Here is a 288,358-nt window from a genome sequence, read left to right as displayed (position 1 = left end):
TAGAAAATATTAGCATTTATTTCCAGGCGTTTAATCACATCTTTAGGAGTTCGAACTGATGTTGCATTTTGAGGATAAACATATTCACAGTACTTAAAAGTTTTTAATTGTCCTTGTAGTAAGTCATTGTGCTCAGCCTGTGATCCGAAGCGTTAGTGGAACGTTAGTTGCAACTGGTCGTATAGTTTATATGTTTCACAAACATCTTTCAACAAACATCTTAAAAATGCTTAAGTTTCAGCAGACTGAAATTTCCTATGAATAATTTCTACTACAGAGCAAATTCCATGAGCACGGAAAGCCAGATGTCTGATATCTGAATATACAGCTTTGAGTATAGTACTGGATTTCATCATGTAACATAAGTCGCCGCTGCGCGGGATTAGCCGAGCGGTCTGTGGTGCTGCAATCATGGACTGTGCGGCTGGTCTCGGCGGAGGTTCGAGTCCTCCCTAGGGCATGGGTGTGTGTATGTTTGTCCTTAGGATACTTTAGGTTAAGTAGTGTGTAAGCTTAGGGACTGATAACCTTAGTAGTTAAGTTCCATAAGATCTCACACACATTTGAACATTTTTTCATAAGTCGCCAAGAGTAATACGCGCTCATTCTGATTGTCAATCACCTATAATAAAAACTTGCCACTTAACGGACTATGCTTTCGACCCTTTTGCAAGCATTTCTTTGCAGGTGCTATTCACTCTTGATATTCTTGATAGGTCTAAATGTGACAGTTCAATAACCATACCACCACCATTTTCGGACGGGGCACTGGATATCGCCGAATTGATGAAAATTCGAAGACGAGCTCCACATAGGCAACGGAAAGCACATACCGTGTGCACCGAAATCCGTCTGAGCTGTGAGCATTGTGTACGGATGCCAGTTAAACCTGGATTCGTCTGGCACTTTTCACTGCGTACACATCCACACACAATCTCTCAGAACAGACATAGCAATAGCCAGAGCAGAATATATGACGACAGAATGGCTCTGTACAAATCAAAAGAGTACGGTGGAAAACTACATTTACGCAATTCACATTTCAGTGTCTAAGGAGCACATTTTTGATAATTAAATTCAAACGTTGTTTGTGTCTTCGTTCTGTAACCATCCCTGTACGCTCAGCCGTTGTAGGACTTGGTGCCTCTCCTTCGAACAACCTTACTTCTATGATTTACATTTCTTATTTGTTTTCAATTTTGGAGGAGCATATAAACGATACGAACACCATCACTGCACCGAATAAAAAGCGCAGAAAATACGAACATCACCCGGCTCCAACCGAGGCGACATAGCGGTGAGCGGTGCACAAACAATACTATTTTCATACAGATGCCATTCAACAGGTAATTAAGTCTAATTATAATGGTAATGCATTGTGTCCTATTGATACCGTATTATTAAAATCGAAATTATAGCTAATGTTACAGTGTTATTTATCATCATGTGTACACGGTTTCTAAGTGTCTATTTATGACCATATTAATGTAATGCGGCAGCGAGAAAGAGAAAATCGCATCACAGAATGCAGATTCAGATGTCTTTTATTAGTGCATATCTCTCTCTCTCTCTCTATTCGTTTAGTCGGTTCCGACTCTCCGTGACCCCATGAACCAAATCACGCCACTTTTTCCTGTCTTGCAGTTTCTCCCGTAGACCTTCCAGGTTGGAACACATTGCTTCTGTGATGCCATCGATCCATCTCATCCTCTGACGTCCTCTTCTTCTAGTTCCTTCAATCTTCCCCAGCATTAATGTTTTTTCCAGTGAGGCATGCCTTCGCATTGTGTGTCCAAAGTAGGTCAGCTTTTGTTTTAAGATTAGACCTTCCAGGGAGAAATCTGGTTCAATTTGCTCCAATATTGATCTGTTGGTTCTCTTTGCAGTCCATGGAACTCTAAGAAGTTTCCTCCAACACCACAATTCGAACGAGTCAATTCTTCGCCGTTCAGCCTTTCTAATGGTCCAGGTCTCACATCCATACATCACAACTGGAAAGACCATAGCCCTCACAATACGGATCTTTGTTGCTAGTGTTATATCTCTGGACCTTATAACCTTGTCAAGGTTTGACATCGCCTGTCTACCGAGCAACAGGCGTCTCCGGATTTCATGGCTGCAGTCACCGTCAGCAGAGATCTGGGAACCGAGATAACTGAATGTGGTCACTACCTCCATGGTTTCTCCTGCTATATCCCACGAATTGGTAGATGTAGTTGCCATAATTTTCGTTTTCTTCACATTCAGCATAAGACCAGCCTTTTCACTTTCGTCTTTCACCTTCGGTAAGAGTGTTCTCAAATCTTCTTCACTTTCTGCCAATAGGATCGTATCATCCGCGTACCTGAGGTTGTTTACATTTATTCCAGCTATTTTAATTCCTGTTTCTCCTTCATCTAGCCTCGCATTCCTCGTGACATGTTCTGCATACAGATTGAATAAGTACGGTGACAGTATGCAGCCTTGCCGGACCCCTTTCTGAATCTTTATCCATTTCGTTGTTCCATACATAGTTCTCACCGTGGCTTCTTGGTCAAGGTATAAACTCCGTATCAGATGAATGAGGTGATCTGGTACACCCACGTTTTTCAGTACGTTCCATAATTTGTTGTGATCGACGCAGTCAAAGGCTTTGGCGTAGTCAATAAAGCAGAGGTACACATCTTTCTGGAATTCCCTCGCTTTTTCCATAATCTACCGAATGTTAGCAATTTGATCTCTAGTTCCTCTTCCTTTCCTAAATCCAGCTTGTTCTTCTGGCAGCTCTCGATCTAGATATTGGCGAAGTCTATTTTGTAAGATTTTCAACATAATTTTCCTAGCATGTGAAATAAGTGCGATTGTTCGGTAATCTGAGCATTCTTTAGGACCTTTCTTCTTTGGAATGGGGATGAATACTGATCTTTTCCAGTCTTCTGGCCACTGCTGCGTGATCCATATTTTTTGACATATTGAGTGCAGCACTTTCACTGCATCCTTTCCAGTGACTTTAAACAATTCTGCTGGTATTTCATCATGTCCACTAGGTTTGTTATCAGCCATATTTTCAAGGGCCCACTGGATTTCGCTCTCCAAAATATCTGGCTCTAGTTCTAAATTAACATTAACATCAGCAGTAGGAGCCCTGTCATGATGCAGTTCTTTCTTGTATAGGTCTTCTACATATTCTGCCCATCTTTCCTTAACATCCTCTGCTTCACTCAGATCTTTCCCGTTTCTATCTTTTATCATTCCAATTTTTGCCTGGAATTTTCCTTTAATTTCTCTAATTTTCTTATAAAGATCTCTTGTCTTCCCCATTACGTTACTATCTTCAACTTCCTTGCACTGTTCATTAAAGAATATATTTTTATCTCTTCTAGCTAATTTCTGAAAATCTTTATTTAATTCAAACATAGCTGATCTATCTCCCTTGATTTTTGCTTTCCTTCGTTCTTCTGCAACTTGCAGTGCCTCAACTGATAGCCATCTAGCCTTCTTACTGTTCCTTTTCTTGGGAATGTGTTTCTCTGCGGCCTCCTTGACAGTATTAGCTACTTCTGTCCACATCTCTTGTGAGCTTTTGTCCTCCAGCTGTAATACATTAAATCTGTTTTGTACCTCTGCAGCATAGTCGGAGGGTATAGAGTTAAGGTCGTATCTGCAAGTTGGGATACTTTTTGGTACATTCTGAAGTTTCAGCCGAAATTTTGCAATCAGGAGCTCATAATCTGATCCGCAGTCAGCCCCAGGTCTTGTTGTAGCTGACTGAACCGCGCTCTTCCACCTCTGATTACAAAGTATGTAATCAATTTGGTTCCGGTGTTGGCCATCTGGCGAAGTCCAGGTATATAGGCGTCGTTTTGGTAGTTTAAACAGTGTATTAGTAATTATCAATGAATTTTCTTGGCAGAATTCTAGGAGTCTCTGTCCAGCTTCATTTGTTGTACCAAGACCATATTTCCCTGTTATACCTTCTACAGCTTCATTTCCCACTTTTGCATTCCAATCTCCAACTATGAAGACGATATCCTTTTTTGGTGTTGACAGTAATAATTCTTGTAAATCTCCATAGAACTGGTCAATAATTTCCTTTTCAGCATCGGTTGTTGGTGCATAAACTTGAATTACTGTGATGTTGAGGGGTTGACCTTGAAGTCTGATGGACATCATTCTATCATTTTTATATTTGCATCCCATCACAGCTTTTCTCACTTTATCACTAACTATGAAGGCTACTCCATTACTTCTGTTGTTATTATGCCCAGAATAATACACCATATGGCCATCCGAAGCAAATTCTCCCATGCCAGTCCACCTCATTTCACTTGTTCCCAATATGTCGATGTTTATTTTCTCCATTTCTCTTTGCACTATGTCTAGTTTTCCTTGATACATGGATCTTACATTCCATGTTCCTATGCAGTGCTTCTCTTTGCAGCATCTTACTCTTCGTGAAGCTCCCCTCAACCTGGTTCCCCCCGGAGATCCGATCGGGGAACTTGAAACTCCGGAACATTTTGAGCTGAGCGAAGCCATGGGGTTTTCTTGGGATAGTTCAGTGGTGGTTTCCCGTTGCCTTCCACTGTCCTCCAACTCCTATCTGCTCACCGACTCAGTTTCCCGCTGGGGTTGGTTACCCAACCTTCCGCTGAGTTGCTCGGCTTAACAGGGGCACCACGTGTAGGTAGGAAGTTGGAGAATTGAGGTGACAGAGGCTGTGAGAACTCTCTTGCTGAGTTCTTGTAATCGCGTATCACCCCCATTTTATGCCAGAGTCTCATGATGTCTGCAGAGACCCCCCCCCCCCCCAGGTCATTTCCTGGGCCCTTAGTGCATCTAGGATAAACATAGCAAACCTTAAATGCAAATCTCAAGAAAAGAATCATAATTTAAAAAACGTAAGTAAAAATAAGCTAATAAATGAGATCGAAAACCTGAACACAAAATTCTAGAAACACAAAAGAATAAACTTTTTAAAATGAAATGTACATGATTAGTAGAGAATGTGAAGTTATAATGCTGAAACACAGCATGTTTCCCATTACAGATATCAAATTTGTGGTTTTTCCTCAAATGGAATTTTAACTAACGTTTGACACAATGGGTTTGATAAACATATTTGTAAAGCATAATTTTAACATGTTTTCACTCTGGTGATGTTTCTTTACTTAATAAATGTACTATTAAAGCAATTCACATAGCAACTGTCGGTGTGTCTGCACGGTTTAAGTTTCATATAATATTTATGAAGGTCCCTTTTAAATCTGTACAAAAAACAATTAAAGTAAACATTTCTTTTGGTATAAATGGTCTCATTGTTACTCAAAATATTCACCTTGAAAATTCATATTCTTTTTCTAGCATTTGAACCAGTTCTGAAACATCTCTTTCCACTTTCTGTAACTATCTCAAAAACACAATTTCGGAATGATTGCATACTTTCTTGAAGCGATGAAAATCACTGTCCAAGAGATTTTCATTTGATGTAAGGGAACAAAAATAAGTCTTTAGCTGATAATTATTGAATTCCACGTTTTTGCTCCGTCAAGTAATTCATTATTTGAGGCGCTGTATAACAGCTGGTATTGTTATGCGACATCGTCGGTTGTTTTTCCTGACTTAATGGATCACTGGTGGCACACAAATTGTTGTATACTATTTAATATCTACTGTTCTATCCACTAAACCAATGGTCACAACATGACTAGCATAACGAAAGTAATATACAATCATTTTCCTGGAAAAGCTTCGTGAAACGAAACACCTTTGTTGGCTTTGCGTCATACTGGAACACAAAAAGTTCATTGGTGCGTAGTTTTCGGCTTGTATGAAATCGGTAGACCTCCCACGCGCCAAATGTTTTGAAGAATCGAACTTCCATGTATAAAACGTCATATCACCCGAACTATTTGTCGTACAATGATTGGCGAAATGTGTTGTCAACAGAGTTTGTAGTGAATAAGTAATAAATTAGAACGTCATGTCTGATGCTGCAGTTCTACTGCATAAACAGCGAAAGTGTAATAAACGATAAACTCTTTTCCTTTCATCATTTTGTGGAGGGTGTCAGCGAGAAAACCTTTCGCAAAGGTTCGAATTTATGAGTAAAATTTCTCGAAAGTCGCTAAGTGCTCTAAGTCTCAAATAATGGTTGAATATAGTCGGGATAATTCGAGCGCCATGAGTTATGCTGCCTAAAGACGTACACACGGTTTGTAAATGGAATACTTGACTTTTTTAAGAAGTATCCTGCGCAAGACAGGCAAGTGTCAAGGTATTAGGTTTCACTCTAATACAGAAATCTTAACTTCGCATGTCTTAACCTGTGCACCCAGTCAAGAGTAAAGGAGGTCCGTCCCATGTACGAGGTGCGACAATAAAGTAATGAGACTGATTTTCTTTGCAAGATGTAGCAACCTTGCAGGCTTGTGTAGGCACAATATCTTTGACCTTGGTCTATAAGCTGCTTCTAGTCCAAGCGGCACATCGATGCAACTGCTCAGTCGTGAGTTGTGCTGTAATGAGTTAACAACACATGTTTGTGTCTCTCGTCATGGAAATGGAACCGCATAATATTGCGCAATGGTATGCCATTTCTTTTTGTAGTAAATTGGGTGAAAACGCGACGGCAACTCACGGTAAGCTTCAGAAGGCTTTTGGAGAGGAGGTTATGTCAAGAGCTCAAGTTTTTCGTTGGCATAAAATGTTTAGTGGAGGCAGAACGAATATTGAAGATGAAGACCGCAGTGGACGACCACCAACCTCACGGACTAGGGTGCGCGAACTCGTACGATCTGATCAAAGATTATCCGTGAAATTATTGCAGAAGAACTGAACATCAATTGAGAAACGGTTCGTTCTAGGCGCTCAGTCCGGAACCGCGCGACTGCTACGGTCGCAGGTTCGAATCCTGCCTCGGTCATGGATGTGTGTGATGTCCTTAGGTTAGTTAGGTTTAAGTAGTTCTAAGTTCTAGGGGACTGATGACCGCAGCTGTTGAGTCCCATAGTGCTCAGAGCCATTTGAACCATTTGAACCAAGAAACGGTTCGTCTAATAATAACTGAAGATCTTGGTATGAGAAAGATTTGTGCAAAAATTGTCCCCAAAGATCTCACACCACAACAGCGTGAAACAGAAAAATGTGGCAGCCGATCTGTTAGAGCAAACGGAAATCAATACAGAATTGATGAGCTGTGTTATCACTGGTGTGGAAGTTGGTTTTTTCAATAAGATTCAGAGACAAAATGCCAAAATTCGCAACGGTGCTCAAAGGGATCACCCAGACCAAAACAAGCTCGCATGTCAAAGTCAAAAATGAAATGCATGCTTGTGTGCTTCTTTGATTCAAAGGGAATTGTTCATAAAGAGTGGTTGCCTCCTGGACAAACAGTTAACGAATATTACTACAAAGAAATTATAGAAAGACGTCGTCAAAGAGTTTTTCGTGTCCGTGCCAACATTGCTGATAATTGGATTCTGCATCACGATAATGCGCCACCCCATACTGCTCTGTCAGTACAGCAATTTTTAACCTCAAAACAAATTTCAGTACTACCACAGCCACCTTATTCACCAGATATCGCTCTATTTCCAACAGTCAAAACGGCGGTCAAGGGAAATCATTCAAACAACACAAGATGACCATAAAGCTGTGACAAGGGTCTCGGAGGATAGTACAGAAGATGAGTTCCAGAAATGTTACCATCAATGGCAGAACCGCTGGACAAAGTGTGTTAAATCAGAAGGGAACTACTTTGAAGGAGACAACACTAAACTTGACTAAAATGGTAAGCAACATTTTTTTCACATCAGTCTCATTACTTTATTGTCGCACCTCGTATAGTAAAACGTAGTCATGAACATAACCTCACGGGATACATTTTTAAATTCCATCAGTAACAGTATAAAATATTGAACTCAAATTTTTGTTGCTCCTGATAGCCGCTAGAAAGGCAGCCTGCAAATGGAATCGGGTTCCGAGGTAGTCATAGAAAACAGATATTTCTAACAGCTAAATATATGTTCACGTAAAGGCGGAAGTGTTCGATATACCTAAAGATACCCTGTCACGCGCCGATCATCTGGAGTTATGTAGGGCACCAGGTGGACGTTTTTTGAAATAGTTACCGATATTGATCGACTTTCACGAAATTCCTTGCAGAAGAATCACAATAACAGAATTCTGCAAATCAGTCGTAAACAGCCGTTTCTGAAAATGACTGATTAGAAAAAAGTTGGACGAAGCGATTCGAGGCCGTTACTAAAGCCACAAAAAATAACCATTCAACGAAAACAAACGTGGAATTTCTGTTCTTTCACAACGCTGTTTCTCAAACGCTAGCTGTTAACAAACTGCTCGTCCAATTTCTTAACTGACTCGTTTACAACAGCAAACGACAAATTTTGAAGCAATAGCACGAGTGGACCTGAAAAAGTAAGTTGCACATTATTATGACAGGCCTTTATTGAGCGCTGCACTACATTTCAAAGCGACGCAGATACGTGACAGTTTTTCAGCATACGAGGTCTGCTCAAAAAATTCTGGAACCTTGTCCACAAAATATTTCTCTGCTTACGTTTTACTTATTGTGGATAGTCCTCTTCGAAAAACTGTCCTCTGAAATTGATACACCGCTCCAAACGCCGTTTCCACTTCCGGAAGCAATCTTGGTATGACATTTTTGCTGGATCGCCCGAAGCGCCGTCTACGAATTTTCTTTTATCTCGTCTATCGTTGCAAACCTTCGTCCTTTCAAGGATGAATGTGCGGGTGCGTTATCGTGGTGCAAGAGCCATGAATTGTCTCGCCAGACTTCATTCCTTATCCTTCTCACATTTTCTAGCAGGCCCCGAAACGCGTCCGGATAGACCATAGATTAACAGTTTGTCCCTGTGGCATGAATTCATTATGAACTAATCCTTCAAAATCAAAAAATGGCTTTGACATTTGACTTGACCTGACGAGCATTTTTTGGTCTTGGAGAACATTTCCCCACCCATTGTGAAAATTGAACCTTGCTCTCAACATCATAACCGTAGAAATGGTTCAAATGGCTCTGAGCACTATGGGACTTAACATCTGAGGTCATCAGTCCGCTAGAACTTAGAACTACTTAAACCTAACTAACCTAAGGACATCACACACATCCATGCCCGAGGCAGGATTCGAACCTGCAACCGTAGCGGTTGCGCGGTTCTAGACTGAAGCGCCTAGAACCGCTCGGTCATAACCATAGACCCACGTCTTATCACCAGCTATCTTGACTCATGATCCGTGGGATGAACTTGGCGGCCAGATGCTGTGTCAGCATCATGACATGATCTAACTGAAATGTTTCCTTCTTCTTCAATCTCTCAGGCAGTCAGTCCTCGATCGGCACACACAATTTCGTTGACGTCCCTGAACCGAGCGTCGTCGGTAGAGGTCGTAGGGCGTCCTCATCGAGGGTCATCTTTAACTTCCGTCCGGCCATTTTTAAACCGTATGAATCATTCGTACCACTGATTACGGCTTAAACACTCATCACCGCACGCTTCCTGCATCATTTATTGTGTGTCTGTAAAGATTTTCTTGAGTTTCACGCAAAATTTAATGCAGGCGCATTGCTCCACTAACTCTGCCATCTCGAAATTCGCAAACTGTGCGACACAACGTTCTACCCAATACAGCACTGACCAATAAGTAAGACATACAACGATGAAATTTCCGGCAGCTACACATTAAACATGCGTGTGCAGGGATGCCAACCGCATTTCGCTCGAACAAACCATTGGCGCGAAATTACAAATGTTCCGGAATTTTTTGAACAGGCCTCGTAGCCATCAAGTCTCTGTAAATAACGGTCGGTACGTTCTACCAATTGTTCAAGTCCTCGACTGTAGAAATATGCTTCTCGTTACTGGAGCAACTTGACAACCGTTGTGTTGCGGAAAATCTGCTATCGCTGTGAATCGGTTCGTCTATTGCCGCGACATTGTCGTTTGTGGTTGATTGCCTTTCTTCCTGGACAGCACCACCCACGTCTGTGCGACCTTGATCAAATTGTTGGAACCATTTCACTACAGCTGGAGGCGACATCACTTTTGGTCCACACGCGGTGAATCTATGCGCAGTTTAAACATTCTGTCTACAAGGATCGTGCTGTCGCGCGTACTTCAGCTTTAGAATACTTTTTCCATTTTACTCCCACACTATGACGCACCTGATCTCGTACCGCAACAGAAGTTCGTCTGCAGTTGGAAACCCAGAACATGCACTCTCGTCTGGTAGCGCGTCACTCTCGTTGCGTAATGGTCTTAGCGTGTAACTTAATTCAGTTTTTGAAGTCCAAAAGAAAAAAAAATGGAGAGAGAGAGAAGACAGACTCACTCCTATACAACATCTGTTGAACCCAAACCGCAGATGACCGAGCGAGGTAGCGCAGTGGTTAGCACACTGGACTCGCATTCGGGAGGACGACGGTTCAATCCCGCGTTCGGCCACCCTGATTTAGGTTTTCCGCGATTTGCCTAAATCACTCCAGGTAAATGCTGTGGTGGTTCCTTTCAAAGAGCACGGTCGACTTCCTTCCCCATCCTTCCCTAATCCGATGAGACCGATGACCTCGCTGTCTGGTCTCCTCCCTCAGAACAACCCAACCCAACCCAACCCAAACCGCAGATGTGCTAAATACTACATCACTTTGGCACTTTGGCTTCGTACAACTGCACGGAGTACCCTAGAACGCCTCCCTCCTCAATCCATATTCCCATTCACGCCTCAGCCTACTTGCTATTCCCCCTAAGATTGAACAGCATTGCAGAGCGTCTCCAACTGTATCGGAATAGTACCTCAACATCAAACGAAACGGGGGATCGCGCTTGAAACCCAGGAACATGTGCTTTACTCAAATGAAACTATGTGGTCCATCTTTCACTTCAGTCCGCATATATACATCATACACATTTTAGACTAGAAAAGGTCTCTGGAACCATATATTTTCATTTCATTGACCCTAAATAACGAAAAGTATGAGGTCATCCACATGAGTGCTAAAAGGAACTCGTTAAACTTCGGTTACACGATAAATCCGTCTAATCTAAAAGACGTAAATTCAGCTAAATACCTAGGTATTACAATTACGAACACCTTAAATTGGAAGGAACACATAAAAATGTTGTGGGGAAGGCTAACCAAAGACTGCGTTTCATTGGTAGGACACTTAGAAAATGTAACCGACCTTCTAAGGAGACTGCCTACACAACGCTTGTCCCTCCTCTTTTAGGATACTGCTGCGCAGTGTGGGATCCTTACCAGATAGGACTGACGGAGTACATCGAAAAAGTTCAAAGAAAGGCAGCACGTTTTGTATTATCGCGAAATATGGGAGAGTGTGTCACAGAAATGGTACAGGATTTGGGCTGGAAATTAAAAGAAAGGTGTTTTTCGTTGCGACAAAATCTTCTCACGAAATTTCAATTACCAACTTTCTCCTCCGAATGCGAAAGTATTTTGTTGACACCGACCTACATAGGGAGGAACGATCACCACGATAAAATAAGGGAAATCAGAGCTCATACGGAAATAATAAGTGTTCATTCTTTCCGCGCGCTATACGAGATTGGGATAATAGAGAATTGTGAATGTGGTTCGATGAACCCTCTGCCAGGCACTTAAATGTGATCTGCAGAGTATCCATGTAGATGTAGATGTAGATGAAAGCGCTTATACCCGGGTATCAGGCAGGGTCGCCCGTTTGGTTCGATGCTGTGGGGAAAGCTAACCAAGACTGCGTTTCATTGGTAGGACACTTAGGAAATGTAGCAGACCTACTAAGGAGACTGCCTACATTACGCTTGTCCGTCCTCTTTTAGAATACTGCTGCTCGGTGTGGGATCCTTACCAGATAGGACTGACGGAGTACATCGAAAAAGTTCAAAGAAAGGCAGCACGTTTTGTATCATCGCGAAATATGGGAGAGTGTGTCACAGAAATGATACAGGATTTGGGCTGGAAATTAAAAGAAAGGTGTTTTTCGTTGCGACAAAATCTTCTCACGAAATTCAAATTACCAACTTTCATAGGGAGGAACGATCACCACGGCAAAATAAGGGAAATCAGAGCTCGTACGGAAATATATAAGTGTTCATTCTTTCCGCGCGCTATACGAGATTGGAATAATAGAGAATTGTGAATGTGGTTCGATGAGCCTTCTGCCAGGCAATTAAATGTGATTTGCAGAGTATCCATGTAGATGTAGATGTAGATGAAAGCGGTTATGCCCGGGTTTCAGGCAGGAACCCCCATTTGGTTCGATGCTGACGTTCCAATACTGTTGGAGAGCCTCTGCAAAGCTGTTGGAGTTTAGGGGATTACCAGGTTACTGAGGCGTGCACGGGACTTTCGTTGAGGAGCGAGGTGTGCTACGGGAGTCCATGTAGTCCTACAAAGCCCCAGTACAAGGGTGGCGTAGTGGTTAGCGCATCTGCCTAGTAATTAGGAGACCCAGTTTCCACTCCTGGCCGTGGTAAAAATTTTCATTCGTCACTTCAGTCGGCATACATACATCATCGACGTTTGATGCTTGGAAAGGTCTAAAAAATGGTTAAAATGGCTCTGAGCACTATGGGACTTAAGATCTGAGGTCATCAGTCCCCTAGAACTTAGAACTACTTAAACCTAACCAACCTAAGGACATCACACACATCCATGCCCGAGGCAGGATTCGAACCTGCGACCGTAGCAGTCGCGCGGTTCCGGACTGAAGCTTCTAGAACCTCTCGACCACCGCAGCTGCCTGGCGAGGTTTGCATACATATAGTTTCATTTGATTAACCGCATTTCGCTTGAGTTGTCACTCCACTTTAGCTCCGGACCTATAGTTCACTGAAAATACCTACACCACAGTCGAAATGTTGTCGATTTGCGCTGCCTGGTGTGGAAACAAACCTGTTCCATTTACTACATGCTGTTGACAACAGTAATGCCCACACTCCTGTTCGAGACTGTTTTCAGCATTGTTCGGTTCTGTCTGGGGTCGACTTCAGCGGTACCGTTAACAGCGATACAGAGCAGTATGAATAGGTTTATTGATGAAGAGTTGATCGATATGCACCTTGTGTACGGGTTCACTGGTGGCCATTGTATGTTACAAGCTTTTCCGCTATTTTGAAGGTACTTCCACGGAAACAAATGTAATTGGGGTGAAAAGTCCAATAAATCATAATTATATTAAAAGGCACCCACGGTCTATTAAACTGTTTAAAACGTCTAAATATTGGCAACCGATTCTTACATAGTATGCTATATAACGAGGACTTTTCGTAGCCGCGAGCTTCCTATTGCACAAAGCAGTGCTTACCATTCTCTGACTTCTCCTGAATGCCAGATCGCCTGAAGTCACTAAACGTTAACTGCATTTAGCCCTATCTTCGATCACAAAGAAATCACGCGACGGAAATCCAACTTCCGGATTTCAGATCGTCCGATCACGGACTGAGCTTTGCAAAATTATTAATGAAAACACTCGCAATGTGCAAATACAAAACAAATATAAATGCAAATACAAATACAAAGACAAAACAGAGTTACGTTATTCTAGACATAGTTTTATTATTGACATCGTTCTTTTTCTGCAGTTTTTTAATGATATCTTTCACAGGATTTATTGCACAGCTCACGCACGAAGTCTTCAACGGCTGATGGAATCTCTTGTTTTGGTAGGGTTTGTGTTGAAATCCATGCGTTGCGTATCGTGTTACGACATTCGGAGTTCGTAGTTTGTTTGTTTCCTCCCTTTTGTCATTATGTGGTCGGTTGCGTAGAAATCGTTTCCCATAGAGTTGTGTTTTTGATTCTGATGTCTTCTGTGATGGAAGTTTCTTTCATCAAGACGTAAGCCAGTCTTGAATGCGCTGGCCTCCTGACGCTTGTGATTTGTTTCATATAGCGGGACTTGACTTTCTCTGATATTACGTATCATTGACTTCCAGTTTCGTAAGTTGATATTGGTGCCATGGTTCTCCTTCTTTTTTTTTCTTTTTTTGAGGATGTTGGAATTCCTTAGCCGAAAATCTCAACTAATTCCCATCCAAAATCACTGTCCAAGTGCACACAAAAGCTACAGGTCATACACAACTTACTCCAGAACAGCGACTCGCTAACTAAGTGCAAAATCCAATCTGCTTCGCCTTCTTGCACAGAGACCCAAAGTAACTTGGAGAGGGAGAACTGACCAGTCGACAAGACGAATTTCTCAATGATACAAGGCGTCTCCTCCAATCAGAAGACAACGCTCGGTTCCTCTTGCTGAAAATTTTCCACCGGATTGGAAAGAACGTTTGCCTTGAGCATGGGTCTGCAGGAATCAATCGCTAAGCCGCACGTACGAAACCCCGCCGGACCAGCTCCCCAGGGTAGCTTTGAAAATGAAACTCAACGGACGTTCCCAGGGCATCTCCAGACAAGTCTCCGCTAGCCATCGGGGTTCAGTTCGAAGCGGGACTCATTACCGAAGACAATTCTACTCCAGTCAATGAGACTCCAGGCCGAAGACGTGTCTGGATGCACCCCGGATAGCTGTGGGATATCAACCAGACTGTCGCCCGCTATACGGCTCGACATCCAGGACTAATGATCTGGGGTGCAATTTCTTTTCAGAGCGGGACCCTTCTGGATGTTGCTTGTCTTCGTGCTCGCCAAATCCTACCTTGGCCAGAAAGCCGGATCTCTCCCCAACTGAGGATGTTTGTAACATTATGCCCAGGTCCTTCCAACCAGCTTGGGATCTTGATTGTCTAATGCACCAACTGGACATAATGTGTGACGATATGTCTCAGGACAACATCCAGCAACTCCATCAATCACTGTCAAGCCGAATAACAGGTTGCATAAGGGCTGGAGGTGGACCAACATGTTACTAACTTGTTCCATTTGTGGAGCTCTTTATCTTGCATAAATCATACAATTGTTCTGAAATTGTAATCACTTATCCGTCTGCTCACGTACATCACATCTACTGATTTCCGTCCCAGTCGCATAATTACTTCGTGTGCATCGTTTGCCAATTTTCTTTTCTTAAAGTGTGCATTCCGACAATTCGGCTACATATCTTTATTTTGACGTTCCTTATAGCGAGAAACTCAATTTGCACTTTCCTCGCACGATATCCTGCCAACCATGAATGAAGCACAACAGGCTTCCAGAAAGCGTTTGACACAGAGCCACACTGCAGACTGTTAACGAAGGTCAGATCTCACAGAGTAAGTTCTCAGATATCTGGTTGACACAACGATTTTTTAAAGTAATAGAACCCTGTACGTTGTCATGGAAGGCCAGAATTCATTGGAAACAAATGTATCCTCAAGAAATGTCCCAGGAACTGAATCCCGAAAACTGAATTGTTCATTCAACTGTCAGATTTTTTTGTTTCCTTTTTTTTCTTGCAGCAGTATAGCTGTGAATGTGTATCTTATAAATGTTTAAGTGCGATTAAAAAAAAGTCAGGTGACGGCTATAAACGTGAAGTGCTTCATAAGCAGGCGAGGCGGATTATTTACCGCATTTACAACTTTTTCAAACGTGAATTTGAAAGCAAGTCTCCCACTGTTGACATTTGAAAACAAAAGAATGGACTGCAGAACCATGTGGTGTCGGCAAGAGAACTGTACAAAGAATTGCAAACGAAAGTGTGAGGGAACCGTAGAAACAGCTTCCTGCCGCCTGGTAAGCATCGAAATCGCAAGGAACCTGTAACAGAAATTGATGATTTTAACAACGATGTTTTAAAGTGTTTTAGGTGAATGATGAATGCCCGACATCACATAAACGTTTTACGGTTGTGCAGCTTCGTCAATGTAAAGAATTTTAAAAGTCGTTGGTTCCAGATACGTTAAGAAGAGAGTTTTTAGTTCTAAGAAGTGATATTGGTGCTGCACGAACTATATCCCATATAAAGATTCACGATGCAAGAGAATGAGGTAGTTCAGCGGTGTATTACCTTGATGAACCATGAGTCAATTAGGATCATTCGAAGAAAATCTGCTGGTAAATGAGTGATGATACTAGCAGTTTTAATGTTATCATAGGAATAGGTTCTCGGATAATTATTCTGCATGCTGACTCTTCTTCCGGTTTTGTTTCTGAGAATAAACTTGTATTTATGTGTAAGGAAACAGCAGTAATTACCATTCGGAAATGAACCCTTTTTCGTGACGTGATTCACAATTCTTGTCATACCTTGCTTCGAAGTCGGTTATTGCCAATTATACACATCAAAAAAAGTTTTGCATCACCTTAGTTCCGAGAGTTCCGGAACCCGTACAGAAAATTGGAATAGAGATTAACATAAACATCACTTCCTCCCTTTTTATTGCTCATGAAAACCACACATTGCATGTTGTAGTCACCATACAGCGAGACCTTCAGAGGTGGTGGTCCAGACTGCTGTAGACGCTGGTACCTCTGATACCCAGTAGAACGTCATCTTGCATTGATGTATGCCTGTATTCGTCGTAGCATACTATCCACAAGTTCATCAAGGCACCGTTGGTCCAGATAGTCCCACTCCTCAAAGGCGATTCGGCGTAGATCACTTGGAGTGGATGATGGGTCACGTCGTCCATAAACAGCCATTTTCGATCTATCCCAGGCATTTTCAAAAGGGGATCATGTCCGGAGAACATGCAGGCCACTCTAGTCGAGCGATGTCGTTATCCTGAAGGAAGTCATTCACAAGATGTGCACGATGGGGCGCGAATGGTTGTCCATGGAGACGAATGCCTCGCCAATATGCTGCCGATATGGTTGCACTATCGGTCGGAGGAAGGCATTCACGTGTACAGCCTACAACCGTTACGGCCTTTCACGACCACCAGCGGCGTACGTCGGCCCCACATAATGCCACCCCAAAACAGCAGGGAACCTCCACCTTGCTGCACTCGCTGGACAGTGTATCTAAGTAGTTCAGCCTGACCAGGTTGCCTCCAAACGCGTCTCCGACGATTGTCTGGTTGAAGGCATATGCGACACTCATCGGTGAAGAGAACGTGATGCCAAACCTGAGCAGTCCATTCGGTATTTTGTTGGGCCCATCTGTACCGCGCTGCATGGTGTCGTGGTTGCAAAGATGGACCTCGCCATGGACGTCGGGAGTGAAGTTGCGCATCATGCAGCCTACTGCACACAGTTCGAGCAGTAGCACGACGTCCTGTGGCTGCACGAAAAGCAATATTCAACAAAGTGGCATTGCTGTCAGGCTTTCTCCGTTCCATAATCCGTAGGTAGCGGTCATCCACTGCAGTAGTACCCTTGGGCGGCCTGAGCGAGGCATGTCATCGACAGTTCCTGTCTCTTTGTATCTCCTCCATGTCTGCACAACAGCGCTTTGGTTCACTCCTAGACGCCTGGACACTTCCCTTGTTGAGAGGCACAAAGTAACAATGCGGACGCGATCGAACCGCGGTATTGACCGTCTAGGCATAGTTGAACTAAGACAACACGAGCCTTATACCTCCTCCCTGGTGGAATGACTGGAACTGATCGGCTGTCGGACCCCCTTTGTCTGATAGGCGCTGCTCATGCACTGTTGTTCCCATCTTTGGGCTGGTTTAATGACATCTCTGAACAGTCAAAGGGACTGTGTCTGTGATACAATGTCCACAATCAAAGTCTGTCTTCAAGAGTTCTGGGAACTGGGGTGATGCAAAAATTTTTTTGATGTGTATAATTCAACTGTTATAGAAAAAACATCAAGTACAAACACCAGAAAAGCGGATATTTTTCCCTAGCTTAATAATAAAAGTATTAAGCAGCGTATTAAACAGACTCATGCCGATCTCCTGCAGCTCGTTAATTTATACAAGCCACGTGACAGGACGTACAAATTTTACTTCCTTGCGCGTGGCTGGCCGCGGTGGCCGTGCGGTTCTAGGCGCTCCAGTCCGGAGCCGAGCTGCTGCTACGATCGCAGGTTCGAATCCTGCCTCGGGCATGGGTGTGTGTGATGTCCTTAGGTTAGTTAGGTTTAAGTAGTTCTAAGTTCTAGGGGACTGATGACCACAGCAGTTGAGTCCCATAGTGCTCAGAGCCATTTGAATCTTGCGCGTGAATGTGATCACTCAGTTTTGCGTTTACCCCTGTGTCACTGTCAGTGCAGCGCCATAGAATTATTTTGGGCAAAGGGTTTTAAGGCTATGTGGGAGAAAAAAAAACGAAACATTCAAGATAACATACAGTCAATCGCTTGTGCATGAGGCAATAGATAATGAGGCATCCACCTGCAGCGTGCGCACTGTCCCTGCGGCATGCTGAAAAGCTTCGGAAAGAAGAAATTGACAGGGGAGTGATCACGGATTCAGGCCTTGAACCTAACATCGTAAATATACAATTAGATTGATCAGAAACAGAGTCAAATAGAGGTGACGATTGTATTACGATATAGACTTTGGAACAAAGTAATAATATTTCTTAGTTTTAAAGAATTGTGGTTTAAAAAATGTGTTTGGCAACATATCAGTTGCATACATAATAACGAGAACTTCCTAGCCTTTTTGATTAGAACTTTGTATCCTTTTAGTTATCAGACTATAACGTTCAAAATATTGCCCAAGAAGTTAAGCGTCTTCCATCATGTTGTATACTTTAATAACACGCGAGAATGCAGCTGAATAAATTTATCATAAGTCCGATATTTCCACATGTAAATCCCTGTCATTTCCAAGGCATGAGCTGGATAAGGCCCTAAAATGACATTAACTGTTACTTGTCGGTATATCGGTGGTTTTCGATGTTATCGATCAGCATTCCCTGGAGTTATTAGCAGATGATGGTTAATTGTTTGCTTGTTCAGTGGATTATAAATGCGATCTCTCACTGTAATATCGAACATGCTAGTTTCCGCTCATAATGCCCGTTAACAGCGAAAAGTATGACAACTTACTGACAGTATTTACGATAGTCTTTTACAGTAGTCTTTTCTACCACTAATTCTTTTCTACACACCGCGATTGCTCTTAACTATAGTCAGACACATCCACACACACACACAACTTACACATTTTTAAAAATTCTATTGAGTAGAAGTAGTTGTTAAGCAAATATAATGATGGTTTGTGCTTGAAGTTAATTTTGTTGTGTATTAAATTTTTACCTATAATGCAGTTCAAATCGCAGTAAATAGAAATTATTGCAAGCAGTTTCAATGACCTTATCGTTAGAAAATTGTAATTTTGAGAAAGATTGTACTTCACGTCCTCACAAAGCTGTGTCAGCTGTTCTCACCTCCCGGGGTCACACAGGGTAAACCTGTGGAGCAGTCGACGCGACGTCGTCAAGACGTGTTCTCATGACAACTGATCTAAACTGGCTTTAATATTTATTATTCCTCTCATAGACTTGAACGTATAATACAATATACCGTAGGCAAACGAGCCTGGCTGTTGTCCGCAGCAACGTGGAATTTGTTTACCCTCTCTCTGCTGCCGAGCATGCGCAGTTCTCGTCCCCCACGCTTCCTTTCCGCTCCGCCTCTATGCGCGGAAGCGCCGTCCTAGGTGAGGCGGGCAATAGTAACGACACACGTAACATGTGTCAGAGAGACTGGAAATCCTACGGCACAGTAATAATGAATTCTATTTACCTGTACAGATTTCACAAGGAGCTACATTTACAATAGTTGTTCAAAACGGCATCCCCCGGCGTAATGCAGGCATGGCATCTTCGCACAAAGTTCTGTCGTACCCGTTTCAATATCCCCTGCGACGCTTGAACAGTATCACAGGCAGCGATAATTCACGCCAGTAGATCATCTTCAGCCTAGACAAGCATTTCGTACACAAGAATTTTCGCATGTTCCCACTAGAAGAAATTAAGTGAGGTGACATCAGATGTACTGGCTGATCACGAAACAGGACCTTCTGTGCCTGTCCACATTTCAGGGAATGTCTGGTACAGGTGGGAGTCCATTATGGTGGAACCACATCCGTTAACGAATAAAAAAGTGGGTTGTATTTCAGGGATATGGGTTGTATCTCTCTGGTAAACACTGTGTACACTGATGCATTTTAGTGAGGAGGAAGAGGTTCAAATGGTTCAAATGGCTCTGAGCACTATGGGACTCAACTGCCGTGGTCATTAGTCCCCTAGAACTTAGAACTAGTTAAACCTAACTAACCTAAGGACATCACAAACATCCATGCCCGAGGCAGGATGCGAACCTGCGACCGTAGCGGTCTTGCGGTTCCAGACTGCAGCGCCTTTAACCGCACGGCCACTTCGGCCGGCGAGGAGGAAGAGGAAATGGGGCTAGTACGTACTGGTTGACTACGACTACCCACACGTTGACTGATAATCTTTGTTGATCACTGTTCACAACTGCAGCGTGGGGATTCTCACCAGCCTAAACACGATTATTGGGAATATTTAGCAATCAGTCTTTGATTAAACAGGCGTCGTCCGTCAAAAGTACGAGGCGAGTTTTTTTAAGTAAGTACCGTTTGAAATTAAAACATGACGTGCTAAGATATCTCAATAATTTTATTTTTACGTGAAAGCCTGTACCTTAATCTACTTTTCTACATAATTTCCGTCAATATTGAGGCACTTGTCATAACGTTGTATCAGTTTTTGAATACCCTCCTCTCAGACGTCTGCCGCCTGACTTGTTAACCACTGCATCACCACTGTTTTAACTTCGTCATCGCGTTGAAGACGCTGACCGCCCAGGTGTATCTTCAAGTGTAGGAACAGATGGTAGTCCCTGGGCGCAAGATCGGGGCTGTACGGAGGATCATCTAGAGTTTCCCATCGAAAAGATATGATGAGATCTTTGGTCTGATTCGCCACATGTGGACAGGCATTGTCTTGCAGCAAAACGATGCCCTTGCTCAACTTCCATGGACTGTTGCTTTGATTCTGGGGTGACGTAGGCCACCCATGTTTCATCGCCCGTGACAGTTTGGCTTAAGAAATCATCACCGTCGTCGTGGTACCGATCAAGGAAAGTCAATGCACTGTCTAAACGTTTGGTTTTATGCGCATCCGTCAACATTTTCGGTACCCAAGGTGCGCACAATTTTCGGTAATTCAAATGCTCGGTCACAATGCCATACAAAACACTACGAGAAACATAGGAAAGTCATCCCGCAAGGAGGAAATCGTAAAGAGTCTATTTTCTCTCACCTTATTGTCCACTTCCTGCACCAAACTTTCCTTAACGACCGAAGGACACACACTCCGTTGTTCATCATGCACATTTGTGCTGCCATCTTTAAATGCTCTCACCCACTTTCTTAACATTCCATCACTCATAATGTTTTCTCCGTAAACTGCACAGATCTCACGATGAATATCGATCGCTTTTAGGCCTTTAGCACTAATAAATCTTATAACAGCCCGTACTTCACAGTCGGCAGGACTCAACGATTATCGGGGGCATCTTAAACACTCAGTATACAACGTAAACAAGGAAGAATCATACTGTAATGGCGTCAGTGCGTAGATTAAGGTACAGGCTTTCATGTAAAAATAAAATTACTGAGATATGTTAGCACGTCTTTTTTCAATTTCAAAACGGTACTTATTAAAAAAACACGCCACGTACATACACAGGAAAGCGAATGTTGACTGAAAGATAATGCAAGAACCATTGGCTGAACATGATATGAGCTCTAGAATTAGTACGACGTAAAGCATGCACTTTCTGTGGACGGTAGGAGTGTAACTACGTCTTCCGTAATACTCGCCACACAGTACTCTGAGAAACATTCATCTCACTGGCAATTGATTGAGTGCTGATTGCATGCTTCTTATATGCTCGTGCAAGTACTGCACCTTCTAGGTTGTGAGTCAGTGTAGTTCGTCATGCTTCTCGGTCGTTGTCCTATGGTATCAATTTCCTTGTTTCTCTTAATCACTGGAACAGCCTTGGACATGTGAGCCAGATGTCTTCTGTTATGCGGATATTTGGTCCTGTGCATCCTTTCCGCTTCTCTGGTGCTTCCATCTGCTTGCCTACACACGAAAATCGTCAGTACTTCCACTTGTAAACGTAGATTGCAGTCTGTTACAGTACAGACATTGTATTTCGGGTTCTCTCATGTCCGTACACAATATGCCATCTGCACTGGACCAGTCAAGTTACTATCCTAACCTCTACACCTAAGTGCTCGGCGGGAATGCATATCCTATAACAGTGGTGTTCAATCTGTGGGCCCAAGAAGTGAACATATCTCGGTATGGGTACAAACAAATGTGTTTATGAAATGTTACGATAAAATGAACATTTTTAATCTGAAATTCCCAGCATACGATGCTATTCTCTCACTGGTCCATTACTTTTCTTTCCTCGGCGATCACGGTTCGTATTAAGTATAGGATGCAGCCAAAAAATACTCGTTTTCTTGCAATGTGGCTCAGGTAAGCTAAGAGACTGGGAAACCCTGCTGTGTCGGTACATGTATTCAATGTCGAAGGTACCAGAACGATTTTCGCCTATAGCTCTCCATTCGGTTGTTTCTGGTCCAGTACCTCATACCTCAAAATGATACTTTTAGCCCTGGCCATCATAGCTGAAAGTTTGTAAAATCATCGGGGAATCACTTTCTCTATCTCACATGAGGACTGAGAACCAAAGAGAAATCAGGGCTCGAGGGAAGCATGTAGAAAGTCTTTTTCCCATCTCTCCACTTGGATCAGGAAAGAGTGTCAATAGTGGTTGTACACGGTACCTTCCGTCATGCATCGTATGGTAGCTTGCGGAGCACGTATGGGGATGTAAAAGTGGTTGTAGAAGTCACCGTCATTTGGCCGTGGTTGTGGCACCGTCCAGAGACCGCGATGCCACAGCAAAGTCGGCAATGCAAATCGATACCGCAGACAATAGCGAGGGCTCGCTGCAATTCGCAGGCGTTCCAGAAGACCACGCCTCCCTCCCAGCATTGCAGCGCCCACGTCCTGACGTCAATATTAGCGTAGGGCTTGCAAGAGCTCAATCCAATACAAGACCTCAGCTACAGCAGTCAACATCATTGTTTAGGACCAACGAGTATCTGCAGCCTGCGGATCGCTTCAGAAAGTTTTTTTTTTATTCGTAAACGTGTTGACAGTGAACGGTACCTACGCTTTCGGATCCTCTATCCGTTATACGAAAGAGGTTGTCGGTCATAGCAAAGCTGGAAGGTCTGTACAGTCTTCATTAAACTGTAGCTGCATCCTGGTTGCATTTATGGACGAGTACCTTTTCGCCACGTGCGAAACTGAGTTGTTTTACTTTTCATTATCTGATGATCTGTTTATTTTATTTGTATATGCCGTGAAGATTGTCACTGAGTCTTGTGGGCGCCATTTATGTTGTGTGTGTATATGTGGGACCGGTGGTAAACGATTTATGTTTCAGGTTTTATCGTGTCAATTTAATGGTGAGTGTAACGTATCGCCAAGAAGTATATGCAGGAGTGAAGTGTGGCGCGCGGGATTAGCCGAGCGGTCTGGGCGCTGCAGTCATGGACTGTGCGGCTGATCCCGGCGGAGTTTCGAGTCCTCCCTCGGGCATGGGTGTGTGTGTTTGTCCTTAGGATAATTTAGGTTAAGTAGTGTGTAAGCTTAGGGACTGATGAGCTTAGCAGTTAAGTCCCATAAGATTTTACACACATTTGAACATTTTTTGAAGTGAAGTGTGAAATAAAATCTTGTTGCAAGCTCTCGGCACTGTAAACCAAATGAGTTAACCGTAGATGAATTCTTGTGCTTCAGATCAATCTTTGAGTTAAGTAATCACCTTCGGTAACCGAACAATTCAGATCTCCTTACCTGGGTTTCATCTGAAGGAGCTCTGCGCCTAAGCTGGTTGGAAATTGTCTAGTACTTCCGTACAGTACTTGAGTAAACCTTAAATTATGCCAAGAGTGAAAACGATGTATGTGAAAGTTGCGAGTAGGGTCCTGCTATAACTGTTATTGTGTATTTTAAGTTTGCTGCTAAACTGATTTTATCTGAAGACCGTTTTGAAATTCGAATTTATGTCAATTTATCATTATAAATTTTGTTTCAGGGTTTACTACATGCATTTTAAGACAGGTTTGGGGATTTAAATTTCAGTGACGACTAGGTACGTAGTTTCAGCTGAAACATTTAATTGGTGTCGTTGAAACTACCTTGAGCTTAAATGTGACATCATGAAAAATGTATAATATGATTGATGACTAAATGAGACAGACGCTGCAGCTCAAAATTACGCATATGACGTCAAGACAACTTCCTTCAATCTGATCTAATGTTAATCAGAGTATTCAAGATCGTCGCTTGACCGAAACTGACTGTCAGTGAATGGCTCAAATGGCTCTGAGCACTATGGGACTTAACATCTATGGTCATCAGTCCCCTAGAGCTTAGAACTACTTAAACCTAACTAACCTAAGGACAGCACAAAACACCCAGTCATCACGAGGCAGAGAAAATCCCTGACCCCGCCGGGAATCGAACCCGGGAACCCGGGCGTGGGAAGCGAGAACGCTACCGCAAGACCACGAGCTGCGGACATTTGCCATCAATATTGCATCGGGGATCATATTTACTTAGGATTATTGTAATGGCGTGGCCGAGCGGTTTTAGGCGCTTCAATCTGGAACGCGCGACCGCTACAGTCGCAGGTTCGAATCCTGTCTCTGGCGTGGATGTGTGTGATGCCCTTAGGTTAGTTAGGTTTAAGTAGTTCTAAGTTCTACGGGACTGATGACCTCAGATGTCAAGTGCCATAGTTCTCAGAGCCATTTGAACAATTTTTTTTATTGTGATGCCTACATTTAAAAAAAGTGTTAGGCAACATGGGTTTTTCGTAAATGTCGGGTAGGAATTTCGTGTTAATAAATTTGTTTTAAAAAAAATTCGAATTAATGTTAGCCCGGCACCTTACCACTTCCGACAGCTTCTGCCATAGCAGAGTAGTTAAATTTTCAGGCAAACTTACGGTGTCGTTAACGTCGAACATTGTACCTAAAGAGAACAGTCTGTTAATTAGTGCATCAAGTTATGCTCTGCTAATCCATGACTGTTGCAAATTATCCAGTACTACTGCGCCAGAGATGTGCGTCAAAGTTAAGTAGATCTTTTATTCATTAATATGATAAAGTGAACTAATATTTCATGTGGACTTTGACGTCCCACCTCACAGCAGTCCAAAAAGCCATCGTTGCGGCCGTTCGCGTGATCAGAGCAGTAACTCTGCGTCGTCGTGCATCGTGAATCGTCCTTTATTCGGTCGCATCCCGCGGGCCCATCGCCAGAAATCGTAGATTCCTCCCGGTCCGGTGACCGGCTGCGCAGCGAAAGCGACGCGACGAATGGCCCGGCGGCCGATGCATTGTTTACCGCGTGACGCTATCTTGTTGGACGGAGTGTTCGCTTCCCAGCGCTGGCCGGCCGGAATGCGACCAGGTATTCGGTAATTGGGCGCGGTGTGTCTGCCTTAATGAGCGCCGGGGGGCTGGCCGGGAAACGGCACCCCTGTGTCACGGCCGGAGCGGGCAGCGCGGCAGCGATCTGCGCCTGCGCCGATAAGGCAGCAGCTGTCCGAAGCCGCCGCCGCCGTCTGCCAACCCCCGTTCAGCCGGCAGCAGAATTTGTCTGCAGCCGGGGGACAGGTGATCACGGCTACGCATTAGCCCTGGTAGCCCCCTCCGACCATCGAAGCGATCTGACCTTCGATAAAAGCGCTTCATTTCTCACCGTGTCATACGACACCACCATTTCCCTTCTTCTTTACGATGATTCTGTGACGTCTGCTTCTGAACTTTCTCCCTCCAAAGTGTCATAAGCTGATGGGCAAACAATATCTCCTCTCAGTATTTGCCAAACCGAAATTACTAATTAATACAGGGTGTCCAGAAAAGGGCTCCCTGATTTCAAAACTAAATATCTCCAAAACAAAGGCCGATAGAGGAACGCAGTAAACGGTATGTTTATTGTGAAAGCTGTAAGAAGTTTATACAGCAGTTTGAAATAATAGTTACAAAAGCTGCTAACAGATGGCGCTGTACGCTGTACAGCTCATATCAGCGTACATAAGTGAAATAATCGTATGGAAACAATCTTTGCAAACAATCACATCACAATGTTTTCAAAATGTTCACCACTGGCACTACAGAGGTGGCGCAAACGAAGAATGAAATTCGCCATCACATTTCGTAGTGTCTCAACCGAAATGGATTCACATGCCACAGAGATCGCCGATTCAAGCTCGTCCAGCGTGGCGGGATGCTTCGGGTAGACCATGTCTTTCACTGTGCTCCACAAAAAAAAAGTCACAGGGAATCAAATTCGGCGAATATGGAGGCCAATCAATGCCTGCACCAGTAAATTTGGGATATTCCAAAGCAATGACTCGATTCCCGAAGTATTCCTCAAGAAAGCGAAACACTTGTTCGGTCCTGGCCGGCCGAAGTGGCCGTGCGGTTAAAGGCGCTGCAGTCTGGAACCGCAAGACCGCTAGGGTCGCAGGTTCGAATCCTGCCTCGGGCATGGATGTTTGTGATGTCCTTAGGTTAGTTAGGTTTAACTAGTTAAATTCGCGTAGTCGTTTGTCTACTGTTTTTGTTTTGAACGGCCAGTGTCGGTTGGTCGCAGTCAGTGTGCTCCCTGCCGCCGTTGGATAAGCAGCTGAGCAGCAAGTCGTATACTCCTAGCTCACTCATTTGTTACATAGTTTAATTCTTAATTTCTTTGCGTGTTTTTGGTACTTGCATTGTTTAATTCATAAATTTCGGGCGTATTATAGTATTTGAGAGTTGTAGCATCGCGTTTTAGTACCTGAATAGTGTAATTTCGCTTAGTCTCCTTCCGCCGCCGAGCAGTGTCAGCAGTGCGCAAGTAGCAGCATTACTGCATTTACTAGGCAATCTTGTATTTTAATAACCGTTTAAATTTTGTCGATTTGTTTGCGCTCTCTGTAGATTAGTTCAGACGTTCTTTGCAAAACAGTTTTTAGCATGGATAGGAACTGCAACTGCTGTGTTCGGATGCAGGCTGAGTTGGCATCCCTTCGCTCCCAGCTTCAGGCAGTGTTGGCTTCGGTCACACAGCTTGAGGCTGTTGCCAATGGGCATCACTGTGGGGGTCCGGATGGGGGTTTGTCGGGGACGGCCAGCTCGTCCCACGCATCCCCTGATCGGACTAAGACTGTGGTTGCCCGGGATACTGCCCGCATTGAGGCTGATCCCTCACCTGTGGTAGAGTGGGAGGTCGTTTCAAGGTGTGGCAGGGGGCGAAAGACATTCCGGAGGGCTGAACGGAAAGCCTCTCCAGTTTGTCTGACGAACCGGTTTCAGGCTCTGTCTCAGGCTGATACTGATCTTCGGCCTGACATGGCTGCTTGTCCTGTTCCAGAGGTTGCCCCTCAGTCTGCAAGATCCGGGCAGTCGCAGAGGGTGGGCTTACTGGTAGTTGGGAGCTCCAACGTCAGGCGCGTAATGGGGCCCCTTAGGGAAATGGCAGCAAGAGAGGGGAAGAAAACCAATGTGCACTCCGTGTGCATACCGGGGGGAGTCATTCCAGATGTGGAAAGGGTCCTTCCGGATGCCATGGAGGGTACAGGGTGCACCCATCTGCAGGTGGTCGCTCATGTCGGCACCAATGATGTGTGTCGCTATGGATCGGAGGAAATCCTCTCTGGCTTCCGGCGGCTATCTGATTTGGTGAAGACTGCCAGTCTCGCTAGCGGGATGAAAGCAGAGCTCACCATCTGCAGCATCGTCGACAGGACTGACTGCGGACCTTTGGTACAGAGCCGAGTGGAGGGTCTGAATCAGAGGCTGAGACGGTTCTGCGACCGTGTGGGCTGCAGATTCCTCGACTTGCGCCATAGGGTGGTGGGGTTTCGGGTTCCGCTGGATAGGTCAGGAGTCCACTACACGCAACAAGCGGCTACACGGGTAGCAGGGGTTGTGTGGCGTGGGCTGGGCGGTTTTTTAGGTTAGATGGCCTTGGGCAAGTACAGAAAGGGCAACAGCCTCAACGGGTGTGGGGCAAAGTCAGGACATGCGGGGACCAAGCAGCAATCGGTATTGTAATTGTCAACTGTCGAAGCTGCGTTGGTAAAGTACCGGAACTTCAAGCGCTGATAGAAAGCACCGAAGCTGAAATCGTTATAGGTACAGAAAGCTGGCTTAAGCCAGAGATAAATTCTGCCGAAATTTTTACAAAGGTACAGACGGTGTTTAGAAAGGATAGATTGCATGCAACCGGTGGTGGAGTGTTCGTCGCTGTTAGTAGTAGTTTATCCTGTAGTGAAGTAGAAGTGGATAGTTCCTGTGAATTATTATGGGTGGAGGTTACACTAAACAACCGAACTAGGTTAATAATTGGCTCCTTTTACCGACCTCCCGACTCAGCAGCATTAGTGGCAGAACAACTGAGAGAAAATTTGGAATACATTTCACATAAATTTTCTCAGCATGTTATAGTCTTAGGTGGAGATTTCAATTTACCAGATATAGACTGGGACACTCAGATGTTTAGGACGGGTGGTAGGGACAGAGCATCGAGTGACATTATACTGAGTGCACTATCCGAAAATTACCTCGAGCAATTAAACAGAGAACCGACTCGTGGAGATAACATCTTGGACCTACTGATAACAAACAGACCCGAACTTTTCGACTCTGTAGGTACAGAACAGGGAATCAGTGATCATAAGGCCGTTGCAGCATCCCTGAATATGGAAGTTAATAGGAATATAAAAAAAGGGAGGAAGGTTTATCTGTTTAGCAAGAGTAATAGAAGGCAGATTTCAGACTACCTAACAGATCAAAACGAAAATTTCTGTTCCGACACTGACAATGTTGAGTGTTTATGGAAAAAGTTCAAGGCAATCGTAAAATGCGTTTTAGACAGGTACGTGCCGAGTAAAACTGTGGGGGACGGGAAAAACCCACCGTGGTACAACAACAAAGTTAGGAAACTACTGCGAAAGCAAAGAGAGCTCCACTCCAAGTTTAAACGCAGCCAAAACCTCTCAGACAAACAGAAGCTAAACGATGTCAAAGTTAGCGTAAGGAGGGCTATGCGTGAAGCGTTCAGTGAATGCGAAAGTAAAATTCTATGTACCGACGTGACAGAAAATCCTAGGAAGTTCTGGTCTTACGTTAAATCAGTAAGTGGCTCGAAACAGCATATCCAGACACTACGGGATGATGATGGCATTGAAACAGAGGATGACATGCGTAAAGCTGAAATACTAAACACCTTTTTCCAAAGCTGTTTCACAGAGGAAGACCGCACTGCAGTTCCTTCTCTAAATCCTCGCACAAACGAAAAAATGGCTGACATCGAAATAAGTGTCCAAGGAGTAGAAAAACAACTGGAATCACTCAATAGAGGAAAGTCCACTGGACCTGACGGGATACCAATTCGATTCTACACAGAGTACGCGAAAGAACTTGCCCCCCTTCTAACAGCCGTGTACCGCAAGTCTCTAGAGGAACGGAGGGTTCCAAATGATTGGAAAAGAGCACAGATAGTCCCAGTCTTCAAGAAGGGTCGTCGAGCAGATGCGCAAAACTATAGACCTATATCTCTTACGTCGATCTCTTGTAGAATTTTAGAACATGTTTTTTGCTCGCGTATCATGTCATTTCTGGAAACCCAGAATCTACTATGTAGGAATCAACATGGATTCCGGAAACAGCGATCGTGTGAGACCCAACTCGCCTTATTTGTTCATGAGACCCAGAAAATATTAGATACAGGCTCCCAGGTAGATGCTATTTTTCTTGACTTCCGGAAGGCGTTCGATACAGTTCCGCACTGTCGCCTGATAAACAAAGTAAGAGCCTACGGAATATCAGACCAGCTGTGTGGCTGGATTGAAGAGTTTTTAGCAAACAGAACACAGCATGTTGTTATCAATGGAGAGACGTCTACAGACGTTAAAGTAACCTCTGGCGTGCCACAGGGGAGTGTTATGGGACCATTGCTTTTCACAATATATATAAATGACTTAGTAGATAGTGTCGGAAGTTCCATGCGGCTTTTCGCGGATGATGCTGTAGTATACAGAGAAGTTGCTGCATTAGAAAATTGTAGCGAAATACAGGAAGATCTGCAGCGGATAGGCACTTGGTGCAGGGAGTGGCAACTGACCCTTAACATAGACAAATGTAATGTATTGCGAATACATAGAAAGAAGGATCCTTTGTTGTATGATTGTATAATAGCGGAACAAACACTGGTAGCAGTTACTTCTGTAAAATATCTGGGAGTATGCGTACGGAACGATTTGAAGTGGAATGATCATATAAAATTAATTGTTGGTAAGGCGGGTACCAGGTTGAGATTCATTGGGAGAGTGCTTAGAAAATGTAGTCCATCAACAAAGGAGGTGGCTTACAAAACACTCGTTCGACCTATACTTGAGTATTGCTCATCAGTGTGGGATCCGTACCAGGTCGGGTTGACGGAGGAGATAGAAAAGATCCAAAGAAGAGCGGCGCATTTCGTCACCGGGTTATTTGGTAACCGTGATAGCGTTACGGAGATGTTTAATAAACTCAAGTGGCAGACTCTGCAAGAGAGGCGCTCTGCATCGCGGTGTAGCTTGCTGTCCAGGTTTCGAGAGGGTGCGTTCCTGGATGAGGTATCGAATATATTGCTTCCCCCTACTTATACCTCCCGAGGAGATCACGAATGTAAAATTAGAGAGATTAGAGCGCGCACGGAGGCTTTCAGACAGTCGTTCTTCCCGCGAACCATACGCGACTGGAACAGGAAAGGGAGGTAATGACAGTGGCACGTAAAGTGCCCTCCGCCACACACCGTTGGGTGGCTTGCGGAGTATCAATGTAGATGTAGATGTAGATGTAGTTCTAAGTTCTAGGGGACTAATGACCTCAGAAGTTGAGTCCCATAGTGCTCAGAGCCATTTGAACCATTTTTTGAACTTGTTCGGTGCGATGTGGTCGGGCTCCATCTTGCATAAACCATTCAGTACCTGGTCGATCCACTAACGCTTGCTGTGTGGCGACAAATTGTTCCAAAATTGCAACGTAACGTGCACCAGTGACCGTTTCTCTAATGAAAAAAGGGCCAATAATACCTCTGCTGCATATTGCAGGGGTTTCGCTTCACACCAATATGGCTTTTCGGAACCCCAAAATCGCCAGTTCTGCTTATTCACGTATCCATTCAGGTGGAAGTGTGCTTCATCTGTAAACCAGATGCAGCCAACATCAAATCCTTCACTATCAATCATTGTGAGCATCTGATTAGCTAAGGCAACCCTTTGTTGCACAGCTCGTACGGGTATGGCCTGGTGCGTTTGAATTTTGAATGGAAGCATGTGTAGGCTCTTTCTCAGTATTTTCTGCGTGCTGGAACGCTTCAAACCAGTCTCAGATGCACGGTCGGATGACATTGGATTTCGCTGAATAATTCCAGAAACTGTGGCGATATTTTCAGGCGTAACTGCGGTTTGCTTGCGGCCAACATGCCCCACTAGATCATCAGTTACGATGCCTGTTCGTTGAAATTTTGCGAAGAGCGTACGAATGGTTTTCACATCGGGTCCTTTTGGAACATTAAATCATGCTTGAAAACTTCGCCTTGTGGCCGTAGGACTCTCTTCTAACCTGTGGTACTCTAGCACCAGAAAAACGCGTTGTTCAATGGAGTACATGGTTTTAATCTCTTCCTTCGGTACGCTAACCTCCTTTCACGTTTCAATAGTGGAACTGATCGCTCTGGGCTTCGGATCACTATTTATTACGTATGGCGATTACAGCGCCATCTGTTAGCAGCTTTTGTAACTATTATTTCAAACTGCTGTATAAACTTCTTACAGCTTTCACAATAAACATACCGTTTACTGCATTCCTCTATCGATCTTTGTTTTCGAGATATTTAATTTTGAAATCAGGGAGTCCTTATCTGGACACCCCGTAAGAAACCAAAAAATTATAGTTAATTTTTAATAAAACATTCAGTACGCTTAGTTTACAAGTAATTTAACGGGAGTTTCCGAGCAAAATTTTGAAATATTTAGCACTTTTCAAAACAAATTCTGTATTATTGCTTACTTCTTTCCTGATCAAATGGTGGTTAATTTAAGTCTGCATGGCCGTTAGAAGCATTTTATTTTTATCATCCTACTTGTGTATCTGTGAAGCTACCTAATTTTGGACACGCATCTGTTTACACAGTCTAGAGAGAAAGAAAATGGTATAGGCATGCCTATTCAGATACAGCAATACAATACAAGCATAATACAATACAACGAGTGTCAGGCGCAGTTGTTAAGTCGGTTGTACCTTCCCAACAATTTATTTCCGTAACCTCGCAATAAAAATGTGACTAACCTTGCAATAAAAAAAATGTGACTCATATATAATCTTTCAATAATTAACTGACTGCGAATCTAAACTGGAAAATCTTGGCTCAGCAGTGCTGTGTCATGGCCCTGCAAGAGAATTCTGAATATATTGAAAATTCTTACCTCTGTGAAATCGCCGGATAACGCGTATACATCTGCTCCTATAAGAAATTTTTCTGGCACAGCCCAGTGCAATTTTGGCCACTAGGATTTGTTATGTATGAAAAACAACTGATTTTATTTATGATAGTTGGCATGACTATGGATAGGAGAAGTTAGTAAAAAACTTTAAATTCAGATGAATGACTGTCAAAAGTTATCTTTATAAGAAAGATTATTATTGAAAAATTATTGAAAGTTATTTACATGTGGCCTTGATATAACAATAGTACAAAGTGACTTCTTGCAAATTACATATTCGCGCAGCGATGAATATTAATAATATTTTTTTCTTTTACCTTCGCTTTTTACCATCGCTCAGGCACCGCCATCGTTCTTCACGACTGGCCTTGGTACTTCCATACAGGACACAAGTGCTCTCTGTGAGCTATACAACTAGACAACTGGAATGAGATTTTCACTCTGCAGCGGAGTGTGCGCTGATATGAAACATCCTGGCAGATTAAAACTGTGTGCCCGACCGAGACTCGAACTCGGGACCTTTGCCTTTCGCGGGCAAGTGCTCTACCAACTGAGCTACCGAAGCACGACTCACGCCCGGTACTCACAGCTTTACTTCTGCCAGTACCTCGTCTCCTACCTTCCAAACTTTACAGAAGCTCTCCTGCGAACCTTGCAGAACTAGCACTCCAGAAAGAGAGACGAGGTACTGGCAGAAGTAAAGCTGTGAGTAGCGGGCGTGAGTCGTGCTTCGGTAGCTCAGTTGGTAGAGCACTTGCCCGCGAAAGGCAAAGGTCCCGAGTTCGAGTCTCGGTCGGGCACACAGTTTTAATCTGCCAGGAAGTTTCAACTAAACAACTGTTCTCTAAGAGCGACTTGACCCAACTGCCCGACTGCGAGCTACTACTACTACTGCTGCCGACACTGCTCTGTGGTCTGCGATTCTATTGTAGGTTACATAACGCAGGCAGCGCGTGAGCAGTCCATCAAAGTTACATCTGCTCGAGTGCGCTAGCAATAAATTCCTTAGTCATGGACCTCTTACACAGTTACTGCTGCTACAATGGCAACGATAATTTCACGAGTGTACCGTGAACATCAGGAATCCAGTAAAACATCAAATCTCCGACTTCGCTGCGGCCGGAAAAAGATCCTGCAAGGATGGGACCAACGACGACTGAAGAGAATCGTTCAACGTGACAGAAGAGCAACCCTTCTGCAAATTGCTGCATATTAAGTGCTGAGGCATCAGTAAGTGTCAGCATGCCAACCATTTAACGAAACATCATCGATACGGGCCTTCGGAGCCGAAGGTCTACATTTATACCCTTGATGACTGCACAACACAAAGTTTTACGCCTCACCTGGGCCCGTCAATTCCGACATTGGGCTGCTGATGACTGGAAACATGTTGCCTGGTCGGACGAGTCTCGTTTTAAATTGTATTGAGCGGATGGACGTGTACGGGTATGGAAAAACCCTCATGAATCCGTGGACACTGCATGTCAGCATGGAGCTGTTCAAGCTGGTGCCGGTTCTGTAATGGTGTGAGGCGTGTGCAGTTGGAGTGATAGGGGACCCCTGATATGTCTAGATATGACTCTGACAGATGGCACGTACATAAGCATCTTGTCTGATCACCTGAGCTGGCCGGTGTGGCCGTGCGGTTCTAGGCGCTTCAGTCTGGAACCGCGTGACCACTACGGTCGTAGGTACGAATCCTACCTCGGGCATGGATGTGTGTGATGTCCTTAGGTTAGTTAGGTTTAATTAGTTCTAAGTTCTAGGTGACTGATGACCTCAGAAGTTAAGTCGCATAGCGCTCAGAGCCATTTGAACCATTTTGAATCTGATCACCTGCATCCATTCATGTCCACTGAGGATTCCGACAGACTTGGTAATACCAGCAGGCCACTGCAACACCACACACGTCCAGAAATGCCTGAGTGGCTCCAGAAACACTCTTCTGAGTTTAAACACTTCCACTGGCCACCGAACTCCCCAGACGAGAGCATCACTGAGCATATCTCGGATGCCTTGCAACGTGCTGTTCAGAAGAGATATCCACCTCCTCGTACTCTTATGGATTTATGGATAGCCCTGCAGGATTCATGATGTCAGTTCCCTCCACCTCTACTTCACACATTATTCGAGTCCATGCCACCTCGTTTTGGGGCACTTCTGGGTGCTCGCTGGGGACCTACACGATATTAGGCAGCTGTTCCAGTTTCTTTGGCTCTTCAGTGCACATGAGTATCTTTGAAAGTACTCCACATGCATGGTTGTGATTTTCACCTATTGATAGAAGACATAAGGATTTCATATGTTTTCTGCCATTGTATACACTTCAGTTTTACTGCACTTGGACAAAGATGAATGAGCGCGCTGCACGAGTAATGAGTAAGATCCTTGACTTCGTGTGGAATGCGATGTGTGTTGCGCTTGGTCGCCAGTCAGTTGTACAGCGGTGGGGCCATTCTTATTTGAGACGTAGTAGCGGGCAGTTGAGTTTTCAGAGAAGGAGATTTGATGTTTGTGAATCTGAGAGAAATTATTTGGAATACTTTATTATGGAACTGAAAACTTAATTGTAAACATATGTTATTGATTCTACTGACGGAGAAGATTTTTTTGGAGGAATTTTTCAAGGTATTCAATGCATGTGCAAGAACGAAATGTTTAATTGTCAGAATTACTGACTGAAGGAAATCTTTATCCCTCAGATAACTAATAACATTCATCATTAGTGTTAATTTGATCTCTTTTCATTATATCACATATAACGCAATTGGTTGGTATGTCTAATTTTTGTTCCGAGGGAATTCCGTAATTGCTAGCGTTTTCTTATATTTTACAGTTTTTTTTTTACAATAATCAGAGTTTAAAGTTTCAAGAAACATTGTTTAAAGTAAAATTCTCTTCCACCATTCTTAGCAAAGATTTGAATATTTTGTCGTGTGTGCATTGCACCTTACGCCACACGAAGCCACAGATTGTTTCTGGCAAACAAAAAAACAAATTTTGTTGTGAGTATTCTTTTTTTTTTTGCTGCTGTATCTGATGATTTATATTTGCTTTCGAGAACGTCAGTACACCAGACACAAAACAACATGCTGAGCATGAGGTAAGTTACTTTTATTTCACAGCAGATCTCACTTTGCATTCTTATGAGGAACTAGTTCGTAGTCAGAATTATCAGGCACTGTAGTAAGCAAGCAGATTAATTTACAGCTATTAGTGTAGGTAATCCCAAACAGTTATTTTCCTTCTGACAAGGGGAAGGCCTCAGACACGGCCAACCGATTCGGCTCAAATTTGGCAGGTCGCTTGTGTAAACCTAAAACGAAGGAATATAAGATATTTTGAGTCTACAGCTCCGCACTTTTGAGAAAATCACCCCTAAAGGTTATGACGAGCAATGACTCAAAATTGGCGGGATCGATAGATAATTGTAAATAGAGCATTTTTCATAATCAGGTATGGGATCCGAACACGCATACTTTTCCAGAAATCGAGGTAAGAAGCTTTCACAACTGCCCCTTCTATACCCACATGGTAAACGCTTTTTGCTGACAGCACCGATAGCGCAAAGGCCAAGGTAACTGGCTGGGAATCGAAGAACCCGGGTTCGAATATCATAGAAACGTAGCGGATGTTATTCTTTTCGTTTGTATTTTTTCATATCTCAATTGATAGGGATAGAAGGGTTAATAACGTAAGTAAATCAATAAGGAATGATAATAATAAGGTACGCAAATAAATTTCTCAAACCTCTTACGCACTGTTGCGTGTCCTCACTTTTCTCCGAACAACTAGATGGATGGTACATGTCATATAAACAGTCGAAACAAATATACTCACGGCACCAAGAACATCTAATGTACGCAATCTTTCGACAGCTATACTGTTCCATCCGAAGACTCGGCGGAAAGCAAACTTGGTTTTCATTAAAAGTATGACTTTTTCGAGAATTAATTTTGATGCGTGCCACGCTTACGATATCATTGCCTGAAAAGTCGGTGCTGAAAGTTGGTTATGAATTATGTTGTGAATAGGTATTGCATCCGTGCGGTTGTGCAATTCCCGCTGTTTTTCCAGAAGCACACTGCAATTCTGAAGCTTGCAAATAAAGTTTTTAACCTGGCGATAGAAATAAACATCACACATCTGGCACACAGGTGTGCAGTTTGGCGGTATTACTTTCACTGTGCACGTCGGCTGACCCTCGCGATCTATAAACATTGTCTCATATATTGTAGTATTAATTTGTCCACTCCAGGAATACAATATTAGACAAAACTTGTTATTAGAAACGTATGGTTTTAAAACATTATCAAGAACTGTTATGTAAATCGCATTCGTCAGTTTCCCGGATTTGGAGCAGGTAATGTAAACATTTTTCAACAAGTCGGTTAAACGATTGACCTCTTCTATAAACCGAGGACCAAATGTAACATTCGTTTCTTGTAAACACAGGAAAACCTTAGGCAACACTTTTCCAGAGGCTATGATGGCATATTGCGCCGTGTGCGAATGTGTTAAGTTTGTTTTTACTACCAACTGCGACAAGGGTTCGTTTTTCTCCCTTATGCGATAACGTGCGTCGAATGTTAACCCGATACTCGCATCCTGTTTGATCGGTGTTGATCACGTAATCACAATTAAAACCGGGCACAAGTGACGCCGTTTGCGTGCTGAAAAGAGCCGCCACTTTCTGTATATCTTCTATATTTTGTACCTCCTTATGAGAGACTTATTTAGTGACGTGCCGTTGACGAATATTATACTCCGACTTGAAATTCCTTGCCCAAGATAATGATGCAGCAAACGTAAAATCCTTGTTGGCCGTATACTGAAGCGCTGCACCTGCAGCCCACTGCTGAAATAGTCTCGTTGTTACATTCTCGTTACGACAACGAGATTCGACAAATCGGTCGTATATTCACTTATTTATCGCCTGGTATTTGTCGTATTTTGTCCCTCCTTTAACGATATCACTTTCCCACAATTTCAAGTCCTTCATCCTTTTCAGGGCTGTTGTTGCTCCATTCTTTTGCAGTGTCTGTAAGTTCCAATTTGGATGATTCCTGGCTAGCGCTACCGCCTTTACTTTTACTTCAAGGGGTATAACGCCGTAGTTCAGTCGTTTAGTAACCGGTTCGTAATACTCATCGGGAACAGATGAAGCACATACTCCCAGTGGCGTGGAGATTTCCAAAGTATTATGACCATTTTGCGATTCACACTAGTCGGGATATCTTCCACTGAATCACCTTCTGCTTCGTCTTCATGGTTTAGTACTTCAGTATCAACAAAAGTCATTTCGTTCGTCAGCTCCAAAAATCGCTGGACGATAGCCGCTCCTATCAATCCGGAACGCCGAGAAACAGAACTGCCTGCTTCCGGTAGTGCATTGATAATGCAACTGTCTTGCAACAGTTAAACAGAGCGTCAGTAACTTCCCGCTTGCCATCGTCTGACAGTCTCCCAACTATGTATTACAGCGCTAGTCGAAGGGTGTACATCCTCCATTATTCAGATTATGCACCTGAAAGATATGACACAACAAACAATAACTAGTTACTGCGGCATAAACAGACGAGATAATTACTACAAACTACATACAGTACTCGTCATATGTTACTTACGGAAGAACACTGTATCCACTCACGAAACTTATTGCATCCGGCGCATTAACGATGAAAAAATCACTACATGTATCCGCGAGGTTCGTGGCAGCCTAATGACGGGAAACAACTCTTTCCGATTGACTTGTATAAGGCTCGTGCTGGACACCTTCACTCTTCCAGGTTCACAACTATGATATGAGGAAGAGGCAAGTGGGACAACATAACTCTCCCCGTGGTCATTCTGTCCCGTGTCTCGCTGTAAACAAGCGTCGCGCAGTTGGCTATCTGTGATCCCTCGTGAGGAATTCGCAGCACTCTTACTCGGAGTTGTTTTCATGTGACAAAGCTTAAAAGTTTAAGACTTTACTAACTCACTGCGTTTGAAAAATTAGTTTGCCTACATTATTATTATCATTCCTTTTTTATTTACTTACCTTATTAATCCTCCTACCTCTATCAATTGAGATGGGAAAAATACAAACGAAAATAATAACATCCGCTAGGTTTTTTGGAGATTCGAACCTGGGTTCTCCGATTCCCAGCCAGTTACCTTGGCAGTTGCGCTATTTTTTTCATATTTGTTGGTCATAACATTCCACAGTAGCACATGATTTTCAACGGACATCTAGAAGTATCGCGCTATCGGCGCTGTCGGCAAAAAGCGTTTACCATGTGGATACAGAAGTGGCAGTTGTAAAATTTTCTTTCCTCGATTTCTGAAAAAGTATGCGTTTGCGGACCCCATACCTGATGATGAAAAATGTTCTATTTACAATTATCTATCGATCCCGCCAATTTTGAGTCGATTGCTCGTCATAACCTTTAAGGGTGATTTTCTCAAAAACGCGGGGGTGTTGACCCAAAATATCTTAGATTCCTTCGTTTTACGTTGTACACAAGCGACCTGCCAAATTTGAGCCGAATCGGTTGGCCGTGTCTGAGGTCTTCCCCTTGTGAGTAGGACAGTATTTTATTTTTGTGGACATTTCAAGTCAGGAAATGTACTTCATGTCATGCAACTTTCAGTATTGAGTTTCAGTTAAATAGTTTTCACGGAGTACACAATTAGCTACTTTTCGTATTTAATTAGATTTGTTTGCACATTTCAAATTCAGTATTTTACCAAGTTTAAAGTTTTGTTGAACATGCATAGCGCACGACCAGCTAACAGTCAGTATTGCTCAGCAGCTGAATACGTCTGAAACTCGCGTTACGCAAGGAAAAAGTTGTAGAAAAAAGGATATTCAGTTCTTTCAATTATAGACAAATTTTTATAGAAAGCGTACAAAGGTATGTAGCACCCAACGGTGGCTCCCCAGCTGTTTACAAAATGTCTGCCCCTTGGCTTTGTTTCTTATGAAAACTGATGCAAACTTTGGTCGCCACTTCGCTGTCAGGTGGCAAGCTATTGAGGAGTCGATTGCCTGTTGAAACAACAAACGAACTCCAATAGTATAGTGGAATGGCCATCAGGAATAACAGAACTGATTTGCGAGGTATGGAGAAAGCAATCTGTGTCACACACTTCCACAATCTCTCAAATGACAGGAAAGCAGTAAATTCATTTTGCCTCACTGGACATGATTCATGGTTTATGCATTCAGAAGTCTGTAATTTCAGGACACAAGAATTCTATTCCTGAAGTTGTTATGGAAGCTATCAAGCAAATTTATAGGGATGTTGCTGACCCAGACCCCTTCCGAATGTGTCTACTACATGGGCGCACTTGCAATCCAAATGGGCCATTCAATAAGATGATTTGGACATGAGTACCCAAGAAAATCCTTGTGGGGTTAAATAGTCTGAAATGAGGAGTCAGTGATGCTGTGTTATCATTTGATGATGAAGAGATGGGACGAATAACAGTACTGATGCTCCTTAACATCAATTCTGGCTGCAATAATGTAAAGGGACTGCAAATTATAGACGAATTAAGAGTTGTCAAGTTACAGCGTGCAGCTGAATTGAACACCATAGAAGCAAGGTCATTCTGAAAGTAAATGCTTTTGAGAAAGAGGTGGAAAAGGTAGAGGATACACTATCCTTCTGGGTGCTTTTGAGCCTTCATTTAAAAATATGTGTGAGTTTTTATCATTTTCATCATTGATCTCGATTTTCCCAAAATGACTTTTCTTCAGTTAATGTTGCTATACTCGAAAAACTACTTGTGGTAACTACATGAAACTTTGTGACCTGCTTCATTATAGCTTACTGCACCTACTGAAGCACACTCATGGCATTGATTTGAAAGGGTATGATAACTGTTTGCATGAACAAATATTTAATGTAAAAAGTGCATATTTTTAATAAATTAATATCTTTGGTTCTTCTGCAGTTCATTTCTTAACTCTGTTTCAGTCAACATAAGTAATATGAATATGTCAGCTGCAAAAAATTTTGAAAATTATCTTCATTGGTTCCAAAGCTACAGCTACTTAAACTTGGCTTATCTGACTCTGGCGGCATAGGCCTTGCAAACTCCCCTTAAATGAAATATGAGGCCTGTTGTATTCTTAAATGGGCATCTTCGTGCAGAGAACCGTTTTTGTGGGCAAAGTGGACACTTTCAGGCTTGTACGAGGGTTAAAATTCAATAGTGGCAACTATTTATTTACAACTGATATAACGTACAGGGCTACTATAAATTATTCATTCATTTCCAAAGCTCTACATTCTCCAATGTATTACATGTACAGTTATGACTGATGCATGAATACAACTATAAACTCACTAAGTTTACATTTTTCGCCCTGCAAATTTCCTATGAGTGCCTCAACACACATCCAAGCGGCAGCCAAGTTCGTTCCAAACCTTCTCTAGCAACATCCTGTTTGTGGTCGCACAGTAGCATTAATATATTCCCTGTCTTGTTCCTCTTTTCTTGGCAGTGAGGGTACATAAACACGGTCCTTAATGTATCCCAAAAGAAAAAGACACAAGACGTTAGATTGGGCGACATGGGGAGCCAAGGTAACAGAGGCACATAATCTTCACCACCACTCCAAATGCATCGATGTGGAAGTTCGTCGTTTAGGTAGCGATGAACATTGATGCCCCAATGAAGGGAGGCCCCGTCTTATTCGCAGACGAAATTATCGGAATCAGCAGCCATTTGTGGAAACAACCACAACTGCAACACATCAAGGTAAGAGGTATCCGTCTCAGTCTTCTCACAGAAGAAAAATGGCCCATATAGCTTCATACGTGACACGGCGCAGAAAACAGTGACCTTCGGAAAATCTCGTTCATGCGCAACAATTCCAGGAGCATTTTCAGTGCCCCACACTCTCACACTCTGGCGATTATCCTTTCCGGATAAATGGAATGTTTCTTCGTCGCCGAATATTACCTTGAAGCCAAAAACTCTTTTCTGGTTTTGTCGCCATTTTGTCAAGGCACTGCACTCGTAACGCCAGCTGGTGGGCACAATGCAAACTCGATGAGTTTACGATCCTGTTCATACTTGACGAAACTCTGTAACAGTTCCGAAGCAAATGCCACGAAGTGCTTCTTTCATCTCAGGAATCAATTCGAAGTCATGAAGTTTTAAGTCGTGAGATTATTGTGGGCGATACAGTGAAGGCTTTCACAATCGGATGTCCTAGTTGCTGCCAGGTCTCACGGGATGTATAGTCGAACTTCATGAAACTTTTCCGTTCATAACGTTTCGTCCTGAGCTGCGCTTGAGATCTTAAGAGGTGCTCCAGGTCCCGCTGAGTCCTGTCGGGCTCTAAAGATGTCCAGCGCAGCTCTGAAGGAAACGTTAGGAACAGAAAAATTTCATGGTCCACGACGATACAATCCGTAACACCTACCAGCAGCTAAGTATCGTGGATAGTGCAGCACTTCCCAGCCACATCGTCCAAACTAAACAGAACAAGTACCGTATGCATCCGAACGCTGTCACGCAAAATGATGGATACATTCTGCAGAAAGTGTCTCCGGTTCTTTCGCAATACTGGTGGCAGGTTGAATTCCTAAAGTGAAGGACGTAACAGCACAGCGACGCTTTGCGGTTGGGGCCTCGTGACCCGTGATGATGCCATTCGTTCGATTGGTGTTTCAGCAGTGGATTGTACGGTTTGACCTAAGTTTCAACCAGCGTGATGTACAGAGTAAGAAAGCCTCTTCTTCGCGTTTTTCGCGTTCCAAGTGGCCACGAGCATCATCTTATCGTAGTCATTTCTGCGTTTCCACCAGATCAAGTGGAAGCAGTTGTGACGCAGTTTTTCTCATGCGTAGGTGGTCCTTCAGAATATGAAGAATTTATTCACCAGTTCTCTCTCGGGACAATTCATGAATCGTTTCACTTCGATTGCTGTCCAATGACACTGTAAGAACAAATACTTCTTCTTCGTTGGCACGGGTACAACCAAGCCTACGAATGTCTATCACACTGTTGCGTTTCTCGTTCAAGACCCTCTTGATGGCCTTGTCGCTGTTCGGTAAGGCAATGTCGATACCCCGCAAGCCCTTTGAAGAACTTGATGGCACTCTCGGTCTGTACGTCTGTTGGTACATTCAATTTTTATCCGACTCTGTTGTTTTTGTTTCGAAAACATCACACCAGCACTACATTAGACGTTCTGCTACACGAGGCTCCTTTCTTGCCGTATCTGCGCATGTGCGTGATTAGGGAAGAGAGAGATCATTTCCGATTAGCTGAGGTCCACGGATTGGGCAAAAATATAGAAACTCTAAAACCACAATAAATTACCGTGATTAGTTTGTTATACGAATCCCGTTGGCATTCAGAAAAGCTTCAGGATAGATAAATACGGTGAAAAGGTAATGAAATCAAGACCCTAAGCTGTCGACAGGCGTTGATATACATCAACGCGGACAGTTGAAAATGTGTGCTCTTACCGGGACTCGAACCCGGGATCTCCTGCTTACATGGCAGACGCACTATCCATCTTTTTTTTTTCTTTCTTTTTTCATGTTGTTCGGTATTGTTCGTTGCGTTTGGTCTGAGCGGACGTCACAAGACATCTGTTCAAGTTGATCGTTGATTCCTTTACTCGGTTTTTTATTACAGAGGGCGAGCAGCTAAATGCCATTGCCCATTACACTCATTACTTGCGGTAGACAATATTACCCAGTCCCGTAAGAGTTCGGGCAATGCGTGTGCATCCGCACAGAAGAAGAAGGTCATTGGTCGGTTAGCCTTAACTATATATGATGATGGTATCTGCTCTTTCGGACATGTCCGAAAGAACAGATACCATCGGTGACCGTGCAACTCTCTAGAATGGAATGATAACGAAATCAAGACCCTAAGCTGTCGACAGGCGTTGATATACATCAACGGGGACAGTTGAAAATGTGTGCCCCTACCGGGACTCGAACACGGAATCTCCTGCTGACAGGGCAGACGCTCTTTCCATCTGAGCCACCGAGTGCACGGAAGAGAATGGGACTGCAGGGATTTATCCTTTGCACGCTCCCCGTGAGACCCATATTCCCAACTTAATGTCCACACACTACATTCATAGTGCTCTTGCCCATTATACTCATTACTCGCGGTAGACAATCTTACCGATTCCCGTAAGAGTTCGGGCAATGCTTGTGCATCCGCACAGAAGAAGAAGGCCAATGGCCGGTTAGCCTTAACTATATATGAAGATGGTATCTGTTCTTTCAGATATGTCGTAAAGAACAGATACCATCTTCATATATAGATAAATACAGGTCCTGTATCGCTTTCAAGGAATCCTTATACCATTCTTCCTGCAAAATAGTGGTACGTTCGGGTAACGATGATGGAGGTGAAAACGAACACGCGCGTTCTCTCCAGAGTAGACCACAAAGATTCAATAATATTGAAATCTGGTGAATTTGGTGGGCACGAAAGTCGGTACAATTCATCTTCTTGCTCACAAATCAGTCCTGAACGATGCGAGCTGTGTAAACAGGGGCCCTGTCCTCTCGTAACACAGCATCACCTCTGAGGAACAAACTTTGTGCCATGGAATGGATCTGGTCAGCCAGAATGGTCACATAATCCTTGGTACTAATGCGAACTTGCCAAGTAGTCATGAGCCCCATGGAATACAGCTAAATACTTGCCTAAATCATCACTGGATACCATCCCCCCACCCCCCTGTTTCACTCATGGGACGTAAATTCGGTCAGAAGTTGAAAACAATGTGAACAAGACTCATCAGACCAATTGATTTTCTTCCACCGATTCATAGTCCAAGTTTTATGGCTTCGGCACCACGTTTTCCTGTTACGGGAATTTGCAACACTAATAAGCGGTTTTGGAATTCGGGGTGCCCTGCAAATTCCTGCGTATGGAGCTCACTTCCTGTTGTTTTGGTGCTGACAGTGAGAAATTCAGTTCTTCAGTGGCTTTTTCAGCTGACGCCCTCTTATTTGTCGTCACAATCGTCTTCATTGCCCAACTCATGGTCACTCAACACTTTCCCTGTAAGGGGTCCAAGTCTTCGGTACCCTCTTGTAACACCAAACACTTCGGCTCCTTTGATTACGGAGGCCCCAGCGTACGAGCAACAACAATTTGCCCACGTTCGAATTCATTTAGCTCCGACATAACGCACTCATAACTACACAGACCATTGTTCTGATCACGACTGACACTGTAAGTAGGCTGTTTAGGTTTTTTTATTGGTAACGCCACCTCTGTATAAAAATCACTGGCTGTGCTGTGTGCAGTCTGTGTCTAGTTTGCATTGTTGTCTGCCATTGTAGTGTTGCGCAGCGACAGCTGGATGTGAACAGCGCGTAGCGTTGCGCAGTTGGAGGTGAGCCGCCAGCAGTGGCGGATGTGGGGAGAGAGATGGCGGAGTTTTGAATTTGTAAGACTGTCATGAACTCCTATATATATTATGACTTTTGATGATATTAAGGTAAATACATTGTTTGTTCTCTATTAATATCTTTCATTTGCTAACTATCCCTATCAGTAGTTAGTGCCTTCCATAGTTTGAATCTTTTATTTAGCTGGCAGTAGTGGCGCCTACTGTATTGCAGTAGTTCGAGTAACCAAGATTTTTGTGAGGTAAGCGATTTGTGAAACGCATAGGTTAATGTTAGTCAGGGCCATTTTTTTGTAGGGATTTTTGAAAGTCAGATTGCGTTGCGCTAAAAAAAATATTGTGTATCAGTTTAAGGACAGTCATGTATAAATTGTTCTTCAAAGGGGACGTTTCATATGGCGACCCTTAGCCGAGGATACCTCACTGGAATCTTCTGATTTTTTCTTGTAGTTTGTGTAATTAGTGTAGATTTTGTTTATTGCTAGCGCGTAATTGTAGAGAGAATCTCCTTTGTAGTTGCAGTCTTTCATTGTTGTTGTGGGATCCATGTAGATTTGCACCAAGTATTTCGCAGCTGCGCTTGCAATTAACTACATATTATTTTCAGTGCTATGTTAATGTGTTCTCTTGTTTTTGCTCTTCAAATTGTGCTTTTCTGTGCTATCGTGTGAAATATTGTGACAATAATGGCGTGTGAAAAACGTAACACTAGGCTCCAAAGTAAACAGAAATAATAGTGGCGACGAGCGTAGCTTGCCAGCACCACTGTGTAATGAATTAACAGACGTTCAAAGCAGTAATTTGGTAACTGTGCATAGGGAAATGGAGCGGGCTGCAAACAATGGCGTAGACAGTGAAACAGGTAGAGAACAGGGAAGCATTATCGATCGATCGCTCGGCAACAGCTCGCGTCAGGAATCCGAAATGACAGGACACAATTTTGCAAATACTGTAGATTCAGGTTTTGCGTCCTCACCGTTTTTTCAAATGAGTCAAGACACATTTTCCACTTGCAAAATGTGAATGTTGCCGGTGCAAATTCACTGCCGAAAAGCACTGAGGAACATGTTTCAGACACCAGTGCATTGTTATTACAATTAATGCAACAAATGGGACAAAAGCTTGAAAAGTTAGACACAATGGAACAACACCAGAGACAAACACAGCAACAGTTAGACACAGTGGAACAAAATCTCAAAAAGTTAGACACAATGGAACAAAATCTTCAAAAGTTAGACACCACACTTGAACAAACACGTGAAGATTTAACTACTGAGTTACATAACATTGAATCGAAATGTCAAAAAGTCTGTAATGACGTAAAAACACAAATTTGTGAGCATTTTCAACATATTTCTTCGCGGCATGAAAATGCATTACAGAATCACGAAGCAGCCATAAAAGAACTGCAAACTATTGTTCATCAAAATCATGAGACCCTGCAAGCTAAAATTGACTCAGTTGCATCTACCGATTCGGTTATGCAACTTGCAAAAACTCAAGAAAACTTAAAGGACACAGTAGATACTCTGAAAATTGGTTCAGAAAGACACATGGAGGAAATTAGTTCATTATCAGAGAAAGTAGTTGAACTTTCGGATCAGCTAAATAATTTATCTACGAAGGTAGATGATAATCTGAATGACACAAAACCGGTAGTCTTTAATGACACAGAAGAGAGCGAACAAATTAGGAAACTGAAACAAAATCTGAATCAAATTAATACGCAACACCAAAGAGAAATCCGGGAAGTACAAGATCAGCTGACACAGGTAATACAAGAATTACGTATTTCAGAGGACACTCGCGCTCCAACACGGGAAGACGGACTTAGAAATACGGAAAAGCCGCAAAATAATAACACAGGGCATTTCGGAAGTTATGAAAGAAATTGGCAATGTGCACCGAATTTTGAGATGGAACGGCCGACACGACCTAACAATGACCGATATGCGACTCACCGACATGATGATTTTGACTATAAGCTGTTCATTACTACACGTAAATTCAAAACATTCAAGAATTCTGGCAACGACATTCATCCACAAGCATGGCTCCATCAATTCTCTCATTGTTTTCCTCCCAACTGGTCGTTAGAATACAGATTAGAATTTATGTGTGGCTACTTAGAGAATGAACCAGCTGTAAGAATGCGATCGGTCATTCACGATTGCCACAGTGAAGGAGAATTTTACCATGCCTTCCTCTCAGCATATTGGTCTCAAGCCACACAAGACCGAGTAAAACATGGCATCATAATGATGAAACATTTCGAACAATCTGAATTTTCCAGTCTTATGAAATATTTTGAAGACATGTTGCATAAGAATCAGTATCTTTCAAACCCATACAGCCCCTCAGAACTCATCCGCATTTGCTTAATCAAATTGCCTGAACATATACGACATATTATTTTAGGAGGACGTTGCAAAGACGACATTGAAGCTTTTCAGGGACTGTTGCAAGAACTGGAAATTGACACTGACAATCGCGGAACGCGACAACAGGAGCACAACACTTACAGGTCACATCCGTCGCAATTCCGCGATGAAAGAAATAATAACTGGACACGACAAGGCTATTCTCACAACGCAAATCGTGACCAAAACAGACACCACTCATATGACAACCACTGGCAGAGTAATAATAGTTACAGTGAAAGATCGCATTTCCGTAGTAATGACTATCACAGAGACAATCAGGGAATCAGACAATATGGGAACCAAAACAATTATTTTCAAGGGAGGCAGAATAACTTCAGACGCAACAGTTCGGCGCACAGTTACGATTCAGGGAGAAATTCTCCACCACGTGACAGACAAGGAAGAAACTACGGAATCTACCTACATGACAACAGACGATATATTCGTAACGACAGACCTGAATTGCATCAGAACTGGCGGGATTCAAACAGGGCAGGGCCTTCTCGTCAGAGTGAATTTGTAGAAGTTAGGTCTCCAAATCCCAATAACGACGCGCGTCAACAAAGGAACAGACAATGACTCGCACCACAGGCAGCCGCGTGCGCCGGCTGGCTCAGAGAAAAATAACATTGACGCTAACCTTGAGAAAAATTTTAGCACTCCTTACCGATGTATACAACATGATAATTGCTTTGAAGTTGAATCTCTGTGCACTAGAAAGAGTAAAGGTTTACACCACATTTCACATGTAAAACCGTTTATAGAAAGATAATCTGCTTTTTAACTTTGTCTTTGCCATAAAATTTTTCACTTCACATTTCTAGTATGCTTTGTCAGACTTAGAATCTGTTAACATGCAACAATGTTTGAAGTTAAATATCCAGTCAAGAACCAAGAGAACTTATTTAAACAGAAATTACGAATGCATTGTTATAGTGAACAGACACAGTGTTATTGTGTGTGTACATTCTTGCTTGTTAGTTGCACGGTTACGTAACTACTATAAGGCTCTCATACTTAGTACATTTACCAGTACTGCTACTGAGATTTTAATGCAACATTTTGGTTTACTTGAAAATACATTCTGGATTTAAAGTACTTTCAGTGAGATACCAGATGACACAGTGGTTAGTTTATGTGACAGCTACACGATTTTATCACGACGCTACTAATGAGTGACAATTTACAATGTTGCTTTTGCAGTGTTTCTGTTTTATATCTGCACAGTTTTTCTGAATTCTTCTGGAAAGGAAAACATGTTTTAGTAGTAACTTTTGTGGTATAGCTACAATGAGACAGCCTTTTCCGTAGCACAACAATACGTTACAGCACAGTACTTTCTTCATCACGGCAATAAGCGTAATAAGTAAGATATCTATACGCAAAGCATTTCACTTTTGTTTATCATGAGGTAAGTACATTGACTTCTGCAGAACTTAGCTTTCGGAGGACGATAATTACGACACTTCCACAGAATTATCTTACAGCAAGACGCACATTTAGCGCTACAGGACACGCAATTGAGTGATTAATTTTGTACTTAAAGCATTTATTTTTAAAGATATTTGAAGGACAATGATACAAAGGTTTTCCGTAATACTTTTCATTCCATTGTTGTAATCTGTAACACCTGAGGGTATAATTACATTAATCCTCAGGGGGGTACACGCTTACTTTGTGTACCATGTGTTTGGCAAGCACAAGGAGCCCTAGCTAATATGGTATTTGCTTATACAACTTTACACATCGGTACCATATTTCTCTGACACACAAATTACACAGCTATCTGATCATTTAACTGAGAGATAAACGTTTTTTTTACTACATCAGTGACACATGTTTACGCAGTTACACAGTTGGATAATTTCATACTTATGAAATTGTATTTTGCCTGTACTTTGTGAACTGTTCATATTTTTTGGGAGCCATTGTGATACTATGAGAGCTTGGAATGATGTATTTGGTATGGGATCATGATTTTTAAAGTATGTTTGAGGTAGATGACACTATTGAAATGAGCAGATAATTTTTTTTTAGGTTTTGAAATTATTGCAGAAAGCTACGACGAATTTGAGATTTGACTGAGGTGTTTTGATGTTATTATTATGACGACGATGTGTATTACGCTGTTGCGGTATGTTTATGCTCAATAAGTTGATGCTATATGAGGAATTTGATTATGCTACATATTTATTATGATGAAATATTGAAGAAGTGTCTACGAATATGTATATGTGTAATAAAGCAAGGAATAATGGGTAGTGGTTAGAGACTCTGACTTGTGAAAAAGGATGTCGGAAACCAAGATCCTACTTTAAGAGTTATGAAATGTGTAAATGCGTGAATGTACCACAATGCTGACGAAAATTTTTTGGACACTGTTATATTTACAGGATTTTGTTTCTACACATCTGTAACGCAAATTCTTGACCTGTGAAATTTTTTATATGAGACTGCCACTGTAGCGGAAACTGCTGTCGTAAATATTTCAGTAAGAAAGGTAAGTGACCTTGACGTAATGGTTTTGAGCGCCCAGCTGAGAGGTAGCCGTCTGACAAAAGAAAGCCATTAGGTGGAGAGAAAAAAAAAGGGGCCATTATCCTCACTATTGACATTCCTTTGTAGAAAGCATCGAGAATATGATGCGCTCATTACTTGGAAAGATACTTACATCTGCACACCTGATTATGACAAGCGTCTTTCTACGAGAGTTGAGAGAATTTCTACTTAACTTATGAAATGTCACATGACTATTGAATGATATTTTTATGCTTTGGTTTGCGTAACTGCTTATTTCATTTGATATCTGGTTTCCAGCTGTGTTGCAGCATTGGTTTTATACAATAAAATTAAATGCATTTGCTAATGTGAACACTTTCTGTCAACAGATCTATAAATAATCTTTTTATGATCCACATTCTTCGAAAAAGGAGCTCTTGGAATGGAAAGAACAATAAGAAGGGACTAATAACAGTAACTGCATATATAATTTTCTTTTCAAGTACTTGGTAATTTCTTTTGTAGAAATAGTTGTGGTGCACCACTCTAATTACATAGACATTAAGATGTGATTATACATTTCCCTTATCTGCATTGTTATTTTTAGTGTAATATTCTTTCTGGTTGAGCTTTGTCATGTTTAGGTTTATAGCACTTGCTGCTGCTGCTTGCCAGGCATAGTGTTACTGAATTTGACTTTGTATTACTGGGTTAAGCCAGTTTTACTATTGATTTATTTTTATTGTTTCCTGCACATTGCCTTATATTAGTTGTAATATTGCAATTGCTCTGCTAATTTATGCTGCTTGCTTTGGCATTTTTATTTTTTTATAATTACTGTTTGTGTTAATTATTTTGTGCTGCTGCATTGCCTCGTCCCTTAGTTTAGCATCTGAGCTCAGTAGATTTAAGTTAGCTTAAGAGGGGGTAGACTATATAAGAAACTAACTATGATGAATTGGAAGAAATGCATTTAGAAGCTATAAGAAAATGGTTTGGCTAAAAAAAAAAGGTATTTTGAAAGAGGATATGAACCAAAAAAGTAGGGTTTAGGGACAACAGGTTTAGGTAGGATTTTCTTGGAAATAAATGATGAGGTAAGATAATGGAAAATAAATAATGAGGTAAGAAATGTGTGAACATATAAATACAGAAAGCATGCTTGGATAGAATTTTTTTGGTGGAAACAAATATTGAAATAAATTGGACTGCAGTACCAAATGTTACACTGAAAACAAATCCTGTCCTTTCCTTTTGTGTTATCCCACTATGTGTTTGTGTACCCTTGTGTATTTCTTTTCTTCCTGTCTCTGTGTACTGTTTCATAGAAATTTTTTTTCTGTTCTAGTACTAAGCTACATTCACTATGATGAGGAATACTGTTATCCTCAAATATAATTTGCATTTATAATATGTTATTTTCTTTGTAAAGATGTTTCGACATTATTTATTCTGTTCTGTTTTAATGCTTAGGTGTGAAGTTGATATTTCAAAAGTTATTCTGATCTTTTATGTATGTACTTACGTCATAATTCCTGTAACACTGATGTATATGTTATTTCGATTCTTTTGTAAAGCCCATATTACTACAAATGTTATCTGTACTATTATGTTCTTTAATGATGTATTTTGTACCTTTGTAATTGTATTCTCATGTTATAAAATTGTAATTGTCACCAGTTCATCATATTATTAACTTGTAAGTCACATTTCACTGCACACGTTTCTGTTGGTCATAGTATATGGACAATATGTGAGAAGTAGGGACTGTTAGATAACTGCATTGCTGGTTCTAAGGACAATTTAAAAAAATATATATTTTTTTGGTGAGTGCACAAGTGGTGGTTTATGGACTTGCTATATTCTCCACAAGACTCTTCAATGGTGATTGTGCACCTGCACAGTCACAACAGATGGCTGCTGGCCATCTCTACAAGGACTACAGTGGGTCTGCATCTTTGATGACCCACCAATCCCATTATTTCTACAAGGACTACAGTGAGTCTGCATCTTTGATGGCCCACAAATACCATTATTTCTACAAGGACTGCAGTGGGTCTGTACCTCTGGTGACCCATCAATACCATAATCTCTACCAGGACTACAGTGGGTCTACTCTGTGATGACCTACCTACCAATATTCTTCAAAACCTCAAATGACTCTGCTGTTGGTTTGCTGTGTTGTGGCCCATTACTTGTCTGCATGTCAAGAGTCAGCACTGTCTTTCCGTTGGAAGGACACTACTTCTTCAAGACTGCATGGAAATCCCCTACTTCTGTGTGCATTCTCTTTTACTGTTCAGACTTTGAAAAAAAAGGAAAACACTGTAATTTTACTGTGATGAATCAGGACTGTCTTTATAGACTGTGAGAAAATTTTAGCTTTTGACCAACATTGTATCAATAAGTGTGTGCATTTGATTTCTTTGTTATTGTAATTATGAAAAATTTTATCAAATCATTATTGGCCACTGCCCAAAACAATTTGTAAAATTTTTTGTGGGGAGCATGGGGGCTATGTAAGTAGGCTGTTTAGGTTTTTTTATTGGTAACGCCACTTCTGTATAAAAATCACTGGCTGTGCTGTGTGCAGTCTGTGTCTAGTTTGCATTGTTGTCTGCCATTGTAGTGTTGCGCAGCGGCAGCTGGATGTGAACAGCGCGTTGGAGGTGAGCCGCCAGCAGTGGTGGATGTGGGGAGAGAGATGGCGGAGTTTTGAATTTGTAAGACTGTCATGAACTCCTATATATATTATGACTTTTGATGATATTAAGGTAAATACATTGTTTGTTCTCTATTAATATCTTTCATTTGCTAACTATCCCTATCAGTAGTTAGTGCTTTCCATAGTTTGAATCTTTTATTTAGCTGGCAGTAGTGGCGCCTACTGTATTGCAGTAGTTCGAGTAACCAAGATTTTTGTGAGGTAAGCGATTTGTGAAACGCATAGGTTAATGTTAGTCAGGGCCATTTTTTGTAGGGATTTTTGAAAGTCAGATTGCGTTGCGCTAAAAAAAAATATTGTGTATCAGTTTAAGGACAGTCATGTATAAATTGTTCTTCAAAGGGGACGTTTCAACACTTGCAACATATGGAGGACATCGCACGGGTGCGTTAGTGGCCAAATACAACGCAGCAACCTGCAGGCCTGGCTAGCAACTGCATTTACGTTCAAGCATGCATTTATCCCGATGCTTCCATTTTTTGCCCAACTCCTTTACGTGTCACTATCCTAGACGACATTATTTGGTTCCATTGTGTTGCTACTCTATGGGGTGTTGCTAATGTTGAAGTTCCAACCCTCAAATTCACTAACCAGCTGCCATTATCCAATATGGCAAGGCAGACAGAGCCTACAAAGAGCCAACGTGGCGAGTTTAGAGTCCTGGAGCTTTCTGTCGAAAGTCCAGTGTGGAGGAGTATGACTGAAGACTAAAAACAACCCTGCAGTTTCTCTGGGAAGACATCTTTCGGGAAGGACGCGGCCACGCTGTGTCCTGAAGTAGAGCCACCTATTATTTCTTTTCACGGTATGACTGTCATTGAAGTCGGGGGGGGGGGGGGGGCGGGGCATAGTGTTGTCAGCGGAGTGTGGGTCTATCAGGAGAGCTTAGTGAATTCGAATGTGGACTGGTCACTGGATGAATAACAATTTCATCAGGAACGTTTCAACGTTAGGCACTCAGATGCGTATTTGAAATGTTTACTGTGATATTGAAATACATTTGAAGATATGTTTTATTAATCAGATTTTTAATACAAGTATGGCAAAATTTGAACAAAATAATTCTTACAAACCAATTTATAACACCATACACGAAATAATCCACAATCAATTGTTTTACTGACTTTCATGGGACACTTCAAAGCATTCTAGACACAATCCTACATCACATTTCCCACATTTTGAGCGAACAGCTGATGATTTCTGTTTGCAGTACAAACCTACACATCTTCTCTTCTTCTCAGTTTTCTTGATATAGTGCTTTATACCATCATTTCTGATATCACTTGGAACACGCGATTTGTATCCACACATAGGACTGATAGACGGCCTGCCTGCTCCTTTTACGGGATTCATATATCTTTTTAGGTAAACTTGTACAATTTCTCTTCTGAATTCAGGTTGAGTAGTCCTAGCTCCCGTTCCTTTCTTTAACTGCCACACATTATGTACAGATACGTCAATCAGCCAAGAAAGTAAAGCCCAGTACCACTTCTTGTTTCGAATGTTTATTCTGCACATGACAATGTTTTCATCCATTCTATCCACTCCTCCCATGTGATTATTATAGGTTGTGATAATTTGAGGACGTTGTACTTGAACTGTCTTCTTCCCCTTTGTGGAATATCTTTTTACAAATGATACAGGTTCAACTCCTTCACAGGTAGAAGCTACAGTAACCACTGAATTGTCCACCCATTTTGTGACTGTAACATCATCATCCTTGCAAAGTGAGGATTCAAAATACCCTCTTTCCTTTTTAACTAGCGCTTTCTTTGAGGAAATTGGGCACGATTTGGGAACTCTGTTTTCTCTGATAGTGTCTGCTGCTCCATAGCCCTTTTCTCTCAGGTATGACAGAACAGAAAAACCTGTAAATAGGTTGTCAAAGAAAAAGTGGACTGGCAGTAGTTTTACATCCAGTGTCATATCATCTATCATCTGAACGAGTGGGGCAGTAGCCTTACCAATCTGTGCATCATATAGTGTATTTGGATTGGGTGATTTTCCTGGATAAAAGAAAAAATTTACCAGATATCCAAAAGTAGTGCATAAGCACCATGCTTTATATCCAAATTGTATCGGTTTCCCCCTGATAAACTGCTTGCAAGAGCGTCTCCCAAAATATTTTATCATTGATTCATCGTAAGACAGATGTTGCTGAGGAACAAACAGCTTATTACATTTGTCTCTTACTATTTCAATAAAGGGTCTAATGTTCCACATCTTGTCCTTTTCATCAAATTTGTTATTGTCGTTACAGTGCAGAAATATAAGAATTTGTTCAAAACGATTTCTCCTCATGGCATTGCATACAAAATCATTTTGTGTGTCTAAATTAGAATCCCAGTATAACCTCTTATTAGGAAGAGTGTTACAACCACTTAGAATGAGGATCCCCAGAAAACACCTCATTTCTTCACAAGTTATATTAGGATTTGGAAAGTTCTTGAAAGGTCTGTAGTTTTTTGACTCATCAACTAGGAATTATATCAGATCGTCATCAAAGAATAATTCGAAAATTTCTACTGCAGACTTATCAACATACATGTCAAAGCATGGATCAGGAAAAGACTTCAAATTTGAAATTAGTGCACCATGAACCCAGGTCTTTTGCATATTTCTGTTCCTGTAATCTATATTTCTGAAATCTGTTTCTGTGTGTGTGTCTGTTAATCTTATTTCAGCTTCAGCCCGGAGTTGTCTAGGATTGAGATTATCTGGTATTCCTCCTCCATCCTCATCACCAAAATCCTCATCTGTGAGGACTGCTGGATCAGGGGGCGTGATGTAAATTCCATCAGCCTGAGGAGCGTTTGACTCCTCAAACAGGATGTCTAAAACATCCTGCACAGTCAAACTAGGCTCTAAAGATTCTGCCAGACCTCTGTTATGATATGAAAAGAGAAAAAGAAACGAAATCATTTTTGACCCTGCAACTGCCCAGCGTGTCCATATGGACACGGCTGAAATAATCACTTCATAAACAGAAAGTGAATCGATGGATAACAACTTTTCTCAAATGAAAATCTCTATAGACATATTTAGATATACTGCAAACACATGCCAGAATGAAGAAGTTCTTTACAAAACATTACTTACTTTACATCAACATACTCCATTGCGGACGTCAAAGCACTCCCTGAAATACAGGCTGTCACAATCACAGTGTAAATGGTAACAATGAAGTGTTAACACAATGTACGTAAAATTCAAACCCTCCCTGAAAACAATATGTGACCGCCAACGCTAAAAATAATTGTAAGCCAACAATGAAGTAAAAACAAAACTAGTCAATAATTGTGTCCATATGGACACGTTGAGAAGTCATGGGTTATCCATTGATTGGTGTCCGCATATTTTTCATGCTCTTGTGCAATCCCCCAACCTGACACAGGAAAGAGAACGAAGCTGACAGTCGACGAAAAAATCAATACCCCACGTGACCACTATCTCCATCCCAGGCTTTTCACCTACTGGTACGAGGGCATGCTGAAAAGTAATGTCTTCGAATTTTTCAAGCAAAAACTCTTATAAGCTTTTTAAATAAACAAACATTATTAACATTCTACACCTTTGTTCATTATGCCTACTTATTTATTTCTCAACATAATCACCCTGGCGATGTACACAGTACTCCAAACGAGAGACGAGTTTGTTGATACCGTCACTGACTTTGTTGACGGAGCCACAACCCTCACTTCCTTGCACCGCTTCATCATTATCAAAGTGAAGTCCTCAAAGGTGTTCTTTAAGTTTTGGAAACAGACGATTGGCATATGGGGCCAAGTCGGAAGTCTATGGAGGATGATCGATGACAGTGAAATCAAGATGTCGGATTGTTGCACACGTCACATTGCTCTTGTGTGGTCTGGCATTATCGTGCTGAAGGAGAGGGTGCTCCTTACGTGGATGAAGTTTTCTGTGCTTAGAAATACGATAACTGCACGGTGTTGCTCAAGCACCAGCATAGTTATATTACACACCGCCATGTTACATGCCGCAATTGGAAGCCCTCTGGTGGCAGATGGTTGCAACTTGCGTCAGTGAAGTGGTAAAGTCTACTGAGTAATAAACATGGCATGTACCACCTCAGCCGATATTGAGGACAGAATGAAAAGTTTGAAGCCATTACTTTTTAGCACGCCTTCATAAATTAGTGGTGTTGAAGCTGACAACACCGATGAGGCGAACACAGCAAACAGCAGAAGGCTGTCAGCTACGGATTTCACTGCTGAAGAGTGAGAAACTGCTTCTGTGCTCGTTTTCAAAACTCATAGTGCCCTCTGCAATTCCTTGACAGCCTAGTGCCACGAACCAAGAGCTCAGAATTGCGTGTGTCAAGCATGTGCACTCCGCGCAAGGTTACTTTTCCTACGTTTCTGTTTTCTAATAAAATTAACTAAATCTGCATGACAGCAACTTAATAAGAGGATTTTTCCAGAATGAGCTTCTGTAAAGTTTGGAAGGTAGGAGACGAGGTACTGGCAGAAGTAAAGCTGTGAGTACCGGGCGTGAGTCGTGCTTCGGTAGCTCAGTTGGTAGAGCACTTGCCCACGAAAGGCAAAGGTCCCGAGTTAGAGTCTCGGTCGGGCACACGGTTTTAATCTGCCAGGAAGTTTAATAAGAGGATGTCTCTCTTTTCTAACTGTGGTGGCGTGAGCTCGCATTTGTGCAGCCTTTGCACCAGTATTTGATAGCCCACAGTTCACTATGGTGGTCTCTGCTGGGTTACCATGCTGAAACGGGCAAAGCATTTTGTTATAACTCAGTGGAGGATTCAGAAAAACCTTAGGGAGGGGGTGCCGAAAATATCTTGAGCTACCTTTACTTTTACTGCAATGAAAAATATCAAGTCACATGCAAAGTTTAAGAAAGTTTTATTTAAACTGATTTCACACATATGCAAGACAATGACATCTTATTATATAAAAAAGTTATAATTGTAGCTCTCTTCCTTAAATGATGAATTCTATGCTCCTTTTCTTCCTAGCAAATTGGTTAATTACATCATCAATATAGGACAATCAATGTCAGGGGGCGGCGCGGGTGGCAACACGGGTAGCTCCGCAAGAGGTGAGCGCGCACCTCGCGCGCCACCCATATGTATCCATCAGTGTTACAACTTAACTTTTAGGAAATACTGAACAAATTGATATTAAGAACTACACAAAATTGTACAACATTTCTCCCCTTTTTTAATTGAGGGGGTGAGAATAATATAGTCCAAAGCCACGCTTTACTCAAAATACGTTTTCTGTGTTAGTTCAACTTCTATTCAACAGAGGGAGCTATTGCAAAAATATTTTAACTTTCACTCACTAAATGGCATAGCAGTTCAAACTTGCTATTCTCATACAGTGAGGAAGTAGTCTTTTTCGTGTGTGACACAACACAAAGCCACAGTTAAATGGCACTTTAAACAAAGATGTTATTTCCATTTGTAACTGAAAAAGAAGATTCCGAGTCAAAAATGTCCAGTTCTGAAGAAGATTATTCGTCCAGTGAAAGCACATATTGTCACTCTGATGAATACTCATCCGAAAATGACATTTTAAGACGAAAATACTTACTTTTTAAACATTTAAAACATTGAGGCTTAGGGTTGTCTTTCTTGTTCCTATTGATTTGGCTGTGATAGTTGCAGAGGGTGGCCGGATGCCCGTCCCGGAGCCACCCTGAACCCCCCAGGACAGAATTAGCGTACCCTACCTGTCTGTGTCTAATGTAAGCCTTGGAGTAGTACAAATGTTTTCAAATGTCTGCGAGTCGTGTAACTGAGGCGGAATGTGGGGAACAGCCCAGTATTCAGCTAGCGGGATGTGGAAAACCGCCTAAAAACCACACCCAGGCTGCCCAGCAGTACGGGCCTCATCGTTACTCTGCCGAGCCAGGGCTGGCGCGCCTACTCGAGTCCAGGAAGCAGCACATTAGTGCTCTCGGCTACCCTGGGAGGTGAGGCTTAGTATTGTATCAGAGTCAAAATTATTGTGTAATTGTAACTATTACATACTCGATCATTAAAATATGTATGTGTGAATAGTGAGCAAATTATACTTCTCCCATTAATTACTGCATTATTGGTAATATTTTTAATATTATAAGGCTATTTGTATAATATATTAACATATGTTACATGTGGTAAAGTGGCTTTGCTTTTCTCATTCACTTTACTCGGCTAAGGATGCTGACAAATGTAAATGGTTTCCCAAAGTATCACCTGCTAAAGAACCTGAAGGCAGAAAAAACTAGAGGTATGTGCAATTGGTAAAGGGAAAAATGTAAATGTAGAAATTCTGGCAGAGAGTACGTATCTGATAAAACAAGACAAACTGGTGGTGCTAAAATTCGTGGTCCTGGATTTAAATGTAAAAACAAGTGTTGCAGCAAAATTGATGAATGTGTAGAGCAGATATTCCATTCTTTTTGGGATACTGTTGATTTCAGTAGCCAAAATAATTACCCTCTGAGCAATATTAAGATGAAACAAGTGCAAAGGAGATAACTATGATTAATGAACATATGAAATTAATTTTTTTATATCATGTACTTTTTATAAGAAAATATTTTTATTTTGATTAATATATTTTACCTTTTTAGGTACTCAAAGAAAAGGAAAGGCGCAGTTTAGCGGGGAATGGTTACTTTTTTGTACCAGGTTAAGGTTAATGGCTGTAATATTTTGGTATGCAAAGAAGCGTTTTTAAGAGTGCATATGCATCAGAACAATCTAGGAACTCTTAAGAACTTAAAAAGCACTTGTGTGCTGGATGTTTCACTTCTTCAAAAAACAGAAGAGGTATTTAACGATTAAATTAATGTTGCTCCCCAGAAAAACCATAATGTTGTTCCAACTCTGTTTATTTATCCAGTGTCTTTCTTTAAGTATCATATTCAAACACATTTTCACTAAATTTCTCTGACCTGGACATTTCAGTTTAAAATTATGTTTATTCTTGTTCTTTGTTTCCAGAAAAAAAAGGGAAACCATCAAGGAAAACTTCAACAGAAGCAATTCAGACAGTTCACAACTTCATAAATAATATACCTAAGTACGCTAGTCATTATAGCCACTCACAGAACTGTAATAAAGTGTACTTCGACCATGAAATGTCGATTTCTTCATTGTATCAAGAACATTATTTCAATTATTGTGAAGAAAATAATGCACCACAAGTCAAAGATCCGAAATTTCGAGGTATTTTTAATCACGATTTTAATGTTCCTTTTAAACTGCCTTGACCAGACACATGTATGTGATGAATTTATAATTCAAAGAAAAAATGCACAATTGACCGACTCTGAAGATATGATTAGACAATTGCCCTATTACCGAGATTTTGATCGAATTGAGAAGCACGTTAAGAACAAAAACCCCTATGTGTACACACTTGATGACTGGATTACAGTCATTAGAGAATCATGCAAGAAGAAGCCATTTTCAGTCGTTAAAATGAAGTGAGCAGACTTTATAGATATGACACCTTTGTAGATAAGTATTGTAAAGAAGTACAAACATGATGATGGATCTCAGTTCCGATTTTCTGAATCGACAGCTTTTGATTTGATGAAGGAATGACATCACATTTAAAAGTGAAGGTTCAGTATACTAATTTTGATGAATTCAGAACTGTAAATGTCACTAGAAAAAGGTGAGCACATCAGAGCTTAATCTGTTCCAGCTACCAATGAGATACTTAAAAACCCATTCCAACTTGCGACAAAAAATTCGAAGATGTTATGTCTTTAATGCCATACATCCACACACACACACACACACACACACACACACACACACACACACCATATGTTTCAAAGGGATACTTCAAGAGTCTAAGTGAAGTAAAGGAAGAAAGTGATGAAAACGACACAGGGGTTATAGATATTAGCAATATTGTTTGATATTTTGTAGTCACTATAATAGTAAGTTATGTTGTCTGTTGATGTTCAGATTTTTGTAAACCTTGCATTCGTTTAGTATGACACAGCCCAAAGACCAATGTTGTGTCATTCAGGGATAAAATATTTTTATTAATAATGCTTAACCTTGTACAAAATTACTATTATCCATGATTTCTAAGCCTAATTGTTTTATCTCCAAAAACAGTAATTTAGCTCCTGTTAAGATAGTATATGGTTTTACTGTATTTTCCACACAATACTTCAAAACGATTTGTAAACCATATCCTTTAGTTTAGTGAGCTATGAATGTATAATTCCATATCTTCATCAAAATCGTGAGGCACTAGGAAACATATTAATCTCTGAATTCTACATTAACTTGACAACTTTCTTTATTACAGTATTGACGGTATTTAACTATAAAACCCTTACAAATATTCTTTCACAAAAACCACCTTTTTGAAATTTTCATTGCAAGTAATATTTATGATTTTTAATTTTTAGTTTTTGCTGACAGTTTCTACATCACTCAAAGCCAGATTTATTTTCTTTAGATCTCAAACAAATGCACTTATGTCATGTACATTTATAAGCTATATCAGAAGCTTCTTAGTGATTTATCAAGCATTGTCACTGTAATAACATTTATTACAGTTTTCACAATATATCTCATTTTCCTCACTTCTGTGTACTATACCATTACATTGTATACAGATTTTTTTCTCTATTTTACAACTGTGCTTGTTTTTATTGTTGTATGGCTCATTGTATATACTATAATAAAGTCATGATCCTTAGGAAGCTGTAATACTGTAAATTACATCCAAATGATTGTGATTTATTTATAGATGTATGTTTATTTCTTTCTTAGGACCATATTAGATAACTGAATTGAAGGTCTCAGTACATACAAGATTTACTCAGGTATCTAATAATTTTTCAACATTTTTAATATAGTGTAGAGTAAATCCTTCTTCTTCACTATATTCTCCTAACTGATTACATAATATTTCAGTTAACCATTTCTGTAAATTTTATTTATCTTCAACTCAATTTTTTTAATGTCATTGTTAGTTCTTTGCTCAAGATAATGTTTGTATGATACGTTAATGGCACTATTATTTCTCTACAAAAACACTGATTATCATCTTTATATCATCAGCCAGAGTTCTTATCTTTTTTCCTCAACCATTATCTCTGGAAATTAATAACATTTGAATATTACATGCAGTATCTCCTATATATCAAAAGGCCAAACAGATGTTAATATATCTCTGATTCTATTGCAAAAAAATTAACTAGATTCTTGAGTATTATCTGGTGCTTTATACCCTGTAGAGACTGGATAAAACATTTTTGGATTTGCAGTTGTTATATTCAATTTATCTCCTTTTTTAAAATTAGATCTTTTATTAGCTACCTTTACCATAGAGTTAAGAGCTTTTGTTACATAATCTGTTTTCTCACTAATGTATCCAGTTTAGTAACATTTGCATTCTTAAACATACAATTTTATAGTGTACAGACTGTGTTTTAAATCTTACATTAAGTTTAGGACTTATGCCTTTAATTTCAAATAATTCATTGTTCAGTCATTTGTACTCTTTTTCTTGCTCAAATAGTTTATTACTGAAGAAAATACTTTATCTAACCTCAATGCTTTTTCTTGTCTCAATGGCTTAGTTTTTCAAAAAAAACATCCTCAAACTTGTAAAAATAATTAATGTTAGGCACATGTGTTAGTCATACCGATTTAGTCTTCTGGAATAGTTTTGAATGAAATAAAGTCTAGAAACACAATTTAATTAATTATTTCTAATTTCTTTAATTAGTAGTAGCCTTTAATACCAAGAGATTGACCTAAGGTTTTGAGCTCAACTACATTCCTATTATTAAGAGTTTTTGTAGTGGTGGCACTTAATGTGAAATAATTAACTTAATTAATCATCTCTTCCATATCTGTTATAAACCCTTAAATTATTCCTTTTACAACAATCATGCAGTTGAGCAACTTTGCCTCGCTCTATTTTAGTCTCTATCATTAAAGTAGTACTTTTCTAAGCTTTCTGTGAAACTAGAGTCTTTAAGAATTATAATTCCGTTGCGAATGTTTATTTAGTTTTACTCGCATTTGCCTTCTTTGTTTGTTTATTAAAATCTTAAAGGCATATCTTATATCTACTTGAGTGCTTACTCTTAGGTATGTGATTTGTGGATTGTGAATGCTTAATCATTGTGTACATGTGTGAGTGAAGACTATCAACTGATTTTCTACTTCACAATTTTTACACTTCTTTGATTTAATTGCTTCCAATTTTTCTTTAGTTTAATTAAAATTATTATTTAATAAATACAACAAAATCACCAAACCTGTTGAAATTGGTAGCAAAAATTCTAAGAAGATATAAAGTACTTAAGAAACAAAAATTAGATGATACTTGGAGAAAGAATTTCGATAAATTGAAAATGGTTTTATTTCAATCATCATTAAAAATATAAGGAATGTAGTGAATACTGGGAAAAAGCAGGATAATTATCTACATTATTGTATAATTTTTTTGATTTAGCAGGTTATTTTCTGACTCAATCACAAATGTTTTACATGCAATAAAAATAATATGATTTAGAAAAGTGGAATTAATTTTTATGTTCAACCAATTGAGTACCCAGTGGAGTGATACTCCAACCTTTATTTTTCCCTATTCTGAATAAAAATTGAGATAGATAAATTAATCCCTTTTCTCATTGCTGTGCACTAGATAACTGTATTTTTATTTCATTTACGAGTTTTTAGTAGAACATACATTTTATGAAAAAGAAATTCAGGTCTATAATCAAACAGTTTTAGACATATTGTTCAGTATATTACAAAACTAGACGAAAGCATGTCTACAACAAAGTTTAAAAAATGTTTGGTTTGAAGCAAAACATAATAAGAAACCATGCAACTGAATACACAGATATGAAGGAGGGTGAATCACTGACCACACAAACACTGTTTATTAATGAAAAAAATTAACTTTGCCCACTTTGAATATATTAAAAGGAAATGAAAAAATGTATTTTATTTAATACTTTCCATATTAATGGAGTCAGTAGACCTCTTCAACAACAAGCTTACATACAATGGTAAGCATGAATATATGAGTATTGATGAAAACAAAAATCTGTGATTTAAACCTAAAGACGTTGCAGAGATATTGGAATATACAGATACAAAATATGCAATTAGAAAAATGTAATTGTAGATGACACTAAAATATTAGAATATCCATGTAACACCTAATGAAAACGACACTGTACTTATCAGTGAACTTGGATTATATTCATTAATTTTAAAATCTAAACAAAAAGCCAAATAGTTTACAAAATGGGTTAGAGATGAAGTCTTATTATCAATTCATGAACATGGTGAATTAAAAATTTAATAGAAAACAACTCACTTGCAATATTAAAGATGCATTGAAATTTGAGATAAATGTATAGAAGATTTAATTGAGTTGGATGTAAATATTTGGAAATAATACAAGAAAGAAGCAGAGAAATAGACAATTAGCTCATGTTGCACCTGAAACAATCGATCAGAATTTAAGACCCACTTTTGTTCTTTTAAGATTATTCAATGATAAATACAAGTATAAATATTATGTTATTAGAGTACAAGCAGAAATTTTCAAAAACATTTAAATAATGTTGGAGGTATACTTCCAGTTTATGAAGTATTGTTAAGACTCAATTATCATCCAAATTTAGTAAATTTATACCAAATAATGAGAGAAAATGCATATTTTGTTGGCACAATTATTTCAGTATTTTGGATGGCTACACACAAGAACAATTGGGTAATGATATAATTAATCTTCATCAGATTTAATTATATTCTTTTAATAGCACACATTAGACAAGAAGAATGATCTGCTAACCATTTATCAACACATTCTTTATGAAAAATATAGTTAAATTTCGCTTTTATGCACTGAAGATCCTGATCCTTTGTCCTGAAATTCGATAATGAAATCTTCAGATAATTCTTCCTCAACTGATAAGTATATCAAATTTAATTTTACAAGGAAGCCGCACATAAAATTTGACCACATGGTATATAAATCCAATCTAATTTCTCTCGAAATTCTCTCATAAAATTTTCAGTTAATTTTTGATAATATGATCCAATTTTCTAATCTACTTTATTCTGATATTCTCTTACTAATTTTTTCAGTTAATATTTGCTTGAAATGTCCAGATATACATTTCCATTCTGTATTTTATATAGATTATTCTTTTTAATATGACCAACAATTTTATTTTTCTATGTTTCAGTTCTTCCTGGTTACAATTTAAATATTTCTTCAAAACACAAATTTTCTAAATTATAACTTATCAATACAATAAGTTTTTCCTTTTGTAGTTTACAATATCCTTAATTTCTTAGTTCTTTTGCTTTAGCTCTTAGTTCCTTTATATTATAAATGATTACCTTATTGTTTTTAATATTGTTCCAGATGAGATCAATTAGTTGTTGTTTCCTCAGTTTAGAATTTCCTATATATCCTTTGTTCTAGCTTTCAGTTGGCTTACTTTTAAGCTCTCCATTTCTAAGATTTATTTTTCATTAGGAAAATTCAAGACCCACGAAAGTTTTATAGAATAATTTTATCTTTATTTGCCCAAATATTATGAAAATTATTAGAGCCTAACGATTTGACATATACTTTGTCTCCTTTCTTTTACAAAACGTTCTCAACGAGATATACATAAGGATAATTTGTTTTTTGTAGTTCTTCTTCATAAAATATTCTTTTCACATCTTCTCCATATCTGACTGGATTAGAATAAGTAAACTTTCAATTTCAAATATGTCTGTTGACCAATTGGCTGTGTATCCTTTTCCAAAAGTTCCTTTAAGTTTGCTGATTCTCACTTTATCATCCCCTTAAAATTTGGGTATGTCTTTAGCTTAATATTGGCTTCATTTTTTGTTGAATGGTTTGTATTATTGTATTTATCAACTAGATTTTCAAATAAATCAACTTTTTATAAATTCTTTATAAGTCAAATTTTTCCATATTTTTCTTTCTAAGTGTTCTACTACATCTTTCAACAACAGACACTTTAATTCTTAAATAGTTGAATAATGATTAATATTATATTTTTATAAGTTATTGAAATTCTTTATTATAAAGTTCTTTACTATCATCCATACATAACTTTCTTGAACTACTGAAGTTTAAAAATTTCCCAAAAGCATCAGCCATATTTTTACCTGTTTTACCTTTAACTGTAATAGACCATGGAAATTCTGAAAAACCATCAATGTTAGTTATTAAATATTTATATCTTTTATTTAGTATGAAATTCCTTTCGCATTTGCAGAAACCATTTTCCTAGATCAGCTTGCCATAAAAGATCTCTACCAAGAGAAATAACATTTCTTATTTCAAAATTTTTCCTCATCCTTTTATGTAATTCGTTAATAATGAATACTTGAATCATTCAACTCTATACCCCCGTTTTTTACTCTTTTTAGTTTTACTTACTGTACAAATTCCTTCAAATCTTTGTCTTTGATTTTTAATTGTTACTATGTGAAGCTTCTGTGTTTCAGTAAATTTTCTACTCTTCAGTTACCAGATGTGGTTATCTATTTATATAGATCAAAACTTTATTAAATTTTAAATTTACTTCAGTATTCTAGATCTTTACCAACTCTGACGTCATAATTCTTATTAATTAATAAATCTAATGACTTAAGTTCACTTTCCAGTAAATCTACTTTATTTAATGCTCAATGCAGGCCTGTTTTCATGTTATTTGCCTCTTTATTGTGATGTTCTATGATACCATCATAAATCCCATTTCTTAGCTTAAAATCTGTGAGAATCTTGGTATATACAGGTTCTGTACCAAGAGTAGCTAACTCATTTTCCAAATATTTTTGTTAACAGCATCATAAGTATTTACAGGATCTTTTATGGATAACAGTCTTCTATCTTTAAAATCAAAATAACTTTTAGGTTCTATGAAAATGCTACTTAATTCATGCTGAAATTGGTTAATTATATTCTCTATTTTTTAATTTGTTGACGATTTTAATTCTGCACATGTATTATAAACATCACTTAAGTCATTGTCAAGTGTTTAAAGAAATTCTAAGTTTTTCAATTCATTTCTATTTCAATATGTGTTTGGAAAACTTTGGTTTTTGATTCCAGTTGTCTTTTTTTTTCGTTAGCGGATTTCACCATTATCTTGCAGCTGTCTGTGTGCACATAACTTCCACAAATGTCCATTTACTAAATTCAAAAGTTCATTAGACTTACCTGTACTCAGTTTTAAAACTAATATATGCAAATGACTGCATATTACTGCATTAAAAGTTTCTACTGTCACAGTACTTAGTACAGTTCACTTTTTTCCTAATAGTTAACTAGTTGTTTTGGTATGGTACAAGCAAATAAGTCAAATACAGATTTTTATCATTATTCATTTAACAGCATATCTAATGAGTACCAACATGATCAGATGAATCCAAATTAACTATTTCATATTCAATATTTTCTTGTTTTTAGGTAATACATCTATCATGAAAACACCATGAAAGTTGTTCTGTATCAGAGTTAATAGAAGAAAACCACCTTCGTGTTTTGTTAGTCCTGATGTTCTCTTTTCTAGTTAGATATTAAATATTTTTTAAAACTGGAATGCCTTGTGTTATGAGTAAACTGCCACCAGTTTTTATCTCTTTCTTTTTTGTGCATCACTTAAAAAAATTATAGAATTTATAATTGGTCATTATTGAGCTGATTTTGGTTTAGTTCTCCACTAGGTGGCAAAGTATAATCAATGCTGAAGTTATTCATTTGCGTAGATAAATATTATATGATAATTAATGTTTTTCAACCCAAACCATTTTCATTGATGCCCATACTCATTTTTCTCTTTCCATACTTTATTCCTCTTACTGCTGTTGCTGGTAATTTTTCACTAAGTGATGCATCTTTAGCATACATTATCTCTTTAGTAGCTAACTGAAGTTCTTTATCAGCCTGATGTCTATATTCTAAATCTTTTTTATCTCTATATGCAATATCATGCTCTTTACAAGTTTCATCTAATGGATTTATTTCTTGATCTCCTCTAGTTAATCTTTCATCTAGTTTGGTGAAAGATACACAGTATGCATAACCTGGTAGATATATCCGTAGCACTGGCAAATTAATTAAAGCCTAGTCTACTCATCTTTTCAAATGCTTCTTACTTTTCCAAAATATGTATGAGCTAAATTATTCAAAATTCTAGTTACAAACGGAATTCCTTTATCATTATTAATAATGAAATTGTTAAATTATTTGTTAACCTTTGTATTATTCCAACTTTTTCGTAGTGATAATTTTTATTTCCAGCTAATTCTTCACCACAAATTACTGCTAATCTATAGATTAATTCGTGGACATCATTCATCCAAACATATTATTTGTTTTTTTTCTATAATTCTTTATTAGACCATCACCAAAAAATAATTTTGGGAAATAGACATCAACAATATTTAATACCTCTACCTGATTTTATTGTACAGAGTGATTACAATTAAAATTAAACCTCCAAAACGCTGTAGAAACAACACCACTTATCAGAATGACATCAAATTGCAATAGAAAATTGTCAGATGAGGGGCAAAACATATGGAAGAAGAAAAAATAGTGTGAAAATTGATCAATAGATGGTGCTGTATGTGTCAGAAAAGGTAATTGAAAACACTTGTCATGCACATGACCCATTGAAGTTGGTATAAACACGCTGGATACACAACTTTTCCTCCTTTTGTGTCTGCGATGTTCACTATGACTATCTGAATGCTCTGCTTGTAAAGTTGTATTACAAGAATGATGACTGTGCACACATCAATCTGCAGAAGTTCTGTACATGGAAGGGTTTGAAGAAAAGGCGTTGGTCCGATGCCTTGGGTGTGGAGAAAAGACGGGTTCTTTTGGTGTGAAACCTGCTAGAAGGTGGAAATGAATTGATTCGATGGCAGTGGAAGCAGTGGCCACAGCAGTGCAGGAGGAGCTGAGTGGTGGTGTGAAAACGTTTAGGGCATGGGGAATTTCCCAAACATTCGAAATACCCATGAGCACAGTGTGTAAAATCCTATGATAGATCCGTCTTTGCTAGCCATTCAAAATTACCCACTTTAGAATTTCTTGCTTGCATGGAAATTGACTTTTATTAGCCGTGGAAGATTTTGTGGACAGACAAAGCCCACTTCCATCTGGCAGTATATGGCAATACACAGAACTGTCGAATATGGGCAACAGAAAATCCACACACAAATCAACCAGTACCACTTCATCCTGAAAAGGTCATTATGTGGTGTGGGTTTACGGCATCATTTATAATAGACCCACATTTTTTCGAAGAGATGGATGCTTCTGGTCCTGTTACCTGTACCGTCTGTGGTAAGCACTATGAGTGTCTTTTGTGCAACCACATCATTCCAGCTATGCAACAGTGTGGATGTGTGGTTGGGATTATTTTTATGCAAAATGGCGCACCTCTGCACATTGCAAATCCAGTCAAGCAGCTGCTGAAGCGCCATTTCGAAAATGCTCGAATTATCAGCCATCATTTCCCTACAGCCTGTCCATCCTGATCACCTGATCTTAATCCGTGTGACTTCTGGCCATGGGGCTATCTGAAAGATGTATGTTCAGTGTTCCGGTTGCAAACTTAGCAGCATTGAAGGCACACATTGCGCAACACATTCTGAACATGATCCCAGAAACAATTCAATCAGTTGTGGAACATGCTGTTTGTCGATTCCAACTTGTTGCAGAAAATGGTGGACAGCATATTGAAAATTTTTTGCGCCAGTTACACAGAAATTAATAATCCGATTTCATTTTGATTGATGCTTTTTGTGTAGTTTTTGGCCTCAGGTCAATTAATAACCGATTTTCCCATCCGATGTGATATGACCTTACCGTCATGGATGCACTTACATAACTTACATAACACACCTGTAGACGCTGAGTAGTACAGTTTTTTAATATCAAATGCATGCATTAGGTGTTGCTGAATGATTCATTTGTCATCTGTAGTCGACCATTACTAAATTATGATGCTTACAGCGCCATCTATTGCTACATTTTGTAACTATTTATTGTTCTTCTGCTATATGTTTTCCCCCTTCTCCAAAAATGTTCTGTTGCATTTTGATGACATTCTAACCCATGGCCTTGTTTATACACTGGTCTGAAAGTTTAACTTTAATTACAATCACCCTGTATTTGGATTCTTTTCAGAATATAATGTTCCTGAATGGTACAAAATATCTGCCTAATTCCATAAATCAACTCCATCAAATTTTGTATTTATATAGGTCATAGTGATGTGTTTTTTAATTAAAGGATTCTTTAGTCCATTTGTACATTCTTTGTCACCAACTGTTAATTTACCTCTATAAGATTTTACTGGTTTATCGCCAATATATTTAAATGTATCAAAAACTTTATGTTCACTATGGCTGATAAATTCTAGCGTTCTTCCACCTACATTTATTTTTTTAACATCATGCTCCTTTATTTTTTCCTGAGCTTTTTTGTCTTTAACCTCTTCTTCATACTTAGTCAGTACACCTTGTATTACTGATTTGCGTAATGCATAGCCATGCAGTGGACTTTCATGTTGTTTAATTGGAGTATGTCATCAAATCCATCAGGAGAGTGATAAGAAACCATCTGTTTTTCAATAGCTTTCAGCAGATTGTCATCAAATCCTCAAATTCCTTCTTTAGCTTTTTCGATTGCATCAACAATAGGTTGATCCTCTTTTTTAATATTTTTCATGCTCTGTTCTAGGTTGCTTCTTCGATATTTTTTAAATTCCTCTTTTAATTGTTCCTTTACATTTCTATTTTGTCCAGCTTTTTTTGACAACTTCTGGGTCATAGTTTGTAAGCATTTATTAAAGATGAAAAGACATTATTTAGTTAAGAAATTTATTACCTTGTGTCCATACTTTCCTTATAGAGGCCTACTAGTCATGTCTATTGTAAAAAAAATCCAAATTGGTCCTCATTCCAAAAATTACTACATATTTCTTTAAATTCATCAAATTGTAGATATCCACCAACAACATATTCTAACTATTTACAATACTTGGTTGTAAACATACATTTTTTCAATTTTTTATGGAGTATATATGTAGAAATTTTTTGGAGTTCCTACTTGAAAACAAGCTACATATAGCTGATCATGACATAAGCACCAGTCTCTGATGTTGATGCGACAATATTTTAAAGTTTGTCCTTGCACTTTGTTAATTGTATAACTGTAGGCTAATTCGATTGGAATTTGAAGGCTTTTAAATTGTAATGGCAGTTCAGAAGAGATCAGTGGTATTCTGCACTTACTGCATCAGCTTGGGTTGACCATCTGGTTTGTGAAAGACATTTAACAACTATTTTGAAGCTGAATGTTCTGTCAATATATTCCATCAGTGGGTTGCGCTTGATTAAAAGGCTGTACACTTTCTGAACCATTTCAAGAAAATTTGTTGCCTCTTTACACACCCAGCAGCTTGGACACCTACTAAGTTTAGTGAATATCCCGTACATGTTACAAAGGTGGAAAATTTATATTTCTCCTTGATTCTTGCTTGTAGGCCAGTATACTTCAAGTTTAGTGAATATCCCACACATGATACAAATGTGGCAAATTCACATTTCTCCTTGATTCTTCCTTGTAGACCAGTACACTTCCCCAACATATTTGAAGCATTATCGTAGCTTTGTCCTCTGCAATCTTCTATGGCAATATCATGATTCTCTAAAAAATTCAAGATGATTTCCGCTAAATACTCAGATTTATGATATAAATTTCAGGAACCTTTTAACAGGAACATGGTCTTTTACGTATCGAATTAGAAAAGTTAGCTGGTCAACATGAGACAAATTGAGCTTACTGTCAATGCTAATGGAAAAATATTTTGCTAACTTAACTTCATTTATAATTTTTATATGACCAGTTTTCTCATTATACCAATAAGCTCATTATAGATATTTGCTGATAAATAAGAAGTGTTACCTTTTCCACGATTCCCAAATTTTTATAACTGATCTGCAAGAAATTGATCGAATTCATTCCATAATTCCACACATCCTAAATAATTTCTATTGTTGGGAGCTCCTAAGATTTCATCATCACCTTGAAATGAAAGCCCCCTAGATGGCAAAAATTTTACAACAGCTGTAATCTGTTTAAGTACATTTTTCCAGTAATCCAATTCTTTTTGATGTTGAGATAATATGTCTATATCTACTCTACCAACCGCTTTACTCCATTCCAGCTAAGTCATCATAGATTGCTTATGTGCTGGGCTATTTTCATCTGTTAAAATTTTGTCATTAATGTGCTTCCAATCATTACATCCACTCACAGAGCAGAGATTTACATCAGAAGGGTTAAATAAGCAGCATGGAAAACAAAATACAGAGTTTTTGGAAGGCGAGTATAACAACCATTTTCTTTTGATACTTTCATTATTATTTAATTTCTCAACAAATAACGCTTTGTTGAAATACCTACTTACTGATACATTACATTTTTGTAAGTTCTGAATGCCTCAGAAATGTCAGAATATTTATTTTGAAAAAATACAGGTCCATTGCGTATCAAAATTTCACGATTTCTTATTGTAAAATTTTCATGAAAATAATCAGCAGGATCATGTGACATTTTTTTTCTGGAACGGAAAATTGTTGTGCAACTGACACAGTTGTCAGTATTGGTGAAGTCACTGAGGATGAACTTTCGTCAAAGGGACAGTTGCTTTCTAATTCAATCTCTTTTCTTAAATTGGTACAAATCTGAAATTGGTGTAGAACATGAACATTTAAAAATTCCCACAATTTGTGACTGACACGACTCATTATGTGAAAGATTTATTATTTGATTGGTACTTACAGAAGTTGCTCCAGTAGTAGCAAAATATGTCATTGATTTTGGTAACTTTTCAATTACTTCCTTCTGCTGTACAGATTTTTTACTTTTTGCAGGCGCACTAGGATATGACTGTTTCGACATTTAATATTTTAATTCAGTATTTATTATTACACAGAAAACAGTCGCTAACGCAAAGCGAAACAGGCAAACGACGATTCACTCAAAGAATACTTCAGAGCACAGCCAGTAACAGCTACAAACAAAACAAACGTCACAGCACCGCAGACAAATACAGGGGAATCCCCAAACGTCAAATCGGTTCATTTACGTCGGTCGGTTACGTTTAATTTTACGACCCTATTCGCTCCGCTATGCAAAGCTAATAAGCAAGTAGGTATGGTAGTCGGTTAGCCTACTATTGTTCGATTTTTTTTAATTAAATTTTGGCTGAGCGGTTCTAGGCGCTTCAGTCTGGAACCGCGCGACCGCTACGGTCGCAGGTTCGAATCCTGCCTCGGGCATGGATGCGTGTGATGTCCTTAGGTTAGTTAGGTTTAAGTAGCTCTAAGTTCTAGGGGACTGATGACCTCAGATGTTAAGTCCCATAGTGCTGAGAGCCATTTTATTTTCAACTAAATTTGTTTTCCACTAGTAAATTTCGGTTATCGTTTGGTGATCTGATAAGACCTAGCGAGCTCCTATTGATCGTGGGACCCTGGGCCCGTGCCCAGAATGCCCAGTGGGAAAGAGCGGCTTGGGTTTTTGTCTATTTGAAATACTGTCATGTCACTGCCTTTGTTCACATACTTACAGATATATTTGATGGATTTCAGTAAACTGCAGTATTCTTAGTTTATGTGTGCTTGGAACGTTTTGGAAAGCATTATGTTACATGTTACTACCCATTGATTATCTATTTCCAGTTCGACCCTGCCTTGTATTTGTATTTTTGCTGTGAAGCCACCGTTCTCCGGCTTGTGTATTGTCCAAGTATGGTTTTGTGTATTTTCTTGCATATTTTCCATCACTCATACATGGCGAGATGGGGTTTAATGGCTCGCAAGGTCCGTGAATCATGTTTTTCACTACCATGTCATACAGTTCCGGATCTTCTCGTGGATTGGAAAATTCAGCATGGATGATTTTTTCGATATCTGTGGAATGTATTCTATTGTGTAGCCATAAGAGATTATGTGAGTGAGGCAGTTCTCCTTTTTGCCACTTGATTGTGTGCATCCATCATCTAACGGTTCCAAAGATGTGGTATTTTGTGATGACTTAATTAAATCTCACTTAGTTTTGTCAGAAAACTCGGACTATTATGTCGTGTCGATGCATGGTGGCTTGTCCGTATCTTAGTTGATCTTTGGTTTCTGGCCATGACGAGGTAATTGTGAATGTTATGAAGAGGTCAGGTCATCCATGTTTTCCTATGTAGGTCATGACATCTTGAGTGTATACGTGCATGTGTCTCGGACTTCCTATGTATGATGAGGATAAAATTATCATTGTTCCAATGTCGTCAACATTTGTGTCATTTATGATTGCATCTCAGAGGTAAGTGTATTCGTCCATATGTAGTTTCCTCTGATTCACTCTTATGCAAAGCATCTGTTCTGCTTCTATTTTTGCATACATATCTACGAGGGTAATCCCAAAAGTAGGGTCTCCTATTTTTTTATAAATACATAGACCTGTTTATTTCTACAATGGTTTACATCAGTTTACAGCTTGAACATTTAGCTATTTTTCGACATAATTACCATTTCTGTCGATGCATTTTTGTAGACAATGTGGCAGTTTTTGTATGCCCATGTCATACCAGCTTGCCACCATGCTGTTCAGAAAGTTATGAGCCTCTTCTTTCACCTTGTTGTCGGAGCTGAATCGTTTTTCGGCCAAATGTTCTTTTAACCTAGAGAACAGGTGATAGTGACTGGGCGCCAAGTCAGGACTACAGGGTGGGTGGGTGATTATGTTCCACTGAAACTGTTGCGGGAGAGCAACGGTTTGCCGAGCGATGTGTGGGCGAGCGTTGTCATGGAGAATGTGTACGCCCTTGCTCAACATTCCTCTTCTCCAGTTCTGAATTGCCTGTTTGAGTTGTTTCAGTCTCACAGTACCTGTCAGCGTTAATTGTCGTCCCAGCGATTCAGCTTCGATGACGAGGTGAAAAAAGTGGTTCATAACTTTCTGAACAACATGGTAGAGCTGGTATGACATGGGCATACAAAAACTGCCACAGCATCTACAAAGATGCATCGACAGAAATGGTGATTACGTCGAAAAATAGCTAAATGTTCACGCTGTAAACTGATGTAAACCATTGTATGAATAAACAAGTCTATGTACTTACAAAAAAATAGGAGACCTTACTTTTGGCATTACCCTCGTACAACGAACTGTTGAAATAAACGGCGAATGTTGAGAATGTGATTTTATGTTTCATTGTCTCTGATCATTAAGCAGTAAGCATAGAACTCCATGGAAGTGACTTTTTTCTTTGTTTCTACGCCTCTTTGAGATTGTATTTGCTTCACAGTAAAATGATATTCGTCCACTCTGTGCAAAAATATTAATGGCTATTGGAGGGCATCATATGAAAGGTGTGTCTCTGCAATGCGTTGTAGTCCTTCTCTTCTTGGTTGCACAATAATGTTGCAGCTTGTCTTTTCATTGTCCACAATTATGATGGCGATTTCGTCTATCTGAGGTGCGTTCAATCGACTGTCGCGTTCTCCAGGTGGACTTTTTTGTCATCAGAAATCATTCGGTCTAGTGCTGCTCTGAGTATGTGAATCAGTTGATTGTATTGGAAGAGCACAGGAAAAGAACATGTTTTGTCCACTGTTTTTCAAAAGTGGTGCTATGAGATGTAGGATTCAGTGATGTTTAATACTATTAATTGACTAGTGTGATAATATGAATAGTTATCATCCTACAACCAATCTTAGATAAGGCATGCGGCGAGAGAATGTGCTAATGTATCTCGCTTCAGGGAATTCATGTGCTTTGTCAAATGGTGTGTATTAAGTTTTAGGTTCCTTGTGAGTTGGCGAACAATGTTAAAGAAAGCAACAGGGAATTTTCGTTTATTCTGAATTGATAGTAGCAGTGAAAATCATTGCTTCAGTCTGAGACAAGCTCTTTAGTAATGCAGGTGTCCTAATTGATTCATTTCGGTTTTAATAGTTTAGATTGTACTCATTCGCTTCAGATTTTAACAGTGTTAGGAAATGGCAAGTACGTGAGCGAACGAGTACAATCATAAAAAAATTAAGGGTTCAGTCACATGCACTAGCAGAAGTTATAGTGTTTCAAGGAAGTAAGTGCTTAAAGAAGATCGAATATTATAAGAACGAAGCGCATGTGGCTAAGGCTTTTTGTTGGGTATACTGGTCGCCTGGTGCAAGTCTCTTTAGCTGACACCACTTCAGCGACTTGCTTGGACCCGAGAGCAGAAAATCTGAGACCGAGCTGGGAATCAAACCTGGGCCCCTCGCATGGCATTCTTCCGTGCTCACCTCTCAACTATGGAGGGGGATATTGTAAGAAAATTTAATGAAATGGAAGACTGGAATGAACAAACATTGCATCTAGCAGAACTTATGACAGTACTTCCAGTTCACAGAAGCTGATCGAGGAAGAATGAAGATAAAGCACAGTTTCGAGAGAGTACTTTCAACTAAAGAGTGAGGGTGAAACGTGACGACATTGTAGATGAAATCCTACGTGAGGAAAGACTTCATGACAGTACATGGAATAACAAGGCAACGATTAATAGCAGTTTATAAATGTATTAAGTTGGGCGAGTCTCCTCGTGATGGAAGGGGAGAAGTAGGAAAGGCAGTTTATGATGACACTGATTAATCTAAGGCTAGATCAAGTCAATACAGCAATGACGAGACCAAAACGTTGTATCTTCAAGACGAACTTTCGTTGAAAAAAACAGATGAAGTGTTCAAAGAAAAACTTCAGATTTCTAACGTTTCATTTGAAGCACATAGAATAGTCGGTAAGAGTCAGCGTCGCCAAGAGCACCTCCAGAGACGTCCATCGCAACTCTGGACGAAACGTCAGGAACCAAAAAGTTACTTTGACCACAGCCATGCAGCCTGGAAGACTCATCAGTATCATATATAACAGTACTCAACATCAAACTCCAAGAACTTTTGGGTGTCCAAGGAGAGACACATGCTCAGCCTGCGATAAGTTCTCCACTGAGATGAAAGTGCTGAATGCAAGAGTATCTGAAAATTTAGCTGATGACAAGAAGAAACAAGTCATGAAAGAAATTAATAAGATCATCACTGACCACAAGGTATCCAAAGCTGAAAACTTTTATTCAAGAAAGAGAAATATTCATTTAAAAAACTGAAAGTCTGATGAAACAGAAGCAGTATGCATGACCTTCCAAAATAAATTATGCTTACCAACTATAAGCACTCATAATGTCTATAACAATAGGCAGTTGTCTGTTTACCCTTTTAAAGTTCATCGGATTTCAAATGCGACTTCAGTTTTCTGCACTTACACTGAGGACACTGGAAGAAAAAAGGGCCAATGAAGTTGCTTCCTTTCCAAATCACTTTATTACAGAATTATTGAAGACGAATTAAGAAGATGAAACATCTTGGGTTCTTTTGTGTTCAGGCTAGAAAAATTACACTGTCCTTAATTATCTTCTGAGTGAACCGGATCTTTTGGAGATAGTGAAAGTAACTTTCCCTACAAGAGGATACTCTTTTGTCTTGTGAGAGAAAAATATGAGACTGATTAACACAAAAGCAGTAGCAGAAGTTCTAATGGATTAGGTCTGGACCATGGTTGAAGTTCAATGTAGACATAAGCCTTTTGACATTGTAGTGGCCAGTCACGATATGTTTCAAAATTGGGAGTCAGTTCTGGAGAAGAAATATTTGAGGAATTGCCCATTCCTCTCAAAGTCCATGAGAGAAGCAGTCATCACAAAAAACTTCCCCACCTCTTTCGACATAGAGAAACTTATAATTGAGGTTGAATTATCGGACTTCATTGGTGGTGAGAGCTTCATAACAACTTCAAGAGCAGAAATCTATAGAATACTCATCTCTTGCTTACAGAGGTAAAGTATAAAAATATGATAAAATAATTGTTGTATGGAACTGAAGACCTAGAAACGATAGAGAGTCTTCGTCCCCTCTGTAGCCCTCAGTGGTTCAAACCCCACAACAGGCTACAGCAGTCCACTCACCCTACCGCCGCCCCACACCGTACTCAGGGTTACTGTGCGGTTCGGCCCCCAGTGGACCCCACCACGGGAACATTTATTTATTTATTTTATTTTATTTATTTATCGTTCCGTGGGACCAAATTAAGGAGAAGTCTCCATGGTCATGGAACGAGTCAATGCATGAAATTATAACACGATATTAGAAACAGATGAAATGAAATATAAAAAAACATATTCAGGTGACAAGTCGTAAGTTTAAATGAAGAAAATCAACAATGTAACACTGGAATTTGCTTAATTTTTTAGCTCTTCCAGGAGCTCCTCGACAGAATAGAAGGAATGAGCCATGAGGAAACTCTTCAGTTTAGACTTAAAAGAGTTTGGGCTACTGCTAAGATTTTTGAGTTCTTGTGGTAGCTTATTGAAAATGGATGCAGCAGAATACTGCACTCCTTTCTGCACAAGAGTCAAGGAAGCGCATTCTACACGCAGATTTGATTTCTGCGTAGTATTAACTGAGTGAAAGCTGCTAACTCTTGGGATTAGGCTAATATTGCAAACAACAAACGACATTAAAGAAAATATACACTGTGAGGGCAATGTCAGAATTCCCAGATTTTTGAATAAGGGTCGACAAGAGGTTCTTGAACTTACACCACATATAGCTCGAACAGCCCGTTTTTGAGCCAAAAATACCCTTTCTGAATCAGAAGAACTACCCCAAAAAATAATACCATACGTCATAAGCGTATGAAAATATGCGAAGTAGACTACTTTTCGTGTTGAAGTGTCACTTATTTCAGATACTGTTCTAATGATAAATAAAGCAGCATTTAGCTTCTGAACAAGGTCCTGGATATGGGCTTTCCACAACAGCTTACTATCTATCCGAACGCCTAGGAACTTGAACTGTTCTGTCTCGCTTATAATATGCCTATTCTGTCTGTTCAAAATATCGTTTCTTGTTGAATTGTGAGTTAGAAACTGTAACAACTGAGTCTTACTGTGATTTAGCATCAAATTATTTTCCACAAGCCACGAACTTATTTCATGAACTACATTATTTGTTACTGTTTCAATATTACACACAAGATCCTTCACTATCAAGCTGGTGTCATCAGCAAACAGAAATATTTTTGAATCACCTGTAATACTAGAAGGCATATCATTTATATAAATAAGAAACAGCAGTGGCCCCAGCACCGACCCTTGGGGAACGCCCCACTTAACATCACTACCACTCTCAATATTGTGGAGAATTACCCTCTGCTTTCTGTTCTTAAAGTAAGAGGCGAACCAATTGTAAGCTACTCCCCTTACTCCATAATGGTCCAACTTCTGCAGTAATATTTTGTGGTCAACACAGTCAAAAGCCTTCATTAAATCAAAGAAAACACCTAGCGTTCGCAACCTTTTATTTAATCCGTCCAAAACCTCACAGAGAAAAGAGAATATAGCATTTTCAGTTGTTAAACCATTTCTAAAACCAAACTGAACATTTGACAGCAAATTATGTGAATTTAAATGCTCCAGTAACCTTGTGTATACAACCTTCTCGATAACTTTAGCAAACACCGATGGCATAGAAATAGATATAAAATTGTCAACATTATCAATGTCTCCCTCATCTCACATCAGATGAATGTAACCCCAGATTTTGCGTTGTAGAATAATTATGGTGTATGCGTACTTACACTAAACTGCCGAGCAGATTCGTGACGGGGACCGGCACGCCTTCCTGCCTGGAAAGCAGTGCTAACTGGGCGAGCTGCATGACATTAGTTCCAATTTATGCCAATAAGATTGCAATTTGAACCTTTAAGGTTTGAGTTTACATAAAGTTTAATGCATATAACAGATCCATCCAGATAACTTCAGTATTAATTAATCTTATCCATTAATTTAGTACCCACGAAATTCGGTTTCAAACTTTAAAATTGCGCTCCTGAACATTTTGACAATGTGGACAAAGCATGTTCTTTTCCTGTGTACTTCATTTGGGTAAGGTCCACTGTACAACTCGGATTGCTTCTCGTCTCAATCCACTGATATTTGTGCATTGTTGATCAGTTTCTGGTTTTTCATTTCCGATGAAATATACTTACAGAAATTTACTGTCTTCATGGGATAGTGGTAATAGTGATCCCATGTTGTGATAGATTTGTCCTTGGATGGAAGAAACATAACTGATTTCATCTCTGTTAGTGTTGATCGAAATGAAACCGAAAGAATCATTTGAAAGTAAGATTTCTGAGCTTTTACATTTTGAAGAAAGTGTTTTCATTATGGAGTTTCCCAGTCATGTAATGCAAAAATTCTTGTAGGGATGCTTCCAGTCGTGGTAACTGAATTTTTCTATTCATGCAACAGAATCCTGGTGTTTTTGTATTGAATTTTTTCGTGTTGCAAAACAGGTAGGTGTTAATCCATTTTTCCAGTTACGACCTGCTTGTGTTTGTTATATTCTTTCGTTGGGTCACAATCGAATGCTTCATTTGTTAGGCTTTACTGTTTAATTGGCCTCGTCTGTACTTTTCGCAGGGTGATTTTTCATGGCTGGCTAGAGTTTGCCGTCTTTTTTATAAGATTATGCCGCAATTCTTGATTCTTCAATCCATTCATTTATCTGTTCTTCGGGTTTTTCTGCTTCTCACAGTGCTCATCCTCATTTGTTGGGAATTCAACCATGCTTCACGTTCTACGTCTGTTTCGTTTTTTCGCTGTTATTTTTGTTTTCGCCGTTTTGATTCAGAACTGGCAAGAGCTCCACCTCTTTTAGATTTGGGCATTGTCTAAAACATAAATCAAGTCAACTTGTTACAAACAAGTACGTTTTATGCACTTTTTACACTTTATTTTCGATTTACATTCAGTCACTGCATAACTTTGACTATTCACATTTAACTATTTGTTTTTATTCACTCACTTCACTACTTTTTCTGCTACTCCCCTTCTCACTGATATGAAACTCCTTTTGAACCCCTGAAACCTTGTTTTACGTACCCTTCTACGTACTCCCATACGTAGCTCCACCAGTGGCAAATTCCAGAACGTACTGAAAAGGCTGATAATGATCCACATTGTTCGAGAATATTCCACAACACTCAAGAGTGTTCTGTAACATTCCACAATGATCTGGCATATTGTAGGATGCTCTTCAACATACTAGAATCTTCCAGAACGTTCCAGACCGTTCCAGACCATTCCTGAACATCCCAGATCATTGTGGAACATTCCAGAACATTCTGGAATGTTATGGAACGCTCTCGAATACTCCTAAATGTTCTGGAATGCTCTCGATTATTGACGAATGTTCTGGAATGTTCATGAACACTCTCGGATGTTCTGGAATGTTCTATAAATTTCTAGAGGGCGAAACTCCCTAGCTCTTATGTCTTCAAAAGCACCTTCTTCATGGATGGGTGATAGAGGGCTAATACACTATACAACTCCTGTGATCATACCAGGACTCTGAATTTTAGCAGCACATATATTATACACTTATAATTATATTGATTACTAACTCCAAGTACTACATGAAAAAATAATAAATTATATTGTGATGGAGAAGCGATAGAATTTCCTGTTGGCTAATGTAGTTTGAAAAGCTTGGAAAAATGTATTCAGTCAGAAGACATAAATATTCAATTAAAGCAGATAAAATTTTAAATAGAATTATTAGTGAAAGGGATGTTACGTTACGTTATGTGTAGACACAAAAAATAGTATTGGAAGTGTGCTTGGATGTATTAACCAAACTAATGAAATTGTTTTTAAAGTTGTTGCTCATGATGTGCCTAAATTTATTCTGTTTGAATTAAATAATATATATTTTACACTAGCTGATGGACTTTTTGTGAAACATACTGATCATTTTCATTGAGAAACTAATACTATTGCTTAATTGAAGCCTAATGCTGAATTTAGTGGACCAATAATTCATGAACCAAGCCAGCCCAGATATATTCCTGTATTTGATACTGTACAGGTATTAGAAATAACTATAACTGATGAAAATGATAATTTGATTGATTTCAGTGGTGCTACTGTAACAGTTATTTTACAAATGGCTTAATAAACTCTTATCTTTGATAAACAATGAACAAAACAGAGAGCTATCAGTTCTACTCACTCCTTGTGAATGAGAAGACTAAAACCAACCTACACTTTGCCAACAAGACCACAGAGATTAATATAAATATTAGAGATGGTTGGGTTCAACCAAATCATGCCTCAACTGTACATCACCTTTAGTGGTATTGGAGCTGGTGGTACAAATTATCCAACATGTTGTTGTTGTTGTTGTTGCGGTCTCCAATAGAGACTGGTTTGATGCAGCTCTTCAAGCTACTCTATCCTGTGCAAGCCTCTTCATCTCCCAGTACCTACTGCAACCTACATCCCTCTGAATCTGCTTAGTGTATTCATCTCTTGGTCTCCTTCTACGAATTTTACCCTCCACATTGCCCTCCAATACTAAATTGGTGACCCCTTGATGCCTCAGAACATGTCCTACCAATCGATCCCTTCATCTAGTCAAGTTGTTCCACAAACTCCTCCAGATTTATGTATGGTACCTCCTCATTAGTTACATGATCTACCCATCTTATCTTCAGCATTCTTCTGTGGCACCACTTTCCAAAGCTTCTATTCTCTTCTTGTCCGAACTATTTATTGTGCATGTTTCACTTCCATACATGGCTACACTCCATACAGATACTTTCATAAACGACTTCCTGACACTTAAATCTAAACTCGATGTTAACAAATTTCTCTTCTTCAGAAACGCTTTCCTTGCCATTGCCAGTCTACATTTAATATCCTCTCTACTTCGACTATCATCAGTTATTTGCTCCCCAAATAGCAAAACTCGTTTACTACTTTAAGTGTCTCATTTCCTAATTTAATTCCTTCAGCTCAACCAACTTAATTCGACTACGTTTCATTATCCTCATTTTGCTTTTGTTGGTATTCATCTTATATCCTCCTTTCAAGACACTGTCCATTCCGTTCAACTGCTTTTCCAAGCCCTTTGCTGCCTCTGACAGAATTGTAATGTCATCGGCGAACCTCAAAGTTTTTATTTCTTCTCCATGGATTTTAATAGCTACTCAGAACGTTTCTTTTGTTTCCTTTACTGCTTGCTCAATATACAGATTGAATAACATCAGGGAGAGGGTACAACCCTGTCTCACTCCCTTGCCAACCACTGCTTCCCTCTCATGCCCCTTGACTCTTATAACTGCCATCTGGTTTCTGTACAAATTGCAAATAGCCTTTCACTCCCAGTATTTTACACCTTCCACCTTCAGAATTTGTAAGAGAATATTCCAGTCAACATTGTCAAAGACTTTTTCTGTGTCTACAAGTCCTAGAAACGTAGGTTTGCCTTTCCTTAACCTAAATTCTAAGATAAGTCATAGGGTCAGTACTGCCTCGCGTGTTCCAAATTTTTACAGAATCCAAACTGATCTTCCCCGAGGTCGGCTTCTACCAGTTTTTCCATTCGTCTGTAAAGAATTTGCGTTAGTATTTTGTAACCGTGACTTATTAAACTGCTAATTCGATAATTTTCACATCTGTCAACACCTCATTTCTTTGGGATTGGAATTATTATATTCTTGTTGAAGTCTGAGGGTATTTTGCCTGTCTCATACATCTTGTTCACCACATGGTAGAGTTTTGTCAGGACTGGCTCTCCCAAGGCTGCCAGTAGTTCTAATGGAATGTTGTCTACTCCTGAGGTCTTGTCTCGACTGAGGACTTTCAGTGCTATGTCAAACTCTTCATGCAGTATCATATCTCCCATTTTATCTTCATCTATGTCCTCTTCCATTTCCATAATATTGTCCTCAAGTATGTCGCCATTGTACAGACCCTTTCTGCTTTCCCTTCTTTGCTTAGAACTGGGTTTTCATTTGAGCTCTTGATATTTACACAAGTGGTTCTCTTTTCTCCAAAGGTCACTTTAATTTTCCTGTAGGTAGTATCTATCTTACCCCTAGTGAGATATGCCTCTACATGCTTACATTTGTCCTCTAGCCATCTGTGCTTAGCCATTTTGCACTTCCTGTCGATGTCATTTTTGATACATTTGTATTCCTTTTTGTCTACTTCATTTTTATATTTTCTCCTTTCATCAATTAAATTCGATATATCTTCTGTTACCCAAGAATTTGTACTAGCCCTCGTCTTTTTACCTAGTTGATCCTCTGCTGCCTTCACTATTTCATCTATCAAAGCTACCCATTCTTCATCTACTATATTCCTTTCCCCCATTCTTGTCAATCGTTCCCTAATGCTCTCCCTGAAACTCTCTACAACCTCTAGTTCTGTCTGTTTATCCAGGTTCCATCTCCTGAAATTACCACCATTTTGCAGTTTCTTCAGTTTTAACCTACAGTTCATAACCAATAGATTGTGGTCAGAGTCCACATCTGGCCCTGGAAGTGTCTTACAATTTAAAACCTGGTTCCTAAATCTTTGTCTTACCATTATATAATCTATCTGAAACCTTCCAGTATCTCCAGGCCTCTTCCATGTATACAAACTTCTTTCATGATTCTTGAACCAAGTGTTAGTTATGAATAAGTTATGCTCTGTGCAAAATTCTAGCAGGCGGCTTCCTCTTTCATTTCTTATCCCCATTCTATATTCACCTACTACGTTTCCTTCTCTTCTTTTTCCTACTATCGAATTCTAGTCCCCCATGACTATTAAATTTTTGTCTCCCTTAACTATCTGCATAATTTCTTTCACCACGTCATACATTTCTTCAATCTCTTCATCATATGAGGAGGTAGTTATCACATAAACTTTTCCTACTGTGGTAGGAGTGGGCTTTGTGTCTATCTTGGCCACAATAATGCGTTCACTATGTTGTTTATAGTATCTTACCAGCAGTCCCATTTTTTATTCATTATTAAACCTACTCCTGCACTACCACTACTTGATTTTGTATTTATAACCCCGTATTCACCTGACCAGAAGTCTTGTTCCTCCTGCCACTGAACTTCACTAATTCCCACTATATCTAACTTTAACCTATCCATTTCCATTTTTAAATTTTCTAACCTACCTGCCCTATTAAGGGATCTGACATTCCACACTCTGATCTGTAGAATGCCAGTTTTCGTTCTCTTGATAACGATGACCTCCTGAGTAGTTCCTGCCCGGAGATCCAAATGGGGGCTATTTTACCTCTGGAACATTTTACCCAAGAGGACGCCATCATCATTTAACCATACAGTAAAGCTGCATGCCCTTGGGAAAAATTATGGCTGTAGTTTCCCCTTGCTTTCAGCCGTTTGCAGTACCAGCACAGCAAGGCCGGTTTGGTTAGTGTTACAAGGCCAGATCAGTCAGACATCCAGACTGTTGCCCCTGCAACTGCTGAAAAGGCTGCTGCCCCTCCTCAGGAACCACATGTTTGTCTAGCCTCTCAACAGATACCCCTCCATTGTGGTTGCACCTACGGTACAGCTATCTGTATCACTGAGGCATGCAAGCCTTCCCACCAACAGCAAGGTCCATGGTTCATGGAGGGAGAATCCAGCATATGATAAAAATCCAATAAAAAATTGATTGAGAACTATGTGGCAAAGCTGTTTGAGGTTATCACCATAAAGAAAGGAAACAATATTTTGTCTAGAATGCAACATTGTTTTATTTCTTCATCTGTCATTACGTGACTGGCTTCATCTCTGGCCAATGAGGTAACTGTGGAAGGTCATATCCTCAATAATGGGAAGATAAAAAGTAAGAAAAATAATGCACTTTATCCTTTGAAAATAACTGGCAGATTTTTCAAAGATCACAAGGAAATAACATGGGAAGTAGATGTAATTGTAATTTTTACTTGATCTTCAAGTGCCTAAGATACCATTTTTCGATAGGCTGATAATAATCAATCTGGCATTGAAGAAGTGAGCACACTTCCTAAGGGAGACAAAATTGTTGTACAATCAATGGAAATTCGAGGTCCTGTGGTTAGGCATGAATCAGAATATTCATTCAAGCTAGAGCAAGAGAGACTAAAAAATTCGAAGATTCCCATTCTTTCCGTGAACCACACACCACAGAGCTTGCTGGATTGAATGTAAAGAGAGATTTTGAACTAGATATTACCAATTACTATAATTCTGCAGAATTTGATATGCCTTATTTCATTTTGTTGTTTGCCAGACAAAAAGGGAGAATAATTATTTGACTGACTCTTCCTTATTCGATCAAATAAAATTACAGAATATCTATCTAAAGAATGGAAGGTAAGAAGTTTTTTCTCAAGAAATGTGGAGCCTTGATCCACCAAATAATTATCTGAAAGCATATGATGCTTTCCTAGAATTTAAGAGAGTCACACAATTGAATAGTGATGTCAAATAAGTCCCTTCAATTTTACTGTGAATCATCCTATCTATGTCATAAATATGTCTAGATGAATGTGTTAACTACTCAGAAAACAACAATGAAGCAGTGTGCCACATTCAGTGATAAAATTCCGAATGATACTCTTGCCTATACAGTCATGTATGGCAAAAAAAATTTAGCATATGTTGCTCATTATAGAATTTTGAGTGAAATTTTTTTAAAATTTTACTATAGCAATTAGAAAATTTTGTTTCCAAATTCCTTTCTTCCGGGAATGCTAGTTCTACAAGGTTCACAGAACAGCTTCTGTGAAGTTGGGAAGGTAGGAGACGAGGTACTGGCAGAATTGAAGCCGTGAGGACGGGTCGTGAGTCGTCAGTCGGTAGAGCTCTTGCACACAGAAAGCAAAGGTCCCGAGTTCGAGTCTCGGTGTGGCACACAGTTTTAATCTGCCAGTAAGTTTCAGAAAATATTGTTCTTTTTTCATTTTTCTGGATAGCCATATTTATGTAGATTATGTTAGGGTTTTAAATTTTTAAAATTAGTTAAAATTTGTCTAAGAAATTCATAATAATGGAGATTCTGCTTAACTCGTAATCTGAGGAGAGCCCAGCAGCAGGAAACAAACGTCGTTCCTGCCTCCTGAAGACCACTAACGCCAACAGTTGACGCAGGAACTATATGCAGAATATATAGCCACAAGCGCCTGCCTCCCGTTACGAAGTGCCGCCTCCTTCTCTATATCATTTCCACTCCAGATCGTATTCTGCCTGGCGCACAAGAAAGCATTTTAAATTCTCATTAAGAGACGACACCACAGTTGCGAAGTTTAATACGATTTTTTAAGCACATTTAGCCTATTTTTAACCGATTTTGATGATTTAAACTGTGAAGCTAAGCTACTTAAGCTTTTTACAATTTTTCTTAATCGGTTAAAATGAATTTTAGCGAATATGATCATCATTTTCACTAAGTTATGTGACATATATACAGACTCGTTGCTTTGCTCCACGTGGGACAGCTGGATAGCTATAGGGTTGGTTCGGCCAGCCAGTACTATTGTTATTTGCTATCATCATAACTGTTCGAGCCAATCTAGAAGAAGATGAGGACATCTGCTGTCAGCAGCTCTACCAACTATACAAGTTGTTGCCAAGGTGAGTGGATGACAATTAGCAGCCAAGTCAGTCCAATAGTGACGTTCAGAAGAAAAAAAACCGGTGGGATGAAATAAATAGAGTACCATCAGAAGAAAACACACCGAGTTTCCTTTCAAATGGTGCCGAAAGGTTTTACACTTTTAGATGTTTTAATCTTATTAAAATTTATTCTATATGAATAGAGACTCTACTGAAGAAGCTTATAATGTTAGCATTTCTAATTTGTTTAAAAAAATCAGTGAACTATAGGTAAATGTGGATGTGAATGTGAATATTTGAATACTAGACATGAAGACAAAACTTGTATGGAGACAGATATTTGAAATTAATTAGCAGTTGGAATTTTGTATTTTTTGAAGGAGGAAATAGTAAACTGAGATGTAAGAGAATGAAGAAACTTAAAAATAATAATAATGAATTTCATGATATAGAATTTTTAGTTTAATTTTTGTTATTGGTGTATTACCACCGCCACCACTTGTTTCATTATTTTGTGAGTTATTAGTTATCCATTTTTATGTTAAGATATTGTCTGCTCAGTGATTTAACCGAAAATGCACTGAATGGGCCCATATACTGTTCAAAATATAAAAAGACAAAACTTAAAGCTTGTGAGATATTTCCCCTGGCAGTTTTTGCAAATCAGCTGTATGTGTGAACGAATTCTTGGCAGACACTCGCTCATCTCGCTGTACACATCAAGAAGGCGAGAGACATGTAGTCACATTCCGCATTTTTCAGTGTAGAGAATTCAGACTCGCATAAGTAGGACGTTGAGAAGGGCAGTAAAAGAGATACTGTTTTATCCACAATATCCGAATATTCACTTTTGATTGAGCTTCAATAAACATCGGGGGCATTGTCTTAAATTTCAGTCTCAGGACTGTATTTAATGATATTTCGGTAATTTTCTCTTTGAGCTGTTTAATTCTCCTTTGCATATGATTTCTTCATCAGGTGCCATCAACCATTACCAGTCAATAGTGAAGATCGAAGTAAAGTTATGGATATCATTGTTGCTAGTGACTCAGGTAGATGCCCATTTATGTTCCTTCACCTGATTGCTCTCTTACATACTCAACTCATTTAACATGGTACCCGTAGCTGGAAAACCAGTTAGATCGTTCTCCCTATGATGGAGATCAAAAGAGTGAGATTTTTCGAAAATGTGTTGATTTTATCACCTCGTAATATGATCATTTCATGCCAGCCTTGCTTACATTCACACTAACCAAATTTATTATTATAGTTCGTTTCAAAAACTACAAACTGTTCCCCCTTACGTTCTAAAACTCTAGTAATTACTTTTCCTTTGGTTAGCCAACAGATTTTGCTGTGGAATATCAATACTTTATGCTCTGCACGCATCACTGAAACAACCGTTTGAATGACGTCACCCAACCAACTTCCAAACCATAGTCTTCCCCATTAAAGCCTTTCTATGTAAAAAGCAATAAGTACTTATTCCGCATAAAAGTTAAAAACACCTTTACATTTCCTGTCATTGCAACAGCGCCCTCAGTAATGTTGCAATGCAATCCGTCCACTTGAGTCTGTTTTCTTGGGACGAGCTCTTAACAGCAGCTCAAGTGGTTGTTATTTTCACTTCTCGACGAAACAGGTATTGACCAATAATTTGTGACTTGCAAACAAATCTCACAAAAGATAATAACTGAGTTTTTCTGGAAATGTCAGTGCTTTCATCTAACTCTAGAGCATATAGTGCGTTTGTTAACTTTTCTATAGTATGCTTTGAATATGAACTGACACATCCATGATGTGCCTTTTGCTGTATCATTTGATATGGGTACTTGTGGGACCTCCATGACAGTATCGCTGGGAGTCGAGGAGTCCTAGTGTGAGGGATCTCTGACAGCCAGTTCGGCAAATCGCTAATGGCTTCAACCAATGCAGACATCGCTCTGTTGTACTGCCTTTCTTATAACAAAGTGTGCGCTTATCCAGATACAGGTTGTGTTATTGTACATTCCACATCAGATCTGTAGGTAGTGCACTACATTAGCGATCTACGACGACTGTGTTTCACACCATTTCAGTACTTCTACTATTATTGCTCAGCTACAATGTCTCTGTCATGCTGTCATTGTGCTGCGCATTTGACACACCTGGCAACATGTGCATAACATCCTCTACACACCTCAAGTTATCAAAAGCGATAGTGACACCCTTCACAACAGTGCTGACAGTGATCAGTGGGTCTGAACAATGGAGTGTGTCTGACAACCTACTCTGTGATTTAGCAATGGACTCCGCTCCGCTCGCAAGCCAGGCTACTTTCAAGCCACACCAATCCAACCAGTCAGATTTGCGTTCACTCGCTTTGGCAAAGGTGTCATCTGTGCTGCACATGAATTCATTCACTCTGGGCCTCATGCAGCTGGCTGCATTGTTTTCCAACTGCTCTATTGTGCATCATGTCGTGTTGCATAGCTGTTTACCATTATGGATGTCACTGTGGTAACCTAATGGGCTGGAGCTCATGTTAAGCTACCTCCTTTTTGGCCAGATTAGACAAGCCTGTGATCTGCCATTGAGGAAAACATTTTTGTTTCAAATGAGGTCACCAGTGATAGCCCAACATTCGCCATCCTGCTTATTCACTTCCGTGAATAAGCGGATGCGATCAACGATATTATCCTCACCCCACCCTTGGACAATAAATATGAGGCTACTGAAACAGCACTATTCCATCACCTCTCTCACTTCCCTGAACAACACTCACACTATATCATCTTCGATGAAGATTTAAAGGACAAGACTCTGTTGCAACTGTTGTGTCAGTTACATACTCAGATAGATACACATCTCATGCCTGAACACACATTATGGACATCATGGGTTGTCAACCTTCTCCTGCAAGGTCAACTGGCCATGGTTGTCCACAAGCTAGAGCCAATAGATGCACACCTCAAACTTACAGACAGAATACTTTGCATCATTCAGCACCGACAATGTATTATTAACGCAGACAACAATAGATTCAAATGTGGCTTGCAACTGCAGTAGTAGTATAGTCAACTTCTCAACTACTGTTAACCAAGCTGAGCCCACCCAACATTGGCGTCACTGATGACAGCCAGAGCAACGACCTACACACTGTCACTATGAAACCCCACCCACCTGCCAAATATGCCCCACCCACACATGTGCAGAATGGCTTCTACTGGTACCATACACGATTTTATTACTCTGTTTGCAACTGTTGTCCACCACGCGACTACCCAAACTCAATCCACAGTTCGCAGGACATGCACCAAACCGTGCAGGATATCTAACCACTTAGACAATCAGAACTATGATACCAGCTCTCTCTCTCACCTCACTCTCACACTGACAACAGGTTCTTGTCCACACCAGCTTGGTAGTTAGTACATCGCCACCCTAGTCTCCATTCCTTTTACCTACCTGCTCAGCCATCCAGCTTCACACAGTGGACAACTCGATAATCCGAATCTAGGGATCTCAGGCCTGCACACTAGAACTTGGTTTTGATGACGTTTTCGTCCAGATATTCACTGTTGTGAACGCTAGTGAGCAGTACTCAGAGCAGACTTACTTCAATACTTCCATTTGGTTTCTGATCTGCACAACGGCATTTCGTTTCACACTGTCTGTGGCTGCTCTGTCACAAGAGTCGTCCGTTATGTCCCCTGCATGGCCCAGCTCAACGGAGCTGCCCATTTCACACAACAGTTTCTGCCACTTACCCAAACAACCGACAGTCACCAGTACCTTCAGGACTGCCTTCACGCCATCGATCATATTCAGAAACAGCAATAGCTCTGTTTTGACTTGTATGTGACGAACATCCGTCTACAACACGAAACTTATGCCATCTAGGACAGAATCCACAAAACTGAGGAGGAACTCCACGTGGAATGGCATTGTCTCGACCAGCTTCATTGACCGCCTCTGCCCAATTTCAGTGTACCTGCTATTTCTCTGAACTGACCTGACCTTGAAGCTCTTTCACTATCTACAGATACACTCACAGCATTATCATCACCTACCAACACAAAAGTTAGTACCCCTCATGACAGGTCTTTGTGCTCTTCCCTGCATGGACAGTTTGTGCAGTGCGCCATTGAAAACAGAATGGTTCGTAAGATTAACATTGCGCTGGTCCTCAGATACGTCAGAGATTACATAGACTACTGCTAGGTATACTCAGTGTTGCTAAGGCAGCAGTCGATAAACTCCTATAGGCTGGTATTGTACAGCTCTCTGACACTTCCTGGGCTTCACCCATCGAATTAGTTCCAAAAAAAGAGAGGGCTTTCGGGTTCTATGGTTATTGCAGAATCACCAATGCTCATACTATACTGGACAGCTACCCAGTCCCTAACATCCAGGACTTCACCCATTATCGGGCAGGTGCCTCTGTATTTAGTGTCTTTGACTGCAAGAAAGCATTCTTGCAAATCCCCATGTGCCCAGATGATACCCAACGTATTTAACAGCTATTATGAGGCCTTTTGGCTTGTGTGAGTTCATATTTATACCATATGGACTTCAGAACGCTTCTCAAACCTAGCAGCCATTTATTGATGACATACTATTCACGTTCTCGCTCTGTTCTGCATACCTTGATGACAGTCTTATCTTCTCTCCAGATGAAGACTCCCATAACATGCATCTCAAATAAGTTCTCGACGCACTCTCTGACCGAGGAGATGTAATCAATGAAGAAAAATGCCAATTGTGACAAAAGGAAGTCATATTCCTTGGCCATGTAGTGAATACCTCTGTTAGTCGCCCTATGTCTCAACGCATAGACCATTCAACAAATGCTACCACTGCAGGACTGCCATTAACAACGCCAGTTTTTAGGAATAGTTAATTTCTACTCCCAGTACTTTCTTATCTGGTGCCGCTCAATCATGCCCTCATCAGCAAGAACACTACTGGAAAAAGTAAACTCACGTAGACTTCAGAAATCCAATCCGCTTTTGAATTTATTAAAGACAGTCTCGTCCAAACAATTACTTTGGAGCACCCCCTACCTGACTCCTAGCTCATCATAATGACAGACTTGGCTCTGTTATTGGCACTGCCGTGCAACAGGAAATAGAGGATGTTCAGCAGCCACTCCATTTTATTCTTACACATGCTCTCGTCTTTGGAATGCTAGTGGTCAACATATGATCGAGAACTAGGTAGCAACTTATGAAGCAGTAAGTTACTTCTGGCGTTAGAAGTGGATGAAGGGGAGCACCATTTGATTATTTACACAGACCACCAGCCGCTCGCAGACGCTGTCTGAAATCTGTGTGTGTGTGTGTTTCTATTGCTGACAACGGCCTTAAAGGCCGAAAGTTTTAATTGTGAGAGTCTTTTTGTTGTGCCCATCTGAGACTCAGCATCTCCACTATATGGTGAGTAGCAACTTTCCTTCTCATAATATGGTTTCATTTGAGTGTGTGTATTGTCTTTAGCAAATAAATGTTGATGTTTTGAATTGTAAGTATGACACTCCTATTCGTTCAGTTTCCAGTAAGATGTAAAATGTACTGCATGACCTTTGTTAAGAACATTCACTATGAATTTTGCTTCGCACACTAATAAATGTATAACCACATCTAGTTCCTTAATTCTGAAACTGTACTCAGCCCATGCAAAAGACAGTCCTTGACAAGTTTTGGGCATCGGTGTGTGACGTAATATTGATGTTCCGTCTAGTGTAGTGATTGTCAAACAGTGACCTGTGGGCCACATGCTGCCATAATCATATTTGCATGGCCCGCAGTTTTAAGCCATATTTTACAATAAAATAACCTAGGAACTGACAGCGGACCCAAAAACCTTACGTATCATTAAGAGCTGCTTAAAAATTTGGTTTTCCTGCTCAGTTATAAACAAACATAATTACAAAGACAGTAATGTTTTAAGATGTGTTTAATTGTAATAGACATTACTGAATTTGGTCATCAGATAAGTAGAGTTGGCGGCATATCTTAGGGACAGAGGGATAAATAGCGTGGCCAAAGTGGGTTAGAGGATATGAGCAGGGAAATTTTTTATTGTTTGTCCTCCAGTACTGACTAATCACAGGAGTGTATGACTCGTACTGATCAGCTGCTGCGATATAGATTTTAATGAGGAAGTAAAATGTATACATGAATGCACATTAAGAGATGATCATCTTCAAGTGGAGTACTTTTAGCTAGGAGTATGAAATTGCATTGACACTGTTTATATGTATGAGGACAGTGGTAGCAATCTGAAATACAGAAGTCAACACAAAGAATTCCAAATGGCGCAGACTTTGAACACTCAGCAGCTGGAACCAGCATCCAACTTATTGTGCACTTACTATAGCTACTCTGTTGGCAGCTCGTAATATAATAATTTTTGTAGGTTAACAATTAATACAGGCTGTACAGGCGGCAAGGAAAAAAAATTCCGGAGTTTTCCCTGTTAAAAATACACTTTCTCCCAGGTGAAAATATACCTTCTCCGTGTTACGTGACAGTATACTTTTCCTCGTAACTGTAAGACTGATCAATACTTTGAACGGTTATGATTTTATACATTGGCGTAGAACTTCCCGGTGGTTTTTAGAGAGAGAGAGAGAGAGAGAACACATTTTGGAAAGATCTTTGATGTGCACCAACATGCACACTGCATATTTTCGTATTACAAAAGCATAAATCCGAATTCCACCAAAAACCGCATATTACTTTCCAAAGCATTGAAATTGAGGTTGCAATGCCCTTTTGTAAGCCAGTCATAGCTCATGTCACGTGATCTCGCCAGCCGATGACAGCAGATGTTCAAAGTATAGGACACGTGATTTAGTCAGCCAATAGCAGCATCTTTGTTAAGTAGCGCGAACAGACAAATAGTAAAAGTTAATGGTTTAAATGAATGTACATAGTGTTGCTGCAAGAAAAAACAGCTTTCACATATAATATCGGTCTCTAAGATCAATAAGCTGCAAGAGAAGCTCAGTTTTCAGATATAATGTTTATCTTTTTTGTGCATGTTACACTTTAAGATAAATCACACAAATGTGCCTGCAAAATTTTTAACGACAGAAGTGTCTTACCCTCTGGGCTCGAAATTCTTGAAAATGGTCATCCTCAAAGAGTTGATTCTTAAATGAGAGTCAAATGCTCTGTAATTTAAGAAATTCATCGTACATTCTTGCACATAGTTCATCTTGCATAAAAGGAAATTCACTTTGAAAGAAAAGCTTTTCAAACCATTCGCAGTCCCCGCGACTTGTTAGAAACAGGTTCGTTTCAGCATTTTCCAGAGAGCGCCACATAACAGGCATCACAGCGCTTGCGCAGCTACAATGACGCAGGATGTCCATATGCTGGTACATTGAAAGAACTTACATTATGTCATAAAAGAAACAAGACATTAGGGGATATTCCAAGAGCATCAGGATTTCTGAACCATACTAAAATACATAATTCGGCTTAAAGCGCACATTCGTATGTCCAGATTCGGATCTAAAATTTATTGGAGTAACAGTATTGTATTATTTCATTCTTTATTATGGCATGATGCCACATGTGCTAGAAGATGAAAATGTGCACTCGAAATGCAGCGAACAGTTGAAACTAGCCAATAGCGTGGAATTAAACACTTCATTTCAAATAAGTTGACTGCCTCAGCAGAAAAGATTAATAAAAGCCAAATTTATTTAGCAAACCGACAAAAATAACTTAATTGTTCTGCAAGGCGATTAATGCTTTACTGTCAGAAAGGTGGAAATAAAATATGAAACTAATAACATTTTAGCCTTCTATAAGTATGTGAATGTATTTTAATTGACTTGATAGCTCCCAGCTACAGAAATCCGTTTTGTTTTCATTTGACGTGAGAGCAATAAATGAAGAGGAAACAGCAAATTACTAAACATAAACACAGATCACGTGGAGACTACCCACCTCCCCACTTCAACTCGGGCTGCTCTGTGCATGCATCTAAGAACAGAGGCAATACTGAATGGTGACCCCCCCCCCCCCCCCCCCCCACACACACACACACACATCCATACCCAAGCTTTCTAGGTAGGACTCCAAAAATTAAAAAAAAAAAAAAAAAAAAGTGCATTTTGTAGCGCACATCTTTCTGAAGAATATGACACACAAAACATTTGTGTTCGAGGAAATGTAAGGACATATTAGTCTTACATGTGCCAAAGTGCAGTGTCACGCCACTTCACACAGCACTGTTCTTTCGTACGTCACTGTTTTTTGCTCTTGCTTCATATATCTAATGTTATAAATGGGCACTGACCTCTGAAATATTTTTAGAGCTCCATCACACTCCATACCTCCACTGTAACCATCATAATTCTTAGAACACTGATATTGAATATGTCCAGTGTTACCATGGCAGGTGTGGCAGTACTTAGATTAGCACTCAACATCAACAACTTTTCCATTCTATAGAGAACTAGCACTTACAACAACATTCAAGGAACAATGTCCTCGATGTTCCCATGTCCCATCAAGTGCAACAGCAATATCCCTGGTTCCACTAATATTTTCAGTTTCTTCTACTGCACTTTTCATAGATGCTTTAGACACAACTGTCAAGACACCCAAAAGTATTTGTTTGTACTTGCTGAACCTACTGGGAGGAGGAGGAGGAGGAGGAGGAGGGAGATCTATCAAGCCACAAAATGTTTGAGTCGCCTTTTTTTCCTTTTTCCATTGTATGCATTCATACACTAATTTCAAATTCACATCATGTTCAAAGTCTTTTTCGAGGTAGATTTATTGCAGGATCTACACAGAACGACTAATTTTGAAGCTAAACCCTTCCTGCTACTTTGTCATTCAGTTATTTCCAGACATCCTACACCATCATATTGTTTACATTTTGCCACTTCCTTTAACAACGAAGGTAAGCTGCACACATCAACAACAGCAAATCCAGTACAAACAGCATCATTGTTAACACAAAAATTTCAATCACCGGAAAATGTGCCATGTGGGAGTTTCTTCCCTGAAGAACTGATACAAAGGTTACTTTCAAGTGTGGCTTGCTTTGTTTAGTAATTGGTTACCACAGAATTTCCTTTTATTGAATTTCTTGATGTGTGGCATAGTTTTGTATTTATTGCACACTAAAGTATATGTACTTCCACAAATATATGTAGCATTTGGCCAACAAACATTCACTAACACATGGACAAACTTCTTCAGCGAAGCAAAAGTAAATACTAGCAAAGTTAATCATTTACAGACACCAGAAACCTCCACTGTTACCTATATATACAATGTATCATACGTATAATCCTTGGAAACAGAAAGGTCACAGTTCTTTTCGAAATAATACTGGCGCCATACACGACCGTAACTTTAAAATGTGGTATATATAGGTCATTTTTCCATTCGAAACCCTGTAATGAATATATCAATGTAATCAGGAATGACCATAGAATTTAATAAAGTCATTAAAAAAAATTCGATTTTTCCACTATTTATAAGTACCCTGTATCCTTTAAGTCCTGGCATTTTTTCCCCTCTCTAATCTTGCTACAGCTTTACATGGCATGCTTTCCTTCCTGGCAAAGATTCTATTACCTGATCAAAGTTTGTCAAATGTTTTGTTACATGAAAAAACGAAATGTTCTCTAATGCTGAAAAAGCTGTTAACACAAATAGTGTCCAAGGCTGGTGTGGTTTCTCGATCTGATTATGTGTATTTTGTCACTGTCTGTAAGATGAAACGAAATAGGCCGGCCTAATATTGCAGCAGTTGTAACACACACCACATAAGCAAGACTGTTTTGGCACAAATGGTCATTTTTATAACAGACAGAATTCACAAAGTACCAATATGAAATGCCTATTAAGCATACTACAAGCAAAAAGCTTTATGTTAGGAAATAGTTTCGCAGTTCATTCATACACTCCAGCTTCTCAAGCTGCCCTTACTAGTGTAGTGGTCTGACCAAAAATTTTCTGTCAAGATTTCATTTTCTTCGATACAATGAGAAGATAATAATGTAATATTTCTTACCTGTTATTCCTGTTAGTCATTTATTTCCATTCTGGTAGTCTGAATCTATGGATTTCGCTGGTAATTATAACAAAGCTGATCATTCGCAAACCCAGTCAACCACATAAACACCGACTGGCACTCATCTGCTCAGCTCGTACAGCCCCGCCCTCTTTTGTCTGCAGGAAAGTTTATTTCTAGATGCGACAGGGATTACCCTGGCAGACATCACGTACACTATGCACGCATTCAAAACTCAACTTATGATTCATTCAGAAATCAACTTAGAATGTGTTCAAAAACCAACAGGAATGTGTTTCAAAATCATATAAATAATCGATAGACCAATGTGCGCTGGATGCTAGGCGCTTTGTGAAATGAGTTTTTTCCCCTCAAGACTATGAATTTGACCCTCCACTGTAATTGTTGCCCGGGGAAGATACCCCAGTTATCCCTCCATCCCCTCAATCTGGGTCTCTCGCACATGCGCGAATCTGGCAGCTTGGGTGTGTCAGTTAAATTTTTCTGGTTAGTATCTGGCTGCCTGCCATCTAACAGCCACACTTCTGTACCCAGAAGTGGGAGAAGGTACTTCTCATACATGATTCAACTGCGCATGCGTAAAAGCTCGCTCGCAACTGCTCAAACGAAACTAATGTAAACAATTCTGACATCATGCTCATCGGAGGCAATTTGTTTTTATGAAGCACTGCATAGTCTTTCTAAAGCTAAACGTTTAACACATTTTGCTGTTGGCAGACACTTGTATGAGCACTGTGTTTTGTTGTATGTGGCGCATTTCCTTTGCAATTTATTTATGTGTGGTTTCCTTTCTCCCCCCCCCCCCTCCCCTCCCCTCCCCATTCATGTTTTGTTACTGCAGTATTAACCTGCAGTAGCGAGATACAGTCTTAATATCCTTTGTTAGGGTACTGGTTCTCACTAGTCAAAATTACAAAAATTTAGCTGTAAACTAAAATAATGAGAAGTTCCCAGAATTCTAAAAAATTCCTTAGTTTTTCCCAGTTTCCTCCTGGATGAAAAAATTCCCAGGTTTTTCCCGGATCTCCTGGTTGTCCCGGGTCGTATACACCCTGCAATTGTAAGATTGGTCGATATGTGGCCCATGGTGCTGCCCCCTAATGTCAGTACGGGCTCATGAGCGAAAAGGTTTGACAACCACTGGTCTAGTGTAACATACCACTCTAGTGTAACACCCCCCCCCCTCCCCCCTCTTGCATTTCTGTGACATGACTTGACATTTTGTTCCATCTACATCCAATGTGAATCACTCTTAATGGTGACATTCGTGGATACAGCACATGGTTTCAGCACTTCATTATCCTCGACTGAAACCACTTTTTACTTATGTTAATGTACAATGGGAAGTAAAAAATGTATTTCATCTTTCTTATGATAAACATTTCAATAGTAATCATGTCATCAATACTCTTAATACATGGAAGGGTTGATGTGTGCATATCAAATCAATTTGACAATCCAATTATAGTGCAACAACACACAAATATTTGTGGACTTTTATTGTAGAATATTTGGAAGCATTTATTCAGCAATCTTGTTTTGTGCTCTAACAAAATCATAATAAGTTTGTACTGCATTATTATACATTGATAATATATCACTGAAACTGTACAGTACAAGAATCTGAAACAAACATTTTGCATCCTTTCTCCCTTTGGAGAATTTTGGCAAATATAAACATGTGAGTATTAAACATTATTTAACAATGCATAATTTAACACACTTGTCAAAGTGTTTATAAAATCAGCACAACAGTACCACTTGAAGTTGAAGAAGTAAAGACACTCATTTAGTAATTATCCAGAAAATAATTTTCTTACTTTTTTATCACAGGAAAAAACACTCTTCTCAATCTAGTTCTATAAAAGTTTGACTGCAGCATTTCAGACACACACACTCCAAGCAACAAATCACATGACAAACAATTGAGAGCCAACTCAACAGATAAATAACATCTCTGAAGTCTGTACACAGAAACATATAGCATAGAAACTTACAATGTAAGAGCTGTTCATTAAATAGTAACAACCTATAATAATTTATGATTTGCAGCTCCTTCACTGCTTCACAAATACTACACTGAGAAGCATACCAAATCCAAAACTAATGGAGCGCCACAGGTATTACACTTGTCTTTAACTTCTGTTTTACAACTAGTTTCAGATTAATATTTGTAGACAGAAGAACTTCAGCATCTATATCAGAAAAAATATCACATTTCACTCTCATATTGTTAAAGAGGAAGTATGATATCTGATGCCACTTTATTATACATACAAAAAATAAAAAATTAATAAAACAGATAATCTCACCCAACTAAAATCATTGTCAGCACATTACAGCTTGGAATGCAATGGACACCCAGGACATTCACAAAGACAATATCATAAGGGAAAAGGGAAGCACACAGTTCAACACTTCTTCCTTATAAAACACTGGAGGCAATAATATTACCTCAAAAACTAATAAAAAAGTCGATATTCTAAATCTTAAATGTTTTCTTTGTTATACATTCTATAAGATGAAAGCATGTGATTCTGTACACATGCCACCATTATAAAGTTGCTGAACTTCTAGTTATGCTTCCTTTCTTAGTATGTTTTTCACTGAAAAGATTAATTTAATTATTACATTTTATAATAGCACCCATTCAGAATTTGTAAATTCTAAACTGTAACATTAACACACTTCATAAAAATATAAAAACTTCTTTATTTAATAAAATTAAATGCAAACTCTGTGTGCTAACTGAAAGCAACTTCTGCTAGTTGCCTTTTTAAAAAGACATCACTGACACTGAAAAACAACATGCTACAGGACCTTCCTTTTTTTTTTTTGGCAGTTTCGCCAGGCACTGAAAAACTATAATTAAATTCTCTCACTTATAATTTCTGAAGAGACAATAGCAGTTGAATCTTGAGAAAAAGAAGTTACAGCCTTGTAATACACTTTGGAGAAGGAAGGAAGCTGTGATTATTACTTCCAGATAGTACACACAGAGGAAGGTGTATTATCTGCTTTCAACAACCAGCCATGTCTGCTGTTACTTACAAAGTAACTCAATTCCATAGCTGACAAAAACACAGAAGTCCAGGCCAGCCTCACATCATCATTTTTAAGTTACTTCTGCTACAATGATTTCCATTATTGAGGATAAACGATAATAAAGAAACCAAATTTTTCTTCCTGAAAGATACATGTAGGCCACTGTACTCATAAATAAAGTAGAGAGAGACAAGGAAAGGGAGGAAAGGGTGCCTGATTAATGCAAATCCTAAGCACACCATGAAAGGAAATGGTACCCTGACAATCTTCCAGTAACTGAACTTCACTCTCTTAAAAAGCATCAATGGAATCCATTTTCGGCTAAAGTATCAAGGGGGTAATTCAGTTCTTGCACAGATGATCCTTCCTTATCCCAAGCATAAAGGGTACAAACCACAATGGAAATATAATGGAAGTCACCTGATCTCGTACTGGTAAAAACATGGACTGTTATGAGCTGCATAAGCTAAATTTTTTTAACACTGTAATAAGTATTAACACCAATCTTCTGCTTGTAATGACTGATTACTGAATAGCTTGTACTAAACTATGTACCCTACAAACATCCATATAATATATGAACAAGCATCCCCCATTTCAAAACCCTTTAAAAATCTAGAGTTTCCATAAAGAGTGAAATTTTGTCACTGACACTTCAAACACTTCTCAAGTTACATTTTATATCTTTCTGAGATTCAACAGGTCTAACAACTGAATTTATGGAATCTTCAGTATTGCAATCCACAGATAACTTTTATATACTATCTCAAACACCAGTAAATCTCTAAATGTAGCCAGCACTGATTCATCTTAGGAGTAATAAATCTGAATTTATGTTTTATTGTGAACATACACACACACACTGAATATCAGTTCTGTAAATAACATGCTGTAATACAGAGAATAGTTGTTGCTAAGCTCCAAATATTTCGTATAAGCAGCTTTCAGAAGGCACTACTATTCCTTAAAATCTACTACAAACTGTGAGGATGTTGCAATTCAAACATCACTGGCAATTTTCAAAAAAATATTTTCACAGTATCAATGTTTCAATATCTCAAAAATGTGTGTCTGCTCAAATTATCATTTGGAACTGAAAACAGGAGAGAAATAATATGGCATACAAAACGCAAAGGCCATAAGCAACTTGTCACAACCAATTTAGTAAAAACAGAAACTTTTCCAGAGCAGATCTGAAATTGAATCCTGCTTTGAACGACATCAGTGGTCAGCATTAAAACAAACGTTTCACAGAAACAAGGGCTTTGCTTAACAACTGGTTCATAACAGTTTTGAACAATCTATAAGAACAGCCAATAATGAACCTTTCCCCTTTGGAACATTGCAAGCCCACTACCACACAATATGACAAATTTAAAATCCAAATTAATTCAACAACAACACATAAAACATGCAATAATTTCACATTTCCAGAATCCTTGCCGAATCATTGTGAGCTTCTGTGAACTATACATCTTATAAGTCAATGTTCTTAATTATTATTAATCTCTAGGATCACATTTTTCTGACGACCACACTTCCTGTTGGCCGTTTTGTGCTGTCAAGTATAACCATACATTCTCAATTATAGTAATTCACAAATATTCCTTCAGCTCAAGTTTAAGTGATTCTACCTATCCATCTAACTTTAACATGACTGAACAAGTGAGCACACAATTCAACATTTTTCTCCTAGTATATTAGTTACTGTGCAGGGTGTATGTGACATGGGATGTAGGTCAAAAAGTAGTTAAGTCAACAACAAACTATTTGGAATCAAGCAAAGTATGGTGATATTTTGAAGCTTTCAGGGCAATAAGCTTAATCTGATGCTATCATACCACCTAACTCAATTTTCAACAAAGCTCATGATTCATATATTATTTTAATAACAAAAATAAATCTGTGGCGTACACTGGAATACACACTTGGCCAATAGTTTCAACAATGAAGGACAAAATGGCGATAAGGAAAGCTATTGGGAGTCACTGACACATGATGGGAGGAATGGAATTTTTGTTAACATGTCAACTCTGTAGGTCAAAGATTCTGCAGAGTTTCAGATTAACAAAAGCTCCAATACCATTTTTAAAGAAGTAAAATGAAACTAAATAATGATTCTTAGTACACATCCACACTCAGGTCAAAGATAACTAAAGCATTTTATGAAGGAAGACAAATTTTAAAAAAGTATGTATATGTGATTACATTAAAAATAGGAAAAGTGAGGTGCAAGATCAATGGATTAAGTAACAAATTTGGTGGTGTGGAACACTGGTACAGCAACAGAGAAGAATAGCAGTGCTTCATTTGTATTCTCAGTATCTGAACAAATGAATTATACAAAGTACAAAGTGAGAGAAGAAAAGGAAAAATCAGAGTACAAATGTACCCCAGATGAAATAATAATAATAATAATAATGTGTGTGTGTGTGTGTGTGTGTGTGTGTGTGTGTGTGTGTGTGTGATATATTGCAAAAATAAGGACAAATGAAACTGTCTTCGCTAAAGTATATGCGGAGGACAACTGTAATACACCATGAACAGGAAAGGAAATCCAACATTATTCCACATTCAAAAAAAAAAAAAAAATAGTGGTTCTAAGTAAATGATACAACTAACAACTGTCTTAAAAAAGAAATTAACCAATACTTCAATACAAACTGCCCTTAAAACTGTATTAAGTATAAATATACAGTCTCTTATTTCTTCCCACCACCCCCCTTCCCCAGATCATGAAATAATTATGTAAATTTTAAGGGTGGTTCAAATATGACTGTGAATATAGTTTTGGTTTTAGGAAACCTACAGTCATGTAATATATGACTAGAATCCAACACAGTGGAGCACATCGTTCAGATGCTCATTCATTGGTATTATGCTCACTATCTTTTATAAATATTGAGATCACTAACAATGATAAAGAAACTACCTATACAGTAATTACATATTTAAAAAAAAAGAGGGAGCACACATATGCAACAGGATCCTAAGGTAAGATAACACAACTGTTCATAGTTAATGGTCACATTTTGGTGAATAATTACTCACAGGTACAATATAAAATACGTACATTAATTACAGAAAACATTAACAAAATGTCAATGTAAATCAATGTATCAGAGAATGGGCTTCGATTATTCGATTAATGACTAGTGGGTATTAAAACTATTCTAATTAATGAACATATGATGCACTTGTAACATTATGATGATCGCTTTGCTAATAGGAGCGGTAAATTAGGGGTTATGTCCATATCAGAGCGTCTTTCATACTCGTCATTCTTTGAAACTAGTTGAACATTGTCATCAGAGCTTCTTGTACTCAACCGACGCACTTCAGGATTGAGCAACAGGAAAGGTTTTGGGCTACGTTCTGAAACAGGAAAATATATCTAAATAAGTAAAATTGTTGCCTCCTGATAAAGAATTGCAATTACGTAGAACTAATGTACTACATATTTGTTAAGAACCAACAAATTTTATACATTCAAAGATGGAAAACACATTTCATATATTTTGCAGATTGGGACAACATGGGAAAGACACAGAGCTGGAAGAGGGAAGAACAGAGTTAGTCATGAGAGGTAGTACTGGTGCAGAGCATCCATTCACATGCACCTATGCAGCGAACCAAGGGCAACGTGTGTGTGTGCGCGCGGGGCAGGGCGGTCATCAGAAAAAATGCACTAAAATGCAAAAGGATATAGAAGAACCAGAGTAAGAGAGAATAAATAAAGGAATACATGGGTGAGTTAAAGTGGAATGGGGGAGAAACATGGGAGTGTGAGGCCACCATGGGGCAGAAGAATGTGATGGAGGAGGAGGGTAGAAGTACATCTACATGGATACTCCACAAATCACACTTAAGTGCCCAGCAGAGGGTTCATCATACCACCTTCACAACAATTCTCTATTATTCCAATCTCGAACAGCACATTTAAAAAACTAACGCCTATATCTTTCTGTTTGAGCTCTTATTTCCCTTATTTTATTGTGATGATCATTTCTCCCTATGTAAGTCAGCCTCAACAAAATATTTTCGCATTTAAAAGAGAAATTAGTGATTCAAATTTCATGAGAAAAGTCCACCACAATGAAAAATGACTTTGTTTTAATTATGTTCACCTCACCTCAGATCCTGTTATCATGTCAGTGAGACCCTCTCTCCTATTTCATGATAATACAAAATGTGCTGCTCTTCTTTGAACTTTCTTGATGTACTCCATTAATCTTATCTGGTAAGCATCCCAGACCGCACAGCAGTACTCCAAAAGAAGACAGACATGTGTAGTGTAGCCAGTCTTTTTAGTAGATCTGTTACATTTTCTAAGCCTTCTTTCCAATTTAAGTTGTTGGTAATTGTAATTTAGTTGAACTTATGGCCTTTATATTTGACTGATTTATTGTGTAATTGAAGTTTATTGGATTCCCTTTAGCACTCATGTGGATGACCTCATACTTTCCATTACTTGGGGTCAACTGCGAATTTTCACACCATACAGATTCTTTCCTAAATCCTTCTGCATCCTTGTTTTGATCTTCTGGTGACTTAACAAGATGATAAACGACAGCATCATCTGCAAACAGCCTAACATACAGCATTTTCTGCCAGGTTTCAAGACAATGTTTCACTATAAGCATCATGCATTTAAGTCTGCACTAAATTTCGAACTTCTGTACAGGGTCGCCAATCTAGGATATTTTGAGTTCATTTAAATTTTGCATTCTTTTTCCATTCTGCAACAGTGTTCTGACCCATTTTGTGTACCACGGGAGACAGGCTCCATCGTTAGTTAATTTATTAACTGCTGTCGATACTATTTCTTTGAATTCAAGCCACATCTGGTCTACACTTACATTGATAATTTGGAAGTAGCAGAGATTGTTTCTCAGGAAAAGTGTCAAATGGATTACAAAGACTTGCAGTGACTGGGGTCTGGTTGACTGCAAGAATGAACTGTGTGTTGCAAAGAGTGTTCTCACCAGTACAATTCAGAAGAGATGGGATCGGAAAAGAGACCCAAATGATATAGGCCATCAAAATCAATCACAAAATGTTAAGACAGCAACAGATCAACTTGGCCCTTGGGCACAATTTAATGGAAGCCATCAATTCAACCTGACCATTTGCTCATAAACTACACACTTATATAACTTGTAGCAGCTGCAACAATATTGGTACATTATGGCTGAGTCATGTTGTCTACAGAATTTGTAGCTAAGTATATGCTAAAGCAATGAAATAACTCTACCAATTCTGAATGGAGAAAGAAAGCAAGATTAAGTAATAATGGTCCCTTACCAATAAGGTCATTAGAGAAGGATCACAAACGCAAACTGGACAAAGATAGGGCAGGAAATCTGGTTTGATGTTTCCAAATTAACAAACTAATTATCCACTTTACATGATTTAAGGAAAAAACAGATGTCTAAATGTGTGCGGCCAGACAGTGATTGGAATCCTTCTCCTCCAGAATGCAAGTCCACTGCTCTATCACAACTCTTTTGAATTTTGGGGTTTATTATCTCAATAAATATTGTAAATATTTATATAAGCCAGATAATGCACCCACCTAGTGACTATACTTAAAGCAGCAAAGACGACAAGCAGCATCTCTGATATCAGATTTATCATTGAAGCATTTAATTCTGTGGTAAGATTAAACTCAGGATCCAAAATGAAAACAAGTACGAAAGTTATGGATTTACAAACTCATAAGCATGACCATAAAGGCAATTTCAAAATTTTAGAGAAAACTAACATCCACAGGTACATATCCACCTACACATATACTCAAAAGCATCATAAGGAGTAAGGCAGTGGGAATTTTCAGAAACACAATCCTACAATCTTTTCCCAATCTATTTTCAAGTGGTCCATGGTAAGAACAACTGTCAGTAAACAACTGTATGAGCTCTGGAAAATCCAGGATGGAATGTACGAGAAGGAAAGTTGCTACTCACCATATAGTGAAGATGCCGAGTCACACATAGGCACAACAAAAAGACTTTCACATTTGAAGCTTTCGGCCAAATGCCTTCATCAACAATAGACACACACACACACGCATGTACACACACTCATGCAAACACAACTCACACACACGACTGCAGTGTCAGGCAGCTGAAACCACTCTGCGAGTAGCAGCACCAGTGCATGATGGGAATGGCGACTGGTTAAGGAGGAAGCTGGGGCGGGGAGGGAGAGAGATAGTATGGTGGGGATGGTGGACAGTGAAGTGCTGCAGGTTAGGCGGAGGGGAGGGGAGAGGTAGGGAGGGGGGAGAGAAGTAGCGGAAAATGAGAGAAATAAATAAAAAGACTGGGTGTGGTGGTGGAATGACAGCTGTGTAGTGCTGGAATGGGAGCAGGGAAGGGGCTAGATGGGCGAGGACAGAATGCAGCACAGTGTTTGCAGCTTAGCTTGTAGACTATACGACTCGTTTCACAGGTAGCCCCGCCTTTGATGGGATAGGTGATGTTAGTGACTGGATTGGAGTAGGTGGTGGTGGGAGGATGTATGGGACACGTCTTGCATCTAGGCCTATTACAGGGGTATGAGCCGTGAGGTAAGGGATTGGGAGCAGGAGTTGTGTAAAGACGGGTCCACACTGAGCGCGCCACGCCGTGCTGCTGCATCCCGCGCACAGCTGTAACAGAAGGGAGTGCGCCGTCCGCACCCCACCGCGCCGCTCTGAGGCGTGCACTGTGTTCCACTTGGAGCGCGCGCATGGTCTGAAGATGGAGCAAGCCGAAGCCCCGTCAAAATTGAGCACGCGCAATCGCGCCACTTCCTTTGATGTACCGACAACCGCTGGAAAACTGCGCGGCGCAGCACGATGCGGCGCAGCGTGGTTCGCCGTCCACACTGAGCGCGCAGAACCGCGCAAGGCCGTTTTGCGCGGTGCGGCACGCTCAGTGTGGACCCGCCTTAAGGATGGAAGAGTATATCGTGTAGGTTCGGTGAACGGCAGAAAACCACTGTGGGAGGGGTGAGAAGGACAGTTGGCAGGACATTTCTCATTTCAGGGCATGACGAGAGGTAATCAAAACCCAGGTGGAGAATGTAATGCAGTTGCTCCAATCCTTGGTAGTACTGAGTTACGAGGGGAATGCTCCTCTGTGGCCGGATGGTGAGACTCTGGGAGGTGGTGGGAGACTGGAAAGATAAGGCAAGGGAGATTTGTTTTTGTACAAGGTCAGGAGGATAACTACTGTCAGTGAAGGCTTCAATGAGACCCTCGGTATATTTCGAGAAGGACTGCTCGCCACTGCAGATGCGACGACCATGGATGGCTAGGCTGTACGGAAGGGACTTCTTGGTCTGGAATGGGTGGCAGCTGTCAAAGTGGAGGTGTTGCTGGTGGTTAGTAGGTTTGATATGGATGGAGGTACTGATGTAGCCGTCTTCGAGGTGGGGATCAATGTCTAGAGAGGTGATTCACTGGCTTGAGTAGGAACACGTGAAGCAAATGGGGGACCTAGATCTGTGTCAATACAGAAAAGTCTCCTTATCCCTAGCCAGATACCAGTCCCACATCCTGTTCCTGCATTGTTGCTTGTCTCATGGAATCCTTCCTAATGACCTTACCATCAAATTACCCACCTCTGGCTGCCACCCCTCCTTTCACAATGATCTCCGCCTGTTCAAATTCCGCCAATCCTTAGCCCTCACTAACATTGTCCTGCAAAACGATATCAACCAAGGCCAAACCTCCTTGCAGTACCTTCTCTCCATCTGCAAGATTCTCCTGCTACGGAATCCCAAATTCCTGGAACCCATAACACACATCGAAACTCTTGCCCTGCAGGAACTTGAGTAACATGCATGATGCCACCTCAAAAAGCTCTCCAGCCTGCTCATTTCCTACTCCCACCTTGGAGTACCACTGTCCACCACCTCTACAACAACCTCCAAACCTCCCCCACGCCCCTCATAGCTGACAAACCCTGTCTTGCAGACCTACTACACTTACCCCTCCCTCCAAAACTCCCTCCCACCACCACACAGAATCCAGAACTTAAACAGATCTGCAACACAGTCATTAACTTTTCCTCCAGAAGCCTTAGCCCCACAGAAATATCAGTCCTTTCCAAAGGCCTCACCTTTAGTCCCACTCCCAAATTCAATCATGCAGAACTTGTTAAGGACCTTCTCTCATTCTCCCGGTCCCTACTGTGGAAAAACTTCTTCGCCACCAACTCTACCAGCCCCACTCCCAAATTCATTCACGCAGGACTAGTTAAAAACCTTCTCTTCTTCTCCCGGTCCCTATAGTGGAATCACTTTTTCACCACCAACCCTACCCATCAGCCTCAACCAAAAACCAATACTGAACCTTGCCTAACTCAGTTCACTCGTCTATCCAACCATGATCCACCTCCACTACCCCCAAACCACCCCCTGTTAACTTTCCAGAATTTCTTAACCTCAAACCTTGCCTCACCATCATTCCCCAAATTCCTAAACATGCAGACTAACCTTTCATCCACAGAAAGAACCGCAGTCCACCATCTAAAAACTGATCCCAATCTTATAATCCTACCTGCGGCTAAGGGCTATACTACTGTTGTTCTGAAATGCAAGGATTACCTGGCGGACAGACTTCGCCAGCTGTCAGATATTTTCACCGATGAACCTTGCCACAGTGACCCCATTCCAGTAACCCAGCAGGATCTACAGTCACTATTCAAATCTCAGGGCCCATCCCAGAACCTGTCCCCTGGTATCCATCTCTCTACTCACCGAGCGAGGTGGCGCAGTGGCTAGCACACTGGACTCGCATTCAGGAGGACGACGGTTCAATCCCGTGTCCGGCCACCCTATTTAGGTTTTCCATGATTTCCCTAAATCGCTCCAGGCAAATGCCGGGAAGGTTCCTTTGAAAGGGCACGGCCGGGTTCCTTCCCTGTCCTTCCCTAATCCAATGAGACCGATGACCTCGCTGTCTGGTCTCCTCCCCCAAACAATCCAAATCCAATCCAATCTCTACTCACCCCTGCCACTACCCGCACTCCTATATTCTCACCCACAATTACTTCTCCTTTGAAGGCATTACCTACAAACAAACCCAGGATACGACTATGGGCACCTGCATGGCACCTTCCTATACCAACCTATTCGTGGACCATCTACAGGAATCCTCCTTAAAAACCCACAATCCTAAACCCCTCACCTGGTTCAGATTCTCTGATGACACCTTTGCTATCTGGATTGAAGGTGAGGACACCCTATCCACATTCCTCCCAAACCTCAACAACTTCTCTCTCATTTGCTTCACCTGGTCCTACTCAAACCAACAAGCCACTTATCCAGACATTGACCTCCACCTCGAAGATGGCTACATCAGTAACTCTGTCCATATCAAACTAACTAACCACCAGCAATACCTCCACTTCGACAGTTGCCACCCATTCCACACCAAGAAGTCCCTTAGCCACCAGTGGTCATCGCATCTGCAGTGACGAGCAGTCCTTCTCGAAATATACCGAGGGTCTCATTGAAGCCTTCACTGACAGTAAAACAAATCTCCCATGCCTTATCTTTCCAGTCTCCCATCACCTCCCAGAGTCTCACCGTCCAGTCACAGAGGAGCATTCCCCTCATAACTCAGTACTACCCAGGATTGGAGCAACTGCATTACATTCTCCACCTGGGTTTCGATTACCTCTCGTCATGCCCTGAAATGAGAAATGTCCTGGCCACTAAACTTCCCACTCTTCCCACAGTGGTATTCTGCCATTCACTGAACCTACACAATATACTCGTCCATACTTACACAACCCCTGCTCCCAACCCCTTACCTCATGGATCATACCCTGTAATAGACCTAGATGCAAGACATGTCCCATACATCCTCCCACCACCACCTACTCCAATCCAAACATCACCTACCCCATCAAAGACAGAGCTACCTGTGAAATCAGTCATGTGTTCTACAAGCTAAGCTGCAACCACTGTGCTGCATTCTATGTAGGCATGACAACCAACAAACTGTCTGTCCGCATGAATGTCCACCGACAAACTGTGGCCAAGAAACAAGTGGACCACATGTTGCTGAATACACTGCCAAACAGGATATCCTTCATTTCAATGACTGCTTCACAGCCTGTGTGATATGCATCCTTCCCACCAACACCAGCTTTTCTGAACTGCGCAGGTGGGAACTTTCCCTGCAATACACTCCATGTTCTCGTAACCCTCCTGGCCTCAACCTTCTTTAGTCGCTGTCCTCACCCACCTAACCCCTTCCTGCTCCCATTCCAGCACTACACAGCTGTCATTTCACCACCACACCCAGTCTTTTTATTTATTTCTCTCCTTTTCCATTACTTCCCTCCCCCCTCCCTACCTCTCCCCTGCCCTCCCCACCTAACCTGCAGTACTTCACTGTCCACAATCCCCACCATACTATCCCTCTCCCTCCCTGCCCAAGCCTCCTCCTTACCCAGTCGCCACTCCCATCATGCACTGGCGCTGGTGCTCACAGAGTGGTTTCAGCTGCCTGACACTGCAATCGTGTGTGAGAGTTTGTGTGAGTGTGTGTGCGCGTGCGTGCGTATAGGTGTCTATTGTTGACGAAGGCCTTTGGCCGAAAGCTTTTAAGTGTGAAAGTCTTTTTGTTGTGCCTATCTGCGACTCATCATCTTCACTATATGGTGAGTAGCAGCTTTCCTCATAATATTATTCTGTGTGAACTCTAATTTATCTGACTTTCATATGATGGTGATTTCTTGGGATGTATGTGGGAGGAACTAATATGATGCCTTATTCTTCTTGGAACATTCACTCTCAATATTTTAACAGTGAACCTCCCCGTAATGCACAACGTCTCTCTTGTAGCACATGCCACTGGATCTTTATGAGCTTCTCCGAGTTTATTAAATGAACATCTGATAAAAAAGTATAAATCCTTTCTTCTGTAAACGAACTGCATTCTTACATTTACTTCAATTACTCTCAGTCTGTCATCAACTTTTCCCAACCCACAATTAATTATGTTGGTATTTACTGTCACAACTGTTTTAAATGATTTACTGTCCACATGGTTTATGTGCCATATGTTACATTTATTTAAATCGAGGGTCCACTGCCATTCTGCACACTGCCAATCCTTTGCAGAACTTCCTGCATTTTGCTATAGTTTTCTGGTACTGAAACTTTCCAAGGTACATCATCCACAAACAGCCTCATCAAGCTTCCAGTAGTATCTAGCCTTTGAACTACACCCAAAGTAACTTTTGCATATGGTGGTATTTCCCCATCAGGAACAATATGATGAGTTGTATCTGCTAGGAAATTATTAATCCAGTTGTGAAGCTGGTCTGATTTTCCATTGGCTCATATTTCATACTAAAAAGCAGTGTAGAAAGTACTGAATGCCTTTTGCAAGTCAAGGAACCCAGTCTCAACCTTTGCATCATTATCTGTGGCTCTTTGGATCCCATGGACAGACAGAGTGAGCCGAGTTTTACAAGATCTTTGTTTGTAGATACGTTTTCTTCAAAAACATCATAACACAAGCATAAAATATGTTCCATAAATATGACACTAAATGACAGCAGCAGATCTACAACTACATGCACCAATCCAACAACTCTTTTTAAAATGGCAATGGCCTGTACCTCTTTCCTATTACTTGGAAACGTTTATGCTCTAATAACCTACAATATTCTGCTCGTAACCTGTAGGGATTCATACAGGTGTACTTCTCTACTGCGTTAATTACAATTTGATTTTCTATTCTGTAGTCATTTGCCTCAATGTAAGTCGTTTCAGAATTCATGCAATAATTGAAAGCAGAACTATGATCTGCAGTGAAATAATTTGAGAAGCCTGACTTCAGCATTTCAACCCTTTCTCTATAATATTTTACTTGTGTTCAATGAGTGAGTGAAAAGATGATTTACATCCATTTAACAATTTCATGTACTGAGGATTTTTCATCAAATTGATGGGCAACATTTCAATATTTAATTCTTTGAATGCTGCTTATATTGCTCCCATTATGCTATTTTGGCCTTTGCTCACACTTTGTTTGTCAACACACTTTGACTTTGCTTAAATCTGTGATGAAGTACTCTTTGCAATAACAACTTTCTAGCACTGCAATTGTATAATACCAAGAGTTTTGTCATCCTCAGCATACATGTCATTTGTTGTTGGCTGCTTCAATAATCTGCAATCTGTTTCCTGTCATATTTGTCAAGAAAAAATATTTCCTTTCTTTGTAGCATTTCTTTCAATACCTGGAGTCATTGATGTTAAACAGCCTTATGGTCACTGATTTTTTCCTCTCTGTTAACTGAAATGAAATGATCGTATGGCATTGTTGGCCGGGAGGCCCCATGAGGGGAAGTTTGGCCACCGTATTGCAAGTCCTTTTTAGTTGACGCCACTTCGGCGACTTGCGAGTCAATGATTATGAAATGATGATGAAGAACACACAACACCCAGTCATCATGAGGCAGAGAAAATCCCTGTCCCCGCCAGGAATTGAACCCGGGACCCCGAGCGCGGGAAGCGAGAATGCTACCGCAAGACCACGAGCTGCGGACTATGTTAACTGAATTGAATAGTTCAGGTCTTAATTATCACAAGATCTAACACATCATCCCAATAATGCAGTTGTGTATTTAAATCGGGGACCTAGAAAAGATGGAAAGGTTTCGTCCCGCCATAGCCCTCAGTGGTTCACAGCCCCACAACAGGTCACAGCAGTCCACCCACCCCACCGCTGCCCCACACTGAACCCAGGGTATTGTGCGGTTCAGCCCCCACCCCCCCAGGAACGTATCTTACCAGACAAGTGTAACCCCAAATGTTTGCATGGTAGAGCAATTATGGTGTACGCGTACGTGGAGACAGTGTTTGTGCAGTAATCGCTGACATAGTGTAACTGAGGCAAAATAAGGGGAACAAGCCCACATTCGCCGAGGTAGATGGAAAACCACCTTGAAAACCATCCACAGGCCGGCCAGGAGACTGCACCTTGACACTAATCCACCGGGTGGATTCGTGCCAGGGACCGGCATGCCTTTCCGATCAGGAAGCAGTGCGTTAGACCGCATGGCTAGCCAGGCGGTCCTATAACACAGTTGCTTAACTATTTGATGCAGTTTTCAGATCAGCTGTAAGATGAAGCATAGCATATCAAAGGATCCCTCCCAAAAGGCTGTTATTAGTACCCAAGTTAGTGTCCAGACACTCATGTATTAGACAGACACTACAACTTTTGGTAGTAAAGCAAAAATGTTGACCTCCATTTTCAAATGTTACCTTACAAATGCCATCCTAATTTAATTCTCACATCACTGCAAAGACGGATTATATAGATATTAGTGTCATTGTGTTGAGAAACAGTTAAAATGACAAAAACTAAACAAAGCCGCAGGGCATGATGGAATTCTTGTCAGACTCTATACCAAATTTTAACAAAAATGTACCTACGTTTCTTAAGCAAACAACCATGTCCAGCTGTCGGAAGAAAGCACAGATCACACCCCTCTACAAGAAGGGTAACAGAACTACCACAGAATGTCATTGACACGTGTTTCTTGTAGAATCTTGGAATATATTCTGAGCTCAAACATAATGATGTATATGCAACAGAAAGGCCTCCTTTATACCAAACAGCATGGATTTCTTAAACACTGATCATGTGAAACCCCACTCACACTTTTCTCATATGCCATCCTGAAAGCCATGGATCAATGCTTACCGGTGGATATAGTACTTACTGATTTTTTTGAAAATCATCTGACTCTGTACCATACCTACATTTATTATCAAAAATATGATCATATGTGGTATATAATGAAATTTGTGATTGGACTGAAGATACCTTGGTAGGTAGGATACAGAAGGTCAGCCTGGAAGGGGAGACACTGATAGATTAAATAGCTTAAGGTGTGCCACAGGGAAGTGTGTCGGGACTTTTGCTGTTCATGTTGTATATTAATGACTGTGTACATAATATTAATAGTAACTTCAGACTTTTCGCAGTTGATATGACTATGTATAATGAAGTACTGCCAGTAAAAAGCTGTATAAATATTCAGTCAGATCTTGATAAGATTTCAAGGTGGTACGAAGACTGACAATTTGCTTCACATGTTAAAAAATGTAAAATTGTGCACTTTTTTAAAAAAAAGAGAGAGAGAGAAAGAAAATAAGGGGGAAAAAACCACAACAGTTTCGATGAGTCACAACTTGAATTGGTCAACTCATACAAATATGGATGTAACCATTTGTAGAGATTTGAAACAGAATGTGCACATAGAGCCAGTCATAGGTAAGGCATGTGAGAGAATTCTGCTCACAAAACACTGGTCCAATCAATCCAGTCAGATGTAACTGAGAATGGAGAAAATTGAGTTTTGCGCTGTTATTAAACATTTTTTTGAAGGGGTGGACTGCCATAAAAATCAAAACATAATTGTATGAAGTTTACAGGGACTCTGCACCACCATTGAAGACCATTTACTTTTGAGTGAATGAATTTAAACATGGATGGACAAGCACTGAAGATAAAGCGCACTCTGTCCATCCAATTGTCACCACAAGGGAAACTACTGACAAAATCAATGGTATGGTAATGCAAGACCTCCAAATAAAAATTTTTGAGATTGCTGAGACTGTAGGCATTTCAACTGAATGAGCGCATAATATCCTGCATGTAGAATTGACTATGAAGAAACTGTGGGGGAGGTGTGTGGCATGATTGCTTACTGTCGATGGGAAACCTGGACACAATGGCAGTCAAAACAATTAACAAGGGCTGGTGAAAGTGCACCAAAGAGGGCAAGGACCATATCATCAGCTGGTATGGTGATAGCCACTGTTTTTTGGGATTCCCAAGGTATCTCATTATACAGAACTTGAAAAAAGGCAGAACTGGACCCTGTTATGCTTCATTGTTGGATTGTTTGAAACTTGTGTCCGTTGAAAAGAGACCAAGGTTGGCACACGAAAAAGTAGTCTTTCACCAAGCAGAGATGTATGAGCAGGTTGCAGTAACACGAAGCTGCATATCATCAGGTTATTTGGTATGTCCTTGTAAACAGCGTCTTTCAGCTTTCCCCAAGAAAAATCAAGGGGAATGGACTGGACAAGGTACAGATCCTCTGCATCTAATCCAAAGATTTGGAAATAATTCATGAAGACATGCTGTAGTACTTCATGCACTATGGGCTGGACAGCCATCATGTTGGTACTACAGGTACCTCCTAGTCTGCAGAGGAACCTCTTCTAGCATCTGTGGAAGATGGTCTGTTATGAGGCTACAATACTTGTGCATGTTCAACATTCTGCCTATGAAACACGAGCCTACAAGCTGATGGTTCACTATCCCACAATGCATGTTTACACTCCATGGACGCTGACGTTCCACCTGATGAAACCAACGGGCATTGTCAACGGACCAGTAGTGCATGTTGAGGTGGTTTACCTGGTCATGATTGGTAAATGTTGCTCCACATGTTCTTTCAAAACTGGTCCTAGAAAGGATACACCTAATATTGTCCCATTTGTTGGAAGTAAGTCCCCAGTTATAAAATCAGCTGCTGGTGAAACATTGATTTTAAAGTGCTGGATGCAAATGACACCTGGTTGTATCTAAGTAATTCAAATGCTGTCATGTTGATCACACCATCACAGATATGTGATCCAGCCTGTCTTAATGCCTGTGTACAAAAGTTAACACCATTCTCTCATAACTGTTCCTATGTAGCTCTTGATGGAGAGAGATGTGATAGGGATGGAACCTATGTCGATGGAGAATGTGTAGGTCACTTCCCTGACTCATGCTGCTTCCTTGTGTAACTGTGCAGGAGCTAATGTGTGGATCAACTGCAACAGCAGCAAGAACATTAATTTCCTCCTCTTCTGTCATCATTTATTTTTTTCTGTTACATTTTATAGGTGTTACACTACCACTTTCACATAACTGGCTGAAGAGGTTGATAAATAACAGCTGAGATGGTTGATGTCTATTGGGATATCTTGCCACATACACCATACAAGAACAAACTGCATTCTTCCTATTCTCTCCATACACTATGTGCATGTTGGCTTTTTCTGCATTGGTAAACCACATCATCCACTCACAACATACTGCTTGGACTGTCACATATCAACTGACCAGCAAGTCACAATGCAATCAAGGGACACATAAGCACACTTTAAGCAAGCATAACACCATTGTACCTATCAACTATGGAGGTTGAATGGCACAAACAAATGTCTGTGTGGAAACTTTGCACAATACGATATCTTGTAAATGACTTGCACTAGACTCCTGCAATGAACACCACTGACATTCTAATATACCCTACTTTTAGTTTGTTAGTGTCAACAGGTACTGTTCCATTTAAAAAAAAGAATATGTTTGTACAAAAAATACTCTTTCTAAGTATTATTAAAATCAAAACTGGCTAACAGTATGAGCCCCTGTCTACCAATGCATACTATGAACCACACATCAACAGCACTTTCCATTTCTGCAATATTTGCAGTGCAAGTTTTTGGTGATTCATCCTGTATATTTAAAATTACATTTAGGATTTTGCTGTTACTCCTTCCTGTTGACTAGCTTTCTGTGGCTAATACTACTATGTAAACTGTTACATGTAAGAAGTGAGACTAATTCTGGGAACTTACCATAGACACCCCTGCAGTTAACAAATACCACATTAATATGTTCTCTTTCTCATTTACAAGAAATGTAGTCCTCTGTAGTTGATGTAACTGTTCTTCTAAGCACAGCATGTACACCATCACTGAGACTACTGAGGTGTTCTTCTAATCTAAAAAGACCTACATATGCTTGCCACACATACATCTGCTACATGAGAGCTTAATCCCTGAGGGGTCCTTACAATTCTCTGCCTAATAATGGAGGCAGTAAGAAACTGGCTAGATCATGCACAGAGGAGGGCACATCAGCAGCAGAGTTTCTAGAGGTTTCCAGTGGCACTGGAGATACCACAGCTTCCGTAGCAGGAGCGTCAATGACACTGCAGATTAGAGCAGCTGCTTGAAGCCTGCTGACTAGGACTAACACTGTTCCTAGCTGTTCCCGGGCAGCAATCTGTTCCCCTTCTGTCTTCACACAATATGCACAGTCTTTTTCGATTCCTTACAATGCAGGACTGTATAGTAGCACAAAAGAATGCACTAATGCAACAACTCAGAGCCCAAATGAGAAACTACAAGAGACCACAACAACCAGAGTTCATACCACGTAACTGTTTGGCTGTAGGCAACACAAAGTTACGTGGATAAAATTACAATCTACAGTGAAAAAGTACATGTTGTGTGCAATTAATGCAACAGGAATTACTGTGACAAGAGGATAGTTTCTATCACCAAAACATCTTGTAATACTGACACAGACGCATTTGCAGCCTGCAGTCTTCCATTAGCCAACATGAAATAACCGCATATCCATTCATTTGTTGTTAATTATCTAAAAAAAGTTTGCAGTATAGTGCTTAGATATCTGTCACAAGTTACTGTCCAGTGAAAAAACACTGGTCCAACAATTCATGTTGCAATAACTGCACAACACACCCACATAATGCAGAGATTCTTGATATATCATGATTTTCAGAACTATAATATTAATTGTTCCAAGTTAATACACCACAACAAATTAAACCACACTTCATCAGAAAAAGAACATCTTACAGGATCAATTTCTCCAACGTGCACAGACTGCAATATCCAGTTTCAGTACCTTTGTGCCACACAACAACAATTAAACTTGTCAGTAGATCCACTTTCGTTTCTTTGTGTTCGAACCTGAGTTTGTGCACAGCTCTGTGAGCAGATGCTACTTACATACACAGCCTGAAGTGCTAAACAATGCAAAAAAAAAATTCAGATTTCCTCCCAAGGCCATTCCTGGCTCGTCTCCATTAAAAACAATATGCCACCTCCAGAGTTTGAGGAATGGACCACGACATCATCAGTGATCAGCGCCAACCTCCCCAGTATTTGGTTCCCATGTAACATGGGACACAGTGCTTGTGTCATAACCCTAATAACCTTACGCCTTGTACTACTATCCACAGTACATCTTGCCACAATCAACCTCATGAACAATCACCTACAAAACCATGAAAACCCCAATGAGGGACAAAGATCTACCAACAGAACTGAACATTATTAAAAACCAGCTGCAGTACCTAGTGTTGCCCATGATATCTGCCAAGCAAAGCAACTGGCTCTGTGCCTTGTTAGTAGTCATAGCAAATGCAAGTGCATGGGAAACTGCAATCACTTTAAATCGAAGGGCATATTTGAATCACTGGGTGTCAGCGGAATGAATACATCTTCACCTGTATGAAAAGGCAATTAGTTTGCCATCTATTGTTAAATCCTCCAATAAGTACCTCATTGTGTTCCTGGAGAATTTGTCTTCTATTGTCTTGGCTCCATTTTTACTTTTTCAAGTACGGGTAGCACAGCTTGACCTGTTTGAACAGTTTACGTCACCATTCGGAAAACCTCAGATTCTGTTTGATCTCCTGATCGGCTTGTGATCTAGTGACTTTTGTTCGTACTATATCTACAATCTGCATTAGTGTTTGTATGCCATTTTGGATTTTAATAATAAAAATAACCGTGAAACACAGACTAAAACATCTTTTAGGGGTGAATGTCACTTGCAACAACAGCAACTAATCAATAAATAAGAATTTCCAATCATTTTCTACTAATGAAAACTACTGCACACAATTACTATAATGAAAAAAATTCTTCAAAATTAATTTCAGTGTTAAAAGTTAGCAAAGCTATGTTTCGCAGTTATGCATGATGGTGCACATTTTTCAAAACTACTAAAAATATATTTAACAAAACATTAACTCAGCAATAGATTAATACTGATATAGTTTGACACCCAACACTAAATAAGTCAAAAATAAAAAGTTATACAAACCACGTGTTTCACTGGAGGAACGGTGTTGATGAGGTGAAGATCCCAACTTAGTTGGAGTTGGAACTTGACAGGAACTTAGTGCTTCTGCAGACAATTCTTTGAGGCAATCACTTGAATGCCCCCTTGAATGACGAGGTGAGATCAATTTCAATGGAGTTTTCTTCCCATTGTGTGTTAAACTGTCCTGAAATAGCCCAATTACATAAACTGAAACAAATTACCCAACCAGAAAAAAGTTATATGTAAATTCCACCCCCCCTCCAGCCTCTACCCTCTTGTTGCCCCCCCCCCCTCCCACCACCACCACCACCACCACCACTGTGTACCCCAATGCTCATTGTCCTTACTGTGGGCGACAATTAAAACCTCACTATTAACAATGCCATACAGAAAATTTATATACAAGGGCTATTCAGAAGGTAGGGAACATTTCCATCTGACACTGCTAGGCATGCATTGATCGCGTATATTTTGGTATGTGCATGCTCAGCAGCTCAGTCGGCATCCATCCGTGACAGCAGGAACTTCTCTGCGCGTCTGGTTTTTTTTCAGTATTCGAATTTGAAATGTGCGCTGCAATTGAAAATCCCACCAGTTGTGAGGTGCGGTCTGTGATATGGGTTTTGTTGGCAAAAACCTAAAACCTATAGAAATTTATCATGAACTGTGCAAAGTGTATGGAAACAACGTAATGAGTGAATGTTCCGTCCGGAAGTGGTGCATTCACTTTAAAAATGGCCAAACCAATGTTCATGTTGAAGAGAAGAGTGGACACCCCAACATTGTGACGGACAGATCTTGATGACGGAAGTTGATGAAACGATTTGTGAAAAATGTGATTTCACAATAATGGAGCCTTAGAAGAACAGTTCAAACAAACGGCAAGGAAAGCTGACACCCAAAATTTTGTTTTTGCATGACAATGCCCGACCTTACACGGCCAACTGCACTAAAGAACTCCTTAATTCATTCAAATGGGAAATTTTCCCTCATCCACGCAACAGCCCTGATCTTGAACCAGAGCGTGACTCACTGGCTGAAGTCTTAGGCGGCGGAATTTTACAACGGAGGTACTTCAAATCTTGTCCACCACTAGGGTAATTGCCTCAATGTGTTTGGTGACTATGTGGAAAAGTAGTATGTCAGTCGCTCTTTCAGATGTATATAATAAAATGTATTTCTTGTACTTAGTTTCTTTTTTAATGTCAAAATGTTCCCTACTTTCTGAATAACCCTTGTACAAAGTGATTCAAAAATAAACACTGTATAAATTGAACTCAACCAACACACAATAAAAAAATCTTAAACAAAAAAAGAGTCATAAATATTGATTTAAGTATTAAATGGTTCAGTGTATTTGGAGACAGTGAATATCTGTATCTGGAAAAAGAGCTAGCACTTACAGTGAATCAGAAAAATGTTATAATAGGAAAAATATACATCTGTGTTACAATAATATAATCAGATGAAACTGGAACTATGTAGAGGATTAATTTCTGATCACTTCAGAAACTGTTAAATTTTTGTGCGATTAGTGGGCTGAAGGCTGTGTAGGGAACTGTAAGGAGCCAACAAATAAATAAAGATGTGTAACACATTAGTCGAAATTATATTATTCAATATGGCATGTCTGCGACATCAAAGTTCCATATCTGGATCAAAACATTGTGCTCTGGGTTCCTGACATCGTCCACAAAGCATCATTGTCCACTAAAGTGTTTCAGCCTTAAATATTCCATTCCTATTATGCAGCAATTTTGACATCTCGGCGTACCTTTTCTATCCCCAATCAGAGTACAACAACAAGGCAACTGTGGTATCAACCAATGTAAGGCACATGTCTAAGTTCCTTGGCTGTGTGTATTTGAATAATAGCTGGGTACACTGCAGGTTACTGTTAACAGGGGCCAATGGATTGATTACTGTAGCAAAGACCTCTGCACTTCTCAGCTAGCAAATTGTTTATTTCTGTAAGTGCCAGGTATACAGTCATGCAACAACAGTTCTGAGGTGTAGTATGTTCCACCTCAGCCCACTGGGAGGCTTCACACTCTATATCTACTGTAACATTAAGAAACTTTTCAGGAGAAACGACTCATATGAAAAAATGAAAGGGCAGACTGATTAATGAAAATTGGATAATGCACAACAAAGGAATGAACAAGGAAATCGAACACTCCTGATTAAAAGAATACATTTCAGCATTAATTACTGAAAATGCAAAATTTGAGGTACATCTTGGTACAACTACTATTTCCTTTGCAGCTTTTCACATTGCACATAGATAAAAATCAAGCATGGATAGTAAATTGAATAAAAGATGTTGCAACATACAAACCCTATTTTTTTTTTTTTGTAAAATTGATATACAACAAAATGCTGCAATGAAATAATGGAAAATACAGGTTGGAACAACAATATTATGAAAAGGATATATTGTTACTCACCATATAGTGGACATGTTGAGATGCAGATAGGCACAACAAAAAGAATGCTAAACGAGTAAGCCTTCGGCTAAAAGGCCCTCTTCTGAACTAGACAACATACATACATACATTCACAAAAACAAAACTCACACACAGATGACCACTGTCTCTAGCTGCCAAGGCCACAGAGAATTTGTGTGTGTTGTCTAATTCAGAAGGCCTTTTGGCCTAAAGCTTGCCTGTTGTTTTTGCTGTGCCTGGCAGCATTATGTGGTGAGTAGTAATCTATCCTTTTCATAATATTGTCAAAATACTGTAATTATTAGAAACGTGTGATTAATCACTGGTTGGGCAACTTCAAATAATGTCCATAAGAGTAAATAAGATTCTCATCATAGTATTTCCAGCAAGATGAGAGAGATTGTCAGAAAAAATGAATACAATATTTTCTGTGAGTGTCCCTTGAAAAGGAGGCCAATCTAAGAATTAGGTAACACACTGGAAGCCTAATGAGGAACTGCAAGAAAACAATTTATCAGTAGAACACTAAGAACATCTATGACAGGAAGATTAAACAGTGGCCACATGTTCTTTCAAAACTGGTCCTAGAAAGGATACACCTAATATTGTCCCATATGTTGGAAGTAAGTCCCCAGTTATAAAATCAGCTGCTGGTGAAATATTGATTTTAAAGTGCTGGATGCAAATGACACCTGGTTGTATCTAAGTAATTCAAATGCTGTCATGTTGATCACACCATCACAGCTGAGTGCTGTAACTACAATTCAGTTTTGTTTAGTACAGTATTTTTCATGCTGAAATCCCCACCACCACCACTTCACTCTAAACAATTCAAATAACAATTAATTTGTAGGAAAGTTCTGGTAGAGTGTAAATACTTTAGAGGTAAAGGAGACAGCTCACTGAAAAGCATAAGTGCTGAGTCATTGACAGCTAGCAGAAAGAAAACTGCCTAGCTTTCTGAGTAATACTTTCATCACGCGCGCGCACACACACACACACACACACACACACACACACACACACACACACACACACACATATACATACATATTTTCCCTCTCCTTCCCTCTTTCCTGACGAAGCAACCGTGGGTTGCAAAGCAGGAAGAGCGATTGCGGGTTGTTTGTTAGCGTCTTGGAGGCAGGTAGCCTGTTTGCCAGCTAGGAATGCAAGGGGAGGGGTGACAAGTGCACAGGCCAGACATGTAATGCATGGCTGTTGGAGCTGATGAGAACCGGCATATACTGAAGGTGATGTAGAGACGTGAACTGACAGGGGGCATTCCGTAACCCACTCACCCTATGCAACATTCTGGTCCATCCCTATGTCACTCCCAATCACCATCCCTTGCCTTTGGGATCATATCCCTGGGAAAAACCGAAGTGAAAGGCCTGCTCAATCCACCCACCAAACACTTTTTTCTCCAGTCTTGTCTACATCTACATCTACACTGATACTCCGCAAGCCACCCAACGGTGTGTGGCGGAGGGCACTTTACGTGCCACTGTCATTACCTCCCTTTCCTGTTCCAGTCGCGTATGGTTCGCGGGAAGAACGACTGTCTGAAAGCCTCCGTGCGCGCTCTAATCTCTCTAATTTTACATTCGTGATCTCCTCGGGAAGTATAAGTAGGGGGAAGCAATATATTCGATACCTCATCCAGAAACGCACCCTCTCGAAACCTGGCGAGCAAGCTACACCGCGATGCAGAGCGCCTCTCTTGCAGAGTCTGCCACTTGAGTTTATTAAACATCTCCGTAACGCTATCACGGTTACCAAATAACCCAGTGACGAAACGCGCCGCTCTTCTTTGGATCTTCTCTATCTCCTCCGTCAACCCGACCTGGTACGGATCCCACACTGATGAGCAATACTCAAGTATAGGTCGAAAAGTGTTTTGTAAGCCACCTCCTTTGTTGATGGACTACATTTTCTAAGCACTCTCCCAATGAATCTCAACCTGGTACCCGCCTTACCAACAATTAGTTTTATATGATCATTCCACTTAAAATCGTTCCGTACGCATACTCCCAGATATTTTACAGAAGTAACTGCTACCAGTGTTTGTTCCGCTATCATATAATCATACAATAAAGGATCCTTCTTTCTATGTATTCGCAATACATTACATTTGTCTATGTTAAGGGTCAGTTGCCACTCCCTGCACCAAGTGCCTATCCGCTGCAGATCTTCCTGTATTTCGCTACAATTTTCTAATGCAGCAACTTCTCTGTATACTACAGCATCATCCGCGAAAAGCCGCATGGAACTTCCGACACTATCTACTAAGTCATTTATATATATTGTGAAAAGCAATGGTCCCATAACACTCCCCTGTGGCACGCCAGAGGTTACTTTAACGTCTGTAGACGTCTCTCCATTGATAACAACATGCTGTGTTCTGTTTGCTAAAAACTCTTCAATCCAGCCACACAGCTGGTCTGATATTCCGTAGGCTCTTACTTTGTTTATCAGGCGACAGTGCGGAACTGTATCGAACGCCTTCCGGAAGTCAAGAAAAATAGCATCTACCTGGGAGCCTGTATCTAATATTTTCTGGGTCTCATGAACAAATAAGGCGAGTTGGGTCTCACACGATCGCTGTTTCCGGAATCCATGTTGATTCCTACATAGTAGATTCTGGGTTTCCAGAAATGACATGATACGCGAGCAAAAAACATGTTCTAAAATTCTACAAGAGATCGACGTAAGAGATATAGGTCTATAGTTTTGCGCATCTGCTCGACGACCCTTCTTGAAGACTGGGACTATCTGTGCTCTTTTCCAATCATTTGGAACCCTCCGTTCCTCTAGAGACTTGCGGTACACGGCTGTTAGAAGGGGGGCTAGTTCTTTCGCATACTCTGTGTAGAATCGAATAGGTATCCCGTCAGGTCCAGTGGACTTTCCTCTATTGAGTGATTCCAGTTGCTTTTCTATTCCTTGGACACTTATTTCGATGTCAGCCATTTTTTCGTTTGTGCGAGGATTTAGAGAAGGAACTGCAGTGCGGTCTTCCTCTGTGAAACAGCTTTGGAAAAAGGTGTTTAGTATTTCAGCTTTACGCGAGTCATCCTCTGTTTCAATGCCATCATCATCCCGTAGTGTCTGGATATGCTGTTTCGAGCCACTTACTGATTTAACGTAAGACCAGAACTTCCTAGGATTTTCTGTCAAGTCGGTACATAGAATTTTACTTTCGAATTCAATGAACGCTTCACGCATAGCCCTCCTTACGCTAACTTTGACATCGTTTAGCTTCTGTTTGTCTGAGAGGTTTTGGCTGCGTTTAAACTTGGAGTGGAGCTCTCTTTGCTTTCGCAGTAGTTTCCTAACTTTGTTGTTGTACCACGGTGGGTTTTTCCCGTCCCTCACAGTTTTACTCGGCACGTACCTGTCTAAAACGCATTTTACGATTGCCTTGAACTTTTTCCATAAACACTCAACATTGTCAGTATCGGAACAGAAATTTTCGTTTTGATCTGTTAGGTAGTCTGAAATCTGCCTTCTATTACTCTTGCTAAACAGATAAACCTTCCTTCCTTTTTTTATATTCCTATTAACTTCCATATTCAGGGATGCTGCAACGGCCTTATGATCACTGATTCCCTGCTCTGTACATACAGATTCGAAAAGTTCGGGTCTGTTTGTTATCAGTAGGTCCAATATGTTATCTCCACGAGTCGGTTCTCTGTTTAATTGCTCGAGGTAATTTTCGGATAGTGCACTCAGTATAATGTCACTCGATGCTCTGTCCCTACCACCCATCCTAAACATCTGAGTGTCCCAGTCTATATCTGGTAAATTGAAATCTCCACCTAAGACTATAACATGCTGAGAAAATTTATGTGAAATGTATTCCAAATTTTCTCTCAGTTGTTCTGCCACTAATGCTGCTGAGTCGGGAGGTCGGTAAAAGGAGCCAATTATTAACCTAGTTCGGTTGTTTAGTGTAACCTCCACCCATAATAATTCACAGGAACTATCCACTTCTACTTCACTACAGGATAAACTACTACTAACAGCGATGAACACTCCACCACCGGTTGCATGCAATCTATCCTTTCTAAACACCGTCTGTACCTTTGTAAAAATTTCGGCAGAATTTATCTCTGGCTTAAGCCAGCTTTCTGTACCTATAACGATTTCAGCTTCGGTGCTTTCTATCAGCGCTTGAAGTTCCGGTACTTTACCAACGCAGCTTCGACAGTTGACAATTAGAATACCGATTGCTGCTTGTTCCCCGCATGTCCTGACTTTGCCCCGCACCCGTTGAGGCTGTTGCCCTTTCTGTACTTGCCCAAGGCCGTCTAACCTAAAAAACCGCCCAGCCCACGCCACACAACCCCTGCTACCCGTGTAGCCGCTTGTTGCGTGTAGTGGACTCCTGACCTATCCAGCGGAACCCGAAACCCCACCACCCTATGGCGCAAGTCGAGGAATCTGCAGCCCACACGGTCGCAGAACCGTCTCAGCCTCTGATTCAGACCCTCCACTCGGCTCTGTACCAAAGGTCCGCAGTCAGTCCTGTCGACGATGCTGCAGATGGTGAGCTCTGCTTTCATCCCGCTAGCGAGACTGGCAGTCTTCACCACAGGCTTACCCCACCCATCAGAGGCTGGACCACCTGTGAAAGCCGCCAAGTCATATACCAACTCTACTAAAACTACGACACAGCTCTTCATGTTGCTATCACTTCCAACCAACTGCTGACAAGGATGAATGACCACCCTGGGGCACAACATTCTCAATTTCAAAAGTTGCTTCACAACCCAAGCCATTTGCATCCTTCCCTCCACCACCAGCCATTTGGAACCTTCCCTTTACCACCAGCTTCTCTAAACTATGCAGATGGAGTTATCCTTGCAACGCATACTTTGCTCCGACAATCTTCCTGGCCTCAATCTCTGGTAATCCACTTCCCATACCCTCCAACCAACAGCTTCCCCTTTCTTCCTCCTATCACACCCTATCAATTCACAGCTCCACATCACCTTCAGCATGTGCTGCTCCTCACTGGCTCCAACACCCATACATCACATGCCTAGTTTGTGCACATGGCATCTGTCAGTCCTCCCCGTTGCATTCCTAGCTGGCAAACCAGCTGTCTCCCTCTCAGCTGCTGACCACCCACCCGCAACCACTCTTCCTGCTTCCAGACTCTCTCTCTCACTCTACCTGCCCCACCCAACAATCCTCAGCCCATCTTAGCCCATCTCCCGAAATGCAGCATTGGCATTGTATGTCCATCCAGCACCATGTAGGGGCATAGGCACCTGTGTATGTGCATGCATGTATTTGTACACCAGCTCAAAAATGGATTACTCCAAAAGTAAGCAAGTTTTCTTTATTTTTCACGTGTGTCTGACGATGACTGAATGCAGCTGATCTTCGATGAGTAGGCTCCTTTAGAAGTGGGTTGTTCATGAACGAACAGGTCCAAAGGAATGGTTCACTAAAGTGAACAGAATGACCAAGAATGACTTCTAAGGAATGGCAGTTCACCATTCACTGTTGTTGCAGCTGGTCTCATTCCCAGAATGGTCAATCTTCGTTCCCTGCAGCTGGTCTTGTTCGAGTGGGCTCGTCCCTTGTTCAAGTTGCTCCATTACTCATTCCTGCCTCAGTCTTGTTTGGCCAGTCTCATTCTTCTTCTATGTTCCAGTTCTACTGTTCCTAGTTCAGTAGCACATCATCGGTTTTTTACTGCACTCACCAGTTCTCATTCTGTTTCGATCTGTTCCCAAACTCTCGCTGCCTGGTTCTTTCTATATTTTATTCAGTATCTACGATCGGTAATTTATAACTGAAACGTATGTTCAAACATTGTTGTGTGACACATTTAGCAGTTTTTAGGAAATTCACAAAAACTGTTAATCCCAGAGAATTATTGCAAAATAATAATGTAATAGCAGATATGTATTGTTTGTACATACAGACTGTTGAAAATACATCATTGAGCTTTCTTAAAATTGTGTGAAGCATAGCTTTTTTTTAAAAATATGTAAGCACAAAAATGGAAAAATGCTGTGTAGCAATGGATATACAGCATTATTCCAGATCACTCTATCCTCTGCTGTAATGATGAGGTTGCCTAGAATTCAAAAGTTGTAAGAAAGAAAATTATAACAATATACAAACTAATATTTATTGTAAACTGATTATTTTAGCCTTAAAAAGGTAATAGAACATCAGTTTGTTATCAAGTTGACACACAAATCTGGGACATTAGACTCAGCTGTCACACTGCAAGTTTTCGTAAAAATGCCTGTATTTTGGCTTCATATACTTCATCTTGTCCAATAGGTCAGTTGTCTTTTCCTTACGAAGTTTCAGTGCCCCCCCACCCCGCCCCACTGTACAGTGACCGAAAACCAGAACGCAATGCAAATTTTTTTACTTCATGTTCACAACCATGTTTCACAATACAAAGTCTTTCCCATGGACAAAGCACATTGTGATTAAGACATACACTTATGCCTCAAGGATCTTCACTACATAGCTTCAACCAGACCACACCAGTAATTTTCAAAGAAGGTTGTATTTTGAAAACCAGCTCAACGGATCCTGCACCCTTTAAGTCTTCCATCATCATCTTCTGAATGGTCCGTTTTGAAGTACCAACAAAGGCCTAAGCAGTGCTGAGCTTCCTTTCTAAAGGAACTATAACCGTTGGGTGGCTTGCGGAGTATAAATGTAGATGTAGATTGTGAAATTCCTGTCTCAAGGTACAAAACTGTGAATCGACCATAAAAACTTTTTATGTATTTCTGTGAAGTACTTGCAGCTGACCAGTTAGAAATAAAGCATTAAAACTCTCCAGTTATTGTTCTGCCCGATACAGTGGTCAGACTATACAATCAGTTTGTGTTCCATACCTTCCTCAAGTGTCAGAAATTTAAGCAGACAGGAAACTATTTTGGCTGAATCTCTCCATGCGGTGGATTCATCCCACAAACTTACCATGTTGTTTCCAGTACCGACATCATGAGCTGTGAAATTATATGACAACAGTAGTCTCTGGCAGAATATCTTGGAATGCGTCAATATAGGACAAAGTAAAACCTGTTGTAGGTCAGCACATATAACATGTGTATTGTTGTTGATTTTAGCCAAATCTGTATCATTTTTTAGCACTTATGCTTGGTCTGCTTTTGCGTGACACAACTGACTCTCAACTTCGATGTTGTGCATTTCTATTTCATCTGAAGCTGCGATCATAAACAATCAATACATTCTGTGCAGAGGTGGAGATTGGGGTACAAACATTCTTTGGAGGATTTATTCCTGCTGTAATGGTTCATTTGCTTCGGGAAACATGAAATGTGTTCCCGAATCAGAGCTCTGTCATCACTTGATATGGAAACTGACCTACTAAAATGTTTTCCTCAGCTGACTTTAGGAGTGGTAATTCCACCTTTCAGTTTATGTTGAAGAGTCTGTATTTGTTGATGGGTAATTCAGAATATGTGAAGCAATGTTTTTTGACCCATTTCTTCTGACTGGGCTCTGTATTTGAAAATAACTTGTTTCCGTGAAGTATCGTCTGTCTTACCTTCCTTTCATCTGGCTGGGACGCCTATTTTCCAAGGAGTTTATCAAGCAAATGGACTGCTCATCACATGTCAAGGCATGATATTCTTCGTACAGCTTTAACGTAATTTCCAGATTTATGTCCTTGCCTCCTTCTTTTGAACACACTTCTAAATAGCATACATGATCCTGAATCATTAAGTCAATATTACTACCTAATATTCAACTGAATTTATCATATTTCACATTCTCTTTTAATAATATAGCAGTGCTCGGAGTGTGTATTATATTTTTTCATCGATGATAACAACGGAACTTTAGTTAATTTCATTCACGTCACATGTTTTTACAGTAATGTTTTCAGAAATCGGCACATAATGTAGAGCAATGTACTCTACATGGCACATATGCCACTGTTCGGGACACATGTGCTACTTTATAGACATACACCTTTTTACAAAACTTCTTCCATTCACTTGCGTTGGAAGCTGCTTTGCAGGAACTACCTTTCCCTTTCATAACTTTTGTTCCAATCCAGCATCACAAAGTCTTTTTCTCTTATAATGACCTGCCAACTACTGAAGTTACGTTTTCCTTCACCACGTGTTATTTGCACATTCAAATAACTTGCAGTAGACATCATCTTGCTACACTCTGCCATTCTTGTAACATACAGCATTGTTCATCGAGAGGTGCAAAAACTGCATCTCTCCAATCAGTGTCTAGTGCTGCCCTCGGATGGTAAACAGATTAACTATTGCAGCAGGTGACGCAGATTGCCGTATACAACATTACTTTATGCAACTCTACAAAATGTCTAAATGTGCTGTACAGCGTTATTCATGCACACGCTTCAATTAATGATTAGTTTCTCTATGTTTGAATGGTGCTCATTAATTTATAACCTTTCTATAATTAAAAAAACTTAAGCTTACATAATACATGCATTTTTTTGTGCAACAAACAGAGAAATCAGGTTATCTCTTCATCGTTTGTATCAACAGTACAGCACTTGCTTATTACAAGCCATTTCTTCCCCTGCCCTCCTCGTTGGTTTTTTTACGTTTCATCTGCTCAATTTAATGATTAGTTTTTAAGGTAACTTTTCATCATTTTTTTTTTTTTATTAAACGGTAATGTAAGATAGTTTATATAAAATTTCTGATTTTTGCATTTCTTCCAAAAATAAAACATGACACTTAGGTAGGCACCTATTTTTTTTGTTTTCCTCCAAGTCTGGCTATTTCTCTGTGCTGCCTGCTGGACCCTAGTTTGCTTCCTTTGTGTCATCAGGAAAAGGGGAACGGGGTGCTTCTCCATTTGAAAAATTGTAGAATAGTATAAAATCATATTTACTTTTCACATAAAAAAATATTGTTCACAGGTACACTTTGTTACTTTCAAATTAATTAGTAATACCGTATTGCTCCATTGGCTTTAATAATACAACCTATGAACCTACTATTTACTAATAGTGTGAAGCAAATATGATGAGAATATCAGGCATTCTTTTAAAAATATTCTTCGATTAAGTGACTTTTCTTTTGCCCTGAGACCTTATGGGTACACTCAGACACACCTGAAGTATACATAGCCCCCCTCCCTTTTCTCTTTAAGGAAGTGTTCCATTACCTTGACATCTGTCTCAATCAAACAATTTATAACTTTTACTTTAGTAACTGAGTGTGCAGCATTGACAAAATCGTTATTCGCAGGCCACTGTCACTGTCACTGAAATCAAATCTATTTAAAGGTATTCTAATTTTATTAGAAACAAATTGTTCAGTACCATTACTCATAATTTTTGGTATTTCATCGATTTCTACTTGAATACCTGTGTACGTCTGTTGGTTTAGCCTCACGATTTGGTGTAGATTTCATCTTTGTTTTAGAAGACTTATGTGACAGAATAAGGAACAGGGACCATAAATGACTTTTTCAGTTTTTATAAAGCCACACTTGAGACATCACCATTGACGACACTACATGAGGTGCGTGAGAAATGTAATGAGACTGACAACACTGTGAGCGATCTGGCAACACGGTGTTGTTCTACTTGTGTAGACCAATGAAGTCATCCTTTCTAGACACCCAGTCCGAGTTACAGCTCTGTACAGCCATCACATGATTTCTCAGAGCTCCATCAGTGAAGTTGTGTTTTTGTTGTGTGTTACGAAAGAGGAACAGTGGAATTTTGAGCAATGTTATGCCATTTAGTTTTGTCTTAATCTGGGGGAATCCATGAGTGTGGCCTTGGAAAAGTTGAAAGAGGCCTATGGGAAACATTCCTTATCAAGAGCACAACTTTCTCACTGTCACAAACCATTTTTGCAAGGCCAAGAACACGCTGAAGATGAACTTTGCTCAGAAGGTCTCCAACTTCAAAAACAGACAGAAACATCAAATATGTGCATGTTCTTGTGAGATTAAACTGACCTTTAACAATAAAAATGTTGTGTGACCTGTTAAATACCTTCACCATACATCAAATTTTGACTGAAGATTTGCACATGCAAACAATTAGTGCCAAAATGGTGCCAAAAACCTCTGAGCAGAAGGACACTCAAAGAAATGTGTGCACTCATTTTCTTGATAGAGCTGCTGATGACTACGAATGGTTCAGTCACATGATCACAGGTGACGAATCCTGGGTTTCTGAGAATGATCCCAAAACAAAGCAGCAAATTGAGGAGTGGAACACTGAGACCTCCCCTCAACTGAAAGAACCTCAAATCAAAGATCAAAACAATGCTGATTCGCTTTTTTGGCCTTAAATGTATCGTGTACAAAGAATTTGTTCCTCCATGACAAACTGTCAACCAAGTGTTTTAGAAAGGCTTGAAAGGCACAGGAAAAGGGTGAATCGATTGAGACCACAGACATAGCAGACATATGGATGCTGCACCACGGCAATGCCTAATGTCACATGACCACTTCCACCCTTCCACCATGGAATTTTTGACCTCAAAAGACATTTCTGTTATTCCACAGCACCCTTATTCACCTGATAATGAGTCCTTGTAACTTTTTTTCTTTTCCCAAATTGAAAAATGTCTCAGAAGGATGTCATTTTGGGACTCTGGAGAACATTCAAAAGAATGTGACCAATATGTTAAAGGCCTTACCAGTTGAAGCCTTTCAATGCTGCAAACAAGACTGGGAACAATGACTCTGCTAGTGCATAGGTGCCAGAGGGAACTACCTTGAAGAGGACAATACTTTTATTTGAAAAAATAAAATAAAAAAATCAGTCTCATTATTTTCTCACCTCTGAAAGAATTCTGAAATTCAAAAATGTTGCTCTGGCTCCTGAAGTGGCGCAGAATCATGCTTCAACATACATAGTGGTAAGGAAAATACAAATAGAACAAACTGCTGTCTGTTCTTGTGGTCATAATTCAACTTCATCACAGAGCACAAATGTTTTCAATACACAAGTGACTTTTACTACCCGTCTTGAGTGATGGATCCTTTGATCCTTTTACAGGATGGGAAGATACTGCAGGAGATGGTTCTTCGAGAAGAAAGTTCACAATTAATTAAAAATCTATCAACAGAATCCTCTCATGTGCCTTATATCTACAAAGTAAATAGAAGGTACCTTTTTTAAAAAAATTTTCAATCATAATCCATGCATCTCCAACAATCATTATGCTGCTATGACAGAAATTAACGATTTAACTAAAAAGTCATTTAGCATAAATTTCATGGAGAACTTTTCCAGTCCTTTCCCGTCATAAGTAGTGGATATTTTCTCTTTTCTTTTCAAATATATTCATGAGTAAAATTTACATTTTAACTACATTAATACATAGTTAACTGAATTGTAGAATTTATATTCATTTCACTCTCATCTTATTTAATGGCTGCCTGTGCTCATTCAGGACTTCTCTTTCTAAAATAATTGATGTTGATTCCATCATGAACCTTGGGGCTCACTTCAACTGTTCGACTGTTGAGTGATCGAAACTGGTTGTTGTAAAGATCTTCAAAGCAATGACGTGTGCTGTGTCATCTAGCAACATTCTGGGAAGAACGGAAAAAAAAGTATGTCTTGCTTCCTTTCACATATGAAGTTCCAACGATCTTACAGCATACTATAGTTGCCATTGCTACTAATACAAAGTTTCTGATTTTAGTGTGCAGTTTCTCAGCCCCTGTGTTGAAAGTCGTGATTTTTCAAAACAAATCTCCACTTCCCACACCATTAATATGGCACTTCGATGTGTAGTTAATTTTCACAGCCACAAATTGCAAAACAAAGCTGTTAATGTTTGATACATGACAGTTTACTTCCAGTTATTTCATGCTGGTAATGACATCGCAAATATATATCATATTCTATAAATGAAGGCATTGTACTTGCTACAACTACAAGATTCCCTCAAAAGTGAATGACAACTGGGGTGGTCCATACCGGTTCATAAAGAGGTTCCATAACCTACACTTCTGTTCAGCCTGCTCTGGCCTCTCTGAGCATGGTTTGCAGTGACTGTGATGTTTTCTGAGAATTTCTACTACTCCAACCCCACTTCAGTTGGCCTCCATTCCATTTAGAAATGAGCGGTGCAAAATCAAAATAGCATGCTCAATTAGATAAAAAAGGCATGATGAGCAAGTAGAAATGAACGGTTCCCAAGCAGGAACAATCACACCAGTGAATGAATTATCAAAGATGAATGAGTTTGCCCATTTCTAGCCTCTTTCAAAAATAAAGCATTTACAATTTAAAAAACAGGCTTGACACATCATAATATGTGAGATGGAAAGTGGAAAGGAACCTCTTGCCTGGGAGGTAAAATTTTCAGTACGAGCAAAAATGTTTTATAATGTCTAAAATATATATTTACCGTAAAGATGACACATTAAGTTGCGGACAGGGCAATTAAAAGACACTTACACCCAAGTTGTTGGCCACAGCCTTCGTCAGAACAAGAAAGCGAAACACATGCCATTCATTCACACAAGCAAGCACACATGACCGCCAACTCTGGCAGCATGGACCACAATAAAATCTGGTCTGAACTGCCGGAGTTGGCGGTCATGTGTGCATGAGGTGTTCAAGATGACTCTGGGCACTATGCGACTTAACTTCTAAGGTCATCAGTTGCCTAGAACTTAGAACTAATTAAACCTAACTAACCTAAGGACATCACACACATCCATGCCCGAGGCAGGATTCGAACCTGCGACCGTAGTGGCTCCAGACTGTAGCGCCTAGAATCACACAGCCACTTCGGCAGGCGCATGAGGTGTGAATGAATTGTGTGTTTCTCTTTCTTGTTCTGATGAAGGCTGTGGCTGAAAGCTTCTGTGTAGTGTCTTTTAAATGTGTCTGTCTGCAACTTAACTGTCATCTATATGGTAAGTAGCAATCTATCTTTTCCTCCATTGTCAATATTATTGGCGTTTGCATAGTTTAAAATATATATTTTCTTTTTTTGTTTACTGTAGTAATTTACTTCATTGTGTATTGAATTGCACATTGTTTGAATCCAGTAGGAATCAATAACGTCATTTAAAGCAACTGATGTCAGTCTTCTGAAAAAGAACCCCTTGTTATTATGTGGAAATAACATTGGCCTAACAAGAGGCATCTTTCCTAAATATCACAGCTGTGTATGTAATGTTTCACAAAAAGTATCTTCTAAATTTTGTAGTCATTTTAAGAGTTCCGAGTAGGTTTGTACAAAAGAAGAATATTCTGTAAATACAATATTGCCAAACAAGAGAAGTAGTCCCTTTTTATATGCGAGTTATAAACGTTACCAATCTGTAGCTTAAAAAAAAGTAAGTAAATAAATAAATGTGGAAGGTACACTAATTTTTCTCAATTTGGGGGCAATTTATTTGGTTTTAAATTTTTGTGCATTATAATGTGCTACAGGCCAGAAGGGGTTAACCACTTAATGTGTAATGTTAACTTAAAGAAGTCTTTACCATTTGACAAAAGATATTTGAACGGTAATATATATGCAGAATTAGATTCTTAAATGTGTCAAATTAAACAATGGTAATAAAGTGAAACTTTAAAACACATTATATTAAAACACCAATATTCAACGGGCCACAACTTACTCAAATTTAAAGACACTAATAGCTCAGAATTTATTGCTGAACCTAAATCAAACCTCAAAATCAAAAATTTTCAACAAGAGTTCCTTTTTCACTCCCCATCTCACATATTTTTAAATACACACTGCACACTGCACTAGTCACATTTTGGTTAAAATGAAGTACAAGTCTCATGGAAATGAAAAGGATGCCCTTGTCATTATATAAAGCATAGTTAGTTAAAATATGTGGCACCAAAAACTGTACATTGTAAGCACTGAAAACCAGTGGGACCTCTTGCTGCTGGAAGTAATGCACTTTACAGGCAGAGTTCCACACTGTCTTTTTAGGATTATGCCCGTCCATCTGCGTAGCTGGTAGGATATTCTTTAGCGCTAAACATTTTGTACCACCATCTGCTCAATTTCCCATTGGCACATGATATTCTTCCTCAAAAGTGAAATGACCGCATGTGAGGCTATGGCATATTTTGTCACTGTGAGTGATTTGGATACCTCTTTGGCCAGTGTTTTTGCTTCTCCATTTCTCCTAGATTCCTCTATGCAACAACTGGCAAAATAGAGTTTTCCTCCACAGCCATCATAAGAGTGTCACACATCTACATCTAGATGGATACTCTGCAAATCACATTTAAGTGCCTGGCAGAGGGTTCATCGAACCACCTTCATAATTCTCTATTATTCCAATTTCGTATAGCGCGCGGAAAGAATGAACACCTATATCTTTCTGTACGAGTTCTGATTTCCCTTATTTTATCTTGGTGATCGTTCCTCCCTATGTAGGTCAGTGGCAACAAAATATTTTCGCATTCGGAGGAGAAAGTTTGTGATTGGAATTTCGTGAGAAGATTCCGGCGCAACGAAAAATGCCTTTCTTTTAGTGATGTCCAGCCCAAATCCTGTATCATTTCTGTGACACTCTCTCCCATATTTCATGATAATACAAAACGTGCTGCCTTTCTTTGAACTTTTTCGATGTACTCCGTCAGTCCTACCTGGTAAGGATCCCACACCGCGCAGCAGTATTCTAAAAGAGGATGGACAAGCATAGTGTAAGCAGTCTCCTTAGTAGATCTGTTACATTTTCTAAGTGTCCTGCCAATAAAACGCAGTCTTTGGTTAGACTTCCCCACAAAATTTTCTATGTGTTCCTTCAAATTTAAGTTGTTTGTAATTGTAATACCTAGGTATTTAGTTGAATTTACAGCTTTTAGATTAGAGTGATTTATCATGTAACCAAAGTTTAACGAGTTCCTTTTAGCACTCATGTGGATGACCTCACGCTTTTCATTATTTAGAGTCAACTGCCACTTTTCGCACCATTCAGATATCTTTTCTACATCGTTTCGCAGTTTTTTTTTTCCTTCTGATGACTATTAGTTGATAAATGACAGTGTCACCTGCAAACAACCGAAGAGGGCTGCTCAGATTGTCTCCAAAAACCCTTATGTTGGTAAGGAAGAGCAAAGGGCCCATAACACTATCTTGGGGAACGCCAGAAATCACTTCTGTTTTATTCGATGACTTTCCGTCAATTACTATGAACTGTGACCTCTCTGACAGGAAATCACAAATCCAGTTACATAACTGGGACGATATTCCATAAGCACGCAATTTCACTATGAGCCGCTTGTGGGGTAGTGTCAAAAGCCTTCCAGAAATCCAGAAATACGGAATCGATCTGAAATCCCTTGTCAACAGCACTCAACACTTCATGTGAATAAAGACCTAGTTGTGTTTCACAGGAATGATGTTTCCTAAACCCATGTTGACTGTGTCTCAATAGACCATTTTCTTCGAGGTAATTCATAATGTTAGAACACAATATATGTTCTAAAATCCTGCTGCATATCGACATTAACGATATGGGCCTGTAATTTGGTGGAGTACTCCTACTACCTGTCTTGAATATTAGTGTGACCTGTGCAACTTTCCAATCTTTGGGTACGGATCTTTCGTTGAGCGAATGATAGTATATGATTGTTAAGTATGGAGCTAATGCAGCAGCATACTTCAAAAGGAACCTAATTAGTATACAGTCTGGACCAGATGACTTGCTTTTATTAAGTGATTTAAGTTGCTTCACTACTCCAAGGATACTTACTTCTACGTTACTCACGTTGACAGCTGTTCTCGATTCAAATTCTGGAATGTTTACTTCGTGTTCTTATGTGAGGGCATTTCGGAAGGCTGTGTTTAGTAACTCTGCTTTTGCAGCACTGTCTTCGATAGTATCTCCATTGCTATCATGCAGAGAAGGCATTGATTGTTTCATGCCACTAACATACTTCACATACGATCAGAATCTCTTTGGATTTTCTGCCAGGTTTCGAGACAAAGTTTTGTTGTGGAAATTGTTGTAGGCATCTCACATAGAAGTCCACACTAAACTTTGAGCTTCTGTAAAAGATCGCCAATCTTGGGGATTTTGCGTCTCTTTAAATTTGGCATGTTTGTTTCGTTGTTTCTGCAACAGTGTTCTAACCCTTTTTGTCTACCAAGGAGGATCAGCTTCTTATATAACAGTGTCTTTAGAATTGATTACCTCTTTGCACTGAAAACTGTTCTCTCCGCTAGGAGACAAACCCCAATGACTTGACTGCCAAAAACAACTGAACATCTGGTAGCATCTCCTGTTTAGACTCATCAGTGTTAAATACAGCAGTCATGGTGCCCACCAAATGTAATGTGAAATACTAGTTTTAAATGATAATTATGAGAATTATTGTCACTTAAGAGAAAGCAGTTGCAATATTGTTCTTTAGTTGGTGAGTGGCAGTTGTATGTAGCAAGTTAAGAGAGGTACTGGTAAGACATGAACTGTACACGTGTAGAACAGATGCATATCCACACAAAATGGAAGTACATTTTATTACTAATGAAGATGGAACTCTGAGATGTATTAACACTGATGCTACAATGGACAAACATATAAAGGTTGATGAGTTTTCTAACAATGAACTGAATTTGCTAATGGAAATCACTGCAAAAAATTCAGCCCACCTCAATTTTGTAAACTGTAAACTATGGAAATGCTCTGAAATTAGACTGGCAGACACAACATATCTGATGATTTGGACTGTGAACATTGTAGTTAAAACTGTGTAAATTAACACCCATGGTCATTTTATTTCCATGGGCATCAGGCCATGGATAAGGCATGTTTCTTACAAATTATTTTTTATTTTGCCACATATCTTGTATTGTGACAATTTCCAAAGAAGGTATCAAATCCATCACATACCTATATTATCCGCATGACGAACTATTAAACACAGAGTGAGCTTGTGTTCCTTACTGTGTAAGTGGCTTTGTATAGGCATGCTTGTAAGTTAATTTCTACAGCAAACTGATCATTCAATTTTTTAGCTGCAAAAGAGAAACAGTGGCTGACACCAATAGTTTTTTTTTAAGTAATCTGTACATTAACTGCTAAGTTGCTGAAAACCTTTAAGATTAAAGGCTGAACACTAATACAACTGACATATTTAGAATTTCTCAGAACTTACTGTTGTCATAAAATATCACTAAGCTTAAGTGGGTTTGCCTGAAAATTCACCACTGTGTTAATACTATATACAATAAAAAACAAATATAAATTTATAATCTTTGGTTCAGTTTTGTCTTCTGATATTCCTAAAAAAAAAGCAATTGTGCAAATCTTTAACTGTTACTATCAAACAAGTTTTTCTAAATTTGTACATACCTGACTAGATTCATCATCACTTGACTGCAAGGGGAAGCGAAAGACTTTAAAATTTGGTGACTTTGGCCAGGACACTGGTGGAGGGCTACGTATCATGTGTTCATGAATTTCTGGCAATGTTAGAGGATCTACATCCAAGTCTGCTGGAAACTCCTAAAAAAATGTGATATTAAAATAAAAAGTAATAGAGATAGGCACAGAGTCTCATAAAGACACAAGACTCACAACTTTATGGCTGGTTTCTGCTTGTCTCTGACTTACCTGTGACATTAAGTTAGCATCATCAGATTCTGATTCTTCTACACTATCCACCAAACTTTCTCTGCTGGCAAGTACCTAAAGCGGAGGAATAAGTGTTAAACACATAACCTGTGAAATTATCCACAACTCAAACTTAAGAGGAAAACAGGCACCACCATAAACTATTTGAGTTTTCACTACTGAAATGATCACTTGCAATCTTTGTGCTTATAAATATGTACAGCATCTTTAAAATCAACTCACATTCATAATTCAGTGTTAGACAAAGTACATGAGAAACTGAGCCACCACTTAACTACTACTTTCCACAGTATTTTCACATAGTAAACTTCAATTTCAATATTTATAGTGCCATGAAAAATTGAATAACATGAATTATATAACTACAATATGTACAGGATAATATAGGCACCGAGTGGCAGACAGGCACAAGAAAAACAACTGCTAAAATAGTAAACCTTTCAGATGAAGTCCTTCCTCTGTCGTGGAAACACACACACACACACACAAACACACACACACACACACACACACACACACACACACAGAGAGAGAGAGAGAGAGAGAGAGAGAGAGAAGCACAACTCACATACACGTGACCACCACTTCAGGATGCTAGAGCCTGACTGCGACTGCATCTGACATAGCAGCAATCAGGGGTGATGCGAGTATGAAGGAGGCATGAGGCCTGGAGGAGGAGGAGGGATAGCAGGGTACAGGTGGAAGATGCCCATGCTATCCAGTAGTGTGTGCAGGGACTTGGTGGGAACAGGACAAATCTGTTATGTACAGTGTCACAAAGCTGTGTCGAGCAGGGGAGGTGTGGCAGGTAGTGTCAAAGGGGAAAAGGCTTGCAGGTGCAGTGGCAGGATAGGCATGGGTAGAACTGGAGTGGGAGAAAGGAAAAGGGGTAGGTAGGTGTGAGACAGGGCTAGCAAAGATTTAGGCCAGGGGAGTTACAGAAATGGAGGATATTTTGTAGGGAGAGTTCCCACCTGTGCAATTCAGAAAAGCTGGAGTTGGCAGGTTGGAAGGGAGAATCCACATGGCATAAGCTGTGAAGTAGTCATTAAAGCGAAGCATATCATATTGGGTGGCATGTACAGCAACTGGGTGGCCCAACTGTCTCTTGACTGGAGTTTAATGAGGTAGTAGGTGCCAGTGACAGCAGGAATGGAGTAGGTGGTAATTGGGGGGGGGGGGGGGGGTGTATAGTACAGGTCTTGCATATAAGTCTCTTGCAAAGAGCAGGAATATGGGCCATGAGGTGAGGGGGTTGGGAACAGGGCTGGAGCAGTTGTTACATCATCCTGGACATTCCATCGTTTTGAAGTATGTAATTATTTATTTAAAACTGCATACTAACTCCCTCACAAATATGACAAAGAAGATATTACCAAACTTCCCGGCAGATTAAAACTGTGTGCCGGACTGACTCGAACTTGCGACCTTCGCATTTCACAGGTAAGTGCTCTACAGACTGAGCTACCCAAACACAACTCGCAACCCATCTTCACAACTTTATTTCTGCCAGTGAACTGGAAACATCTCCCAGGTTGTGGCCACAATATCCTTTCTTGCAGGAGTGCTAGTCCAGCATGTTTCACAGGAGAACTTCTGTGAAGTTTGGAAGGTAGGAGATGAGGAGACGAGGTACTGGAAGAAATTAACCTGTGACAATGGGTCGTGGTTGTGCTTGTCAGTCAGTAGAGCACTTGCTTGCTTAAGGCAACAGTTTTGCATTTGTGCCTCACAGCAGAGTGAAAATTTCACTACAGAAGCATCTTCCAGGCTGTGGCTAAGCCACGTCTCCACAACATCCTTTCTTCCAGGAGCGCTACTTTTGCAAGGTTTGCAGGAGAGCATGTGTGAAGTCTGGAAAGCAGAAGATGCAGTATTGGCAGAATTAAAGCTGTGAAGGTGGGTCATGAGTTGTGCTTCAGTAGCTAAGTTGGTAGAGCACTTGCCCGCGAAAGGCAAAGATCCCAAGTTTGAGTCTCAGTCTGACACATAGTTTCAATTTGCCAAAAATTTTCATATCAGCATACACTCTGCTGCAGAGTGAAAACCTGATTCTGAAGACATCTCTATCATTTCCACACGAAGTGCTACACTTGTCAAATGGCCTCTACTACCAATAGAGGAACATGAGCCATCACAGCTGTATTGTATGACAGGTGAACCACTTACTCCACAACAAAAGCTTGTGTTTTCTCTGTAGGCTATAGTGAACTTTTAAATAATAGCATGTTTCAAGAAAAACAATACAGAATCAACATATATGTTTTGATTCAAACAGAAGATGGAGGGGCAGCTGCTGCAGGATATGGGGAGGGGATGGGTTCAATAGTATAATCATCAAGTACACCAAAGCTAACACATCTACACCCACTGAGAATGCAGACCAAGCTATAGGCTGTAATTCACTCAAGAAGTATCATATTTGACTTCCTACTCTCTGAACAGATCCCTTTTCATCCTTGGCCCTCCTCAATGTCACAACATGTGGGTCATTCTTAAGCTGGAGTTTGGGTGAACCACCCTCTTTTCCAACTTTCTCCAGTCTGTACCCTCTTTCTTTCCTGACGAAGGAACTAATAGTTAAGGAGGTTAGGTACAGATTTTTTATGTGTTTATCAGCAGTATGTATTTCACCTCCTAAAAGGACGTTCTGGCCACCCATTCTGTATCTTTGCAAAAAAGATGGTACCTTGTCATTTATATAACAACGTGACTGTCAGAGGCAGAAAACAGACAAGCTTTTCTGATTTACAGGTCAAACCAACAGCCGTTAACACAGTCACATTTTGCATAATAAATGCATCTAACTGATACATTACGTAAAGTGACTTTCCAAACAGGTATTTACCGTGAAAATGGCTGAACAATATTTTCCAAGTAACATGCAGTCACAGAAGTAAAACTGTGAGTCGCACAGAAATACAGAAATTAATGTTTGTACTTTTTAAATGAATCTCATAGTATACTAAAATGGCATGAAAAAAGGCAACTCATCTCATAAAGGATTTAGCATCACACAAGAACATAAACAAGTCTTGAAGTCCCACACCGTCCCTCCTTATTTGTACATTTCACCTCTTCATCACTCTCACCACTCTCATTTCTTCTTAGAGGGAGCATAGTAACTACTCACAAGGATATGTCTGAGGAGGTTGATGTCATTCAACTTTGCAAGGTTTTAGAAAGGGGGGGGGGGGGGAGGGAGGATGAGACTGACCCAATTGTTATGAGAAGGACCTAGCTATTAAAAGAAATTTTAGGTTACACTGGATTTCCGGAAAGGGACCCTTCCAACAACTCTTCTGGACCTTTTGTCTTTTTGTCTGCAGCGAAGGTGTCCAGGACAGTAACTCATTTGAGGCCCACTGTAAGTTCACTATTTAGCATAAATCCACGTGGAAATAAAAATAATTGATATGCTATGGATGCCAAGTATCAATTCAAGAAACTGTGTCATTCCATACAAGCAGAATTGTCAGTAAGCAAATGACAGATTAACATCTATCACAATACCGTCATACCTGTCCTTTTTGTTCCTTCCTCCATTTTGGGATATACAGAGTGTATCATAAAAAACTGGTATGGGTTAAAGAACACAACAGAAACAGAACATTCTAGTGAATATTGGTCTGAAAAAAAAATCGTTTGTGAGATAACTGCAAATCCATGGTTACAAAGTATCATGTACTTCAATATGAAGTACTGTCCTAGTTCACATGCTCATATTTGAAATGAACGCTTTCAATTAAGTTCTCATCTTACTGGGAGGGGAATCCACACTGGTACAAAGTACTAAACATGACATTCACAGTAATTCATACATCTAGTATTCATTTAATGTTATAAAGCAACTTAAATTGGAATACAAAACTAATTCTCACCTGTAAGAAAGGATTATCTTGTCGCGAGAGCCTGAGGGCAGCCATGTCTTGGTCTATATCCCTTGTACGACCAGGGGTAAGAGTGATTGTGGAAACAGTTGGTGAAGAGGGGCAGCATGTTGTTTGTACCATGACATCCACAGCATTTACAGAGAGGGTTGATGGTACTCTTGGTACATAGTTAGTATTTTTGTACTTTGGGGAAGTTGCTGAAATAAAAACAATTGTGACAAAATATTTTTTTACAAATTATATTTTATTTTACAGATAATAGCATGCGCATGTGCATTCCTGCACCTCCCCCCCCCCCCCCCCCCTCCCCCACATACACACACAAAACATGATAAAAATGATAAATTATAATGATGATAGGGGAATCATTAAAACTGATATTTATTAGCACTTCAGTAATTACTGAGGGAGCAAGCTGTTGTGTGCCTGCACCCCCCCCCCCCTCCCCCCCCTCTCTCCCCATACACACCCAAAATATGATAAAAATAATAAATTATAATGATGATAAGACAAATACTAAAACTGATATTTATTAACACTACAGTAATTACTGAGGGAGCAAGCTGTTTTCAGTAGGAACAATCTCCAGTGTAGACATCACCGATAGTGTAGTTCTGGTCTACAGAACGGAATGAATTTGCACTTCTAGGCTTGCCTCCCTCTGCAACAGACACGAATCCCATCCAGTATGTGGGGGTGGCGACAAGACTGTTTATTGGTCGCAGGAGGATTAATGGACCAAACTGTAAGGTCATAAGGACCTCATCTCAGAACAAGTTTGAAGAGAACAGTGTCACTAACTGTAAATAAGGTGGCTAGGGTCATGAGTCACGCTTGGGTCGCTCAGTCGGTTGAGCATTTTCCCATGAAAGGCAAATGTCTGTGGTTCAAGTACCACTCCAGCATGAGACGATAAGGTATTTTACCATGGTATGTACAGAAATAGTAGGGTAGTGCCCAGACCACTGCCAAAGCTAAGAGTTAAAAGCAATTACAGGAAATATCAAAATGAGTGCAATAACATGATGGTTTATGACTCATGTCTGACCTTCAGCCAACTTTTGATGTTCATAAGAAAGTGATATCACAAAAGTACACTTCTAACCAGCTAAATGAAAAATAAATGTGAGTAGAAGGGGGTAAAAATCTGAGTTTTGAAAGATGTAGAGTTTGGCAGCTAGAGAAATAGCTCTTTGGTTTGATACAAAAGATGAATTGTGCATATAGCATTTTCGGCCAGGAGTCCCTTCTGCAGAGAGTGGCCACCGGTGACCTGTGCATCAATGATGATGAAATAATGATGAGGACAAAACACACACACGCAGTACTGAGTGAAGAAAAGCACCAACCTGGCTGGGAATTGAAATCAGGTACCATTGATTGAGCATCAGCAATGCTAACTCCAAGCTGCTGCCTTTTGGTTGAACAGAGACAGGAAAGATGGATTTGGTAGTATACTTCATTCAACATAAAAATAGACCTAATGTAAACATTACATTATGTATTCTTCCGTGTTTGCTGGAATCTGGTTGGAATTCATTTCACATGGAGCAGAAGCCAAGCTGCCTCGAATACAGTCAAGTACAATAATGACTATACGTTTTCGTTGTGCATACATCAACTCAACAATAATAGTGAGCAACAGCTTTACCGGTGCATATAACTTGGACAGCACTGGTCAGGCAAGTGATCCAGATAACCTGCAGTGATGTGAGCAGTTAAAGTAAAGACATAAAAAGAGATGAACAGAGAACAGTATAGCTTTAAATGTCATTTAATATTTAAAAAGAAGGAAATAATATGTGGTAAAACTCAGTGATATGCTTCTTAGGTGACCGGACAGAAAACATAACATGCTTTCGATCTTAGCTAACACATTATTGTCATTAAAAACAAGAGTAATGAAAATTCCTGACTTAAACAAGAATAATTTTTCTGCATGAGCTATGCGTGGCGTAAAAGAGCACTGCTGGGATTTCACCATGTAGTTAAATATTGAAGTCACTCAAAGTATTGAAGTCAATCGTCTGGTGATCTCTGAACTCCTTCCATATCGGACTCTGAGAAATACATTTCTGTACCACTATTTTGATAACGAGGCAACAAAATCCCAAGCCACAAAAAAAATCCACAATTCCTCCTGCTCTTTTATGACATGTTGTTCTACATTTCGGCATCATTCGGCAGTGATGTGTCACAAAGCTTCGTTCATTAGTTCCAGTACCTACTTCCAAGAGCGGAACACCACCAGTGTATGGGAGACACGGCTGCTGACCAATCATCGCATTTGTGTTTGTTTATGTCAGGTTTATTCTTATGAGCAAAATATAAATGTAGAGATTCTGGATGAACTAAATGAAGATATCCTCGTCACAGTCACAGATCATAAAGATATCATCAACGAATCTTAACTATAAGAGGTTTCAGGTGCTGAGTGCATAAACAGGATTTATATAGGTGGCTCATCAACAAGTTAGATCCCATCGTGCCATGTAGGTGCCTATGGCTTTCCAAGAAGAAATAATTATGGATGAGAATGTGATTGGCAAAAAGGATTAGGGAAGCAGTACTGACTTTGGTTCCCTGAAGATGATAGGAAAGACAGCAAAGTGATGGACACTGATGAAGACTGTACAGTGACATAACATCCATAGTCACAAGCAAGTCTGTTGTTAATGGGACAGGAAATGTGGACATAGGTAGAGAGACTGCAGAAATTAGTTAGAGGCGTTATCTAATGAAGGAAGTGGGTCTACTAACGATGTTGGGTTTCTGGAACATTGGAAGCAAGTGAAAGGTAATTGTATAAGCAGGTGAAGAGGGAGCTCGATTAAGGCAAAAGATTATGAGACATATTTAATGTCCTGAAGATCTGCTCGAGGTCCTGTTGGTCTTCTGGGGCGGGATAATAGTGATGAGCTTTTAAAGCAGACATATAGGAACACTGACAAATACCCTCATCCACAAACACACTGTGTTTCATTATCATCACAGTGGAGACTTTGTACATGGATGATAAGGAAGAACTAGTTTTAAGGTCATGAATAGCTGTTTATTCCATAAAGGTACTTTTAGATTCACTAGGAAGGAATCTGGGGAATGGAGATGAGGCCAGTTTGAAGATGAGGCATTCTTGACAGGTTATTAGGGGCTGCCAGATAAAATGAGCAAAAGACCGTGGTTGGAGGGAAGTTTATTTATTTATTTATTTATTTGGGCATCTGATGTTTTTAATTGATACACGTTCTATCATTACATACAGGCCTTTACATTTTGATTATGCAATAACAATTTTCAACACAATGTGACTATTTCCCTTACATTTGTTTACCAGCTTAAATTTTGATTTGCAGCTTGTTCGTTGTTTTCACTGGTTATTATTCATATAGCCCTTTTCTATATAATGAGTAACTCCTTCATATGTACAGAGCTAGTGTTAGTTTTCTTCCAAATAAAATTATTGATTCAAAGTACGCAAAGTAAAACATTTTGAGGACTTATATCTTTACAGTTTGGGCTAACTTTGGTAGTGCAGAGCAGCCTGAATTAATTTTACTGTTTATACTGCTGATGTGCTCTGTCTATATTGATTTATCATCAAGGTGAAGACCCAGAAACTCATTATCTTTTGGTCGAATATTTTTAAAGCTCATGATGTTTGTTTTTCTGTAATTTATTATCAGTTTATTATTTCTAAACTAATTTTCTAGTCCGCATAATTGCATAATACACTTACAACTTACAGTGTAGCTTCTTCTAGAACCATTCCCCTTAATTTAAATGCTTTTATCACCCACAAATAGTATTTATTTTTGTTTAATTTCCTCCTGTCTATCATTAACATATATCAAGTACAGCAGTGACCCTAGGAGCTACCGTGTGGCATGCAGTTATGGGTCATACCCATGTCTGAGTAGTATTTATTTCTTTCCTCATCTTTTATTTCTACTTTATGTTGCCTGTTCATTAAGTAGGATTTTAAAAGATTGAATGCATTGCCTCTCACCTCAAACACTGAAGCACCAAAGAAACTGGTATATGCATGCATAATAAAATACAGAGATATGTAAACAGGCAGAATATGGCACTGCAGTCGGCAACGCCTATATAAGACAAGTGTCTGACGCATTTGTTAGATTGGTTACCACTGCTACAACGGCAGGTTATCAAGATTTAAGTGAATTTGAATGTTGTTTTATAGTCGGCGCATGAGCAATGGGACACAGCATCTCCGAGGCAGTGATGAAGTCGGGAGTTTCCCGTACAATTTCACGAGTGTACCATGAATATCAGGAATATGGTAAAACATCAAATCTCAAGACATCACTGCAGCTGGAAAAGATTCTGCAAGATGGGAGCAATGATGACAGAAGAGAATCATTCAACTTGACACAAGTGCAACCCTTCTGCAAATTGCTGCAGATGTCAATGCTGGGCCATCAATAAGTGTCAGCATGCGAACCACTAAAAAAAAAAACCATCATTGATATGGGCTTCTGAGCTGAAGGCCCACTCATGTACCCTCGATGACTGCATGACACAAAGTTTTACGCCTCACCTGGGCCTGTCAACAACGACACTGGAATGTTGATGACTGGAAATATGTTGCCTGGTCCGACAAGTCGCGTTTCAAATTGTATCAAGCGGATGGTCATGTATGGGTATGAAAACAACCTCATGAATCCGTAGACCCTGCATGTCATCAGGGGACTGTTCAAGCTGGTGGATGCTCTGTAATGGTGTGAGGCGTGTGCAGCTGGAGTGCTATGGGAGCCTTTTCAACATTTTAATGTTCGGATAATAAGTTGCCGTCTCTTTAATCTAAGAATAGAAGATCAATGCAGCTAGACGCTATCTCTGTGTAATGTCTTGTCTGTACAGACGTGTATCTGTTGTCTTTAAGATCCCTTCACCTTCACACATAAGTCTATACAGTAAAGTAAGGCCCTCCCAGTTCTTGGCTGATCCGTGATAAGACAGGCGAAAGTATTATCTCTATTTTTATTCGCTCTCTCTCTTTCTCTCCTTTATCTATGTATAGTTTTTAATATAAGATTTCATTACGTGATATAGTGATAAAAGGATCAGCCAAATAGAATCTTTGGTGGAGTCCTTCGTCTTGGTAATCAGCGGCTGGCTTGCTGTAAGAGATCTTTACATTTATTATTACTGTTAAAACACTGCAGTCAGTCAGGAGAATCAATCGTTTGGACAATTTGTTCCTTTTACGAAAGATTGCAAATTCCAGATTTGTACGAAGCTTTTTTGGACGATTTAACACAGACTCAGTGATTGCAGGCTCTCTTTGGCACAGCTGAAACTTCCCCACTAATTACAGGGCCAACGTGATCAACAAATGATTCAGAAAAAACTCATTCGTTCATTCACTCCAGAACAAAAAAGTAACAAACCTTATTTACGGAGGAAATCGTGTATTAAATCCATCTCCATTACATGTCCAGATCTCCGGTGATTCCACGCCTTAATTATTTTCCTTTTACAATCTCTTTCTCTTCAAAACAAACCGCTAGCGGCACAAATGTTAATTGGCTCGCTTTAGCGAGAAGAACAGCAGAATATGTATCTCTCAGAAACACGTCAATCTCTCAACAGATACTCCAGAAGCTGTCCTAGTTACCACTCTAACAACCATGGAGAATGCATATATGCATCTATATTATTTCAAAGAATATATGCACTAGAAAATACTTTGGCGTCGACAAGCTGTCACCGCATATATTATGAGAAAATCAGATATCAGATAACTTTTCCAAAGTGAATGAATGTGGATAATGTAGACTGGCAATGACAAGAAAAGCGTTTCTGAAGAAGAGAAATTTGTTAACATCGAGTATAAATTTAAGTGTCAGGAAGTTGTTTCTGAAAGTATTTGTATGGAATGTAGCCATGTATGGAAGTGAAACATGGACAATAAATAGTTTAGACAAGAAGAGAATAGAAGCTTTCGAAATGTGGTGCTACAGAAGAATGCTGAAGATTAGATGGGTAGATCACATAACTAATGAGGAGGTATTGAATATGATTGGGGAGAAGGGAAGTTTGTGGCACAACTTGACTAGAAGAAGGGATCGGTTGGTAGGACATGTCCTGAGGCATCAAGGGATCACAAATTTAGCATTGGAGGGCAGCGTGGAGGGTAAAAATCGTAGAGGGAGACCAAGAGATGAATATACTAAGCAGATTCAGAAGGATGTAGGTTGCAGTAGGTACTGGGAGATGAAGGAGCTTGCACAGGGTACATTAGCATGGAGAGCTGCATCAAACCAGTCTCAGGACTGAAGACCACAACAACAATTATTTGGTGAAATCTGACAATGAAGCTTCAGACTTTGAAACCAGTTGTGCAATAAATAAGAATTTACCAGCCATTGAAGAGGATTTTTTATTCTAGTAATATGTTTCTCAGTTTCAGATATTTGCCTTATCAAATATTTAGTACAGTAAGCAAGATGAAATGGATGTGGGTTGCAGTTGTTATTCAGAGATGAAGAGGCTTCCACAGGGTAGACTAGTGTGGAGATGACGAAATAAATCTTGGGTGAACAGCCTGCTATGAGTGTGCATAGGACACAATATTTCGGGAACGTGGTCAATTGCCGAAATACTGTGTCCTATGCACACTCATACCAGGCTGTTCACCCACGATTTATTTAGTCACAAAATTCGCCTGGAGAAATTGAAGAATCACATTAGTTTGGAGATGATGTCAAAAAGAGTTCTACTGACAGCTGGTAAAATTGTTGCTTTATTGATAAACACCCCCCCCCCCCCACCCAAAGAACCATGGACCTTGCCGTTGGTGGGGAGACTTGCGTGTCTCAGCAATACAGATGGCCGTACCATAGGTGTAACACAACAGAGGGGTATCTGTTGAGAGGCCAGACAAACATGTGGTTCCTGAAGAGGGGCAGCAGCCTTTTCAGTAGTTGCAGGGGCAACAGTCTGGATGATTGACTGATCTGGCCCTGTAACACTAACCAAAACGGCCTTGCTGTGCTAGTACTGTGAATGGCCGAAAGCAAGGGAAACTACAGCCGTAATTTTTCCTGAGGGCATGCAGCTTTACTGTATGGTTAAATGATGATGGCGTCCTCTTGGGTAAAATATTCCGGAGGTAAAATAGTCCCCCATTTGGATCTCCGAGCAGGGACTACTCAAGAGGATGTCGTTACCTGGAGAAAGAAAACTGGCGTTCTACAGATCAGAGCGTGGAATGTCAGATCCCTTAATTGGGCAGGTAGGTTAGAAAATTTAAAAAGGGAAATGGATAGGTTAAAGTTAGATATAGTGGGAATTAGTGAAGCTCGATGGCAGGAGGAACAAGACTTTTGGTCAGGTGAATACAGGGTTATAAATACAAAATCAAATAGGGGTAATGCAAGAGTAGGTTTAATAATGAATAAAAAAAATAGGAGTGCGGGTAAGCTACTACAAACAGCATAGTGAACACATTATTGTGGCCAAGATAAGACACGTCTACCACAGTACTACAAGTTTATATCCCAACTAGCTCTGCAGATGATGAAGAAATTGATGAAATGTATGATGAGATAAAAGAAATCATTCAGGTAGTGAAGGGAGACGAAAATTTAATAGTCATGGGTGACTGGAATTCGACAGTAGGAAAAGGGAGAGAAGGAAACATAGTAGGTGAATATGGATTGGGGCTAAGAAATGAAAGAGGAAGCCATCTGGTAGAATTTTGCACAGAGCATTACTTAATCATAGCTAACACCTGGTTCAAGAATCTTGAAAGAAGGTTGTATACATGGAAGAATCATGGAGATACTAGAAGGTATCAGATAGATTATATAATGGTAAGACAGAGATTTAGGACCCAGGTTTTAAATTGTAAGACATTTCCAGGGACAGATGTGGACTGACCACAATCTATTGGTTATGAACTGTAGATTAAAACTGAAGAAACTGCAAAAAGGTGGGAATATAAGGAAATGGGGCCTGGATAAACTGACTAAACCAGAGGTTGTACAGAGTTTCAGGGACAGCATAAGGGAACAATTGACAGGAATGGGGGAAAGAAATACAGTAGAAGAAGAATGGGTAGCTCTGAGGAATTAAGTAGTGAAGGCAGCAGAGGATCAAGTAGGTAAAAAGACGAGGGCTAGTAGAAATCCTTGGGTAACAGAAGAAATATTGAATTTAATTGATGAAAGAAGAAAATATAAAAGTGCAGTAAATAAAGCAGGCAAAAAGGAATACAAACATCTCAAAAATGAGATCGACAGGAAGTGCAAAATGGCTAAGCAGGCATGGCTAGAGGACAAATGTAAGGATGTAGAGGCTTATCTCACTAGGGTTAAGATAGATACTGCCTACAGGAAAATTAAAGAGACCTTTGGAGAAAAGAGAACCACTTGTATGAATATCAAGAGCTCAGATGGAACCCCAGTTCTAAGCAAAGAAGGGAAAGCAGAAAGGTGGAAGGAGTATATAGAGGGTCTATACAAGGGCAATGTACTTGAGGACAATATTATGGAAATAGAAGAGGATGTAGATGAAGATGAAATGGGAGATACGATACTACGAGTTTGACAGAGCACTGAATGACCTGCGATGAAACAAGGCCCCGGGAGTAGACAACATTCCATTAGAATTACTGACTGCCTTGGGAGAGCCAGTCCTGACAAAACTCTACCATCTGGTGAGCAAGATGTATGAGACAGGCGAAATACCCTCAGATTTCAAGAAGAATATAATAATTCAAATCTCAAAGAAAGCAGGTGTTGACAGATGTGAAAATTACCAAACTATCAGTTTAATAAGTCACAGCTGCAAAATATTAATGCGAATTCTTTACAGACAAATGGAAAAACTGGTAGAAGCTGACCTCGGGGAAGATCAGTTTGGAATCCGTAGAAATGTTAGAACACGTGAGGCAATACTGACCTTACAACTTATCTTAGAAGAAAGATTAAGGAAAGGCAAACCTCCGTTTCTAGCATTTGTAGACGCAGAGAAAGCTTTTGACAATGTTGATTGGAATACTCTCTTTCAAATTCTGAAGGTGGCAGGAGTAAAATACAGGGAGCGAAAGGCTATTTACAATTTGTACAGAAACCAGATGGCAGTTATAAGTGTCGAGGGGCATGAAAGGGAAGCAGTGGTTGGGAAGGGAGTGAGACAGGGTTGTAGCCTCTCCACGATGTTATTCAATCTGTATATTGAGCAAGCAGTAAAGGAAACAAAAGAAAAATTCGGAGTGGGTATTAAAATCCATGGAGAAGAAACAAAAACTTTGAGGTTCGCCAATTACATTGTAATTCTGTCAGAGACATCAAAGGACTTCGAAGAGCAGTTGAACGGAATGGACAGTGTCTTGAAAGGAGGATATAAGATGAACATCAACAAAAGCAAAACGAGGATAATGGAATGTAGTCGAATTAAGTCGGGTGATGCTGAGGGAATTAGATTAGGAAATGAGACACTTAAAGTAGTAAAGGAGTTTTGCGATTTGGGGACCAAAATAACTGATGATGGTCAAAGTAGAGAGGATATAAAATGTAGACTGGCAATGGCAAGAAAAGCGTTTCTGAAGAAGAGAAATTTGTTAACATTTTTATTTTATACACAAATCACAACCCAAATCAGATTCTGGCAGTACAGTTCCTTATGCAGATCACACAGTTATACTGTTCAAGGATAAAGACACAGAAAATCTAGAGATAAAAGTCAACATAGACGTAAATAAAGATCCGAAGAATTATAGAATTAAATTTGCATAACATCACTAAAACGCTTTGTCCAGTTTCAAGAAAAGAAAAACAAACACAATGAAGGCATCAGCATCTACATAGGTGAGTGCACAGCAATAACTCCAAATACACAAATTCCTTGGAATAATAACCAACAAAAATATAAACTGGGATAAACACACTATGTAAGTGGAAAGCTCAGTTCAGATCTATGTGTGCTGCACAAATTCACCAACCTAAAAGGCACAAATATTATGGAAGTACTAATGTACTAATCCATTCCACGTTAAGTTATGGCATGATTTCTTGGGGAAGCACCTCCAAAACAAACATTAATTGAGTATTAAAATTGCAAAAAAAAGAGCAATATGTACTACAGCCAAACTTGGATGGCAAGAATCATGAAAGCCAGCATTTAAAACTCTTATGATACAAACATTACCCAGCATATACCTATACAAACTTACACGCTGGATGAAATTCATATATAATCCCAATACTTTATATAACAAGACACAACACAGTCATGACACAAGAAATTGGAACTTCTTCTAGAGCCCAAACGCAACACCATGAAACACAAATCAAAGCCATCATACGCTGGACCAAAAGCTTTAGAAGAAATACCTTCAAACTTGAGAGAGGTAAACAATAAAAATAGTTTCAAAAAGAACTCTTAAAATTTTTTTAATGAAAATTGTTACTACAGTATGAATGACTTAACGTGCCCAGCAGTTTAAGACAAATTGATATGCAATTATTGTAACAAAAAGAGATGTAACTTACATGTAGAAGTACATATAGCATAAATGATGTAAACAAAACTGTAATTTAAAATGAAAAAGATGCAAAATTATAATTTGGAAAATGCTAGTTAGTAAAAATTTGTACTCATAAGTGCATTTTGCCTCATCTGCAATATCAAATAAATAAATAGATTAGTGAATGGAGTGAAGGTGATCTACTAGTTAGCCTTGAAGGAAGAGATTCTCCAAATGCTCAGCAAGGTATTCAATCTTGTTTATGTGGCCACCAGCACTCAATTTCTCTACTAGACATTGTGTGGTTATCATTACTCCTTCCATCATTTGTTTTAGACCAAGGACTTCTCAGTATCATATAAGCTGAAAATGAGTTTGTGATGGCAATAGATAGCATTGGATATTACGTACATAAAACACAAACGGGTAGAAAAATTCTGTGAGGAGCTGTGGTAATCTGACACTCACTATAATACTAGCCAGTCACTATAATATTCTCCATTTCCTGGCCATTATTAATTAGTTACGTGAAAAGCTAACATGTATTATATTCAGCTTTTTGCAACACTTGTTCATATCTGTTTTGATCCAGCTTCTTTCCAGCAACACTAGGTTTTCAGCTATTAAATTTGTCCATCTCCCACCAGCTGACTGTTTCTCTTTGCAGAAAGTCCTGAGAGTCACGATGACTGTTCAATAGTACCAGATATGGGAAACTTTCCGGTCATAAGCCATTTCTTCCTTTTCATTGACATTTGATGCCTGCAAACTGTTGTTTTATGCTTTAAGTTAAAATGTTAAAGACACTTCTAGTCCATCAAGTGCTGCCCATCCATCCTATATACACCAGACGTGAGCTCCACATTTTTAGACCTACGTACATACTCTGCAAATCCCTGTGAAGTGCATGGTAGATGGCACTTCCCACTGTACCATATTTTGAGCTTTCTTCCCATCCCAACCACATTCGATGTGCAGGAAGAATGACTGTTTAAATGCCTCTGTACTTGCTGTGATTAGTATAATCTTGTTTTCACAGTCTCTATGGGAGCAATACATAGGAGACCACACAATGTTCCTAGATTCGTCAATACTGTTTCTTGAAACTTTGTAAATATACTTTCACACAACAGCTGAAATCTATCCTGCAACTATCTGCCAGTTCAAGCTTTTCTGCACTTCTGTGACACTTCCCCATGGATCAAAAACACCTTAAACCATTCTTGCTACTCTTCTTCGTATGTATTCAATATCCTTAGTTCTATTTGCTGTGGGCCTCTACCCATTAGAAATATGAAAGGATGTGTCACAAGTGTTTTGTAAGTCATCTCCTATGTAGATTAATACCATTTTTACAGTATCCTATCAATGAACCTATGTCTGTTTCCTGGTCTACCTTTAATTCAGCCTACGTGGTCACTTGATTTCATATCCCTACAGATTGGTACATCCAACTACACTGGTGTCCGAAATTAAAGCAACAAACACAAATTTTCCCAAGACTACATTTATTTTGCCACAAAACAGTAAAAACAGGTCATAGTAAAGCAGAAAAAATGTAAAAAATACAAAACATAAACAACTGCAACATGCATAAAGGTAGAAAAAATTGTTCTTATTTTTTCCAAATTAACGGATTTGCACACACATTCTGACAATTGGTTAATGTGCTCAATATGGTGTGTGCGAAAGGCTATTAGGGAGCGAAAGGCTGTTTACAATTTGTATAGAAACCAAATGGCAGTTATAAGAGATGAAGGGCATGAAAGGGAAGCAGTGGTTGGGAAGGGATTGAGACAGGGTTGTAGCCTCTCCCCGATGTTATTCAATCTGTATATTGAGCAAGCAGTAAAGGAAACAAAAGAAAAATTCGGAGTAGGTATTAAAATCCATGGAGAAGAAATAAAAACTTTGAGGTTCGCCGATGACATTGTAATTCTGTCAGAGACAGCAAAGGACTTCAAAGAGCAGTTGAACGGAGTGGACAGTGTCTTGAAGGGAGGATATAAGATGAAAATCAACAAAAGCAAAACGAAGATAATGGAATGTAGTCGAATTAAGTCGGGTGAGGCTGAGGGAATTAGATTAGTAAATGAGACACTTGAAGGAGTAAAGGAGTTTTGCTATTTGGGGACCAAAATAACTGATGATGGTCAAAGTAGAGAGGATATAAAATGTAGACTGGCAATGGGAAGGAAAGCGTTTCCGAAGAAGAGAAATTTGTTAACGTCGAGTATAGATTTAAGTGTTAGGAAGTCGTTTCTGAAAGTATTTGTATGGAGTGAAGCATGTATGGAAGCGAAACATGGACGATAAATAGTTTAGATAAGAAGAGAATAGAAGCTTTCGAAATGTGGTGCTACAGAAGAATGCTGAAGATTAGATGGGTAGATCACATAACTAATGAGGAGGTGTTGAATAGGATTGGGGAGAAGAGAAGTTTGTGGCACAACTTGACTAGAAGAAGGGATTGGTTGGTAGGAAATGTTCTGAGGCATTAAGGGATCACCAATTTAGTATTGGAGGGCAGCATGGAGGGTAAAAATCGTAGAGGGAGACCAAGAGATGAATACACCAAGCAGATTCAGAAAGATGTAAGTTGCGGTAGGTACTGGGAGATGAAGAAGCTTGCACAGGATAGAGTAGCATGGAGAGCTGCATCTAACCAGTCTCAGGACTGAAGACCACCACCACCACAACAACAACAACAACAAAAATGGTATGTGACCATCTCTGGCAGCAGTATAGACCTGACAACAACAGTGCAAGCTGTGAATGATGTCATCAATCTCATGTTGAGGCAATAATACCCATTCTTCCTGCAGAGCTGCTCGCAAATTCTGGAGAGAGGTTGGTGGATGCTGATGGAATGCAACTCATCTCCTTATTGCATTCCAGATGTGCTCTATGCGAGTGAGCAGGTCACGCCTTGCACGCAAATCTTTTGTTTCTCAATGAAATATCAACCACCCTCTATGAGGTCAGGCATTATAACTCCTCAATACAAAGTCTGGGCCCACAGCACCTTGCAACAACTGCACATGAGGTCCCAAGATCTCATCATGATACCTTACAGCAGTTAAGCCTTCCTGATTCACCCGTACAATTTCGTGAAGAGGTGTTCAACATAATCACTGCCCATGCCATTACGGATCCTCCTCGATATTGGTCTCTTTCCACAATGTCTGGGTCTCGAAATCGTGTTTCATGTTCCCTCAGATGTGAATCCTTCAAGAATCACTTTTCAGACCAAATCAGGACTCACCTGTGGAAAGAACATTGGCCCAATATTTGACAATCCAGGTGGCACATTAATGACTCCACTTTAGATGTTTCCTTCTGTGAAGACGCGTCAGATGTACACATGCAGCAGGTCTCCGACAATAAAGGCCACTCTACCAAAGCCTTCTGTACACAGCTTGCCTCGATAAAATGCATCCAGTGATGCTGTGATGTCAGATGCCAGTTGCCATGCAGTACTAAGGCGGTACTATCATGCCCTTACAACCAAATAACTGTCTTCTCTTTCTGATGTCACATGTGGTTGGGCCTGCCCTGGTCTTTGGGCACAGTTTTGGTCTCTACAAACAGTCTCCACATACAAGAAACAACAGAATGATTCACACTAAGCCATCAGGACACATGAGTTTATGCGACTGTCCTGCTTCCATTCTTCCTATGGTCCTCACCATGGAGAGTCTGATAGGTGTCTTCTCTGTGCCACATTGCACTGTCTGTGACTGTGGACACAGTGATTGTGGATGTGGGACTACCTGGCAAATACGACCCCATTTGATAAGTGCCCTGGCATCATCATTGGCGTACTTGTCTGTTGACTGGAAAGCCAATGTTCCTTGCAGAACACAATCGTACATACATCTGTTGACAGTTTGTATAATTACATTGTGAATTGGACACAGGACGGGAGAATAGCAGTTTGTTGCTTTAATTTTGGACACCAATGCATTTAACTGAAACTGTAATCATATGATACTAGGTTTTGCTTTTTGCGAAAAGCAGGATTTTACGTTTATGAATATTTCAATAAAGTTTCCAGTCCTTGCACCATTTTGAAATCTTAGTGACATCTGACTGAATATTTTTGCACTTTTATTTACATATAGTACTTCATTATACAGAACTGTATCATCTGCAAACAGCCTGAAGTTTCTATTAATATTGTCAGCCAGGTGATTAATACACAAGATGAACAACAAGGCTCTCAACAAACTTATCTGGGGAATGCCTGACGATATTTCTACATTTATTTATTTATTTACATTTTCTTTGTGTGGAGCTATCGTAATGATTGCTTTTGCAAACGTCAAACTTAATACTATGGTTGTATTCATACTTATAAAATGCACTATATTCTGTAGCTGTTGCTTCTTATGTCTATTTTTTACATTTATCACATTACAATTGATATGCTAATGCCTCATGTTACAATCACTATCTTAAAATTCATTGAAAGAATATAAACACTTTTCTATTAGAAAAGATTTTAATTTTGTTTTAAAAACATTTCTCGTGTACATTCTTAGAGAGTTTGGTAGCTTGTTATACCAAATCAAACCACTGATATATGGACTTCTATCAGTCATTTTTAATGTTGTTCTGTTACACAAACAGTTACACTTTGTTCTAGTGTTGTGATCGTGTACATCACTGCCCTTGATAGCTTCTGTTGGTTGGTTTTTTCATCTTTCAAAACAAGTGAAAATCACTGGGTGACAAATTAGGGATGTACAGAAGATGGTCAAACAATATTCAGTTTATGCTGTTAAGCAGTGTGTGTGTGTGTGTGTGTGTGTGTGTGTGTGTGTGTGTGTGTGTGTCCGTCCTTCTCCAGCCAGAAAAAAAAGAGTTATTAGTTTTCAGGCAAAAAATGTTTGGTGGCACTTTAAAAGACTTACATGGTGAACGGGTGTGGCCCTGTACCGTTGATTTTTTCTCCACATTCAATTATGCAACCCAGGTTTCAATTCCTGCCACAATGTGATTGACGAATTCACCGCCTTCTGTATTGTAAAACATCAGAAATGTTAATGCAGCCCCCAACCTCTTCATTTTGTGGACCCACTGCACATAAAATTTGTGATAACCGAGCTGATCAGCCACAAGTTTGTACAACATTATTCAAGATATCTTATGGACAATGACTGATGATTCTGTCATCGTGAACCAGCTATTTCCTCTGATTTTGTTATTTATATTTGCAACAAGTTCTTTTGCCACATCAGATGGTTGTCCTTCATCCTTTGTTGTTGATGTTCATCTGATCTTCCGAAAACAAATGGCATGATTTTCTTACAGCACTATCACTCACAGTTATCTCCATATACTGAGCAAAATTCATTATAAATGTCTATAATAATGACATTTTTTGCTCACAGAATTCACAGGCAGCAAGAGTTTAAGTGATATCAGCCATTTTGATTTGCAGTTGTGGTGGAAACAACAGTTAAATACCCTTTCTGCTGCACTACCAGACTCTTAACTGAGCTGGGCAACACAGCTATGCTGAAATCACTCTACTATATGCTGAAATCTCTCTACTATCTCCACTCTTTCACACGACAGAATGTATCAGAACTTACTTTTGAACGGCCCTTGTGTCATGGTTAAGAAAGGAGCTAACTAGTGCGTGTATTTCATATATAATCTGGCAAGAATCATGGGGTCTTGTTCGATTTTAGTGACTGTTGCTGTTTCTCAATGCTATTGACATTAGCATCTACATCCCTTACCCTCGCAGTGTGTGGGAAAGTGATGTGTTACCCAATGTAACTAACTGACGAGTGATGATCATCACAGCTGGAGGTATTTTTTATTAGTTAAGTAGTTTAAAATCACAAACTGTTTGGATGGTTTTGTTATTGCTCGTACATGTAAAATGGTACATATAGATGCCATGCATCTTCAAGGTGTGACGACAATTGCTGTTTACTATACACTGGAGTACCTACTGGCTTGGCAGTTATTCCACGCTGTAGTGTTCTGGTTTTGAAGGAGCAGGGTGTGCCATTGAATAAAAGGGGTGCCACAATAATGGTGCTGATGTCATGGGAAACATATGATGGTTAGTTATTTGTCAATTTGTACAGAACTGTCGTTTGTTACTGTCAGACAGAGTTCATGCAATGTAATATCAAACATATGAACACTCATTATATATTAGTGTTGTCTTTCATACACCAATTGCAACAGAAGGTGCAATGTACCTGTGTTCACAGGAAATGCCTTCTATTACTTAGAAGAATGTCAAAAATTTAGTCACAGCTTCCAGATTTCAGTACGCAGCTGCAACAGAGGAGAAGTCCACATTAATGTGATTTACACAGTTTTACATGGACATTTGTTCAAGATGCAGCAGCTCAGAATGTGAGAATAACAACTGCCGTAACTACCGATTTGGTGTATGCGCCATTTCATAGTTTGCACATGAAGTTTATGTTTGATTCGGCCACTAGAGGCCACATGGCCAGCTAATGAGACAGCAGTTGCATGGCGCATCTGCCAGCTGCACCCCCTATTGGAACTAATGAATATACAGGCTGGAATGCAAGGCTCCGCTGACCACTTGTGTATTTCTGATTGTGTTGTACCATGTCTTCCATGTGTGTGTACTGTTTGAGCAATAAATTACAGTGGTCTTGGGTTAAAATACTTTTTGGCAACACGTAAGGTATTTAACACCACATGTTCCACTTCAGTCATTAGTCTTTTGAGTCCATGGAAGCAGCACTTAAATCCCTTATTGAGCAATAGCAGACACTAACAGTCACTATTTCCAGTTTAACAACTACACTCGCACAAACTGTGGTCCCTCCACCAACATATCCACTGCTGTTCTCTACATACAGCGATACAGCAAAAGACTGGGATGCTTACGAAAAACATCTACACCGGCATTTCCATGCATTTGGGGTAACAGATGTAAGCTTTTGCAAGGTCCTTTATTTGTTGTGGATTTCAACTCACTGGTATCAGAACTTTGTTGTGTCAGCTTGCCTCCTTACAAGAACCCTCAAGTCTTCCTTTTGATCAGATGTGTGAGCTACTTCCTACCTATCACTGTAAATGTACTTGCATTATTGGTTCTCGTGTGGAGTTTCACTGCTGCCAAAACATACACAGCATGGGCAGTAGAGGTACACGGGCTTAGCCACCATCATAAATACAATACAATACAATAATTTTGTGACATATGTTCATAAGGAATCCTACACCAATCAAATGGTTCACAATGCAGTCATACGTTTTGCTCATGATAGGGAAGTATGAGAGCGAGCTCTACAGTGTGAAAACTCTATGCTTACGTAAGTATTGAACTTAGCTCAGTCATTTGTAATTTTAAAAATTTCAGGAAGTCAGACAGAAGCCTGGTACAAAGTTTAAGAAATCAGTTCCTCTCACCCCTCCCAGCCTTCAGTCAGTTCACATGGGAACATAGATGCTATTGCAGCAGTCCAGCAGACGTCTCAGCATAATATATGTAACTGGCATTTGCGACAACAATAGTCCACATCACAACAGCGACAGCCTCATGCTCCACTGTCTTCATGCCCGTACTGCTTCAGTCAACATGAATGGACCATATGTCCAAAGAGCTGGGCAATGTGCAATAGGTACCATAAGAAAGGACACATTGGTTCTGCAAGTAACTCCTTTCCAAACCTCAGTGAGGACAAAACGAACATGGATGTGAACAGTGTATCATCAGTGATGGTGTCTCAAAGCAAGTTATCCACTGAAGTGTGTTGTGTTTAAAAAATAATTGAAAACGCAGGGAGACACGGATGCAGAAGCAGCATTTGTGAATTCTCAGACTTATGTGGATTTGGGTTCTCCTCTTCGGAGGCTGACATGTTATAACAAACAAAAGATTCCCATTCTTGGACACTTTTCTATAGCTATGACTTACAAGGCTGTGTTCATTCATTAACATTCCTAGTTGTGGACAATGAAAATTTGTTTGGTTTGGACATTTATAAACTGTTTGCATTCTCAATCGATGCTGAAGCACATTTGGTTTCTGATCAAGTTGCATGCTGTCTGTGCCAAATTTTCCTCTCTACTTCCTCTAAAAGTGTGTTGTGCAACAGAATTACAAGCTCATATTATGATCCAACAATGCACACCCCCAGTTTTTCAGCACCCACCTGGTACCGGTAACTAAAAAACACCACAGAATTAGATTTGGCTTCAATCCCTTGATGTTATTCAATCTATTTCTCCCAGTGAGTAGTAAGTACCGCTGATGATAGTCAAAAAACCTACCAATAAATTATGCTTCTGCACCGCTTTTTAAAAAAATCTATTAATGCACAAGGTGTTAGCAAAATTACTAAAAGGTCATTCTCTTTCAAAGATTGACCTGGCATAGGCATATTTACTGTTGCCGCTTGATGAGGAATATAAATGCCTTCTAGTTATCAATACCCCAGCTGGGTTTTATCAATATCAGTGTTTGCCTTTTGGTGTGGCAAGCACACCAGCTGTTTTTCATTGTTTTTTTAGGGCAACTTATTGCATCAGTTTGAGGCTGCATCAACTATTTAGATGAAACAGTTATGTATGGTACCTCTACAGAGGAATATTTGCAGAACCTTCGTGTTCTATTTTCTGTTTTAACAGTATGCAGGGTTAAAGTGCGATTTGGACAAGGCACAGTTTCTTCAACCGTCATTGTTTATTTGGGCTCTGATGCGTTGTGTGCTCACGTTAAACAATTGTGCCACCATATTGATGCTATTGCCATACTGTAAAATTGAATACTACCACGCATTAATACTGGACACTGCTACTGTGGCACAACAATTCCACACATTATTATGTAAAGATGTTCCTTTCCACTAGTCCCCGACTTGAGACCAGGCATTCAAGTTGAAATTTAAGCTGCAGTCGGCCTGTTGTATGGTCACTTTTCAGCTGGCCCAGCACCTAGTGTTAAAGACAGATACATATCAGTTGGCGCTGGTACTATTCTTGTTCATAAGTATGTGGATGGTTCTAAATGTCCTATTGCATATGCCTCTAAGTCCTTAAATTTTGCACAATTGCGTTATTCTCAGAAAGAGAACAAGGCTTTGGAGATCATATATGCTCTACTATATGAGTCAAAGTTTTACCTGTCCACGGGCCAAAAACCTTTGGTGTCTCTTTTCAACGCTTCGGCTTCCTCACTGGACAAAGCCGCACAATGCTTACAGTGGCGGGCTCTTTTCTTGTCATGATAAAAATATGAGATACATTTTCAACCCACAGTGCAACATGCAAATGCTGATGTCTTATCGCGTTTGCAGATTAGTCCTAATCCACAGCTTGATAAAGAGGAATTACTTTGTTTTCATTTAGATGTGGAAGCTCAAAATCTTGTTGATGGTTTTCCTGTTACTAGCACTAAAACTGCAGCCGCAGTAGCCGTGGATCTTAATCTTGTTTTAAGTAAAGTTGTTTTGAGCAACATGGCTGGCTGGATGTTCAGGTCATGTTTCTGATCCACTGAGAAATTATTTTGCATTACAAAATCATCTTTCTGTTTGGGATGGAGTGTTGCTGTTAGCTAGAGAGGACTCCACTCCTCGGATGGTAGTCCTGTCTGCCCTTCAGTGTGAGGTTATACATTTATTACATGTCGACCACTGGGGTGTGTCACGTACAAAAGTGTTAGTATGTAGACATGTTTTTTGGCCAGATATTGATGGAAAAATGGTGTAAGTTCTTGTAGCCTGCCTACAGTATGCCACCCATCAGGTGGCTCCCCGTGCTTCTTTCTCACTATGGCCAGATCCACAGCAGCCTTGGGACCAAATTCGTGTAGATTTTGTGGAACTTTTTTTGACTTCCTACTGGCTTGTTATAATTGATATTTTTATCCTACATTTCTGTATGTGGGGCGCTGCCTGTTTACTTCTGCAACAGCAACAATTTCTGCTCTGTCTAAATTTTTTTGCAGTGGAAGGTCTTCCGTATATGTTACTTACAGACAATGGCCCCCAGTTCAGTTCATATCTCAGGTATTTGAAGATTTTTGTAAAAAAAAAAAAGTGGTGCTCTCCAAGTCATGTCTCCTCCTTTCCACCCTCAATCAAATGAGGAAGCATAATGACTAGTGCAAATATTTAAGACTCAGATGAAAAATTACGTTCTGGATGTGCCACTGGAAGTAGCTCTTGACCAGTTCCTCAGTTCTTATAGGTTCACCCCCATTGGCGATGAAGGTCTGGCGGAGTTGTTGCATGGTCATCAGCCCTGGACTCTGCTACTTGCTTCAGCCAATGTCAGGCCACCCACCGGCACCGGTGCCTCAGCACTTCCAGCCTGGCACAGCGGTATTGGCTCACGGGATTGCCCACTGGCCACAATGAGTGCCGCCGGTAATCAAGAGTACCCATGGCCAACGCCTTTGCATTGTCCACACAGCTAAGTGGATGGTATCGCAACACACTGACCAGCTCAGATCTCACTGGGCAGGTGCTTACCAAGTGCGCCTCCACCGTCCCTGCATCCACCATCTCCTGGTTGTCTCCTACATCATGGAAAGTGCCCTTGGCTTTTCCACCACCACTGCCAACATTTTTACAACTGTTTCCTCTGCTGTGGGTGCCCCCTTCAGCTGTCAGGGGCCACAGCGGGACCCAGTTTCCCACACTGTCACAGCTGACGCCTTCACTGCCTCCATCACAGCTAGCGCTGCTGTTCCACCACCCTCACCGCAACCTCCTTCTCTGAGACTGGACTCAGATGTGGAAATGGACACTATGCCAGTGTTGCCTATCCTATCATACAGCCTCTCACAGGGGGGGCAAGCACGCACTTGTCCTCGCTCATGCCACTTCTGACCATATGCACTGGTGGCAGTACATCGCACAACTCAACAACCTACATTGACTACAGAAGAAATGGATGTGAGCACAGTGCTCACTTCTTCGCAAAGGAAGACAAGTGCTGTAACTACCAATTTTGTGTGTGCTGCTTCTCAGTTCTTGTGTGACATCTGTACTTGATTTAGCCACTAGGGGCCACCCAGCCTGCTAATGCGACAGCAGTTGTATGCGCAGCATGCCAGCTGTGCCCCCTCTTGGAAATAATAAATATATAGTCCAGAGCACAAGACTCTGCCAGTCCCTTCCTTACTGAGAGTTGTGTTGAACCTTGCCTTCCATGTGTGTGTACTGTTTGAGAAATAAATTACAGTGTTCTTGGATTAGAATAACAACACTCACAAACTGAAAATTTACGTTTCTAAAACTAAGGAACATTTCAAGTGATGCAAGAATTAAACTGGTGCAGTACTCCATGATCTTCCTTTGTGAAGGAACATTTGAAAATGAGGTTCATCATTTCTGCTTTCTCTTTGCTACCTTTGGTTTCTGTTGTTGTGCCTTCCAGGAGTATCTGGACACAAACTTTGGTGCTACTGACAGCCATCAGGTATGACCAAAATATCTTTAGTTTTTGTAAGAGGTCCTCCTTTTGTAACCAAATGTGTTGCACTCCAAATTCCTCGATCTACAGCCCTATGTTTTGTTTTACACCTATTGTGCAGCAGCCACTATTTCTTTAAAAGTTTCTTTATAGAGACTGTATGCCATGAAGGGACCCTTCCATGATCATGAAATGATCTATTAAATTCGTTTCTGTCCACTGCTTGGACAATTATTTTTTTGAACTTGAGGAACAGTTCCTCTACATGCTCATACCCATAGCTGAATGTTTTTATTTCTTCCTTGTGTTATGACACGAAAAAGTGTTTTACAATAGAGAGCTTATTCCCTCCATTTCGAAGAAAGAGATGGCAATTATAATCCATAACTAATAAACTAACAATGACATATGCCAGATAAAATAATATACATAACGTAAACATTTTCTGCCAACTTGTGTGTGTGTGTGTGTGCGTAATGCCGGTAAAGAAATTATTTGACAGTATAATTTAAAAGAAAAAATGTTACTATACAATGGCCAAATAAATATGTTGCTCTCTAGATTTCAGGCATTGTGGAAGATGCAAAAGCAAGAAACTAACTAGCAATGGAAAATGCAAAACGTAATATGAACTAGACTAAGACACACTATCAAAAGGTTTCCAACATACATGGACATCCTGATCCACCTTCCATTGCCCCAAAAGCACAGTCCTTGAACTTCACATCATTTCTTGAACCACGATTTTTCTTTTTTTTAAATAAATTTGAAATAAATGCAAATGGTGATTTTTTCACATATCCATTTTGGCTGGTTCCTTCAGATGAACTGTTCAGCATCACCACCTGAAAGAAATTTATTGGAAAGTTAATTACACAATACAACCAAAAACATTTATTTCATGAAACTTGAATAATAATACTAGACCTTACCATTCCTCCCATGCAGGAGAGCACTATCTATTCTGAAAGCCACACAACCCCCACATATTTCTACATCTACATGATTACTCCACAATTAACACTTAAGTGCCTGGCAGAAAGCTCATCGAACCATTTTCATACTACTTCTCTACCATTCCACTCTTGAATGGCGCGTGGAAAAAGGAATACCTAAATCTTTTCGTTCGAGCTCTGATTTCTCTTATTTTATTATGATGATCATTTCTTCCTACGTAGGTGGGTGTCAACAAAATATTTACGCATTCGGATGAGAAAGTTGGTGATTGAAATTTTGTAAATAGATCTCGCTGCAAAGAAAACCACCTTTGTTTCAGTGACTGCTACCCCAACTCGCGTATCATATCAGTGACACTCTCACGCCTATTGCGCGATAACACAAAATGAGCTGCCCTTCTTTGCACTTTTTCGATGTCCTCCATCAATCCTACCTGGTAAGGATTCCATACCGCACAGCAATATTCCAGCAGAGGACGGAAAAGTGTAATGTAGGCTGTCTCTTTAGTGGGTCTGTCGCATCTTTTAAGTGTTCTGCCAACAAAGTGCAGTCTTTTGTTTCGCCTTCCCCACAATATCATCTATGTAGCATTTACAATTTAAGTTGCTTGTAATTGTAATTCCTAGGTATTTAGGCGAATTGACAGCCCTTATATTTGTGCAATTTTTCGTATACCCAAAATTTATCGGATTTCTTTTAGTACCCATGTGGATGACCTCGCACTTTTCTTTGTTCATTGCTAATTATCACTTTTCGCACCATACAGAAATTCTCTCCAAGTCATTTTATAATGTCAGTACCAATGATGTGTGTTGGTTCTGAATGGAAGTGATTCTCTCTGGTTTTGGGCTGCTATTTGAAGGGGACAGAAGGCCAGTCTTGTTGGCGAGATGAAGGCAGAGCTCAACATCTGTAGTATTGTCAAAAGGATTGACTGCAGACCTTTGGTATTGAGTTGAGTGGTGGGTCTAAATGAGAGGCTCAAAAGGTGCTGCAACAGTGTGGGCTGCAGATTCCTCGACTTGCACCATACAGTGGTGGGTTCTCTGGTTCCACTTAATACATCAGGGATCCACTAAACACATGGAGTGCCTACACGGGTAGCAGAGGCTATGTGGAAGGGACTGGGTGGCTTTCTTTTTAGGTCAGAGGGTCTTGGAAAACTACAGGAAGGGCGTTAGTCTAAAAGTGAAGCCTGTATCTCGCATACAGTATTATCTTGTCATAGATAATTAACAAAGCATACTATTTACACAAACCAAGTTGAAACTTGGTGCGGTGGTTTATGGGGAGCAGTCATACAGGTATTTCCCATTTACGCCTGCTCCAGCATTCCTGCTGCTGCTTGGTATACCACTGAAGCATGTCTCACTTATTCAAGCAACGTTGGTTGGTTCCAAGGCTGCCGTACGAGAGGATGGAGAACTGAGCAATTGGTTTAGCATTAGTAAAGGAGTCAGACAAGGGGACGCACTCTCTATGATGCTTTTCAATCTGGCTCTTGAAGCAGCCATGCGGAAGCTTCAGATATCTGGTTACATGGCACGAAGTCGACTCAGATATGCGCATATGCTGGTGATGTAGCAATTATTAGTAGTAGAAGTGGATCATTAGAGAGGACAAGATCCGAGCTGAAAGAAGCCACAGAACCTAGAGGCCTTTCTATAAATGAAACAAATACTAAGTAGATAAATTTCACCAGGAAGGAAAATAGGTGGTAGGAGGGTTAGTGTTTAACGTCCCGTCGACAACAAGGTCATTAGAGACGGAGCCCAAGCTCGGGTTAGGGAAGGATTGGGAAGGAAATAGGCCGTGCCCTTTCAAAGGAACCATCCCGGCATTTGCCTGAAACGATTTAGGGAAATCACGGAAAACCTAAATCAGGATGGTTGGAGACGGGATTGAACCGTCGTCCTCCCGAATGTGAGTCCAGTGTGCTAACCACTGCGCCACCTCGCTCGGTAGGAAGGAAAATAAAACTTGGTTAGACTATCAGCAGACGGTTTCAATTTTGAACATGTGCAGAACTTTGACTATTTGGGCTCTAATACAAACAGCACAAATTCCATGTCAACTGAAATAAAACTCCACATCCTAAATGGTAATAGATGCTTCCACGCATTTAAGAAATCATTGCCCTCTAGGTTATTAAATAGGCAGCTGAAGCTGCAACTATATAAGGTCGTGATCCAGCCAGTGTAGCCTAAGGATGCAAAACATGGACGCCAACGAGTGCTGCTTGAGCAGCAGCTCAGGATATTTGATTGTAGAGTGGTGTGCAAGATCTGTGGAGCAGTTCAGGATAGTAAAGGTTTCTGGAGATCTAAGACAAACACTGAGCTGGACAGCCTGTACAAGGAGCTGACTTCACAAGAATTACAAAAAGCAGAAGAATATCCTGGCTTGGACATGTCCTCAGGATGGACACTGGAAGAACAACTAAAAAGATTTTTGAATGGAGGCCAACCGGAAGAATACAGAGAGGAAGGCCCCGAAAACGGTGGACAGATGACATGTAACAAGATAAAAAAATCTATCAGAGTCCAAGGATGTCAGAGAACCATGGCAGAGAGGGCAGAATGGAGGAAGCTTGTTGATGAGGCTAAAACCCACACAGTGTTGTAATGCAATGAGAAGAAAAAGAAGAAGAAGAACTGGGTGTCTGAGAAATGTCTCCAGTAGTTCCACGCCAACTGAATAGTAACAGCTGATAACTGATGGTGTTCAGCCAGGTGATGATGGTATCCATTACTGTTCCACCGAAGGAATGGCAGATTGGGATCTGAGAAAGCAGTGAAGTGGAAACAGAAGAACAAATTACTTCGCTTCTGAGTCATGCTCCACCTGAATGTGTGAGTCTTCATCAGCATTCATAGGCTCGACTAAGGGAGGGGATAGGGGTCTACCAGAGCAGCAAAATTTGGTTTAACTTCTGATTTTTCCCTATCATCCCTGTGAGGTTTCAATTGCTGTAAGGATTTTACTGTCTTAACTTACGGGGCAGAAGAGAACTGTTATTTTCTATGACCCACAACATGTGGCTCTTTCATCCACTAGCTGGTGATAGATTGCTGGTCTGTTTCATCCTGGATGGAGGGCACTTCATTAGGTGTAGCTATCAACAGAAGTGTCAGAGGTATGGGTTGAGAAGTGGCTGGGAAAGTCAAGAGAGCTGATGCCCCCCCTCCGACTGAAAAGCAGACAATTACCTGTGGCTAGGGCCAGAAGTTGCTAGATGTGGAATTTGATACAAAGTTTGACATCATGTCGACTGAGTGAAGTCGTTCGAACTTTTTCATAGCATCTTAATGAGACTGGCAGTGACATGTTTCACACTCCTTGATTTTCTTCTCCCTTTTGAAAACGGAACATTTCAATGACTGAGGGGGATGGGGAGTTATATTCTGGGCAGTTTACAAAGGTAGAGGATGGTGTGCAATGGCTACCCTCGTGTGCTGTCCTTATGCATCTCGCAGAAATAGTCTTATTAGAACTATGAGAAGACTTGTCCAAATGTCTTGCACCTAAAAATTTAGTATCTGGCAATGACTTTGATTCGCTACCAAGCCCAAGTATCAACATGGAGAACATGTCAGAGATACTTGGGCTACATACTTCCACTGTAGCTTCCCCCCCATGCAAGGCAGTGATACAGCCACAAGCATGTAATATGAAGATGTCTACCAATGCAAGACTTCCTGTAAATGCTGTGACCCGACTGTGGTTACTCAACCTACCAACTCACTGAAGCATTAAGTACACACTACAGATCGGTAGAGTTTTGACTTTGCCTGTATTATATTTTAGATTTGGATTACTCTCCGGATTATTGGTATATGCTTAAGAGGACTTTCCTACACTATGGACTTGTTTCTGTTTAAGACATTCACTTCAAGAACTCCACCCTCATTGACCTCAGGAATCCCTGTTTGTTCCACTGGCATCTCTGTTACCGCCAGTGTGAGTGATCATAAATATGTTCTACGTATTAAGAGTAGGTCAAAAACTCTATGACAAGAAATTTCTTGTCACAACTATTCCAATGTGGCATGAATCATGAATTTCTAAGGTTTTGGCAGCAGCAGTTGCACTTGCAACAGCAACAATAACTGCAGCAACAGCAATAGCACGAAAAAAAGTAAGAACTCCAACAGCAGCAGTATGAACAGCAGTGGGAATTCCACCAGCAACAACAGAAACTGTTGTTACTACTGCTGCAAAACCAATAACAGTCTACAATTGCAGTTTCCTTGCCTCCCACTCCTCCACATGCTTGCTTCTTCAAAAAGAGAAATCAAGTAACTGACCCTGAATGTCAGAGTACACTCTGGCTTCTATTAATAAACTGCACGAAGTGGTGCAAAAGCCACACACACTCTCAGACCACAGTGATTTTAGACTTTCTGATGTTTGTGGTTTGCCGCCTGACTACTATGTTCACCAAACACATGTAGTGGCCGCTAGGCTCAAATTTAACCAATGTATTAAGCAATGTAAGCAAACATATGCAGCATGGGATGCTCACTTGCAAGGCTTAGCTCACAAGTGTGACTTTTCTGTAAACAGAGCTGGCATATAGTATATCAACTCATTAGTCTGTGATGTTGTTATAAATATTTCTCCTGACAGAAAGAATGTTCTGAAAGCTGATCCCAGCCTGAGCAGTGTGTCAAAAATTGCCAAAGCTCACAGAGTAGCTGCATCAGCACAAGCTATGTTTCATGATTCCTCTGTTGTCAACACTGTCAGAGTATTATCGCCACTGTACTCTATGATCAACTAATGACTTCCAATCAATGTCAACATCCGATTTACCAAGCACATGTTCATCCGGCGACATGGGATTCTGGAATTAGTGCAGTAGATAGTGATCCAATACCCTCATTGTTGTTTAACATGAAAAACAGAAGCACTTTGTTTACTTTTGGTGTGTCCCAGAGAGAATGAAGGCTCATACAACAGTTTCCTCCTCATCGTTGTCAAAGTGCCCCAGAAAACTTCGTGCCATTAAATTGTGTCCAGATTGCAGCTCACAGCATCTGTGGTGTCATTGCTCTTTCTGTGATATTACCTGTTTTTCATGCCACAAAACTTAGGTGTTTGCCTTAGCTATCAGCGTGCTGCACGCAATCTAGTTGGTGCCCATAGCAGCAACGGATGGGATACAGAGGCTCATGATGAAACTGGACATTAATGGAGCAATAGTGGATTTTCAGCTGGACACAGGCATGGTCGGATGTCTAATTAATGAAGACAATACTAGTGATTGGCTCCAGCAGCTGTGATCTCCTCAACACAAAGTGATGATATACAATGGCCAGTTAATCCTGTTGCAGGTTATATCAAAGTCCAAGCTAAGCATAAAAATGTAACTTAGCAACTAACACTGCTAGTAGTCAATTCTTGGACAACTAACATTTTTGGATTAGACACTTTTGTGCTTTTTGGTTTACAGATCCAAGACCAGTCTCAACTGTGATGCCATGCACAGAAACTTGATACGTTATGTGTGCAATATAAACAACTGTTTGAAACTACATTAGGTTGTGCAACAGGGTTCCAGACCCACATATCCTTAAAGCAATCGGCAGTGCATAAATCTTGTAGAGCTTGTCCACAGCCTTCACTATTGATAATCAAGTTAAAGCAGAACTACACAGGTTAGAGTTATATATCACATATCATCTAACCAGTGGGCTATGTCCACGGATGTTTTTAAGAAACCAAACGTATCACTTCATATTTGTGCTGACTTGCCATCTTCCATTAATGCTCGAGCAGATGTCTGGCTGTATCACATTCCTTAGCCACAGGAATTGTTGGCAAAATTGGCTGGGGCCACTATTTTTCAAAGATAGATCTCACTGAAGCCTACTTTTCAGTTACCTGCAATTGATCAGAAGAAACAGTTTTTGCTGATTAATACACCATTTGGCATGCCATTATAACAGGTTGCCATTTGGGGTTACAAGTGTCCCCACAATATTTCAGAGATATCTTGAGCAACTCATCCAAGGTATCCCCAGCTGTGCTGATTATTTAGATGACTTGTTAATTAATGGGGCCATGTGGGAGCAACTCTCGCACCTAATCTACAGATGATGTACGAGTGGCTCTAAGTCCATGGTCCGTGTTATCACAACAAATATAGTTACTTTGAGCAAATGGGTAATGTACTTGGGACATGTCTTAAGTACAGACGGGTTCACGCACACAGAGGGTCACGTGGACACAATCATTAACTTGCCAGATCCTAAGAACCTCAAATAACAAGTCGTTCCTGGATAAAGTCAATTATTATGTGTAATTTGTCCCGAATGCAGCCTAGATTTCCTACTTGCTCATTTGCAGAAAACGGGAGTCAATTTTGTGTGGTCAGAGGCCTGCCAGACGAATTTCATGCGACTTAGGTTGTTATGCAATATTCCATCTCAGGAAACATTTAATGCTGTCACTGATATACCAGATTGTGGCACTGATGCCCTGCTGTCTCACAAATATACGCACATCATAGAGCAGCCCAGTGTATTTGCAATGAAACATTACATATGGCACAGAGGTATTACACTCAAACTGTTTCAGTTGATCACCAATCACAAGTCCCTCATTTCACAACTCAGCCCCATTTAAAACTTGCCCATAAGACAACTCAATGGCTGTAAGGTTGGATATAGTTCCTGAGTAACTATACCAATGAGATCCATTATCAGCCTATCACTCAGCACTCAAATGCATTTGCACTTTCCCACTTGGTGTGCACACCAAATGAGGAGTGAGGAGTTTGACAGGCACAAAGTGCCAGGTTTTGCGAAGGACACCAATCAGCAAGACACTCTCGACAAATTCCCAATAATGAAACATGAATAGCCCATGTTGACACATCAACAAATCAGGCACCTTCATTCACATTCTGGTCACAGACACATACGGACAGTATCTTTCTCCCATTCTGTCATGTTTCTACGTTGACCCAGGCGCGCGCGCGCCCACACACACACACACACACACACACACACACACACACACACACACGCCATCTCACTCGTATGATTCATGTTAGGGGTGGAGGGCCACATGACTGCCTGTTACCAGTTCTTCATTACTAACATTGCTCCAAAGTGACCTGTGTGCTCTTTTACGTCACAGGTAATATTTTGTCTGGTGATCTAATTTCTCTTTCTCACAAAACATTTTTCTGCCACTGTTAGTCTACATTTTATATCCTCTTTAGTTCTGTCATCATCAGTTATTTTGTTGCTGAAATAGCAGCACCTAATACTTTCAGTCACGTTTTCAAATCCAGTTCACCACAAATCAACCGATTTCTTTTGACTACACTCTATTATCTTTGTTCATTTAATAACCTGCTTTCGAGACACTACTCATTCCATTTAACTGATTTTTCCAATTCTTTTACTGTGTCTGATAGAATTATAATGTCACTATCAAACCTTTACATCTTTACTTTTTGCTCAATCTACAGACTGAATAACATGGGGGCCTTTACTGACTCCTTTCTCAGCTACTGCATTCCTTCCATGTCCTTCGACTCTTTTGACTTCAGTCTGGTTTCTATACAAGTTGTACTTAATAACATCAGAATTTCAAAACGTACATTCCAGTGATCATGGCCAAATGTAATAAACGAAGGTTTGTCTTAGTTATAGTGGCAGTATTGCTTCATGTGTGCTTACATTTCTTCTGAATCCAAAAAGACTTTCCTCCAGCTCAGCTTCTACCAGTCAGTCCATTTTTCTGTAGAAAATTCATGCTACTATTTTCCAAAACATGCCTAATGAAACTGATGGTTTGGTAATATTCACACTTGTCTGCACCTGCCTTTTTATTTCTTTTTTTATTTTTATTTATTTATCTATCTATTTGTAATGGGGTTATATTTTTTCTACAATTCTGATAGTATTTGTCTGTCTCTTATATTCTCTATTACAGGAAACTTTTTTCTGCTTTGTCAAATTCTTCTTCCAATACCTCATAACACTCCTCACCCGGAAGGAGAACTATTTTATCTACAAAATATGTTACCCATGACGATGCAATCATAATTAATCCACACAGTACAATTGTAACTCCTGGGAGAATATAATGGCTGTTACCTACATTTGCTTTCATTCATGCCTCAGTGCCAAGGTGAGCAAGACTTTGCAAATGAGTACATACATTATCAGCAGATAAATATCTTTAAACTACTGTACTTGGTGCATGAACAAAAAGAAAAAAAAATTTTAATTCAAATGATCATTAAAATCAAAAGGAGACAGAAAGGCTGGCAGTATTTTATGGACATACAACTTTAACCATCTGTCAAACAAAACAACAAAAGACATAAAAAACGCTTTCAAGTTTCAAGATACCATATCCGAACATTTGGCTCCTTCTGCAGAAAGGAAGGAGGAATTTAATCTGAAGAAGATTTGAGGTGGGAGTGACAGTTCACACATAACAAATGGGTTTCTCCATCCATCCCTGTCCAATAAACTTCTCCTTCCTCCCTGAAGGAATCCAACATTTCTCTCGAAATTACTCTACACTTTAATAAACATGAACATTTCTTTTTTTCTTTTTACCTGTACATAAACTACATTACAATCTGGGCTTTGCAGAATATTAAAGGTGCCATTAAAATTTTTACAATAATGTCCATCGAGACAGAAACTGAAGTTGCACGTGAATTTGTCTGGACAAGACTCGGTATTAGAGATGGGCACAAAATGACAACTGGGTCCTTCTATCACCCACCAGACTCCTCTTCTGATGTAACCAAAAACGTTAGAGGAAACCTCATTTCACTTTATGTAAGTTCCCTAATCACACTGTAATCACTAGTAGAGACTTTAATCATCCAACAATTAACTGGGAAAATTACAGTTCTGTTACTGGTGGGCATGAAGACATCCTGTGAAATTTTACTAAACACCTTCTCTGAAAACCACCTAGAACAGATAGTTAGGAACCCCACTCATCATGGAAATATATTGGATCTAATGGCAATAAACACATCTGACCTCTTTGAGGATGTCCACATCAAAACTGGTATAAAGGTGACCATGATGCCATTGTGACACAATGATTACCAAAGCACAAACGCACAGTAAACTAGTTAAAAAAGTCAATAGTGTAATGTATCAAAGAGGAACTTGAAACTTTCAGCACAGAGCAGGAGCATATAGAGGAACTCTGGATCAAGTTTAAGAGTAGTTGACCATGCACTGGATAGATATGTACCCAGCAGAATGGTTCAAAATGGGAGAGAACCTTCATAGTGTACAGTCACTGAAAAGAAACTTCTACAGAAACAGAGATTACTGCATAACAGGTGTAAAACAAAGCATACGGCTATAGATAGAGATGCTGAATGAAATGCATCTGGCTGTCAAGAGAGCAATGCATGATGCCTTCAATGATTGCTGTAGCAAAATACTGTCACGTGATCTTTCGCAGAACCCAAAGAAATGCTGGCCGTATGTAAAGGCTGTCAGTGGCACCAAAGTTTGTGTCCAGTCCCTCCCGAATGAGACAGGAATTGAAATTGAAGGTAGTAAAGAAAGAGCTGAAATGCTTAATTCTGTTTTCAAATGTTCCTTTACAAAGGAAAACCCAGGAGCATTTCCCCAGTTTAATCCTCATACCACTGAAAAGATGAATGAAATAAGTATTAGTGTCAGTGGTGTTGAGAAACAGCAGAGATCATTAAAACTGAACAAAGCTCTTCTAACTATAATTGACTGTAGATCCCCTAAAAAAAAAATCCATGCCCAGTTCTTGGAAAATGGCACAACTCACACCTGTCTACAGTAAGTGTAGTAAAAGTTATTCACAAAATTACCGTCAGATACCCCTGACATCGATTTGTTGTAGGATCTTATAGAACATATTCTGAGCTCAAACACAGTGATGTGATATATCTTGAACAGAACGACCTCCTCAGTGCCACCAACATAGATTTTGAAAACATTGATCACTTGAAACCTAACTTCCACTTTTTGCACATGACTTAGTGAAAACTTTGGATCAAGGCAACCAGGTCAATGCAATATTTCTAGATTTCCAAAAAGCACTTTACTCAGTACCCACACATACACTTATTGTCAAAAGTACAATCATATGGGGTATCAAGTGAAATTTGCGGCTGGATTGAGGACTTTATGGTAAGAAGGACACAGCATGTTATCTTGAATGGAGAGTTCTCAGTAGATGTAGAAATAACATCGGGTGTGGCCCAGGGAAGTGTGTTGGTACCCTTGTTGTTCATGTTGTATGTTAATGACCTTGCAGACAATATTAACAGTAAAATCAGGCTTTTTGCAGATGACACAGTTATCTGTAATGTAGTAGTATCTGAAAGAAGCTGCATAAATATTCAGTCAGATGTTGATAAGATTTCAACATGGTACAGAGATTGGCAACATCTCTACATGTTTAGAAATGTAAAATTTTGCGCTTCATGAAACATAAAAAACGTAGTATCCTATGACTATAATATCAATGAGTCACTGTTGGAATTGGCCAACTAATACAAATACCTGTGTGTAACTCTCTGTAGGGATATGAAATTGAATAATCATATAGGTTCAGTCGTGGGTAAAGCAGCTGGTAGACTTTGGTTTATTGGTAGAATACTGGGGAAGTGCAACCAGTCTACAAAGGAGACTGCTTACAAAGCATTATTGTGACTTGTTCTCGAATATTGCTCAAGTGTGTGGGACCAAAACCAGATAGAACTAAGAGGGGATATTAAACATACACAGAGAATGGCAGCACGAATGGTCACAGATTTGTTTAAACTGTGGGTCTATCTTGAAGATAGGCGTAAACTATTGTGAGAAAGTCTATAAACAAAGATTCAAGAACCAGCTTTAAATGATTACTCTAGGAATATATTGCAACACCTATGTATCGCTCACATAGGGATCGTGAGGATAAGATTAAAATAGTTAATGCTCGCACAGAGGCATTCAAACAATCATTCTTCCCACACTCCACATGCGAATGGAACACGAAGAAACACTAATAACTGGTACAATGGGACTTTTCCTCTAATATGCACCTCATTATGGTTTGCAGAGTTTAGATGTAGATATACAGTAGCCACCTGCTTTGTATCACACTGTATTTTCTGCTAATTAAGAACTTCCCAGAAATAAGTTGCTAAGTACTAATAGAATGTGTCATTCTGTACCAAGTGACCTGGAGGTCCCAGCATGACCGTCTTCAGTTTTGATGAAATTTATACAGAATGTACTAAGAGACCTGTATGAATGTCTACCAAGTTTCAACTTCATCAGTAACTTGATGTATAGAGTCGTTTGGACAGCAGCTGTTTTATTGGTAGCTGGAAATTACAAAATCTTGAAATTTAGCAAACCATTATTTAGCAAATATAGCTTGGATATTGCAACATGACTTAGTATCCTGACAACATTTTGTACAGAACATTGAAATAAAATACATGATCACGAACAATTTCCATGGCACAACCCCTCATAAAACATGCTGAAAATTGTTATCACGGCAACAAGGACAAGGTAGTGAGTAAGAGACATCGGAAAAGTGATAATTTATCAGTGCATTATCTGTGTACCTGTCATGAAGTTGGGCTCTCATTAACTGTTCAGCAAATGTAACCACTATGTTATCAGCCTCTAAAGTTACAAAAAAAACAGCAGATGAACCAAATTCTAAGTGTACTTGACACCACATACCTTAAAATTGCCACCACCTATTTTATAATTGCACCACTGAAACGTGTGCATTAAGTCTACTGGAAACTCGTATTTTTATTTTGGTACACTACAGTTAGATTGCAAACTGTGGCTTAAATTTTGAGGTTCCTTTGGCGTATTTGAACAGAGTTTGTTAATTTAGTGGCCAACAAAATTTATGTTCCCCATTTCCTGTCCAAATGTATTTGAAGCATTCTTGCTTTATTAGTCCACTGTTGAAGACATGTCAAGTCTTCGAAGTATACACATTACAAAAAATTAGGGAATCCTAGTACTGATGGCTCCAGTTATGCCTGCAACGATGCACTAATGAGATGCCAAAACTGGTCATCTAAATAAAATAACAACGTCTGTAAAAATGTCTGGTGATTTTTCTATAGTAAATAGGTGAATATGTAATGTCTTTTTCAAAACTGGAAGAGATAATTCTCAGAAAACCACTCAATAATAGTATTCAGAACATTATCATTTCTTCTGTTGCTGTATTTACGTCTGGAATAACAACAATATTAGTGTCATCCGCAAACAGAACGCACTCTGATTGTTGTATTTCAGACGTTAGGTTGTTTCCATCTATGAGAAACGAAAGTGGACTTAATATTGAGCCTTGTGGAACCCCATAAGTCATTTCTACGCAGTCATATGAATCTCCCCCGCTAGCATTGTTAAAATGTTGGACATTTGCCACGACAACAATTTTCTGCACGTTTGAGGTGGGATTGGGCCAGGGGCATGGTTTTTTGTTCTTCATTTGTATTTATTGTGTATTCTGCACAGTTATATCCAGATGACAAATTACAGCATGCCAAATCGATTTGGCAGTTGTGAAAACGGCCAAAGCACCTACATAAAGTTAGAGCTGAACTTCTTACCGGTCCGTTGGGTACATACTGTATAAATTTCACATATTCGAAAATTGTCGGGCCGGGAGCATTTTCCCAATTGGGCCACTTGACACGGATTAACCTCAAGTGTTAATCACCTGTAAATTTTCAAACATTAATGTTCTGTTGTATCAAATGCATTTCAGTGCAAACATCTAGAAAAAAACAGTAACGTTACTTCGGTTCATATTCTTAGAATGTGTTATGAACACCAGTCGAGAATACACGGCTTATTTCTCATTTCTCAAAATTCAAGCAGTGCTGCACACCGCAACACAAATGAAAATGTGTTTGTTTATGTTTTAAACGGCAATGAAACAAGAACTCTTTATTTGTATTAGAAGAGCTGTATAACTCACTCATACCAAACAGAGCATCACACAGTTCCCACAAAAATGAAAAATATCAACCAAATTTTGTATTTATAAATGTCTCATTGGGCTTGTCTCACCTGTTTCGTTGAAGCGCGTACATAGTAATGTATTCATTTCAAATACATCAATAACACACGTTATCGGATCCGTTTGCTGACCGCCCCCTTCTTTTCGTTACAATTTATTCCTGAATCAATAATTCAAACAGTGCACCAAAACAAACAGTACATGCATCGTGAAATCCTCTCATCTGTCATCTTATCAAACCGCGTCCGATACTGCTCCATTATTTCGCAACAAAGACAGGCATCGACATGTCAAAATCAGGTTATCTGAAAGGATCGACCTGCGCTGCGGTCCGACCTCTTACTGTGATGCAAGTTTTTGGAAACTTCGCTCTGCTCGGAAAATAAAGGAAATAGTTTGTGACAAAATCCTTTTTCTGGAATAAAACGACAGGCAACTGTATTATGACGTATCGTGAATCTGACACTTTTGAAATAACCTTTCTGCGCAGAAGGAAGTGATTCGCTGGGTACTATGCAGAAAGATTCATAATGACAATAAAGTGTTTTTCGAATGTTCAAATAATTGTTTCATTGTTTGACACGGCGATGTTTTCATAGTGGATATCTTTGATAATGTAATGGCGGCGAGTAGTTCGGATGGTAGTTGTGAGGATTTGGCTTTAATGTCAATAGAAGACAGCTGTAGCAGGTATAGCTCAACTGTTGGAAAGTGTCCTCTGTGTGGCAATTATAAAAAGGCATTTTATTGCAAACAGTGTGTTCAGAATGGAGACTTCATTCATTCGAAATGTATGCAATCGTTGTACCCTGGTCGGAAGATGTCTTCTTCCTTCGATCATGTTATTTATCGGAGGTAAGATTTACATTGCCGATGCACTGAGTTGTAGATTTGCTTTTAATGTTGAACAGGCAGCTCACTTTTTGTCGTATTCATTTACTTTCAGATTCGCGGATAAACAAATTAACCTCTTGCGGTTGAAGAATGACAAGTGTCAGGTAGAGAAACATTGTGAAGAATTGCTGTGGAAGCGGTTAAAAGCAAATGAATTGGTAAGAGAAGTGTTAGCGTAAGAGACTCTACTTGTACCTTTACTTTCGTAGGTCTTGTCATTTGTGGCAGTCAATTGCTACTGGAGGAAAGGGATTCTGTTCGCACCGTATCAAGTTGTGTTTACAGCTGTTGAGAAACGAAAAGCAGTAATAAGCATTAAATGAAAATTTGTGATTGTCTGTGTATAAATTTTAAGTTTGGAGAGGGAGCAGATGTTTGTTTATTTATTTATTTATTATCATCATTTTTTTGCAGTGTAATGATACCTGCTACATAATTAGTAAAAGTGAATGACTTTTTCCACAATAATTAGCGAATTGGAATACAGCTATTGTGAAGCTGTCGTTGGAGTAGGTTAATTTGAAATTGGTTTAAAAAACGCTCCTTGGTCAGCAGCTAGAACTGTCAGTGGGATTGTCGGCTTTGATGGTAACTTACTGATGACGGGAGGCTTCTGTGCTAGCTGACAGAAAAATGGAAAGGAGATCAAGAGAGAAACACAAAAATTTGCAGTGACATGAGGAACATTTCAGAAACTTATACATCCCATTTGTGATTGTGATATTCAGTTTACAACCCACTGGCATATTACGTAGTGCAACGTTTTGTCAGTAGGCGCCTACTGCTGTATGGAGCGGTAGCCTGTGGACAATCACCATGGATCAGCAAATTGAAAATTGTGTGTGTTACACATATAATGGTGGAAAAAGACAACTGTGGCATTACAAATGCAGTTCCTTAAAATATGATATGGATGAAGATCTTAATGTATTATGCAGGTTAAAAATGGATAGAAACCCATAGGTTGCTAAAGTAAAGTTATACAGCAAAGTAATAGGTTGCTAAATATTTATTAAAGTAATTAAAACCAGCCATGAAGTTCAAACATCATTAATATGTGTAAATTAATGCAGGTATTTGTTCATAAACAAGAACAATGTTCATCCCAGTGATATTAATCAGCTAGAGAGTGATATTTTTAGTCTTAACCCACACTTGACCTGTGTCTCTTGCTCATTTACGTATCGTGGCTCCTTGGGACCTGTTATCGTCTAATACAAAATTTTAAATGGGAACAAATATTTTTTTGGATGTTATCATGCATGAATATTTTGTTTTCACCCTTTCATGGGCCCTGGGGATATACTTCCCACTAAACCTATTTCTTTGCAGCATTTAAGGGAATATATGTTACCAGTTACGTATGTTCCCGCCATCCAGTGGCAGCCCACTGCATCAGCTGTAGTTTCTGTTTGTTGTGAAATATAGCCTGCAGGACTGTGGGAAGTATATACCCACCAGACAGTGGTGTTTTGATCGATTTTGGGAAGTATGGTTACCACCAGTGTAGTTTTTGGAAGGGCCTTGGGAAGTATACTTACTACAAAATTAATCTGTCATTTGTGGTCCTTGAGAAGCATACTTACCACCAACACAGGAGTATCCGATACCTTTTGGGAATATGTTTTTCCACCTCTGTCTATGCCCGACATCATGTAGTACTACACTGCACCAGGTGTATGAAAATTGGTACAACAATCAGTTTGTTTGTCATGGGATCACTACTGTTGTCAGAACACATTGCTTTGCATCTGCAGTATGCATTATTGTGATCTGTAGCAGCTCATACCTTTATTGTGTGATAAAATTTCAAGGATTGTTTTCACTTTGTGGTAAGTAAACTTTAATATCGGGAACAAATATTTTTTAAATAAAGTGAAAGAAAAACATAAAACATTATTCACTATGTTTTATGTCTAATGGCAATGCAAAAAGGGAAGTGAGAAACCATTTACTACAAGTTTTAACACCTCACATAGGTGCTATGATGATATATGTACCACAATAATTTTTGGTCCTAAATCACAAAAATAAATTTAGTCAGTTGATCACATTTCTAATAGGATAGCAAAACTATTATCTTTGTTGAGTTGATGCAAAAAATGTGCCCGCAATAGGATATAAGACAGCTGAAACCGTTTTTAATGTTGAGATAAAGTATATTTTCAATCCTCAGTAATTTTCTTTGATTAAATTAAATTATGAAAACTGAAACATAAGTCCCCAGTATTTTTTATCACAAATTGGTTATTACGAAACTGACAAAGAAAAGGACATATTACTGTTTATAATTGTTGCACACCATACTGCTGTGGTTCTGGCACACAGATTTTGCGCACTTACAGAAACCATCTCTTCTGATGACCCATCGTGCTGTTGCTACTGCTGTTTTGTGTTTGAGCGATAGCAGTGAACTTCTCGATGTAGGCCTATATGGTTTTCTATTGAAAGGTATCAGCTCATCTTCTGATCATGAGTAGTTAGATTAACTCCGTTGAAAGTTAGGCCTGAAAAGTCTCCTCCTGGGCAGAAATGCTTCGTGTTATATGGAATCTTATGCTGCATAAAGACAAAAGGTGTTTAGTAAAGCAGTGGAAATCCCAGGATGGAATGGAACAGTATTTGGAAAAGGAAAGTTGACACAATATAATGGAGATGCTGGGTCACAGATAGGCACAACAAAAAGACTGACACAAATAAAGCTTTCGGCCTGTAAGGCCTTCGTCAAAAACAGGCACGCGCCCACTCGTGTGCGCGCGCGCGCGCGCGCACACACACACACACACACACACACACACACACACACACACTCTCTCTCTCTCTCTCTCTCTCTCTCTCTCTCTCTCTCGCTCTCTCTGCAGTCTCAGGCAACTGAAGCCACACTGTCTTTCTGTTGTGCCTATCTGAAACTCAGCATCTCTGCTGTATGGTGAAGCAACTTTTTCATAAAAAGGTACTTAGAGTACATAAATCCATTATGATGGGCCAGGGTTTTTCTTTTTTCTTTAAAAAAAAAAAGAAACCACATCCATTTTGCCTTTTGCAAATGCAATTACACTTGAATTTACTTGTCTACTACTTTTTGACCCAATATCCCAATATCATTTGAAATTCCTTTTTTATTCAACCTCATTGTTCTCACAACAGTTAGGCTTTTATTCATTACTTTCCAGGCTTATTTGGCATATACTGCACAAATCCACAATGGCTCCTAAATGAAACTAGTTGTTCACCCACTGTAACATTAATTTTAGGTCCTATAAATATTTTCCTTATGTAGGCTATAGCAAAAACTTAATCAATTTATTACCTAGCCTTTCTTGTTCTTTTGTCATATATCTAGTAGATCTTCTGAGTGCCTCAAATCGACTCACATACATTGTAGCCCTATATATGGTAATGAATTGGAAGATTTTCTCAGAAAAAGTTTCCTGATTGGAACATCCAGCATTTATCTGCTCCAGTGTTAAATAAAACTCTCCAGAAGGCAAGCATTTCATCTCTAGTTGCATCATATCCATTTATTTTTCTTGATACACAAACAATTCTTGCCTCTAGGTTTGTGCATCTCACAATCTCGTCCACAGTAGCTAGAGGAGTTAATAAATCCCAAGCATCTTTGGGGGTGTAAGAGATTATAAGCTTTGCTGGTGCTTGTATAAATTTTGCCAAATTGTGTGCAAAAGAATAATATGAAGAAGTAACATAAGCACTCTCATCATCTCTGGACTGTTAAGTGGTGTTCGTGTTATTATTTAGTGTTAAAAATGACCTTACCTTTCTTCCATATGAGTGTCGAATGTCAAACACAACACTGCTGTGTAGCGAACTCCTACAACATTTCTTTACTGCATCAAACACTCATAACCATTTTCTGCAGTATTTCGCTGTCATGCGCTATTCTAGAATTTGTTATATGACAGTTGAACAGAGCTAAAAGTTGTAACAACATGTTTTCTGCAGTCACAGCAATACATTTGCGTGTCAAGAAAATGTAATTGATTACAACCCAAGCCAAATTAGTTACTCTACAACATAAACCACAGGGTCGCTTGGGCCCAGATTATGTAAATGTACAGTATAAAGAAGAAAATACAAGTAACACTTAAAACTAAGGACACAGTCCTCGAATAATACCTTTACCATATTACTTGTACAGCAATTACAACTATCTCAAGGCTCATTGGCCCCATGCTATTCATATTAGGGTTAACAAAACAGTTGTAGTACGAGCTAACAAAAACTTACTTGCAAAATTTGACATTGTTTTCAATTTAACCAACGGATGTTTTTAATTTAACCAACGGATGCTATCATTACTGAAATGTTTTTTTTTTACATGGAAGAAGAGTGCCTATTATGGGAGAGTTTGCTAATGTGAGACAGCTAGATTCTGATTATTGTTGTTGCTCAGCCCTTTCGGGAAGTATCAAAACTTAGTTGACATAGTGCCTGAGACATGAGCAGTAACAGTAAGGTCATTATGGGCTTTGTGAAGAATCCTTGATTCTATAAGTGTTAGATTTCAATATTATGAAAAGTATGGATTGCTACTCACCATATAGTGGAGATATTGAGCCACACAGGCGCAACAAAAGGACTACTAAACAATTAAGCTTTTGGCCAGAAGGTCTTCTTCTGAAATACACATGCACGCTCTCTCTCTCTCTCTCTCTCTCTCTCTCACACACACACACACACACACACACACACACACACACACACACACACACCACTTTTGCGTGCAAATGCAGCTCACACACACATGCACACACGACCACTGTCTCTGGCTGCTGAGGCCAGAGGCCAGATCCTATTAGACCCGAGGCGGGCCCAGGCAGCCAGAGACAGTGCTTGTGTGTGTGTGTGTGTGTGTGTGTGTGTGTGTGTCTATATCAGAAGAAGTTCTTCTGGCCAAAAGCATTTGTTACGCCTGTCTGTGACTAGGCACTTCCACTATATGGTGAGTAGCAATCTAATCTTTTCATAATAGTGTCATTAATTCATGTCCGTAGCTCGTGGTCTAGTGGCTGGCGTTGCTGTCTCAGGATCACGGGGTCCCAAGTTCAGTTCCTGGCCAGGTTGGGGATTTTCTCCACCTGGGGACTGGGTGTTTGTGTTGTCGTCATTTCATTATCATTCATGAAAGTGGTGAGATTGTACTGAGTAAAGATTGGGAATTTGTATGGGCACTGATAACCGCACAGTTGAGTGCATCACAAACCAATAATAATCATTACTAATCCATCCTGGATTTTCCAATGTTCAGTGTCAAGTTCTTTTTAGTATATGTTAAGTTGGAGGGCTGTAATATGTGAAGTTGGAGTAGCTGTTGGAGCAATATATATTACATTCTTCACAAAGTATCCTTTCATCACTATAATGAATGACCAGCATAACTATGAGGCTAGGTTTTAGTGCAAGGTGGCTTATTCCTAATAGGGTCATTCCATGCCAAGTGATCTAGAAGTTGTTGCACAACTGTCATGGATTTCGCTGAAATTTTGTATGAACAATTACACATGTTCCCAGTGAACATTGATAAAATTTCACAGTCTTTAATGCAGTAATTCCAGGGATATAGTTATTTGACTCCATAGCACAGCTGTCAACAGGGCACTCATGGGCTTTTGACAACTTATGTCTCTTGGCAGTATTTTCTTGAAAGAAAGAAAACTAGTTCATCTTGTACAATGTTTGGCTCACTGTCAAGCGGGGGGGGGGGGGGGGGGGGGGGAATCCTGAGAGATTTGTATATGGATAATTTATTTGAAGCAAAGTCAGCCAAAAAATACACATGCTCCATATAAATGTGAAGTTTAGTGCTGTAGGGCCTATGTCTCCAAAAGTAATTGTGACATTTGAAACGTTACGTGTAATAATTTATCAATATGAGATCTTGGAATATAAAATTTCATTCTCCAACTTCTTCCCAATAGTTTATAAATGTAGGGCAAAGTTGGAGATTTTTCTAAAAACATCTAAAGGGCTGCTTCTTGCCCAATTTGACAAAAAAAGTCTACTGAAAACTCTTTTAATCATTTTCATTAGAAAGGCTATGTTCTATATGTTCTGAATCACCTAAAAATTGTAGTTAGTTGTGCAGTGTGGGCAGGGTAATTTCGTGTGAAATCACCCAGTGACCGTTGTCCTTATGTCACAGATTTTTCTGAAAATTTGGTGTAAGAATGTACATAATGAGTTAGGGTTAAAATATTTTTTCTGGAATTTTTTTGACCAATATTGTAATTAGGAGACCATTCTGAAATGTGAGCCCCTTCTACAAACGCGTTGAGAAACGAAGTGCCTTGTAAGTTTGTAACCACTATACCTTTTTTTATTTATGAATCAATTTTATTGATTTTGGTGTAATTGGAAAGTAAAAGAATAGAGCTATAACATAAAAATTATTAAAGTGCTGTGTCTAAGCAACAATTATTTATTTATTTATTTATTGCAAATTTCAGCAATTTTTTTTTTCAGTAGAATCACGTTTCACCATCTGAATTTTTGTTTCAAATAATTCCTACTCCATACTTTTCAACAACAACAAAAAAAAAATATCAGAAGGTTGTTCGTCCTCTATTGTTAGATCTTATACTATTTCAATGATGCTGTAATAATTAATTGCTTCAAATAGCTAATCAACAATACATGAAACAACAATGAAAAATTCAGTCTAGTAGCAACACTCAAATGCAACACAGACTGTGTGACTAATTAGAGAACAAGAAAAAGTTTCAAACCATCCAGTTCTTTTCTGCAACATACACAGTTGGTTAAAAATCACAACGGAAAACAAATGTTCTTTAGGTTTTGTGTTGGCAGTTGTGTGTCAGAACAAAAGTAGTAGCAGTAAAGAGCTTGATTTAACAGGTATGTGAAGCCTGAATCAAGCTGATACTGAATTATTGAAGCTAAGAAACACCTGTGAAAATATTGAGTGTGTTTGTTCTTCTCACAAAAGGCTCTATTTGGAAACATTTGAAGACAGACAAAGAATTTGCTGTGACCCTTTTAAGAAGCATGGTGAAAAGACTGCTAAGAAATCTATGCAACCTATTTCTTTAACCATGCCAAAGAAATAAAAACCCTTGCACTTACCCCAGTAACCAAGCTGTGCATAACATGCTGTAAGGACATTTTATCTCCAAGGGGGTTAACCTTCCAGGGATGGATGAATGTGAAGTTGAAGAGCAAGAATCTATACCAGATCCATCTACAGCTCTTCAAAAACTTAATGAAGGTTGTGAATTACTTGAAATTTCACCATTAAGGGTTACCAAGGGAGCACAAGACAGGCATCCAGAATAGATTCGATACAAGTCTTGTCACTTAGCTTTAAAATTCCAGCAAACAGCATCAGAAGTGCTACATGTTCCAGTGAAAAATGTCTCTGAAGAAACTGGCAGTGCTGAATGTACAGACTGTAATATTTTAATACAAATACTTAGAGAAATTCATCAGAAGTTCTGTTAAAGAAAAACTACAAATACTTAACCTTAGCACCAGCTGCACAGAGTAAAGAAAAAACCCAAATGCTTTTTAAAACTACCGAATACATGGTAAAGAAATCGAGGGTATTGCTAAAAGAAGATGGTATTTTGTCAGAAGGGAGCTGTAAAGTGGGAAACAGAACAGGTAAGGATGTGGAAAAACGTGTCCAGAACTTTTCCTGAAAAGATTATATAAGTCACATTTCTGCTAATAAAAAAGACTATCTGTCCCTTCAGAAAATGGCAAAAGAGTGTATAAGACAAAAAGACTAATTTTACGTAATCTGAAAGATGTATACTTAGCTTTCAGAGAAAAAAATCCTGAAGATAAAATTGGTTTTACTAAATTTTGTGAACTTAGGCCATGCAGCTTTACTGTATGGTTAAATGATGATGGCGTCCTCTTGGGTAAAATATTCTGGAGGTAAAATAGTCCCCCATTTGGATCTCTGGGCGGGGACTACTCAGGAAGACGTTGTTATCAGGAGAAAGAAAACTGGCGTTATTCAGATTAGAGCGTGGAATGTCAGATCCCGTAATCGGGCAGGTAGGTTAGAAAATTTAAAAAGGGAAATGGATAGGTTAAAGATAGATATAGTGAAAATTAATGAAGTTCAGTGGCAGGAGGAACAAGACTTTTGGTCAGATGAATACAGGATTATTAAAATAAATTCAAATAGGGGTAATGCAGGAGTAGGTTTAATAATGAATAAAAAATAAGAGTGCAGGTAAGCTACTACAAACAACATAGTGAACGCATTATTGTGGCCAAGATAGACACAAAGCCCACGCCTACTACAGTAGTACAAGTTTAAAAGAAATTATTCAGATAGTGAAGGGAGACGAAAATTTAATAGTCATGGGTGACTGGAATTCGACAGTAGGAAAAGGAAGAGAAGGAAATGTAGTAGGTGAATATGGATTGGGGGTAAGAAATGAAAGAGGAAGCCACCTGGTAGAATTTTGTACAGAGCATAACTTAATCATAGCTAACACATGGTTCAAGATTCATGAAAGAAGGTTGTATACGTGGAAGAATCCTGGAGATACTAGAAGGTATCAGATAGATTATATAATGGTAAGACAGAGATTTAGGAACCAGGTTTTAAATTGTAAGACATTTCCAGGGGCAGATGTGGACTCTGACCACAATCTATTGGTTATGAACTGTAGATTAAAACTGAAGAAACTGCAAAAAGGTGGGAATTTAATGAGATGGGACCTGGATAAACTGACTAAACCAGAGGTTGTACAGAGTTCCAGGGAGAGCATAAGGGAACAATTGACAAGAAAGGAGGAAAGAAATACAATAGAAGGAGAATGGGTAGCTCTGAGGGATGAAGTAGTGAAGGCAGCAGAGGATCAAGTAGGTAAAAAGACGAGGGCTGATAGAAATCCTTGGGTGACAAAATAAATATTGAATTTAATTGATGAAAGAAGAAAATATAAAAATGCAGTAAATGAAAGAGGAAAAAAGGAATACAAATGTCTCAAAAATGAGATTGTGACATGAAGTGCAAAATGGCTAAGCAGGCATGACTAGAGGACAAATGTAGGATATAGAGGCTTATCTCACTAGGGGTAAGATAGATACTGCCTACAGGAAAATTAGAGAGACCTTTGCAGAAAAGAGTACCACTTGCATGAATACCAAGAGCTCAGATGGAACCCCAGTTCTAAGCAAAGAAGGGAAAGCAGAGAGGTGGAAGGAGTATATAGAGGGTCTATACAAGAGCAATGTACTTGAGAACAGTATTATGGAAATGGAAGAGGATGTAGATGAAGATGTAATGGGAGATATGATACTGCGTGAAGAGTTTGACAGAGCACCAAAAGATGTAAGTCGTAACAAGGCCCCGGGATTAGACAATATTCCATTAGAACTAGTGACAGCCTTGGGAGAACCAGTCCTGACAAAACTCTACCATCTGGTGAGCAAAATGTATGAGATAGGCGAAATACCATCAGTCTTCAAGAAGAATATAATAATTCCATTCCCAAAGAAAGTAGGTGTTGACAGATTGAAAATTACCGAACTATCAGTTTAGTAAGTCACAGCTGCAAAATACTAACGTGAATTCTTTACAGACGAATGGAAAAACTGTTAGAAGCCGACCTCGGGAAAGATAAGTTTGGATTCCGTAGAAATATTGGAACTCGTGAGGCAATACTGACCCTACGACTTATCTTAGAAGCTAGATTAAGAAAAGGAAAACCTATGTTTATAGCATTTGTAGACTTAGAGAAAGCTTTTGACAATGTTTACTGGAATACTCTCTTTCAAATCCTGAAGGTGGCAGGGGTAAAATACAGGGAGCGAAAGGCTATTTACAATTTGTACAGAAACCAGATGGCAGTTGTAAGTGTCGATGGGCATGAAGCGGAAGAAGTGGTTGGGAAGGGAGTGAGACAGGGTTATAGCCTATCCCCAATGTAATTCAATCTGTATATTGAGCAAGAAGTAAAGGAAACAAAAGAAAAATTTGGAGTAGGAATTAAAATCCATGGAGAGGAAATAAAAACTTTGAGGTTTGCTGGTGACATTGTAACTCTGTTAGAGACAGCAAAGGATCTGGAAGAGCAGCTGAACGGAATGGACAGTGTCGTGAAAGGAGGATATAAGATGAACATCATCAAAAGCAAAATGAGGATAATGAAATGTAGTCGAATTAAATCGGGTGGTGCTGTGGGAATTAGATTAGGAAATGAGATGCTTAAAGTAGTAAAGGAGTTTTGCTATTTGGGGAGCAGAATAACTGAGGATATAAAATGTAGAGTGGCGATGGCAAGAATAGTGTTTCTGAAGAAGAGAAATTTGTTAACATCGAGTATTGATTTAAGTGTCAGGAAGTCGTTTCTGAAAGTATTTACCGAGCGAGGTGGCGCAGTGGTTAGCACACTGGACTCGCATTCAGGAGGACGACGGTTCAATCCCGTCTCCAGCCATCCTGATTTAGGTTTTCCGTGATTTCCCTAAATCGTTTCAGGCAAATGCCGGGATGGTTCCTTTGAAAGGGCATGGCCGATTTCCTTCCCTAACCCGAGCTTGCGCTCCGTCTCTAATGACCTCGTTGTCGACGGGACGTTAATCACTAACCACCACCACCACCTGAAAGTATGCAGTGGATGCAAACTGATAGACCTACACTGGAGACATTAATGAAGACAGCCGATGAATTTGTTGAGTATTTCGTGCAAAAACTTCAAAGCTTAACACAACATCATAATGTATCAAAATCTCATAGTCACTACTTTAAATCAAGCAAAGAAACCCTCCCTGATACTACATGTATCATCATAGTGGATTTTGCAGAGAACTATATCTGTTTGCTTCAGGATGCTACACAAGGATTTCACTGGCAGAACATTCAAGTCACCCTTCATCCTTTTATGGTGTACTTTAAAACAGATGATTACATTAAGTCAATATTGCATTGTACAAGTGACTGTTTGCAGCATGATACAAACACATTCTGTGTTTCCATAAAACTGCTCTCACTTATGTATTGGAACAATTACCACACATCCAGCATGTTATATACTTCAGTGGTGGCAGTTCTGCACAATGTAAAAACTTTAAGAACTTTTTAAATTTGTGCCATCACAAGCAAGATCATGGAGTGACTGCAAAATGAAATTTTTTTGCCGCTAGTCATGGCAAAAATGCATGTGATGGAGTTGGTAGTACTATTAAATGTTTAGCAACAAGAGCAAGTTTACAGCCTCCGTATGACAGTCACATTTTATGTCCAAAAGATCTGTTTACATTTACCAAAACTCATCACAGACATGTTACAAAAATAATATGAGACTGGTTCTGCTCTTCCGGGGACAACAGTGAATCATTTTTTCAAACCACTGAATGAAAACAAGTTGCTGATAAAGCGTATTTCATCTTCTACTAAATTCATTCAAGTTCCTCTTGTAATCCAGAACACTGCCTCTAACACAATTAAAGAAGAAACATTTGTCGCAGCTATCTACGATAACCAGTGGTGGCTTGGAAAAATTCTAGAGATAAGTGAAGAACACAGAGATGCAAGAGTCAAGTTCATGAGTCCAAGTAGCCCTTCCTCAAGTTATTCATGGTCCCTTCACACTGATGTTTGTTGGATACCTTATGAAAACATTTTAATGACTTTTCCTGCTCCTAGTGCAAGCACAAGTACTGGTCGTTTATATACTTTTGAATCAGACATAATATTGTCCATTGAAAACTTATTTGAAAGAATGAATGCTTTTTAGAATTTTATGAATGTGTTTTATGAGAACTGATCATCATTTTTGACCACTAGGTAAGAGTCACAAAATGAAACGTGTATATTATTATTTATGTTCTTTCTGTTTTAAATGATTAAACAGAACAAACACCCTTCTGATTTATTTATGTTGAGATGTCTGACAACAGGAATTCTTTGAGACAAAATTTAAAATGGTGAAACTTGTGATTTTTACCAAAAAAAAAATCACGAAAAAAAATGACTTTAATTACAGATTTGCACATATTTATATGCACAGATACAGCATTTTATAGTTTAGTGATATAGTTGGTCCTTTTATCTTTCTAATGACACCAAATTGAATAAAATTGATTTATAAATAAGGTAGTTATAGTAGTTAAAAACTTTCGACATACCTTTTGTACTGACGTAAGATGGAGAAAATGCTAGACACTTCCAAATGGCCCCCTGACTACACTTTTGATCTAAAAAATCTGAAAAAAAATATTTTATCACTTTCTATTTATGTACTTTCTTACACCAAATTTTCACAAATATCTGTGACATGATGGCAACGAGATTTCTGTATTTTGGGTGATTTTTAAATGAAATGAGCCAGCAGTATAAGGCCCTAAAAAATAATGGCAGCATGGAGGTGCATTGAAAATGGGGCCATATTCCGCTGGTCTCAAATTAAATCTGACAGTTTTATTATTTTCTAAAATTGTTAAGTAATCTCTGCGGAAGGCAATATCAAAAGTCTTGATGTCTAGGAAATGAAATAAAGTCCGAATAACTTGAAAAATATCAAAAAAGGGTCTTCTATCACTACTCATCGCGACATACTTCAGTCTATTTTTCTGCTATAACTACAGAATCGATATAAACTTTACAATTTAACTGTGCATTATCAAATCAGTGGAATTGTGGTAGTAAAATTGTTGCATAAGAGCTTCAGCACACATATATAGCCTGCAGGTTTTATACCACTGTCACATTTTGTAAACCTTGGTGAAGTTTATAGCAGCCTTCCTGACATCTCTTAATGTGGATTCATGTTATAGAGAATTATCAGTATCTCTTATTGTGTAATGTTACTGATGTGCTAGTTTAATTATGGTTTAAGGTAATGTGTACTTTGTGCTAACGTAATTTGCAATTAATTTGGAACATCGGTGTACACTACAAAAATTGTATAAATATGTTGGTGTGGTTCATATTGCCATAACCACTGCCGGCTTGTTTTAAAGTTAGAAAACCAGCATCCCCATCACCCAAGGGGCCACACCTGATAGCTGTGCAACAGCAGCCAGTGGTGAGTTGATGCAGGTTCCCGAACTTGATAAGGGTTTCTTTACACAGGATCCCAAGCTGATGAAACATTTCTGTAAGTGTCGGAGGTCAGTGCTAGAAGAGGTCTCTTTTTTTTTAGTATCCTAAGCATATGTTTACTCCAAGTTACTTGATTCCACACGGGGGACAAAGGCTTGCTGTTTATTGGGAGCTCCAATGTTAGGCAGGTGATGGAGCCCCTCAGGGAAATAGCATACAGGGCTGGAAAGAAATCCAACATGCACTTGGTTTGTCTGCCGGGGGGGCCTCATCCAAGATGTGGAGGCGGCCTTGCCTGCGGCTAACGAGCGTACGGGGTGCAATTGTCTGCAAGTAGTTGCTCACGTCGACACCAATGATGCCTGTCGCTTGGGTTCTGAGGCAATCCTCAGTTCGTACAGGTGGCTGGCAGATTTGGTGAAGAGTGCTGGCCTTGCAAGCGGGGTGCAAGCAGAGCTCTCTATTTGCAACATCGTTCCCAGAGTGGATCGGGGTCCTTTGGTTTGGAACCGAGTGGACGGTCTAAACCAGAGGCTTCGTCGGCTCTGTGATGGTCTTGGCAGCAGATTTCTAGACTTGCGCTATTGGGTGGGGAATCATAGGATGCCCCTAGATAGGTCAGAGGTGCACTACACAAAGGAAGTGGCTACTCGGGTAGCAGAGTACTTGTGGCGTGGACATGGGGGATTGTTAGGCTAGGCAGTAGTGCGAGAGATGTCCTGATGAACACTCACCAGTCGACATGCAGGCAGGGAAATCAGGGCGTGCTCAGTGTAAAGACACTTCAGTTATCAAGATATTAGCAGTAAATTTTAACAGTGTTTGGAATAAAGTTCCTGGATTTACTGTCCTCCAGGAAGCGTGTGGCGCGCAAATTATTCTCGGGACTGAGACCTGGCTGAACCCTGAGATAGGAAGTTCTGAAATATTTAGTGAGGGTTGGAATGTGTATCGGAAAGACAGATTAGACACTGTAGCAGGTGGTGTCTTCATTGCAGTTGACAAAAATATAGTGTCTACTGAGGTCGAAGTAGAGTGCAATTGTGAAGTTATCTGAACACGTTTAACAGGGCTAGGGGAAATAAAGTTAATTGTGGGGTGTTATTACTGTCCACCAGGTTCCGCTGTGACAGTTCTAGAATCATTCAAAGGGAGTCTACATTCTGTATCGCAGAAGTACCCAGATCATGCTATATTAGTCAGAGGCGACTTCTACCTACCTAGTATAGACTGGGATGTCAATGGATTCATTACAGGCGGTACAGACAAGCCGTCGTGTGAATTACTTTTGAACACATTATCCAAAACTGTCTTGAGCAGCTAAATCGACAGCAAACGCATAATGGAAATATTTTAGATCTGGTAGCCACGAACAGACCAGACCTCATCGACGGTGTCAGTTTTGAGACAGGGATTAGTGATCATGATGTTGTCATTACGACTATGGTTACGAGAGTTAAAAAGTCAGTCAAGGCTAGGAGAGTATTCTTAGTAGAAAGAGCAGATAAGCAGTTGTTAGCAGCATCCCACTTAGTAAATGAATCGACTTCATTTACTTCCGGTACGGTGGACGTGGAAGAATTATGGGCGAATTTTACACACATTGTAAATCACGCATTGGACAAGTATGTGCCGAAAAAGTGGGTTACGGACGGAAAAGACCCACCGTGGTTTAACAGCGCAATTCGGAGAATGCTCAGGAAGCAAAGGCAGTTGCACTCGCAGGACAAGAATGATCGGGAGAATGAGGACAGGCAAAAGTTGTAGAGATTTGTGCTGCTGTAAAAAGAGTGATGCGCGAAGCATTCAACCACTACCACCATCATACCTTAGCAAAAGATCTTGCTGAAAACCCAAGGAAATTCTGGTCTTACGTAACATCGGTACGCGGGTCGAAGACTTCCATCCAGTCACTCACTGATCAGTCTGGCCTGGCAACAGAAGACAGCAAAACGAAAGCTGAAATTTTAAATTTAGCATTTGAGAAATCTTTCACGCAGGAGGATCATACAAACATACCACCGTTTGAGTCTCGTACAGATTCCCGTATGGAGGACATAGTGATAGACATCCCTGGGGTTGTGAAGCAGCTGAATGGGTTGAAAATAAATAAATCGCCAGGTCTTGATGGGATTCCAGTTTGGTTTTGCAGAGAGTAGTCTACTGCATTGGTTCCTTACTTAGCTAGCATTTATCGTGAATCTCTTGCCCAGCGTAAAGTCCTGAGCGACTGGTAAAAAGCGCAGGTGACGCCTGTATATAAGAAGGTTAGAAGGACGGATCCTCAAAATTATAGGCCTGTACCCTTAACATTGGTTTGTTGCAGGATTCTCGAACATATTCTCAGTTCAAATATAATGAATTTCCTTGAGAAGTTGCTGTCCATGCATCAGCACGGCTTTAGAAAGCATTGCTCCTGCGAAATGCGACTCGCCCTTTTTTCACATGATATCTTGCGAACCATGGATGAAGGGTATCAGACGGATGCCATATTGCTTGACTTCCAGAAAGCATTTGATTCGGTGCCCCACTGCAGACCCCTAACTAAGGTACAAGCATATGGGATTGTTTCCCAAGTATGTGAGTGGCTCAAAGACTTCTTAAGTAATAGAACCCATTACGTTGTCCTCGATGGTGAGTGTTCATCGGAGGTGAGGGTATCATCTGGAGTGCCCCAGGGAAGTGTGGTAGGTCCGCTGTTGTTTTCTATCTACATAAGTGATCTTTTGGATAGGGTGGGTAGCAATGTGCGGCTGTTTGCTGATGATGCTGTGGTGTACGGGAAGGTGTATTCGTTGAGTGACTGTAGGAGGATACAAGATGACTTGGACAGGATTTGTGATTGGTGTAAAGAATGGCAGCTAACTCTACATCTACATACATACTCTGCAATCCACCATACGGTGCATGGCAGAGGGTACCTCATACCACAACTGGCATCTTCTCTCCCTGTTCCACTCCCAAACAGAATGAGGGAAAAAAGACTGCCTATATGCCTCTATATGAGCCCTAATCTCTCTTATCTTATCTTTGTGGTCTTTCTGTGAAATGTAAGTTGGCGGCAGTAAAATTGTACTGCAGTCAGCCTCAAATGCTAGTTCTTTAAATTTCCTCAGTAGCGATTCATGAAAAGAACACCTCCTTTCCTCTAGAGACTCCCACCCGAGTTCCTGAAGCATTTCCGTAATACTCGCGTGATGATCAAACCTACCAGTAACAAATCTAGCAGCCTGCCTCTGAATTGCTTCTATGTCCTCCCTCAATTCGACCTGATAGGGATCCCAAACGCTCGAGCAGTACTCAAGAATAGGTTGTATCAGTGTTTTATAAGTGGTCTCCTTTACAGATGAACCACATCTTCCCAAAATTCTACCAATGAACCAAAGATGACTATCCGCCTTCCCCACAACTGCCATTACATGCTTGTCCCACTTCATATCGCTCCGCAATGTTACGCCCAAATATTTAATCAATGTTACTGTGTCAAGCGCTACACTACTAATGGAGTATTCAAACATTACGGGATTCTTTTTCCTATTCATCTGCATTAATTTACATTTATCTATATTTAGAGTTAGATGCCATTCTTTACACCAATCACAAATCCTGTCCAAGTCATCTTGTATACTCCTACAGTCACTCAATGACGACACCTTCCCATACACCACAACATCATCAGCCAACAGCCGCACATTTCTATCCATCCTATCCAAAAGACCATTTATGTAGATACAAAACAACAGCGGACCTACCACACTTCCCTGAGGCACTCCAGATGGTACCCTCACCTCCGATGAACACTCACCATCAAGGACAGCGTCCTTCCCTAATCCGATGAGACTGATGACCTCACTGCCCGGTCTCCTCCCCCAAAACAACCCAACCCATTTAAGGTAGTAGATGAGTTTTGTTACTTGGGGAGCAAAATAACTGATGATGGTCGAAGTAGAGGGGATAAAATATGTAGACTGGCTATGGCAAGGAAAACCGTTCTGTAGAAGAGAAATTTATTAACATTCGGTATAGATTTAAGTGTCGGGAAGTCTTTTCTGAAAGCATTTGTATGGAGTGTAGGCATGTATGAAAGTGAAGCATGGACGATAAGCAGTGTGGACAAGAAGAGGATAAAAGCTTTTGAAATGTGGTGCTACAGAAGAATGCTGAAGATTAGATGGGTAGGTCACATAACTAATGAGGTGGTACTGAACAGAATTGGGGAGAAGAGGAATTTGTGGCACTGTTTGACTAGAAGGAGGGATCTGTTGGCAGGACACATTCTGAGGCATTAAGGAATCACCAACTTAGTATTGGAAGGAAGCGTAGAGGACAAAAATCATAGGGGGAGACCCAGGAGATAAATACACTAAGCAGATTGAGAAGGATGTAGCTTGCAGTATTATACGGAGATGAAGTGGCGTACACAAGGTAGAGTAGCATGGAGAGCTGCATCAAACCGGTCTCTGGACCAAAGACCACAACAGCAACAACAACAACACAGAGAAGGGAAGCATGAATGGTCACAGGTTTGTTTGACCCATTGGAGAGAGTCACAGAGATGCTGAAGAAACTGAACTGCCAGAGTCTTGAAGATAGGCATGAACTATCCCAGGCATGAAATATCTCATGAAAGCACGCTTACAAAAATTCAGGAATATACTGCAATGCATATGTATCACCCCATAGGGATCGTGAAGACAAAATTAGATTAATTATGGTGTATAAGGAAGCATTTACACTGTCTTCCTTCCTGAAATCTGCTACAATGGGCAGTACTTTCTGCCATGCTCTTCACTGTTGTTTATGGAGTATCCTATACGTAACTGTTCTTAGCTCGTTGGGAACATATTGCAGCTTTATGTTTGTGCTTCAAATGCAAATACTGTAGGAAATTCTTTGGATTGCCCTTGCTTGTTGGTTTGTACTTATGTTTAAGCAGTAAAATCATTCCCAGGCAAATACCAATCAATTGTGGTATATGAGCTGTGACAATAAAGTAATGAGACTGATTTTCTTTGCAAGATGTGGCAACCCCTGCAGGCTTACTTAGGCACAATATTTTTGATCTTGGTCTATAAGGTGCGTCTAATCCAAGCGGTACACCGATGCAACTGCTCAGTCGTGATTTGTGCTGTAATAAGTTAACATGTGTTTGTGTCTCTCATTACGCAAATGGAACCACATAATATTGCGCAATGGTATGCCATTTCTTTTTGCGTTAAATTGGGTGAAAACGCGACGACAACTTGCAGTAAGCTTCAGAAGGCTTTCGGAGAGGTGGTTATGTCAAGAGCTCAAGTTTTTTGTTGGCATAAAATGTTTAGTGAAGGCAGAACCAATGTTGAAGATGGAGACCGCAGTGGACAACCATCAACCTCACAGACAGATGTCAACTTGGCCAGGATGTGTGAACTCGTACAATCTGATCGAAGATTATCCGTGAAAATGATTGCAGCCCATACTGCTCTCAGTACAGCAATTTTTAACCTCCAAACAAATTTCAGTACTACCACAGTCACCTTATACACCAAATATTGCTCCGTGCGATTTTTTTGTTTCCAAGAGTCAAAACGGCGGTCAAGGGACACCATTTTTCAAACAACACAAGCTATCCAAAAGGGAACTGCTTTGAATGAGACAACACTAAACTTGACTAAAATGGTAAGCAACATTTTTTTTTCCACATCAGTCTCATTACTTTATTGTCGCTCCTTGTATGCCCCATGTTCATCACTTTTTCATTTGCCATGATGAGCATGAAAAATTACTTCTTTGTACTTTGATTTGTGTAAATTGAGGTATGTGCATACAATAAGGGTGTTTGTCAGTTTTGCTAATCACAGAGGTGATGTGTGGATTGCTTTCATCCCACCCAGATTGTTTATCTCTGCTATTGGAACATGGTTTTACTTGAAAGATGCTGTGGGTTTACATTTTTCAAATATTTTCATTATACTTATGACCTAACTGATTACAATGTCAGATTAAAGTATTACAGTGTGGGGTATTATCATGTTTCAAGTTAAAAGCTAGTGTGTGTGTGTGTGTGGTGTGTGTGTGTGTGTGTGTGTGTGTGAGAGAGAGAGAGAGAGAGAGAGAGAGAGAGAGAGAGAGAGAGAGAATATCAGTGTAATCTTTTAAATGATAAGCTACATCATTTAAAAATATTTATTTGGCAATAAATACCTTTTTTGTTTTTAGCAATGTGAAATAGATGCCTGCAAAGAAAGAATACGTCTTTTGGAATTACTGAATAAAGAGACTGCACTCAACATTGTAAAAGGTAACCACCATAATCTTGTCCTTAGGAACAAATATATTTTGTATTCTAAAATTCAGTGAATTGTTGCCTATTGCATGAATTGTGGTTAAAATTGTATTATATCATTGGGAAAATTCAGTGGAAAGAATTTAAATTTAAGAGAGATAGAATAGATGGCCAGTACTTTTCTGAAAGGAGCGAAATACCTAGCACCGCTGATAGAAACATATTAGAAAGTTGTAATCTTAGCTTTCAGAGCATGTATGCTCCATCTTAAGGCTTGGTTTGCAAGTGTTGGAAATTAGGGACAAGTTTAGGATGAGAAGGGTGCAACTGTTTTGAGGACAATTGGTGGGCCCCTTATAGCCTCTTGTCTTAGAGTACCATATTTACTCGAATCTAAGCCGCACCTGAAAAATGAGACTCGAAATAAAGGAAAAAAAATTTCCCGAATCTAAGCCGCACCTGAAATTTGAGACTCGGAATTGAAGGGGAGAGAAAAGTTTTAGGCTGCACCTCCAAATGGAAACAACGTTTGTCCATTGTAATATGAGACACAATTTAGGTCGAATGAATGACGATACAGCTACAGTAGTTTGGTTCGAGTCGTAAGCTTAGCAGTTAAGCTTTGCCAGTTAGCCATTGCTATGCGTCAGGCACTCCGTCCGTATTTATATGGGTACGCTTCCTTTTTCAAGTGCTTCGTCTGGTTTGAATCGATTGCTTATTTTGCTTTGATCTGATAAGTGCCGTTTTCTTTGTTATAGCTGTTTACGTCACTCTAAGCTGAAAATGCATTACTGTACTGTGTCATGCATTGTTTGTCGCATTCTGATAGTACGTGTTTACGGCCTGTCGCCGCTCGCGGCATGGCTTGCTTTTGTGCGCGTACTGCGGGTTGCAATTAAAAAAAAAAAAAAAAGAAGAGAGGAATCGTCTCATTAGCGAAACAATGGCAAGAGACTGCTATTTGTTGTTACTTACACTGCTGCTTTCTTTGATAATGATCAACAAGAACCAAATAATAAAATAATAGACATGTTCTGAACGAGAGTTTTTCTCCGTTTGAAAATCTTTGCGGCCGCTTCTTTAGCACATCAAATTCTGCACAGAAATTAGTCATCTTAGATTTAAAAATCTAGTCAGTTGCCGTGCTTCATTTCTGACTGTATCACTATTAGGCATAAGAATAATACGAATATAAACATGACACGATACGATTAAGTGTAATTTGAGGGCTGTGCAGAATGGGAACATGATTCTCCAACCTGTTGTCTTGCCCAGCAGTCAACATTTCAGTGACAGGTTTACCTTTCAAGAGGATGATCCATAAGCATACCATGCCCACATTGAATACATTTCTCCAGCAGGCAGGAATCAATGAAATGGAATGATGTGCAGTATTTGTTGGCATGAATCCAAGTAAACATACTTGGGACTTGGAACTAGCAGTGTGTTGTTGAACAACCCACTTCACCTCCTAGATAACATCAGAAGGGCTGCCGTCCTAAGTGTGGCTCATGCTTGAGCAGTAATTTCTTGTCCAACTTGTGAACAGCGTGCCATGGAGGATGCAAGCATCTTACATTGCATGAGGTGGAGAAAGGCATTACTGAATGTTACGCTCAAGTAGATTTCGATTTTACAGATGTGCATTTTTGAACAGACCTTTTACTTTGGTCATTGTTGTGTTTTTATCACAAATAATTTAATTTTAGTTTCATTAGGTTTATTATTTCATTTCCTACTCCCCTTGAGTCCAAGTGGACACAGATTTGCAAGCACATAATTGGTAAAAAAAAAATTTTGGGTATAATATTAAAAATATAAAAAGTTGAAATTCAACAGAGCTTTGGTATCCTTCAGTAGTGACAAATTTTCTCTGAAATGTATAAGCAATAATACCTGTGATTTTCCTCACAACACGAGTCCATAAAACTTCATAATAAATATCACATGCCTTTCTGTATTTCAGCTGCAAGTGTGTAAAAAGATTTTGTTAGGCAACACTAATTGATTATTAAAAATAAAATTTTGTCTGATGTTACAGCGAAGTTTTCAAGTTTGTGTATTTTTGGGGCGTACCATTTCTTTTCTGCAACATTGTTTTAAATAGACGCAAAGTATAAAAACTGAAACAGTGAACTGTGCATAAGATATATGAACTCAAAACAGCAGGTGCAGATTCTTTGCCAAGAGAAAACACATTTAAATAAGTAAATAATTTTTGCTTTCACAATGAAAACTTAACAGCCAAACATCAGTAGTATTCACAATTACAGAAATAAATTTAGTTCCAGAAGTACATGATGACTGAAGTATAATATAATTTTGAATAGTAGATAATATGAAGACCGCAGTATAATAATTCAGTGGGTAACAAAACCATGTTTAGCAAAAAATATTGAAGACTGAAAAAAGGCAAGCCATACTACTGAAATAGCCAATAGTCTTTCACTCTGTGGCAGAGAGCAGTTTCAAAACTACTTGACAGTTTCAAACTGTGTGCCAAATCAAATCCTGGAGACAGTTGCTTTTGTGTATCGGATCTCTTATGAACTGTGAGCGTATTTAGGTGTTCCTAAAGACCCACGTAATATTGAAATTTCAATTGTTTCGCTGTAATTTAGCTTTGGGCTTTCCTTTGACATGAACCAATGAGATATAAAAAGGAGGAAGTTCCTCTCCACCCCCTTTATCCCAGTTTTCAAAATGAACAAAGATGTTGCTCAATCAAATCAAATTGTTATAATCACATAACATACCTCAGTCAAAAATTGATATGGTGCACTTGTCTTCTGGAGAATCATTTGGTAACAGATATGTCTGACAGTGTTATAGTAGCTGTGGCATTACTTCTTCTGGCTTATACAATTTTTGCATGGTTGTCATTCCAGAAATGTACACTGTAGTAACATTTACTTTTCAGGTTTTTCCCATGTCTCTTCCAGTATTTTTTAGATTTTAGTAAAACTTACTCCTCATTTTTTGAAATATAAATTTCAGGCTCATATAATGCAGAGTTTTTTCACATAGTTTGTCTCATGTAACTTGCTCTGTCTAGTCTGATACACAAGCAAGGAACATATTTATGGACATTAGATGTAGCTTAGGTTGACCTTTTCCTGTCATCTAAAAGTTTTGCACTGATTAGTTTTCTCACTCCTCCCCCCCCCCCCCCCTCCCCCCCCCAATCTAATGACTGAAACTTATGTATATACAATATTTTTACTGGTGCACCAAGGAATTGGACACTGAGGCTGCTCAGCTCCCCCCTTACTGCATTATTCCGAGAAGGTGTATGAGTGAGACAGCTTATGTGCTGAAGGCTACACGTGTGGGAAGCTTAGGAAGACGTATTTGCAGTACAGTGCCTACTTCTAAGACACAAATATTGTATCACACTTTGATGTGCAGCATTTTGTCACAGGTGTTTATTTCCCATTTTTTGCCTTTCTTCCCCAAAGTAATAGCTTTATTACTTAATTTAAAAAGTACATTAGATGGTGCTAATACAGTAAACAGAACTAAAAAAAGCTTCACATACAGGAATTTAACATTAAATTGCATTGTCTATAAATATACACAAATTTCAATTTCAGAATATGTAATACATCTAGAACTATTGTTTGTCATGCAGACACATGTGGTTATGTATATTAAAGTCTTTTAAATCCAAACATTGGTGGGACTTTGTCAATTTCATAATAGAAAGAAAAGACCTGTGCAAACATTTGTTGACAGAACATTGAAATAATTTAAGCAGCTTGTTTGTGCTTCGAGGGTATTACTCTTGGGGTAACACATTATAATAGTCCTTTAAATTTCTGGATTGGAGAAACAAGTAATTGGAGCCAGGTGCTACACTGTTCAGGTCTCAGATCAAATTGGGAGTAATTTCACACCTTAGCAGCCAAAAGCAAGAACTGTGTGACAGATAAATTGAAGTCATTGCATTCGTGCAGAAAATCTCTCTCAGAACTCGTGATGAAATGTTTCAATTACTGAAATGTAGGCATTCACACCTGGCTTACGAATGATGGTCTCGAGTTCTCGAAAATGTTCCATGTCATGAACTTGGAAGTGGATTTTTCCATAGGATTAATTTTCAGAGTTCTGTATCTCAATTGTTAAAAACAGAATCCTTGGAGGATCATTTTGTTGTTAATCTGTCTGACTGTTGAGACATCTTTTTCTCGGAAATAGGTAGACATATCAAGTTCAAATTTGTCATTTACAGAGGTCTGTATACTTTACCCATGGTGATGTAAAAAATTTAAGTCAGTGCAGTCAAAAGATATAGCCATTTATGTCACATACTTTGATACCTGCAAACTCACTCATAAAAACCTATTGATACTTCCCATTAACCGGGAATCATGAAATTTGGCAAGTAGTAATTGAATGGTCTCACTGCTAGATATATGAACTGCAGTTCCCTGCTCATTTCTTTTGTATGTCTGGGCTAGTCTCTGGAACTACTGATACGATTTTTCTTATGTAGTATACTGGCTTATGGGGAAACTTTGCATATATAATTTAACTTAAATTTAAAACATTCTCAAAAGTCTTGGAATTCGTAGGACTGATATTGTTGTGACTTGGCAAGACAGCCAAGTCACAATGAGAGGAAGCCGAAAGGCACGCGTTAAGCTCACGCAGATTGACGTGAGGTCTGGAACAGTTAAAGGAATTAATAGTAGCAAATAAAGTACGTAGTTGGTGTAATACTTAACTTTAATCCACAGTTGTAGAACATCTCTCTTGACGGTACATGTTATAACCACAATATAAAATAATATCAAATGCTATGGCGCCTTGCTAGGTCGTAGCAAATGACATAGCTGAAGGCTATGCTAACTATCGTCTCGGCAAATGAGAGCGTAGTTGTCAGTGATCCATCTCTTGCTAAGTCGGTTGTACAACTGGGGCGAGTGCCAGGACGTCTCTCTAGACCTGCCGTGTGGTGGCGCTCGGTCTGCTATCACTGACAGTGGCGACACGCGGGTCCGGCGTATACTAATGGACCGCGGCCGATTTAAAGGCTACCACCTAGCAAGTGTGGTGTCTGGCGGTGACACCACAGATATCTTGCCATTATTGATACCAGGCGAAAATTGCTGAGACTCTTGATTCCATAGTTGACTTATTTATACCATTGTTCATAATTAATGACAATATTATGAAAAGGATAGATCGCTACTTACTGGAACGATAACATGTTGGGTTACAGACGGGCATGACAAAAAGACTATTACATATAAGCTTTCAGTAAAAGCCATATTCAGAAAAGAAAAATGCACGCACGTTCACACAAGCAAGTACACCTCACACACATGTGACTGCTTGCGTGCTCGTATGAATGTTTGTGTAGTTTCCTTTTCTGAAGAAGCTTATGCTGAAAGCTTTTATGTAATAGTCTTTTCGTTGTAATTGTCTGCAACTTAAGTGTCATCTTTACGGTGAATAGCAAACTATCCTTCTCACAATAATATTGATATTCCGACCTGGACTTCCCATTGTTCATTATATTTATTATTAAGTTTGTTGGAAACCCGCAATGTGCGAGTTCTATATGCACTTGGCCAGTTTTTGTTTGCTATCGTCAATCTTGTCTGCCATTTCAGTTACCAAATGATTCTCACCTTGCTTTAAGAGACTTAGGAATTGAAATAATTGATGTCAACCATAAGAGAGTTTGTGACTACCCCACTTACTGTAACTCAGTTTTTCCCTAGTCGCTGCTTTCATTTCAGCCAGCGTTCACTCATTCGTCAAAAGACAAGTGCATTACATCGACTTTGTGGCTGATGTAATGACATTCCAGTGAGTGTTGTTCCAGTTCATAATAGTGTAATGCCCCACCCTTTTGCATGGCTTTCAAACTATACGAAAAGTAAAGCGGTTCCCATTCCACATTGAATGATGTTGCTTTACCACATTTTTTTGACAAATGAATGGATGCCTTAGTATTCCCAATGCAGAACATAAATCTGATTTGACATAATAGTATTGCCAGCAAACTGCTTGACTTGTTGCAAGATGACTGCCAAGCTCTAGCATTCCTGTTCCTTTCCCTCCTCGTCCCTCAGCTCCACTCGCCACTGTGCTTGGAACTCTAGGCAGGAACCCAGATGGAGTGTTTGTGTCCACAGAGCACTGTTTGGTCAGGCCTTGTGTACCATATTTCACTTGTACATTGTGCAGATTGTTTTGTAGTGAATGAACAATTTCTGTTTTTACCAAGTTTAAGTTCAAATTATTCTCATTTTATTCACATCTGTGCTTCCCCAAGTGTCTGCTCAGTACTTCCTCTTAGACACTTGTGTAGGAGGCTATCACTTTGAAATGAAAGTTGTTAGGCTTGTTTCTACATCTGGAAGATGATGTTGCAAAGTCGTTTCTTCTCATTCACAAATGTTAAACTGCAATAGTAAAAGAAAAATTATGGAGAAATGTCTTGTCCATTGATGCCAGGATGATATGCTGGTAATAGATCGTAATTTGTTGAAATCTGTTCTTTAAAAGTGTAGTTCCAAGTTCTTAGTAGTTTGCATATTGCAAATTAAAATATGTTTTCCTTCCTTATTTACTTTCATATTTTTAAGATGTTAAAATACATAGACAATAAGAGGTTTTTTTTTTTTTTTTTTTTTTTTTTTACTGGAATAGAAAAATGAAACATACTTGCTGCAAATATTATAAAGAAACATTTATTCAAATATCATCCAAATTATCTACAAAAAAGTTAGAGAAATAATTGTATCAAACCAAAATCATTATTTTCTCCTTCATAAAGCTCTGCTTTGTGACTTTAAATTTTAGTTGCCTTATTTATTATGTTCTCAGTCTTCAAGTGAGTCAGACATTTTGGGGAAAATGTGAACAAATTATTGACAACTGCTATAAGTACATCGGAAATGTGCTGCAGTGTTTTAAAATGTGACTTATTTGTTTCACAGTCTAATAATCTCTCCTGTAAATTCAGTTAATTGTTATCCCAAAGATTTTCTTGAAAAATTGTTACTAGTCAAATTGTGGTAATTAATAACACATTTAAGTACCAAAGACATAAGAACATGTGAAGGTAAACTGTGCATAAAATGACTATAAAGTTCACTGATACGTAAGATTTCTCCCGTCTCTCAGTTCTCGACAAAGATCTTAATTGTGCTCCAGCATAGTTATCCACACATTTAGTTGACCGAATAGTGCCACTTGGCGCCAAGAGATGGCAGAGAAGTACAGTGTTACTTACAAAACTGAAGGTGGTGAATTTTATTATTGGATTATTGCCAGCACTTAAACGTAAGGTATGCGAGAGTGAACTCGTGTTCCTAGCTTAAGGGATCAATGTGACATCTCTTGCTTTTAAGTCTTTTAACCACCATCTTTTACTTATAACATGCTATTAAATGGGCAGAAATAGAAAAAATAGTTTCTGCTTCACAGTTAAAGAAATATTCTTTGAAATACCAAAAGTTAGTGTCTTATTGCAAATGATTTATTAACACATTATTGAGTCAATATGTTGAAGATGCAGTGAGTTTGTGCCTTGACTGCTGATGCTTCTTGAGCATATTACCAAAATGTCAAGTATCCTTCCTGTCATTACCTAGTAATAACACTACATAAGTGCGAGATGACAACACAGCTTTCCAGTTCATACATCAGAACAGACATGTAAATTTAAAATTTCTTCCCATTCCAGTCATCAATACTTTTGGTGTTCTGGAACACTCATAGGAAGTTTGCATAAGTCCAAGGTAATTTGTATCTGCCTGATCAGACATTTCTGATTAAAGCCAGAAATCTTGGACTTCATTATTTGTTTGTTTAATGTTGTATTTCAAATAGTTAGTTGACAGTAGGCATATGTTTTAGGCCGAAATGACGTAGCAGCCTTAATAGAAACAAACAAGCAGCGAGCAGATCGCTTGCCACGATATGAGGAGCGTGTCTGCCGTTTGCAGCAGTTTGTTGCCAACTTATCTGAAGATGCTGAAGAAAGGCGTCAGTCCTTGCAGAAAATTCAAGATGAGCTGAAGCACGTTATAAGATCAAGCATACAGCAACTTGTGCAGTACATCTTCCCCATAGCACAAGTTCCATCAGCTCAGAGGTAACAGCTCATCAACAGAGGCAGCACTCAAAAAGCAATTACAGCATTAACTTCATTTAATTGTAACCTGCATTGTGTTTGACTTTTTACAATGTTAAAAGAAAATTAATTTTATAGATGGCTCTTAATATCCATAGGCACAAGGATTATCATATTTTTCTAGGCTTCTATCCTTGAATTTAACATATTGTACAGTTCAACTAGTACCATTTAATGTGCTTTCAATAAAACTGTGTGCTTTCTAAAGCAGTAAATATCTTTCACAGTTTCAGTAAAGTGCCAATATTTTGTTTTATTATTCATTCATGTCACACAAGTGAAATGTAATAGATTAGAATATGCCATTCACAAATTTTTCCTAAGAATTTGTAAAGAAGAATCCAGGTATAAGAATTACTGATGTAAGGGCAGCAAATTGAGGACAATCATGCAAATAAAAATGAGCTTTCAAAAGCCCATTTTTAAAATGTTGTAGTAATAAGGGGCTGAAATGTTCAAATTATTTCTTCTTTCATTGGTCATAAAGCAATATAAATTATTGATGTTATTTAATGCTATAAAGAAAGAAAATGTTCCGAATTTCAGTGTAGTAGCCCAGTGTATATTACTAATGGCAGTATTCACAAAAATATTTCATCCCGTTACTCTTAACATTGCAAAGTGATTATTAAATTTCACTGTGGATGTAGACAACAATCTTCTAATTCAGTACCAATCATTTGTGTAGTGAGGAAGACAATGAAACACAAGATACTGTTAGTGCCTTGGCTGAAGCAACTCGCACTGCTTATGTTAAAGGCAAATGGGTATTTACCGACAGTTCTGGGGAACTACACCATTGTATAGTAGCCCCATCACTTCCTGGGTCTGGAGATTATTCTGCTTATAATGCTTGGGGTAAGTAAACGTCAGTTTGTGGCAGTTTAAAAGTAAAACCATAGATGTTGTTTAGAGATAAAACACCAACCCTAGTGTGTTGTGTAATAGTGTTTCCTTTAATGGCTCAGAAACTTAAATTATAACATGTTTATAAAGTGTTAGGAGCATTTGCACAAAATTCTGGAACACACAAAGTGTTTATTTTCCATTAATTGTGTTTTTTAAAGTCCTAAAATGAAGAAACAGTACAACCTTCATCATTTGACAATGAAATGAAACACATTCTTAGGTGATGTGATATTGTCTTGACTCTCGATTAGTATTATATTTGTTACAAGTAATGCTTTTAATTTACCTAAACTGCATTTTAGTAATCAAATTAGTTTATTGTAATTGCAGTTTCATGAGGTCAAAAGGTGAGGAAAAAATTTCCAAAATTTATGCTGTAAATTTGATAACATACAGTTAAGACATGGACAAGTTAGATCAAGTAGGTACAATACATCAGCGGAACAGAAGTAATTTCCTTTGCATATATAGATCCCTTTTCAGAAATTTGGGCCATCTACAATAAATTTCATTACTTCATTTCATTTTATTGAGGGCAAATATTTGCAGGGAACAGAGAAGCTATGAATTTTCAGTGGAACAGTGGTGCACTACTTAGCAGGCAGATAGATGAGTACTAGCTTTTCTCCACTCATTGATAAATGACTTGGTGTAGATCTACATATAGGAGGAGGCTCCACAAATTAAATGTGCATGTTTCATGAAGCATTCGACCCTTCCACAAAATCTGTCATTACTTCTGCTTATTCGTACATAAGTGCCACTATTAGATAAAGTTGTATACTATTTCTGGTATAAATATCAGTAGCTCCTTTTAATGGCCGGCCGGTGTGGCCGTGCGGTTGTAGGCGCTTCAGTCTGGAACCGCGTAACCGCTGTGGTTGGTTCGAATCCTGCCTCGGACATGGACGTGTGTGATGTCCTTAGGTTAGTTAGGTTTAAGTAGTTCTAAGTTCTAGGGGACTAATGACCACAGATGTTAAGTCCCATAGTGCTCAGAGCCATTTGAACCATTTTTTTCCTTTTAATGACAATACTATGAAAAGGATGGATTGCTACTCACCATATAGCGGAGATGTTGAGTCACAGACAGGCACAACAGGACAACTAGTAAACATGTAAGCATTTGACCGGAAGATGACCTTACACACACACACACACACACACACACACACACACACACAAACCACTAGTTGCATTTCTTTTCTTTTCTTTTTTCTTCCACAAAAATTAACTGTTGAGATTCTGAATAGTATAAATCTTTCATGTACAAGAATAAATGTGTAAATTTTAAAACTTTCATGGCGAATAGAATGTTCAAACAAAAAATCGTTGCATGATATTTCGCCTGAGCACTTGCCAGTCATCTTCACGTGAGCTATTGAAGACTGATGAAGACCTGCTCCATTCCATCCTATATAGCGCGCTGCGAGTATTCTGCAAATGCATCAAATTTGAAGTTACCAGACAGACCACCCGTCACATCAGCAACCCCCTCGCCTGAAGAACTGTGGAACTCAGCTGTCCTCTGTGTTACTGCTCCTTGTGTCCATTGGTGCACTCTGTCTTCTTCAGTAGAAAAAAATTGTGGAGATGATGGAATTCCACACACTGTCCAACTGGTAGCAGCTATAACAGTTCATCAAATTTTTTGCCAGGTGTATTTCCCCAGATTCTTTAGTAAGGGAGCCCCGAAAAGATGTAGCTGTGGTTAGAATCACAGTTCTATCATAATTTATTGACTGTCCAATGGAAATACAGTGTTCGGCATAGGCAGCCCTTCTGTCTCCCTTGGTGGCCAACCTTTTTTTATAGAGCATTTTGATCCTTTCACCATGAAAATAAAAAAAAAGATGGTTGTTTACCCTTTTAGGATGTTTTGGTTAGACGAAAGAACGATGATGGTTCACTGGGGCATTCAGTTTATCGTAAGCCCACTCATACCAATTTGTATTTGCGAGTGTCAAGTTGACGTCACCCGTCACAAACTATGAGCATTTTTAAAACACACGTATGCAGAGCTCACACTGTCTCAGATATAAGTAGTTTACCTAAAGAGCTCACCCACCTAAATACAGTATCTAGAAAGAAGGGATATTCCCCCCAGCACATTAACAGAACACTGTCAGTTAAAGTCAAGTATCAGGAAGTGGTTAAAGAGGAGAACACACCGGCAAAATCCATATCATTTCTTCCTTTTAGGGGCAATATTTCATTTAAAATAGCAAGAATCCTTGAACCTCGATTTTCCACTTGCCTTTTGCAACCAAGTAAGTCCGCTATTGCCAAACACTGTCAACTGGACATTCAACTGAGTATGATAGAACCGAGATACTGACCACAGCTACATCTTTTTGGGACTCCATTATTAAAGAATCCTTATAAATACGGTTGGCGGAAAATCTGATGAACCATGTTAGTGGCTACCAGTTGCACAGAGCAGGGAACCCCGTCATCTTCATGATTTGTTCTAGTTGAAGACGGCAGAGTGCGCCAACGGCTGTGGCAAGCACTAACACAGAGGATAGTGGAGTTTCAAGGTTCCACCAGCGAGGGCACTGCCACTAGAAGTCTGGTCCTTCTTTCAACTTGAATTTTGACGCATGTGTGGAATACTCGCAGCGTGCTATATAGGGTGCAACGGAGCAAGTCTTCGTCAGTCTTTGATGGTTCACAGGTGCCCAGTCAAAATATCATGCAATGAATTAATCAATGACTGGCTGCAAGCCCGAAATTTGTTTGAACAAGAATGCAAATAATCAGCATATGTGCTTAAGAACTTTTCGTGATACGTTTTTGATCCTCTTTTTACTTTCTCCCCCCTCCTTCCACCCTCCCCCCTGGTGACTTTTTTTGTCTCGTAATATTATCTTTTTTGAGGAACTCTGAAGATTGAAATATGACCAAAAGTGTCACATAATTATTGCTAGTTTCTATCTCTCTGTTTGTTTTTTTGTTTCTGGGATATTCATCCATTTTTCTCTGTTGCAGACCTTGACAATCCCTAAAATAGTATTCCTCTTAGAAGGAGAAAAGCTAGTGAAATTCTCTCAAACAAATGTAAGGGATAAATGTCATTTTCTAGTATGCTCATGTTGCCCACCCAATAGGCAACAAACTTTGTTTGTTTATGAAGACTTTTCTCTTGGAAGTTTGTCCAACAATACCCTGTGTATGACAGCATTATGTGAAATATTGAAAACTGACAACTGATATTGTAGAACACTCTGGATCTTTAGTTAAAAATGTATCCAAAAGTGTGATCATGGTCATAGAAGACTGTAATCTAATTGATGACGTGATACCACTTGACCACCACCCAACCTACATGGGTGTTCCCTCATTGAGTGTATTTGCAGTAGATTGAAATCACTGATGCTTCAGTTTCTCTGAAATTATTAGATATGGACCTGCTGTATAAGAAAAAAATTCCTCATTCTCTAGTGTTCTAACTATTCCTTGGTTCAAAATGGATCCTGCATCATGAAATTTTTAAAAAAGAAGCATAGTGACCTTTCACACGAGATGTTTTCAAGTGACACCCTGACTGGTGTGCCAAAGGTTGTCAAAATTGGTGGTTCGTAGCGTATGGCCTTCCTTCTTTTTTGGTGTAGGGCCACAAAGGTTGTCAAAATTGGTGGTTCGTAGCGTATGGCCTTCCTTCTTTTTTTGTGTAGGGCCACTGACTTGTTCCACTGCTTTGATATCTGCTTTGATTTTTGCAAGAAATGCTTTTGCCTCACAAAATAAAGTTTTTTATAGTGGTCCAAATGGTGCAGAGGGATTCATTTTTCATTTGTTTTTATTCAGCATTTATCAAATGTAGCAATCGACGTCCGCCAAATCCTTTTCATTGTTAATGTTTCATATACCAGATGATCAAAAAGTCAGTATAAATTTGAAAACATAATAAACCAGGGAAAATATAGATAGAGAGGTAAAAATTTACACACATGCTTTGAATGACATGGGGTTTTATTAGACAAAAAAAAAAAAAACCAAAGGTCACAAAATATTTGACAGATGATGCTGGACAGCAAAACTGCTACCGTGACGGGTGAGAGGTACACCGATATGTTACAGAATCGCATCATCCCCAGCCTAGCTGATAAATACCTGCTGGAACGTACGATGTTTATGCAGGATGGCGCTCCACCCCATATTGCTAGACACATGAAAGATCTCTTGCGGGCGTCGTTTGGTGGTGATCGTGTGCTCAGCCGCCACTTTCGTCATGCTTGGCCTCCCAGGTCCCCAGACCTTAGTCCGTGCGATTATTGACTTTGGGGTTACCTGAAGTCGCAAGTGTATCGTGATGGACCGACATATCTAGGGATGTTGAAAGACAACATCTGATGCCAATGCCTCACTATAACTTCGGACATGCTTTACAGTGCTGTTCACAACATTATTCCTCGACTACAGCTATTGTTGAGGAATGATAGTGGATATATTGAGCATTTCCTATAAAGATCATCATCTTTGCTTTGTCTTACTTTGTTATGCTAATTATTGCTATTCGGATCAGATGAAGCGCCATCTGTCGGACATTTTTTGAACTTTTGTATTTTTTTGGTTCTAATAAAACCCCATGTCATTCCAAGCATGTGTGTCAATTTGTACCTCTCTATCTACATTATTCCGTGATTTATTCTGTTTTCAAATTTATACTGTCTTTTTGATCACCCGGTACAATGTAACACTTTTTCCTCTGTGAAACATTTCATGCACATTTAATCACTTGTTGCCTGATACTACACTATAATGTGTACTTCCGTTTTCATCTGTGGTCGCAGTTTTGGGATTCCTTTTATTTTGATCAACTTTGAGATAAGTATGGCCATAAATTTTCACTCTTTAGTGGAGTGTGCGCTGATATGAAACTTCCTGGCAGATTAAAACTTTGTACCGGGCTGAGACTCAAACTCGGGACCTTTGCCTTTCGCGGGCAAGTGCTCTACCAACTGAGCTACCCAAGCATGACACACGCCCCGTCCTCACTGCTTTATTTCTGCCAGTACCTCGTCTCCTACCTTCCAAACTTTACAGAAGCTCTCCTGCGATCCTTGCAGAACTAGCACTCCTGAAAGAAAGGATATTGCGGAGACATGGCTTAGCCACAGCCTGGGGGATGTTTCCAGAATGAGATTTTCACTCTGCCCACGAAAGGCAAAGGTCCCGAGTTCGAGTCTCGGCCCAGCACACAGTTTTAATCTGCCAGGAAGTTTCAAGTATGGCCATGTTTAAGTTCAGTCATCCTTTCATTAATTGTCAAAAATGAGGAAGTGGACTCCATAAAATCCTCGTAAATATTGTAAACATTTCCATTGTCAATAAATAATAAAAAAAAAAAAAATAGAATTATATGAAAAATAGGAAAAGACGAGAGAGGAGCATCTACGAGTGTTAACTCGACAGCTGCAAAATAATGTCTTGCTCACTCTCTCTTGTACATGTGTCCATTCACTGTGTCTGCAGGAAATTGAACAAGTCTTATGAAGTTTGTGAGAAATATGTATAAAAACTTCTCGTCCTAGTGCTTTGTGGTTAGGAAACTGTCTATAGTAGTCTTCATTGGCCAGTTAGAGTGTATGGTAGCTTTGTTCATCATTAACACTTGAACTGAGATACAAATACTCTGTTGACCACTGTACCAATAGAGAAACTTATTTCTTGGTCAAATGAAATTTCATTTTTGTAATAAACAGTTAATTTACAATTTGGAACTTTCGGCTATGTAAACTATAAAATTTGTTGCGGAAGTACTAAGTTCAACCAATACTTTCATTTAAGAAAGATTTACTTCCAGACTATTACAAACTGATGACTAACAGAACAAATTACAAATACTTTTTATGAAATTCAAAGATATTGCAGAATGTCGTGGGATGGTAGTTTACAGTGAACGTCCAAACATTTATTATAAACCAAGAATTGCTGTTTGACTTCAGCATCCCAATCTCTGCACATAGTAAAGTAAATGGAAGTTGTTAAAGTGGCTTTATCACAAGATCAGCCAACCCATTCTTTTCATCTGTGTGTTCCAATGTAATTTCGCCATTCAGTAATCTTTCATGAACATAGGAGTCTTGGACATATATGTATTTTATTGTTGGCAATATGGTGTTTAACTGGTTTCAATGGACTATTATTGTCAGCATAAAGTGTTGAACCTCCCCAGGGGCTCACAGTCCCTTTTTGTGTGTGTGTGTGTGTGTGTGTGTGTGTGTGTGTGGCATGGGGCCCCGAGCTATTGCAGTCGCCTTCCTTTTTCCAGACTGCATTACCGTCCCTGTTCCTCTCCTTCCCTGTAAATGCTCCTTTCTCCCTGCCCCCTCGTTTCCCTCTTGGTGAACTTCTTTATATCGACCTGCCTATCCTCCTGGCTTTGTTTTGGTATGTGCCATTGTTTAGTTTGCTGTTTCCATCTCCTTTTCGGCATTTTTGGTCCCCTTGGGGTTTGACCTCCATTTCCAATGTTTTCCTTTCAGTGTGAGCCATTTTGGGATGAACTCCCAATCTAGTTTCCATGGAGCAGGCTCATCTCTCCCCTCCCCTCCCTTTTCCCCTTGCACCGTGGCTCCCTTCCTGCTAGATCACTAGCACGGTAGCCAGTCCGTGTGGTGGGACTGTTAAGTACCCACTTGGCTGAGCCCACTGACAACACAGGGATCACACTGCTAATACTTGAGCTGTTAACGCCTGGTATATGCCAAGGAGTCGATGCTCATCACTTTGGGGCATCAGAACTCCTGGCAATGGCTGCCGTGCCAAATAGCCCTTGCTGTGGCTGGGTGGTGTCCACGGGGGGAGCCCATGGTTGGAGTGGATGGTACAGGGCGGACGCTTTGCACATGAAGCATGAAGCCATTCCGTGGCTGTCTCTAAGGGTAATAGAAGACATGACACTCCTTCTTCTGATCCTTTGGCCTTCCCCTCCCTGGCCACCCCCTGGGAAGAGTGTCAAGCTCGCCAGCTTCGGTTGAAACCTCAGTACCTGTTTTGTACCAGGACAGATGGCGAAAGTTTTGCCATGGCCAAGCCTCTGTTTTTCGTGGAGACAATTGAAGATAAGTATGGTGAAGTGGAATCCATGAGTAAAACGTGGTCCAGTTTTTTTCTCATAAAGACATCTGCTGCCCAATCTGAAACCCTGCATGCTTGTGACCAACTTGGTGACATCCCAGTCTCCGTTGCACCCCATGGACCTTTGAACTTGGCACAGGGCATCATTTTCCACTGGGGTCTTCTTCTCCAAACTGACAAGGAGTCCGATTTATATGCCGTGTACAGCGAGCAATCGCACCGATATAGACGCCTTTATCTGGCCTTCGAGGGTGATCCCCTCCAGGAGAAGGTCAAGGTGATGGTGTATCAGTGTGATGTAAAACCTTATATTCCACCACCAATGAGATACTTTAAATGCTTATGGTTTGGACACGTCTTCCTGCTGCAGCAATGATCCCCTCTGCTGTGACTGTGGGCTCCTCTTCCATGAGAGGAGTGCCTGTGCCCCTGCCAGTGTGCATAAATCGTAATGTGCAGCATCCTCCATGCTCACGAGCATGCCCGGTGTATGTGAAAGAACGAAAAATTCAAGAGTACAAGACCTTAGATTGACTAACATACACTGAGGCTTGTTGAAAGTATGACCGGCTCCATCCCGTGACTATAACCTCTACTTTTGCTTCAGTTCGTCCATTCCCCCTCATACACCCTCCTCTTCCCTGCCCCGCTCCATTCGCCCCACGCCCACACCCTCCCCCTCACTCTCCCCCTCCCCTTCAGTACCCATACCTATCGTTTTGGGTGCTGCTCCCCCTCCCCCACTGGAGAAGTGCTCCCCTTCTTTGGCAGCCACCGGTACTGGAGCTCCCTCCCGGAACTCCTCTTCCCAGCACCCCCCTGAAAGGCGATCTGCAGCTCCCCATCTGCCGCATGATCCACGGTCAGTGGGTGCCAAGATTGACAGGTGTGATTCCGTGCCCGACCTCGCTGCAGTCCGTCCTTCTATTCCTTCACAAGAGAAGAAGCAGAAACACAAGAATAAGGACAAGGCCTCTCTGGTACCCCCTGAGGTGCCGCCTTCCTGTCCTCCAGCCAATGACCCCACCTATATTGACATTACCCCATCCTTATCGGTGACGGATGGTGACTTGGCGGCATGACCTGCTCCAGTCCTTTCGCTTCCCATTTGGACTCCAGCTTGAGAATCCTCCTGAGGAATTGGAATGGCTATTTGCGTTACCTCCCGGAGTTGCAGCCCCTTCTTTCCTCCTACTCCGCTACTTGTATTGCTCTCTGGGAGACTCATCGTGCACCTTTTCTGTTCAGACTGAATTGGCCTCTTGCGGGCGTCTGGTGGTGTTTGCAACTTGCCCTCCATACCACTCTGGAAGCAGTTGCTGTCAGAGTCCATCTGGCCACTCCAATGACAATCTGTAATCACATCTCTACCTCCCGGCCGCCCACATCCCTTGCCCTAACCACCCTTCTTCAACAACTCCCTTCTCCCTTCCTGTTTCTGGGGGACTTTAATGCCCACAACCCTCTTTGGGGTAGTCACACAACTACTGCCCTGGGAAGGACAATTGAAGCTGTTCTGGTAGGGCTTGACCTCTGTCTCCTAAACACCGGTGCTCCCACACACTTTATTGTGGCACACAGCACTTTCTCTGCCATTGACCTCTCCATCTGCAGTTCCGGCCTTCTTCCCTCCATTCAGTGGGGTGTCCGTGATGACTTATGCGACAGCGATCAGTACCCGATTGTTTTGACCTTCCTTCAGTATATCTCGCTCCATCACCCTCCCAAGTGGGCCTTCTCTAAAGCTGATTGGGGTGCCTTCTCCTCTGCTACCATCCCCCCTGTATTACCACACAGTAGTATTGATGAGTCAACACAGACTTTGATTGCCACCATTATTTCCGCAGCTGTTTCAGCTATCCCTTCTTCCTTGGGTTCTCCCCGTTGGAAGATGGTCCCTTGGTGGACTCCGGAAAGTACTGCGGCCATAAAAGACCGCCGCCGTGCTCTTCAACACTTCAAGCGGCACCCTTCTAGTGCTCACCTTCTGGTCTTTAAACGATTCCTCCATGCCTGGGCCCATTACCTAATCAAATTTCAGAAACAGATTTGCTGGGAATGATATGTGGCTGCCATAGGACTGCGCACCCACTCTTCACAAGTCTGGGCGAAACTGAGGCAAATTTTTGGCCATCGTCCTCCCACTGGTGTTGCAGGAATTTCTGTGCGTGGTATTGTCCTTACCCATAGAGACTTTGTCGTAGAGCGTTTCACTCAACACTTTGCCCAAGCCTCTGCATCGACTCGGTATCCTCCCGCATTCCTCCTCCCGAAAGAGTGCTCGGAACGACTGTCTTTGTCTCACGTCTCGCTGCTTGGAGCCTTATAATGCCCCATTTAGGGAGTGAGAATTCGCCAGTGCCCTCGCCCTTTGTCTCATCACGGCTCCTGGTCCCGATTGGATACATAACCAAATGCTCCAACACTTATTGGTGGCTGGCCACCGTCGTATACTGATCCTTTTCAACCATCTGTGGAGTGAGGGGGTATTTCCTACCCAGTGGCAGGAAAGCATTGTTATTCCGGTGTTGAAGCATGGGAAGCCACTTCTTCAGTTGGATACCTACCGTCCAATTAGATTTACCAACACCCTCTGCAAGCTCCTGTTGAGTCGGCAGCTGTTGTGGATCCTTGAATCCCGTGATCTTTTGTCATTGTCTCAAGGTGGTTTTCGCTGTGACTGCTCTACGGTGAATAACTTGGTCCACCTGAAGTCTGCTATTCAGTCATCTTTTGCCCATCGGCAACACCTCATCGCAGTCTTCTTTGACATGCATGAAGCCTACGACACCACCTGGCGCCACCACATCCTCATCACCCTTCACAAATGGGGCCTTCATGGCACTCTGCCTGTTTTTATCCGTAACTTTCTTTCTTGTCACTCTTTCTGGGTCCAAGTTGGTTTCTCCTACAGCACTTCCCATTGGCAAGGAAATGCGGTTCCACAGGGTTCTGTGCTGAGCATTCCTCTCTTTCTCATTGCCATTAATGGACTGGTGGCAGCTGATGGGCCAAGTATTTGTATGCTGAAGATTTTTGTATCTACGGCGTTTCCTCTGTCATGGGAGCTGCAGAACGCCGTCTACGGGGGGCAATTTTTGGCTCTCTCCCATCGCTTTCAGTTTTTGGTGGCCAAGTCTTGTCATGCATTTTTGCTGTTGCCTTACAATCCATCCCCATCCGGACCTGTTCCTCGATGGCCAATCCCTCGAGGTAGTGGACACCCATTACTTCTTGGGTCTGGTCTTCGATGCCAGGTTGACATGGCTCCCTCATCTTCGCCAGCTGAAGAGGAGGTGCTGGTTACATCTCAATGTTTGTAGATGTCTGTGCAATACCACCTGGGGTGCAGACCGCTCTGTTCTCCTGTGATTGTACAAAGCGCTTGTCCAGTATCATTTAGACTAGGGAAGTCCAGTCTATGGTTCTGTGTCACCTTCAACATTGCAGATACTAGACCCCATCCACCATTGTGGGGTACGACTTGCGACTGGTGCCTTCCGGACTAGCCCTGTAATTAGTCTTCTCGCAGAGGAGGGGATTCCAACACTGCGAGTTTTGCGCCAACCGCAGCTGATATCTTATGCACTTCGCATTTGTTGCACCCCATAGCACCCTAATTATGGTGTCCTTTATCCATACATGGAGATTAACCTCCCGCAGTGGCGGCCACGATGTGGGATTTCCGTGGCTGTCTGCACCTCAGTCACTCTTTTCTGAGCTCGAGCACCCCTTTACCACCTCTTTTCTCCACTCACGCAGGTACCCCTCTGCTGTGTGTCTCTTGGCCACAGCTCTGTCTTCATCTCTCCATCAGTTCAAAGGATTCTGTTCCTCCGGAGGCCCTTCGCCACCAATTCTACTGTCTCCTCAGTTCGATCCAGGGTTCAGAAGTCATTTATACTGATAGCTCCATGGTTGCTGGTCGCACTGGTTACGCTTACAACCATGTGAGACACATGGAATTTTGCTCCTTGCCAGATGGCTGTAGTGTTTTTACTGCAGAATTGGTAGCCATCTTGTGCGCACTGGATCATGTCCGCTTCTGCTCAGGACTGTCCTTCGCTATCTGTAGTGACTCCTTGAGCAGTTTGCGAGCTATCGGCCAATGCTTCCCTGGCCACCCATTGGTCATAGCTATCCAGGACTCTTTTTCTCTCCTTGATCAACATGGATGCTCAGTGGTTTTCATTTGGACCCCCGCCCATGTTGGGATCCCTGACAATGAACTTGCTGATCGACTGGCTAAATTGGCTACTAATGGGCCATCTCTTGCTATTGGCATTCCAGAAATAGACCTTAGCTTGGCATTACGTTGTCAGGTTTTGGGACTTTGGAATGCAGAATGGCACACTTTTTCTTCACCGAACAAGCTCAGGGCGATCAAGGATTTTACAACTATGTGGCGGTCCTCCTTATGGGCCTCTCGTAAAGCTTCTTTCGTCCTTTGCCAGCTCCACATCAGCCATACTTGGCTGTCTCACAGTTATCTCCTCTGTCGTGAGGATCCCCCTCTCTGTCATTGTGGATCAATGTTGACTGTGTGTCACCTCTTACTGGACTGTCACGACTCAGCCGCCCTGTGATGGACTTTCAGCTTTCCTGACTCACTACACCAGGCGTTAGCTGACAGAGCCTCAGCGGCTGATCTAGTTTTACGATTTCTTTGTGATGGGGGTTTTTATCACTTTAGTTAAGGGTGGGACCTCCAACCTTATTGGTGGGTGGAGGGGATGGCAGGCTGTCTTGCTCCCCCCTTTGCCCCGATATGACTGGCTTCGACTGGGCTTGGTGGTGGTTCACCCCCACCCGCTGCCTTCCGACTCCTTTCTTTATGGGGTCTGTTTTATCTTGAGAGTCTTATCTTGTCTACCTGTGCTTCTTCCTTCACGCCCCTCTCATTAGTCACTTTTTTACCCTCCTCTCTTCTTCCGCCTTCCGCCTTCTTCCTTCTTCTCTATCAATAATTTGTAATTTTATGGCCATTGTAGTTCCCTCTTATAGTGTGGGGTTTTATCAGTTTTATTTATTCCGAGGTCGGAGGGACTGATGACTGCACATTTTGGTCCCTTCTCCAATCCAACCAACCAATAAAGTGTTGGAAGTTGATCTGGCATTTCAGTTAATTCACTTTTAAGCAAAGCAATCAGAATAATTGTGATTGCTTTACTTGATAAAACAATTTCTACTTCAGTTGTACGCTTATCCAGTATCTCCTGCAACTGACCTGTCCATGATATTTCCCCACCAGGGTACTTGGTTGTAATGCTGGTTCTTGAAGCCTTGCCTGCTTGCCACAAGCAAAATCAGCATCACTGTAAATGCTTAAATCATCTTCTCTCACACAAATAGTACCATAATTTAATGTGCCTTTCAAATAACAGAATATGTGCTTCACTCTATTCCAGTTCTCAGTAATTGGTTTTTCATAGCTCATGCCGTTTTATTCACCTCAAAAGTTATGCCTGAACAATTAGCTACACAAGACATCCAATTGGTTAGCTATAGGGGCAGAAGACAAAACTGCTTCATTTTGAGCATGTACTGGATTTAGTCAATCTTCTTTGTAATGTGTTTGTTCATTTTGCATGGCCTTCACTAATTTTTGTTGCAAAAGCATGAAGGTCACCAACACCATTACCTCTAAGAATGATTTATTCACAAGATACTGCAGACTATTCAGCAGCAAAATGAATAACTGAGGGGGGGATGCTTTATATATAAAAATCAAGGATATTTCAAAACAGTGAAATCTCAGACATTTTGTGTTTTATTATAACAAAATGTAGTATGTCACTAGTATATTGAAATTATGTTGCTTATTCTGTTTTTTGTATGTTATAGTTGCTGCAAACAGGGATGGTGTTCCTAGTGGTAACAGTGATGTTGACCACAATGCAGCATACAACATTAGTGCTGCCCTTACATACACAACCCAGTTGATCAATGTATTGGCATTTTATTTGGATGTATGGTTGCCAGCAAAATTGAGTTACAGGTAAAAAGTACTTGTATCACTACTTCACTGGGGTTGCAGTACCTCTTTTGTCTTACTCCAGTAGACATTACATAAGCTTATGATTGAGAGTGGAACATCCATATGTTTGATTTATTTGTTTGTTTGGTTACGTGAATGAGATTTATGGGAAGTAATACTTGTAAACAATACCAGGTACATGATTTGTATTATCCAAATCATTTTTTTTGTAAAAATTACAATGACAAGGAAATTGTTTGGAGCATATTATATTGTTTCATAATAGCTGTTTCTCAAAGTCACCTGTTAGACAACTTCTGAGAAATATGTAGCGTAGATCTTAAGACACAGTGCATTGTGTGTCTCATTTCTAAATGGACCGTCGATAAATATTTTAATGTTAGTTCTAAAACTTCTAAAACTATTAGACTCGTGCAGAAACAATTTTGTTATCCTTTTTCATACCTGTCTTTGAATGGACCAGGAATATGTTGTTAACTTTGGGGAAATAGTTACTTTTGGAATTTGTATATAGGTTCAGCCCTGAATTATGTTTGGGTATTGCAAGTCATTGTGCTGTCTGTTTTCCGTGGGAGCGTTAATGGATCATTTCAGTTTCAGATTTAAAATTCAGTTGTTTGTTCTATTTTTCGAAGTATCGCATTATGGAATCCCTACATTTCATACAGAGTGAAAATATTGGAAATCTAAGTGTGTGTGTGTGTGTGTGTGTGTGTGTGTGTGTGTGTCTCTCTCTCTCTCTTTAAAGCTATTGTTGTTATTGTTTACATTTGTGAAATAATGAAATTTTTTTGTTGCCCACGTGGTTGTGGAGCTGATCTTCAGTGGGAATCACATGTGATACTTAAAGTAATAGAAAGGGTGGAAACAGTTAAGAATGAAGGCTTTTTTTACTGTTAGGGCTGGGGTTCACATGAGAGTTTCTCCCTCTCCCACAATTTCATGCTCTCAGATAGTACTCAGAAAATTGTTTGCACTAGGAGCAAATTTTTGCAGGTAGTTGCTGTCTGATATTCATTTGTGAGTACTTTCTGTAAGTTTCTGATAGTCTTGCAATCACAGATGTTGGAAATGTTTACACATAGCAGGTTGAGAGTGTCTGACCAAGCCAAAGATCACTTTCCACCCCCTAGGGGGCCAACAGCTCTTTTGTTGGTAGGTGTGGGGCACACACAGGTCCCCGAGCTATTTCAGCCTTTCTTCTTTTCTGGGCTGCTTTACCTTCCCCTTCCTTCTCCCTCTTATCCTTATTCCTTTCCCTTTTCTCCTTCCTTTCCCTTTTCTCCTTCCTTTCCCTTTGCTCCTTCGTTGGTGTTCTTATTTATGTTGGCCCAGCTATCCTCCAGCTTGCAGTTTTGGTTTGTTTGCTTTTTTCCTCTTTTGCAGCTTTTCTTTTTTGGTCCCCTGTAGGGGTTTGACCCCAATCTCCGAATTTGACATCTGAGTGTGAGCCAGATGGGGAAGAACTCCCTCCCTAGTGTCCTCGGCATGGGTTCCTCTCCCTTTTTCCCCTAGCCCTCCCTCCTCACCATAGCACTTTCACTTCCTTGCTAGGTCACTAGCTCAGTAGTCAGTGTGGTGGATCTGTCATGTACCCATCTGGTTGAGACCACAGGGATCGTACTGCTGGTACCTGCACTGTGAAAGCCTAGGAGTAGTTGCCTATCTCTTCGGGGCATTGGAACTCGCTGCAACGACCATCATGCCAGGCAGCCGTTGCTGTCGCTAGGTAGTGGGACGAGCCCATGATTGGAGTGGGTGATACCAGGGCGGACGCTCGGTACATGAAATATGTAAACAATCTGGTCTCTCTTTCGCGGTTGCATATCTTCCTAGAAATAGTTCTGTCTCATTCCTGTTTTGCCTTTTCCCCCACTTTGTTGGGAGAAGGGCCCAGCCGTTGCACTTGGCGCAGAACCCTTTCCACAGTTCCTGGAGTGTTCCAGGACTTTTTCCACCACCAAACTCCCTTTATTTTTTGTTTTGTGGAATACATTGAGGACAAGTTCAGTGAAGTTGAGTGCTTAAGCAAGATGAGATCTGGCTCCCTCCTTATAAAGACAACTTCTGCCAACCAGTGGCTACCACTCCTTAAAAGTCTCTCACTATGACACAGGTGTAATTTCCCATAGGGACCTTCTCCTCCAGTCTGGTAATGAACATGGACTAATCTGGAACGACGTGGTGTACATTTTGTCCTGCATGTCCAGAGAGGCCCTAAAGCCAATCATGTAGACACCCGCACTTTCATCCTGACTTTGAGGGGGATGCTTGTAATACCTCTGTTTTTATCCCAACCTGATCTGATCGAATAGCAGTCCAATATTTATTATTAACATGACCGTGAACCTAATGGGGCTGGTAATCAGAACTGACTGCTGCGGAAGTTGTTACTTTCCAGTTCGTTCTGTCCAATACTATAATACTGAATGTCTGGTAATGAGGAACACCAACACAGTTTTACTAATTACGAACTTATATTCTTCTCAAAACACAAAAAAGGAGACAGCCACTGCCTTCGTCATACATATCTAATTACGGCTAATCTCAGCACAGGCTTTCTTCAGTTGCCATTATCGTCACACGCTAATCCATCACTGCATCCAACACTGCAATCCAAGGTTAGGCCGGCGCGGTAGATGCGAAACCAAATATCGGCACTAGTAACGTCACTAATCACTTTCGTAATGATACTTCTTCACTTTCCCGGTATTAATCTATTACATAGGGGTCTAACCACGACAATGGCAACACCCTTCTCCGTTAAAGACCCTATTTCAACAATGACCTTCACACACATATATACCCGCCAACCACACTGGCGCATCTGGACACTTGCTCTTTTAACACGTCACAATTGATTGTTCGCCCTATCGACCTGTGCCAAGTGCAGAGTTATAGTAAGGGCCTATGGAGTCCTTACATGCTCTGGCCGAGAAAGTTAAGGTGATGGCATAAAGATACGACATCAGACCATACATTCCACCTTGATGCATTGCTTCCATTGCCTCAAGTTTGCGCACCCCTCAGGACCTCAGCATTCATTTGCTGAACACAGACTTGGCGACCCTGGGGTTCCTGTGTGGGGGCTGGTAAGGGCTGGCGGCACCCTCTGTCACCGTAAGCTCTGGGCATGCTTCAGCGACCACCATGCGGCTCAGCGGTGGAATGTTGTGTGTTTCGGAGAATGGTTGTCTTGGCTTCATTGCCTGGACTGCAAGGAAGTTATACACATATATATATAAATAAAATAAAATAAAATAAACCCTCAACCTCAAGGTTTGCTATGTGCTGATGAGGTGAATGGCTGTTGAGTTAAAACAATCTCTAGGGGTTGTATAAGGCTTGCTCGCTCAGGTATGCAGGGCTTTACCTGGGTCGACAGTTATTTCCCTAGCGTCGTGGGATCCCTATGGAACTGTCTTATCAAACTACCATTACACCTGACGTGAGAGGTGTACTGTCAGGCAGTACCTGCACCCACTCCTCAAAGAGAGCTCGATTGGTCAGTCCTCCCGAAAAGAAATATCAGAATGATAGTAACAGGGCATTAGTGTGCCATAATACTATCATTGTAATCAATCGAACAGGGAGAACCTTTGAGATCATCTCCCCTTTCCCTATTCACAATGCATTGGAAGGTATAGCTGGGTCTCTAAACAGTGTCAAACGACTTCATTACGGAACGCTTCTAGTTGACAGCGCTAATTCAAACCAAATATCTAAGCTTGTGGGATGTAAGGCCATAGGTGACTACCCAGTCGAGGCTGAGTTTCAGAACACCCTTAACTTTAATAAGGGCGTGGTTACCTGCTCTGATATAATGGAGGTGGACCCCATGGAGTTACGTGAAGAATGGAAATATATGGGCATCACAGAAGTGCAGAACTATATGAGGAGACTCAATGGCAAATTGGAAAAATCAGCAACATTTATTCTAACATTTAGGACTCCAGAATTATCTGAACACATCCTTGCATGCTGTATCCGTCTTAAGATCGCGCATTTTTTCCTAATCCAGTGTGATGCAACAAACGTCAAAGATTTGGCCGTTCTACTATAGGATGTAAAGGGAAGGCTACGTGTGGCAGTTGTGGAGGTTCAACTCAAGAGTCAGACAATTCTTGTACACTTCCTCCAAAATGTGTAAACTGCTCCAGTGATCATCCAGTGTGAGCAGAAAATGTGAGGTTTACAATGAGGAAAGGAAAATTCAGGAGTTTAAAGTAAAGAGATGCATACATGTGATGAAGCCAAGAAAGCTTTCAAAGCTACACAACCACCAGTTTTTGCTACTTCTTTTGCATCAGCCCTTAAGACGCCAATCGTTAAATGTGATGCCTCCACACGAACTCGGACCACAGATTCAAGTACAAGCGCATGCACTTGTTGATGTACTGTGGGGAAACACTCCACTTGAAATGCCGTTCGGAAGCCATCAGCAACATGCTTACTGCCTAAGCCACATACCACTAATCAACATCAGAAGTCAACTAAGCCATCCTCCTGTCAGCAAAGAAAAACGCCCTTCAAAAAGTAGTTCTGAGTCCAAGAAAGCAATAGTTAAACCTTCAGATCAGCGAGCTCTCCCTTTCTGATGGGGACTATGGTCTTAAGGATATGGACTTCCAGTTGGAGGAACTGGAGAGCAAGGAACCAGCTAACATTCCCCCAGACCTCCCCAGTAAATCACCACCTCCGAGGGAGGGGACCATCTTAACCAATGGCTTCCACAGGGACTTCTGTGTTGCAGTGGATTTTGTATAGATATTGGTCACATTTGGAAGAATTGCAACTACTGGTTTCAGAGAAACCATTCTGCATCTGCTTACAAGAAATGCACACCTGCATTATGGGACTACCACGCATCCAGTAAGGACGATGCTACTGGAGGCAGGGCTAAAGGTGGAGTGGCTGTTTTCCTTGATGACAGATGCCACTCCTTTCCTGTCCCACTTACCACAACCTTGCAAGCAAGTGAATGTTCTGACACCCTTTAATATCACAGTGTGTACTTTGTACCTGCCCCCTAAGGATGCTTTGGATGCAGACGCACTGGTAGAACTCTTCTGGGCACTCCCATGCCCACTCCTCCTCGTGGGGGACTTCAGTGCACACAATGTGCTGTGGGGCTCGGTTACCACTTGCTCCAGGGGTCGGATGATAGAGTGACTCATCCATTCTGAGAACATCTGCTTTCTGAACACGGGTCAGATGATGCACTTTTCCACAGCTGTAAGGTATTTTTCAGCCATTGACCTTTGTTTTTGTTCCCTAGCTACTGCACACTCAGTTCAGTGGGAAGTGACTCCAGATTTACATTCTAGTGACCGCTTCCCAGTGTGGATCTGTCTGCCGACTAGGATGATGGCCAACAGGAGACCACGCAGATGGATGATACAAAGGGCAAATTGGTTACAGTTCAGTACAGTATTCTTGAACAAAAGGATTTTGCACAGGAGGCAGTGGCCCATATCATTTTTGAGGTCCAACGGGCTGCCGCAGAGTCCATCCCCAGGTCTACTAAATACCTCAGATGGCGGCCTGTACCTTGGTGGAATGACAACTGTCAATTGGCAATCAGGGCCAGATGAACAGCTCTGCAGAACTTCAAACACTGTCCAACTACAGACAATCTTCATACCTTCAGATTTGGGAGAGCACATGTGAGGCGAGTGATAAAAGAACAGAAGTGGGCTTCCTGGAGGGAATTCACGACTTCCATTAATCAGTCCACTTCCATTGCACAAGTTTGAGAATCAATAAGACGGATTTCAGGCAAGGGTAGTACGTGTCCCCTTATGGCCTCGTCAAGTAATGGGTTCTTGGTGGATATGCCAGAAGACAGGGTTCAGGTTTTAGCAGGGTTCAGGTTTTAGCTGAATACTTCTTTACTGTTACTGTGTGGACCAGATAATCTCCCACTTTTCAGGTGTTCCGTAGGACTGTGGGGATGAGGAAGCTTAATTTATTCTTGCATAACGAGGAAGTATACAACCTTCTGTTCTACATGTAGGAAGTGGAATCGGCTTTGTCTACAGCCAGAGACACTGTGCCAGTACCTGATGAGATCCATAATGCTTTGCTTTGTCATCTGTGCCCTGAAGCGAAAGGACAACTCCTCTCCTGTTTCAATCAGATTTGATTTGATGGACAGTACCCCACGACCTGGAAGGAGGCAATATTAATTCCATTCTGGAAACCAGGCAAGGGCCGTAGCACCCCTAACACTTACCGGAGTGTCAACCTTACCAGTTGTATGGGTATGACTCTTGTAGGCACGGTCAACCGCTGCCTCGTCTGGCTGCTCGAATCCCAAGGTCAGCTGAGCTGCTCCCAGTGCTGTTTCAGACGCTACCGTTCCACTCTTGACAACTTAATTCTACTGGAAACAGTAATACAGCAGCCCTCCTTACATCGAAACAATTTGGTATGTGTCTTCATGAATGGGGTCTACGTGGACGCCCGTTGCTTCTGATCCAATCCTTTCTCAAGGACTGGTGTTTATGATATCGCGTTGGCAATGCCATGTCTGACTGCTATGTTCAGGAGAATGGGGTCCCCCAGGGCAGTGTCACATTGTTTGCCATCGCTATCAATGGCATTTCCTCCACAACTAGAAGCCCTGTCAAATGCTCTTTGTTTGTGGATGACTTTGCAATCTTCTACTCTTCCTCTGATCTTACAATGACAAGGCAGCTACAGCTGACTTTTAGGAGACTGATAACCTGGGCCCAGACAACTGATTTCCAGTTCTCACCTGAGAAGACTGCATGTGTCCATTTTAACCATGCTCGCCAGTATTTTAACCAACCAGTGTTCACAATGGAGGACAATGTTTTACGTTTTCAAGACACTGTGCAGTTTTTGCGTTTATTATTTGATTCAAAATTATATTGGCTCCCACACCTGGAAGAGCAATGAACAAACGGACTCCAGTCATTGAATATTTTGGAATGACTGAGTGGGCAAACATGGGGAGCTGACAGGTCCCGCCTCGTGCAGTTTTATAGGACACTTGTTCGATCACACTTAGATTATGGCAGCATGGTCTACCGATTGGCCTGCCCTTCCTATCTCAGGATGTTAGATGCTGCCCACCATGGGGGCATTCAGATATCAACTGGAGCCTTTTGGACCAGCCCAGTTCAGAGTCTGTGTGCAGAGGCTGGTGAACCACCACTCTGGATTCGGTGATGAATCTTTTGGCTCAACAGGAGCTGAAAATCTCAGTGTCACTCATTGACATTTAGTTCAGTGGTCCAACCCATCTTGGAACAGCTGTTCAGGAATCGGGCCCATGCGACCAAGCCATTTGGAATAAGTGCTACAAACTGTCTCAAAAGATCTGAAACTTTCAGGCATCAAAATGCACAGGCATGGATGGAGCACATTGCCACCTTGGCACCTTTCCCAAAATGATTTTAAACTTGACACAGTACAAGAAAACTTGTACTCCAGATTTTGTTTTTACAACTTTGTTTTCATCTATTTTAAGTATGTACCACAGTTTCATTGTTGTTTATACAAAGGGATCCCAGCAAGAGAATGCTCCCGGTTGTTCTGTTGTTTTCCATGATAAGGTTTAAAGTGCGTCTTCCAGAACAGTTAACAAATTATAATGCGGAATCATATGGCATTCTGATGGCACAGGAGAGGGTTCACAGACATCACCGTACCTTGGTTTCTTATCTGTTCCAACTCTCTTAGTGCACTGCAAGCACTTCACTAAATGTATCCAGTAGACTTGCTGATCCAGCTCATCCATGACTCCTTACAGCAGCTCCAACACCATGGCAAGGAGGTGAGCTTTTGCTGGTACCTGGCCACATTGGGATACAGGGCAACAACATGGCTGACAAAAGCCGCCAAGGAAGCATGTTGGGTTCGTGCTGTCCATCAATGTCCCTTCTCATTGTATGCCATCGTCTCATTTTCTGACAGGTGCCTCATGTGTCAGCCGGAGACTGAATGGTTGCAGGTGACTGACAACAAACTGTGGTCACTCAAATCGACCACAAAGGCTTGGTGGACTTCATGTCGGCCTCGCTGCTGGAAGGAGGTTGTGCTTTGCAGACTACACATCGAGCAAAGCCCTTTAACACATGGCTTTCTCCTCCGGCGGTACGATCCACCACTCTGTTATGTTTGTGGCGTGCCGCTTTCAGTTTAGCGTATTGTGGTTTCATGTGTCCTACATACTGATACTAGGGCAGCCCTCAGTCTCACTGGAGATCTGCCAACCAGCCTCGCAGATAGTGATTCCAGTGTTACAAGGGTTGTGAAATTTTGACCGTCATGCTGCATCAATTGGTGGCAAAGGGCAGCAGACTTTAATACATTATAAACTGCTCCACGTGTGGGGACAGCGTTCGTTTCCACCCATGAGATTTGCATGCTGACTTTTTGTCAGGGCGCTAATGACCATGATGTCAAGTGCCACCCCAACTCAACCCAAACCACCACCACCAAGTTCGCCCACATGTCCTCACGATGCGATACAACTCCCATATGTGGTGACTGTGGCTGCCCTTGCACTGCACTGCCTATGTGTGTAAACTGCTCTGGGCTACATTCTCCCTGCTCATTGGAACGTTCAAAGTATACTAAGGAAAAAACAATACAGGAAATACAGATGCTCGACTGTCTCAGCTATTTTGAGGCCCGGAAGAAGTTTGACAGACTTCATTCTGTGAATCTCTCAGCTACCTTTGCCTCATTTACGTCTTCCCAACTCGCGAACCCCTCTGGCAGCTCCTCTCCCAACCCCCAAAACCCTCTGGCAGCTCCTCTCCCTTCCCCTTAAGGAGCTGCAACTCCTCCTCCTTCCTCTCCTCCACAGCCAGAGGAGAAATCCTCTTCCCTGGCTCCTGCCAGGGACAGTGCTCCCTCTTGGAACACCACTCTTCTGCCTGCTTAAGACAAGAAGCCTTAGGTCAGATGAGGGACCACACTCCGAAGGCCCCAAAGGCACTTACTCTCTCTCTCTGACCCGGACATCGTGACCACCTGTTCCCTTACTGATGACACCTCCTCCCTCCCGAGTGAGGAGGAACAGGAGCAGGAGCAGGAGCAGTGCATGTCCCAAGCCTTTAAGGATAGGGTTTCCCCGACATCCTGGGGGGCTTCGCTCCCTCCTCCTCACCCTAAATCAGCCCCAGTTTTTATGGATTTCAACCCATCCTTGTCGGTGATGACCACTGACCTGTTGACATGACCTCTCCTCGGCTTCATTAGACCTCCCCTTGCCTTCTTTATGTTAACCTGGACTCTTCCCCCACAATAATTGCAATGCATACCTGCCAAGTTTGCCGGTTTTCCCAGAAGATTTCCGGATTTTGAGGTAGTCTTCTGGTATTCCAAATGAACATGGTTTTTTTTCCAGATTTTCAACTCCCCGGGCTTGTTCCTGCCCTCTGCATTCATACCTTATTTCAGATTTTACTTTCAATAATAGCTGCTATTCTGAGATGTGAGTGTTTGAAATTCGACTGAAAGTTGCCAATAATATTATCGATAATCCCTTCTTGCAGAATATTGCTGCACTTTTTTCATTAAGTCTGTGTGTTTGAAACACTGTCGGCAAAAGTCTGTCAAACGTTGTATCAATAATCACGTCACATAGATTAACACTGCATACGCGTTGTGCTTCAACAGCATGTTAGCAGAAAAGCTTTGATTATGCTTGGCTTTATGCAATGTTTACTCAGGTTCTGGTATTCATGCAATCGTGTGATGAATTTTTGTGTAATTTAGTGTTTTCTTGATGAGTTCAACTAAGAAACGACATCATCAATCTTTCAGGTGTGCATATTCTGCTGAATTTCGTTGTATTGTGTGACCACGGAAAGGTAAAACATTCGCATTCTGTCCCATGTATGTGTCTGATATAAAAATTTGCTTTTGGAGGAAGAACTGAATTAATAAATTACATTAAATCCATTAAACATGAAAATGAAGGGCAGCAGTGGGAAAATTTTTTACCATTCCTGGAGTTGACCTTGATGTAATAAGCGCAGAGTATTTGTTCACTTCATTTTTAATGAAACATAATATTCCGTTAGTTACTGCTGATCATGCTTTTTAAGAAAATGTTCTCTGGTTTGGAAATTGCAAAATGATATGGTTGTGGTTGTACAAAGACTTCACGTATTTTAAAAGAAATGGCTACAGATTCAAGAAATGAACTCATTAGTTGCATGCAGTGTGAACCATTTACTTTGGCAACAGATGGTAGCAATGACATTGAAGCTAAGCTTTATCACTTAGTCATCACCTGTTTGGAGGAAAAGCAGGAAAAGATAGTTACTTCGGTGCCGTCTGTCTCAGCCTTGGTGGGTGGTTCAATGGGGCATAATATTGGGAATTTGTTAATTTCACAGTTGGAGTGTTCCAAAATACCAATTGCAAATTGTGTATTGTTCTGTTCAGACAATGCTCCAGTGCTGGATGGAATGAAAAATGGGGTTGCTGCTGGTTTAAGGGAAACACAGCCATATGTCTTTGTGCTGGGTTTCTAATGTCATTTGATTAACTTGGCTGCTGAGAAAGATGCAAGCAATTTGCCTGTTAAGATTGATGAACTTTTAGTTGACATTTTCTTTTACTTAGAAAAGGGTTACTAGAGGAAGGAACACCTGAAGAAGTTCCAAGAGCTCCACGACAAGGAAACTAAGAAGGTACTGAAACATGTCTGCGGAGCAGTGGGGTCCATTATTTGGGTTCTTTAAAGATGAGGTGCTCAGTGTGCATCAATTAGCTTAACATTGTTTACAATCCCACAAACTGAGCTTGGTGGTTCTAAAGCATGGAAAGAGGAAGGCTGTTGAGTGATCAGAATTGGTTGCCCCCAAGAGATTTGCATCTGCCACAAAATCTGACCCTCCTGTGCTGAAGAACAACGTTATTCAAACCCGTGAAGAAAAACTGTGTGTTTCTCTCTCAAGGCTTAAACAAGGCATACTGTGCTTTCCTGTGTGCTTTCATTCCTGTATTTGAGAATCTCAGTGCTGCACGTCAGAGTGCTTCCCTTCAAATTCATAAACTGTTAGAACTAATGATGAACCTATTACAGCACCTTCTTTCCAGGTTTGTTAAACCTAAAGTTATAAAGAGTTCCCTGTTACAGAAAGTTCAGTACCATCTTGTTGAGAATCAGAGAGACAATGGTGATCTAGTTATTGGCATTCAGACAATGAATTAGGTGAAGAAACTTAATGATAAAGACAAATCAACATTCTTTTCATCTGTCTGCACTTACTTCTGCTCTGCAAGTGGTTATATCGTAAATAAATTTCACCTCAGTGATGAAGTACTGAAACATGTAAAGGTTGCAGAAGTTTTCAAAATTGAGGATGCCAAGTTTTCTTCGGTAGAAGTTCTTGTAGAAAGGTTTCCGTCATTGGTGCCAAGGAAGGGAAGTGAGTCAGCTGAGGACACAATGAATGTACTACAGAGCCAGTTTGTGGCCCTGCAGGTTGATGATCTGCTACCGTTGAGAGCGAGAACTTTACAGATGATACCAAATGGGCTCGCTTGATGAGCATTCATGGAGCTGATGGTGTTCCTAAGTACGATAGGTTATCCAGGCTAATGCTTTCTTTTTTGACTACTGCGCAGCAATGCTGAATGTGAGTGTGTGTTCAGCTTGGTGAAGAAGAATCGCAATCAGTTTAGGTCCTCCATTGGAGTCCACTTCTGTTTTGAAAAGAAGAAGCAGTGGTCCATGTTACATAAATAGTTTTCCTTCAGAATTTCTGAAGAAAGCGAAGAAAGCTACTCGTCTTCATCTCTCTTCTGCAAACTATGATGGAATATAGCCAGTGTTCTGTGAACTTGAGAAAATTTTGTGAGTAAGTGTAAATAAATGTTCAGTTTAGTAGTTTTGACAGTGCCATTCATATTGTGAGTTGCGAGATCAAATGCTGAAAAGCTCATTTTTGTGTAGTGTGTGAACTGTTCCCAGTGTTAAGTGACAACAAATGAACACTCATCAGCAAGTAACTTGTGTAAGCACCTAACTTCAGAGTTCAAAAATAGTAATCTTAAAATGTAGCCTACATTAGATGTGTTAACATTATTTGTAATCACTTCCTATGTAGTCTTTTCTCGTTATGTTTGAACGCCTTGGGCCGCATGCACGCATTACGTATTTGGGATCTTGTGGATATCTCTTTTTGAAAGTTAGCAAGTATGCGATGGATATTACTATCACCTACCAGAAAAACATGAACTTGTTTCCTCTTATTGTGTGTTCTGTCTTGCTCTTAAAGAAATGCACTTCTGTGATGACCACTCTCCATTGTTTTGTGGTTATCGGGCGTTCTGTCGGAACCATGCTGGCCCCGAGGTAGCATCTGGAGGGGTCTGTACTTTCATTCACACTGATGTCATTAGTGACTGTATCCCCTTCGTATCAATCTGGAAGTGATAGCGATATGAGTGCAAATGACCGCAGCAATCACCATTTGCAATGCCTACCTCCCACCAGGTAGGCCATTTCGTAATGTTGAACTGCCTACCTTAATACAGCAACTCCTGCCCTCGTATTTACTCTGGGACTTCAGTGCACACCACCCCCTCTGTGGGAGTGCCACTTCGATGGGTAGTGGTCTTCTAGTTGACCAGCTTACTACAGACTTTGATTTGTCTTCTCAATGACAGTTCACATAACCACTTCATTGACGCTCGTGGCACTGTTTGTAATTGATCTCACCATCTTCTCCTCCACTCTTGTGGATTCACAACATTAGTTATACCATGATGAACTTTGTGACAGTGACCACTTTCTGGTGGTTCTATCATTCTCTCTATTCTCCCTACGCCGCCAGGCAGACCCCCCTCCCACATTGGGGTTGCCACAGAGCCAATTGGCCTTTATATACCTCTGCTGTGTAGTTCGACACCTCTTTCTCAGATTGCATTGATGGAGCCACACAAGACATCTCATCGTTGACCAGAACTACTGTGGACCAAGGACGTAGCAGTCGCTATCCAAGTCTGTCGATGGGTGCTGTAGTGATTTAAACAACACTTTTCACCAACCAACGTTATTTCTTTTGAGCATCTCCGTGCTAAGGCTTTGCTACCTTATTAAGCAGCTTAAAAAGGAATGCTGGGAACACTATGTTTCCTCTCGGGACATATGCCTCTTTATTACAGGTTTGGTCCAAGCTCCATAGCCTTCTGGCCTCTAGCGACAATAAACTGTGCAGGTTCTTATCCTGCAGGGTGCTCTGTCTACTGATGTACCAGTCATTGCAGAAAATCTCGCGACACACTTTGTGACAGCATTAGCATCCTCCTCTTATGTGCTGTCTTTCTCTGCCAGAAACGAGTTGAAACCCCCCTCTGTTTCATCTCCCACAAAGCAGAAGCCTTTAATGTCCCAAGCCCGGATTCCATGCACAACCGGTAATTTATTTAGTATTAACAGTACAGTATGTACCTTATAACTGTAACTTCAGATGTGCTAGAAGCACAAAATACGCATTAAACATTTTGAAAGGCCACACAGCATTGTAGGTTGTCCTCACTTGCTAAAGCTTTAGAAAAATACTGTATGTATAGTAAATTAATCCTATTTCATCATGCAGGAATATTATTATGATATTGATTAAGTAGGCCAGACAGTCAAGGGCCGGAGTTGGATAGTCGAGATCCTACTATATGTTCTTATTCCCTGCAAGGGTTCTGTTAAATTGGTCATAAGATGTCCAAACCAATCATTTCAAATGGTTTTTTTTTTTTTTTTTTTTTTTTTTTTTTTTTTTTTTTCACTTCTGGCAATCTTTGCAGTGGAACTTCAGAGGCACAAGGTATACCATTATTTACGTACTCTTGCACACCATGTTTCCTAGTTTTCCACTGGCATTTTTCAGCAAACCTCCTAACCATAGTTCTGTGACCACCATTATGTGCTAATATGTGGTTGTGTGCTTATTGAAAATCTTCATCCCTGACTGCTGCTGAAACACCACACATGGTCACCACTTAGTTGATCTACAGACTAAAGAATCGTGCATCACAAATTGTGGCTGCAGCTTGAGTTCCTGGTGCACTACGTCAGTTGCTTGCACCATTTGCCATTCAGCCACATTTTACCTGTTATTTGCTGTCTTCCTTCTCAATATGTCCACATTTGTATGCTTGTTCCCTTCATGGAACTACCTCATAATCGAATGCACTCAGTTTGAGCACCCATGTTGTTAACCTACCAGAAGGATCCTATAATCCTAATAACTATTTTCGTGATGCATGGTCTGTTACTACTTTGAACTTTTTGCCATACTCAAAACAGCTAAAATATGCAATTCCATAAATCACTGCTAGCATCTTCTTTTCTGACCTGAAGTAATTCTATTCTGTCCTGTTGAGTTGTCTAGATGCGTAATTTGCGGAATGTTCTTCACTGACTGAGAATGCACCTGAGCCCACTGTTACTGGCATCACAAGAAAGAATGAATTCTTTTTTGAAATCTGGGAATATCGGCACTGGGTCTGATGTTGTGTGTCCCCCACCTCACAATGTTTCAAATGATGTTTGGCAGTTGCTCATTTCCCAACAATGAGTTCAAAGGATTTGCAATTTTTGCAGAATCTTTAATGAATTTTCTATAACAATTGCATAGGCCTGGGAATGAGTGAAGTTATTTGGTACTTTGCAGTGTTGTGAAGTCACGGAGTGCTGAAATCACTCGGGGATCAGTTTTTACACTGTCTGTATTAATTTCATGGCCAAGATACTTAACTTCTCTTTGTGCAAAATAGCATTTATCCACACTAAGCACCCAGACTTGCTGTCCATAATATGTTAAATACTGCATCCAAATGCCTAATGTGTTCTTCCATCTCTCTTAAAAATACAATGGTGTCATCGGAGCATACCATACCTTTTTTTAGGTTTCAGTCTGTGAAATAAGCCATCCAATAGTCTGTGAAGTGTAGCCACTGCATTTATAAGTCCAAATGGTATTCTGTCATACTGGTAGTATCCCTATGGTGTTGTGAAAGCAGTTTTCAACCTAACTTCTGGAATTACTTCTAGTTGATGATACCAACTTCTTAGATCCACTGTTGAAAAGTACCTGCACAGCTTTAGCATTCAGGTATCTGTAATTGCAACAGAACCCTTACTTCTAAGTACAGCCCAGTGATTTCTGTGAAACAATGACAATATTTGCATTCCATGGCCTATTAGTGTCTTCATCCAGAAAGTCTAAATTGGCAGTCATCAAGCCCTTTGGCAGACTGACCTCACCCACACCTAAATTATCCATATTGACAGGAACCATAAATTCTCTATTTATATTACTAATACATGTCCTGCTTCAACGTTACTAATACATGTCTTGCTTCGGTGCACAAAATTCTTCATTAGTTTGTAGTCGTTCTATGCAACACTTCTTGTGATACATTGGCATCTACAGTTTCTCTGTATCAGGTGGTATTTTATCATGGCAACCAATCTTCAGCATATGTGTTTGTAGTTCAGTTGGCAACACCTTCATAATTGGTGCACATTGCAGTATTGTCTCACTTGCAGTTGTTGTTCCCAGCGGAAACAAAATTCCACAAATTCAGTTGTATACCATGAAAGGTAGATTTTGAGATGATGTTTATGAAGGAAGTGTAGTCCGAAAGTTGCGGAATAACATTCACCAACATTTTGCAACACTTCCATGTATTCTTGAAAACTTTTTAGTCCCAGTTATAAAGTCAAACAGTGTTCTCCCTAATGACTTTGCATCATTGTCATCTAATCCATGTAACATGTAATATGGAGACCGAAGTATCTTCCTGGTTAAGATGTTCAGTCTAACAACTGCCAAGTGTGCACCTGTGCCTATGAAATGCTGCTACACCTAACAAGCAGCATTTCATCTCTTCATGTGTATGTGCAGTGTTTCATTCTGCTATTAATGCCTTGCAATGGGCAGTACACTTCCATTTGTGTTTAACGGGCAATTTTTTTTATTGTTTCCCTTGTTTCTTATTCCTGCACGCTTGGGCCTTCTGACCAACTTGCTACACTCTTAACCATCTGGTTGGCGACATTGCTTCTGCAGATGACCCAGCTGTAGCACTTTAATTCAAAGGTGAAGACCCTACGGTTATTATATACTTTCATAGAAATATCAATTTCTTCCAGTGGTGTCTGGAGCCCAATAGCTTCAGTCAGGTCAGGTGGATTGTGCAGTCTCACTCTGGGTGATATTTCACTCTTCTGCACTAAACTATTTAGTTTCTCTCTTAAAAAAATCTCACACTGTTTTGCTTCTAGTAGTGCTGGAGTAAACCATCAGCTAGCTTCCGGATTGTTCCTCCTAAGTATCTCATGATACATTACATACACTTTATTTTTGCCAATTAACCATAGCCATACACAAACATGTTTCATTCATCCATTTGCATAATTTGGCAGTAGCTAATGCATCTCTAATGAATACTGTGACATCCTCCATTACTTTTCTGGGAAAAAGGCATTGTTAAATTTGCTGACGACTGATTGAGAGGAGGGAAGGTGCACGTAACACAATCTTAGCTACTGATCCTGAGTGCAACTGCTGTACCACAGCTTGTAATGTTTCAGCCTGCTTATGCAAGTCTTAACTCTCCTCCTCATACATAATCACTCTCTTTGTTAAAGCGGTGACAGTTTCACCCGTAGTAGCAGTACATGTTTCCACGATTTCGTATATACTGGGCTGCATTGTGTTGGCAACATATTTGTCTTTGGTTAACTACATCAATTTCTGTCAGTAGTTGACGAGGGTTTTTTTTCTGTAAGTCTTCTGTAATGTTTAGTTTTCATTGATTCATTGTTGATGGAGCTGCGTGTAATCAGATAATAAAACTTCTTGTGTGTGTGTGTGTGTGTGTGTGTGTGTGTGTGTGTGTGTGTGTGTGTGTGTGTGTGTGTGCGCGTGTGTGTGGTTTGAGGTTTTCGGGCGCTAAACAGCATGGTCATCAGCGCCCAATAAAACTTCTTTTTGAGATTATATTACTGCCCAAGTTTGACAAAAAAGAACACCCTTTTTTCTGTTATTTCGTTACTTTCATTTGTGTGAGGGAACAGTATTCATTGTCATCCTTTAGATTATTTGCACACGAGAATGTAAGTATGCTTATGTGCAGAGAAACATATATTTGCAATTGATAGTGTGTATGTTATAATTAAGCTGTTTACTGCAAATTTGATTAAAATTTCACTAGGGTTTTTGGAAGAAAGCAGTGAGTAAATAAAAATTCTGTTGTCGCATTTTTAATTTCCTGCATTCTTGAATAAGAAAATAAAATATGTTTTTATGTTTTCTTTATAGTGATTTTTGCAGCCATGAAATGAGTGACCATCAGTTTGCAAGAAGAGTAGCAAGACTTAATACAAACATCCTCCATCTTTGCTTTTCGCAAAATGTAAATCCTGAGCTCCTGAGACCATCGCACACACTACAGAATGTGCTTCACTTATTAAACACACAAGTTAGTGACTTGGGCAGGTACGTGGTAATAACATACATTTAGAGGAGATACCAGCATCTATGTTTGCTCACAGAACTAAATTTCTCTTTTATTTCTCTCCATTTCACCATCTAGCCTTGTTGGAACCAAATATTTTTATTTACATCTGAACTTAATTTTTTATTTTGAGCATTGTTGTAGTTGTAACCTTATTTTTTTGTTCTGTTGTAGAACCATGCATAACATCAGGTTCTTTATTTTCTATTTCTGCTTTTGCTTTTCCCTACAACCCCTCCCTCTATTTTGTTTCTTTTACTGGGTTGTCTCAGCGGGATAGTAATCAACAACTAAAACTCGCTCACAGTGTAGCTGAAGGCTTCTGGTGCTAACAGTCACAATACCTTTGCCGTCACTATTGATAAACCTTTCAAAGTATAAAGCTATCAGTCATGAAACTCTTCTGTTCATAACGTTTCGCCCAGAACTGCACTGGACATCTTCAGGGGTGTTGCTCATCCATTGAATCTTACCAACTGGTAGGTCATACGTCAGAGAGCAACATATGTACTGTAGAAAAAGGGGGCATGGACGGAGTTCCACGTGATAAGCAGAGATGACCCTTGCCAAACATAAAAGTTAACTATAGATTGTCATCTTGTCAAAGATGAAAAACTGTTTAATGACTCTACAGAGCTACTGTCTATATGTCACTATGTTTCATGGTCTCTTCTTTCCTATTAAAATTATCTCTATGATTATATGTTTCAATGGCTTCTCTACATGGCTGTCGATAATAGTTAAGTTGTTGTAGATAAAACTTTTGTTTCAGAAAACTTATCTTCGTGACTTTCTGACTGAAGCTCATGCTCTGCTATAGCCAATTTGTCTATTTTTCCTAGCCGACAAAGGCTGTTGTGTTCCTTTTGCCGTGTATTCATGATTCTCTTGGTTGTTCCATACCACACGTGCATAGAATTGTATATACACCGCGTGCTGAGAGAGGAGGGTGTTTATCCTTTATAGATCACAGTGCAAGACCTATTTTGTTTGTTGGTCTAAAAACCACTCAAATATCTTATTTCTGTAAAATCTCTCCAGTCTGATCTGTTACTTTTTTAATAAAATGGAAAGAACTGTATTCTTTCATCATTGTTGTTCATGCTTGTCCGTTGGCCATCTGTGGTTTGGGAGTAAAATTCTGTTTGCTTCTTTCCTGAGTAGCCATTTTTCTCAAAAGGCTGCTTTAGATTTGTAATTTGGCATCCAGGTATTCCAGCATGCAAATCTTTTTGGCTCTATTCACCAGACTTTTAATGACACCTCTCTTTTGTTGTAGATGGTGATTAAGAGTTATTATGTATATATCTGACTGTTCGTATTACTTTTTGAAAACCCTTATGTTCCAAACTTCCATTGGTCTGTCTCATAACAAAAACACCCAAGAATGGTGTTTTGCTGTCATTATCTATTTCCATGGTGAACTGGATTTTTGAATTGATATAATTTAGAAAGTCCAAGAAATCGCCCAAAGTTTGTTTTTTACCATATGGCCAGACCATGAATGTGTCATACACAAACCGATACCAGTGAGATGGTTTCTTATGTGCTTTTTCTAAAGCTGACTGTACAAATTTCTCCATATACAAATTAGCAGGACCTAATTAGTTACTCATTGTTACGCCATAAAATTGTTCATAAAATTCATCATACCGTTGAAACTGACTGGAAGTAAGGCAGTGTCTGAAAAGAGCACACTAATCTCTTGGAAATATATCCATTATAAAAACCGTAACTCTTGTGGTCTGACCACATGGTAAAAAAGCCTTGGACGAGTTCTTCGGTTTTCTAAATAATATAAATCCAAATATCTAATTCACCATGGAATTGAAAATGACAACAATATACCTTTTTTGGATGTTTTTGTTATGTCACACACCAATGGAAGTTGTTGTTGTTGTTTTCAATTTCCATGATGAACTGGATTTTTGGATTTATATTATTTAGAAAACCAAAGAACTCATCTAAGGCTTTCTTATCATGTGGTCAGACCACAAAAGTTACGGTTTTTATAACAGAAATTTTTGCAGGAGATTTGTCTGCACTTTTCAGACACTATCTTCTTACCAGTCAGTTTCAATGGGATGATGAATTTTATGAAAAATATTATGGTGTAGCAATGAGTAACTAATTAGGTCTTGCTAATTTGTATATGGAGAAATTCGAACAGTCGCCTTTAGAAAAAGCACATAAGAAACCACCTGGTATTGGTTGGTGAATGACACATTTGTGGTCTGGCCACATGGTAAAAACTTTGGACAATTTATTTGACTTTCTCAATTATATTGATTCAAAAATCTGGTTCACCATGAAAATAGATAATGACAGCAGAACACTATTCTTGGATGTTTTGGTTATGAGACAGACCAATGAAAGTTTGAAACGTGAGGGTTTTCAAAAAGTAACACGCACGGACAGATATTTGCGTAATAAGTGTAATCACCATGTACAACAAAAGAGAGGTCTTGTGAATACAGCAAAAAGATTTGCATGCTGGAATACCTGGATGCCAAATTACAAATCTAAAGCAGGCTTTTGAGAAAAATGGCTACTCAGGAAAGAAGCAAACAGAATTCTACTACCAAATCACATACAGCTGGTGGACAAACATGAACAACAATGATGAAAGAATACAGTACTCTCTATTTTATTAAAAAAGTAACAGATCAGACTGGAGAGATTTTACAGAAATAAGATATCTGAGTGGTTTTTAGACCAACAAACAAAATAGGTCTTGCACTGTGATCTATAAAGGATAAACACCCTCCTCTGTCAGCATATGACGTATATACAATTCCATGTACATGTGGTATGGAACAACCAAGAGAAGCATGAATACACGGCAAAAGGAACACAACAGCCTTTGCTGACTAGGGAACATAGACAAATTGGCTATAGCAGAGCATGATCAGCCAGGAAGTCAGGAAGATAAGTTTTCTGAAACAAATGTTTTATCTTAAACTTAACTATTATCGACAGCCATGTAGAGAAGCCATTGAAATATACAACCATGGGGATAATTTCAATAGGAAAGAAGAGATCATGAAACATAGCGACATGTAGACAGTAGCTCTGCAGAGACGTTAAACAGTTTTTCATCTTTGACAAGATGACAATCTATAGTTAACTACCATGTTTGGCAAGGATCATCTCTGCTTATCATGTGGAACTCCGGCCATGCCCCCTTTTTCTGCGGTACATATGTTGCTCTCTGACGTATGACCTATCAGTTGATAAAACTCAACAGGGTGATACCTCTGAAGATGTCCAGTGCAGTTGTGGATGACATACTTGGAACAGAAGAGTTTCGTTGACCTTAGATTAGATTAGATTAGATTAATACTAGTTCCATGGATCATGAATATGATATTTCGTAATGATGTGGAACGAGTCAAATTTTCCAATACATGACATAATTAAGTTAATTTAACAACATACTTAAGTTAATATAACAACTTTTTTTATTTTTTGTGTTTTTTATTTTTTTTATAATTTTTTTGTTTGTTTCTTTTTCTTTTTTTCTTAATTTATATCTAAACATTCCTCTATGGAGTAGAAGGAGTTGTCATTCAGAAATTCTTTTAATTTCTTCTTAAATACTTGTTGGTTATCTGTCAGACTTTTGATACTATTTGGTAAGTGACCAAAGACTTTAGTGGCAGTATAATTCACCCCTTTCTGTGCCAAAGTTAGATTTAATCTTGAATAGTGAAGATCATCCTTTCTCCTAGTATTGTAGTTATGCACACTGCTATTACTTTTGAATTAGGTTTGGTTGTTAATAACAAATTTCATAAGAGAGTATATATACTGAGAAGCTACTGTGAATATCCCTAGATCCTTAAATAAATGTCTGCAGGATGATCTTGGGTGGGCTCCAGCTATTATTCTGATTACACGCTTTTGTGCAATAAATACTTTATTCGTCTGTGATGAATTACCCCAAAATATGATGCCATATGAAAGCAATGAGTGAAAATAGGCGTAGTAAGCTAATTTACTAAGATGTTTATCACCAAAATTTGCAATGACCCTTATTGCATAAGTAGCTGAACTCAAACGTTTCAGCAGATCATCAATGTGTTTCTTCCAATTTAATCTCTCATCAATGGACACACCTAAAAATTTGGAATATTCTACCTTAGCTATATGCTTCTGATTAAGGTCTATATTTATTAATGGCGTCATACCATTCGCTGTACGGAACTGTATGTACTGTGTCTTATCAAAATTCAGTGAGAGTCTGTTTACAAGGAACCACTTAGTAATTTTCTGAAAGACAGTATTGACAATTTCATCAGGTAGTTCTTGTTTGTCAGGTGTCATTACTATACTTGTATCATCAGCAAAGAGAACTAACTTTGCCTCTTCATGAATATAGAATGGCAAGTCATTAATATATATTAAGAACAACAAAGGACCCAAGACTGACCCTTGTGGAACCCCATTCTTGATAGTTCCCCAGTTTGAGTAATGTGCTGATCTTTGCATATTATGAGAACTGCTTATTTCAACTAACCTTAAAAAGTTTACCAGCTGCAATATCATCTGGTCATGGAAGCCTTCATGCTATCAACTGTGTCCGCACCATTAAAAAGTTAGGAGTGAACTAATGTTAATTTCAATGTTCACCTTTGCACATGGATGTAAGAAACAGCTCCTAAGATGTGAAAAAGAGGTAACATCTGCACTAAATATGGTTTATTTGAATACAGTTATCTGAATGACCTTAACCAACTGTTCAATAAATTTAATTGTTGAATAAATAGAGCCCATAGCCAAGCCATCAACAACATATAACACCAGTAAAAATATTTCACTGGAGAACATAACATGAAACAGAACAGATCCTTGGTAAATTCCATTCACTGAGTAATGTAATGAGACATTCATACCAGAATTTTGAGGCTTGCTCCAAACTGTCCAGACTCTTCAGCAATTTATGGACATATCTTTCACCATGTGATAGCTGTCTGGTTGACACGTAGAAATTCTGTCCTTTTATCAAATTGCCTTGTACACCAGTCATGTTGAATTGCAACACTGAGCAGGGCTCTCCTCATCTAAGATCTTGCTACAGGGCTAAATATGTTAGCATAGTCTTATCTAAATCATTTAGTGTATCCTTTTGCCACCAATCGAGCCTCATATCAAATTAATTCATTATTTACATTTAATTTTGTAGCAAAAAACAATCTGTTTTCAGTCACCTTATTTGATTTAATTTGGGAACCCAGTTCCCATGGTTTCTCTCCCTCGCCAGAGAATTTATTTCTTCCTCCATTGCATTCTTTCATTCTTCAAAATTTTCTGAATGCACTCCTCCTCTATAATTCCTCAGTGTGTCTCACAAAGAAGCAGCATTCTTTCCAGTGGGCTGAATCTTCACAATAACTTAACGGTTGTTTTCAAATTTCACTATTCACGTAAATTGTGACTTCCTTTGTCTTCACTTCTGACCACCTAGTGCTCTCAACTTTTTCCTCAGTGTTGTACAAATGGTTGCTAATCTTTTTGTTACTTAAAACTACATTTTGGCTTGTACAGTTCTGTTGACAAGCCTCTTCAGAGCCAATGTTTTCACATTCAGTTTCTGTAATTTCTTCCTTTTCATCTGTAACTGCCGTACCAACAACCGTTTTAATTTCTTGAGTTAAGAGGTTTCTGTACTTGTCTGCAATTGAATTTTAAATTTCTACATTTACACATACATCTTTTTTTTACTTCAGAAAAATAACTGTAATACCCGTAACCTTCTTAACCAAACACGCATCCTTTTTGAAGATTTAGCATCGTACTTCCATTTTTTGATAGAAATCCATCCATAGCATTCCATTCCAGATATAATTGAATTATCAAAATTACCTTCCTTCTTCAAGAGTATCTCAATTGGAGTTTCACTTGTATTTTTCATGGAACAAGTTTGATTCAGTGTATTTGTTACAGACAGAATTATGCCACCCCACAATGTCTTTGGTAGGTGTTTGCCAGAGAAAAGCCAAGAGCATGCTGTCTCACTTATGATTCTGTTTTCCCAGATGGCAGCTCCATTTTGCTTAATATTATATGCTGTAGTAATTGAATGTTTTAGCCCAGTTGAGTCAGCAAATCTATGCACATCTTCATTATGAAACTGCTTGCCTCCATTTGTACAAAAGTCTCTCACAGTAACTTCAGCTTGAGTCTTTATTATTTTAGTAAACAGTGGTAACTTTTTCTGTAATTTCATATTTGTGTTACAAAAGGTACGTTACCATGGAACTGGAAAACTCATGCTTAAAAACTGCAAAGTATTGGTGAGCCTGCGAATCTTTTCTTCCTTTGCTCTGCAAACATATGCCTACAGTAATCCTCCAAGTTTAATGGGTTTCTGCACTCTTTTTTATCAAATGCCAGCTGATGTTTGTTTATGCACCCCTCTTAAAAGCTTCTGTCAGTCATTGTCTCTGTAGCAAGAGCCTTGAAAAACTGGTGAACATAGTGCTTGTTTTGGTGGCTCAGTTTTTCATGCCGCCTCTGTAATACCGGGCAGTTATAATTAAATTTCCCAATTTAATATGGTGTGACACAGAAACCAGTTATCATACGTGTACCAAACTTGGTAGCATTGTGTCAAGGATATGGGGAAGAGAAATAATGCAGAATCAATTCCGCTGAAACACTTTTAATTGCTGCTATGGTACATCATACCATTACAAACCAGTACCATTACTGTTACAAAAGGGACTCAATATGGTGCCCATCAGTGTCCAGAAGAGTCTGAAAGCACAGGATTGCATTCTGCACAGCAGAATGAAGCATGTCTGTAGGTATGCTGGCTACCTCTCTCGATATGCTGCTCTTCAGATCAGCACGTGTTTGAATATTCCCCTGGTAAACCCTGTCCCTTAGGTAGCCCCACAACCAGAAATTGCAGGGAGTAAGATCAGGTGATCATGCTGGCCATGCATTTGGAAACAATAGGTTGATAATTCGATCGTTTCCAAATGTGTTTCGAAGAAGCAGGTGAACTTTACAAGCGATGTGCGGTAGGGCCCCATTGTGCAGGAAAACTGAGTTCAATGCGTCTCTCTTCTGTTGGGCGACTACGACATGCTGGCAAAGTATATTGCAGTAATGCTGGCCTGTCATGCTGCATGTCTTTGGTCCTTGAGCACCAACCTATTCAAAAAAGAGTGGGCCAATGATGAACATAGCTATGAAGCCACACCATAGGGTGGAACGTTCACCATACAGAGTAACTTCGTTCGCATTGACTGGAGGTAAAGATCGCCACATTCGACATTTCTGTGTTCACATCACCCGTCAGAGGAAAATTAGCTTTGTCTGTCCATAGGATGGTCCAGGGCCAGCCCTCGTCAAATTCAATCCCTGCAAGAAAGTGTAGAGCGAAGTCAACACATCATTATCCATCCTGTGGTACAAGGTGCTGTGTGATATGGATCTTGTATGGATAACATTTGAGAATGGTTTGAAACACCTTCCTTACAGTGGCCCACGGGATGTTCAACAATCGTGACACAGCACGCACACTGTCTGATACTCGGGAATAATGGCGCAGCGTTGTCTGCCGTAGCAACAGCGATTTCGTCAACCACCTGTGGTGCAACCGGTTGTTGTCCTCTTCCATGAACAATGCCCAGTTCTCCAGTTGATTTGAACTACTTCGTCATTCTCTGCACAGCAAGTGGAGAAAGAGTACCCTTCTGTAATCCTTTCAGGCAGCAATATTCTTGAAGTGCAGGTGCAGCATTACTGGTGTTTTGATAATAGAGCTCCATCAATAATGCTCTGCTCCTTTTGTGCTCACGTTGACACCGACTGATCACGGCACCTGGTGGCCACAGTTGGAACTGGACAGTGAGGCATGGAAATCATGCACCCTGTACTCTGCACATTAATGCTACCAAGTTTGGTACTCGTACAATAATTATTTTCCATGTTAGAATGTGTTAAGTAGGGAAAGTTTAAATTATAACCACCTGATATATCATCAGTTTCAGTAACAACACAATACTTTTCTTGACAAAAACCTATACAGCCAAACAATGTTTAGTTTCACCACTGACCACAGCAACAACAATTGCAATATTATTTTCCAAAATTACCCTTGATTTGCTGTCTTTTTAATTATTTGATATGTCCCTTTTTGCACAACAATCTTAACAGGAAATAATTTACGTGGGTCATATGGACAAAATGATCCGTCTTCAAAATATTGCTCCATGCATTTCTGTCCATTGAATACCTGTACTTCAGTATGACCCATGCCGCGTGCTTCAATTTGCACACCATTTTTGGCACTATCCATTTTTCTTGTAGTTGCAGATGGCTCATATATAGTGTACCAATTATGTTGATTTTTTTTAATATGATACTACACCACTGTTGGTGTCCCACTTGTCACAGACCAATTTATGGATATCAATGTAAAGTAAATGGATAGATAAAAAATCTACTCGCCAAGCGGCGGCAGAACAACACACCTTTAAAAAAATGTTTTAGGTATGCGAGCTTTCGGAACCAGTGGCTACCTCTTCCAGCAGAAGGGCTGACAGGTAAGGAAGAGGGTTGAAGGAAACTGGCTGAAGAGGTTTAGGAAAAGGGGTATAATTCGGAAAAGTCATCCAGAACCCCAGGTCAGGGGAAACTTATCCGATGGGATGAGAAGGAAAGACTGTCACCCCATCTGGTAAGTTTCCGCTGACCTGTTAAAGTTTCCGCGAGTTTTTTGTAAAATTTAATACAGACGCAGTGCTCCTCTAAGCTTGTCATCTAGAAATTGGCAAACTGTGTGACACAACGTTCTACTCAATATAGCACTGAACAGTAACTAACAGACATACAACAATGAAACTTCCAGCAAAGACATGTGCAGGGATGCCAACCGCATTTCACTCCAAGACACCATTGATGTGAAATTATGAATGTTGCGGAATTTTTTGAATAGACTCATACGACGGTAATAAGAGGGCGCTACCTCCAGAGTTTGTTTGCACAAAAGGTTCGTGAATTAAGAAGTGGCCTTTTTTGGTTCAGAAAGGATAATATCATAGTTTCATATGTGCTAAATAAAGGAAAAACTTATCCTGTATTCAGCTTTGTTTTGTGACTATGTTATTGACACATACTGTGGATCAGAAATTATAACAGTGCATAATAAGACCAAAACAGGAGTAGATCAAATGTGCACTGCTTACTCCACCTAAAGGAAAACCAGAAGCCGGCTATTTACCCTCTTTTTTCGAACGATTGACATTGCTGTCATTAACGCCTTCACCATATATGCAAATAGCAACAGTGAGAGGATTTCCCAAAGAATGTTTGTGCGTGAAGTGGAGAAAAAACAGTAGTAATCCCCACGGTGCGCAAGAGAGCAGCCACACACTCCTTGTCTAGTGAGATAGCTGCTAAAATGGCAGAAATCATAGACAGCAACAATGTAGCACATTCTCAACAAAGGATACCTCAGCCCAGGTGCACGCAGTTTGTCCTCGCAGTAAAGACATAAACATTTGAAAACTGTATGTCGAAAGCACAAAAAGAATTATAATACAGGAATTTTTCTCAAAATCATCAGTTGGAAAATACAGATCATCTTATATTCACAGATTAAACTATTGCTGCTGAGTTCATCATTTTTATGTTATTTGATAGATTGATATAGGGGTTGTTTTGCATTTACAGATGAAGCTTTGGCTGTTGAAGTCACGTGCAGATTTATTTTGAAGAATGCAGAAGTATAGGTTAGACATTCAATCAGGCTTGAGATTTCCCGACACACTTAACTGCTCAGTATGGTATTGACCTTGCTTGAACAGTCACATGACATTTGACTTGTGCTGTGCTAGTGCAAGGGATACATGAGAAACTATGACCTAGCCATCAAAACAATCTATAGCTCTGCTTAAAATTCGACAGTTTTGTGAAAAACAAGACTACATAGCATTCAGTTCTCTCATCATACAAACTCGTTGTATTTGAAGGGTTTTGTAAAAATGTTCTCATACAAATATCTCTGGTGCTTTTTAAGTAAAAGTAATATTGAAAGGCGAAAACATTGTCCTTAGGAATACATTTCTTGATTCCAAACGAAAGTAAATATTTTATTTGATTGTTAGAGACTGTAATAATTTGCCAAGTGGGCTGCCAATCCTAAATTCAATCACTGTTCATGTATTAGAATATGTGTAAAAACTTTACCATCTTTTAATCAGCTTTAGAAGATGATGGTCACATTCAGAGGAAGCAAGAAAGAGAATTCATCAAGAATTAAATTCCTAAAAGCAAACTAAATCATATTACACTAAATGTAGTTGTATCACAAGAGTAAATTGCTGCGGCAACACCTATCATGGAGATAGTACCAAAAGATGCAACTAGTTCACGGGACAAGTGGAAGTTTGAGAATTGGACTGAATTGTGATCTTTTATTTATGTATTAGTTACTGCTGTTACATATGACCTCCACGCTAGAAGATATTGCAATCTGTTTTTCACAGTTGCTCAAGCAGAGCACTATGGAAGGTTTGGAGGGCGAGCATTGACAGCAGCTTGGTTGAGAACTGGGGTGAATGTAGGGAGGGAAGCAGTGAACAGTTCGATTTTGTTATGCTGCCTACCAATAGAATCTGCACTATGCACTTTGGTGTTTTTATGAACATCCACCATGCTTAAATTGCAGTTCCCTGAATCCATTTCAATTTACTTTAAAACTGGACAAATACACAATAGTACATATTTCTGCAGAAGATGGTAAAAGTCAAGACAAGGACCAGTGACTTACTTAATGTGTTTCCTGCAGCTATGTTGTTGATCCTTGTTATGAGGTATGACGGCAATAAAATGGGGTGTGTCAGCTGCTGGTTCTATGCAGCCAGTGAGAGAGTATATGTTTGGAAGCCAGAAATATTGTAACAGTCTCATATCAGTATATTGTCAGTACCTGACCGTGATGTACTTCCATCCAGTCACTTGGATTATACGGGATATTATCGTTTGACTCTCAGCTCTCTCCTGTGTCATACAAAGCTTCTAGAAGTAAACACACATGATGTCACTGTAAACAGTGCACTGTATTTTAATTAAATGATGTTTGCATGACAATCTAAGGGCATTAAATTTTTGCATGGAGATAAGCCCTCCATTTTGAACTGTGATTGGATGAGTGTAGCATCCATACATACACTACTGGCCATTAAAATTGCTACACCACGAAGATGACGTGTTACAGAGGCGAAATTTAACCGACAGGAAGAAGATGCTGTGATATGCAAATGATTAGCTTTTCAGAGCATTCACACAAGCTTGGTGCCAATGGTGACACCTACAACGGGCTGACATCAGGAAAGTTTCCAACCAATTTCTCATACACAAACAGCAGTGACTGACGTTGCCTGGTGAAGCATTGTTGTGATGCCTCGGGTAAGGAGGAGAAATGTGTACCATCACATTTCCGACTATGATAAAGGTCGGATTGTAGCCTATTGTGGTTTATCGTATCGCGACATTGCTGCTCGCGTTGGTCGAGATCCAATGACTGTTAGCAGAATATGGAATCGGTGGGTTCAGGAGGGTAATACAGAATGCCGTGCGGGATCCCAACAGCCTCGTATCATTAGCAGTAGAGATGACAGGCATCTCATCCGCATGACTGTAACGGATCATGCAGCCACGTCTCAATCCCAGAGTCAATAAATGGGGACATTTGCAAGACAACAACCATCTAAACGAACAGTTCGATGACGTTTGCAGCAGCATGGACTATCAGCTCGGAGACCATGGCTGCGGTTACTCTTGATGCTGCATCACAGACAGGAGTGCCTGCGATGGTGTACTCAATGACAAACCTGGGTGCACGAATGGCAAAACGTCATTTTTTCGGATGAATCCAGGTTCTGCTTACAGTATCATGATCGTCGCATCCGTGTTTGGCGACAGCGCGGTGAATGCACATTGGAAGCATGTATTCATCATTGCCGTACTGGCTTATCACCTGGCATGATGGTATGGGGTGCCATTGGTCACACATCTTGGTCACTTCTTGTTTGCACTGACGGCACTTTGAGCAGTGGACGTTACATTTCAGTTGTGTTACAACCCGTGGCTCTACCCTTCATTCGATCCCTGCGAAACCCTACATTTCAACAGGATAATTCACGACCGCATGTTGCAGGTCCTGTACCGGCCTTTCTGGATACAGTAAATGTTCGAATGCTGCCCTGGCCAGCACATTCTCCAGATCTCTCACCAATTGAAAACATCTGGTCAGTGGTGGCCGAGCAACTGGCTTGTCACAATACGCTAGTCACTACTCTTGATGAACTGTGGTACCGCGTTGAAACTGCATGGGCAGCTGTACCTGTACATGACATCCAAGCTCTGTTTGACCCAATGCCCAGGCGTATCAAGGCCGTTATTACGGCCAGAGGTGGTTGTTCTGGGTACTGATTTCTCGGAATCTGTGCACCCAAATAGCGTGAAAATGTAATCACATGTCAGTTCTAGTATAATATATTTGTCCAATGAATACCTGTTTATTATCGGCATTTCTTCTTGGTTTTGCAATTTTAATGGTCAGTAGTGTATTATAAAAGTGGATGGATGTGCATGCATGCCTGTATATTCCACATCTCCACCTAAAGCAGTGGATTGATTACAACCAGACTTGGTAAAAATGTTACTTATTATCTGGGAAGAAATACTTCGGGGGTCAAAACCAGCAAATTCTTATGTGGTGGGGGTGACAGAAATTGACAAAGAAAAGAAAGAGGAGGAGATGGAGGGGGGGGGGGGGGGCGTGGTGGAGGTGATGGACTAATAGATGATTGGAATGAGTATGTATCTGGGCAATGCCGTTTTAAATTTTTGTGAGGAATCAAGACTAATCCCCAATCGCTATGGACCAGATTTTAATGATCGAGAGGAGCTGGTTCCTGTGCATTAGTTGTGAGCTGTGCAGCTATATCTGAGGAAAGTTCAGTGATTTTTCCAATTAATCTTCATTTCATGAAGTAATATTTTGTATTAAGACTACCATAATTTTATCCAAGTGTGAGGATATGCTCGAGCATGCACTCCCAAAAAAATTAAAATATTAAAATATTTCCATAGTTCATCACTACAGTAACATTGTTTTTAAGGAAGGTCCTTCCTGTTCAGTTCATAAAGTTCATACATTCATATATAGCATGGATGCTGATAACTTACCTGTTGAGTGCTCTGAAACCATTGTCATTGTCATAATTACCAGCAGCAGCAGCACCCATCTAATTGCTGTACACCTCAAAATTTTGCTGATAATTCTAGTAAGTGATTTCATTGTTTTGGTTATTTACTTGACCAAAACTCAGCTTCTCATATTGTTTACAGATTAGATCACTAAGTGCAAATTAAATTTCCATTCAATCAAGCTACTATGAAAAGTGAATCACCTCTCAACATAAAAATGCACATAGTTGAAGGATTCTTGTTTCCTTTCACATTTGTAGCTATAAAACATTCTAATAATTTTGGTTCCACTCATGTCGTGCTAGCAGGCTTCTTGTATTAGCATATATATGCATGCAGTGTGAGCACAAATTAATACATTGATTTTGAACTACCCCCTCCCTTCCTTGCCAATCGTATACGCTCCTCGTCCATGGTGTGTACGCCCTGGGACAACTGGGAGGAATGCAGAAACTATTCCATCCGGGAAAAACACGGGAATTTTATAGAATTCTGGGAATTTTTTTCATCGTTTTAGTTTTCAGCTAAAGTTTTGTAATTTTGACTGTACTCTAACTACTCTAACAAAAACTTTTACTTGAGCCCGCTACTGCAGAATAATACTGCAGCAGTAAACCATAAATGAGAGAATGTCACCAAAATAAAACTTTTGCTGCAAAGAAAATCCGTCATTTAAAACAACAAAACACAGTGCACACACAAGCATCTGCCAACAGCAAAATGTCACACAGGCTTTAGGATAAAGACTATGCAATACTTCATAACGGTACTCTGTTTTTGATGAGTGTAACTTCACAACTGTTAACATTTCTAACAGGTCATGGGAAAATATTGCAAATGGTGGTTTGAGAAGCATTGCTTTCAAAGTAAGTTTCCTTTTATGTAAGACGAACTATGTATGAGAATGTACGATGAATTTCTTAAATCACAAAACATTTGATTCTCATTCAAAATTGAGAACCAGCTTTCAGGAAAATTTCATACTCATAAGACCAGCCATTTATGCCATTATTTAAGTTTTTACTTGCACATTTGTAGTTAACATATGTTAAAGGGAAACACACTAAAAAGTGCCAAGGTTCAAGATCAGTTTTTTATAAATTACGGATTATAAGATAAGATGGCAGAAAGTACAATTATCCTTAAAATCAATGTGAGGTCAGTTCTTGAGTAGTTTTGCACATAATTGGCTTGTCTATGGAAATGTAGCGCTTGGTGGAACATGTATTCAGCCATGTAACGCATGAAATGTTCTGTCCGCAACAATGAAATTTATAATTGTGCTTTTTTTAGAAGCATTCGGTTGTTGCAATTTAAGCTATGCTCTTAGTATCCTGCTTAACCACTCACTTGGAAAAAAAACAGCCAAAAATATTTGACATCCAATATTAAATGCCAAAGCTTTGCTTTCTTGTAGCTATACAGTATGAAAGTTAATTTAAAACATTAATTTTTCCCATTTGTGTGTTCCCACTACTTAACAATGATGTTGCTATTGGCTGACTGCATCACGTGTTCTATATTCCAAATACCTGCTGTCATTGCCCAGCGAGATCATGTGAGATGATCAGTGATTGCATTGCACGATTCACTTTAGTCAACCAATCTAGATTTCAGTGCTTTGGAAGTTACTGAGCTTTATGTGGTGGAATTTGTATTTATACTTTCGTAATATGAAAACCCTTCTCATGAACTATGGACCTTGCCATTGGTGGGGAGGCTCGGGTGCCTCAGCAATATAGATAGCCGTACCGTAGGTGCAACCACAATGGAGGGGTATCTGTTAGAGAGGACAGACAAATGTGTGGTTCCTGAGGAGGAGCAGCAGCCTTTTCAGTAGTTGCAGGAGCAACAGTCTGGATGATTGACTGATCTGGCCTTGTAACACTAACCAAAACGGCCTTGCTGTGCTGGTACTGCGAACGGCTGGAAGCAAGGGGAAACTACAGCCGTAATTTTTCCTGAGGGCATGCAGCTTTACTGTATGGTTATATGATGATGGCTTCGTCTTGGGTAAAATATTCCGGAGGTAAAAGAGTCCCCCAATCGGATCTCTGGGCGAGGTTTATTCAGGAGGATATCATTATCAGGAGAAAGAAAACTGGCATTCTGCAGATTGGAGTGTGGAATGTCAGATCCCTCAATCGGGCAGGTAAGTTAGAAAATTAAAAAGGGAAATGGATAGTTTAAGTTAGATATAGTGGGAATTAGTGATGTTCTGTGACAGAAGGAACAAGACTACAGAAGGAAAAAGACTTCAGTTCAGGTGAATACAGGGTTATAAATACAAAATCAAATTGGGGTAATGCTGGAGTAGGTTAAATAATGGATAAAAAAAAATAGGAGTGGGGGTAAGATACTACAAACAGCATAGTGAATGCCCATGTCTGCCACAGTAGTACAAGTTTATATGCGAACTAGCTCTGCAGATGACAAAGAGATCGATGAAACGTATGATGAGATAAAAGAAATTATTCAAATAGTGAAGGGAGATGAAAATTTAATAGTCATGGGTGACTGGAATGTGATAGTAGGAAAAGGAAGAGAAAGAAACGTAGTAGGTGAATATGGAATGGGGATAAGAAATGAAAGAGGAAGCCGCCTGGTAGAATTATGCACAGAGCATAACTTAATCATAGGTAATACATGGTTCAAGAATCGTGAAAGAAGGTTCTATACATGAAACAGGCCTGGAGATACTGGAAGGTTTCAGATAGATTATATAATGATAAGACAGAGATTTAGGAATCAGGTTTTAAATTATAAGACATTTCCAGTGGCAGATGTGGACTCTGACCACAATCTATTGGTTATGAACTGTAGATTCAACCTGAAGAAACTGCAAAAAGGTGGGAATTTAAGGAGATGGGACCTGGATAAACTGTCTAAACCAGAGATTGTACAGAGTTTCAGGGAGAGCATAAGGGAACAATTGACAGGAATGGGGGAAAGAAATACAGTAGAAGAAGAATGGGTAGCTCTGAGGGATGAAGTAGTGAAGGCAGCAGAGGATCAAGTAGGTAAAAAGACGAGCACTAGTAGAAATCCTTGGGGTAACAGAAGAAATATTGAATTTAATTGATGAAAGGAGATCAATTTAATTGATGAAAGGAGAAAATATAAAAATGCAGTAAATGAAGCAGGCAAAAATGAATTCAAAAATGAGATCGACAGGAAGTGCAAAATGGCTAAGCAGGGATGGCTAGAGAACAAATGTAAGAATGTAGAGGCATATATCACAATTAAAGCGACCTTTGGAGAAAAGAGAACCACTTGTATGAATATCAAGAGCTCAGATGGAAACCCGGTTCTACGCAAAGAAGGAAAAGCAGAATGGTTGAAGGAGTATATAGAGGGTCTATACAGGGGTGATGTACTTCAGGACAATATTATGGAAATGGAAGAGGATGTAGGTGAAGATGAAATGGAAGATATGATACTACGTGAAGAGTTTGACAGAGCACTGAAAGACCTAATTCGAAACAAGGCCCTGGGCTTAGACAACATTCCATTAGAACTACTGACAGCCTTGGGAGAGCCAGCCCTGACAAAACTCTACCATCTGGTGATCAAGACGTATGAGACAGGCAAAATACCCTCAGACTTCAAGAAGAATATAGTAATTCCAATCCAAAAGAAAGCAGGTGCTGACAGATGACAAAATTACCGAACTATCAGTTTAATAAGTCATGGCTGCAAAATACTAACGCAAATTCTTTACAGATGGATGGAAAAACTGGTAGAAGTCAACCTTGGATTCCATAAAAATATTGGCACACGCGAGGCAATACTGACCCTACAAATATCTTAGAATTTAGGTTAAGGAAAGGCAACCCTACGTTGCTAGGAATTGTAGACAGAGAAAAAGTCTTTGACAATGTTGACTGGAATACTCTCTTTCAAATTCTGAAGGTGGCAGGTGTAAAATACTGGGAGTGGAAGGCTATTTGCAATTTGTACAGAAACCAGATGACAGTTAAGAGTCGAGGGAAGCAGTGGTTGGGAAGGGAGTGAGACAGGGTTGCAGCCTATTCCCGATGTTATTCAATCTGTATGTTGAGCAAACAGTAAAGAAAACAAAAGAAAAATTCTGTGTAGCTATTAAAATCCATGGAGAAGAAATAAAAACTTTGAGGTTCGCCAATGACGTTACAATTCTGTCAGAGGCAGCAAAAGACTTGGAAGAGCAGTTGAACAGAATGGACAGTGTCTTGAAAGGAGGATATAATATGAACATCAACAAAAGCAAAATGAGGCTAATGAAACATAATCGAATTAAGTTGGTTGAGCTGTAGGAATTAAATTAGGAAATGAGATACTTAAAGTAGTAAATGAGGTTTGCTATTTGGGGAGCAAATAACTGATTATAGTCGAAGTAGAGAGGATATCAAATGTAGACTGGCAATGGCAAGGAAAGCATTTCTGAAGAAGAGAAATCTGTTAACATCAAGTATAGATTTAAGTGTCAGGGAGTCGTTTCTGAAAGTATTTGTATGGACTGTATCCATGTATGGAAGTGAAACATGGACAATAAATAGTTTGGACAAGAAGAGAATAGAAGCTTTGGAAATGTGGTCTATAGAAGAATGCTGAATACATAACTAATGAGGAGGTATTGAACAGAATTGGGGAGAAGAGAAATTCGTGGCACAACTTGACTAGAAGAAGTGTTCAGTTGGTACGACATGTTCTGAGGCATCAAGGGATCACCAATTTAGTATTGGAGGGCAGCGTGGAGGGTAAAAATCGTAGAGGGAGACCAAGAGATAAATACACTAAGCAGATTCAGAAGAATGTACGTTGCAGTAGGTACTGGGAGATGAAGGAGCTTGCAAAGGATAGAGTGGCATGGAGACTGCATCAAACCAGTCTCTGGACTGAGGACCACATCAACAATATGAAAACATTCAGTTTACATGTTGCCGCATATGAAAGATCTTTCCAGAACGCAATGCCTTTTGCTGGGTTTCATTTCCTTAAGTGCCAGGAAGTTCTGTGCTGGTATATATAACCTTTGCCATTCAGAGGACTGATAAATTTTACAGCTCTGAGGGAAAGTATAGTGTCACTTAATATAGAAAAAAATGTACTCTCTCCTGGGGATAGTGTGTTTTTAACTGTGAAATCTATGAAAAATCCAGAAACTCCCCCCCCCCCCCCCCCACCACCACCACCACCACCACCACCACCACCCAGCTGGGTATACACCCTATCATCTTATTAAGGCATAATGGAATACTTTCTGTAATGGTAATTACACTTAGCAATTATTATATTTCTGCTTTGTTTCCCCAAGGAGTGTTCTTATAAAACAAATACAGACTAAAAGGGCACTTGCAGAACACCATTTAGCAGTGCATTGTCTGGGGAACTAATTATGTCCTGATGTCACATATGCACTCTTCATTTCAGATTTTGAATGCATCAAATTCTTGTAGAGGTATTCAGGGTGATCTACTTCTAAGTTTTCCTAGACATGTTCCTTAGTGATTTCTGCTACTCAGAACTGATTTCCCTCCATTTTAATTAAGTATTTTTTGTTGTAGTGGAATATAGAAGTGGTAATAAATTTTTCTATTGCAGGCAAGGACCATTTGAAGTGGACTGCAATCTCACTAAATCACTAGAAGAACAACTGGCACGAGAATTGGGTCAGAATGAGAGCTCTGATTCAGAAGATGAGAGTGATAATTTGCCAATGGAATGGGAAGCAGTAAGTTTCTTTAAAATGATTTGTCTTGTTTTCAAAAATATATAGCAACATTTCTCCTGATAATATAATATTTAATATTCTCCCGTTACAGTGTTGTTTCAAGTGTCAGGCTAATCATTCTGTATGTGTAGTGCTCATCTCGTGGTAATGTGAATGATTTCTTCAGCCAATTAACTGTAATCCTGAAAAGAGTCTCAGCTCCCAAAGCTAAAATGATGATATGTGGAGACATGAATATTAATAGTGGTATTGAGGATAAAACTAATAATAGCTTCCTAAATATTTTGAGTGCATTTGGCATGGTACATATGGTAATCATTCCTACTAGGGTATCATGAAGTTCGGCATTAGTCTGAGACCCTCTACTTGCAGGTAGCAACAGGGAAAACAGTAAAGTATTTTTAATGATCTGGACCTATGTGAGCATTACTGTCTATCTGACAGGTAAAAACAGGCTTGGTAAAACCCAGAAAACTTCAGGCATTGAAAAGTCTCTTTTGAGAGTGTAAAATAAATACTACTTACATTGTCAAATCAGTCCTGGGGTGAAGTGTGTATAGAAAACAATGTAGATGCTAAATACTAAGTTCTGTATGTTTTTGCATGGTTCATGGCCCTTGAGTCATCAGCAGTAGTCCATAGCATGGGCAGTGGTACATTGCAATCCTGCTGGTGCTAATTGTACAATAGGACCAACCTAGTGAGGCAGTGTAGTTGTTAAGACACTGAATTCGTATTCAGGAGGATGGAGTTTACTCTATCCAACCCTAACAATGTTCCAAACATGCAGTAAGTGTGTAGCGTCATCTGACGGTGAATCACTAGGTGATACAAAACTGATCATTGTTAATAAAAATTGAAGAATCGTGAAAGGCAACTAACTGTTAGCAGTAATTTCTGGGAACTTTTAAAAATGTATTTCTGTAAAATCTTGAATGTCATGACCTCTGCATACTTAATATTGAAGAACATACGAGAATGTGATGGGTGTAGAAAAGCTAATTAACAACTGCCCCATAGAGATTATGTATTTTGTATAGTATTTTCATATGATTTATTTTTATTGTAACCCTGTTGCTGTATCCTATATTTGAATCCGCACACCTGAAAAAGTCCTATACAGGCTGTGAGTTCAGCACACAACAAAAGCTTCTGGCTGGCTGGGTAGGACTACACAAAGGATCAGAAGCATGAAATTCTGTAGGTCTGTGTTTAGAGTCCAAATCTGTTGTAAAACTATTTGAAATCCAGACACAGTCTGAGGCTGCAGCATAGACCATCAACAGAAAGACAGCATGCGGGGATGAATATGAGACTTCCTGTTGCTGTTGTTGTGTGGGCAACACTGTTTGCTCCATGTGATGACGTCATGGGATAAGACATGGTAAAGGAAGGCATGTCTCTGGTTCATTGCTCTTTACTTGTGGCTTGCTGTAGGTATGTGGCACTGCTGATTGTGGTAGCAAATACATCATCTTACTGGCTGAGTTGTTGGGGATGCGGCCTCTCTCCCTCCCATCATCTGAGACAGCATTAATTTTGTGCAGATTCTGATGAGGGAGTCCAGCATCTCAATGTGCTGGATGGGCAGCTGGTCAAAGAGAGGAGACTGTGGGTCTGTGAGATAGTTCTCCATCAGAAAGTGGTCAGTGCCATCATTTGTCAAGCTGGGCGGCATTTGTGGAGTGCTGTCTGTAGATGCCAGAGCAAACTGTTTTCGAGATGGTGCAGGGGACAACTCCATGATCCACACCGATTAGTGACAGTGATTACATATTTCATGCCATGGCTGTGGCTGCAGAAGTTGTGGGAGGGAAGATGGAGGGGGGGGGGGGGGGGGAGAGGAGGAGGAGGAGGAGGAGGAGCAGGAGCAGGAGGCTGCAGGTGGCGCATTTGTGGTCTCTGCTGCCTTGCCAAAGTCCAAAACCACAGCTTATTTTGGTGGATCACCGGTAGATTCCATCAGATCACCATTGTAAAGACAGCAGCTCTGATTTCCTATGATGGTAGCATAAACATTCCATATGTTGTTTGAACATCTGTGTCCATATTGGTTCTCCCTTATGGAAGGGTGAAGGAGGTCGGCTGTTTCCATAAGGGAGACCCAATATGGGCACAGATGTTCAGACAGCATCTGGTATGTTTCTGTTGCCATGGCGAGCCCTTATCTGCTCTTTGATATGTATACCACCCTGTCCCATATACTTCTACCTTTCTTTATTTATTTCTCAGCTCTGGCTTTGGTATTGCTTTCAGTACACCAATTTTACCATTCCTACATATTTTGATAATTCAGTCAAATTACGGGCTGACATTACTAGCTCCAAATGACCCATCTCATGACTGAGGACTGATGACCACACTATTTAGCCTCTTCACCCCGTCAACCAACCAACTTGGCCCGCGGAAGATCTTTAATCACAAACACCTGTGCTTTAATCGTAATTTGTGTTGTTACGTATGGAGACTTTAAGAATTAATTTCAGTTAGTTGATAAGAGGACCTGCAAAGCCCACATGAACTCGGCCCCAAGTTTAGCAGTGGTATGAAAACTGAACAGCTCCCGTAGACTGTGTAAAGATTTTAAAGCTGGAAATTCCCAGTAGTAGTTGACGCTTATCTGATACCACATTCCAAGGACCACTTTTCAAAATTAAAATGGCAAACGTTCCATAAATCTGGTCACAAGAAATTGCCAGACATTCAGAATTTGCAGCATAGTCATCAGCAGAAAGGCATATGGCGAGTATGTGGTGCTGCTGATTGTGGGAGGGAGTACTTATGTCTGGCTTAATATCTTTGTTACCATTGCAAAACAGAGCAATAACTGCAGATCTTTGATAGACGATAAATATAAAACTTTGGAAACATCAAAACCCACAGGGTTCAGTCTTGGCTTCCCATATTGTTCTTCTTGTGTATTAATGACTTGCCACTCTATAGTCATGAAGAGGCAAAGCTAGTTCTATTTGCTGATGATAAAAGCATAGTATTCACACCCAAAAAAAAAGAATTAGCTGAGGAAATTGTAAATGTCTTTAAAAAAAATATTAAGTGTTTCTCTGCAAAGAGGCTCTCACTAAATCTTGAATAAACACATTACATACAGTTCTGTACAGTAAATGGCATTACACCAGTGATAAATATAGATTTCGAACAGAAATCTGGGTATGTATTGATGAGAAATTGAATTGGAAGAAGCACATTGATGACTTGCTGAAATGTTTAGATTTGGGTATTTATGCTATTTTATGAGGGTTATTGCAAATTTTGGTGATAAACATATCAGTAAATTAGCCTACTATGTCTATTTTCATTCACTGCTTTCTTATGGCTTCATATGTCGGAGTAATTCACCATTAAGAGAAAAAGTATTAATTGCACAAATCGTGTAATCAGAATAATAGCTGGAGCCCACCCAAGATCATCTTGCAGACATTTATTTAAGGAACTCGGGATATTCACAGTACCTTCGCAGTACATATATTCACTTAGGAAATTTGTCATCGATAACCCATCTCAGTTCAAAAATAACAGTAAAGTGCACAGCTATAACACTAGAAGAAAAGACAATCTTCACTATTCGTGGTTAAATCTGACTTTGGCGCAGGAAGGTGTGAATTATGCTGCCACTAAAGTCTTTGGTCATTTACCAAATAGCATTAAAAGGTCCAACATAGCTAATCAGCATTTAAAAACAGATTGAAAGAATTTGTGAATGACAACTCCTTCTACTCAAAAGATAAGTTTTTAGAAATGAAGTAGTAATTTTGTTTGTTTGTTTGTTTGTGTGTGTGTGTGTGTGTGTGTGTGTGTGTGTGTGTGTGTGTGTGTGTGTAACAAAATGTTATGTGAAACTGACATGCTCTGCATCGATAAGAAATGTCGTATTCATGGTCTTTGGGACAAGTATTCACGTAATGTAATGTTTTCAGAAACAAGTAGTCAAACATACACTGTTCATCCAGAAAGTCTTACGATTGATTTTATTCCTGGGGTATACGCTATGTCAGCACAGTAACTACATTGTCAGTTTGAACTAACAAATGTGCATTTGACCAGTTAGTGATGAGCAGGCAGTGTTAAGTAGTGGATGTGGGGCTGTAGTATGTCAATTTGTTGTGTCTTAAGTCACACTAGGGCAACGAACTGAACATCTCTAAATCAAGAGGCAAAGATATTATCGAGAATGTTTTGAAGAATAGGGGAGTATGTACAGTGTGTGTCCCGCATACCTTGATTCCTGAGTGAAAAGGATGACACATTGATGCCTGCCCTGACTTGATTGAAATGAAAAACACAGACAATTCTTTTCTGGAAAAATTAACTACAGGAAATAACACTTTCTCTTCTCCACACAAACCTACCAAAAAGGGCAAAGTGGAGAATGCATCTCTAATGGTTTGCCGAAAACAAAGAAGGTGCTAATGTGATGTGTGAGTGGACACCATTCCAAAGCAGGACATTTGTGACAGTTTCATACTATTTTATGAACTTTGTGTTTTGTACCCAAGTGGGTAGGCTAAGCTGAACAACTATCATCTTAGCTTTTCTCGATTTTTATTAATCCAATCTCAAAAAGTTTTTTAACTGATAATATAAATATGAAATATTTTTTCCTGAAACAAATAGTCAAACAGTATAAATATGAAATGATGTCTTCGTCAAAAAATATAATTAATTCGCTTAACAGCATGGGTAGTTTACTAATCATCAATATTGCTATGACATTTCTGACGGAACCCCAACCCAGAAACGTTTGGAGAATTACTGCATTCATTTGTTGTCAGTGTGCTTGCCAATTCTGAATACCTTGTACGCCTCTACCTCATGACTTGCTTCCTAGCTTCCTACTTTCCTCATGAGGTCTCTTTCTCATAGTTCCTGGGATCATGCTTGCAGGATACACTTCTTTAGCTATCTATAGTCTGCATTCATACGTCAAAATTTTTCTTCCCAGGTGTTTGTTATATAGGTAATTGAAACTCGTCTTTTGTACACGAGCACATACATCAAAACCATGCACATCATGATTGTATATTTGTGGCTTTAAATAGCAATCATCGCTTCAGTATGTGACAGATTCTTCTATATGTAGGCCAGTTTGAAAGTAATACACTTGGCACATTCATATTGTTCTGCATGCAATTCAAACAATTTTGGATAGTGAGTACCTTATACACCAGATGTTTCAAAATGAAATTCAGGGTTTTAAGACTTTGTAGCATTTATTACATTCAACTTACAAGTATAAAAGATACATCAAAGGAAAGAGCAGCTCAAACACTTCTTTTTACAAATGTTAATTGCGAACACTATTCGTCACATAGCACACGTGAGTCAATATGCGAGTTGTTCCCAAAACTACATCAGGGTGCCTGGAGTAATTGTTGCAACAACAATTACGGATCAGCTGGTAGCAGAGGCACATTAACATGATTCATTACAAACCCCCAGAGGCAAAAATTTATGTTTTCAGATCAGGTGAACATAGAGGCCATGCGAAACAAGGTCTGTCACCCAGTCCCTCTTGGCCAATCCAACAATCGGGTACAGTGCAGGATGTATACGCCCTGGGAAATCCGGAGAAAATGTCAGATCATCTCCTTTGCTGACATAAGCTTCCTTTTATGGAATTAGCATTTATCAAAAGTTGATTCCAGATGTAGATGCTTCACTAAAAGAAGAAGTGAGTGAGGGAACCATTGTTTGACAGTGGAATTGTAACATTTATGTATCATTACAAATTGTTGAGAAAGTTTGGCTAGTTCTTGCCTCCAGGAGGCATACCATCCAATAATTGATATGTTATTACAGCCTTCTATCTGAAGACTGGCCTTCCTTTAGTCAAGTTGTGCCTTAAATTTCTTTTTACTCTGATTCAATTCAGTATCTCCTCATTAGTTATTCAGTGTACCATTTAATCTTCAGCATTATTCTTGAAGCGCCGCATTTCAAAGCTTCTACTGTCTTGTATGAACTGTGTCATCCATGTTTCACTTCAGTACAAGGCTAACTCCAGACAAATACTTTCAGAAAAGAATTCCTAATAATTAAATTTATATCTGATGATAACAAATTCCACCTTTTCAAAAATGCTTTACTTGCTGCATTTTATATCCTCTCTACTTCAGCATCATAAGTTATTTTACGGTCCAAATAGCAAAACTTACCTACTGCTTTTAGTGTCACATTTCTTAAATTAATTTCCCAATCATCTGATTTAATTCAGCTATATTTCATTATCGTTGTTTTATTTTGGTCAATATTCATCCTATAACCTCTTTTAGGACTTTTCATTCCATTCAACTGCTCTTCAGAGTTCACTTCTGTCTATGACAGAAGTACAATGTCATCAGCAAACCTCAGAGTTCTTATTTCCTCATCCTGAACTTTAGCTTCTCCTCCAATTGTTTCTTTGGTTTTCTCTGCAGCTTGCTTAGTGTACGGATTGAATGACACCTGAAATACTCGTACCCCCTCTTACTCCCATCTCAACTATGCTGTTGGTTCCCATCTATGTCTTTCTACTCGTGTAACTGTAGTATGTTTTCTGTATGAGTTGTAGATAATGTTTCGCTCCCTGCATTTCATCCTTGCCACCTTCAGAATTTCAAAGAGTGTATTCCATCAAGTAATGTGTATAGTAGCTTTTAAACATAAACACCATTTGAGGAGTATGCCATAGGATAATTCCGACTGGCTCTATGCTGCCTACAAGGCAGTACAAGGACTGACATTTGATCAGCATTTCACTAATCCCTCAGCCATTATTGCCAGTAGGTGAATCCTAATTATACTGCTGCTTCTTTATTCAAGCGGCTCCTCATTTGTCCTCATGAGGTTGTTGTACCCAACTATACTCATACATTTCGGAAGTCTGCATTCCTTCATCAGAGATGAAAGAAGAATTAATTGGGTTAGGTTGGAAATGTGTGTGTTGAGGGGGGGGATCACTCAGGCCCTATGCCCTGTATTAAGGACTTCACCATTTGTAAGGAAGAGTGAAGGGAAATGTTTTGAAACAAGGGGAGGAAGGAGATTGCTCCTTGAAATGTATGTGCGTTTAATACAATTCTGTACTTTGTGGTTTGCTTGTCGTACTTGTTATCCTGTTTATATTTATTCCTGTGACTGGTAATTGAGGGAATGGATTTAGCAAATTATTTTGCTGAAAGAAATAGCGGTGTACTATTGATATGTCACCACCATAGTCTTTGAACTTCTGCAGTTATGCTCTTTACAATGCATGTCAATTTTGCTTTTATATGTTCTTTTGTTTGTGTATTTCCTTCATGTGGTAAGACATATATTAAACTCAGCTCGTAATTGTTCCTGATTAAGCTAGAACAGATTTATTGTGGCTCATTTTCTACTGCTTCAGAGGACTGAGCCCCTACTAGCAAGCATATTAGTTTTCCGTCTCTGTATTGTTAAATGTTGCAGTAATTTCTGTTATTGTTTATGTTTCTGTGTCTATTTCCTGAATTGGTACAATCATGCCCATTGTATACCCTGTTTCCTCCATTCATGGCACTCTCTCTAGTGGCACAAGATCCTCTGTTAACATTACTCTGTTGATTATTATTATTATTATTATTATTATTATTATTATTATTGGTATTGCTGCCTGTGTGCCATCTTTGTGATCGCCTTTCCACTGTGTCCACGCATTCTAGATATTCCAATAAGTTGTTCACTTTTTCCCTGTCCTTCCCCAGCAATTTGTCCTGTACATGCCATGGTAATCAGCTAGTTGACTGCCTCTAATAAAAATGTTGCTCTCTTATCAGATCTTGTAGACACACAGATTTGTTAAGGTGCCATTTTACAAATCTGTATAACCATTCAGTGAACTACTGTTCTATGGTTTTGATCCTAAAAGCTCTAATCTCAATTTCTTTTGGACTCCCTCATTCCAATATTTACACTTAAATGCTGTTTTGAAATTGTTGTAACTTGAGAATTCTTATAGCTTTTAACACATCCCATTGTGCATCATCATGCATCAAATGGCTTATCATAAATCGTATGTTATTAAAATCTGACCAGGAATCACGTAACATGCCCTTAAGTGACTTTAGAAATAAAATGGGGTGAATATCACACAGAGGTGGAAACTTGGGGAATTTGTGATTTAATTCCTTGCTTAATGTTGTGGTGAAGTCATCACAGTTATTAGTTACTGTCTTGTTCTTTAATAACAAATCTTCTACCTCTTCTCTTAGTTCTTTCTGTGCTCCTCCAAGCTCAAAGAGTTATTACGTATTACTTCATTTGTGTTTGAACTTAAAATATCACTGTTGTGAACTGTTGGTGTTCCCAACTCTGCAGATTTAGTCTTTGTAGAGGTAGATTCTGTACTATGTGCATCCTTAATAAATTCAAGCTTTTGTATCCTTGGTTCCAATTTGTTAATTATTAGGACAAAGCATCAATATTTTTGTTAGTGTAAGTATGTAACATTGTTTTACTATTCATCACCTCTTTTTGTAATATACAGTATAACTCCGCTTTTACTTTCCCGGAATTAATGTTTTCCTGCCGTTTATGACATTTTTTGTTCCCGTCAAAGTTCCTATGTCCACAATATTAATTTGCACCCGATTTTCCATCAACATATTTATAATTTTCCAGCAATTTATGCATTACGAAAAAATGTTCATGGAGAGAGAAAATTATGCTGGCTGTCCAGCAGTGTTTACAAATTACATGGTAAAGTTTCTTGACACCAGGACTATGTACTCAGCTGATTTGACCTGGTAAACATGTAGAAGTTCGAACAATCTGTGCCATATCTCCCACTGCTGCCAAGCTCTACTTGGCATGGTGGCTGATAGGAGTGACTAGGTTTGTTTGAATAAAGATATCATGACCAATGACAAACATTCCCGAACTGTCTCTACTGCGCAAACACAGTTTCGTGATTGTTGTGATCATGATGTCACTTTTGTCGAACCATATTTAGCGTGTTTCGATGTTCGGCCATTTGTAGCGCTAGTTGTCACCGTCATTCGCTTTGTGTTGCTCAGATAATTTTAGTTTAAACACAGCACTGGTTACATACCTTTTTCATGCTGAGCAAAACTTGTTTCGAAAATATATTCTCGTTGTCAAATGCAGTATTTATGTATATTTTTTGTGATGTTATGTAAACGAACAATGTGAGTGATAGTTTGCTTGTGTGTGGTTTTCCACATAACTGAGGAGCCACAGTACCTGATAACCTCAAAAAGACGACTATGTTGAAGAGACGCAGAATAACACATATTCAGACACTACACAAAATACTTACATACATATTTGCACTTAACAATGAGAAAAAAAACTCTCGAAATGCGTCATGCTAAGAATGAAAAAATTCATAACTGGTGCAGTATTTCTTTATTTAAATTATGAATGGCAGCTGCAGATTTTCAGAAACGTTGATTATGACGTATGAAATTGAGTCGAACGTTCCTACTTCCAAGACGGTTATCAGTTCCAGTTGCATCAATGGTTTTTATTAGATAATAAACAAGCCCCTGACATGTCTTTTGATGCCTTTTATCTGCATATATCATACATCAGGTCGAAGATGCAAGAGGGTATCCTACACGTAAATTTTACAGCTTAAAATGTTATTTCTCACATTTTCCTGTATTTTGCACATACTTTTTTTAAAAAAGCCCCCTTAAAAGTGTAAAAGTGGGTTTTCACTGCATCTCAATTCTCTGCGCTGATTTGTCATTTTCTGCTTTGATATTGTGTACTTGCTCTAAGGTACTGTCTTGTTTAGTTTCCTCTATTTCCAAGCACCTATTTATTTCAAAACATGATCAAAACCCCTGTTCCGTTTTGTTTCCAACGTATCTATCCTACCCTTAACTTGGGCAATGAACACTTCAAATTGTTTTTCTAAATTAGTGAGTCTGTTGTCAGTTTGCATCAATCTGTTTGCTACTTGTGTGAACTTGTCATCTGTATGCATAACTGTTTTATTCAACTGAGCCAGCTATAGTAAAACGGATTGCATTAACTCTTCTGTAGTAATGCTGTTATCTATGTATGCCATCGTATTATTTCCAAACTAAAACAAATTTGTATTTATCTCATTTAATGTAGCTATACTGAACTATATATAACGTAAGGTGTCTTAATTGTGGGGAATGGGTGTAGGTATATTCACTATAATGGTATGGTTTTTTTATTTACTATTTTTAATAGTAAGGTTCTCATAATAATAGAACATTTGAATGTCACAGTGACCTGATAGTAAGAAACTGTATTCACAGAAGTTGTTGCAACCAAATTACTGCACCAGTATTTCACTTTAGTCTTTATATACACATGATCACACCACTGCACTTTTAAAAGAAGAACCCATGGCATTTTGTGACTCGTGGATGGTTGCAAAGATAATTGCTGTTTGGTGTCATCTGCTGCTGTTGATATCAGCATGCTGTTTCGTGGTGGTTTGTAGAACAGCGACCTGACAGACAGGTGCCGAACTTCTGTGCTCTGAACAACACATAGGACCATTCATTGTGGGTGCTCCGATTATCCATATATTGGTAGATGTAGTCAGGGTAGTGTTATTCTGTGGTTCTTTAGTTGCTTACTGACTGAATTTTAATCGTGATGTTATATTTATATTCTTCCATCGACTGAAATTCCATTATATGGAAAAACCCAATATCTTCAACATTTCGCGGTCCTGTCGGCAACTGTATAAATATTAATTTTAATAATAACAGTCGCAGTTGCATCGTCTACCTAGGTTTCAGTCGGGATAAACCCACATTCTTCAGAATAACAATATCTATCGTTCGTCCATAGTGGACATCATCAAGCTAAAACTACAAATCCATAAATTATCGTCAGACTGTAAAACTTACCTGGCAGTGCCTCGGCCCAACTTCGCGACCGCGATGCGGCAGCCACGAGTGCTGTACTGAAACTCGTACAGCACTCTAGGCTGTCGCATTGCGGTCATGAAGTGGGGCCGAGGTAGTGCCAGGTAAGTTTTACAGTCTGACGATAATTTATGGATTTGTAGTTTTAGCTTGACAATGTCCACTATGGACAAACGATAGATATTGTTATTCTGAAGAAGGTTGGGTTATCCCGACTGAAACCTAGGTAAATTCTGGGTAAACGATGCAACTGTGGCTGTTCATTATTAAAATTGAAAACCAAATACATTGTTTAATTTGTTCAAGTCCCCTTCCTGTGCTTTTGGCTGTACTTATTCTTAATGCTTCAATGTCATAGAATTCTTTGTATTGGCTCTTCAATAGCAACTTTAGTATTGGTTAGTATTGCCTGTTACCAACACGAGTTACTTTGTTAAAATCATTGCTTCTGGAAAGCAGAATGTACATTTTGACTGTTTCCGTATTGCCTGCTTAATAGTGGCTTCTTGTCTTAGCACTATTAATTTTCATGCACAGGTCTTCTTGTTGTGGTGGTCTTCAGTCCGGAGACTGGTTTGATGCAGCTCTCCATGATACTCTATCCTGTGCAAGCTTCTTCATCTCCCAGTAACTACTGCAACCTACATCCTTCTGACTCTGCTTAGTGTATTCATCCCTGACTCCCTCTGTGATTTTTACCATCCATCCTTTCCTCCAGTACTAAATTGGTGATACCTTGATACCACAAAACATGTCCTACCAACTCATCCCTTCTTCCAGTTAAGTTGTGCAACAAATTCCTTTTCTCCCCAATTCTATTCAGTACCTCCTCATTAGTTATGTGATCTACCCATCTAATATTCAGCATTTTTCTGTAGCATGACATTTCAAAAGCTTCTATTCTCTTCTTGTTTTTTAACTATGTATCGCCCATGTTTCACTTTCATACATAGCTACAATCCATGCAAATACTTTCAGGAAAGACTTCCTGACACTTAAATCTGTAATTGATGTTAACAGATTTCTCTTCATATCCTTTCTATTTTGACCATCATCAGTTATTTTGCTTCCCAAATAGCAAAACACATTTACTACATTAAGTGTCTCATTTCCTAATCTAATTCCCTGAGCATCACCTGATTTAATTCAACCACACTCCATTATCCTCGTTTTGCTTTTGTTGATGTTCATCTTATATCCTCCTCTCGTGACACTGTTCAATCCATTCAACTGCTCTTCCAAGTCCTTTGCTGTCTCTAATAAAATTAAAATGTTATCGGCAAACCGCAAAGTTTTTATTACTTCACCATGGATTTTAATTCCTACTCCAAATTCGTCTTTTGTTTCCTTTACTGCTTGCTCAATATACAGATTGAATTACATTGGGGATATGGTACAACCATGTCTCACTCCCTCCCCAACGACTGCTTTCCTTTCACACCCCTGTACTCTCATAACTGCCGTCTGGTATCTGTACAAATTGTAAATAGCCTTTTGCTCCCTGTATTTGATCTGTGCCACCTTCAGAATTTGAAAGAGATTATTCCAGTCAACATTGTCAAAAGCTTTCTCTAAGTCTACAAATCCTAGAAATATAGGTTTGCCTTTCCTTAATCTATCTTCTAAGATAAGTCGTAGGGTCAGTATTGCCTCGCATGTTCGAACATTTCTATGGAATCCAAGCTGATCTACCCAAGGTCGGCTTCTACCAGTTTCTCAATTTGTCTGTAAAGAATTCGTGTTAGTATTTTGCAGCCATGTCTTATGAAACTGATAGTTTGGTAATTTTCACATCTGTCAACACCTGCTTTCTTTGGGATTGGAATTATTACATTTTCTGTGAAGTATTTTGCCTGTCTCATGCGTCTTGCTCACCATATGGAAGAGTTTGTTGTTGTTGGCTCTCCCAAGGCTATCAGTAGTTCTAGTGGAATATTGTCTACTCCTGGGACCTTGTTTCGAGTTAAGTCTTTCAATGCCCTATCAAATTCTTCTCACAGTGTCATATCTCCCATTTTATCTTCGTCTATGTCCTCTTCCATTTCCATAATATTGCCCTCAAGTGCATCTCCCTTGTATAGACCCTCTGTGTACTCTTTCCATTTCTCTGCTTTCCCTTCTTTTCTTAGAACTGGTTTTCCATCTTAACTCTTGATATTCATACAGGTGGTTCTCTTTTCTCCAAAGGCGTCTTAATTTTCCTGTAGGCAGTATCTATCTTACCCGTAGTATTACATGCCTCTATATTCTTACATTTGTCCTCTAGCCATCCCTGCTTAGCCATTTAGCACTTCTTGTTGATCTCATTTGTGTATTCAGTTTGCCTGCTTCATTTACTGCATTTTTATATTTTCTCCTTTCATCAATTAAATTCAATCACTCTTCTGTTACCCAAGGATTTCTACTAGCCCTTGTCTTTTTACCAACTTGATCCTCTGCTGCCTTCACTATTTCGTCCCTCAAAGCTACCCATTCTTCTTCTACTGTATTTCTTTACTCCGTTCACGTCAATCGTTCCCTAATGCTCTCTCTTAAACTCTCTACAGATAGCCGTACTGTAGGTGTAACCACAACGGAGGGATATCTGTTGAGAGGCCAGACAAACGTGTGGTTCCTGAAGAGGGGCAGCAGCCTTTTCAGTAGTTGCAGGGGTGACAGTCTGGATGATTGACTGATCTGGCCTTGTAACATTAACCGAAACGACCTTGCTCTGCTGGTATTGCGAACAGCTGAAAGCAAGGGGAAAGTAAAACCGTAATTTTTCCCAAGGACATGCATGTTTACTGTATGGTTAAATGATGATGGCTTCCTCTTGGGTAAAATATTTCAGATGTAAAATAGTCCCTGATTAAGATCTCCGGGCAGGGACTACTAAAGAGGACATTGTTATCAGGAGAAAGAAAACTGGCTTCCTACGGATTGGAGGTTGGAATGTCAGATCCCTTAATTGGCCAGGTAGGTTAGAAAATTTTAAAAGGGAAGACTTCTGGTCAGGTGAATATAGGGTTATAAATACTAAATTCAATACGGGTAATGTGGGAGTAGATTTAATGATGAATAAAAAAAAAATAGGAGCTTGAATAAGCTACTACGAACAGCATAGTGAACGCATTATTGCAGCCAAGATAGATATGAAGCCCACTCCTGCCACAGTAGTAAAAGTTTATGTGACAAGTACCTCCACAAATGATGGAGAGATTGAAGAAATGTATGATGTGATGAAAGAAATTATGCAGATAGTGAAGGGAGACAAAAATTTAATAGTCATGGGGGATTGGAATTCGATAGTAGGAAGAAGAAGAGAAGGAAAAGTAATAGGAGAATATGGAATGGGTGTAAGGAATGAGAGAGGAAGCTACCTGGTCAAATTTTGCACAGAGGATAACTTAATCATAGCCAACACTTGGTTTAAGAATCATGAAAGAAAGTTGTATGCATGGAAGAGGCCTGGAGACCCTGGAAGATTTCAAATAGATTATATAATGGTAAGACAGAGATTTAGGAACCAGGATTTTTTTAGGAACCAGGTTTTAAATCGTAAGACATTTCCAGGGGCAGATGTGAATTCGGACCACAATATATTGGTTATGAACTGTAGATGAAAACTGAAGAAACTGCAAAAAGGTGGGAATTTAAGGAGAAAGGACCTGGATAAATTGAAAGAACCATAGGTCTTTCTTATTTATATCAAATCTTACTACTCAATTTTCAGTTTGATGTACCGACTTCCAGTTTGTTTCACACAAGGGTCACCATGTGCAAGGGTTCATTTATATTTTAAGTTACCTCATTGTGATCTTGATTAGATTAGATTAATACAAGTTCCATGGATCATGAATACGATATTTCGTAATGATGTGGAACGAGTCGAATTTTCCAATACATGACATAATTAAGTTAATTTAACAACATACTTAAGTTAATATAACAACTTTTTTATTTTTTGTGTTTTTTATTTTTTTTATAATTTTTTTGTTTGTTTCTTTTTCTTTTTTTCTTAATTTATATCTAAACATTCCTCTATGGAGTAGAAGGAGTTGTCATTCAGAAATTCTTTTAATTTCTTCTTAAATACTTGTTGGTTATCTGTCAGACTTTTGATACTATTTGGTAAGTGACCAAAGACTTTAGTGGCAGTATAATTCACCCCTTTCTGTGCCAAAGTTAGATTTAATCTTGAATAGTGAAGATCATCCTTTCTCCTAGTATTGTAGTTATGCACACTGCTATTACTTTTGAATTAGGTTTGGTTGTTAATAACAAATTTCATAAGAGAGTATATATACTGAGAAGCTACTGTGAATATCCCTAGATCCTTAAATAAATGTCTGCAGGATGATCTTGGGTGGGCTCCAGCTATTATTCTGATTACACGCTTTTGTGCAATAAATACTTTATTCCTCAGTGATGAATTACCCCAAAATATGATGCCATGTGAAAGCAATGAGTGAAAATAGGCGTAGTAAGCTAATTTACTAAGATGTTTATCACCAAAATTTGCAATGACCCTTATTGCATAAGTAGCTGAACTCAAACGTTTCAGCAGATCATCAATGTGTTTCTTCCAATTTAATCTCTCATCAATGGACACACCTAAAAATTTGGAATACTCTACCTTAGCTATATGCTTCTGATTAAGGTCTATATTTATTAATGGCGTCATACCATTCACTGTACGGAACTGTATGTACTGTGCCTTATCAAAATTCAGTGAGAGTCTGTTTACAAGGAACCACTTAGTAATTTTCTGAAAGACAGTATTGACAATTTCATCAGTTAATTCTTGTTTGTCAGTTGTGATTACTATACTTGTATCATCAGCAAAGAGAACTAACTTTGCCTCTTCATGACTATAGAATGGCAAGTCATTAATATATATTAAGAACAACAAAGGACCCAAGACTGACCCTTGTGGAACCCCATTCTTGATAGTTCCCCAGTTTGAGGAATGTGCTGATCTTTGCATGTTATGAGAACCACTTATTTCAACTTTCTGCACTCTTCCAGTTAGGTACGAATTAAACCATTTGTGCACTGTCCCACTCATGCCACAATACTTGAGCTTGTCTAGCAGAATTTCATGATTTACACAATCAAAAGCCTTTGAGAGATCACAAAAAATCCCAATGGGTGGTGTTCGGTTATTCATATCATTCAAAATTTGACTGGTGAAAGCATATATGGCATTTTCTGTTGAAAAACCTTTCTGGAAACCAAACTGACATTTTGTTAGTACTTCATTTTTACAGATTTGTGAAGCTACTCTTGAATACATCACTTTCTCAAATATTTTGGATAAAGCTGTTAGAAGGGAGATCGGACGGTAATTGTTGACATCAGATCTATCCCCCTTTTTATGCAAAGGTATAACAATAGCATATTTCAGTCTATCAGGGAAAATGCCCTGTTCCAGAGAGCTATTACACAGGTGGCTGAGAATTTTACTTATCTGTTGAGAACAAGCTTTTAGTATTTTGCTGGAAATGCCATCAATTCCATGTGAGTTTTTGCTTTTAAGCAAGTTTATTATTTTCCTAATTTCAGAGGGAGAAGTGGGTGAGATTTCAATTGTATCAAATTGCATAGGTATGGCCTCTTCCATTAACAGCCTAGCATCTTCTAATGAACACCTTGATCCTACTATATCCACAACATTTAGAAAATGATTATTAGAAATATTTTCAACTTCTGACTTTTTGTTCGTAAAGTTTTCATTCAATTTGATGGTAATACTGTCTTCCTCTGCTCTTGGTTGACCTGTTTCTCGTTTAACAATATTCCAAATTGTTTTAATTTTATTATCAGAGTTGCTGATTTCAGACATGATACACGTACTCCTGGATTTTTTAATAACTTTTCTTAATATAACACAGTAGTTTTTATAATGTTTGATAGTTTCTGGGTCACTACTCTTTCTTGCTGTCAGATACATTTCCCTTTTCCGGTTACAAGATATTTTTATACCCTTAGTAAGCCATGGTTTGTTACAAGGTTTCTTACGAGTATATTTAACTATTTTCTTGGGGAAGCAGTTTTCAAATGCATTTTCAAAAATGTCATGAAATAAATTATATTTTAAATTGGCATCAGGTTCACGGTACACCTCATCCCAGTCTAACTGCTGTAGGCTTTCCCTGAAATTTGCAATTGTTAAATCGTTGACTGAACGTACTACTTTGGAGGACTGTTTAGTATTCCAAAGTAGTAAGTTCAGTCAATGATTTAACAATTGCAAATTTCAGGGAAAGCCTACAGCAGTTAGACTGGGATGAGGTGTACCGTGAACCTGATGCCAATTTAAAATATAATTTATTTCATGACATTTTTGTAAATGCATTTGAAAACTGCTTCCCCAAGAAAATAGTTAAATATACTCGTTATACTCGTAAGAAACCTTGTAAGTCGGAGTAGTCCACTAACCCCCTTTGTGTTAAATATTCTTCTTACCGGAAGAATAATGTAATTTTTACAAAAATCCTGGACTTGGCAATTCCCATCTTTTAAGGCTTTTATTGTGCTTTTAAATGCAACGTATAATAGATGGTAAGTATCTAATTACGGGAGACCTTCTGTGTAACAAATAACAAACTTTTATTTAATTAAACTTTATAATGCACACAAAATTCAAGCTTTCGCAACAATCTGTTGCCTCATCAGGAAAGAGGGAAGGAGAGGGGAAGACGAAAGGAAGTGGGTTTTAAAGGAGAGGGTAAGGAGTCATTCCAATCCCGGGAGCGGAAAGACTTACCTTAGGGGGAAAAAAGGACAGGTATACACTCGCACACACGCACATATCCATCCACACATACAGACACAAGCCTTGTGTCTGTATGTGTGGATGGATATTTGCGTGTGTGCGAGTGTATACCTGTCCTTTTTTCCCCCTAAGGTAAGTCTTTCCGCTCCCGGGATTGGAATGACTCCTTACCCTCTCCTTTAAAACCCACTTCCTTTTGTCTTCCCCTCTCCTTCCCTCTTTCCTGATGAGGCAACAGTTTGTTGCGAAAGCTTGAATTTTGTGTGTATGTTTGTGTTTGTTTGTGTGTCTATCGACCTGCCAGCACTTTTGTTCGGTAAGTCACCTCATCTTTGTTTATATATATAAGTTTTCCCACGTGGAATGTTTCCTTCCATTATATTAAACTTTATAATGATTATATTGGATAACAAAAATGAAAATAAATACTAATATAGCTTGTTCATTTATATTCAAAATTAGTACGTGATTTTACTTCCACTCAACAAAAGTATTTCTTTCCAAACTTTGGCTGCAAAAAATCTGGGAAATCTCGTACCGTCACAATAAGCCACATTAGCAAACACAAATAAAGAAAATACGAAGGCAGAGTGATACGAAAATATGAACGGCAGTGCTTTGCTTTTGTGATCCTATTGGAGACGATATACTCTTACCTGAAGATTTTAAGATGGTGGACAGCGCAGTGCAACATATTTAGAACGCTCTTATGATGAACAGAAAAGTGGCAGAAGAAGGAGGATATATGTAGAAGGAAAACAAAGAACGAATTACTAGAGGCAGTGAGTAAAATAATAAAATGCTTAAAATCTTTGAAAAACAAAACAAAAGCAAAGTAGGAGGAGAGTAGAATTCTACGAGAGAGGTTAGGAACATCCAACAAGAGGAGACGAGCGAGGAAGAAGACAGCTGCACTGCCAGACAACTAGCAACATCTATCGGAGAAACACTGGAAACAGCACATAGTGGACAGAGGACTGCTGGGCACCTAGCGACATCTGTTGGGGAAACGCAGGAAACAGCACATAGCGGACAGAGGCAGACGGAAGAGACACCTACAGGATCTGAGAAGAACTTCAGCAGAGACATCGGGGTGGGTAGCTCTCTGGAAAAAGCAAAAAAAGACGAAAATAATATGGAAATGGGAGAACTGAGGCCTAAAGTGGAGGAGATAACTGATTTCCTGAAAAACCGACTAGGGATATTAATACAGGAGCAAATAAAGAAAACTCTAGAAAAGGAAAGTCACCTAGAACCAGAGAAAACCAAGACTGATGGAAACAACATAACGACAATATACAGAAATCCTCTGCTCCAGCAACAAATTCAGCTACAAGCCCAAATCAATGCACATGAGCAACATAATATAACCCAAAATCAGGTTAATGAACTAGAGGAACCAACTTTGAGTACTATGATAGGGAGGAACTGGTACAGAAGAAACCAGAGTAAAAAGAAAACCATAATGGGTAGAAAAAAATTGAAGAAATGCAAGCAGCAGAAACAACACCGTCGCTATATATCAGTAACTTAAAGAGAACCACCACAACTGATACAGTAGTGAAATACCTTAACAAGAACAGAGTACTGGGACAGCTAGAATATGAAGAACTGTGCACACTGGGCGACAAAAAAGCTTTCAATGTAGACATTCTGTTTGAAAATCTACAAATCACACAAGAACCAGAATTCTGGCCTGAAAACATAAAAGTACATTGATTTTGTTTCCCAAGATGCTCAATGGAAGTGGAAGCAGAGCTTAACTAAACTAAGAAGCAAACCAGAAGAGCAAGAAATAAAAGCAGTCTTGTGGAATACAGAGAGAATAAAAAGTGCCCTTAGCCTAACACCAGCAGACATTCTGCAAAACTCAGATCTTGCAGTTCTAACAGAAACCTTCCTGATAGACAACTGGCAACATGAAGATTCGCAGTGGTTAGCACACTGGACTCGCATTCGGAAGGACGACGGTTCAATCCCGTCTCCGGCCATCCTGATTTAGGTTTTCCGTGATTTCCCTAAAATCGTTTCAGGCGAATGCCGGGATGGTTCCTTTGAAAGGGCATGGCCGATTTCCTTCCCAATCCTTCCCTGACCTGAGCTTGCGCTCCGTCTCTAATGACCTTGTTGTCGACGGGACGTTAAACACTCACCACCACCACCACCACCACCACCACATGAAGATTTCTACAATTATCACCTAATGCCAAAGAAGGGAGAAAGAGGACAACCCATGGGAGGAATATCTATCCTACTGAAGCCCTAAATGACGCCCACCAAAAAAAATCGTAAAACAAGAAAATAGTATGCTAGTAGAAGCAGCAAACATAAATATAATTGCAGCCTATTTTAAACCGCACACAAATGCTGTAGAAATAATTGACGAAATAGTCACATTCATCAAACAATACAACAGCAAACCCACCATTATTGCAGGCGATCTCAACTGCAGAGTGGACACTGAGAATTATAAAACCAGACTAGTCATTGAAACCCTAGAACAAGATGGTTTCACCCTACTGAATGATAGACAGATACCTACATATATATGCCACTGTGGGAAAAGTACCATTGATATCGCATTAGCAAGAGGAGAAATAAAAGTAAGTATTCAACCAGTATGGCATGACTTCATCAGTCCTATACGAAAGCACATTCCAATGAAGATAAAAATAAATAAAGTCATGTCACCGCCAGCAAGAAAGACCTGCCAAATCGCACAAAGAAAAATAGATAAAGAAAAATTAACAAACCAGCAAGAACAAATACTGTATTTACTCGAATCTAAGGCGCACTCGAATCTAAGCCGCACCTGGAAAATGAGACTCGAAATAAAGGGGGAAAAAAAATTCCCGAATCTAAGCCGCACCTGAAATTTGAGACTCGAAATTCAAGGGGAGAGAAAAGTTTTAGGCCGCACCTCCAAATCGAAACAAAGTTGGCCCATTGTAATATGAGACACAATTTAGTTCGAATGAAAGACGATACAGCTATAGTGGTTTGGTTCGAGTCGTAAGCTTAGCAGTTAAGCTTTACCAGGTAGCCATTGCTATGCGTCAGGCGCTCCGTCTGTATTTATACGGGTACCCATCCTTTTTCATGTGCTTCGTCTGGTTTGAATCGACTGCTTATTTTGCTTTGAACTGATAAGTGCCGTTTTCTTTGTTATAGGTGTTTACGTTACTCTAAGCAGAAAATTCATTACTGTACTGCGTCATGCATTGTTTGTCGCATTCTGATAGTGCGTGTTTACGGCCTGTCGCCGCTTGCGGCATGGCTTGCTTTTGTGCGCGCTACAGCCGGTTACAACTAAAAAAAAAAAGAGAGGAATCGTCTCATTAGCGAAACAATACACTGCTGCTTTCTTTGATAACGATCAACAAGAACAAAATAATAGACTGCGTATGATAGAACATGTTCTGAACGAGAGTTAGGCGAAAATTTTTCTCCGTTTGAAAATCTTTGCGGCCGCTTCTTTAGTACATCAAATTCTGCACAGCAATTAGTCATCTTAGATTTAAAAATCTAGTCAGTTGCCGTGCTTCATTTCTGACTTTATCACTATTAGGCACAAGAATAATAAGAATATAAACATGACACGATACGTATATTCTTCCGCGTTTGCTGTTGTCTCACTCTAGTTTCGTAGTTTATTGGGCAGACAGGATTTAAACGAGATAGAAAACACGAAAGAATACATGGCAAAATGTTTATATTCGTATTATTCTTATGGTGAAGAGAATCCTGCATGTGATTCACATTTCATCAGGGTCTTATTAGCAACTGTCTCTTCTCACAGGTAGGAAAAAATTCAGAACGTAGAGTTGGCCATATAGACAAACATCCCTAGTCTTGCCAGTCGGATTTTCGTAGTACATTGAAATTCTGCTGCATTTGATGATGAACAATACGGAATTTGTATTAACTTCGCTGGATAATGTATGAAAATGCAGTGGTCGAAACTCGGGGCGGAGAAAAAAAGGCTCGTCTTCCACCGTTTTTTTTTTTTTTTTTTTTTACTGACGCATAGGTTTTGGCGCCAGTATTTATCTCTGTGCCTACAAAGCATGCCTGTGTAGCGCTACATATATTCCCTACGGCAGAAGTTATTTGTGGCGGCACCTATCGCCCGCATCTCGTGGTCGTGCGGTAGCATTCTCGCTTCCCACGCCCGGGTTCGATTCCTGGCGGGGTCAGGGATTTTCTCTGCCTCGTGATGGCTGGGTGTTGTGTGCTGTCCTTAGGTTAGTTAGGTTTCAGTAGTTCTAAGTTCTAGGGGACTGATGACCATAGATGTTAAGTCCCATAGTGCTCAGAGCCATTTGAACCATTTGGCGGCACCTATCAACATTTTTCAGAACTTCCGCTTGCTTTGCACTCGATTCTAAGCCGCAGGTGGTTTTTTGGATTACAAAAACCGGAAAAAAAAGTGCTGCTTAGATTCGAGTAAATACGGTAACACGAATAGAAACTTTAATAGAGGAAGGAGACTTTGAAAAAGCAACAGACAAATTAGAAGACCTCCTAAAAAATTCAGTGATACAAACAAACCCGAAACCAAGGACAGCAAAAGGAACACTGACCTAAGAACGCTCCACACAATAAGAAACCAGCACAACGAGGAAACATACAAACTGTACGCAGAAGAGAGGAGAATCTACAAAAAATTAATAGAAGAGAAGAAAAAAGAATACATAGAAAGAGAGGCAAAAAGAAAAGCGGACGAAGCAGAGAAAGACCCATACATAGCAGCAAGACCAAGAAAACTGGCTCATACACCAATATAGACATGAAGGAATGGGAAGACCACTTCAGAAGATACTGAATAAACAAGGAATCAAAACACCCCCGTAGAAAGAGAAACATCATCAAACTAAGGAAAAAGACAATGTATGGGAACCTCTAAATGAAGAAGATGTAAAAGAAGTAATAAAAGCACTGAAGAATAAGAAAGCATTGGGATCCGATAATATATATAATGAACATATAAAAGATGCAAAAGAGCCCCTCCAACATGTATGGATAAAACTTTTCAACAAATGCCTGGAACTTGGAAGAATTGCAACCCAATGGAGACACTCGACAATAAAAGTTCTTTACAAAAGTAGAGGAGACCCAACGGACCCAAACAAGTACAGAGGCATAGCCCTGGAAAATACTCAGTCAAGAGTTTTCAAAAATAATTACACAAAAAATCAAAGCCTTTGTGGACAGTCATCTCCCAGAATGACAAATGGGCTTCAGATCTGGAAGATCAACACTTATGGCAGTCAGGCTTCTTCTAAACAACATCGATGAAGTGCTACAAAAGAAACAAATGTTCTACACAGTGTTCATAGACTTTGCCAAAGCCTTTGACCTACTGGAAACAGATCTCATAGTCCGAAAACTGGAAAAGACGATGGGAGAATATAACGTATGGGCAAGAATAATAAAGTCAATCCTCGAATACAACTTAATCACAATATCAGTCAACCTCTCTTTTTCGAGCCTCATTCTGCAATCGAACGGATTCTTACAGGGTGACCCAATGAGCCCTTTGCTGTACATACGCTGATGACATAGCCGTAGGTTCAACAGATACACAGAAGCTGCAGAAAATCATTGAGAAGATAGACAAATGGTGCAGTGTACATTCTTGCCACTGATAAAGTACTGCGAATTGGAGAAAATGAAGATGTACACAAACTACACATATACATAACAGACAGAAATGGTGATTTTCAGAAAAGGAGGCAAAACACCCAAGAATGCGGAAATCAACATCAGAGGACAAAAAATTAAATCTTATCAGACTTTAAATACCTAGGGGTGACATTGCAACCAACAGCCAAATGCTTCACAAAACATACAAAAGAACGTGCAGCCCAAGCAATGATAGCAATACAGGACATCAAAAACATCTGCCTACTCAGTCTAGAAACGGCCATGAAATTATTCAATGCAGAAATCTTGCCAATCCTGGCCTATGGGATCGAGGTTATATGGGACCACCTGACAGAAAAAAAATCTAGAAACGCTAGAAAAGGTAAAATTGAATTATCTAAAAGAGCACTAGGTCTCTCAAAGACAACAAGATCTAGATTAGTGTACTTGCTAGCGAGAGAGACATTCCTAATTGAAGACATCAAACTTCGATAAGCATCTGGTGGACACAATGGCATCACAATCCAGGTGATGCTTATTATTGACCCACTACGGCCCGCTAAAACAGATATCTTCAACCACTCCTTAACCACAAATGTTTTCCCTGTGGCCTGGTGACAGGGACTAGTTAAATGATTACCTAAAAAGGAACACGGTCATAGCACCCACTGATTACTGACCTATTTCCATTATTCCTCCATTACCCCAAGGCCTTAGAGTATGTAGTCCACGACCAGTCAACAAACTACCTAACTATAAACAACCCATCAGACTTCGTAAACATCACAGCACAACATCTACCTTAATAAAGGAAACAGATGACGTCAATCTTGCTGTGTACACACAAGAGGCAGCTATCATGTACTTCTTAGACTTCAGAAAACCTTTGACACCATTGGTTATGACATTTTACTTACCAAATTTAGCAGACTAAAATTCTCGCCAAGTGGAGTGCAATTGTTTCTCTCATACCTGATGTCTAACCAGCAATGCATCTTGCCTGGCACCATAAAGTTACTGTAGAGGCAGGTAGTATCGGGCATCTGTGGGTAAGGTGTTAAGGCATATACTCTTTTCGTTGAATGTCAATGATGTGTCATCAGTTTTGTCATACTGTAAATACCACATGTAGGCTGATGACCTCCAGTTGAATCTAAGTGTGGTATCTTAGTGTGAAACCAATAAACCGGAAGACCGCTATCAAGCATCTCAGTATCACCTGTGCACAGTATCACTGTCTAAATGGGCATAAGGTATAGAATTGGAGCTTAACCTATCCAAAATCCAATCGATACTGGTTGGTCATTCATCTCATTGGCCTGAAATACTGGGAATCCATACCATTGTTAACCCTAAACAGGATAAATATCAACTTCCCTCATTCAGCAAAGAGTCCAGGAGTAATTATAGATGAAAATCTAAACTGTACTGAACACACAATTGTAAAGTGCAAAAAGGCATCCATATTTTTCCATTCTCTACAAAAATAAGAATATTGTACAAACACTTAGTTCCAGTCATTGATTTCAGCCATGTTATCCTTCAAAGCCATTGTCAGGGAAGCTCATGGCACCAGGGACAGATTATGAATGCCTGTGTTCATTATATCTGTGAATTTCAGCTCCTTGAATACATTTCACCATCATATGCACAGCTACCCTGGCTGTGTGTGGACACTCGCAAAAATTTCTGTAACATCTGTCTATTGTCTGAACAACGAGCACGGTCCCTCATACCTCTCCTCAACCTTAATGCTCCTAGAATGAGATTTTCACTCTGCAGCAGAGTGTGCGCTGATATGAAACTTCCTGGCAGATTAAAACTGTGCTGGACCGAGACTCGAACTCGGGACCTTTGCCTTTCGTGGGTAAGGGCTCTACCATCTGAGCTACCCAAGCATGACTTATGCCCCATCCTCACAGCTTTAATTATGCCAGTATCTCATCTCCTACCATCCAAACTTCACTCTCGTGCAAACCTTGCAGAACTAGCACTTCTGGAGAGAGAGGATATTGCGGGGAAATGGCTTAGCCACAGCCTAGGGGATGTTTCCAGAATGATGTTTTCACTCTGTAGCGGAGTGTACGCTGATATGAAACTTCCTGGCAGATGACAGTTTTAATCTGCTAGTAAGTTTTGTTTCTCAATGCTCCTGTCTGAACAACACTGCAGAAACACCCATTCCCATCAGAGTAAAATCCTCTCAGTCCAACTCTACCATTTAACCACGTTCTTGGAGTCCTCAGTGACAGGAACCTGAGTCCAGAACAACCTACCACATTGTATTAGAGAACAAAATAACATTTCCAGCTCCAGAAGACAGATAATGTGACATATCTTCTAAAACAACAATAAGATTACCATTGTCTGTGTACACACTCATTACCCTTCTACACTCCTCTTCCACCCAAATCTTCGTCATTTCCCCATACTCTAAGCCATTGTAGTCTTCTTAAATGTCCTTTTCCCAGAACTTGCTGTATCAGTAAACATCTATTTTGCAGACCTATAAAGTATTCTTATATCTGCCACTATAATTATTGTTACTAATGTCACATTATTATTATTATTATTATTGTTGTTGTTGTTATCATCGCTATTAGAAACAATTTCATAAGACCAAATTCAACATTTTGATCTTCTCTCTGTCATTTGTCATTTCAGTGCCGGTGTGGTCGCTGAGCAATTGGATGGATGATTTCGATCCACATACTGTCTCTATGCAAGACCAAAACTTCTTTCACTTCGTCACATCATTTGGGAAAAAATTGCTTTTAAATTCATTGAATGCTCCTACATGTTGCACACATTTTGCCTTTGTTCCACTTCTGTTTGTTTACCAGGCATTGACATCGCTTATTTTGGAAGTGAAGCTCTCTTTGCTTTTGCAGCAGCTTTCTTTTGCTGCCCTTGAACCATGGTGGATCTTTTCCATCCCTTACAACTTTTTCTCAGACAGGCTTTTTTAACACTCGTTGTTCAATGCCTTTGAGTTTTATCTACTTGTATTTGTGCAACATTAATTGATTCGAAAAGGTACAGGATTTTAAGTGGAGACAAGCTGTTGAAGTGGTAGTTAACATATTCAGTCTGTACGTCAGGGAGAGGCGGAAACAGCAGAAGGTTGACAATGTTGGAACTTTTGAGGGGGGAGGGGGGGGGGGGGGGGTTGATGGAAAGTGGAACGCAGCCAGAAAGTGAACACTGTTAAAGTGAGACTTTCAGAAGTAGTATCTGTGTTCTAGCAAGTAGCTTTCACACAGAGTAAGATAATACTAGCAGCGACACATGGCATAGGTGAAAGTAAATTTGAGAAAGCAATAAAATTCATTTTGACATAAAAAAGTGTGTGTGTGTGTGTGTGTGTGTGTGTGTGTGTGTGTGTGTGTGTGTGTGTGTGTTAAAAAAATCCAGTCGACATTACAAATGTGAAATGTATTACCTTCATTTAAAAAAAATGTTAGCATAAATTTGTATTCTTGTAGGAATACTTAAGTGGCAAACATTTTGTACAGCTGAATGTGGTAGCGGTATTTTTGTATTAGATTAGTTGTTATAAATCCTTGAGCTGTGTCCTGCATAGAAAGTTGTTGTGAATTAGAATGATCATAAATTTAGCAAAGAATCAAATTATATTAAAGATACGATTCAACATGTTCTTACCAAGTGAAATTTTTTACGTGGTAGAGATAATGCCTTTGATCTAGTTTTTACTGCTGTGCTTCCAATTGATGAATATAAGTTTTAGTCTGTTCTCTTATTTAGTTTTTGTTATTTGGCAGGTGCCCCATGTTTCATGTCCAGAAAGTTCTCCTGGCCCAATGAGCTTAGGGTCGCAGCAAGCTCTGACCAGCACTCAACAAGCTACAAGTATGGCTGGTGGTTTAGTTACCAGTGCAGCAGCAAGTATTGCTTCCATATGGAGAGGTTGGACAGGAAACAGATAGAATATGGCTATAGCTTTATATATCAGTTTTTTAATGTATACATTTGTGCATGGCAAAAAGGTCACTATGGTGTATTAATGTACATTTATTAGTATATTTTACCCATGGAGGCTTCTTTTTTGCAGTTATCTCCTCTTTCATGTAAAGTTTTACTTTTTTCAGCTGTATCACATTTTTTGCTGAAGTTACCAATTTGCACTCGAACCGCCATTTTTTAAAATGACAGTGGGAGCCACTATTTTGTGTAGGTGGTGTTCATTTTCTCGGGGTAGTGCTGGTGATCCCAATAAACTAAAATGAGATTTATAGACTCCAACTGGTAATTCTTGTACGCCTTTGATTTTACACTCAAAGTTTTCGTCGTATATGGCTTTGTATTGTTTCGTGTAGAACTCAAGTTTCTCTATTGCACACTTCAATTTATGAACATTTTTCTCTCAGTAATAAAATTTTATTATATTGGATTCACGAGGAACAGTTGTAACAAAACTAGTTGAACAGTTACTTAGAAAACGTTTGTAATTTTCTATGAAGTATCATATCATCTAACACCTCACTTCACTATAACTGCTGTTCATGCAAATGGAATGCTATGAGACTGTGTCATAACTGCACTTAGGTCGGTTACTACACGCTGTGGATAAATTCTCGGGGTAAGTGCCACTTTATGCTTTGGACAGAGTTAAAGTCTAAACAGTATGAAAGTATTGACTGTAATACGTTTGGTTATATAATAAGAAAGAAAAGTAAGGAGTCGTTAATCCAAATCCCCGTTATGTACTATAGAGGAATATGATAAATTTCTCTTGGCTAAAAACTATACAGAGATCATAGAGTAAACGAAATTTACTATTAGCCATTTTATATAATCCTCACTATTTGACATCATTTTTAAAACTTGTGTAGCTTTTTGCATAATTTTCTTGGTTTCATAAGTACATATGGAGTAGCAAATTCTGATTTAGAACAATCGGGTGTGGGATGTAACTAACTGAGAAACTGCTGAACAAATTCTGACCCTTCATTATCATAATATTGCACTTTTTAACTAGGCGTACCATAGTACTTCTCGTGAAATCCGTATTTGGCTGAGAGCCTTGAACAGTTTTTTATGGTTATCTTAAAGCTCTAAAAGCTTGTGATAAGCTCATTAACATCTACAAGTTTCTGCAAGGTTTTTCGTGCATATCACAAGCACTTTATAATGTTTGATTCTCCCCTCAGCTCTCCAGCTGTTGTTTATGTTCAGCAGGGTTAACAATGCATCTGGATAAATTCCACAGTTCATACAAATACATTCTGTGGGAAAATGTCAGGTCTGGCATTTGTGTAGATTTACCTAATAATCGTACTACAGCGTCACTTTTTGTATTGACTTAATGTGAGATGTAAATTGATAACTCATCATAGTCATAGCACTTATTTGTTCTGTTTGCCTCATTCCTTACCCCAGTATCCGTATCCCATTTGGAGTCTGTACTGTGGCACTACCCAATCTGAAGACTTAGTGGACCTTTCGTGAGGGCTTATTCAAACTTTTTGGATGAACAGTGTACTGGAGAATTAAGTTATTTCTCATGTACACTGTTAAAGACAAGCATATGTTATTTAGTGCAGGGAAAAAAGTATTAAAGGAAGTTAAAATTGACGTAAGTGGGTCAGTTTTAAATTAAATGAACTGTAGATGAAATAACCTTTCAGAAAAATTTATTAATCTCACCAACAGGTCACTGTGAGTAGACGCTTACATTATTTCTTCATCCTAGCATTTAGACACATCAGCAGGGGATACTTCTCCACAACTTGGACAACGTTTTTCTCAATCTCTTGTGCCCTTTGGGCACATTGGTGATACAAATCTTTGCTGTTAGTATCCCATGCTTTCTGCACATGTTGCCCAATATCAGACACATTCATTCCCCTTTATGAAATGCAGAGTAGTAGAAAGCCACACAGAAAGACCAAAGAGGCCTGGATAGATATTCAACTTTTATTGCCATAGCTGTCATGTGTCAGCCGGGAAAGAAAACTCATATTTGCTGTATGTTCAGAGCAGTAGTAAGAAATCTGTGTGCTTGTTGACTAAATCCCCCCCCCCCCCCCCCAAGTTAGCTCTTCTTTTTTCTATTTTTGATATCTGTTAAAATGATATGTAGTAATAAATTGGCTTTGAGGATAATGTGACACGTTTTTAAAAATTTGAAAAATGGGATTATTGGAAAACAAAACAGAAAACTGCAAGAAGCTTTTTAAACTTCTTTCTTGCAAATGTAGATACATACGTAACATTTGTAGACTCCATACTTCTTAGCTGTGAGTCGTATATGCTACAGAAAATGCCATTATGCTAATCTAAATAAAGTTCTACTACTTACAGCTGTACCCGTAAGTTGTTATGCAGCATTGTCAGTTACTTCAACTGCAAGTCTAGTAATGAAATCAGCATTTGTCATTCTCTTCTGGTACACCAACTTTTACAGCCAAAATACGTTTGATAGTCTCATTAGCAGCCTCAAAATATAAAACTTTCTCCAGCATTTGACCATTCTGTGATGAAATACATAGTATTGCAACCAGTAGTTTGCAAGATCAACACTGTCAGTTTGCAAGGTCAGCACTGTCCTAGTTCAAATTGTAATCTAGTGTTTGCTGTGGCAGCAGCACAACTATGTAATTTTTGTTTATTTTCCAGGTGATGTCATGTGCCTCTGGGACAATTAAAATAAATCCCTCTAGTCGCCCCCACTTCATTATCTTCACATTATGTTTATATTTATAGGTCACTTTGTCTTTCATCTGAATTGCAATTAATTCTTGAGGCATTATTCTCTTTTATCTTTTTACAGCATCCACAGCTCTAATTCCGTCTTCAGCTAGATGCTTAAAGAGATCTGAACTAGGTTAAAAGCTACGTACTGGAACAATAAGGCCTCTAGTTAAACAGATTACTATCAGAGAGATGTTTCATAACTGTTGCTGATGAGTTGATAGCCTGCTTTTCAGCATAGACTCATGTAGATTAGATACGCCACTTTTTACTTCATCTGCAGTGTTTATTTTCAAGGCGTATTTGTTAGACTTCGTACACATATAAAAGCTCTGACAGCAAGATTTTTATGTAGGAAGTATGCCTATTATCTGAGACTGTTATGAAAGGAACCTCTTAGAAGAAGGAATGAAATCCTTCTGCCAGTCTACTCTGCTTGTACAGCACATCAGTATTTTTCACAAACTTGTCATTTCTTGCAAACTGCAGTTAAAACACATTGCTGGAATAGTGGCTGATTTTAAACACTCCCCTAAATTCCAAACTGAAAAAGGTTTTGCCTAATTTTTATTCTGTGTCT

At 39.8% G+C, this 288,358-nt stretch overlaps 2 protein-coding genes across 3 annotated transcripts; one reads left to right on the top strand and one right to left on the bottom strand.

Moving 5' to 3' along the window:
* Nucleotides 1-98,586: 98,586 nt before the first annotated feature.
* Nucleotides 98,587-179,362, bottom strand: LOC124614026. 2 transcript variants are annotated; one of them, XM_047142844.1, is made up of 7 exons: nt 179,002-179,362; nt 165,639-165,813; nt 143,029-143,237; nt 139,127-139,201; nt 138,866-139,018; nt 119,103-119,286; nt 98,587-99,717 (listed from the first exon to the last, which is right to left on the bottom strand). In XM_047142844.1, exons 2-7 carry the CDS (start codon nt 165,805-165,807, stop codon nt 99,689-99,691), a joined length of 819 nt encoding a protein of 272 aa, XP_046998800.1. In that variant the 5' UTR covers nt 165,808-165,813; nt 179,002-179,362; the 3' UTR covers nt 98,587-99,688. The 2 variants fall into 2 exon arrangements, with proteins under 2 accessions (XP_046998800.1, XP_046998799.1); XM_047142843.1 differs by lacking the exon at nt 98,587-99,717 and adding an exon at nt 100,238-103,531.
* Nucleotides 179,363-179,456: 94 nt separating this feature from the next.
* On the top strand, nt 179,457-285,321 carry LOC124614025 (beclin 1-associated autophagy-related key regulator). Its single transcript, XM_047142842.1, has 9 exons — nt 179,457-179,806; nt 179,898-180,003; nt 199,092-199,173; nt 207,037-207,274; nt 208,002-208,171; nt 221,153-221,306; nt 238,628-238,804; nt 257,637-257,766; nt 284,847-285,321. Exons 1-9 carry the CDS (start codon nt 179,571-179,573, stop codon nt 285,009-285,011), a joined length of 1,458 nt encoding a protein of 485 aa, XP_046998798.1. The 5' UTR covers nt 179,457-179,570; the 3' UTR covers nt 285,012-285,321.
* Nucleotides 285,322-288,358: the final 3,037 nt, after the last annotated feature.

Source organism: Schistocerca americana, chromosome 4 (genome assembly GCF_021461395.2).
Source record: "Schistocerca americana isolate TAMUIC-IGC-003095 chromosome 4, iqSchAmer2.1, whole genome shotgun sequence".
NCBI lineage: Eukaryota > Metazoa > Arthropoda > Insecta > Orthoptera > Acrididae > Schistocerca > Schistocerca americana.
The sequence above is the reverse complement of the archived record's forward strand: the minus strand, read 5'-3'. Positions and strand labels throughout refer to the sequence as shown.

Excerpts from the sequence above, each read along its gene's own strand:
- LOC124614025 (XM_047142842.1), top strand. The coding sequence starts at position 179,571 with ATGGCGGCGAGTAGTTCGGATGGTAGTTGTGAGGATTTGGCTTTAATG. Across the intron at positions 180,004-199,091 it reads GGTTAAAAGCAAATGAATTG|CAATGTGAAATAGATGCCTG; the intron begins GTAAGAGAAGTG and ends TTTTGTTTTTAG. Across the intron at positions 208,172-221,152 it reads TTCTGCTTATAATGCTTGGG|TTGCTGCAAACAGGGATGGT; the intron begins GTAAGTAAACGT and ends TGTATGTTATAG.
- LOC124614026 (XM_047142843.1), bottom strand. The coding sequence starts at position 165,807 with ATGCTGAACAGTTCATCTGAAGGAACCAGCCAAAATGGATATGTGAAA. Across the intron at positions 143,238-165,638 it reads AGGTGGATCAGGATGTCCAT|CAACTTCCCCAAAGTACAAA; the intron begins GTATGTTGGAAA and ends TTTTTATTTCAG. Across the intron at positions 139,202-143,028 it reads AAGATAATCCTTTCTTACAG|GTACTTGCCAGCAGAGAAAG; the intron begins GTGAGAATTAGT and ends CCTCCGCTTTAG.